The following is a 288,358-nucleotide window of genomic DNA, read 5'->3' as shown; positions in this document are numbered from 1 at the left end:
CCTTTGGCAGCAGGCTACCATGCAGGGTGCTGGACCAACCATCCAGAGCTATTTGGGGTTCAATGTCTTTCCCAGGGACACTTCGACATGTGGCAGGAGTTGGAGATAGCACCGCCAATTAAAGTTGCTGCTCTTGATGAATGTCCACGGTTTTTGTAGTAGAAGTTCATGTCGTTGCCATTTTACATTTTCTGTTCCGGAGAAGTTGTCACTAAAAGAAGATTTCATGAAATGCGGTCCATTCCCTTGAGTGTCTCCTGGTCCAGGGATATGCATGGCTTTACTGACTGTTGGGCAGCTGTAGGAGTGTCCTGTGTAGACCAGTGTGTCTCCAGAGCATGCACATAGAAGTTTATGAGGAAGTAAAGGGTGACTTCGCACATTGTGTACCCTTCCCCAATGACATGTCAGTTTATCTACCGTAAAGATGGCCAAACCTTAAGAAAACATACTTGTTTGTTTGATGCCCGTTGCCATATTGATTATTACCACCTGCATAATATCAAGAATCAACTTTTGAGCATCATAAGGGGGCCACTTTTGTTTACCTAGACTGATCAGCATAACCTCCCTTGATTGTATAACCTTGTGCACATCCAGAGAGAGACACGTCATTCATGTTGTCTGTGCAAATACTTGGCCCTTTTCTCCGGCATGGAAAATGCCAACGTTTGTATTTGTTTTCTGAGACATCACCTGGGCACATTCCCAGAACAAACATGAACATGTGCAGCTTTGGCTCAGTCCTCATAAGACTTTTGGGTAACAACTTTTCTTCAGTGGTTGGTTCTTCCTGTGATACATTCGCACGGCTTCATGTATATATATTGAGCCAGAGAAGGTGAAAGCAGGTCTTGGAATGGTCCCAATCCAACTGTGTAAAATAGGATTAGGTTTTAATGGGGTTCACCAGTTTTCACCACTGTTCCAGAGGGGAAGCTTAGTACTACTGCTGCTTCCATTAATGTACTTATGAGGATCCCTACCTGCCGCTGTTGAAGTCTAGAAGCATACAAGGCCTTCAAGGCGCACAAATTGAACCTCCTCTGGCAAAAGGAATGATTAAATTGTCTATGTTCTGATAGTCTTCTTGTGTCAGCCCAAAAAAGTAAGGGTGCTTTCAAACACTTGTCTTTAAGCAGCCTTAACAATCCACTATTGCATGGGGTTCCAAAGTACAGTATGTCATCTTTTTATCGGCCCTCTTTTTCTCTCTAATTTGTGGGCTCTCTTTTCTCTTGCAAGTCCTGTTAGATTTTTTCTCCATGACCTTCTACTCTCAGTCAAATGAGCAGCTGGAGAGGGTTAATCAGGAGAAACAACGTTGCGCTGCCTGGTTACATCCAATCCATCCACTTTGAAATCCCAGCTCTTGTGGGCTCAGTGTACTTGAGCCCTGCAGGTCTTGTTCACAGAGTAGTCTCCATTTGAATGGTACATGGGTTATCTGTCAGAAAATAACATGTGTCTTTCTGCTGTAGAAGAGAGAAGAGAATATTTTCCGGCAATATGCCTATTTCTGAAGAGAAGACAGAGCTGTCCTGTTGTATTTCAGGTCCACAAATTCTTGACAGTGTAAGATTGAGATCGCACCCCTCATCCTAGATGTATGGTTTGCTAGTAGGGATGTCCATGGTTAACTGGTTAACCGTTAACCATTAAGAAGATCTTTAACCGGTTAATACTAAAGGTTAAACGGCTAAATTTTAATAATCTTAATTTCTCTGAAATCCGGACTCTTATTTTGATATCGCTAAACCTGATGTAAGAATGCCAACTGTCGGTAAAGAATGAAACAAGAAGTGTAGTAGGCTACGCTCAACTTTATAATAGGTCCATGGTACGCTCCCTGTCACTAGGTCCATGGTCACGACTTATGGTCACATTACAACACTCCCGTGTCATATGTTTGTATAATTTAATTAACAGCGTGGGCTCCCGCTAGCTTAACATAGCGCTAGCATTAGCCTTCTTGAGATGGATGCTGTCCTGCATCTATAGGCCAGGACACACCAGCCCGATAATCGCCGTCGTCAAAAAAAAAGACGAATCTGTTTGGTGTGTGCCGTGACGTCGGCCGACGTAGAGGTCGTCGGGCTTGTTTTGAGCCTGTCGGCCGCCGATTGAACATGTTCAATCGGCGGCCGACCGTCTTTCATTTGGAGCAATTTGATTGGTGGAGGGCTAGCGAATCAGTGAAGCCCGGAAGTGAGGCGGGTAGCACAAACAGCTAACAACAGCTAGCCATCGTTTTAATGTGTTTGTTCGTTTCGTTTTGAGAGTACTCACATGCATCAACCCTTGTTGACTGCTCGACACCATGCTCGACACTCTCTGCTAAAAATTGTGCTCTTATGGTCCATAAATATAAATACGTATTTCTATCTATGTTTATGCTCTAGAGAGATGTCCAATCATTTCCGGCTTTCATATTTTTTCGGGCCACAATACAGATTAGCGCCGCCTGCTGTTGTGGAGACATACGTCCCGCGAGTGTACGGAAAATAAACTGTCGTCTCGGTGTGTTCTTTGGCCGCGACGGGAAGATTGGAGCTTCCTGAAACGGCCGACTCCATTTTTTGCGTAGTCGGAACATGTCGGACTGGTGTGTCCTGGCCTTAACACCGTCTCAGTGAGTGTGTGAGGGAGTGACCGACAGACAGGCAGTGAGTGCCCCTGCACAGACACAGGTCTGCCATGATTGTGTGTCAGGATCAATAGTGAAAATCCGTCATAAACAAAAGCGTTAGGGATCATTATGCAGTACTGATAACATCGGAGCTTATCAATATTGCGGTCTTTCAAAATGTTGCCCCGTGCTCAGCACTACTTAGCACCGGATTTCGGTGGGCTACCCATCCCCTAAGCCTGTGTGTGTGTGTGTGTGTGTGTGTGTGTGTGTGTGTGTGTGTGTGTGTGTGTGTGTGTAAATGTCCCTTTTCAGTCACTTATTGCACTTTCTGCTCCTACATTCGCATACTAGACCTCTTCTCACAACAGACAAAGGTGCCGTGTGAATGTCAAAATGTAGGCATTTAAATTGGCTACTGGTGCCTGAATTGTTTTTAAATTAATATGCCGGTCCTTGGAACAAAAAAAGGTCGGGAGCCCTGCTATAATGCTTCATGTATTTCACTATTTTAGGCTACATTAAATCTTAACGGTTAACCGGTTAATAACCGTTAATTCTGGTGGTTAACCGGTTAAAGAAAACATTCTAAATGGCCATCCCTATTTGCTAGCAAAAGATATGTTAAATCCAAAAATATCAGAGAGGGATCATTTAAAAAAGGCAAGGCCCCTGTTAAGGGGATACGTTTTGTCTAATCCCATTAATGATTCAAATGAAATGTTCTTAATAGCAGAAGGTGCAAGTGAAATTTTTGGTAACACTTTATAATAACTATCCGTTGTAACTCGTTAATAGATCATTAGTAAACTCTTAATTAATGATTATTAATGATTTGTTAAGTGTTTGTTAGCAGTTTGTTAAGGATTTATAACAATGGTAGATAGTTAATAGCTTAATAATTGAATCAGTTCATCTGGGAGGTAATCCGAGATACCGACGAGGCTGAAACAGGCTATAGACTATACACAGTGCATGGGCAACTGAGGGCAGCCCCATTTTCAAATATTTTTAAATAAACTCAATACACACTGTGCATGCCATGGACTTGAACGTGACGTGATCAGTTAATCTCGGATTACCTCCCAGATGAATTGATTCAATTATTAAGCTATTAACTATCTACCATTGTTATAAATCCTTAACAAACTGCTAACAAACACTTAACAAATCATTAATAATCATTAATTAAGAGTTTACTAATGATCTATTAATGAGTTACAACGGATAGTTATTATAAAGTGTTACCAAATTTTTTTTTTAGACATTACTAAAGGATTCTGTTCTGCCTAGGTAAACAAGCCTTAGACAAACTCCTAGACCATGCTCATCAGAAAATGATGTGTTTTCATGGGTCAGAGTGACATACTGTAGAGCAAGCCAAAAATAAACAAATATTTACTACTGTTACTTTTGCAAGTTCAATACATCCTCTATCTGCTTGACATGCTGCCTCAAGGAAACAGACATACACTCTTAACTCAAAAGAGTTATCTGCTTCTGCATACTCTGCATTTAAACTACATCAAACTAACTGAAAACACAGTCAGTGCAGCGTTGCTTAAAGCAGGTGGTAATCCTAAGAATAAATGAAGTTGTTTTATGATTTTTGTACTATTGGATATCTGAATTTTTAACGTAACTAGCAGCTGAAAGGATCAAATGAATGTAATAAAATAAAAAGGACTATATTTATCTGAAATGCATTGGAATAGAAGTAAAGCAGCAGAAAATGGAAATTCCTTGCAACAATTGCACTTTAGTACAGTAATTGAGTAAATGTACTTTCCACCACTAGCTTAAACACAGACTGGCTGTGTGAACTGCATTTCCAACCACCTGTTTTTTGTACATTTGTGCTTTGTTGAAGTATCGCAAAAAAATAAAATTTAAGCATGTCTGAGCTAGGAAAGTTGGTAATAAAAAAAAATGTGACAAAGTTTAATAATAAGAGACTAAGCAAATATATCATAACATACATGAAGCATGTGTCTTATATGATGAAATGAATGTCCAGCAGAGCTTTCCGTCCGCTGAAGAGAATAAAAATGGTGGCATATGAATATATTACATTTGTTGAGAGATGAGTAGATTGTAAACGTCTTCTCCTAAGGTTAATGGCACGTAACTGGAGAATAAGGGCAGCCAACTGTTTCATGGTTAAAATTGTTGTGCTAAATTATGATGTCAACCTAACTATTGCCATCTTCATTTGCTCACTTAAAGCTGGGGTATATGATTTCTGATTGGTCAAAGTTAACATGAGCTGTACACTTTCACCAATCAGAGTGAGGCTCCGATTCTCTGTTCTTATTGGCTGTTGGGACTGTCCATTCGCTTTGGCACGATTTTGTTGGTGTAGAGCGTGTCAGGGAGGGACCATAGGGGAGGGACCAAAGAGAACAAGTGGAGCGGTTGATGTATTTGGATTCGAATCTCTATCCCAACTGCCATTTTCTATCCAAATCCTCCACCCCAGCTTTAACTCCAAATGGAAGGTCAAAGAGGGGAAAACAGCAGTGAGAAGAACAAAAACTATGCTCTTGAGAACTATCCAGGGTGCTGATTCTGGAGCAACAAAATCAGCAGAGGTTGTTCGAGCTACTCAACAGGCTTACCTCATATTTCCACTGAGAAACTAACCCTCTTTAAAACACTGTTTTAACCCATACATTTCAATGAGTAGAAACTAAAAGTTTTCATTTCCCCCTCGACTAATGGCCTAAACTTCCACCGATGGTAACTAGAATTATCTTTCCAGCTTTTGAGAAATCCTGTGAGCTATCGGACTAATGGATAGGATGAAAACATAATATCTTAGGTAAACATTGTAATGATCAAAATAATAACAGATAACGAATGCAATTGTGCCCAACAGAAGGAGAATGTGTGGGAGCAAATGCTGCTTTTGATCCAGGACTCTTTCAATTAAAGCAAAACCGAGAGGTAAAGAAAATAGATACGATTTTCAGTTTAAGAATTGTCAATTGATAGAAAATTAAAAACAAGTCATTCACATTAAATACATCCATAACATTATGCCCTCAAGACATATTTTTTTTCTTAATTATCCTAATGATAGCTATTATATTTTAATGATGCATAATAACAATAGTATTGCTTTAGGTGTCAAAGTTGTTTATAAATGCATTTTAGAAAGTAAGTCCGAAGCCCTCTCACTATCGAGATGCAGCAGACAGACAATTTTACAGATGAAGCAGTAATTAAATCAGTCCCTGACTTGAAACATCACAGAAAATAGCCTAGTCTAATCCATATTGTTGAGGCAGCCAGTTCATAAGCTTACACATGTGATCAGCTGTTGGCAGCTGTTGTTGCCAAAAGCAGTGGACCTCCAACTTGGCCACCAAAGGGAACATTCCAATATTCATTACAGAGATATCTTCTCCACTTAAGAGCCAGGGCCATTTGGGGACAGTTCGTACTTGCACTAAACCATATGTTTTCAATTTGCCTGTGTCAATTGAGATATGATTTTCCCATATTTAAATCCAGCTCTGTCTACAGAGCAGCTCATTGGCTCTCCCCAGAAAGGATGGAACTTTATTCAGGCTGGGCATTTCTGTATTTCCAGAACAACGACTGAAAAGATTTAACAGTGGTCATTATATTTTCACTGATTTCAAAATAACAATGCAGTTCTCTGGGAGCTCCGGTGGCGTAGCGGGTGGAGTGCGTACCACATAGGCTAAATCCTTGTCTTAGTTGTCGCGGGTTTGAATCCGACTTGTGGACCTTTGCTGCATGTTATCCCACCCTCTCTTCCAATTTCCACTCTGACACTATCTACTTCAAAATGTCAAATATCTTTGAAAAAAAAAGTTATTCTTCTGATTGAAGTCACGTTTAGTTCAAGTTTTTTATATTCATCATGTGCAAAACAATAACTAAAGCAGTAAGTGGAAAGTAGCATCTAAGACATAAATTAAAGTGATATATACTGGAAGGTTAGGCCCCGTGTCCACATTCGCCTTTTCCCGAACGCAAGCGCCTTTTTTCAATTGATTCCCAATGAGAAGCTGGAAAGTAGGATGGTGGAAAGTATTCTCCATTTCACAAGACTACTTGTATTAAAAATTTGAATTTAAAATGTAACGATTTTAAAAAGAGAACAGTAAGTCTAAACAGTGAAACCAGTGTTGAACATAGGCAGTGGACAAGATGACGATCAGCCTTTTTTCTCCCCTGCTCACAGCATTCTCTCTCTCAGCGCATAAAAACGCCTAAAAAAAACGCCCGAAAAAAATGCCCAAAAAAAACGCTCAGTGGACACACTCCCGAGCGCACAGCCAGCGTTTAACGCCAGAAAAGGGCATTATGTTGACACGGGGCCTTAAACTACAGTATAATAAAATAGAATATAAAGTAAAATTAAATAGTACTGTGCATCAATTGGTATTATTGTTATTATTAATTTTGTTGTAGTACCATTTTGCAACCCAAACACCCACAAGCGTAACAAAAAAAAAGGTGTCATTAATGTTTCATTAGAAAAGACAGATCACTGTCAATCAAATAAAATCTTGAGGACAAAATTTTAGCTTTTTTTGTGCAACATTTCTGTTGAGAATTCAAGTGATTTCTCTTTTTCTCAAATTCATGCTGTGGCTTGGCTGAATGAAAGGTCAATGTCAAACAAAACACACTTCATTACAGTAGAGTGAACAGCCTCTCATGAATTTTTAAAGTCAGGTTAAGTACAGATGCAACATGTGTCACTCTCACATAGGTGATGTTCACAGTGTCCTTCACACATCGTTAGTTTTCCTTAACACCTTCAAAAAGCCAATACTTTCACTCCCTTTACTTGATTAGCCATGTTTCTACCCAAGAGACACCAGGCTGATTGGCAATGACAAATTGATGAGAGCTCTATCTAGTGGTTCACTGAAATGGTGGTCCTCTCCCTTGGGATCATTGGACGGTTAATTTCTGTTAAACTGTTAAACAACAATATTACCTTGAGGTAGTATTATCATTTAGTCTCTCACCTCTGCTGTTTTTATACTGCCTTTATCTTACCCCTTGGTTAACAGAAAGAGAAATTGCAGACACAGTATTGTATTCTGATAGATGCTTCCAAATCTCCAGAGTCACAGTTACAAAGAAATACCAATATGAAAAAGTAACATTTGCAGAGGTTCTTGTGAAAAAGCCATGGAATTAAAAGGTACAACAGAGGGGTGCTGCATTTGACTAGCTTTAAACAGTGATTTAAATGTTAGGTTAGATTGAGTTTGTCCCAAATGTGAAATCATTGGAGGACATGTAAGCAGAGATTCAAAGAGCATCATCAGCAATATTAACATGGACAAATGAAGTGGTCTACCTGCCATGCTAATAGGTATGCAGTGCTGGTTTATCTGTAGGCTCCGTATAAATATTTTTGTCTGATATTATCCAATAAAGTACATCTGCGATGGTTGTTACCTACGGAAGTCAGACCGTTTTGTTTGTGTGTTAGTCTTTTACAAATAGAGGGGTCAAAGAATAAAAGTGTAGTATGATGTAGGCTACAGATTGAAAACAACCTTGAGTCATAATTGTAATTTTTGCTATTGGGCTAGATAAAGGACACTCACTTGACTTAACTGTAATGATTCATAATCACATTCTACGCATACAATCTCCAACCTGGTCACTAAAGAGTCTCTATGACGCACACTGGGGGAAGGCAGCAGCGATGTGCACACTGTGGCAGTAACTAGGAGATCATTGTACTTGAAAAAGTAATTTTACAAACCTTAAGTATGATTGAAATAGAATGAAAGTTCTACGGACCGGTCTGTATAAAAATATGTCAGTAAATTGTGGGTGTGACATTAATGGCATAATGTCAGAGTTGCGCTTCTCTCCGATAAACATTTCAAACTAGAATGTGTACCTTGATATCAAATTCACAGTATTTATAAGAAAGTTAAGGCACATACAATAGACTGTATTAGCAGTATCAATCAATATATTATATTTCGATATCTATATGTATCATATATCCTGATGAGGTTTAAATTGTCTGTTCATTTTCTCTATCAATCAACTCTTCAGACAGCTCTTTACAGATGTATACAAAAATCACTTTATAATAATATGGGATTATATGCTGCGATTTTCCTACATGTTATAAAAAGCATCAGTTTGACATAAAAGCACATATGCTCACAGAGAGACAAGTAAGATATGAGTCATCCTTTTTATGCAGATGCAGTATACTTGAAAGTTTTATCAACATTTCTCACTGACAGAACTGTTTAACATTAAACAGGCAGATTGTAACTGATTAAAAACTAAGGACATCATTGAATATGTTAGGTATAAACATATTTGCCAGACCTATTCAAAACAATGGCATAAGAGAAGCATTATGCAATATGAAAAAAAACAAGTTGACAAATGAAATCACTTTTTCCCAAACTTTCAACAGTATTTCATGGTCTTCTGTAGTGAATGTATTCTGCTTTGTTTTCATGAAGATAGCTTAATTGTCATCACTTGGCCTATGTTTCAACCATTGTCGGAATAGAAATGCAAGTAGAGGGACACTTAGTAGAGTTGGGTTTATATTTTACGTAAGTACTTACAGAGACCAACTGACTGAGAAAAATAAGCTTATTAAGTAATAAGTTCACTGGACACAAAAAGGCGATGTAATTTCGTACAGAAAGAGACAGAGTCTTCCTGGCCTTACCCACTCAAGCAAAAACATACATAATTAGTGCAAAGCCCATGATGCTGTGATGAAAAAAACATTATCCAAAGAAGCTAGAGGATAACAGCACAGATGGAAGAAAAACTGGCGCACCGGTAATAGCATTTTCAGCCATCAAACTGTCACATACCTCATCACAAACACAGGGCCTACCTTTCTCCTATCTTTCTCAGGTAGGATGACAGGCAGCAAGCACATTTGTTCAACACTCTGTATCTGAAAAGTCTGAAATCGCAGGGAACTGGCCAAGCTTAGAACATTTTAAAAAGGCGTTAGTCATCGAGTTTGATTCAAAGTCCATTCAGAGACCACAACACCTCGGATCAGTCAGCCATCTGGATTTGTGCGGGATAAACAAAAGATGCACCAGAAAGAAAAATAATGCTATATAAGTTGTGCTTATGATGCTAGAATGGCCAGACCCCCATGTAATCGATAGCATCAGGGCAACTCCACTTGCTGACAGTTTTTTAATTTTTTTATAATTGATATTCAGTAATGATCAAACTTTTCAAATGTTTTGATTTTGGGGCGACTGTGGCTCAGTTGGTAGAGCGGGTCGGCCGATGATCAAAGGGTTGGAGGTTCGATCCCCGCCCTGCCACCAGTGTCATAGTTGTTGTGTCCTTGGGCAAGACACTTCACCCACCTTGCCTTGTGTGAATGTTGATAGTTAGCCTGCTATCGGTGTATGAATGTGTGTGTGAATGGTAACGTGTAAATGGAAACAGGTCTCCCTTGCAAAATAGTCTTCAGACTCAATGGGATTTACCTGTATAAATAAAGGTTAAAAAAAAAATTGATAATAATACAATTATCATGTCAGGTCAACCCGATCTCACGCCGAGGCGTGAGATACACACGCATGGACCGGCGTCTAACTCACACGCCTTGCCTGACCAGGGCGTGTGAGTTACACGCGCACCTCCCGTAGTCAAGATGGCGGCCGCGGTTTTCCGTCAATGTTTTATCTATATTATAACCTCTCCCTGTCCCCTTGCCCTAACCCTAACCACCGAGGGGGCTGCAGCTAGATAGTATTGAAATGCTGGGAGAACATGTCGTGCTATTCCTGGGACAACATGTCGGCCCCTGTTGGTGCTATTCCTCCGTTCATTTAGACTATTCCTCCATTCATTTAGACGGCGGGAGGTGCGCGTGTAACTCACACGCCCTGGTCAGGCAAGGCGTGTGAGTTAGACGCCGGTCCATGCGTGTCTATTAGACGCCTCGGCGTGATACCAGGTTGGTCAGGTAGACCTTTGAAAGGTGTGATAGCAATTCCACACAGGTTGATTTTGTGGTTTAGTTTTGGTGAGTTTGAGATGCCTTCCTCCTCACTATAATCTTGTTAGTTTTACCTCTTGTGGTAGCAACATGCAGAAAGCCAATGGATGACCTATGAGTGCATGATTGACCATGACACAGGGGCAGTTGAGTCGTTTGGTGTGAAATCATCATGAAGACATACTGCGGAAGACAGGGTTCAATTTCAAAGGCAAGATATATATTTTCTGCACGACACCTACTGTTGAGAGGTCCTTCAAGGTAACACTGTGATAGCGTGACTGAGGTTTAGCATATCTTAGTCTGATGCTGAGGCTCAACAGAGACTGCCAGTTTTTGTAATCGCAACCGTTTATGGTGCAAATACATGACTTTTTTCCACTTTAGGGAACAGAGGGGCCTTTTGTTAGATAGTGCATGTTTTTAGGCAGAAAGAAAAGGCGAGCGTGTGCACGCACACTCCCAAAGAGCAGCAGACACTAGCTTTTAGTGACTGAGGCACTCTGCTTTTCCAGGAATGCGCAGATGAAAACAGCACTTCAGTGTTAACCTTGAAGCCCTGAGCAGTGTTTCCTTTAGAGTTTATAAGAACCCACAAGAAGCACAAAACACATTTTTGAACCTGCAGGCTGCAAGTATATGTACCTCTCTCTCTGCCTCTTATATTGCCATCAGTAGCCTTTCATAGTTTATGTTGACAGAATATTAAGGAGGATGGTGAAAGAGGACAGAAAAAGGCACATAAACTCCATCCTCTAGTCAGAATTTCCCTACACACTGCCTTTATAAATGACATGAATGACAAGTGTGACTCAAACCTATCTTTCTGCAGGATTTTCATCTTAATGCTGCAAGCAGAGCATGAGGCGTGTTGCCATCCAAACTGGGATCTTTTACAGAACATGTTTTCCCTCTATCAGGATTATCAGTGGAAAAACACACTGGTGGGTTCCATTGTGTTGCTGCAGTTGCTTTTCCATTTCACTCAACCTAATTTTCTGGATTACAGCGTCACGGGGAATACAAAGATAAAAGCAGTTTATAGCGTGAGATATAAAATTCTTACCCGCGCCCAGCCAAAATCACGACCACACTTTAGCTACAAAACAGCATGAGTTGTTAATTTTAATTTTACCATGAATATGGTTTTTATTACATAGATAAGAGCATGAGGTGGTCTAGAGCTAAAATGTTACCCTCGTTGTAAGTTAGAAAAGTTAAAAAGTGCACTAAACACATAAGAAATGAGATATGTGGCAATTTTTTCATTATGGGGTCGAGATTAAATGGCTGCTAAATTCCTATGTCACAGCCTATCCATGAATCTACAAGACAGAATTTAATAAGACTATGTGAAATTAAATAGGTTAGCTCCATTAAAGTATTGAGAGTGGAAAGAGACTGCAGGTGACAGTAATCACGGCAATAAAACTATCCCTTTCAAGCAGTTGTACTTCTGACTTGTTCTCTGATATTCCTATGATTTGCTCTTTTGGATTGGATCTGTTATGGCACAGTTTAGGGTTGGTCTCATTTTCTTTTCAAGGGTTAGAGTCAGATAGGCACATAAAAACCTAATATAATAACGTATCTTATTCTCTCCAAACTCAACCTCTCAAAGAACATGACTTATCTTCTGAGACAGCCACGTCTCATTGGCACGAGTTGTCATTCTGGGGCAGGTTGTTGACCCCGGGTTTCCCCCTTTTCTGCTCCGCTCCTCAATCCTCCCTGAGGTATCTCTTGTCTGTGATTCCCATTCTTATCTGCTCAGTGCATACAGTGAGGTAGACCGCACAGACACGGGTCACAGGACCAATCGCATCCAAACATCTGAGTGAATTATTCAAATTGCCAAGAGCAAGAGATGCATACAACCTTTCCCTGTTACGTGAGAGGAATGGCCGGTCAGGCAGCAGTCATTGTAAATCAGACAGTCATTTAGATTGGACAAAAATGTAATTTGTTCTCATATCTGATTTTATTGTAATGGCTGTAACAGCGACTTGGTAATGACCTGGTGTCCATCTTGCGCCGTGAGCAGCCTAGGTTAATGAAATCACAATGAGCAGCGGCTCCTGTGGCCTAAATGGATTACCTAGATCATATTTTATTCCCATGACTAGTATAAAGTGCATGTAGGTGTGGAAGTGTTGACACAAGGCGGCAGAAAAAGACAGGCGCTGTCTGAACATCACAAATACTGGAGCTAAAGGTAACAGGGTGGAAATCAATTACATGGCTGACTCACCTAATTGATATCCACCTCAGCATGAAGATAAATAGCACACGGAGTAATATTAAGGCGTAAGCTTTCCTATGAAAACGAACACTCATTTAGATTGAATACAGGAAATGCTACTTAAGCATATCTTAAGTAGTTTTGTAAAGCTGTACGTTTTGTAGATATGCACATCGTCAATTTAAACTGAGCGGAACTTTTATGCATAGTAAGAAAGAGACCAATTTGAATATATTTTGAATGAAAGTGTGTTATTTGGTTTAAGGTTAACCTGTCTGACGAGGCAAAGCTTAGGAATATTCTTCATTTCCGTGTGTCCCTATTTTTCAAAATGTTTAATAGTTCCTGCTGGACCATTTACCCTCAGTGGATGAACAACGCCGCTTCCGCATCTTTCGTAAATGGTAAATAGAACAATGGAAATACTGCACAGTCGCAGTAACTATAAATTTGACTTAAATGAAGTAGATGTTCCCTAAAGATCCTTTGAGGCCAACAGCTTTTTAAAACTTTTTCTTTTTACTGCAGATACTCAAGCCGTGCATCGATTTGCCTGTACTGTCAAAAAATATCACTTTCCCATTATTGTCCAGCAAGAATTCAAGTGCTATCAAGTTTTGAGTGTAAACCTTTTTTAACCTTGTACATTAATTTACACAAACTCCCACTTTTCCATGTTGGTTAATAGGACATATGAGTTAAATTAAGATTAACTTAGAACTTAATCTTTAAGAAATGTAAGTGCAGTTACTTTCTATTTTCCTGATGGTGCCCCAATCATATCATAAGAGATATATAATTAAATTATAAATTGTTAAACATAAGCAGTGAAAGCTATCCTACACACATTAGAACACACAGTTTGCTGTTTTGAAAAATGCTGTCAAAGACACACTATTCACAGGATCAAATCAGGGAAGCGGACTCTGAAATCATGCATCACTAACAAATGGACTGATCAAAGCACTTCCACTGCTGGTCTTACACAGTTCAGACCCCTAGTTTATCTGTAAAAGAAAGGCAAAGCCCATTACTGAGATTTAGATGTAAATGTGTAATTTTGTTATTTTTCATCATGCAGAAAGATTGAAAAGTGCAATTATCGAGGTGCAACCTCTTCAAATTATATTAGCGCTCGGACCTGACAGTTAAAAAGATCTGCAGCTATTCTCACAGATAAGCACTTGACTTTCCTTTCTCTGCTGGGAAACTAAAAGCTGTCTTAAAGTTTCTACTTACAGTAAATTAGTGGGTGATATGGTAACATTTGTTTTTCAATGGCATGTTGTGGTATTAGGTTATTGCCAATGTCAATGTGTATGATACATGAAGGGGAGATGTGTTAATTTTCATGTAAGGAGTCTTCAGCAAGAGTCTAACAGATGCTAGTGTGGCTTTGTAATTTTTTCGATTTAGTATAGATCAGTTTCAGGCTGAGTGTTAGAGAAATACCATGCTCAACTGAATAATTAATTCAACTGAATTAATATATTTATTATACATTTACATTTGATGTGGACTTTGTTGGCTGAAACCATATATTTCGCTAAGAGATTTTATCAAATGTAGCTAACTGGGGTATGCTAATGCTTAGAACTTGTATTCCCATTTCTGGCTGATTTGTTCTAAACCTTTTAGTAGTATAGGTGATAAGCCAATTGCAGAGTGTATAATCGGCACATGATGGACCGGAAATTTGTAGAATGCCGAAGGTTGGTTTTCTGTTGTCCCTATGTTACTACGTAGAGGGATCGTTTGTAGATGTTATCTTGACTGAGGGTGTAGCAGATCCCTTTCTATATGAATGACTCAACAGGGAACAATTCACATTTCCATCATTGTCACTTTGTTAAAGCCAAACCTTCTGCTTCGGAGTTCGAATTTGAATCATCAAAATCTGTCTGTAGTGAATTGACTCATCCCAGCCCAGGGGGGGGGGGCGCTCTTACCCACTGCGCCACGAGGGCCCCCAATATGCTGTTTTTAAAATTGTATGCCTAACAGTATAATTAGGATCCTGGCTTATTGGTATGCCAACCAAAGTATGCAGATCCAATGGGGGGATACAGTCTCTGCGCCATTTGGTGTTGGGAATGGAGTTCGCCAGAGGGATCTACTCTCACCATGCCTTTTTAATGTTTACATGGATGATCTGTCAGACCACTTACTGAGCTGTAAAACAAAATGTATCGTTGGAAATGTGCTTATAAATCATCAGATGTATGCCGACGATCTAGTTATTGTTTCTCCTAGTAGTGGTGGTTTTCAACAATTACTGAATATTTGTTCTGATTATGGGGTTACATTTGATGTAAAATACAATGCCAAGAAGAGTGTTGTTATGATGTGTAGAGTTAAAGGGGATAAGGACCTTAGTTTACCAGCTTACTATCTGTCAGGGCAGGTGATGTATGTGAGCAGAAAAACTAAATATTTGGGACACATCATTACAAATGGAATGTGTGATGACAATGACTTATATAGACAGCGACGTATGTTAAATGCACAAGCTAACTTTCCAAGCTGGCTAGGAAATTATCTTATTGTTAAGATAGGGTTAAGGTGACCCTCTTTAGGGCTTACTGTACACCCCTTTATACTGCCCCCTTGTGGGTCATGTTTAAGAGGTTGCGTACAATGATTGTATGCGCATATTGCTCAGAAAACCAAAGTGGTGCAGTGCGAGTGAAAAGTTTTGTAATGTAGGTGTTAACACGTTCCATGCTCTTTTGAGAAATCTGATGTATAAATGTATTTGTCGTCTGAGTGATTCTAATAACTTTATTATTAGGCTGCTGGCTCTAATGTTGTAAGTCTTTTAAATGGACCTCAAGTCTCTTGAATAAAGCTGATTGATTGATTGAGTCCGCTTTGTATGCTCATAGTCCTGATGGTGGCCAACAGCAACCATCTAAAGTTCTAAATTAAAAAAAATCATAACAAATCAACTGTATCTATCCATTTATTTGAAGACCACATATTGTTTATAACGTATGCTGCAAACATGGAATTATAACGCTTACCAGGTGCCTTTCAGTTAAAAGAACCGGAAAAGAACCCATTCAAAGCCACGTAGGGAGTGAGGGTGGACTTGATGAACATTTTACTCAACTTGATTAATTGTAAATGTATTTTAAAACAAATGCTTGTCTTCTTATGTATTTATTTATTGTATTATATTACGCTTTTTATTACATTTCTTGTATGAAGTGTCCTAATTAACTCGCCCTGCTCGTATTGGACAGGTCACCAGTTTCAGGTTTAAAACTTAATGAATCTAACACAAATTAAAAATAGGAGATCCATTTGATTCAATTTCTTATGAAAGACCTGTGGAAAAAAGTTATATATTGTTGAAATATTACTTATTACTTTTTCTCAACACTAAATGAAAAAATTGAGATAATGTTTTCAACTCGTTGCAGTGCAATAAATAGGTTACATACCCAAGGGGAAAAGTCAAAAAAGGTTCACCATAGAGAACCCAAAGATGAAGAGTCATACAGCCATAGTGTACTTAAAAAAAACTATCTAAGACAGAGAAAAAGAGCCAACAGCCATAAAATCTTTCGAGACTTGAACCATTGAACACCCATAGGATTTGTTCCTTTTACAGATGTCCTACTAACATTAAACCCCGGGACCCATGAGGTCCAAAATGATTAAAACAAGAATATCTTAAAATATCTTTAAATGATCCAGGTACATTTTTATATATTGCAGCACTGTACCGGTATTTCCAGTGTTTCCGAGAGTCCAATAAAAAAAGCCTAGGTTCAGACTTTCCAACCAGCTCAAACTAACATTTTGCATCCAGTATGGCTACAAATCACAAAATCACTGAAACAATGTAAGGTGAAACACTAAAACTGTACCCAGGAATTTTCACAGGAAAAGAATACTTGAAAGATGCACTGTGGATAGTGAATGGTGTGGAAATTTAGACAGATTTCATTTGTTTTGTTTAACCTCATCCTCAAACTAAGACTAGACCTAAGTGTCTACACCTTCAATATTTTTGATAACACAGTGGGCTACTATGATATTATGTGCAATTTAGTGATAGTGAAACACTCATAATTATTGAATGACTCAAAAGGAATGTGCCAAGGAGACATTATGATCTAGTTATTTTTTTGCAATTGATGTAAATGAATCATCTTGTGTCCTAAAAACGAGCATGTTATGTCAATATTACCATGAAAAAAAAAATATATATGTATATACAGTAGGCTATATATTTTCATACTTTAATTATGTCCTCTTAATGATTATATTGGTGGGCACAAAAAGTAGAAAATATCCATCTTTTGAGTTGCAGTTCAGATCAGTAAGTCTTCTCAGCCATGACACCCACCCCCCCCCCCCCCCCCGCCCCCCACACACACACACACAGACCACATCTCAAATCTCAGAAGCACCATTTTCAACGTACAGTACACCATCGGCAGCAAGCAACCATACTTTAAGATTTAATTGAGAGGTACAGTATATGTTTCCAGAAAAATCCTGGACCTCAAGGACTGCAAGGCTTGTCATGGCAGCCTAGCTGTAGCAGCAAGCCTCCACTGGGATTTGTGGTTTGGGATTACAGCAGAACACACTACGTTCTCTTGGAGCAGCCACACTAGCAACCAGTGACAGAAAAGAAAAGACACTGGCTTCAATGTATACTATTGAAATCTAACTTGTGACTATTTCATGAACCATATATAGAGTATAATGATATAGTTAAGGTAGTGTAAGTTTATAGTTATACTTTATAAACACCCTGTGGGACCTAACTATTTTACTGATACGGTTTGCTTTCTTAATGTCCGAGTCTTCATTACAATATGTCTCTTACACGTTTCTTGTTAAACTTGACAGGCAGATGTTTGTCAGCCATAGAGTAACCAAGCTATAAAATCATTGTTATGTGTTTGTAACTCCTCTGAGTAGTTGTTTGTTATTTTAATGAACAAGCTGGAATTCTTCAGTTCGAGGAACAATATGTAATGTGTAAGTTAAATTTACCATAATCCTGATAGGGTTGAAAAATACGGCACATGTTCAAAAATATCAAAGAGGTAACAGCAGGTCAAGTCATTGTCATCTAGAGCACCATGAACAATAGATAAAGCAATGAAAATGTTGATATAAATAAAATCCATAGGTACAAATGCAACCACAGTAAGGACAGAGCTAATGTGCATCAGAAGGAGACAGAGGGATAGTGTGTGCAATTGTGATTGGCCATGTGTATAGTACATCACTGCCTGTGTGTGCACACACGTACACACACACAATAGCATAAGCACTAATCACATCCAGTCAGGCAACCATACCGGCACAGTCTGCAGGAGAAGAAAGCAAAGCACATGCTGCCGGTTGCAAGGCAAGTTGTGCTGAATTTCAGTTCTTGAGACGACTAAGAGGCTCGGTCCAGAGGTGAGATGGCCTATAGGAAGACTATGCCCACCGCCCTCACCTTTTTTCCTGATATATACGTAGATGTCCTTGCTGTCACGCAAACCGAGTGAACAGTGCAGTCAGGCTTATAGGGACTGAGTCAATAAGTCAGTGAAATTAAGGAGCAGGGATGGGCCATGGTTTGAAGCCATACAGTGTTTTGTGAGATTTGATTAGTGTGTGTGTGTGGGAGGGGGGGGGGGGGGGGGCGGGGGGGGGGGAAGTTGAGTTGAGTTGGGTGTTTGCGAAACAGAAGCCAACTTTTTGGCAGACAGATACATTTTTCTACAGTGATAAATTACAAGGCAAACAGTAACTTCTCATTTAGTTGACACTGCTGCAAATAGTTCCTTCCATGCAAGTATTGTACCTGATTCCATGCACTAATTTTTGATGTTGTAATATTGCTAAAGTTGAATTGTTGTGTGAGTATTTCACACTTAATTGTTCATTCTTCAAGCTTTTACAGCTTGTCCAATTAGATCAGAGACTTTGCTGCAGGCACTGAAAAACCTTATCTAACATTGCAGAGTAACACGGAGTGGTTTCACACAACATCTATGGAGTATCTATAAAGTATAATACTTTATTAAAAAAGTGGTTAGAACTTTGGATCCAAACATGTTCCTCCGTGTTTGAAATTTCTAGATATTTTCCAAATACTGCCTTAAGTTTTTTTTCTGAACGACCAAAAACGTTTTCCATTTAAGACAGCTTTCAGTGCACATATTTATTATATTTTAACGACGTTACCTCGATTTATCGAAACTTTGTATTTTAACTGAGGTTACGTCAGAGTATAAATTAAGGCTTATTTTTAAAACAAAGTCTTCCATCCCAACCTCAGACATCTAAGCACAAGAGCGAGAGCATATGAGCAGTACCAATGACAGAGCCAAGTTGTTGAAATCAACATCTTTAGAGTGGACTAATTCAAGCGTGTGATGTAAACAATGAACAAGAACAACATTATGAAACTAACTTCAGTTCTGCTTGCCATACAAATGCCTTCGGAAATGGCTTGTACAGTTCACTGACAAGTAATAACTCCCACCGTAGAAGACTTCCTTCAAAACTGGTCACCAAATCTACCAGAAAGTAGCACATTCCTGACAAAAAAGTATGTATTGGCACGGTTAACAATTAATGATTGTCAGCACTCCAATTTAACCAAATTCAGGCACAGTTTCTATGTCACAGGCGAGCCCCAACCACAGCAAGTTCTACCAGCATCCAATCCGGAAGTGACATAAAAAGTAGTTCACCGAGTGGACACTATGAGGTGGTACGAAACACAGCAATTTCTCATTGACTCCCATGATAAATAGGCCGTTTTCACAGCATTATTAAACCTATTTACGGCCTGGTCCAAAAAACATTATAGTCTGTATGTTTAGGTCATATCTCCATGACAACACGTCAGGGAATTAATTTTTTGGATTAATCCGATTTTTAAACTATTTGAGGTTAAAATGTATGAATAATTAGGGGCGCGGCCTCTTGAGTGACAACTATCCGCCCGCTGGCCCTCACTTCGCCTCGGAGGTATTCGTCAGCTAGATGGACGTATCTCCCTCCACCCAAATGTCACATCATCAATGCCCGTTTTCGGTAGAAGAAATGAGGCGGAGTAAAATCTGACAAGATGGTGACGTGCATAGGCCAGGACGATTGGATGTAGTTGGAATAACTGAGGTCAGCCCGGATGCTACATCGATTTCATATACTATCTATGGTCACAGGCAATGAAAACAATTACATGTGTTCCTTATACCAATGTCCTTGATTTATTTTGCCTTCTGTTTTGCATTGCCAAACGTCTGCAGAACACCAGTAAAGCAATCATTGTACCATTACACTAGCTAAAGCATAGACTAGGATCAGATTCAGGGTTTGGGCTTGAAAACAGCAATTACCGTGATAATGGAATCTAGATGTGTACATGTCACAGCTGAGCTGAGAGAAATTACAACTTTGAATTATGAAGAAGTCAATAGAGTGTCTTCCCTTAGGCCAGTGCTTCTCAAATGGTGGGGCGCGCCCGCCGTGAGTTGTCAGTTGTGATTTTTTTATTTTTTTTTTTAAGTGCTAGCAAGCGCGATGTGTGCTTGTGTATGGTCATATCCGCACGAAAGGCCGCGATTTGCAGTAAATAAATGTCCACATGTGTATCCAAGTGTCTCTGTAGGCTATTTAAAAATAAATCAAGCAAGTAGACTAATAATAACATTAATGAATTATTGGTTATCGCATCACGGAAGGCCTATTGGCCTATAATAATAAAAAACACCACCTTAACTATGTTTACAGTTTAAAAATGTTTTGAATGAAATGCAAACCTCAGTGAATCATTTGCTCTTGTTTCTCTGTCCTGAGATTCACACAGACTGAGCAGTCTTGTTTAAATGTTACAAATTGAGCTAATAAACTGAACTTTAAATTTTTTTGCTGCAGAAGTTATCTCAGCTAATTTTTGTTATCTAATTTGATAATAAGGTGATTGTATGCAGAATGCTCGTGCCAGAAACTCATACAGTGGTTTTGTACAGATAAATAAATACATATTAATAGGTTCTCAATAGTATTTCAATTTAGGGAGGGAGGGGGCGCGAAAACATTTCTGTCCCATCCCCCTGACAGAAAATAATTGAGAACCACTGCCTTAGGCAGTTCCACATAGACATGAACACTTCAGGTAACCATAGCAGTGTTAAAGTGCTAAGGAAATACAAGGACTTTAAAGGCCTCTGTGAGTAGGCTATCTACTGAACGGTGAATTTTTTCCATCAGGCTGTGATAAACTGACACAGAATGTGTTTCCTTCTCACGTACAGAAGTAGGAATATTATATAGTGCTGAAAGTGTTGTCATATTGTCATATTTACCTCCAGATCAAATAACTGAACAACCTTATGGACGGATATAAACTAGGATGAAAATACAGTTGAAATTATGCTTTAGCTGATTGACAGAACAATCTGAAGAATGCAGTGTGCTTTATTTTTTCATTTTATTTTTAAAATAACATGAGAATTTGGTGCTTATTGTTGTCATATGTTTCTGACAGTTGATCTAATCTCATCGGTCTGTGGAATATAATGGGCATTAAATAAAATCACTGGTCAATTTGAAGTTTTAATGTTTTTACATTGTATGGACAAAACAATTAATTGAGCAATTCATAGATTATAACTGAGTTTTTGAGACATTGTGAATTATTAGTTACCCAAACCTGTGAGTTACCCATACTTGGCTGTGGGTAACTTAACAGACACAAACACAAGATGTATCTGCCCTTGAATATATCAAGATTTCATTAGGTTAGTCGCAACATAGAATTAACATTAGTTTTAGAACATTCTCCCTAAGCAAAGTTAGGGTTTGCGATTTGGTACTTCCAAAGGTCTGCTGAGTAATAGGCACATTCTCACTGAAGGTTTATTTGATTGATAACTTTATCAGTGTGGAAAGCGGAAAGAGCCTTGAGGAAGTGTGATGGGCCTGAATCACTAAAACCCAATCGAATACAATTGAAATAGCTTTCTTGATAAGAATAAAAAGGTGAAGGCCCTTTTAGGGGCCAGATAGGTATGTATGTGACTAATAGGGACTTATGTGATTCTTAACTGCAACCTCAACATGTCCTGCTTGCTTTCATTAATTTATCACATGAGCAATCATGCAGTCCTGATTTATAAATTATTTTGATGGTATTTTGTCTCCTTTTAAGTGATTAAAGGACTTGACAAAGGTATTTATTGCAGTGGAGGGCAGAGGAACACTGTGTGACAACAGAAAACATCTACCTACTGTATATTTATTATTTCAATATGACAACAAATGTTTTTTTAATGCAAAAGGAAGGCCAGTGAGGTGATTACATGCTTTTACTTCCCCCTTCCAGCATCAAATTGCAATGAAATGATCTCTCACAGTGATATATGAGAAAATCATTACTCGATTCCTGCTGGGTGATTTCCTTGTTTTAGCCCTCATTTCAAACACAACACTGAGCCGGGTACAAAGAGACAACATTCAATTTCACTCTAAATCCCACAATAGCCTTCTGTTTTTGTATCGCACGAAAACTCCAGGACAATGCCCCACGGCTGCTGGAGATGAAGGCTAAAGGCTGTTACATACTCCGCGAGAAGAAAGAACAAAGTTCTCGGTGACAGAGCTGCGAGAAGAAAATTACGTCATTTTCTTCTCTCAGCTCTTGTTTAGCTGTTCTCGCAGCTTGTTCTCGACACATCACCCGGGCCGAACTTTCTCCTTGCAGCTTGTCCGAGAACTACTGTGTGATTGGTCAGTCTGAAGTCAATGAGGAAAGCGAAGTGAAATCACCTGGCACTGAGTCAATTACCATGGTAACAATGCGCCGCGGTGAGGAGTTCGGCAGTTGAGTTCTCGTGAAGTATGTAATGTCAGACCAGAAATAACTTCTCGCAGCTCTGTCACCGAGAACTTTGTTCTTTCTTCTTGCGGAGTATACATACTCTTGTTAAATAAATGCTGTTACATGTAACAGCCTTTAACGGCATGCAGCTAGAACGTTCACACCTGAATAGAACTGTACCCACAGTAAAAACTGAGAGGGCCTTTTCCTAATCTTTGTTTCTTTGAGAAGCAAGGAGAAACGTTTTCTTTTTCGCCATCTCTGCTTCCCATCCATCCATCTATCAAATAATTACTGCTCCACAGAATTTATGATACATGGTTTCCGATCTCACTGCATTTTAAAAGTATCTTTCCTTTTTCCTCTCCTTTGTTGTTAATTTATAACCCAAACTATATCATTCTCATGTAAAATGCCTTGGTAGACTAACTATATTCTGTTGTTGTTTTTCTAGCCTTTTTGATTTCAAGCAGCGAGGCTTTTACGCCAGGGGGAAGGTGCACTCTCTCTCTCTCTTGTGTCTATTCATTTTATTATTTTACTTATCTACTTAATTTGTGTCACCTACCGCAGTACACTCCTATTTATTAAGCCCCCTTTATTAAAAGGGAAGGAAAAGTGCCTGAAATGGATGTAAAGAATTCAACACACCAAGGTTAAGATGTTCACATGCGCAGTGTTTGTTTCCTGAGAACGAGAAGATACAATTTTTTGTTTTTTACGGGATCTCTAGACGATTCAGCGGGCACATTAGTTAGCTGGGGACTCAACAAACTTTCTACAGCTCCCAGAAAGACCAGTGGGAAAGTGTTAAGGAAGTTACAGTAACATAAAATACATTACATTGATGCATCTGACAAGGTTTCAACAGAAATTTGATGTAGCTTAGAAAGTTGTGACAAAGTTATACTTAAAGTTCATAAGTTAGTCACTTCTCGCTCTGTGCAAGTGTTAGGCTACCTTTCAGTCAGTAGCTCATCCTCTGGGTAATGCTTTGGATTACAGTCTGTTGCGGTAACAGCTTAAAATCAGGAATAAAAAACTTTTTTTTGTCCACGGAATAAGAGAAAAAATAGAAACATAAAAGTAATTGAACAGGGGGGGCGCTCGTGGTGTAGTGGTTATTGCACAGGTTCAAATCCAGACCTTTTCGTTCTCTGCATTGCCCTCTCTACCGCATTTCATCTCTGTCACTGCAAAACTGCATGAATAAATAAACAAAAGCAAAAATGACAAAAAATTATCATAAAAAAATACATTGTGAGAGTAGCTGAATAACTGAATCCATTTTAATGAATCTGTCTAAGACTAACTTATCAAAGAGGGAACAGGCTCATTCAGACCACAATAATATGTATCAAAAAGCCCAGCAATCGCAATTTTGCAGGCTAAAAGCAATCAACCTCAAGACCAATATTCCCAAAGGCAAGCTGTCACACCTGCGTCTCTATGAGTTACAAAAGAAAAAAGAAAAGATCCAGGCTCGCTTCACTTGCTCCAACATACTATTGAATTGGCATGCAAAGAGGCCTTCAGGGGATGAATTATAGCCAAAAAACAAATGTATCTCGCGTATGTTTTATGAAAGATTTCAACCATTCCTCTGATGTCAACATATCAGAAACAGCATTTAAAGATGTAACTAAAAGGTCACCACTGTTCACTCATGTACTTGAACACTCTTTTGAGAAGCCTGAGAGCCATAACTAGAAACCTTGGGTGTTGCAAGTTGGTCTAGTGCCATTTTAATTTTGATTGTAAAAACTTTAATAGTTATTTACCATGAACAAAACTTGAAAAGGCCAATTATAGAACATAAAACTGCAAAGTGAACCAAAAGGAATGCCTTGGCCAAACAATAAATTAGTTACCGGACCTGTTCATTGTTTTGATATGTGCATCTCACAAATTCTTGTTCTACCTTCATACATATTGTGAGATGCACAAATACATACATTTGACCTTACCTGATCAAACTAAGTTATGCCAGGGGGTTTCATGTTCAAAACAATTTAAAGTTTAAATTATCTCGTTTTTGTCAGGCAAGTTGAGTTGAGCCTAACTGTTAATAATTTTGTGTCTCTTCAATTAAAATGGGGCAACAATATACTACCATGTAATTACTTGGAAAGCATCATTATTTCATGATTGTCTTACTAGTACTTCATAGGCCTATAGTCTAAAGTGAAGCAGAGCGTCATCCTCCCAATCTATCAAGAAGCTTTATTTAATATAATGTGAATAATATCACAGCAAGAAATGTAAGTGTGAAAATCAGCAGAGCAGATAAAGTCTGCTATGTAAACATGAACACATGCATTCATGCAAGCAGACACTGTACGGTTTTTACATTTCAGATTTAAGCATATTTTGTATTAATATAAAGTTGAGAGCTGCTTGAATAACGGATCAATAATTAACAAGTCTCGATCTGTCTAGACGCATATCTAGCTGGCGACATACATTTCTTACCAATCTCTCTGTTATCACATCATTAGCATATATTGACTTATGACTTTTCAGTGGGAAAGGGAGCAGAAATAGCACACTCTGACTCAAAGCTTCTTAATTGCTCATGGCAGTTCTCTCTAGTCATGTGGCCCTCTCCAACAAGCCAACCATACTTTTATCTCAGCCTATCACACGCACAGTGTAATATGTTCACGTGCCAAACTGAAGCGCAGACTTGTTTTTAAGCCAAATTTTGTTTATTTGGGAGCCCTCAGGGGTGCTGTTGGGCTCCAGTGGAGCTGGAACAGTCAGCGCTCCTCGCAAGGATCTGATCGCAGTTTTTAAAATGCGCAGCCTCGCATGAACCCTATGAGTGAGACTGCATTGCAGAGCTGGGTTTCAATGCATTGTCATTCTGATGCATGCTTGGATTGAGAGCAATCAAATTACATAGTTAAACATATTTGCAGCTAAATGGGACATTTGTTGTCTGATTCAAACAATGATCTTGTATTTTGTAGAATAACTGTCTATAAACTGTGTGTTCTGGCTTGTTTCAAAACTTAACATGGAACTTATATGTCATTGTGTAGTCAAGGTTTATGGCTAAACACGTCTGCCTCAAAAGTGCAGGTTGCATAATTTAAAGCATTTTTTTCTGTTTCAAAAACTTCACAAACTGAATAAAAACAGAGGAATGAGGGGGGATTGAATTAGTGAGATTTGATTTTTTTCTCAGTGCAAAGGCTCAGTGTTCTCTTTTCGCGGGTTTCTAACCTCAGCCTTGTCCTCAAGCTTTGTGCTAGAAGTGTTCTGGTGGAGCACGGGCCAGAGGAGAGGTGAGCAATGCATCAAAACCCAAGCATGGGCCACGAGGCCAGGCCAAGGATGGCTACGGGTGAGGTGGGTATCCTTAGGGGACATCTAAAGGTCCTGGGAGGGAGAAATGTGGCAAAGCCAACGGCAGCGTCAGAACAAGAGGTATCAGCCCAAGGCAGCAAAGTAGCGGATGGTAGCTACTTTTTTCAAATGTCATGATATAATGTATGTAGGAGGATTCTGAGGTTTTGTGTAATTTATAAAATGTTTTGAACATGTTAAAAAATCATGCGACACAATAGAGAGGCTTGATCTGAACAAAGCAGACAAAGTTTCCCCTCCTCTTGCTTCCGACAGCAACTGCCGCCCGCGATACACACGTGGCCACTAGTAGCAGGTACAAATAAAACGTGCTGCTAAGTTCCGCCGGCCACATGCCGCTGCGCATCGCGTTTGTGCCCTATGTATACTGATCCTGGGTCAGCCATGACATTAGAGCAACGACTAGTGCAGACAGAGCAGGTGGGATATACTGTATTTGGCGGGTCATTCTGTGCATGCGTTAATTGCGTTAAAAATAATTAGTTCAAAACGTTTTCATTTTGACAGCCCTAATATTAAAGCTCACATATGATGCACTTTGCTGTCAATTTTATATGGTCTAAGTAGTCCCTAATACTTATTTTTTTAAATGTTTGCTGAAAAACCCGTTCATTTATTGTAGCAAGCCTCTATACCCTGATGTTCCTCTGGTCTCCGGATGACCTATATTGGTGTCTGCAGCCTGCGATCTGGCTGGCCCCTCCCACCTCCCTGCCGGGCCCTCCATCCGTCTCTGCCGTGCTCTCGTGATACTAGAGAGACACTGCCTGACTGCGAACACAGTGTTTACACAGTTTGACATGACCTGACATGATTAAAACCAGTGAAAACAGTAGCTTCAAAAGTTTGATTTCTACAGGAATAACTTCCCACCCTTTGTGGTGTTAAAAACGAGGCATTATTAAACTGCAATGGGAAAGCTAAGTTAGTGTAATAGAAGCAAACGTTGGATGCTACATCCGAAGCTACATGTGCGCTAACGGCTAAAAGTAACACTCAGACGATTTAAAACCAGTGAAAACAGTAGCCTCACATTTGGTTTCTACAGGAATAACTTCCCACCCTTTGTGGTGTTAAAAATGAGGCATTATTAAACTGCAATGGGAAAGCTAAGTTAGTGTAATAGAAGCAAACGTTGGGTGCTACTCCCGAAGCTACATGCTACACTAGCTAAATAACAAGCAAACAACCATTGAGGAGATTCCTTTTACTTTCACCGATGGAATTACTACACAAGTAGTTCCCTAAGCTTTGTCTTGTTATAAACGCGGCATTATTAAGACTGCTGTGATTAAACCTGCAGTGTGTAGAATTTGGGGTTTTATTTCCTAGCAGATTTTGTAGAAAGTAATTATAATATCCATAAGTACATTTAATTTAGTGCACAATAGCTGAATTTTTTTTTTGAATTATTATTTTTTCCCTTAGAAAGGGTCTCATATATGTCCATATTTCTGCATATTTTGGACCCATCGCCTACTGCCGCCATCTTGAAAGTGTCATAGTTGGAAAGTCATCAGGTGCATTGTTTAAAATTTAGAATTGTTCTTGTCCTTGAAGGCCACTGTAGCTTCTGTTATTATTCTAAAGGGTTGGGGTTACCCAGGGAGCGTTGCATTCTAGAACTTTGTAGAACTTTCTTGATGATGTCATATTACACACTGCACCTTTAAGATAAATTAGTGGATTATGAGCAGAATGCTTCTGTGTTGGTTTATGCAACACTCTGCATGGTTTGCTGCACTACGGGCATCTTGTCGCTTAGCGGGGAAAACAACATGGCTGTCGCTCGGAAAATGTCAAAATCACAACTTATATTCAGTATATAATTTATACAGTATATAATTTAAGTCTTCGAATCAGCTTAAGCATTTCAAAGAGTGATTGAGCATGCTGACTGCTCCTAAAATGGGTTTCGGCCAAACACAAAAAAAAAGTTTCAAAAGCTCTTTCCCTAATTTAAAAAGTTTTTCTACTTATCAATCAAAAACACCAATTGAATAATTGACAGTACTTACTTTGGATATCAAAACCAAAGATGTATTCTATTAAACTGTCAACTGAGAAGTCTAAGCCAGCTGCTTGAGTTATAGCTGTCAGGGGCACTTATACTGTTTTTTGTTTAGCTCATTGGGTTAATGGTATTGCAGAAGGATGTTATGGTTTCAGTTTTATTTTGTTTTCTTTAGGCTGTTTGTTAGGTACATGTTTAAAATAAAGTCAGGATTTGGAGGAAAGCTTTGATCCAAGAAAGATATGTTTATGTCTGGATGCGTATCCAAGAATAACTTAAATTGATTCTTAATCATGTGAGAGAGGACATTTTGAGACATTTATCCACTCCAGTATTCAACATAGCCTGGCACCGTCCGCCCACCTACTTCCGCTCAATTTTCATTTCCCTTCAGCAGTCAGTCTGGGTCCACGGTATATTTGCTGGTTTTTCTCAGCCAGATTTTTGGCTGTCCAATCAGCGAACCGAGGGAGCGGCTCAGAAGCATAGCTCAGAAGCCGGGGCATGACATTCGTCACTACCAAACATTATGCGATTGGTTGGCAGATTCAGAGTGGTACTGGGCAGATCCAATAGTTTAGATCCAATAGTTTTAATCTTCAACAGACACCTGCCTTCAAGTGAGTTTGCGTTTGTCAATTGAGCGATTCCAGACCTTCTGTACAAATGAAATGAAGTACCAGTCGGGTAGGACCAGGCTATATTCAACAGTTAATGCCCATAATATGACCATTGAAAAAGTACTAATCTCAACTACTAACAGTTTGGTGCATTAAACACAAACAGGTGGGCAGTGTTGGGAAAGTTCACTTTCTACGTGAAATGAACTAATTCAGTTCATAGATCATAATTTAAAATGTTGAACTAAGTTCACAGTTCCGAAAAATAAATAGTTCATATTTTTTTTTCAATATGTTGCTGCGAGCTAATAATTTTCAAAATGATTGCCACAGCCCATGGAACCACAGACAGCAATTTTTTATCAGTTTTAACACTGAAACTATGCGTCAGCAGGGCCGCCTTAATGCACGGGCTTACCTGGGCTGAAGCCCCAGGGCCTACGAAGATCAGGGGCCTCTCAAAAAAAAAAAAAAAAAAAATTTTTTTTTTTTTTTTTTTTTTTTTTACTGTCTCAATATAGGCCCCTGATGTAAGAAGGCCCCGAACATTGTCATTTAAAACAATAAATTATTGACTGGCTCATGATAGGCCCCTAATCTTCGTAGGGGGGGCGGGCGTACGGAGAACAGGGGCCTATCATGAACCAGTAAAGCAAAAGGAAAATAAATCACATTATTTTTGGCCTATGAAGATCAAGGGGCCTATCATTCACCAGTACATTTTTGTTATTTTTGTTTAAATAACATTGTTCGGGGCAACGCAGATCAAGGGCCTATATTGAGTTGAGCCATTAAAAGCAAAACGAAGAATTCAAAGAGAGAAGTAGCTTTGGGATAAGGGATTGTTTTAAAAAAAATTGGAATGCTGAATGACTGGATTTTTTAAACCTGTATATTTTTGTTTCTGCTTTTTGGAATTTCTGTGTCTCCAAATTATTCCAGAAAATAGCTCACATAGGACATAGTTGATTTAGCCTCAGTTTTCTTCTCAAAGTGCACCAGATTGATGCATTTTACTTTAAAAGGTTAAAATTTTTCTTCCGGGGGGGCATGCCCCCGGACCCCCCTAAAAGGTCCTGGGACCCCACCGCTGTCTCCTCAATAACTTGGAAAAACACTGTAACCAACCTTGTGTGTCTGGTTATTAAAAGTCATTAGACCAGGAGGGGGTTATTTACATGTTACCTTAAGTGATTTTGTATTTCATCAATAGAGATATTGTGGTGTAGACACACATGGCTTTAACGCATCTGTATTGTAAGACCGCCGCCCGGGGGGGCCTACGGAACCTCTCAGCCCCAGGGCCTAGTGGCAGGTAAAGGCAGCCCTGTGCGTCAGATTTCATTTTCGTATCCAATTTTGAATCCTTATCCAACCAGGGTTTAAATTAGCATTGAGAGGACAGCCCACATAATACTGGCAGTTCCACATACTTGCTTTATCGCTTTGTTGCCACCCATTCAATCCACTAGAAGCCAGCTGCAGCTTTCACCCCTACAGTATATTATCAAAAACATGAGGGAAAAACTTGCTTCTTGAATAGTATTTTTTAATTAGGAATTATTCAAACAAAAACAGGACAGTACAAATATTTTTCCATTTGAATAATTTTCAAAACCTGGAAACAACTAATATCAAATGCCATTTTACAGTCCATACAAAAAAAGAACATAAATAAAGCAATACTGGAAAAATATGCCATTTGTTTTTGCCTCCATGCAAACACTTCAGGTGTTTTATCCCCCCAACGGAGCCTTCAAGGCAGTGCTGCCCCCCACGGTTAGGGTTAGGGATAGGGCATGGGCATGCCTCCGTCGGGGGCACAAAACACCATTGAGCATTTTGATGACGCATGCGGCGGTGCGACTCCGTGGTGGCTGGTGTTGCCAGATTGGGTGTTTTTTCCACTACATATTAAGGCCTGTTTAAAGTGTGTTTTAGCTGGGTTTTCTATGGATATCTGGCACTATCTTGAACGACGATAAATTGTGAGAGAGCGGCCTGTCACTTTTCTCACCTCTACATATCTCTTTTTGCCCTCTTACTTCTTTCTAAACTCATTTTCTGTCATGTGCTTTCTATGAATTCATTCAACTTTAAATGTTTTGCTATGTGACTGAACCTAGGGCTGCCATCTTGGCAGTGTGTCTTCCTGAAGAATTCTTGAATTTATTCATTTTAATTGGATTAACCCCGTGGGTGACCAGGAACTATACAAAAAAGGAAAAAAAGATTATGCTACCTGTTCTCTCAAGTAGCCAACATTAAAGCAGTGAGGCTCTCTCCCCTATTATCTCATTCAAAAGGTTAATCCAAGGTCAGTGGCAGTAATATTTTTTTGAAGCTAAATGCATTTTGATATGGTGCAAGACATTTCAATGCCATTCCACTTTTTCTCACAGTTGTCTCCAACTGCTCATGAAAGAAACGAAAAACATCCCTGGTTGACTGATGCACTGCTCACTTTGATGCTCTTGTTTATGTAGAAAGAAAATAGGTTTGGTGATGTCACAGGGCTTCATTCTGTTATTAATTTAATTCAAGATTATTGGGGACATATTGAACATTTTGCTCAGTAGACCTGCTGAGTTGAAATCTGGGATAAAAGGGCTGGAAAGCCAGCAGTAATGTCCAAGTTGGTTGACAATCTTGAGTTTTCTCACAGATGCTTGTCTGCTGCTGTAAGATAACAAGAAGTGCATCGTGACTTTAAAAGGAGGAGATGCCCCAGCTGTTTAGGTCTCTCACTATGTACCTATGACAATAATCCAAGACTTTGTAGTAGCCAACAGCAGAGGTTGTTAAAACCTTTGTGTCTTACATTGCACTTTTGGTGTTGTGACATTAAATTTGACATAAGACAATTTCTTTCAGAGCAAAGAGCTAACTTTCATCGCCTAAATCATGATCAAAGGCAGTGGAATTCTGTCCGACAGTTATTGCACTGCTCTGTCAGACTGTCAAACAGGCTTACAAACTTAAAAATTGCTTTGCAACTTTTAATTTGTTATATAAAACAACCTTTTTTTATCTTACAAAATTGTCAGGAATGCTTCCTGTTTCGCGACAGTAGCTAACTAATCAGTAAAACCACAAGGTGTGAGGGTGTGACGAAAACCTACAGGTTTTTGGGCCATTATGCCACATGGTGGAGGACCACTTATTAGGGGTGTGCATCTCACCCACTGAGAGAGATGCAATTTACACACAATTATCTCATACATCTAGACACATTTTTAAAGAACCAAGAAATCAATTAGATTCAATCTAGCCTGCTTTCAATACAATTTGATACAGTGAAATTATTCAATACACCATGACACACATGTCCACTGTATTTCAACTTATGTTAAACTTAAAATAGGACCAGATCCATTTAAAAGACGCTGCCCACCCTGCTCACCACCTGTTCAATCTTCCCTCTGGCAGTCGCTACTGGTCAATGAAAGCACGCACCACCAGACTAACTAACAGCTTCTTCCCCTGGGCCATAAGTACACTGAACAAACAATAACCCTGTGCAATACATAACCTCTGGACATTCCTCATTATGCTTACCTGCCTGGACCTGCTGCTTTTTACACTTATGAGGGTGGGAGGGTTGTGTGTTGTCTGGGAGGGAGGGGAGGGTGTCGGACACTTGAATGTGCCTTTAGTGGAAGGCAGGGGAGGGGTTGTTGTCGTTACATATTTATTAATATTTTGTACTTTCATTCCTATTTATTTATCTTTTTAAAAAAAAGCACTGAACACTGTATTTTACCCAATGACAAATAAAGTGTTTATCTATTTTATTGTGTGACTCCTTTTAAGTAGAATTCAAATACACTCAACAAAAATATAAACGCAACACTTTTCTTTTTGCTCCAATTTTTCATGAGATGGACTTAAAGATCTAAAAGTCATTCCAGATACACAATTGTACCATTTCTCTCAAACATTGTTCACAAATCTGTCTAAATGTGTGATAGTGAGCACTTCTGCTTTGCTGAGATAATCCATCCCACCTCACAGGTGTGCCACATCAAGATGCTGATCTGACATCATGATTAGTGCACAGGTGTGCCTTAGACTGTCCACAATAAAAGGCCACTCTGAAATGTGCATTGTTTTGCTTTATTGGGGGTCTGGGGACTCAGAACCAGTCAGTATCTGGTGTGACCACCATTTGCCTCATGCATAGCAACACATCTTCTTCGCATAGAGTTTATCAGATTGTCAATTGTGGCCTGTGGAATGTTGGTCCACTCCTCTTCAATGGCTGTGCGAAGTTGCTGGAGACGGCTTGTGGTGGAGAAATGAACATTCAATGCACGAGCAACAGATCTGGTTGACATTCCTGCTGTCAGCATGCCAATTGCACGCTCCCTCAATGCTTGTGGCATCTGTGGCATTTTGCTGTGAGACAAAACTGCACATTTCAGGGTGGCCTTTTATTGTGGACAGTCTAAGGCACACCTGTGCACTAATCATGATGTCAGATCAGCATCTTGATGTGGCACACCTGTGAGGTGGGATGGATTATCTCAGCAAAGCAGAAGTTGTTACGGTTACGATGCTGGACCCAAGAGCAGACAGAGGCGAAGTAGGATTTAAATAAAAAGGTTTATTTAACGAGGTGGGGAGCACAGGGCTGTACAGTGCGACAGTTTTGATCGCATTTGCCACTGAAATTGATCACGTGCGATGATGAATACAATTCCTCTCGCACGAGTGCTAATGAGGAGAGGCTGTCTTTGAAACACAGAGGAGTGATGCACAACACTGCTTAGAGGGCTCTACATTAACACTCGCCAAATGCGGGTGAATGTAGTCTTAGGCGAGTAAGTTATTAAGTCTACCCTCCACTTTGGCTGGTGAAAGATGTGTGCTCAGGATCTGTGCTCGGCGATTATAGCGTCTAACTTCACCAACGGTAAAAACCGGAAGGACACGGCTCTTAACGCAGTTAAGTTAGCGCGTGTGGAAACTGAACATTTCCTGTGCCCCTTCACAATAAAAGCCTGTTACTAGCCAAATGCGAGTTGACTTTTATTTTGAAGCAGGTAAGAACAGGAAGTTAGCGCTTCACAGCCCTGCAGTGCGCTAGCAAGAAAATCAACTGCTTCAGCTGCAGAGAGCAGTCAACAGTAGTCTATTTAAACAAAGTTTGACACAACCTATTTAACTTGGCCTAAATTGTATAAATATGTTTACTAATTTATTTAATAGGCTATTATGTTCAATGTTTTAAAGTTTGGTTTTCATTAAAAGAATGAAATGTTCTAAAAATGTTTGTTATTATTAGCCTACTATAATAATTATATTTTTATTTAAAAAATATATAGATATAGACATTATTTTTATAGTTCTATTGGGGGAAATAATTCTGAATCAGCAAACAAATTGCCATTGGCAGGTTAGACTCTTTTGTCTAAATTCCAATCAGTGCACCCCTATTCATTCTTCTATAATTATTACTGCACACACTAGGATATTCATTGAGAATCTCAAATAAAACCAAGATGACATGCTCAAAGGTAAGTAGAGCGAAATGCAAGGGTTAGGGTCATGCAAATTTTCGATCATACTTTGTGTGCTACCAAATTTATTTTTGTGCTACTGAATTTTTTTGCTTGCTAGCACCAGTGCTACGACTTTAAAAAATAAGCGTACAGCCCTGGGGGAGCAGGTGGTGAATGGGGAAGCCAGGGGTAGTGCAGCAGGTAGGTAGACTGGAGGTAGTGATCCGGGTAACTGCAGGCAGAGGAAAACACAAGTTAAGAAGGATCACCAAAACTACACCAGAAACTAGAAAGAGCGAGTTACTATCAACTGGAGCCAGGCGTGAATAGTTACCACCGTAGGGAATGATAACGATCTGGCGACGACAGCAGGGAAACCAGGAGTAGATGTAGGTGAGTTGATTGGTGATGAGAACCAGGTGTGGAGACAGACAGGGGGCGTGGCAGAAGGAGGAGGAGGAGGAGGAACACGCACAGCAGGCAGCTGTGATCACGACAGAAGTGCTCACTATCACACATTTAGACAGATTTGTGAACAATGTTTGAGAGAAATGGTACAATTGTGTATCTGGAATGAATTTTAGATCTTTAAGTCCATCTCATGAAAAATGGGAGCAAAAACAAAAGTGTTGCGTTTATATTTTTGTTGAGTGTAGATTAATCTTTTAAGTTGGGTAAGTACACATCTTTTAAGTTGGAGGAATGTGCCCATTAAGAATTGGACTCTTAAGTTGTGTAATATAGAATTTGTATCAAAGGACAGGTATTTAAGGGGAGACTAAATGCTTGCGATGTTTCAATACAATGCCACAGTCGAAACCTGTTGAAATATAATAATTTTAAGGGTAGCTAAGCTCTCCATCAGCACTGAGAAATCTAGTGGCAAAATATCTAGGGGCTGGAGGGCAAGCTGATTGCCAAAAGGTTCTCTTGTTAAATTGTTATCAAGGGGATTAATAGCTTAGCCTATTGGCCTTGAAGATTAGTAAAAGACCAGGAAGCTTAATGACAACTCTGATACCATCTGGCTAGAACCTTACAATCAGCGGAATAGCACAAGCAGCATGGTTTCTGAGTTGATCAGATACTGAGTAAAAACAAAAAATTAGCATTGGTGATTTCAGAAAATGTTAACATTCTGCATCTTTAAATATTTTTTTAATGTTGGAGGTTTATATGTCTTTCATATGCAGATAGCGTCGACTCAAAGTCTGCTAGACGCCACCCACCTATGACTCACATTTGTCAGCTGTTGTGATTCTTGCAGGGGGATGATTTAGCTGTACATTTGCACATGGTTGTAAGGGGGTTAATGTCGCTATGCACACTGGCAAGAGTGTGCCATAATAATCAGGTCTCATCTAATGCTGTGTGCTGATGATGTTTAGCCTACATGAATGTCCGACGCCCGATTTGCGTGTCTCTAAACAGCAGATGGAGCTGAGTGATGCAGGAGTAGCCTATAAAGTACAGGTTATTTTTTTTTCTCCATGGGTTGTTGTCATGACTCTAGAAGCCTCCCCAATGCTGCTACCTTGCCGTGGTGGGGAGGCTTGCATGCCTCCATGACTCTAAAGGCTATACCGGCGGGGATTCATACCCCCTGTAGGTGCAACCATGCCGGGCAGGTTTTAGAGTAGAGGCCGGACGAAAAGCAGCACCTGGTCCTCCAGGTTGGGGGTTGGGCGTGGGGCCAACAACCCCACCCTGTAAAACACTTGCAGTTACAGAAACGCCGACAAGAGAACTAAAGGCCAGGACACACCGGCCAGATAATCGCCGTCGTAGTGTCGGTAGGGGGTCGGGACACAAATCTGTTTGGTGTGTGCCGTGACGTCGGCCGACGTAGAGGTAGTCGGGCCGACCGTCTTTCATTTGGAGCAATTTGATTGGTGGAGGGCTAGCGAATCAGTGAAGCCCGGAAGTGAGGCGGGTACCACAAACAGCTAACAATAGCTAGCCATCGTTTTAATGTGTTTGTTCGTTTCGTTTTGCAAGTACTCACATGCATCAACCCTTGTTGACTGCTCGACACCATGCTCGACACTCTCTGCTAAAAATTGTGCTCTTATGGTCCATAAATATAAATACGTATTTCTATCTATGTTTATGCTCTAGAGAGCTGTCCCATCATTTCCGGCTTTCGTATTTTTTCGGGCCACAATACAGATTAGCGCCTGCTGTTGTGGAGACATTACGTCCCGCGCAAGCGCAGAGCGTACGGAAAATAAGCAGTCGTCTCGGTGTGTTTTTTGGCCGCGACGGAAAGACTGGAGCTTCCTGAAACGGCGACTCCAGTTTTTGGGTAGTCAGAACGTGTCGGACTGGTGTGTCCTGGGAGAGGACACGGCCCTGGGAGAGAGTAGTTCTTCAGCTAGAAGACAAATGACGTTGTGTGGTGAGCCCCTGGAAGCCGCAGGACCGACCACCCTTCTCTCAACCAGGAAGAACATTACCATTGGAACATGGAATGTAAGATGGATCGGGCACACATTACGCAAACCACAACCAAGCACCACCAGACAGGCTCTGACCTGGAACCCTCAAGGGAAGAGAAGCAGAGGACGTCCTAAAAACACCTGGCGCCGGGACCTCCAGGCAGACACCAAGAGACTGGGAGGCACCTGGTCGCAGATAGAAAAGAACGCCAGTGACCGTGAACTCTGGAGGTCCCTTGTCGACGGCCTATACCCCAGTAGGGGTGTAAGGCGTAAGTAAGTAAGTATGAACAGTTCTTTGTAACATTAATAAACTCTACTGATTCATATGAACAGTTGTATGCTAAATTATTTGTACCACAAATTTCAAAAGTGTTCAACATGAATCACAGGAGAACCAGGGCCCACAGAAACTACTTCTGTGGGGGACATAATGTGCATCTGCGCCCCTCTGCATGTTCATGTTTTATATTATAACATACACAATACTATAACATGCCATTGGACTACTAGATTGTGTCTAAAAAGTCAGAAGTTAACCTACACTTGCTCATTTCTGTTCCCAGCCACTCAACGTCTCAGCTGCTATGCTCTGCTGCCCATCCACTCACATGGTAAGTATTATTTTATATTATTATATCATAGTAGTATATATTATATTATTACATTTTTCTATCCCCCTGATATGACAAAGGTATTTAACTAGTTCAGCTAACATTATCATGCCAGATCACTATCATATCACAGATCAAAGTCATTTAAGTAATTACAGTAATAATTTGACATTCACAGGAAAAAGACAACTAACTGTTGGCAGCTGCTGAAAATGTGGACAACCACAGAAGGGACACAAGCTACCAGTAGGAGAAAATCACTGATGACACAATACAAAAAAGGCAGGATGCCCTGTCATGCTGCTGAGGAGCGTCCAGACTGGACCTGGCTGCAGCCTCAGAAACCGGACCAGACTCATGGTTGGGCTCATGTTGCCTAGGGCAATGGACTGTGGGGTAGCATTCGGCCTTAACAAGGGATTCTTCTTGCCAAGGACACCTCTCCATGACCGGCCTTAGGAGTTCCAATTCACTGTCTATTTGCTGCTCTGGAGATCTTTTACAACTCCCTCATTGACCATACCAATCCACCAAACCTGCCCTCATGCCACATTAAGTGCACACCACAAATGATGAAGACACACTCAAATGTTGCATTCATCAAAAAACATCTGGCATAATTCCTTCCCCACTCCTCCTGTATGTAATACCTATGTCACTATTCACCGACTAGAGGTTGAGCGCGGGCATCGCATGCGCAAAAACTCTAATAATAATAAAAAACGCTTATAGACTGCAAACAACTGGAAGAAACACCATTAAAGAACACCAGACAAAATAGAATCCCCAAGGTCAAAGTATTCTCCACTACGTGGCAGAGATGAAGATTGAATCCATGTCTGTTTCAGACACCTATCTCCAGGCATTGCTTTTTTCCCACACTAACCTATCCTATAAACAACTAGGCCATCATTTCATTCTTAGAAACTCCCTGAAGATTGTAACACAAGTGAGAAACTCATTTGGGCTTTCAAATGTCTTTGTCTAAACCCTGATAGCTTACAATCATCTCTTCAACCCATGGTTGATGGACAGAGTTTTCGTGGACTGGAGGTAAAGATGAATTTGCTGTATTTGTCTTTATATTAATGATACATTTGCATATTTTCTTCACTTACTTACTTAATTATCCTGCAACAAACTCAAAACACTGGAAATCCCGCTTAACAAATGCTTTTATGGTGCCTGTGGGCACTACAGTAATCATCTCAGACGCCTGGGCGGAGGAGTTGGGTGACCCAGTGTCCGATGAACTGTGGGAGGAAGGGCTGTCCAGTGTACAGACCTGTTATATCCAATTTAAAACCCTTTACAGGCTTCACAATTCTTAAATTAAACATAGCAATATATTGTACTGTTTCTCCCATGTGTGACAGATGTGGAACTGGAGAAGGCTCATTATTGCACCAATAGATACTGTCCGGTATAATATAAGTTCTGGTGTGACATCATTTATTGGTTTTCAAAGCAATGTGAAGTAAACATTCAGCCGGACTGTAATTGTGCAATATTCGGTTGCTCTGACAGGACAAAGGCCCTACCCTTCCATAAAAAAAGCCTGTTCTTAAAATTGGCATGGTTTCAGCTAAAACGTTGATACTATTAAACTGGGAGTCTCCACAGGCCCTGTGCTTCAGGAGGTGGCTGGACAAAATGATGTTTGACGTTGTTGAAAGATCCTTAACTGCTTGATTCATGTGCTCTGCAGCTGTTAGTACATTTGATTTACTCTGTAAAGACTGTTAATATTGACTGATGTTTAGACAATAAACCTTCAAGATATGTTTTCTTTTTGTCTTCTTACATGCCTATACTGTTTTAAAATGATGTTAATTACCTATGGTAGCTGTGGCTCCTATTATATAACTTAAGCAAATAAAATATGTCTAAATACTATCACAAATGGTTATTTAAACATTTAAAACACATTTAAAAAGTGGTTGAGCAAGGCTCATATTTTTGTTTTAGGAAGGCTAATATAAAACAAATATATCTGTAAATGTATAAAAGACTGCTTATATGTGTCGTACATACAAAATATTTAGGTACAAAGAAGTTTTCATCAATGAGCATAATTTAAGTTGTTATTGTAACCAGTCATTGGTATAGTAGTAAAAGCAAGTGCTATAAGTCTCTAGGAGCAAACAATCACTCAATGTAATAAAACTATAATATTAATTCACGTATTCGTTTCTTAAGAGGAATGGAAGATGCAAAAATGCTCGAGGAGTCAGACGAAAAAAGTTCTATGGTATTTAATGAAAAATGATGTTCAGCAGGTTACAGTTATGCAGGTCAAGCGAACAGCCAAAAAAAGTAAGTGTCTCTCTCTTCATCAACACATTATACAAGTACAGATATGCATTTGATTGGTCTATTTTGGATCATCCTCTTCTTTCGTCTTCCGGGTTGTTGAATCTGCCATATGGGGAGTGAAACGCCTGAGCTGTGTCCTTGATAGAATAAGGTGTCTTATCTGTTGCTACACTACCATGTGAGCGAGCTTACAGAGGGCCATTGTTTAAAAAGGGATACTCCTTGGCCTCGAGGCTTTGGGAAAGTCAAAATTTGTACATCAGTATGTCATGAAATGTCTAAGTTCTTACAGAAGGAGCGTTTTAACGCAGTATAGAGTTCTACGACTTTCTATATCATATGTTTATCAATGATTAATTGTTAGTTAGGCTATATAAGATATATTGATTAAATGAATTAATGATGGAGATATATCATCATTAATTATTGAGAATTAAAAATCCTGACAAATGATTGGCCTTTTTCCATCATTCCGTTGGCAAAAGCGATCCGATTTCAAGTAGTTCTCACCCCAAATCAGGGCACAGTGAAAAGTATTTGTTACGTTGCAGAGAAGTTGGAGGTGTGAAGCCTGTCGCCTGAAGCTTTTCATCTAACAGCTCACTGTGGCGGCACTTGTTCGTTCCATTACTCCTTGCCATATTAAGAACTTATAAGCTGTCAAAAATTTCAATAATAATTCTGACTTGTTTTCTAGACACATTTTCAATGAACAACCACTGTCTGCACTATCCTCAGTGATAAACACATACATTTACCTGTGGCTGCATCAGAATTAAAGCCACCCAGTGTTTCACATATTGAATGCATTTACTTGGAAGTAGCAGTAGTAGATACCGTTCAGTTTGCACTAGAAATAACTAAATACAGCTCTGCTAAGCTTTGGGAGTCTGAACACAATTATGTGAGGCTGATATCCTTGAGATAAAATGAATGAGAACCTTTTGCATATGTAGGCAATTTGATTACCACATAGGAACGGCGAAATCTGCCAGCAATAACAGAAACTCTTCCCCCTGGAACTCACATACCTCTACTGCGCATCTGCAACTATTTTTTCACCTACCATGTTAACACACTATAGCGGCCACACATCCAACCTCAGACGTGCTGTCTACAGCTGTCGGAGGCGCTTCTGCAGCGACGCTTCACTTTACCTCAGGAGGCTCGCCTATTTTTTCAGGGAGACACGCGTTTCTCTCTGCTTTAACTGATAGAGAAATACTCTGTTGAGAATCATACCAGCAGCATTCACTGTAGTGTCACGATTTCCCTGTTTCTTTCTTTCAAAATAAAAACTCCCTACAAGCGAAAATGTGAAAAAAAGGGCAACTAGGCACTAGGATTACTGTCGAAACTCAATGTTATTCATAGGCATCATAAAATGACAAACAACTTCCTATTAATGGGAATTATCTATGAAAACTATGTAAAAAAGACAGGGCTTTTAGGTGCAGCGCTGCAGCAGCAGCTGAGACGTTGCATGTGTGGCCGAAAACAGCGCGAGAGAGGCAGCAGTAAAGGTGCGAACACACCAAACGCGTTGGGTGCGGTGGCCAAAGCGCCCAACGTACCTGATCTGGCGCTTGGTCATTTTGTGTCAAAAAATTGTTCAACGCGTCCAACGCTACGCAGCTAGTCTCCCCCGATATATTTATTCCCCTAATCAACCATGGCTGCGATCAGACCCGACCCGACACAACAGCGTTCATGTCCGCACAAAAACAACAACAACACGGCCAACAATTGTGCCAAAAGACAAATAAACAGCAAGTGAACGGAACAAATAGCCTTAAAACAGCATTGCAGATTCACGCCACTCGGAAATGAACACAAACAGCAAGGCAGCACCATACCAAACACATTTACAGCAGCATTGTGTGCAGGGCAGTAGAAAATAAAGGCAAGTAGCCAACATTACCCTACCTGGCTGTGACGGGACCGTGGCTGGCGTAGATATAGGCATAAACACCGGTGCTTCGCTGTACTCGTTGTGAAAGTTCCCCGGACTTAGCCGTTATGTTTGGGTTTATTATATGGAGGTGGTGGCCGCACACAACCGGGTGAGTTAACTAACGCTATCCGACCGGTGCTAACTTGGTTTATCGGCTAAAGCACAGCCGCACATATTCACTGAATTAACCAGGAAGCCCATTCTCCTGGCTCACTTTCCCCACGTCTTCTACCCCGAGCGGCTTCATATGACCAGCCAGCCACAAATACATTTCCTACTCGGTGGTGTTTCTCAGCCTCTGTGTTGTCCTCCCACCGTGCCGATGTCTGTGACGTCGGGTCAAGCTCACCGCTGATTGGCCAACGCGGCTAAACGTCACGCGATGGAGCGTTAAAAGTTTAATTTTTTTAACTCGCGCGGTGGTGCGGTGACGCTTTGGTAACGCGGCTACCGCGCCCAAAGCGCCGCTTTACCGCGACCAACGCATCATCGCGCCTGAACCAATGGTTCCCTATGCAAAAATAGGATTTTTCAACGCCGCCACCGCACCCAACGCATTTGGTGTGTTCGCACCTTAACAGACTCAGGCGCGCTCCAGAAGGTAGACGCAGGTTATGTTTTCCAGGCCTTATGCTGGATTCACATGGAATACGGCAGACAATGTAGACGGCAGGTGACAATTCCTGACCGGCATATAAGAAAAAAATCCAGCCGGACTGGCAGGACGACAAAAGGAACACAGACGAGACACGTATGACGATGTATTGCTAAGGGGATTTCGTATTGTTTACAAGGAAATTAATCAAATGTATGGTATAAAATTATTTGAGCTGTTATTTTTTAAAGCATATAGGCCTATATTTTCCATGCAAGTAGCTTTAACATGCAGCTTTCTCTTAACATCTAATAACGTATGTTAAATTCCGCCTAAAACGTAATGTTGGATTACCTCCATAACGTAACTTTTTTGATTCATTCAACTTCAACAATGCATTTGAGGAGCCACGTAACATCCGCAGAAAACTATCGACGGCAGTGCAAAGATTGTAACTCTAAAGTGCTTTAATATCTCAAAAGGCCAGACAAGAGTATTACACTTTTTTATGTTCTATAAAATGGATTTCAGAATAGAGGCAGACATTAAGTAATTTCTCTCTAATTCCTTAGTGTGGCTCTGTCAGAGATGTCAGACAACCCTGACCCACACTGTTTGACAGACAGGGTGGAGAAACACACTTTTGAATTACTTTAAGCCAGTTCAAACGTGGTTTTATTTTAAATGTCAACTAACTTTCTCATGCTCTAGTAGTGTTATGTCAAAACTCCCAAAACTTGGCTGTGGTGAATTGCCACATCAAAACCAACATTTCCATTCCAAAGCCACTACAGCAACAGATCAAGCACACGCGGCTTATGCGGTAAACCTAATTTGTGAGCAATTATTTCCAATTGGCCTACTGCCAGAATAGAACAGCTCCTCTACAATCAGATATGAGTAGTTAAGCTGTCAGCCATTTAATTGAATTAAACTCCCCTACAGTTGAGTGATTTTATAACTATACTACTATAAATGACACACCAAACCAAAACCGCTCACTAACTATAACACTACTGAAATAATTTTCCATGATGTCTCTTTCTTTTACACCGGTGTATTTTTGCGATCACACTACATAATCCTAACCTCCATTTTTATTTCATGTTTCCATTCATCATCTATTTGTCAAACCATCTCTGTTTATATGGACTTCACAGTTTAACCCTCCTGCCTCTCCCTCCTCTGAAATACGCAGAAAAAGGAACAGCTGATGGATGGACTAACCCCTGGTACTCTCCATTCTGCTCATGAAGTACATGGCAGAAATGGATAATGCTTCAGATATCATCAACATCGAAGTGAAACGTGGTGTGAAATGAGCTTGGTATTTATTAGCGCCACTGCAAATGACATGATTGCCCCCCAGAGACGCATTTTGATGAAAGACTAATCCACAAACATCTCTACCGGTGTAGATGATTCATGCCTATTTTAAGTGTTTGCACAAGAATATTTGGTGAAGTGACGTATGTGAAGGTTGTGTAGGTGAGTGGTTGAATGGAGTGCATGGACACAGCAGCGAAGACATTTTGCAGCACAAAAACAACTCCATCTACTCCATCCATGCCAGCCTTCTCAAATGAATCTGGAAAACACAGATCCCACTTGATTTTGTTGTTGAATGATGTAAAATCCCAGGTTGAATTCATGTATGAAAAAAAAATTGCGTCTGCACATTGCTAATGTGATCCCTTCATATTTCCAAATACAAAATAACTCATCTATAGTTGATGTTCAATTGCATTTTTTTAAACTGATATGTGAAACAATCAGATGCAGCATAAAAGTGTCCCAGTGAAGCAAGGCCTCAATATTTCAGTCTGAATGTGTCTATCAGTGATCTGATCCATGTGTACACACTTGTTCTCTCTCATATAAATGCATGAGGTAGTTGTGTATGCAGTAGTTTATGATGTTTATCAGCTTCAGGTTTACATAGGCTATATCCCAGAGCTCTATTATCAAATATATATGATGCATCGCTGTAGTTGCATGTTTATCACAGGAACTCATAGGCAACCTTGACAAGGATTTTTTTTAAAGCATGTGTTGGTGAGGACCAGTGGACTGTATAGGTCGGGTTAAGGGGATTGTGTTGTATAGGTGGCGTCGGTTAGAACCCCATAAGACACATGAAGCAGTGGTCCAGTTTAGTGACTTTAATTATCTTCTGTTGGCATTACATTGGCATATATGGTGTGTTGGCGTGTGTGTGTGTGTGGTCTAAAAGAAAGATACAAAAGGAAATACTTATTAGCAATAATGTCACAGTATTAACTTAAGCAACAACACACCACTATATACACAATAGAAAGCTACAGTGTACAGGTTAAGCTACACAGTCACTGCATTAATAACATAAATGAACAGGCTGCTATATAACATAAAGTGGCTAATATTTCTAATACAGTCAAATGCACTAACTGCCCACATAATATCAGCACTAGCATAAAGACGAGTGAAACTTAACTGACGCACGGCAGTTACACTATTACAAAGACAATGAATGAAAACCTAATTCAATTTAGATGCAATTCTGTAACTGAAGCACGGACCCTTTTCTGTCCTTCATAACGATATTTTATCCTTTGCTGCTTTACACTTTCATTCAACAATCTCCTTTGGCTGACTGTTCTTACTTTAAGTTGTGGGGGTCTTTCAGCCTGCCCCAGCATGCACAAGCAAGAAGAAAGAACATTTTCAAAAGGCGCAGCACATTTACACTGAGAGGCAAGAGATTCACATTGACCCGAGCTGCTTGAGTTTGGATGGTGGGAAGAAACCACCGCAACTGGACGACACCCACACAAAACACAAGGCGAACCTGCAAACAGGAAAGAGCAAGGGCATGATTTACACCCAAAAACATCTTGCTGTGAGGCTACAGCGCTAACTGCTGAGCCAGCATACCAACCTCGTTAGAACACTTATTCATGAATTCATGTAATATATTAATGCATAGGTGGTTGGTGGAATCTGTGTAAGGGAGAGAAGTGGGGTGCAAGATAAAAAAAGGGCAAGTGTAGCCAACTGAACATCAAGCTGTGGTTTTGGGTGTCTATAAACCTGTAATTACTATCAGAAGCCCCACACGCCTCTGCTGGCTTATTTTCAATTCAGGAACAAGCTGTAACCAGCAGATGTGTAAGAGATGTGATTAGTTTTCACATCTGAATGGAAATGCCTTTGGGCTGTCCACCACCAATGGAAAAAAACATAGATGGCTAATGTTAGCTACTTATCAGGATACTTTTCAGTATTGAGTTTACTGATAAAAGAGATGGTTCAACCTTTTGGGGAAATATGCTTATTTACGTTATTTGAGTTAAACAAGGACTTTTGTTATCAGTCTCTTTGACGTTTTGGGCTAAGCATTTTGTAACATTATCGACTAGTTATTACATTTTGGGTTTTAGCAATTTTTTTAATAACATTTCGGTTCATTTAACTCTCCAATTTCAAAAATGCGCCAATCTGACAACTCTAAAGCATTTGTTTTACATGTACAAAAATAGTAATGTTAATTGGGCGATTTGGGAGGATTTATGGGTTTTAAATATTTCTGCCAGTGTCTTTGGAGTACCAGGCAAACCATACTGTATATATGATATTTTAGCCAAAGAGATTCAATAAAGAATTGCTGACAGTTTCAGAATATATTTAGTAAAAAGTTTATCTGTAGGCATACAGTATATATTTTTTGTAATTTCCAGTCAAGCTGTTTCCCCCCTGCTTCCAGTCTTTATGCTAAACTTGGCTCCTCATTTAAATTTTATTAAGAAAGTAAACAGGAGTATTTCCCTCCCCCAAAAAAGAATCTTTAATGAAGAGAAAACAGAAATAGCACCGACATGCATAAAAGGGAACAGATGAACCACACTTTTTCATCACTGGTTTCATGAAGCGCTGCCCACTGTATTAGTTTGATTCATAATGAGGAGATCCAATCAGTGTAGAGCCTCACCTTAAGATCTAAGGTCACAGTATCTCATTACCGTGCAGTATACCATCAGTATGAAACAGGATTTATCAGGACTCCATTGCCACCTGTTTATTTCCCCCACAAAACATCCTGTGTGACCTCCTTCCTCTTGCGCTTTAGGGATGGTTGCAGCGCCTCATGAATTTCTTGCATCTTTGGACTCTAATTTAATTGATACGGATGAGAAAATAAATCAACAAACAAAACATTAGCAATAAAAGTGACAAAGTAATCGTGTGTGTGCAAAGGATTTAGGCATATAGAGGACAAAACTACTAAGCCAATCAGATCAAATAGTGGAAACAGGTAGCAGTTGCTATGGCAGCAACATTGCCTCGCACACACACAGAAAAACACCATTATGCTTTGGCTTCTTTTATTCTTTCAGCAGATCTGTATTATATCCAAATTGGTTATTAATGTGCCCGTTTTATCAAAACCACTCTTACAATTTTATTAGACTAAGTATAAATGGATTTGTGTCCATTTTCAATTGAGGAACCATTAAGAATTAGACACACTCCAATGCCAAGCATACAGCCATTTGAGAACCAATTCAAAGCTTCTTACCTATTTAGGGCAGGCAAAAGGAAACTCCTCCTGAGTTACTGAAATGCTTTCTTTCCCTATTTTCATTTTCCAAACCCGATACTGAGCACTGCTAATAATTCCACAGTCTTTATTCAGTCACCATTTTGTCTCTGCTTTTTCCTCGTTGAAATGACAGAGAACACTCAATTGCTTTCAGTAAGAAAAAAAAGGTTTGTGCGTTGGTTACATGGGGCAGTTGAGTGGGAAGCAAATGGAATCACTAACATAACTAAGACCACTAGTGGGGATTTATTTTTGCTTAGGGGATTGTTAAGGTGAAATTTCTCTAAAATACTGGTCGTATCAGGGAGGTGGTTTTTATTAAGGGAAACATAGAAGGATAAGTGACAATGAGCAGATGTGGACGCATCTGTTTTCATGTTGTGCTAATGGGTGAAGGCATTAGCGTCACCACGGTAAAATACATATTTACCAAGGTGCCAGATTTGACCATTTTTAATTTCAGACATATCCAGCCACTGCTCTCCAGTGTCCTTCCATCTGTCCTTCCAGTTTTCTCTTTGTAGCTCAGGAACTGATGTTTACCTATCATCAGGCTGACTGTCGCAGTATTTTGACATCAGTCATGGAGGTTTGTCAGAGGAACAAGTACATTTTCAGTAAGTATCTTCACAAGCAATCCCCCCCTACCAGACACAAGCTGTTTTGACCTATTTACAGTTTACTTTGTTTAAAAGGTACATTTGTGTCATAAAAAGTTCCTTAGATACCAGGCAATATTTGCTTGAGATAATGTTTTTGAATACAATATTGTACAAAAAAAAGCTAAATCCCAGCTTTGCACACACCTACCCCTTCTGTAATAAATGTAACTCCCCTCATTAGAGCTGCTTGGTAGGGGGAGAGAGGTAGTGTGGAAGGATAGAAACAGGGCCATTGGAAAGAGAAACAGAACACAAACTGAATGCATAGTGGATGTCTGCATTGATAATATAGAGAGCCCCCTAGTACAACGTAGGTAGGTAGATGAAGCCATCACAAGGCCTGTGACCTGTGCGTAGAGTTCACTCAGCTCTGCAGTCAATAACTGGCTCCTAAACCCTTAAGCCCACATTCTTTGGTTGCTTTAGGGACCTTTCAGCTGCACCGCATCACCTCTCTTTTTTCCTCACCCATTGATCTGGATGAGTCAAACATTTTCAAGAAAGGCAGAAATAATGTCATTTGTTGAAATCACAACGGATGTAGCTAAAGAACCCTTGTCCTGGCTGATTTCTGTTGGGCATACAGACGCCTTGGATGTGGATCATAAGACTTTAATGTCAATATCTCTCTGAAAAATGTAATGACATCCAAATTATTATTTTGCTGCCACATTGCACACACAAGATGCAACCATTGAAAGGATCCACATGAATTCATTTTAAATGTGTTACCACAATACAGCAGACAACTTGGCGGTGGGGCATTCTGTAAGAAAATGACTATATGTCAAGGCGAAGCCATTTGCTTTAGTATGTTGTGCTTCTGCAACCAGGAACATCTTATACCTGCATAGCTAACATATCGGTTATGACAAATATCTTTGAGGTCACACAGTTGGTATTCCTTGTATTGCTCTCAGCCAGTGATCATACACTGTGTCATCTGATTCACCTTTCAGTAATATCTGTCCTTCCTTTTAAACTGCACATGTTGCAGGTCAGCCTTTCATGATGTTTGCCCAAAAACAAAAATAATGCTGTTGACCCACTTGTCACTTTAAGCTTCTGCTGACCTCCTTCTTCAACCCATGGCTCTAAGATAGCACTTCAAAAGAGCCAAACTCAGACAGATACTTTTGCTAGTCAGTAGGGGAGGAATTTGAAGAAAGAAAAAAAACATAAATATGAGTCCGGCCTGCAACATCTGTCAGATTAGGGTTATATCTCTGGATAAGAATCACATTGTCCTAACAATTGGCTGTTAATTATTCTGGACTAGATGGCACCACACAACAACGAAAGTGTCAAAAGTCCCATTCACACTTTTCCTTGCAGGTACTGATGGGAGGATAAAACATTTAGAAGATACATAGAAGATAAGAAGACTCATCACAATCAGCGCAATAGGTTGATTGTGGTGAATTTCCATTATCGGGATAATCTTTAAAGGTGAAGAGAGCGATATATTTAGGTTAATATAAGTATTAAATCGCTCTATATTCATACAGTGATCACTTATATAGTGTGCGCGTTTCATACCTCCGATCTCTCAGTCACCCGCTCTGCATGTAATCGGCAAATTCAATTGTTCGGGGATCCCGAAAGTGGTATCCAATCAGAAGAAAGAACGCTACAAACCGGCACCCGTCTCACTGCCGGTGCACCCGCAGAGCAGTAGATGGGTGAATGTTTATTCGCCTACAATGGCAAAGCAGGTAAAAATCCTTCCCAATGTCTGTTTTGATAGTTTTTATCATGTTTTATCACACTTATGGATCTGGGATGATGCTAGATAACTCGCTGCTTGAAGACATTAATGTGGTGACGTAGGGACGAGCGAGGGGACTGCTAACTGCAGTAACTGACAGGAAGTTAGCTAAAAGAACCATTCCGCTTACAGCACCTTTAATGTCATCATATGAAAAAGCTTTCTAGCTTGAGTACAGTCGCGAGCTAGAAAGCTTTTTCATACGATGATATTTATAATTATCCCGATATTGATTTCCTAATTCATTCTAAATTGCATCAGGGGGATGTTGCATCTTTTCAGTCATTAAAAAATTCTAAACTTGTCTCCATGGCTGAAGTGTTGTCCATTGTATCCCCCACCAAAAAAACAATATTGTTTTATTGTTTTTCACTAAAAAGGATATCCTATCTGTAATGCAATACAATATGTGTTTAAATTGAAGTGATTCCAGTATGTTCAGAGCCATTCGAACAGTTACAACAATATTTTGGGATAAATCAGGAAATATCGAATATCACAATAATTTTTGCCATGATAATCAGGACATTCCATTTCCTTATCGTCCCATGCGTAGCTGCAAATGTTCTAAAAAGAAAATCTACTTTGGTCTACACTTTCAGCCAGATTACAAATGGGATTGCAACCCATTTTAGCTTTCAGAAACAAAATGTAAATTAGCATTAGACCCACTGCAGTCCATAAGGGGGCAATGCATCTGCAGGAGGAAAAACATGAACTTGACTTAACCATTTTAATTAAGAGTGAGATAGTCAGTTTCACATTTACAATGCTCCTCCAACCACACAGATCATTGAGTGGCTACAACAACATGTTGTACCTGTATGACTGCATTGTGTGTGTAAACATGGCTGGGTTCCCTTTTCCTATAACATTTTTGAATCAGGGAGAAACTGATAATTTCAGTATTTATTTTAGGGTAACATATCTGCAATTATCAAAGGGGAAAGCCCTGGTGCGGGCTGTTTTCACAAACCACTAACTAACATAGTCAAACCTCAGATTGGTTAACGCTTAGATTTGCATTTAAAAAGGGATGGATGCATTCACGCCTTTTGGATATCTGGCTAAAAAGTGCCTCAAACCACATCACAAGGTGTTTCAGCAATCAGATTTTCATCAATCTCAAATAATTTTTTATATTTTCCGATACCGAAACAATCCGAGACACACAAGGTCACCAAGATGAAATGGGGTCAAAGTTAAATAGCACAGTACAGCAGTAATTACTTACAAAGTAGATGAAATGTATGTGTCGATGATTATCACTTAAAAAGTTAAGTATTGCATAAAATGTATATGATGTGTACTCAAATGTGAGAGATAAAAATCAACAAGATCTTCCGATGCCAGTGCGGCTAGTGCACAGCATGGCCGCCAACCGCCACAGAGTAGAGGGTGCACATGCCACCAGGGGTAAATATGTTTCCAAGACACCATTAATGAGAGGACAGGGGCACACGACACACACACAACAAGAGCAAGGTGCGGCAGGGTTCCCCCCCTACCTGTCGCATTGTGCTAAACAACCAGAACTGCCTGATAAATAAGAAATTCAGGAGAATAACTTTCATTTGGATGTGTTCTGACAATTAATTGCACAGCTAGAGTTACTAACCATTACTGCCTGTCTATAAAAGGTCCAGCAGCCATAACAATTATGAGAAATACAATTAGTGCTATGTGAAACATGGCAATTTAAAAGCTCAGAGTAATTAAAGGTGACTAGAGGTTAAGAAGACAGGACAGGGATTTATGCTAATATCACAACTTGGATTAAATGTCACACAATAACAATAACCTTCAGCAAATGATTTGTTAGGTTTGGACAAGAGGGGGTGATGCTCTGGAGGGGGGACATAGACTCTGGCCTTTTAATTTGATAGAGAGTGATGGTGGGGTTATATGGGAGCAGTCCAGTGCACAGATGATTATTATTATTTTTCCTCCACATGCCCTGGACTCCTGGCCCCTGCAATGATCACCCAAATTAATGTTCAGTTGGATTCGTAACAATTATAACCCAGTGGCTCTGGCCTCTTTTACTGTAGATATTGGATGGACGGTGCAAAATTCCAGATTCCAATTCTTTTCGTGCTGCAATATTAATTGTTGTTTCAAATGAGCTTTTCCAATTGAAAAAGTATGGTATTGAGTTTCTTGACACCCAGTAAAGTTGAGTTGAGTTCAGGAGCATTTTTAAATAGTGTGATCAAACTGTAGTTTCACATGCTGTGTTTTCTCATGTAATCTCGCCCCGTAACACCATACTAATACAAAATGCATCCCTAAACTGCTTTCTACTTGTCCCATTACTTATCCGTACACATATCTGGCATGTCAGCAGCATCACCTAGCACTCCATGTCAGTGGTCACTTCAGCAGATGCTGAGTTAAATAATACAATAGCATGGAGCCGAGCCAGTATTCCTCCGCATGAAAGCATAACCTAGTTTAGGGATTTTTAGGTCAGGCCTCATGCAAAAAAGTATTCTCTCTCATATCTTGTCCATCGGAAATTTGGTCTAATAATAAAAGAGAAATAAAGAAGCCACGCTCATGAATAGGTAGCTGTCCTAATGAGAAGAAAGTCAGTTTCACCAAGCATATCGTAGTAACCCAAAATCCATGAGGGAGTTCCTTTTGACAACTATCCAACCGATTTTACATTATTCATCCCTTCGGAGGGTCTGTTTATGCCCAATAACCTATTTTAACTCCACTCTTTGAGTCCCGGGTGTCTTGTTTCTTTCACTCAATATCCATATCAAACCCTTTTCCCCTCCTTGTGGACACTGCAGTGTAAGTAGAAAGTCATGTGTGCCCTGTTTCCAACTTTCCCAGCACTGAGCAGACAAATCCAGAAGCCTAGATCGGGTGGGAAGCCCTCCCTTTTATTATCCTGCTGCTGGCTAAACAATACACCCTCCTTCATGGTACATGTGTAATATGTGCAGTTCATCAAATCGCCATACTCATGTGTGTTAGTAAACCTAATTAACTGCTCAGATTGTCCATGGAAATATTGAATGAAGGTAAAAACATCATATGCATTGAAACCCTTATTCTTACCTCCATGGTTTTCATTGAGATTCTTCATTCATTAAAATACTGCACACTTTTAGGGAATCTAATCAATGTGCAATGCTGTCTTGCCTTTCAAACGGCCATGTGTACTGTTTGTCAGAAGGATGCAAAGATGAATTTGTTTTCATTGTTTCTGCAGCGGCTGAGTAAAAACATTTGGAGTCTCTCAGTGATTTATGCTTTTAAAATGAATTTCAGCAAAATTCAAACTGATGTTCCTCCTGCATTATATCATAAATATTCCCACAGTCACCAATCATTCACAATTTTGGTTTAAAGCTATCAAGAAGGTTATAGAGTGAAATATTGCAATGAGAAACATGATGAATGGGAATCCCTGTAGTAAGAGTGCAATAGAGCTTCTAAGAACAGAAGCTACAAATAAAATGCAAGTTTTACATGCAGTTTACAAACACAGTTGTACATTGCATGTGTTCTTTTTTCTGACTCTTCTTTATGTGATCAATCTGTGTTGGGCATAGTAACCCATCCTGTCACTCCAATCTTGCCTTTCCACAACCTGTCCACCAGTCACTACCAAGCTTCCCCACCTCAGCTCGTCACCTGACCCTCATAGACAAGGGATAACAGCTATCTGTCACTCTTAACGGATGCCATTTACTACTATCACTCAGCCTTGCACCCCTTTTATTCCGACCTGCCTGCCTTCCTTTACTACTGCCTGCCTCCTCAGCCAACTTCTCGAAACCAAGCCTGTGATTCAGTGTCACAAAATATATCAAAACCTCTCTAAACTAAGAAATCAAAAACCAAAGTCAACTAAGATTTGGTTTTCATTTTATGAAGGGTTCATAGAGCTTTGTAAAGACAACATTAAAAAAAAGCGCTACAGCTCAACATGTAATGCATGAGTTATTAGGAAAATCTAGCCCTTGATGCGCTTTTGACAGTGTTTGCTGTCCCACTGTATCATCTGTAGTAAATGACTTCTCACAGCAGATTACTTTCTCTTGCAACTCCTTGTCACATAGGTCTGTGTTATATATTAATATTCCTGCATGTTGATGGCCTATTGTGCTCAATTGCTGAGCAAATTGCTCAATCAGTTGCTCTGCAGAATGAATTTGCTCAAGGCAGCATGTGGTGTAAATATCCTGCTGATACATTTCCCACAAAATGATAAGGGTAAAATATATGATACACACTGAGGGCCCCATCCACTAAAGGATTGTGCTGCTCTTGCAGCCGCTGAACCTTTGCAAATGACAGAAATAGATAGCATCCAATTCACAAAGCATGCTCAAAGGGGGATATGTGCGCAAATGGTACTCAAACTGCACTACGAAGCAGACAGAACCCCGGGTGTGCCTGTGCTATTTGCACATGTAAATTTGGGAATATTCAAAACTTCAGCTCGGAATGACCCCCTTCCTATGCAAATAAGCTTAATTGTGAATGCTGCCTAATTCCCAAGGACCAGTGCTAATTACCACAGGAAGTTATAATTGTGCTTTTTACTGCCATTTGCAATTAATTTCACTGTCAAAACCTGTGATCTATGTGTAACAGCCGACCAGTGCAGATCTGAAGCAGATTATAGAACATTCATCAAGGTCAAATCCTGGTCGATCATCTTTATGAAGCATTGGTATTACAATGCATTAAAGCACATGGTGCCGCCTGAAACCGTTCCGCCTGAAAAAAGAACTGCTAACACAAAAGGAAGTAGATCTGCAACGATTAATCGATGAATCGATTATTAATCGATTTTTTTTTTTTTTTTAAGATATTTTTTTGGCATTTTTGTGCTTTATTGATAGTGTAGAGACAGAGTTGAAATGGGGCAGAGAGGGGAGTGACATGCAGAGAACGACCGCGGGCTGGAATCGAACCCGGGTCCGCTGCTGGACGAGGCCCATGGGGGGGACGCCTTACCAACTGAGCTAAAGGCACCCCCTATTAATCGATTATTAATCGATTATTAAAATACTCGCCAACTATTTTGATAAACGATTAAACATTTAGAGTAATTTTTTAATAAAAAATTTCCAAATTCTCTGATTTCAGCTTCTCAAATATGAATATTTTCTGGTTTCTTTAACCCTGTTATGACAGTAAACTGAAATTATGTGTGTTTTGGACATAACTATACATTTGAGGACATCAACATGGGCTTTGGAAAAGTTATCAAAATTTTTCACCATTTTCTGACATTTTACTGACCAAAACACTAATCGATTAATCGAGGAAATAATCGACAGATTAATCGATTATCAAAATAATTGTTAGTTGCAGCCCTAAAAGGAAAGCAAATTGCGCTCAGATGCCAAACTCTGTGAGAGTGTTAGCGTCAGCATATAATCACTGCAAATTCTTTTGTCGATTTATTTCTAAAACGTGGCAGACTGTTGGTGCTATTTCTCCGCAAATCGTGGAGCTAGTAGGACAATCCAGTCTTTGTGGATCTGGCCCTAAGATCAAAGTAACCGGAGACAACATATTTGATATCACATTGTAATGGCTTCAAAAATAATCATAATAAATTGGGGCGCCCTTAGCTCAGTTGGTAGGGCGTACCCCCCATGGGCCTCGGCCAGCAGCGGACCCGGGTTCGATTCCAGCCCGCGGTCGTTCTCTGCATGCCACTCCCCTCTCTGCCCCATTTCAACTCTGTCTCTACACTATCAATAAAGCATAAAAATGCCAAAAAAAACTTTAAAAAAATAAGAATAAGAATAATTATAATAATTAAGTGTAGGCTATAAAATGCTTACCTAACTGGTGCTGTATAATGTCTTAATAAGGGACTTGACTACAGTCTTATTGTACTGTATTGTATAGCATCTATTTTTGGATGCAACTGTATTGCAGGTCCAGAAAAGGCGCCTTACAGCTCTAAAGCAATCTCCTGTAAATCTGCCAGTGATTGTTGTCTCAACAGTGAAACATACACACAACGCTCCTGTGGCTCCCTTTACTACCACAAACAGAACACATCGGAAACACACAACCAGAGGTATCTCACCCGCTGAAGGCCCTCAAAGATATAAAGGCTGTATCTCTGCGGCCTATTATGTCAGCATCTCTCGAGTGACATTTCTGAGCAGAGTGTCTCACTGCCCCATGCCAGCAAAACCGCATCGATACCCAAGAGGGGCCCCCTATGGCACTTTGTTGTCTAACACTCAGCGGGTGCAGATGCCTCTGTGCAGACAAAGATGGCCTCCCCTCATGTTGTTCGATGGTTATTTCATTTACAGTGTCAACCCAAGACTAGAAATACTAGCAGCTGGTCGGAGTCAGAAGGGGGCTTGTCACGGTGCTCTTTGAAGCATCAGAGGGTGTAATTTGCAGAACGAAGGTTGTCAGAGGCCAAGAGAAGAAAGGAATACGGATTACAGTGAACGCACAAACTGAGATTTCATAGTCAGATCAACAGTAATAAAGGGAATGTAAATAGAGATGATCAAGATGTATTTCAGTTGGGTCGCAGTTCAACATTCATTAAAGCATCTATTCTTTCTGTAAATATGTAGGATATTTATTGAGTGTCACATGATTATATGCACTGGTTAATTAGGAGTTATAACATTGTTTTAAGCTTGATATAATTCTACATTGCTAATATTTTTTAGTTCTATATGTTTGATGCTATCTTTGAGAAACAGGTGGGGACTGGGAGTGGAAAGCAGTGACCTTAGGTTAACCCACTCTCTTTGTATTTACAGTATATGTTTCAGTGGCTGCTGCCGGAGGAGGAACAGAATGAATCCTGAGCGGGAATCGCAGCAACAGCTAAACAGTTGAGTGCCAGCCTGATAAAGGCATTTATCAATTTAAAGACTGCAGGACTTATCTTTCAGAGGGAACATTAAAGTACCTTGGGTCCACATTACGTTATAAGCTCTGTAGCATTAAAAGTCCAGAGCAAGAGGTCCATCTCCGACGCCATGTATTTCCTGCTGTGCAGAGATAGGTGAGATACCACCTAGTAAGAAATCCTTTTTTTTATCTTATTTTTTTTTTTTCTTAATTAATTGTCACTAATCTGAATTACCTGTTTTGTATTGAGGAGCAGATACTTTACCACACAATAAACTCCCATTGAGGAATGTTATAAACCTCTATTTTGTTTAAAAGATTGATGGTGTTCTATGTAATATATCTTCTGTTTGTCTTGGCAATACATTGCTGCACTCCAGACATTTGAAAGCAATCTACTATCACAAGAGTACAGTCCACGTCAGCACTATGTTTATTGTGATGCCCTACACTGTAAGCAGTTGCCTTTGCATGTACAGAAGCTGTAAACCATGGCTTGGCTCTGGTTTAATTCAAGATTTTATGTTTTGTCACAACCTTGAGTACAGGATCCAAGAACAGCCGTGGTTGCATCATTTGTTAATGCAATTATCTTCTATTAAGTAAAGTATCTTGGGATCTTGAGAAATATAAGCTTGTCTTTATCATGACATTGACATCTTACAGGGAGAGTTTTAGAACACATGGCACTGATTATTGTCAGGGAGTGGGATTGATAGCAATTACTTTCCCCCTAGAATAAAGTAGATTTGGGGCATAAAGTTGCATGCTGGGGTGGAGGCACTGCTTTTGAAATGCTATAGCATCAACAGAAACATTAATGCACTTAATGCGGTCATGAACACCTTTCTAATGACTATGACTTGCAGCTGGACAGATTGTCTTCCCCCTTTCCCTGCTGGCTGTCCGGTAGTGTCTGTGTGGGTCAACCTCAGACTGTGTCGTCTGCGTGGGCTGTTCTCAGTCTGTTCCTCTGCACATGTCAGTCTCAGTTGGTGTATTGCCCAGAGCATCTTTCTGTGATCGCCCCTGTCTGTGTTCATTGTTTTCCATCTCTGTCAGTGTGTGTGTCTGGGCTAGCTCAAAGTTGTGGGAGGTCTTTTTCGACCAAAAACCAAAGTAACACACAGCTAGTCAAAGGTCACAAAGCTTTGCTGATGAGCACAAGAAAATAAAATACTTTCTTTTTAGTGTTGTGCCCTTCATATTTCAATAAACTATAAATTGCATTTTTATAATATGAAATTATAATAACTTATATTGTATTCTACAATGCAAACTCCAAATTATATCTGGATTCGGTCATTAAGTCATGTGCTTGTTAACACTTCTTGATTGCACCTTTGCAATGTCCGTGAAAGAATGCTTCATATCGCTTTAAAAGTAAAAGAAGATCTGGAAGTGGTCCTCTGATCGTTTAAAGGCTTCATTCTTCCAACATTATATGATTAGAACGCATTTAGCAGATCCAGGAGAAGCAATAGTTGAATCTTAAGCGGTCTCCTCATTGTTGAGAAAAAAAGTTTGATGTGCGGCAGGCGCAGCTGCAGGAATGCAGCCGTGTCAAAAATTCTGAACTTCCTGACAAACAGGCTGGAGTTAGAGGATGGAGATCAATGGATCGACTACAGCCAGGCTTTGAAAAACACTAACTTTTAACTCAAAATACGTGTTGTTTTCTTTTAATTTGCTACATTTTGGGTCTCCATTAAAATGGGAGCTTTTTTTTATTTCTGGTTCATGTTTTTTTACTTACGGCCTGTGATATTTTTGAGACACACCTGAAAGCACCACATCTGAGAGCATGTTCCACTTTCTGCAGAAGCTAATTCATTCATCATCAAAAGAGCAGTAGTTTCCTAGTATCATTGCTAGCCACCGTTCTCTGCTGAACTAGAAATGTTGCTGTGCAAAATGAATGTGGTCTCATTTTAATAGTGGGATAATTCTAGGGGTTCCCAGCACAGTCGAAGGCAGGTTATTCAATTTCCAAGCACGTACCGCCCTCTAAATCCGCAAAATACCAAACAACAAAATTAGCTGTTTTACAAACATGATTTGACATATTTACAATAATAATGTTATTTTTTATCTGGTAAACAGATAAACAATGACATTCATTAATAAATGTAATTCCCCGTACTACATGCTGCGGGAAGGAATCCCACTGTGGATGTAATGTATGAAGACACATTCAACCACATTTTATCTGTGCCATCTCTTTAGGCATTCCTGTATGAATATACAGAGACAATTCTGCAAAGGATGCATGAAGGATCTGCTGCTACGAGTCAAGTGGCTCTTCCCTGGGGAAAGATATTGCCAGGGCGGATGGAGAAACAATGCTTGGTGAAGCACGTGCAGATTTTCCACAGCCATGCTCAAAGAGATTGAAATTAGTAAATGTATGCTGCAGCAGATCAGTCCATACTTGCATACTTCAATCTATGGTTGTGGTTGGAGAAATACTAAACAGACCACTCAAACATGTTATATAGGCGAAATGAACAGGGATCTTAACCTTTGTGAACTCTTACTGCCTGATATAATCCAAAGCACTACTCCATTATGACTTTGATGTGGGGTTGCATCTTATGTTCAATGTGCTGAATACCTCACATATTCATTTTGCTGGTTTCTCCGCATCTTCCCAAGAAACACTGGCACAAATGCAGGTCACCATCAGATGTACAGTATTGATGTGTCTTTGTGAACTTTTTTATGTGAGCATGCTCAATTGGAGCTGGGATGAATGTGATGATAAACCAAAAGCATTCAAGTTATTCCTTGCTCCTTTCTTTATCTCATTCGTATTTCATCTCCAGTGCTGTAGTGATGCAAGTTGCTGCTGTGCACAGCCCTTGTTGCCATGGGTCAGTAAACACTGGCCCCTGGAAAAATTTAACTGGAGGAAATACAATGTACAGCACAGCGTTAACTATATACCTCATTTTTAAGGCCTTCTTCGTTTTTTTTTTTTTTTTATTTCTAAAAATTTTGAAGATTTACATAAAATTAAACTAAACGTGGTTTATGCTGTAATGGAGTACAGAAAAATGCCAGACTGCCTGTGAAGCCAAATTGACTCAGAATCAATGCTCCATCCAAACTAAACAGGTGTGTGGGAACCATTGAGGTTTGTTTGGCAATCGTCTTTGTTTAATTTATTAGCACAATTTAAATAGAATGCCAATGCTTTGAAGCAGCTGATTCAAAGCAGCTGTTTCGAGGGACGATTTTTTTAGTCCGTAATTTTCAGTCAGAGCTGCATGTGTGCAAGTAGATGCAAATTGTCCACATGCCACCTTTTAACAATACTGTATCTGGCGTAGTGCGGTCTAAACAAGCAGCAAATGTCAGCTGCTGAACTGCCTGTATATCTCCTATCGTTTATCTGCCCTTTGATTTATGCACCCACTACACTGCCGCACTGTCATTCTTATCTTGTATCAAAACGCACATCACAGGCTTCCTACTGGCTGAACATCTGCAGCAGTTCAAACCGTCACGAGCTGCTCCTCTACATACTGTCACTGAAATCATATACTGCAGCATGAAGCTGTTCTGCTGTACACTTTACAGAATGCCTCGCCCGACTATACCTCCAAGATCTCACTTTGCTATATTCCATTTGTCGGTTTTGGAAGTCTTGTCCCTGTTGCTTTCAATGATGCAAGAACTAAAGAGTAGAACTAATCAGTGGCTGCGAATTCCTCGCGGATCACATAAAGTCAGGGGTGTGTGTTTCTGTATGTGTGGGGGGGGCGGGGGGGGAGAGGGGGTGACATTTGGGCTGACAGACACATTAATTTAAATTTGACTGAGAAGTTTATTAAGTGAACTACAGACAAAATAGTTTAAAGGTTCAGTGTGCAGTTTCAGGGGATGGGGGATTTGTTTACGTTTGCAGAGCCTGCAGTTAGTTTACATAACATATTTTCTCTACATGTAATTCTTTGTATTGAATAATTCTACCATCATAAATCAAAGCAAAATTATTTTTTATCACCTAGAACTAAACTAAGGACAAGAATATGTTTGCAAACAAAACCATGGGTCTTACTGCTGTAAGGAACAACAGTGAAACAGTAACTTTTAAGGTAGCTTTGTAAATTCACACAGTAATCCAGGGATCCATTTTTCATATCAGGAAAGTTACTTTATTTAGTCATGAGAATAAATCTAAAAAAAAATTAATTTCACTGACAAACACAAAGTGATATATTGCACCAATAAGAATTGCCGTTATATCTAATAGCACAAATGTAGACACAAGCCTCCAAAAGCCTCATTTCACCCTTTAATAGAAGCTTTTAGATTATTGTTTAAATCGCCATTGTTTAGATCTTGCCACTGTGCTGACATTAGGGTTGCGTTCCGAATCGCATACTTTCTACTATATAGTATGTAGAAAAAAGATTTAGGATGTCCCGATTCTTGTGGCCAGATTTAGGATGGTTAGAAGTACCCGGATGACCTACTTCATCCGGCCAAGATTGTAGATTGTGTTGAAAACTGCATGCTATTTGGGCGATTCTGACCCACAATCCAGTGCGCATGTGAAGTGACGTCACATCGACGAAGCCTGCATAATGAAAACAAACTGGGATGCGACGGACATAAAAGCAAGAGGCAAGATCAAGGTGCAATGGTATGATGAAATAAGAGAGTAAAAGTATGTCCCAATAGTATGCCTACTGCATACTAACTAGATCATTTTTATCGTCGGATGTAGTATGTAGAACAGAAAAAAGAAAGAGTATGCGATTCGGAACGCAACCTAGATACCAGAGTATGCGAGCGAAATATGGACGCCATCTGCCCTAGGTATTGCTAGGTACACCAGAAGCTCTCAATGATGGTATTATTGATAGAACTGGATGAAGAACAAGAGCACGTACATCACCTTCTGTTTTTCTACCTTGTACAAATCCTTGTCTGGAAAAGCAGCAATGCATATGGACAGATAATCCCTATTGGAATATTGTAGAGTCAACAACTGTCTCTTTCTGCAAACAAAAGTTGGAAAAAATAGGATCTCACTGACTCTCAGATAAAATGGAAGCACCCTAACCTACACAGCGGTATTTCAGTGACAAAGGGAGTTGCTTTGAATCTGCTTCCTATGCTAAACCTGTCTGGTCTCTTCTTCCCCCTCAGCGGGAGATGTTCAACCCCAACACTTGTCAATCATCTTGATGAGCCATCCATCTTGAGATGGTACGCTGCCTCAGGCTGAACTAACTGCTGTCTCTAATGCCCAAATAGGCATACTGTATGCAAAGCAATATGCACGGCAAGCAAAAAGTAATGCTGAGGATCACCTACAGTTTTGAATTGTCCTGATCTGCTGCACATTGAGCAGGAAAAATGAATGATGATCAAACGTAAGAAAATGTCCCAAATCATAAGCTGGTCGCATTCAAATGGCCATAAATATTTGCATTTGTGTACTATATTCATGATGTAGACATCTTCAAAACGTTGCAGTCAGTTCATTCTTAAACCTGTTTAGAGCAGTAAAACGCCCTGACTCTAGTGTGAATAAAATTGTTGGCCATATATATACATTCGTATAAACATAATTGTTAAATCTTTGCTTTAGCTTTCATTTGCATCACTGACTCTAAATTTGCTAACATAATTTGCCGGGATAATTAAATTATCACATACACTACTCTGAAACTCATTCAGTTATCTGACTAATCTATTTTTAATGAGAGTAAAACCTAAATTAAGGGTGTTGGATTTCAATAATTGCATTCTCTAAATTGGGACAATAATTGTCAAAGAGAAAATTTTTCCAACATTCTATAAATATGTTAAAATGAAAACACACACACACCTCTGTTAAATCTCAAGTTATGTGGTACACCTTAATTCCCTTTCAACACCTAATATGTGAATGATGAGGATGACCTATGTATGTCGTACCATATTAACCAATGTGTTAATTGATTTATAATCATAGAGGCATATGCATGAATGCATCCCCAAGCACAGCAGATATACTTACATATATTAAATAAAAATATCTGAAAAGGGGAAAGTAAATTAAGACTCGTGACACGGTGCTCTCTTTGTTGTAGTTTACAAGAATGTATTCATATTTCAAAAAGTTTCACATACAATGTTCTCAAAATACTAAATAATAAAATGCAGAAAATATTCAACTTCTTCACAAGTTAAGTACTGTAATAATTTACACAAACTCAAATTAAATGCACAGAAATAAATAAAATATTACACTAGTACTTGTACCACTCCTGTGTAATTTCCCTCTCTCTAAAGAGTTACATATATAAAACACATATCAATAATCAAGCCTAAATAAACACTTTAACATTTCCTATATAAGCACAATGTATTTTGCATTAAAGAGGACCTATGATACTTTTCGACTTTTATGACCTATAAACGTTGTTATAATGATTTATAGTCATGTTTAACCATACTATTATCTATTACATCGAGGGCTTGGAGCTATTTTGCGAAAATGACTTTTATATATCATTTTAAAGGTCTTGATAAGTTCTATCAAATGGTAAAAGAATAACGTCACTATACATTTTACTTTTTGAAATAAAGGCTGAAAACATAAAGGCGTAAGTGAAAACCTTCGGTTGAGTTTGGAGCAAAAAAGGCGTAAGTGCACCAGGCTTGGCGCACAAAAGGCGTAAGTGCATCATAAGTAGGCTAAAAGAGCTGACAATATGGAGGGATTGCAGAAAAGACCAACATTTATACTACAGAAAAAGTATTTGAATATGTTTGGAGAACCTGATATACCCACATAGAAAATAAACACTTTATTTTTGAATATTTTTTTATAAATATTTTTTTTAAATTTTTGATTTTTTTTTACAAATATAAATTCCTTGAAGCCTAATCTCTATTTAAGTAGAGATTGCTTCAATGTGCTGTTTTTTATTAAATATTTACAATAAATAAAATGTTTGTTTTTGCTCTCCTGTAAAATTCTGAAAATGTCACTGAAGCCCCTTTTGCGCCAAGCCCTCGACATACACAACATAGAAACCTATGTGGATTAAGACTAAAGCATTCATTGTCGAACATCATATTATCTCTAAGAAGGTAATCTTTTGGTATCTTTGGTATTCTCAGCAGTTGAGGATTCATGCTTTTACGAGATGGCATTTGAATGTTGAATGATGAATCCGTTTTGTCGCCCTGAGCATTTTCCCCGTACAATCAGAGATCACAAACTGCATTGCATCACTTCAAGTGAAATTGGTTCAGCTATTGTTTCTTGATGGATGAGTATTGTATTATTTGAGAAAAGATATCAGTTTGTACCAGACAGTGTATCACTGCCTGCGAGGAGGTTGTTTGTGACAAAAACCTTGTAGGTTTGGGTATCTCTATTGAAATGATAACAAGCCCAATTAATAAAAAGCCATACTACCGACATAGCCACACAGTGACTACACAGTTGGTCTAAACTCAGTTAAGACCATCATTTCTGTCACCTGTGATCTGTTTTATGGAAAGACTGTAAATAATAATGATAAAAAAGACCTATTATTGATAGACCATCTTATGGTCCAATCGAGTTGTTATATCGTATAAATAAGACAGTGGCTAAATCTAATCAAAACATGTATACAGTATATACAGTATCTCACAAAAGTGAGTACACCCCTCACATTTCTTCAAATATTTTATTATATCTTTCCATGGGACAACACTGAAGAAATGACACTTTGATACAATGTAAAGTAGCGTGTGTACAGCTTATATAACTGTGTAAATTTACTGTCGCCTCAAAATAACTCGACACACAGCCATTAATGTCTAAACTGAAGGCAACAAAAGTGAGTACACCCCTGAGTGAAAATGTCCAAATTGGGCCCAAAGTGTCAATATTTTGTGTGGCCACCATTATTTTCCAGCACTACCTTAACCCTCTTGGGCATGGAGTTCACCAGAGCTTCACAGGTTCCCACTGCAACCCTCTTCCACCTATTCATGATGACATCACAGAGCTGGTCGATATTAGAGACCTCGCGCTCCTCCATCTCCCGTTTTAAGAAGCCCCAAAGATGCTCAATAGGGTTTATGGCTGGAGACATGCTTGGCCAGTCCATAACCTTTACCCTGAGCTTCTTTAGCAAGCCACTGGTCGTCTTGGAGGTGTGTTTGGGGTCGTTATCATGTTGCAATACTGCCCTGCAGCCCAGTTTAAGAAGGTTGAGTGCACGTTTTCAGTGTCATACCGAGAGGTTGGCTTTGGAAAATAGACGTATGAGTGCTGACAGCATTGCCGCAGGGCTTGAAGTGGTGGGGGGTCAACCTGTCAGTGCTCAGACCATACGCCGCACTTTGCATCATACTGGTCTGCATGGCTGTCGTCCCAGAAGGAAGCCTATTCTAAAGATGATGCACAAGAAACCCCACAAAAAGTTTGCTGAAGACAAGCAGACTAAGGACATGGATCACTGCAACCATGTCCTGTGGTCTGATGAGACCAAGATAAACTTATTTGGTTCAGATGGTGTTAAGAGTATGGGGCAGCAACCAGGTGAGGAGTACAAAGACAAGTGTGTCTTGCCTATAGTCAAGCATGGTGGTTGGAGTGTCATGGTCTGGGGCTGCATGAGTGCTGCCAGCACTGGGGATCTACAGTTCATTGAATCTTAACATGTACTGTGACATACTGAAGCAGAACATGATCCCCTCCCTCCGTAAACTGGGCCGCAGGGCAGTACTGCAAAATGATAACGAACCCAAACACACTTCCAAGACGACCACTGGCTTGCTAAACAAGCTGAGGGTAAAGGTTATGGACTGGCCAAGCATGTCCCCAGACCTAAACCCTATTGAGCATCTTTGGGGCTTCTTAAAACAGGAGATGGAGGAGCGCAAGGTCTCCAGTATCCACCAGCTCCGTGATGTTGTCATGAATGAGGGGAAGAGGATTCCAGTGGCAACCTGTGAAGCTCTGGTGAACTCCATGCCCAAGAGGGTTAAGGTAGTACTGGAAAATAATGGTGACCACACAAAATATCGACACTTTGGGCCCAATTTGGACATTTTAACTCAGGGGTGTACTCACTTTTGTAACCGGCAGTTTAGACATTAATGGCTGTGTGTCGAGTTATTTTGAGGGGACAGTAAATTTACACTGTTATATAAGCTGTACACACGCTACTTTACATTGTATCAAAGTGTAATTTATTCAGTGTTGTCCCATGAAAAGATATAATGAAATATTTGAAGAAATGTGAGGGGTGTACTCACTTTTGTGAGATACTGTATATACTGTATAGATCTACACAGTATATGAACAATGTATAGAGAAATAGGGCGTGTCGATAGTGAGTTTACTGCGTCCGTCCTGATTTTAACACATAGGAGATGCTATACACGCACCTCGCAACATCACTGAGTGTATGCCCGGCAAAAAGCTTGTAAAGCCCTTTGGATAAAAGTGTTATATAAATGTAGCTGTTAGCAATTAAATAATGGCTGTTGTTCCTTTTTTTATCTCAAATTATACATACGCCTGTACCCCTTATCCAAATACATAAAAGCTCAACATAGTCAGTGACACAACTGCTGAATAAAAGATAGTGTTGTGTAAACTAATGCCTGCGCACACACTATGCACTATGCTAGCCAGCTGTAATATAAAACGTCAAGCCTGAAGAAAGCACCATGTGGACAAGTGTGATAAGACATGACAATCTAAACTCCAAGGCTGCAAACATAATGCATAATCCGTCAAATTTGTAAGATACTGAGATGTACTGTACAGAACGATATGCAAATAACCATCATAGCAGGGAGCTTAATTCCCCCTCCACTATGGTAATGGGGCTTATCCTAGAGCATCAAAGAGTGGATAGATGGGTATAGGATATAGGGCATAACACTGACATTTGTGGACAGTTTGAATATCATAATATATGTAGCATAGTATACCAAAAGCTTACAAAAAATAAACCAAAGGATGACTCAAACATACTGTATGTCTAAATACAGCGTGAAGAAACCAAGGGAGTTTAATTAACCTGATTAAAACTAATTAAAAATAACTAAAAGCATAAAAACAAGGTTTATAGAATCATTTTCAAATCCAACAGGCATTTTATGCAACCATGCAAAACCAACCGTCATAAATCACCTGCAATAAAATGAATAGTAGCTTATGCACACCAAGAAAGAAATAAAGAACATGTGAAAGGAAAAATGTTCCTCCTCAACTAAAGGCATTGACAACAGAGAGGTCAGGCCTTCCAGGCGAGTCACAGTTGTGGTGGCTGATTCGCTCTGTTACCTTGATTAATTCAGGGCTTGATAGTATGAGCTACCCACTGCATTGCAAATATGTCTGAATCGGAAATGGCTCAGAGTCTTGCATTTATTCTCTTCTAGTGTGTCTTTGTGTGGGAGAGATTGTGGCCCACAAGCTGTGTCCCAATTTCATACTATATGCAAATTCTGACAGGGTTTTCATACAACAACATTCTGTACACCAAAAACATGTCAGTTTACATTATTTAATTTGCTGGAATTCGCACTTGATGAACACTTCTCAGGAAAAAATCTAATTCAGAAATTAAACAAATGGGATAAAGTAAACAAATTGTGTTTTAAACTTGCAGTAAGTTCGTTGTTATCTAAAAAAAGACAGAAAAAATACTGGCATTGTAAAGATTATTACATACTGTTTAGTGCATGTGTCCTCTCAGTATGCGTACACATGTTCAAGTGTGAATCAATTGTGAATTAAAGATAATGGTAGAGACCAAACATTTAGGGGATGGGAGCTTTCTGCAGAACTAAGAGCTCAGGAGAAGCAGCTCAAAAAGGATTGCGTAGGGCTGACAACAGTGGTTTGTACCTTTTCATTCCTCACAACACGTTTGTGGAAGTAGCAAATAATGCTAAACCGGTTGTTTATAAACACAGTGAACAGTGATAAAAAGAAGGTGGAGAGACCCAAAGGACTGAGACAAGGAGATGAGAGAGAAAACCCTTTGAAAGTTTCCCTCTGTGAAAAAGCAGCGGAACAGCTGAAGTAGCGAGACAAGCAGCACAATAACATCCAAACACATTCAGCACGTCGGAATGCTCATTGAAAAGATGGAGAGAGAGAAAAAAAGATGGTTCATTGCTACATATTGAATTGAACATTTCCTCGTTCAATTCCTCAAGAAGAAGAAAACTCTGCAGACATCCACCAAAGAAATCCATCAAAGTGAATTTGAGCCAACAAAATCCAATTTTTTCAAAGTTGCTTCAGAGCAGTGATAGGGCATAAACTTGGCTATCAACACTTAAGATTGGATCTATAATGGTGCATCTCTGTTTTCCTCTTGGTTTATTATTAATTGTTGGTTTCTAATCTTCTTATCCTACTGTATATTGCCCCCTCCATGAGGTGGATGTACTTATAGTATCCTCATGTCAATCACAACTAAGTCTGAAACTGAATTGGAAGCTGGATTTTAGAAAGCAATTTTTCAAATGTATAGGAAAACGTTAATTTTTAACGGCTACCAAAAAAAGTAAATCCTGTAACTCACACATATATATGATACTAGCTTTACAGGGAAGCATGAAATAAGCAAACTAGATTTTTCTTAATGCACCATTAAAAAGGCCTTTAGTAATGACAGGATGTACATCAACCTTGTCCTCAAAAAACTTATAACAACTCAGTGAATGAACCCACACATTTTTACACTTTGTTTCATTACATTTCTCCTTTTCGGCATTTCAGCATCAGTCTGCGGCTCAGTGGGATCACAATTTGCTTCTGATTGGTGACATTTCCTGGTGGACGTTGTGACATTTTATTTGGTGGTGAGAGTGATGATGGAAATGCAGCATTTTACACGCTGTAAATCATCAGGCAGGCACGTATTGAGATGAATAAAAGTGCTTTTAAAATGTTGTGAGTCACAGCTTGGAGTCACATATGAGACATATACAATATATATTATATATAGTGATATCTATATATAGATAGAAGTGTCCCTTCTTGATGTAACCCTTCTTCCAAGGTTACTGAATAATCACGTGTGTAATCCAACAATTAATTATAACAATAAAAAGTTGATTCTATTTGAAAGGTTAATCAACAGCCCTACGCTCAGTTTCATGGTTTATCTCATTTTAATTTGAGAAGCTGCTACTGCTGTCTAATCAAGGTCCAGTATTGTTACTCTACTGACTAAAGGAACTGAAGGAAGTTCTGTTATCTGAACCAAATAGTTTTTTTTCAAGCCATTTTTATGGAATCACTGTGTGATTTAAAAGTGCTTTTCAGATGGAAACAGTTCCACAATACATCAAGTCTGAGGCAGCAGAGTTTAGGGCTGGGTGATATGATAAAACATTTTATTGAATAAAAGAAAATGTATCAGTCAATATCTCAAAAAATATCACGATAAACTTGAACAATCATTATTTTTTCTTAGTTTAACGGTAGCTCTTTGCTCCTGAATAAAAGTTGTGGTGTAACTGTTCTACTAACTGGCCTGGTGCTAACCCAGGGGGCCTCTAACAACCCTCGTTATGGCCAGTAGCATTTATACTTTCTGCATGTTCTAAGAGGTAACATTGTTTCAGATGATGAAACAGTTCTGAGGTGCTAACCGTATTAGCTTGTGCTTGTCTTTGGAACTGTTTGCAGTGCACACAGATCTTTTTTTTGTCGGATTGTAAACAGCCAAAATATCTCCACTGAGTTTGGAGATATTGAGTAACATCTGTGGAATACCTTGAGTGACATATCTTCCTGTCGCCAATGGCTTTGTCCTTGTCATTGGCCCTGTGGTTTTTTCAGTGTAACTAATTTTGCCTGCATTTTTACCTTGCTCCAACTACAGGCCTATATTCTTGCAACATGAATAGCTATTCATCTCCCTCTGTTTAATGGCGGGTGGCAACTATTGGTTAAGATGCAATCATGCCCCCGTTTTGTATGGGTGGTTTAATCATATCTAACTTTAAAGTGTTGTCAAATTTCTTTCAAAGAAAAGTATAGAGAGATTATTAGCATTTTCAATGTATTGCCCAGCCCTGGCAGAGGTACAGGTAAATAAATGTGTTTGTTTTCATTTGCAGACAGAGCTTAAAGTAAGCAGTTAAGGTTTGTTCAATGTAGCAGTTGAAGCAGTGAGTTGCAGCATGTTGGCTGTAATTTGCATTGTTAACGTGCATGTTCGTCAGTTTTAATTATATAGTTTCCACATGTATTTTGGTGGTATAACTGTACACAATAGCACTGTTGGTGGCCCTGGCTGAATAGTGGTTTATTGCACTTCACATCATATCTACGCCCATTTGGCGTTAGTTTGTATTCAGGTGGAGTGGTTCAGTTTCACTTTTCTGCCTTTAAATCACTTCAAATAGTCCGTGCAAGGTTATTATTCGAACTGCAGCAGTAGTCAGTAGTCAGCTTCTTGCGGTTTTGCATGATACTACGAACAGTATTTCAGGACTGTAGTGTGTTTCCGTAATAATAATTGAAATAATTAAAAATCTGTTGGTTAATGACCACTCTGAGACTTTCTAGACACCTTTTTTTCAGGGGGAAAAGTTGGTCCGGGGGAGATCTGTTTCTAGACAGAGTGGCTATTTGCCCTTGTGTGTCACATTATAGTGGGTTATCACGTCAAGGATAATTGGAAATGTGGGAGGGAATACCAAGCAGGGATACGGAGGACGAAATGATGGTGAAAGAAAACAGCCAATGTCAAGAACAATATTCAAGCTGCCTGCACAGAATGGATACAGTGGGCTATGTTACATGATCAATATGCTGGGTCTATTACAATCCAACTGTATAACCAGATGAAGATTGGATTCATCTTGTAAGGGCATAATGCACATGAGGAAGAAATATGTCTATCTTGGAAATAAATTAATCCATCTCTCAATTCATTTAACAAACATTTAGTCTTTGCTTATTAACCTTTATTTTTTAATGAGTTAATTTGTTTTTAATTGTGTTGAATCCATTACCCTCGTAGTCATTTTTATCTAGACCTACTGAAAGCAAACTGTAAGATACATAATGGACCATTTATTTAGTATCAAATTATTCTTGATATTTTCACATTTACAAAAGTTTGTTATTTTTGTTACCAAGATCAAGAAAACTAGTGGAAAGATTTGCAGCTCTTCAGCCAGAAAGTTACATCAATTGAGGGACTCCCCCCAACACTAGCAGCACTGATTCAGCACACAAAGAGGGCTACCTACCAAGCTGGTCAATGCTTGAAACAGATGATGGTTGCAGCCCCTGAACTCCCATCACCAGGTGAATGGGGGTGGAAGTGGAAGGCCACAGGTGGATGGGAAGTTCACTGGACAACACTTCCAGAAGCGACCCAGGCCTGTCGCGAACTCCTCTGCTGTGGATGCAAATAGGGGTGCAGTGGACATTGCAAATGTTTCAAGGCAGCACTTCAGTGCACTGCCCTTTGCCACTGTGGTGGACTGTGTTTTCAGAAATAATTATAAATGTGTTGATGGTTTTATTGTGATTTAATTCCCTGAATGCCAGATATGTTCATCTGTAGTTTAGCATTCCTTATTCTTGTACAAGTAGAATTAGGCCAATTTTGTATGTTCAAATGATGTGTATGCATATGTGTTTCGGGTGTTAAAGGGGTAGTTCAGGATTTTAGACATAGGGCCTTATTCCCAAGTTAGCCTTGGTGTTCTTTATCAGTGGAGACAGTTTTCAACACATTTAATTCAGTCCTTCTAGTTGCAGAGTGCGCTCGTGCTAAGCTAGCGCACGGCATCGGGGGGATACCTAGCCTGCTACCAAAACAGTCTTACCCACTCCACAGTACACCCGAGGCCAATCAATTATAACGCCAGACTATCGATGTAAATGTCTGTGTTGATAGAATAATTTTAGAAATAAAACCAACCTTGCATATTGCATTTTGAGGGAATTTATTCCTTGTAGGCTGCGGCAGCGGCGGACTAATACCTAGGTTACAGGCTCTATAATAGTTTGTTTACCTGCTGCTGTCTTACAGACGCAGAGTACAGTGCACAAAGGAGTTGTATTAGCCTATGCAATAAACAAGATATGGCCACGTTTGGAGGACTTAGCAATGCGTCTGCTTTTGAAGACGATTATGAGGAATTTGTTGTATCCAACGAACCGTACCTGTACGAGCCGGAATACACTGATGAAGAATTGAGAGGGATGCTCAAAGGGCAGAAAGAGAAAGAGCGTCTGTAGAGACAGCCCCCGCTGGAGCTGCAGCAGAGAACCGGGACAGAATGACGGTAGACTGGTGGCAGTGCAGTTTCAGTTTCTGTCCCACGCTGCTCTGTTTACTTTCTGCTGTAGTGATTCGGTTACACAGCAAAGTAAAAGTCCGCTGCTGCTAAGAAAGTAGTCCCTCAAAATGCGATAATTCATGCGATGCGAGGTTGGTTTTATTTCTAAAATTATTCTATCAACACAGACATTTACATCGATAGTCTGACGTTATAATTGATTGGCCTCGGGTGTACTGTGGAGTGGGTAAGACTGTTTTAGTAGCAGGCTAGGTATCCCCCCGATGCCGTGCGCTAGCTTAGCACGAGCGCACTCTGCAACTAGAAGGACTGAATTAAATGTGTTGAAAACTGTCTCCACTGATAAAGAACACCAAGGCTAACTTGGGAATAAGGCCCTACGTCTAAAATCCTGAACTAACCCTTTAACTACAACTTTATGTGAGTAAAAGTTACTGCTTGCAACTTACCTTGCCTGGTACTTTCCTTGTGGTAACTGTTTATATCACTTAGCTCCTTCGGAACCATAGAGCAATGTTGACTTACTCAGAGTGGGTTACACGGATAAAATAGCAATTTCACCACTCAAACATGCTAAACCGATGTATTGGTCAGGCTTTGAAATAGATATTTACTTGTAAGCATATAAGGTCAGCACACAACTCATGAACTAATTATGTAATTCATGAAAATACGCATAACTCCGCTAGGTGTGCAGGTTTTACCATAATTTTGTTCCCTGAATGCCAGATATGAAGTTGGGTACTTTCTAGCATGTTTTAAATAGCACCACTGCCTTTTTCATCCTTGAAAATGTAGGATTAGACACCATAATCAAGATCCTAGGTGCTCTACAATAGGAAAAATTGGCGATGGCCCTATAGCCAAAAATCTTCCTTAGGGCATGCTCTAATATTGTGCCAAAGCTCATGTTTGTATCAGAAAAAGCACAATTCCTTCATATATTGCACCTATCTGCTGGACTAATAATACCAGAAACAGATTCTGCTGTTTTGTCAAGATGAGCTTACAAAGAGCTGACAGGAAGTTAAATAATTAAAGTTGCATGCTCATTGTTTTTCCTACACAGCTGTCTGCTAACTCAATACCCGTGAATTATTTTGTATTCTCAGATGTTATCATGTGATGTAGGTAGCTGATGGTTTTATATAAAGGTTATTCAATCAATTATGTGAACAGACTCTTAAGTGTTGCACCATCCCCGTGAAATTGTATGCGAGCCTCGGAAAAGACTATCTTATATAACAACTTTGGAAGAATCCCAAATGGGAGTAACCGCTAGCAGCTTGTTATAATTGCTCTATAGGAACATAGCAAGTTTATAACAAGCCTTTATATGTCTTGCTCACTTAAAACCTACTGGAGGACAAATCATCCAATGTATCAGACTGTCTAAAGCCTTGCATTGTAGATACAGAGACTCCCCCCGCCAAGATAACACTGCAGGATATTTTTGGTGTGTTGAAACAAAAGCCAGCATTGCTACGGCCCAGGAGCCACCTGGAATTGGCCCATCTAAAATTAACATCTACAGTATGACAAAACTGTGAAGCGGCAGTGAAGAACTGTTCTACGATCATGAATGCCTGTTAGTGGTGTTCCTCTAGGATTGTGACTCTGCCAACACACTGTATATACTGTATGCATATGTGTAGACTTAAAAAGGAAAACAAAATGTACAGAGCTTATGCTAAAAAGAGAAGAATTAGCGCAGGCCTTGCAACAGACCCGGGTTCAAAATCCGACCCGGCTCAGTTCTCTGCATGTCTTCCCCTCTTTGCCCCATTTCAACTGTGTCTCTCTGCCTCTCCCAATCAGTCTAATAAAGGGAAAATGGCAAAAAAAAAAATAATTGTGTGTACAGAACTGACAGCATGACTGTCAATTCAGCTGATTGTAAATGGAAGAGAGAAATGCATGCTAAAGGAACAAGGCTGGCATGATTGTTGCATGATGGCTACATTTCTCCCAGAGCATTTAAGGTGATGAGACAATGGCCATGCATCATTCAGCACTATTCTTTTTTAAAGATCATCCTTACTGTGGTGTTATGAAATGCAGGACAGTCTTTGCTGTGAGTCTTTGCATTGCCCCTCATGGTGAAACCACACTGCCCCCTGCTGCTTTCATCGTGCACAGCTACTTCATATACAATATCTACACACTGTGCATGTACTGTATATAGATCAGCCAGGGAAGAGTGCCATTGCCATATGAACGCATTAAATGATAGAATGTGCTTTACTAACAGCTGACACAAGAGTAACTGCCAAATGAGCATATCCCGCCATAACCCACTTTACTCATCATGTTTGCCTGCTTGCATTCCTAAAAAAAACAGCTGGCTGTGTGCACACTTTTGGGGTGTGTCTATGTGTGTGTGTACCTGTGAAGCCATATGCTGCCTGGTGATATGGTAATTTGCAATAAATCAAATACAGAAACAATACAGAAAAATAAAAACCAAAACAGTCCAGAAGCCTAACCAGATGCAGAAAGCTAGTGTGTGTCATACATTTTAAGTTGTTTATTGATGGGAAGTGTTTTGTTTTGTTTTGTCATCAATTTGTTGTTTTCTACTTTATAATAAACACAGAAACCCACACAATTCCCAAGCTGGTGGTGAACAGACACTCTCCACTTCCCACTAAGATCTCTAAATACTTACTGATATGCAGCACTTTTTGATGCACAGATGACCAACAAATGCATAAATACTCCAGGCACCAGCTAAAAATAATAATATTTACTAAATATTTTAAGAAACATATTCATAATAAAATACAGAATGTGAGAATGATATTTTTGGAATCCAGATGTTGGACACACCTTTAAATGTAAACAAGTGATTCCCAACTAAATGTATACTTACATCTCAACGTGCTCTTATGCTACCTTCCTTTACAGCCACTTCTTGTACACAAATTTGCCCTCGTGGGACATTTAATAAAAACCTTGAACCTTGAACTTCTCTCCATACCAGGAAGTCATTTCTACCAACAACAAAAAAGTAAATATAAAATACTTTAAGTGGAAGTATGCAGGTAAAGAGTAAGGTTTCCAGGGATGGTGGAGGCAGTTTATCTACAACTTCATTAAAAATGGATGTCTGCTTCTTAGAAAATGGATGACCACTAGCCCAGAAAATGCCCTACAGGAGATCTGAGTTAAGAATAAGCTCAGAATAAACACACATCAACCTGAAAGTGTCAACTGTCATCATACGTTTACTTTCAGTTTTTTAAATTTTCATCTCTTATAACTCACGTCATATTCTTGTTGAGGCAGAGATAAATGAGACAACGTGTACTGTTCACCATTGCCGGCGCAGCAAGAAAACACTGCAGCTCCAACATTTATTTTCTGGGTCACAGAGGAAACGAGAGGTGGGTCTTTTCAGAGCTCTAGATCTACGAAACACGTCTTGTCTTATTCTGTCCAGTCCAGAAAGATAAATTAAATGCTGACAATCCGACCACAAGCCCACAGTTTGTTGTTCCCATTACCTTAGTGTTATCAATGTTACCTTGCCTCAGGGAAGCTGTTCGTTAACCAAGAGGCGTATGAGCGGCCAATATGCAAATGAATGCAGCAAAGTGCAACCAAAATCAAATCAGATCGTCTGTTGTCCAGGGGAAACTTGTAGTGAAAGTATGGAGTACTTCCCTGAATTAGTCTGAGTCTATTCTGAATAATTCCAGTCAATGTCTTCAGTGGAATGTGTCTAAAGACAGACTGACAAAAAATAGAGAGTAATATGTTGAAGATTATATCAGTTTGATTTATCAGATATCAGTATTTTTTCCTCTATATTTGTTTCAATGGGATTAAGTAAAGGGAAAATACTGTAACTTTGTCCAAGGTAATATAATGTGTCTGGTTGTAGGAAGACAGGCGGGTAGGAGGACAGCAAGTGACTCAGCACAGACATATAAACAGTGACAAAAACAATACAGCACAAACAAGGAACAAGTAAAGAAGAAGATGGTTTATACAGCACATCAAATGCGAGTATGTGAGAAGAGGTCTGTTTCAAATTCTGTAGGGAGTTGATATATTGTATATGAGCCAGCATGGGGCACAGCTGAAGGTAGTTTACCCAAAGAGACAATATGTGATGTGACATACTCACGAGATAAAAATAAATGCATTGTAGCATTGTTACTTGATGATTTCACGTAGTTTTACAAGTGTTCTATGGTATATTCCTAGACATCTCAAATATAACATTTTGGGACCAAAGAATGGTTGATTCTTGTGATGATTAAAATAAATAATGTATTCCATTGCAATATTGCATTTGAGAAGAAAATCTGAATTATGAGATTAAATTAAAATTGAAAATTGATGGGTTTTTCATCCAGCACACGATGATTCAGCAGGTCAGCCACACAGGTACAGGGTTATATTCCCCACTAGATGGTACTGTAGTCTCTCTTTATTCTAACAGAGGCTGCAAAAGGCACTATATTTCCAATTCCTCCAACAGGACAAAGCTGCTTATGATACATTTTCCTCAAAATAGCCAATATATTTAATAGAAATATGTACTATAAATGGTTACACTTTACAATAAGGGTACATTAATTAACTGTTAGTTACTGCTTAGTAAAATCATACTAAATATTAAACACATCATTAACTAACCATTAATAAATGTTTAGGTAAAGCTTAATAAGCATTAACTAACTGTTGTGTTTACTTAATGAGTAACTAAGCATCACTTAACCAAGCACAATTAATGCCTAACCAACCATTAACTAACCATTATTAACTAAGCAATAACAGATAGTTAATGCCTAATAAGCATTAACTAACCATTAATAGCATTAACTACGCATTAATTAAAGCGGCAACGAGTAACTTTTAAATATCTTTTAAACAGCCTCATGTTTCCTCTCATAATCATAAATTACCTTTAACAGCAAACGAGACCATCAGTGCAAAGAAAGACGTTTTTATATAGTTTTTATTACTGCATTTGATCTGGTCGTACACCCAGTCCGATTTTCGGTTCACGCGTGCATGCTCTATGGTCACATATCCGTATTGGTCACAGATTTCAGTGTGGCGCAGTTACGCGATTTGAGAAGCCTATCCCTCCAGGTGAGGGAAGGGGAGCGGGAGCCTTGTTTGAGACAGTTGTTTGTCGTCATAATGACTGATAACGGGGCTGAACCATAAAAGAAAAAAAAGAAAATGCAATGAAGAAAAGCGAAAAGGGAGAGTGATAGTCGGGCGGGAGGGCGTTGCCAAGCAACGTATACACAATTTCACGCAGCGAACCTAGACTGCAGCATGGACTGCAGTGTTTACTCCTAAATGAATGAGCGGTAGCCTACTAAAACAAAGTTTACTTTGCCTCACCAGCATCATCAGATGACCATTATTCATCTGAAATAGTCATTATTTACAACATAAACACATTACCTCATCGTGATACTAACTAACTGCCATCTCTCGTTCATTCGCTTTGTGTGGGGACACGGACTCGTTCAGCTCCGTGAGAGGTGACAATGCATCAACTCATTGCAATCAGGTGTGTTTAGCACTTACTGGCATTAGTTGATGCTGTGTCACCCATAGACTCACGGAGCCGAAAAGAGTCCGGTGCCCTCACACTTTGCTTTCAACACACGGACACGCACCATATTGCTTCCTGATTATTTGAATCTGCACGCCCTGCACGCTGCCTGCACGAGCTAGAAAACAGCTTCACGACAGCTGGCGTCGTAATAATACTACCGCTTTTGTTCAAAGGTGTCGCCAACGTGCCGACTTACTCGTAGTGGCTTTAATGTACCCTTAATAAAAAGTGTTACCCTATAAATAAAAACTAACCTCATCTTTCAAAAGAAAAGAAAAATTATGAAAGATCTGTTACTAAGAAAAAATAATTAAAACACCTTTACTCAGTGTACATAAATATTACAAAACAATGAATGCATAGGCCTACTCTAATTCCATTAGAGTGGAGGTCTATAGCAGATGTTTTCTTATGCTGATATGTTACAATATGATAAAGGTATAATAAACCCTAGAATTTGGAATGGCAAAGGCAAAAATATATATATACAAAGGTGATGCTCATATTATTAGAATATCATGGAAATTTATTGGAATTGAGGAAAGAATTCATGCAAAAGGGGCCCAAACCAAGTACTGAGTACTTATGCATGATTATACTTTATAGGGACGACATTTCTGTATTTAAAATAAAAAAAAACATTTATTTTATGTAATATTCAAATTTTCCTGAGATTTTGAATTTGGGGTTTTCATAAACTGTAAGTCATAATAATCTAAATTATAACAAATAATGGCTTGAAATATCTCACTTTGCATGTAATGAGTCCGTATAATATATTATTTCACCTTTTAAGTTGAATTACTGAAATAAATGAACTTTTGCACAATATTTTCACTTGTTTATATACTGTATATATATATATATATATGGAGGAAACCACTATTGCACTATAACCTGCTAAACCATTGTCTTTTTTTGACTTGGCAAATTTTGGTAAACATGAATGGACACATATTGTCCTTCCAGAAGCTCAGTACACACACTATTCTGGGTCTTTGGACTATACTGCACCAAAACACGGCTAAATACAAAGCTTATACGCTTTTTTGACATGTTCCTCATGCACATTTTAATTCACATTTTTGGCTGTGCACAGTTTTTACCAATCATTTGGCCCAAACCGTGGGGAGCATACAAATGGCCAGTACAGTAGATTATCCTGCAGGAGAGGGTTTTGATATGTGTTCATACTTCTCCATCTCAGGAAAACTTTAAAGGTAACCATTTAAAAATTGTATGAATAAGCCAAGCTGACCATAGATCAGCTTTTAGGGATACACTAACAGCAAGCCTCTAAAAGATACCTTTTAAGCTTGAGTATTCGATGCAATAAAAGACTGTTCATCCGATCACCATTACACTTGCCAGATGTGTTGCAGAGAACCCAAGGGGAGTACAGTCCTGCGTGTGAAGTGTTTTGGATCAGTGGTTTTGTAGAAAACTGCAAAACCCAAGCCAGAAAGGACTACTGTGTGCTACTATCGCAACAGCGCGATTAGACACAATCCAAGCACCAGCACTGGCAGGTCAAAATCAAAGATAACAGCCACAAAAAAAGGATGAGCCGCCACCATAGAAGTGCATTAAATCCGTCTAACTATAAATGAAGACTCTTAGTGTACACATTTCTTTCTGTCCTTCAAATAACACCAACTACTCCTGGTCAAGCCAGTCGCTACAGGAGCAGCATCAATAGCTATGCATCCAAATTCAAGTGGCTGCAGTACATCTCAAAGGCCACTGCATCAGTTCATTTGATTGTGTTGCCAGATGCTGTAAAAGATTAGCCTGGAAATCCAGACCCTGATATCTTGAACAATAGAGGGTCTGGCCACGATCAATAGTAATTTCCAACTCAAGGGGCGGCTCCTACTTGTGCATTTCAAATGCCACTGCACGCAGTTGGATAGCACTGCAACCAATCAGAGCGATGCACAAGGTGACGTAGCCTATTAAGCCCTGTTCGTTTAGCAAACAGCTGTTAAACTGTTAAATTAAACTATTGCCGTGGTCGGTCTGCAAAACAGAACATTCCACTTACTTGCTAATGAAAGATTTGATCCAAATCGTAAATGGTTGAGGCCAAAGCAGTCTCAAACTCACACAACATATCCGCAGCCATCTTTGATGTTTACTATCACGGCTTCGACGTCGCATGCACGTCACTGTCATCATCCGGTTATGTCCGCCCCAGAGCACCAAAGGGCTCTGGCGCGCCCATATTAGATAGAACTAATTGAAACGTGAGTCGGGATTTCTCGACTTTTTGAAAAAGCTTCAATGGAGAGTGTCCAGACCAACAGGCGCAGCAAATTTAATTTGCCAGCGCCTAGTGGCAGGTCTGGGAATACCAGGCTAGTAAAGGATGTGTTTTAATAAGTTTGCCAAGAAAACAATTTCAATTATTACCAGTAAAGAATACACAAAATATTTACTTATCAAAGCCAAAATCTTAACATATTATATTAACAAGAAATTAATCCTTTTAACATTAAGTGAGTTATAGCATCCTGTCAGAGGTACAGAGACTGGCCAAGGGACCCTGTAATTGGTTAGTGTTGATCTTGTGATATACAATGATATTGATTAGCCCCTAATAATTCTCATCCTGCAAGTGTTCTTGTGCAGCGGAGGCTTCAGTGTTCTTGGGGGACACATCAAATGAATGATCACCATAAAGGACTCGGAGATGGATAATGCTGAGAGAGAGCTTTTTGCAAGGTAATAAAGAGTCCTGGCATGAATGAGGGACCCTTGGAGCTTGGGACTCTCTCCCTTTTGCAGATTGCGTATAGATTTTTCATTTGTTTGAGTAGGACATATCATATGCAGGAAATACAACACAAGCTACTGTCAGAGGAAACTCTGCAACTGATGGCTTCCTCACATCCATCCCCGAATGTAATGAACAGTAATCAATCACATCTTAAAGCTATAACAGTATATCACTGTATGGTTATTCAGACATGGTATGTAATGAATACGCTCGACTGAGTGATGGTGGCGATGATATAGCAAGTTAACATTTAATGTATAGACCTATTATTTTAACCATGCAATTATATTTGCTTTGCCAAGTCAGACTTTCGAAATGCAAACAAAGATTTAATTGAGCCTTGTATGAAGCACCATCTATGAGTTCAAGAACATCCGCAGCTTAAGCTCCACAGAGAGATATTGACTTATTGGTCTAAAAGCCCCAATGCATTTACAAGGGCCCACTCAATAATCTCTAAACACTTCATTAGAAATGACAAACTGCCATGTGGTTAACAATGCAGGTGAATATAAAATGCACAAGAAAAGAAAACTCTATTAGCACAGTATCAGAGCCGATCTATGAACAGTGTAGTGTTGTGATACTAAGTCCATAGAAGGCTAAAATAGACAAATCAATGTATTTAATGCCTGCCTTTTACTTAGGAGGAAAAATGTGACATGAATTATGTCTAGTCTGATGACTTTTGTTATGATGATAATGTAATCCACCAGGAACTAACAATTAATTATTCATTCATGCTCCGATCGATTCAGTTTACTGGCCAACTCTAGCCTGTATAAAAAAATATGCGACTATTCATAAACAGTAAAATACAATTGTTTGAATTTTCTTAAAGCGAAAAAAAACGAACAATAACACTTTCTGCACAATTTAAGAGGTAATATGATAATAAATTATTATAAACAAGACCATATTATTCTGATGAATGGAACATTTTTCAAGACAAATCATATTCACAAAAAATGCTGTTTCTTTTCTGCACAGGTTTGCTACATGCCAAGCAGGGTTGTGGAGATCTCGCTCAGAGTTGACTATTTCCTCTGATGAGGTTATCCTGAGATAATATTTTCTTCTTTTATAGAGAGAGTCATACTATTTCCAAGATGCCGCAGCTCATCCTTTCTACAACCATATGAATAAATAATAATAATAATAATAATAATAATAATAATAATAATAATAATAATAATAATAATAATAATAATAATAATAATAATAATAATAATAATAATAATAATAATAATAATGTGCTTAAACTTAATATAGCTGCACTGCTCCCTTACTCTTTGGTTAGTTTTCTACACATTGTTGCTTGGGGGCAGCAGAGTGGCCTGAGGCAAACTTAAAAGAATAAAGAGGATAATGAATAAATTCAAAAGGTGGTTTCGACACTGAAGGGGCTTTGTTCACTAAATGTGAAAGTGTGGTACGACATACGTGTGTAGCAACAATTATTTTTACTGGTTAAGCCACTAAGATTTAAAGCATCTCGAATTTTGATACTTTTAGTTAGTAGACATAACAATAGCCAGATTATTAAATGCAGTGTGTGGCATTTCCTCTGTGAAGTGAGCTTCTGCATTTTCTCTTAAGGTTGAGGTTTTATTTATTTTGATGACAGCACAGTTGGTGTCTAGACGAGGTTACCCCATTAACAATATTCAATACAGTGTGGAACCCTGCTGAGGAACCTTTAAGCAAGGCACTATCTAATTCAGATGTCCTGAGTGTTGAGCAGTGTGTGTCTGTCTGCAAAAGGTAATCTTTCTTCTAGAAAAAGCAACATCTGGTTTCATATAGATGGAATTGAACAGAACGAAGCAGTAGAGAAAAGGGCATGCTGGTCGTAGATATATGGCATTGGAAGATATGAAAATGTTGTGTCATGATTATCCTGCCAAAAATAACCGCGAATCATCATATTATACCAATAATCATCAACATATTCTTAAACTCTTGTAATGGTTCTCAAACATACTGAAGTTTGTTTAACTTACATTTGTTTAAAAAATATATTTTTATTGCATCACTAGCACACATGATTTTAATTTCTTTTTTTTTAAACAATCATAAACCTTAAAACATATTGGAATGAATAGAAAGATGCAGCTCTCCCTTGAGGCAAATTCAAAATAAATCAATATAGGATTGCATGTTAGCTGATGGGCAGCTATTTGAAAAGGTAGTAATGTGAGGATATTGACTATTTTCTGATTCACCATTATCCTGATGACAGGAAATTCCCAATGGTCAACAATATGTTGACCATTAGGTGCTATATGTATATGTCTTATATCCTCCCGATCTCAAATTGCAAGTCTTTTCCTATAGTTTTACCAAACCAGTGTTAGCAGGCGTTGATTCTCTTGTGCAGAATCTCTGTGCAGCAAAGGAAAGCTGCAAGGTCCCAAAATCATTTACCCAGTAAATTGTTGAATCTTATTTTTCTCTCATTCTTCTAGATCAGATTTTTTTTCAGAGCAGAAAAACAAACTTTAATGGAAAAAGTTATTTCAGCAGTATAACCGCAATTTTAGATAGAGAAGCAACGTGATTTTATATTCCATGCCATATTCCACTTACAAATTGTGCCGTCCTATTTGAGGAATTGGAATACATCGTTACTTTCAAACACCCTACAAGAAAGAGAGGAAACCCATCATCCTCAAATTAAAGTGCTTCGGGCTATAGATAGGTCGTTAAGAGCTGAGCAAGGAAGACAAGGACTTAAACTCCAGAGACTGATTCAAGGCTTTATATGGCTTGTGGTACAAAAGAGAATTTGGATCTGTTTTTGGTCATAAGGGGTAGGCAGAAACGACGACCAAATAGCAGTAGTTTAATCCTATCAAGCAGCTAAATTGTAACGATTTTAAAATCTGTTGGGTTCACATGTTATGCAGGCCTCCAGGTTACATCAATATATAATGGGCTATTATGAATGTTGATTTTCCACAGTGTTAATAAGTGAACTCCATCCAGCTGAAATGTTCTTACGCATGTAACCGTCCTCGCCGCTGGACATCCGACCGATTGTTTTGACGGTCTTAGCCGTCTGCCGCGAATTGTGGCTATTAATGGGTTTATTAAAGGTTATTGTGCTGCATAGTCGCTTGACGTCACGCCCCTCGCGCCATGCATCCTGAGCCTCTGGGTGTTTGATCAGAGTGGCGAACAGTCTGGATCAAAACAAGCACTGTTTCTACCCTTCCACCTGCCTAACGGAATGTATTTTTCCAGCTTTTTAAGGGGGGATGTACCATTTTAAATGCGCTTTCAGTCCCTTCAGGACTGCGATGGACAAATTCAGGTTGAATGAATTCCATTATTTATAAGTTTAACTGATTGGTTAAGAGTTCTGCTGCGTAAAAAAGTTTTTTGTCCCGAAACCCGGATCAGACCAGACACATCCGCGCAGTGTGTGTGACGGAACAGAGGAGTTGATGGAAGCGGGGTGAAAGGGGAAATGGTCCATCGGCGCGTCTCGCTGAGGCTCACTCGTTAATTTATTTGACCATCCAAAACTCCGGGCAGATTCGCACGCTGTGGTTTTTATAGCTGGATCGAGAGCTTGGATTTCTCATTGTTGGGAGCTACAGGATTAACCATCACTTGAACTCGCACGATGTGTCCAACAAGTTTGCTTGATATTTTATTTTAATCTACGAAACACCTCTTTAAACCTGTCAACTCCCAAAGCGCAATGATTTTAACCACTTTTTTCATTATATTGTCCTTCACGGGTAAGTGACATATTGATCTGTTCTATGTCTATGTTTAGACTGTAGTCATAGATGCTCAACTGCACCCGTTCCTTTACAGTTCAAAATAGATGATACATACTGAGGAATAAGCACATTCCTGGCCAAACGGCTGAAACACCTATACTGTTCTGATTGATTGTTATAGCCTACATTTAGGTTTCAGAAAGTTCGCCTGCTCAGTGCGCCTGTGTTGCTAATAAGAGTAGCCTAAATCTCCGATTAAATAATGTCATTGAACATTGTGTGCAGACAATTGTAGACAAATAACTTTCTATCGTAAACATAAATCTTGCTGACTTCCTTTTTGAAACTACCAGACTCAGTGTTCACCTTGAGAGGTGACAGTGGCTCTTCGCCCTCCCGGGCCGTCCGCCTTGACTGCGTAAAGGCGAGCGAGCAATGTCTAAAGGAGTACAGCTGCAGCACCAAGTACCGGACGATGAGGCAATGTGTCGCGGGGAGGGAGAGCAACTTCAGCGCGGTCACCGGCACCGAGGCGCAGGGCGAGTGCCGCAACGCCATAGATGCCGTGAAGCAGAGCCCCCTCTACCAGTGCAGGTGTAGGAGAGGCATGAAGAAGGAGAAGAACTGTCTCAGGATCTTTTGGAGCATGTTTCAGAGTTTACAGGGTATGCACTGATTCAGAGCTAAATTTATCATTAATTGATTTGATAAGCTCACTATGGTGGCTGAGGAGGTATTCAGATCAGTTCCCTTTACGTTGTATATTTAAAATGTATATACTATTTAGTATTACATTAGACTTATGCCTGCAGAAATACCATCAGAAAATGTAATTTAATAATGGTAGGCTACTAAAAGAAAAAGCACAGTGCTGTTGGCAACACTCAGCAGCCTACTGGCTTTTATTATGCTGCTAATGACATGATTTTAGAACAAATGCACAATCCCATGGTTGCACACATTAATTACAGAAAGGCAACCTATTCACAGATTCTATACTTGTTTTAAACACATGTTGGATACTAGCGATTCCTGTACTTGTGACAAACTGAACTTTTAAGGCCAACCTTCTTAATAAGCTATATGACAACATATTCATTTACAAATAAGCTTTCATGTATGCATCAACTTAAGTAATTGACATGGATGACCAATGTCCTATTCAGTATAATTGATATTATAATTGAAGGATAGTTGAAGGATGTCAGATAACATCCACCCACACTGCATGGGCATGTTTACACTATGTAGGCCTTCACACAATTTTAAAGAACATTTAGTTGACAATCTTTTTTTTTTCTCCATGCAGGTAATGATTTGTTGGACTACTCTCCGTATGAACCAGTCAACAGCCGCCTCTCAGATATTTTCCGCCATGCCCCCATAATAGCTGGTAAGACACTGACATTCCCCAGTTTTAAGTTCGGACATTGTGCAAAGTTAAGTGACTGTACACACATGGATCAATTATTCCCCAGTTATGCTTTAAACCCAGCTCAGTCACAGCATCATCACCACTGCCACTAAATCTGTCACTATTTGACAAGCACTCTTTTCTATTGACGTCTGGTTTCGGGCTGCAGCTTTCACTGCCTATTATCCATCACAAAAGCTTTTATCTGCCACTGTGTGACCCACCATACACAAAGAGGAGTAATTTCGTATATTTCACTCACAGCTCTCAAAGCAGTGATGAGGTTTGTATGTTTTTTCTCCCACTGTCACGGTGCTAATGCTGCAAGTAGCATTTATGTGCTGGTTTCAAAGTAATCATCCTTTTAGAGTGGAGTGTGTGTTGTTTGAGCTCCAGGAGCTTTCAGAATTGAATGCCTGGATTTAGGAAAGACAAATGAACGAACAAATTGTTTCTAGCCGTTTGCTGTTGTGAATCTTAATGCCATACATTTCCTCAAATGTCAATGGAGTGCAGGTGGACCTGGGAGTATACACACTATAGGCAGGCATGTTTTTAGATGTGTTGAAATCACACACACACACACACACACACATAAATGCAACACACATATGCGGGAGCAATTAACCATCTGTCTGCGGTCAATGGCACTGATGGAACAAGAGCTGTATGTGCGACAAGTGGGGTGTACACTCTCTGGCACTCTTCAATGTCAGGCTTTCTGGCTGGAGGAGGGCTGCTGCCCTGGCCAGCTACCATTTCAGTGAAAAAAACATGTTCATTTCATTCTCTCTCTCCCTCTCTCTCTGGCACTCGCTGTGATTGAATCCACTTAGCTTATCACAGTGGCCATGCTCCACATGCAATGACATAATGGTTAGCTGTATTTCATAAAGGAGAGCAAAGAATTATTTTTTTTTAATTTGAATTCCTCTTTACCGCACTGGAATCGGTGCAAATGTAGCCAAGAGAAAGGTCTAGCCAGGCAAGACTAAGAAGAATTGGAAGAAATTTGAATCAGGAAAAGTGGTTAAGGATTCATGAGGCTTGAGGATGATTGGGCTAAAAGTGAAACAAAACAAGAATTATGAGGACCAAGAAAAAGTCGCAGTTTGAAATGTTCAGAACTATTAAATAATTTGTTTGACGTAGCCGAGATGAGATGTTTAAAGTTGATTAATTTATATTCCAAAAATCTTATCTGCTATGTGTGGCTTTGTGACGGTGTGACTTTTCATCAGTATAAGTAATATTATAATCACCAGTGTGTGTGTGTGAGCAACATAAATCTGGATGCAGAGGTGGAGCAGGAGCAGAGTAGCCGGTTTAATGTATGGCCGAGTGTAAACAGCCGAAGGGGGCTTGAAGAAAAAATAAATCTCTTAATGGGTAAGATATCAGGAATCCATTTGCCATAAGTGACCTCATTGCTGTCTGCAAGTAAGCCAGGCAGGCCGCAGTGTAAAATGATGCCTCACGTGAGCCAGCACATAATGATCCATACAATATATCCCATGGGTCTCCTGCTAAAACATGATGCCCACTACTCTGTAAGGCTGATCATTCTGGCTTGTTATCATATACATAATCAATTTTAATTCCAAATAGGTTTCAGCCATTTATATTTAATGAAACATATTGACTATGAAAGGAGTAGATTCACCTTTAATGACTAAGGTTCTTAGACACACAATGTTTTGAGCTAAATGCCAACGATGGAAAGCTATCAGTGACAATGCTTACCATTCTTATTTTAAGACAGTATGTTCACCATGTTTACTATCTTATTTTAACATGCTAGCATATACCATTTAGTACTACAACTGATATATTGATATACTGAATATATTTAGTATCAAAGTACTGGTCAAACACTCAAGAAATGTGTACCTGAAAATGGCGCTAGATGAAAAGTCAGGCGATGACCTAAGTGACTACAGGGCATGAATAATGTATATCTACCAAATTTCTAAGTAATCCATGTAACACTTTGAGACATTTGACTCAAAACCACTTGCCAACATCATGGTGTCATCAGGATTGGTGAAAACCTTAACCTGAATGAAAAGATAGAGTTATGCAATCACCAAAGTCATAATCCATTCAATAGTAGTTGAGATATTTAGCCAAAAATGTCAACTAGCCAGTGGGGCAAGAGTTAGTGGGTGCATACTCTGGGGACGATGACTTTGTGTACAACATTTCATGACAACCAATCCAGTATTCTGTTTTCCACTCTTAATGCTAGACAACTAGTACAACTCATCTCTGTCAAGCCCATTTTTCATTTATAGCTTCTGCAGAAAGCTTCACTAATGACGTATTCATAAAATCATTAAGTTAAAGTGAAATGCATGACATCCAAGCCCATAACTGCCAGAATATAGTCTCCAGGAACAGCTGAAATTAAATGTTGTTTCATTTATAAATCACTGAACAAGTGCCTTTCAGAGATGTAACACAATGCTGTTGTTCAGACTGGGGCGGCAATGGGAATACAGAACCTTTAACAAAAAAACTGAGTGTTTTTTACACACATCTTATGTCTTTAAAAATTACTAACTGGGGTACTTGAGGCCATCAACAATGGAAACTCAACTTCTTTACTAAATCAAGTGATTCTACATGCACCTGCAGCTTTTGTTATGCTTCTTCTTAAGTAGGACTCTTTCAGGAGACAAGATTAACCGATTTTTCATTTCCTCAACAAGTCTGACACCAATGGTTAACGATTACACCCCAAGGGGATTTTTGAAGTAGAATTTGCTGTACATAAAAATTAGAAGGGAAATAAATTCAGCCATTTCTTTCTGCCTTTTGGTATGTTCTCAATGCTTCCTTCTGAAAATGAAAACATAAGGCTTAGCCAATGTACATAAGGCTTAGCCAATTTACTACTGCCACCCATGTTCCTACGATGCAATAACAACCATAAACTGGGGGCACTTATTTTCAGTTTCAGTGACAAACTTCAGATATTTTGAACAAGAGATGAAGCTTGGCATGCTGATTTTCCATCGAATAGACTTCAAGAATAATTCAGTGGGTCTGGTTGCCTGAAGCAACAGAATCATCCCTCTGTAGTGTTTGTCCTCTGGCGCTGGCCTGGCTTCCCTGTGAACTGTGCATATATGAGCAAACTGCACCGGATGAACATGTTCCTCCAATGAGAGTTGGCCATTGGAGGAAGAAACACTTAATCTGCTGATCCTTTTTTACGCTTTCAGCCATATCAGCAAATCATCTGAAGGCATTTCCCATCACACACACACAAACACTTCTCCTTTGTATTCATTTGGCCCCTCTGTAACCGTAGAATAATTCAATTTATTTCAACTGAGTTAACCAGAGGGAGCTCACAAACCAGAAATAGACAAGTTGTGGATGCAAAGTTTGAACTTCACTGAGATGCTGTGTAATCAAATAATAAAACCTAAAGAATTCAGTGGCATGAAATGAAACAAATTAAGCTTTATCTGATAAGCAATCATACTGCAGTTAACATGTCTGCCTTATTCGTGATTAAAAACATTATAGTTTCACATGATAACTAGGGCTGGTGAAAAAGGTTTGATGATTTAATAACTTTTGATCAGTAACAGCAGATTTGATCAGTTGATCAATCTTTTTTTAAATATAAAAACTAAATAACTTTGCTTTCATGCCATAATTTGCCACAACGCCTCTCTTAGCACACCAAGGATTTGAGTAGATCCTGAAATCCTCCTTTGTGCTGAGTTGAGAAATCAATTTTGAATCGTTTTGAAGCAAGAATACATTTTTAATCTAATCGTGAGCCCAAAAAACTAAATCTAATCTAATTGTGGAATTTCATAAGATCCATTCCACACCCCTACTGATTACACTGTTGGGGGGGGGGTTACAACATCTCTAAGTAAAAGGAGATGTAGAAATACAACCTCCAACGTGACACACCACGTTTACAGTTTTATAGAGGTGTGTTTGTAGGTATTATGTCCATATCTTGTTTATTTTTTATTTACTTTAAAGGCCATCTTGAAATACTAAGTCAAATCACAATAGATGAAAGCACTTCCCAAAAGATCAATATGAAACATTGAAAAATTGCAGGTCAATAGTTCATGTCAATCACACTGTACTGCAACTATATTTGTCAATGGCTATCCTCAATATCTCAGAATCTACGCGGGCTGGATAAGATTTCATAATGTGCTCCATTGTACAACCAGAGTGTTTGTCAAGTCTCATCACAAATAGTGGTGCTCAACCCTCAGCTCTCCCTGGCTACATGTCCAAGTGTCCTTGGATTGAACTCCAAATTGCTCCAGAGATGGTCAATCTCAGCACTGTGCTTGCCCTTCCATCGATGTGAGTGTTTTTTTGAATGATGATATTTGATTGTTAAGAGCTTTTGAAAATAAGCACACAAATATAATCTATCTATAAAGCAAGAAACGCCTGTCCGTCTGTGTGTGTGTGTGTGTGTGTGTGTGTGTGTGTGTGTGTGTGTGTGTGTGTGTGTGTCTGTCTGTGACTCGCATTTCTCTCTGATTTTTAGTTAGACCGACCTGAGCTTCCAGATATTGTTTGCGCACGGCACAAAGGTGTGCATCCTTGATTGATTTTGAAGTTTTTTGGACGGGCACTGCACTAGTTTGACAAAATTGTGAGTCAAAACATTAACACAGACACACACGCACACAGTCATTCACATGCTAACTAACCCACTCCCAGCATTCGTGCCACTCTGACAAATATTTATTTTATTGGGGGATGATGGCTCAGTAAAGAAGCTTGGATAGGAGAAATTCCTCACCAAGATGAGTGTACCTGATGGCTTAGCCATGACAAGCGGTGTTGAGGGAGCCTACTGGATATGCAACCATAAGTAATGCAGGCAAATGGCTAATCACAGCTTTGTGATAAGAAAATAAAACGCTGCAGGCTGCAACCGACATAGGATAATGTTTTTGGGAAGACATGGAATTATTTCATGTGAGCTAACCACACCTTGCACCTGCGCGCGCACACACACACACACACACACACACAAACATTCAAACCCATGTCATGACAGTGACATACACAAATTCAAATTTATCTCAGTTCCTCAGGCTTTCCTTACATTTCTGAGATTCATATAGAGGCGCATAACTATAAAGGATCATGGTTTTAACTCCTAATGCTTCATAGTTTGAAGGGGGAAAAAGTATGGGGCCATGTCCACAGACCCGCTTTTTAAAATGAGGAGTGTTCCGTGCGTTCCCTGCACTGTGCACACACAAACTGCCGCGCTTTGGATTGGTTGTTCGAAAAAGGAACGTTGGACGAGCTGTGCTTTTTTCAACTTGAGGCATTCAGAGCACTCTGCCTAAAAACTGAAGATGCAGGGAGCATTTAAACGGCAGCAGCACCGCATTGCTGCGTCCAACCATAGAGAATGCATTGCAGAAAGGCCCATAAGCTCACAAAAGTAACTAGACAGCAACAGCTGATGGTGAGAAAGTACATGAGAGGTATCATCATTTAACTATGAAGGTAGATATAATTGTGTATGTCAGTTTGTCAGAATGTCTTTGAATAACTCACCAACCATTCATTCGACCAACTTTACACTTTGTGAGTGCGTATTGCTAATGACCCAAGCGAGTGCATTGCAGAGTCTATATTGTAGTTGTTTGAACTAGTGGTTCTTAAGAAAAGTCAGGCCAGCCGAGTGCACAGCTACTGTAACAGTGCCAAAAGGACGATAGTGCTCCATCATCCTTGGTGAGTGTATTGCTGAGGACCTTAGGAATTGATGTGCCAAGTTGTTTGGACCAGTCAAATAGAACAAGAGTGTGCTGCTACCGTAACTGTGCGAATAGACGTGCAACAAAATCCAAGCGGCAGCACAGGCACGTCTTAACCCTTATGCCCTATTGGTGGAGATTTGTGTATCTGGGGTTGCATTTTTGAGATAATTTTGGCTGTGATTGTCCCCTAGCCATAAAATTTGGTAAGGAGGTGTGTTTTACAATGAAGTTTGGATATTCTGAGTTTCATCCATATCTACTTAATTTTGACTGTGTGAGATGTTTTTGTTACACTGGGACCGTTAGCTACACGATTTGTACCATTGACTTCCATTATAACGACATTTTTTGACCCCCACCTTAAAATTAAAGTGAAAAATTATTTTGACTGTAATTTGCCATTTCTCTGTAGTAAACTTGATAAACTTATGTAAAAATAAGGTCAATAAAAAAAATGCCCCATTTTAGATTTTAACCTCCAATAGAATAAAAACTAGCCTGCTAGAAAAAAATTCACCCCCCCTCAGTGTTGTCATGGAGTTATGACCTACAGATACAGACTAGAATGTTTTTTTTTGTTACCACGCCTTAAATAGGTTTAATAATGCTGTGAAAATGGCATATTTAACATGGGAGTCAATGAGAAATTGCTCTGTTTTGAAACCTGCCCTTAGTTGTCATTCGGAGAACTGCAATTTGTGTCACTTCCGCATTGGATGCTGGTAGAACTCGCTGTGGTTGGGACTTGAGATGAATTGACATGGATCAACTTCCTCAGGCCACTATTCCTATACATTGTCATCACTATTTTCATCACAGGGATTTTCATTCTCAGCATTACATGTGTCAACATGGATAGAGGGATTATGGTCTGCATCAGACTGATGATTAAAAAAAGGAAAGGAATAGCTTTTGAAATAGGAACTAAGTGAGATTTTGCTAATTATATTGGTGCACTTAATAAATGGGTCTTGGGTCCAATCATAAATAGTAAGACACTGGCGTGAATTTAGTGATGCTGGCAGGAAGCCTGGAGCCTGAAGGCAGGATGCAATGAAGGAGCGGATTGGACCACTGCTGTTTTCTATTCATAGTGGGAGATGACAAGAGCGTATCAAGTGGAAGGATAGTTTTAGAAAGATTAAGTAAAGCAGTGATGCATTGTGAAAGAGCATTCTACACCATTATTTTAGACAGTAAACTGCAATAGTAATTTTGTGGTTTTCAGTATCTGGGATATGGACTTTTTAGGGAAATTAAATTACACTATTTAGCAAGAGCTTAACCTGACCATCTTGTTCTCAGTGGCATGCCCCGACAAAACTGGACGTTTTCATTGACTGAGTTAATAGTTATACAGTGTTTATTTTGTTTATCAGCCAGTATAGTATAAAGTGCTGTAAAGGGCAGATGCTAACTTTTGAAGAGAAACTTCTAAGGTCCAGGATTCACCTCATCATTATTCGAGAGGCATCAAGAGACACATCAAGGGTACCATGTGTCAAATAAGTTTGCACCATTTGTATGCTTAAGCTCATCTGAAAGATTGTTTTCAGCTATTAAATGTTACAAATGTTGTATATACACTGCATATCCTTCACTGGCATTACGTAAGTTAGGCCATCACAATCACTGGACACCCTTGCAGCTGTACAATAAAGAAGTTCTCACATTAGCTGAATGCAAACCCCAGGGACACCATAATTACCCTTTCTCTTTGAGATTCATATTTAACTCTAACTTGGCTGGCGGTTCCTTCAAAAGGTGTTTGGTGTCAACCTATCAAAGGTCAAAGGGTCAGATTGCACTGCTTGCTGCACTGGCTTGTTATTGGGTCTACATCAATGGCTACATGGTGGCCTTGCTCAGGGGTTGCAATTTAAGAAGGCTTAGTGAGATTAGTTTTTTCTTAAGCCTTGGGGACTTTTACAAGCTATGGAATGATTTAGCGGATAGGATTGCAGATCCTGTTATGCACTGAGAAGTCAACAAACTAACAATAATGGATGTAAACTCTACTATTGTGAGAATGCTTGTCCACAAATCACCTTTTTTGCAGTTGGTTGTATTTTTCTGTGATAGCAATTCAAACATGTCTGTTATTTCTCTGCATGGCGACATACATGTCTGCTTGGAGACATACATGTCTTAACGTAAGTCGTAACTAATGATTACATTTGTGGTGCAATGGACTAAATTAAATAGTGCAAGCAGCACAGAACAAACACAGACAATGAATACTAATCTTAAACATAGCCTTGTTTGTTCAAAACATTACCAGTGTCAAATGACTTAATAATAATAGTTGTGGTACTGTTGTGGGACATTATGCTTTTCTTGTACTCATGGAGGATTTGAATAAAGTAATGGCTGTACCTCGCTTCATCACTAATGTCATTATAATGTCATTATGCACCCATGAACTTCAATGTGATCTTAGAAACAGTTAAACATGCGTTGTACCCAAATTACCCGTAAAACAGAGAAAATGTGAACCTTAAAGTAGCTTATTTAATACAAAATTCATCCCGATAGGAAAGGTTTTTGTCTGCCGTGGGGTGTTTGCATCTAAATGAAGTCATAAGTGACCTACAGCTTCAACCTCCTTACTCACACTTAACTTGGGACATCTGCTACATGCATGTAAACACATTTTCAAGTATCTTTTAATCCAAGTCCTCAAAGTGAGAAAAAAATCATTAAAAAACATAGGTAAGCATGTCCCTCTAGGTAACAATAATGTAGGTAACTGTCACACGTATGGTCGAATAGCTTAAAATAGCCACTAAAGGATCAAAGCCCACATCTCCAGGCACTTGTCAGATGTAAGTAATGGGTTTAGTAATATGTGATTAACCGAAGGTTCAAGAATGTATTCAGATTTAATCATGGCTCATTCTGTGGTGCATGAATGAGTGCAGTGAGCTTCAATTCCACCTCAAAAGGCCGAATTACAGGATTCATTCTTCCATAACGAGGCTGGAGATACAGTGTGTTGTATTACTGTGCAGGAGTCAGTCGAGCAGGAAGGACTTGAACTACAACAAATGAGGAGAATTTGATGTGAGGTTCATTGTGTTAGCAATTTAGAGATGGAAAGGCATACTGGGTTGGGAGCAAAGATGGATGGCTTGGTTTACAAGTCAAATTAGGGAAAAAGCACTGCATCTTAACAGGTTTGTGTTTTCAAAGTGTACAATTTCTGTTTATTATGTAACTGAGGCCGAGGACCACTTAATCAGTTTTGAGTCACACAATGGGATAATTCGAAAAGAGATGAGAGGTCAGTGTTGTCTAACGTTTGGGTTTTCATCATGAATGCCAGACCTAATGAGGTCTGAGAGGGAGAGTGGGGGATCTGATAATAACCTGGAGTACAGCCTGAACCCAGTGAATTTAGAGTTCAAACATGTAACAAAGCAATTGCAACAAATGGAGCAACAACTTGCTGTAATGATGACTAATAAGGTATCCCCTGGAAAGGTCTATATCCACACAATTTGTCTAAGGTTGAACTCAATCATACATGGAATTTGGAAACAAAAAAAGCTTTCATGCTTTTGCTGTTTTTTGTTTCAAACAGGGGTACAAGAAATTGTGCACTTCTAGTATAAAATTGGGAATGGGTTTTAAATACACTAGAATTTTTCGACATTATGTAAAGCGTTCTGGTTATGACTTTGGAAATACTCACTTGCCAGCGTGTTGAAAATGTATGTCAAATGTTTCACAGTAGTATTTATTTTCTCCACCGTAATAACAAGAGTATATTTTAAAGCACCTAAGATTGGCTTTTTAAACTCCTAATGACTGTGACGTCACTTCATATGACACATATATTTCTCCACATTTGTCTCTGTATCTCTGGGCTGCACTATAGCTTTCCTCTCCTCGTCAAATTCACTCATGACTCTGATGAAGATTTTGAAGTATTGATCATTTATGATGCTTTTTACAAGTGTAATCCAGTGCAACAAGTGCTCAATAATTCCTAAAGCAGGTTATTCATTATGAAATTATGTCTCTTTTCTCACTCTCTCTCTCCTAGCTGACCCTGCGCCCACAAAGGAGAACAACTGTCTGAATGCTGCCAAGGCCTGTAACCTGAATGACACGTGTAAGAAATACCGCTCAGCTTACATCAACCCCTGCACTAGCAGGGTGTCTGCATCTGAGGCCTGCAACAAGCGCAAGTGCCACAAAGCCCTGCGACAGTTCTTTGACAAGGTAATTAAGCATGTTAATTTTTTTAAACCTATTTGCTGCTCTCTTTTTTTGTATGTTTGAGTTGGTTCGATTTAAACCAACATCCGAAACCAGGTGTCAACTGTCTAGGAGATCAAATCCAATCTCTCTTTAAAAGGCTTGCTAATTTTTTTTAACTCATAATATTACTTAACTCCACTTAAAGCTATCATTCTCATTGAGACACAGCCATAGTGAATCTGAAGTCTCTATGATCAGATTTCTTCACTACTTTCCCAAAGGTATTTCTAAATTGATTAGGGGAGTTAATCACCTACTCTAGTGCAGATGAAAGCTGCATTGGAAGTTGAGGATGTATTCTTTAGATGGAAAGTGTAAGGGGACAGTTCTGCAGACATTTAATATTTTGCCCTTCAGGCTACAACACCACCTGCATCATGGAGTGTCCGTATGTTTCCTTTTCTTTCCAAAATCAAAAGGTGCCAAACAAATACAGCTATGGGATGCTGTTTTGCTCCTGTCCAGCGGCAGATCAGACGGCGTGTTCCGAACGCAGACGGCAAACAATTGTACCCGTGTGCTCCTACGAGGATAAAGACAAACCCAACTGTTTGTCTCTTCAAAATATGTGCAAGAACAATTACATCTGCAGGTAAGAATGTCTGATGGTCTTCGGGTCAATATTAACATTTAGAAAGCAATTCTAATCCTTAGGAAGCATGTGTCACCAGCATAGAAACATTCAGTTGTAATTCAGATCTATTCAAGAGATGATACTTAATGTTCAATCTCAGAAAATTAACATCCTGGGGTTGAATCAATTTAAATTAAATCTATGATCAAAGAGGAGTTACTTCCAATAACTGCATAGTACAAGTCATGGTATTCTACACTAAACAAAAATATAAACGCAAAACTTTTGTTTTTGCTTTATTGGGGGGGGATCTGGGGGGTCAGAAAATCAGTCAGTTTTTAAAATAAAGCTAAACTGCACATTTCAGAGTGGCCTTTTTATTGTGGCCAGCCTAATGCACACCTGTGCAATATTCATGCTGTCTAATCAGCATATTAATATGCCATACCTGTGAGGTGGGATGGATTATCTCGGCAAAGGAGAAGTGCTCACTTACACAGATTTAGAAAGATTTGTGAATAATATTTGAGAGAAGTGGTTCTTTTGTCTATATAGAAAAAGTTGTAGATGTTTGAGTTCAGCTCATGAAAAATGGGAGCAAAAACAAGTGTTGCGTTTATATTTTTGTTAAGTGTATGTACTTTACTACATACTATGTCATACTATACTGCGTATTATGTCATAGTATGCTAGTTTGTATGTCTCTTTAAATGAGTTAACAGTTGACAAGGCGCAGGATTTTAACATCTTTCATTTGTATCTCTATTTCTTTAAGGTCAAGGCTGGCTGACTTCATCAGCACATGTCAGCCTGAAGCTCACTCCATATCCGGCTGTCTGAGGGAGAACTATGCTGACTGTCTGCTGTCGTACTCAGGTCTCATTGGTGAGTTATTTTCTGAGGCTTTTCAAAATTGGCCTTCACAAATTGGCAGATTAATTATAAGGCTAGACTAGTTACAGCAATAAAGCGGTTAAACATTATTTAAAGACATACTAAGCAATATCCATCGAAAGTTTGTTTATGTTAATACTAACAGCGGCAATAGTTGACGCTCAGAGCAAGTGGCCGGGCCGTTCCCCAAAACGCCAAGGTATAAACATGAAAAGCTGCTGGCTCTTAGCCAGGCTTTTTAGATCGCCGTTAGTGAGCTACTGCAGTGTGTAAACACCCACATTTTCTTCAGCGTGCACACACGACGGACAGGTAGCGGATGATGAGTAGATATTAGCTGATAAAATCTGAAAGTAAATGTTGAGACCTGTATTATTTGTTCCCTTTCTTCAGTAGTTTTTCCATTAGGGGGTTTCATTCTGTAGAAAGGAAAAACAATGTCCTGCTGAGTTTTAGTAATGAGGTTTGGACGCAGGGTATTCAGCAAGTGACCAATTGCAAACTCAGCAGGCAGACATTTTAATTTACACAACTCATTTTGCACTCAGGTTACACACTCTAATGCCAAGCAATTCAAGTCAGTGAGGCCTATAATCATGATTTAGCTGATTTTTATGTCAGTTTCAAGACAGAATGGATGAATCCCACCCCTCCGGCCAGCATTATAAAATTTCAGTTTGAAGTGCGTCAAAACTGACTGACTACAACAAAGAGTCTTGGCTTGACTGACCATATTTGTCTTTTTTCTTTTTTGCTGCAGGTACAGTGATGACACCCAATTATGTGCGTTCACTTGGTGTCAGCCTTTCACCATGGTGTGACTGCAGCAGCAGCGGGAACAGCAAGCCAGACTGTGATAAGTTTGCCCAGTACTTCACCAACAATCGATGCCTACGTGAGTTCCCAGACTGACTTAGCTGTCATGCAGAAATATGATTCTCTTAGTTCCAACCTTGCAACGCTCTTTACTGCATACAGTAAGGTCAAATAGACCTCTTGGGTTGTCTAGACTTGGGAGATAATGCCTTGAACAGGAATAGTATGTGATGGTCTATCAAGTGATTAAGACTAGATTGATGAAAAAAGGAGAGGAAAGGTAGACATCTGCTGAATTGTTTGATGTGAAGACTATATTACAGGACTCAGAGGACATTACGTTGGATAATGATTATTATATGTGATTAACAATCTAGAGTTGAATCCAAGTCATGAGATATACATATTTCTCTCATATAATGTATTTCTTCAATTGTGCTAATTTATTTAAAAAAACAACTTTGTCAATGGACCATTTAATTGTACGCTATCCAGTAAAACAGACATTCTGCATATGTAGGATCCTTAATGTCACAAATCAATAATTTTTGCAGGTAATGCCATCCAGGCATTTGGCAACGGTACAGATGTTGGAGTATGGCAACCGCAACCCCCCATTCAGCCTACTGTCCTAGAGCCTGGCATCACTCGGAGGGGTAAAGAACGAACTAATAATGCTCTGGACGCTCTCACAGACATGGCCAAACTGGATCTGGATGGCGACTCATTGTATCACATCTGTGGAACTTTACAGGTAAAGTTGGAAAACTAGAGTTTCTGTTTACTTCGGATATATGCTGACGGACACTGAACATGTGGTTTTATGCTAAACAAAATACAAATTAGAGACAAAAGTGGAGATTAATTTTTGTTATCACTGAAAAGTGTCAGCTTGCTGATATATATATATATTTTAAATTAACTTTATTGGTCTGATAGGTAATTCCTTGTTTAATAATGGAGAACAACGTTCAAGAAAAGCCTCTGCACGATAACAAATGTTTTGCTGAAAGCTTTTCGTCCTAGCTTTTGAAGGCATCCGAACCCTTTAACTACTTCGGAAAGTTACAGATTCCAAATTTAGACCCTAGAAATTAGGAAGAGATGTATTCTATCTGAGTCAGACGACTTGTACCGCCACCTTGATGGTTTTATGATGGCATGCACATAATCCTCCCTCCTGGGCAGAAAGATGAGACGTCAGTGTGGAGTCAGTTTCCAAAGCTGTCATGTCAAAGCTAATTGGTTGCCACAGTAACATCAGAAATGGGCCACAGGGGTGGTGTGTGTGCATTTCTGTGTGTGCAGGGACGCCGTATCATTGTGAGGGTGTACCCCCCACTGTTCTGTCCCCCAAGGGGATACGTTTACTTCAATCACTGTCAGCTTTGGAACAACTATAGCTGCTAATGGTTCAATAATAAAGAATTCAATGCTGATTCTGATGTGAAACACTTTCACCTCTCCGCTGTTGAAAGTACAGAAAATCACTCATTCAAAAGAGCTACATTCCATCAGATTGCAAGGAAACTGACTTCGCTCTGACAGGGCCCTAGATTCGAGCTTTACAAAGCACAGATATTTTTTTTTTTTTTTTGTCCTAACACAATTCAACAAAACCTAAATAAACTCTTGATCTCAAATTGTACACGGTTAGTTCTTAAATTCCTGATCAAACTCCTGCTGTGTAATATCTTCAAAAAACTCAAAAACAATGCCAACAACTAAATCGACCTCATGATGAAATTGTTACATCATATAAAAAGCAGTCATACTTTTTTACCGTGGATACTTTTTTTTTTTTAGATCTAAAAATCATTGCATTCAATATAAGTCTTACCTAAATAACCTTGTTTGCAAAAATGTCCACTATTAAAAACCAAAATGTCGCGGATAATGACGATAATGTAAATGGATATGATTTTGAAAATATCAAATACAAACATAAAATGCCAATAACTCTCATAAATTGGTATTGCTTTTGCTTTGAATGTGCTTATAAAGTATGCTCTCCAGGTTCCTTAGAGATGTTGAGGCTTCACCAACACACTACAGACCTGTACTATTCGCCTCCGATAAATGCTATGGGACTATATTTTTAAATGAGATGATATCACATACTTTAAGCAGGACGATCTATCATATTGGCTTTTAATAGCGATAATATGATTTATCACCTGTAAAAACATCCTCCAAGAGGAAAGATCTCCTACAGAACAATTAATCATTCTTCTGCACAGTCCATGATTCACAGATTTCTTTCTACTTAAGAACCAAGGCCCGGAGTGTTTATTATGTACCCAAACCACTGTAGAGTCGCTTTATCACTTCCTTGGTCCATCTCTGTATCTGGGGGTGTGTATTTGTTTGTGTTTTTGTGTGTGTGCAATTACGTGTGGGTATTTCTTTGTGTGGCTGTAAAGGTTTGGAGCAATCTGAGAAAAAGTTGTATGTATAAAACTGTCATAACCTTGAGCTGGAATCTCACAGACACAAACTTTTACATAAACCCACACTCAAATCTATATATCTTTCTCGAGGACAATGATTATACAGGGTCCCTATAGATTTAAACTATAGTGATTGACAGGCACTGGAAGTATTATCATGAATCCTGTTGCCCAGGCAATGGGAGTTGTTTAGTCTGACCTTGTTTTACTATGACGACTTTGCCCTTCTCTAAGCTACAATTCAGTTTCCAGGCCACAACAATCTATTCATCCCACTGCATTGATACTGGCTGAAATGGATACACGTTGAACAAGCAGTTTGCTGTATTTTTAAATAGCATTTCTGCATCACTAGCAGGCAGCAGCCAGTCTGTGATCTTGAAAGACAAGCTATTAGAAATGATGTTAATGTTTCTCTGCCTTATTTCTTTTTTCTTCCTTCCAGGCCCAAAAACTGGTGTCAAATGCAACAGTGGATACTACTCTATGTGTGGTATGTAAGGACCATGTGCTGGAAAAGTGGTGGAAATGATGGTGTTTATTTTCTTCCGCCGCTATTTTTAGTGTCATTGAACATTTCAATTCAAACCTAAGCCATGTATAAAAAACATTTTACCACGCGTTTTGAAATACATTAAATGTGGCTGCAATGTAAATAAGATAAAAATATTTCTGACCCAACTTTCAAGGCCAGTAGTATCATAAACACGTATATGATTGTAGTTACACAAGCTACACGTATTGTGATCCATTACGTTCAACACTAAAGCTTTGTCTTTTCCCACAGAACCATCAACTGGATGAGGCCATAGACTCAAATGCCAATGCTAGAAGCACAGCAGCTGAACTCACCAGCTTACACTGCCCTAATGTGCTCCTTGTACCAGCCTTTGCTTTCACACCAATAGTACTTCTGCTCAAAGGTTTCCAGCTTTTGTAGGATCTGCAGACTCTGGATCAACGCTCTTATCCCAAAAACCTCTTTTAATTTAGATAATTGAAAAGTGTGACACCTGTACTTTTACTTTAAATGGAAATCAGTTACACAGGCACAGTTATAGCAATGACAGGTTATGTCTGAGGACTTCACATCGACTGTTGCGCTGTTAAAATCAGACCTGCTGAAGCTGTTGGTGGAGTTATCAGCTCATTTGCCTCATGGGGGCAATTTGGTGACTCCAAGAATCAGATCCACACTAACGAACACTCGTGGAGTTAAACCCTGTGATCCGATAACCCTGTGAATAAATTAATTTCTTTGGAAAGTGTGCAATCAGCGCACATCTGACTGTATGGACTGCCAATGTGCACAACAGTGTTTTTGAGGATTAAGTGGAATCGTTTTCTGCATAAGTGTGCTCTGATTTGTCCTGCCAATAAATGTGCTTAGGTTCAACAAAAGGGACAACTAGTGTTGATCTAAAAGTGTTGATCTATATTAAGTCACAGCAGGGAACTATCAGATTTCATAAAAACACTGTATGATATATAATTCATAGAACACACTTAAAAGTCCAAACCATATTATCAGAGAATAGACACGAGTCAGGGGAAAGTAACACACTTCTACATGTTACGTACTAGCTATAGATCAGTTTTGTAGATTGATTGTTGGTGCTTTGTGGTTTGATCACATCGCCTCGAAAAATACATTTTGTACATAAGATTCAAGAAGTGTACACTCTATTATACTGTAGTATGCTGCTTTAAGCTTGTAAACTATTGTCTGTAATGTTTTTGACAGTCTGTTAGTATCTGGTTACTGAGGCCACTCAGTTGTATCCAGTGTTGCTATGACATATAAAACAATGTGACGGAGTATGGTTCTTAACTCATCTGATTACATGGTGTGAAATTATATTTTGTTTGCAAAGTGAATAATATTATCTTGAAACAGTATTTTTTCTTGATGAATAACAAACTATCTGTAACAGCAACCAGAACAAAAAAGAATTTGCAAATGCGTGTCAAATGGCTTAAAAGGCAAAGTTATGTTATTCCTCTGTTCTACCAAGAGGGAATATGTTTTGAAGGTGTGATCCAGCTTCTTAAGACTGCCCATTATATGATTTGAAATCTTCACATTATCTTCTTCATAGAGAGTAAAAAGGACAGGGGTTTGACAAATTAAGTATGTGTATATACCCACATAGAGCTAATGCCAAAAGAGAAAAAAGCCAGTGACGTTAATTGATAGCAATTACTGCTAGTGCAAATGGAGGAAAAGATGAATACAGTACAATACGACAGTTATATACATAATTAAACTTTAATTATCAAAGACATTAAAAGAATGTACAACAACATATTGACAATGAACACATTTTAAAAAAAATGTCAAAATGTGTCTGTTTGACCCCTGTGATAGAGTGTGTAACCGATTTGTTTTTGTTTGTTTCAAAGGGTAATAAAATGTTTTTTGTAAAAAAGAAAGGAAAAAAGGCCACTTAAGTACTAATGAAAACCCTTTGCAAAATTTGGAGATCTGTTCAGTATTTGACATTTTTAACAGCTGAAATAAAAATTATCAACAGTGATTCATGCTGGGTTTTGGCTCATATTGTTTTTCCCCCGATGCTAGTTCAACAGAAACAAGGAGCGACTCCTCTTAAACTGGATTATCAGATAGCACCTGGCAGACAGACCGCCATTGTCAGTCGGATCACATCAGTCCCGGTGCGGAGTGAAACAGCAGGACAAGGACGTAGCTTATAAAGGACGGGCTGTACGGTGGACAGGAGGGACACACGTCTCGCCAGGAATATGGCCCACCTGTTTTGGCACAGTGATGGAATGCTTGACCCGGAGAGCAAGTATAAGATTTATTAGATGTGTCACAGGACCGAAATGGCCAAAATATCCTCCTCTCCTCATGTAATGCATGAGATGGAAATGACAACTGTCCATCCTAACGTATAGCGGGAAGTATAGTGATTGAAGAGATTCTAGCTCTCATGTTGAATTGTGATTTGGGACTACACACAACATTAAAATAAGATAATGTGCACATAAAAGTAATCGTTTAATGTTCTGGATAAAACATGCTTATTTACTACAGATTTACGCACAGATCGATACCACTCTTCACTAAAACCACTGTAATCACCAGGTTAACTCAGTTTAGCACAAAGACTGAAGGTTATATGCCAAGAAAACAACTATTTCCAGTCTGTATGCTTAGCTAAGATAACCAGCTGTGGCTTTAAATGTAACAGACGTACATGAGAGTGGTATCAATATTCTTGTCTAACTTTCTGCCAGAAAATCAATAAAGTTATTCCTCGAAATGTCAAAACTCTTCCTTCAACATTTCATCTTAAATGTGACTGTGTGCGTGGAATGTTGAAAGGAGTCCTCAAAACATTTCCCTATAAATAATTAAAGCAAGAGCTACAGCAGATGTAAAATGTTGATCAAGTGTAAATAAATGAGTGTAATAATTAGTCAGGGACTGATTTTGTCCTAATAAATTCAAGCCAACAAAGTTTCCCGGCTGAAGCCAACGAGGTGCTTCAGGAGGAGTTATTTTTAAAGGATTATTCTGGGGATCCTTGTCAACAAATATCATCAAAAGACTAAAACCAACAATGAACTGATCCTATCAGTATAGATAGATAGATAGATAGATAGATAGATAGATAGATAGATAGATAGATAGATAGATAGATAGATAGATAGATAGATAGATAGATAGATAGATAGATAGATAGATAGATAGATAGATAGACAGACAGACAGACAGACAGACAGACAGACAGACAGACAGACAGACAGACAGACAGACAGACAGACAGACAGACAGACAGACAGACAGACAGACAGACAGATCCTTTAATAATCCTTTGAAATGAAATTACAGTGCCACAACAGCTTCAAGACAGACTTAACAACACACATTTCCTCAAATAGCTTACATACTTAAAAAGATAAAATACAATAAATAAATACTAAAAAAGTTCAAAGTTATTTTTGTGCATTTTTTTTTTAACCTTTATTTATACAGGTATATCCCATTGTAAAACCTTATAGAAGCAGATGTACAAGACTTCCTGTATCTCTCAGTTTTGCACATTGGTGCAAACACATTGCCTGTGTAGCCAAAGGTTTACACTGTATGTCCCTTAATCACTCTGTGCAATAAACCTTATTTATATACATTAAATTAGATTGAAAATCCAAAAATGAACCACACTGGTTTTATGGCTGAGCTTCACCTATGCTGACAAATAATAAATAATAAAGAGGATATTGATAAAGCAGGTGAATCATTGCAGCACCGCCTGATAGGAGTCACATCTAATTACTGCAACGTTGACCTCTCCAGCAACATTGTTTTCAGCACATTGAAGCTACTAGTGGATATCACCTTTTCCATTAACTTGTGTAGCAGGTGGAATTTCATTTTATTACTTTGCTATTTTTTTCTTTTCTTTGTTGTGCCCAAATGTCAGGGTGGGCCTGACTTTTCACAGTAAACACTGCTTGGCATCAGTTATTTTGAGAAGGTTCCCTGTCACATCTTTTTCAGGGCAGTGCAGGGGCAGAGATAAGAGATAACAACGCTATTTGTTGATTGCACAGTGAAGCCAAAAACATAAGCTTTGCTTTGCTGAAGGTTTTCAATTCCTGGATGGATTAAGAGAACAGACCAGAGTGGCAGAGCTGGACAGGACCTTTAATGTAGAGGCTGAACCGTGATCGCCTAAGTCACCGTCTTAGGTTTACAAATGTGCAACAGAATTTCTTGTGTAGTTGTATAATATTAGCCCTTGAATGACCATTAAACTTCAGACTATACAGCAGAGATGCAACTGATGATGATTTCCATCATTGGTTAAACTTTCAGTAGTTTGATCAGTCAATATAAAATTCAAATTAAAACGTAAAGAATAGCCTCTTTGGTTACAAATAGTCTAAAACACAAACATATTCAGTTTACAATGATATAAAACAGAGTTAAAGCTGCAAATTCTGACATAAGAGGACCTGGAACAAGAAAATGATTGGTTTTATTCGGCAATACTGAGCTCCAAACTGTTGGCTGTCACGCCGCTAAGCCAATAGTTCAGCACCATGGAGAGCACCATTTCAAAAAGGAAAAAGGGCATCCTGGGGTCAAACTGGAGAATATGACAACAGCTGTTCTTGAGCAAAGCTTCTTTTTCAGCTTCTTCATTTTCCATGACAGGATGAGCATCTGCAGTCTTTTCTTCCAACAACCAGCTAACGATAGTGTCTTTTCTGGTCTAATTACTAATTGGCTGATACTGAGCTTACACCCAGGTCATCAAGGAAGTCCTTATCAGCTTTCTCACTGCATAATTTTATATTAGGAATCTCCTACTGCAACTGCAAATGTGTTCTGTCAACCATGGAATTATACTGACACAGATTATATTTTGAAGAAGGTATTGCAATAGCAGTTAACATCTGAGGCCTTGACACAGCTGATGTATCCTTCATGGAGGGAAGGTGGCTAACCGTTACACAAATATGTTAAACAAATCACATAGAGTGAAACAAGTGTTTTCTTTTCCGGCTATGTTATATCGCAAGCAAGACAACGCACACACATAACAGATGTTTTCTGTGAACATTACTTTGCGGAAGAGACCCTGTCATTTCCACAAAAGCATACACTCAAGCTCAGCACAACAGAAATTGGGGATTGGTGGTAGTAAATGTCCTGCCAAACAAAGCCAGACTCCAGGCTGTTCTCCCTGCTGAGCATATCAGGCAATACGCAGAGTATAGGCTAACGTTTAGTTAACTGAGATGGAAAAATCTAAATCCAACAATCCGCCAATGCAAACTGAAATAAAAAATAATAAGAATTGTTGCCTAAAAAAATTGTCAGCTGACAAAAAAAGGTATTGTTTGGAGCAGTCTCTTCTAAAATGTTATGTAGCACAGATTATCAGCAGATGACCATCAGTGCGATAATGCCTTAGGTTAGCAATGAGAGCAGCTGAGTGGAGCTGCGGACGTTATCCATTGAACGGCAGAACGGCACTTTAGATGTAATTATGATATGGGAAAAACTGTAAAACATGCCGTCGCGTAAACACACTGATTAAAGGCGGATGTTTCATTAATGCTTTGCAGGTAGGAAGTCTGTAGAGAAACTGTGAAGATAAGGACCTGTCTTATGTGACAAATGCTATGTTAAATTCACCATGAAGAAGCAAAATAATTGTGTGTACGGGCTGTGTGGAAGATAAACTATTTTGCATCCCTGAAGCAAATATAAAATATAACCCTTTACTACAATACAGGTTCCAGGAGGCCATCAGACCAAACAGAACAACAGGAACACGAACCAGCTACGAACACTCACCTTTTATTTGGATGTTGTTGAGTCATAGAATGACTGGCTGTAGCCATCAGGATCATGACAGAGAGGCAGTTGTCACAATAGGTCCATGTATCTAAGTTTGAGGCAGAGACTGAATTAGACTCATTGTCCATCATTTTGATGGGCAGAGTTTATAAATGTCATCATGATCTGTCAGTAGCAGTCAATTTATTTATCATTTTAATAATTTTAGCATTTTTAATAGCTTCTCATCTCATGTAGGCCTACTCATATATATTTTTAAAATAATGAATTAAAGGGACAAACTTATAGATTGTACATTTGTAATTTCACTGAGAAAAAAGATACACATTACAAGAAACACATTACATACGGTGGGTTTCCTTGTCAACGCCAAAGACAGCAGATAGATAAGCTGTTTCTTCCTGCAGAAACATCGGAGGCCACTAACAACACTAGGACTACTGCCATTGTCCCTAATCAGTCAAATAATAGCATCACAATGTTTCTGAATAAGATAATTGAACTACAACAGGGTCGTGCCTATAACCAATCTCAGCACCTGCCTGACCGTGCAGACGTACCAGAGCATGCGCTCTTTCTACACCTGTGGCAGCCGCTGCACCTTAGGTGACAATCATGCTCTTTTCAATTTTCATAAAACATTCTTATATGACCTCTGATCATCACAAACAACCTGTAAAAGCAAACAAATACAATGCTTTTTCTATAGTTATTTTTAAAGCTTTGCACGGGTCTGATTTCTCATGAACTTAGACACAACGATTTATGCCAGGCACACCCGAACATCCTGTGTTTCACGAACAGCACTTAATCAAAGTTCGTCATATAAGCTTTTTTAAACTACATAGTTACATACAGTATAACGCATTGCCTCAAAGTGAAGCATCTGCGTTCTCTCATAGTCTTGGTTCAAAAACAAGTCACTTGCAACGCTTGGGCGCTGGTGTCGTAAAAACACTTCCGCTTTTGTCCAAAGGTGCCGCTAGAACACTAAAAACTGAAACCCCCTCGTAGCTAATTAAACATTACAGTATAGAGTGTTATAAGTTGTATCTCTGTCAAAATGCTCAAGATTCTGGAGTCATAATTTTTTTTTTATAATTAATCTTTATTACCTTAAATCAGATATCACGATAAAATGGAACTCAAAAAAAAGTAATGCATTCCATATAACTTCCAACTGACTCACCTGAATGAACACCTTCCCTGCAGTGCAGCGGTCCGTCGACCAAGCGGTTATCATGATCAGGATCCAACTCAATGAGTGGAGCTCACCATTATTTCCCCAGTACATCTGAGACAGCGAGGCACGACGCTGCTCAAACAGCACGGAAGTCTCTTTCAGATGGTCTCGCTGCTGTTTCGTCCCACGCGAAAGTAGCTAAAAGCTTATCCTATTTTGTAATTTGCTAGCTAGCAAGCTGGCTAGGTATATAAAGATAATAAAGGATAAATCTAAAAACAAAAACAAAATATTCAACAAATGATAAATAAAAATAAAAGAGAAATTTGGACACTGATAATAAAAGGCCATAAAAGAACAAAAAATATTTTAAAGTGAAGATCCCATAATCAGTTTGAATATATCACGCTGTGGTAGACAGTTGTAGATACAATCTGATTATCTTCATAGGACCAAGATGTCATCTATTTTGATATGTGATGCGTAAGGGAGGACGTTGTCCTCTGACATGTTATTGTTTGTGTTTTGGCCAATTGCAGAAAAGCATTATCAAACAGAAAAAAAAATATGAGTACAATTACAAAAATAATGCAAAATAAATACATTTTGTGTAGTGAATTGACAGACACACCTTTGCAGTATTCCACAGCAAAGGTCCTTAACAAAACATACACAGAATGTAGAGCTCCATAAGATAAGAGTGGAATAAAGGGTATTCCTCCTCACCATTGACCTTTTATAAGAGGGCTCCTCACCCAGGTCACGAGTGTTATTGTTGATGCATTTTAATATTTAAATTACCCTAATAAATAGATAGTTTAACAAAAGATATATACTGTATATATTTACTATTTTATAATTTGACAGTCTATTCAAAAGAAGCAGCCACCTATGGTGCACATGGCAGCAAAATAAAAGAAGAAATAAGCAACCACTAGAGACAGGTCTAAGTGGAATACAGTAAGAGCAGCCATATGGCAAAACCTGCTGTCCCCAGGCACACAAACACAAAGTGAAAGTGAAACTGTAGCCTACATGAACGCAGCGAAGTCTTACCTTGCCCAGGGGAGAAGCTCATCTCCAAAGCTTAGCAGAGTAGTCCCAAGGTGTGCAAGCAACTAGCCTACTAGCTTTTAAGGCAACTTAGTGGCAAGTCGAACGAAAATATCCTTCTAAAAAAGACGTAGAGTGAAGTTTTGTTGACAAGCGAACTCAGTGAACATGCTTGCAGTATTTGCGGAAAGACTGTAAATGCCGCAGCTAGCTTAAAGTTGGAAGACCCCGAGAGCTAAAGCCAATAGACCGCATTGTTGAGTGTCATAGGCTCTGGTCTAGATATCATTAAAATAATTAACCGTTAGTATTCAGCAGGTGTAAAATAGTTAGTCGAGCTGTTGTAGCAAATCTCTGGCAACTTCTTTAACTTCTCAAAATTGCTGAAAATTAGGCCTATTAAGTTACACAGGTGTTCGTGTCCTCCTGTCAACTGGCGCCAACATGGCTGCTTCCACCCTGCAGAAAATTCCGACGTAAATTAGGTCAAAAAGTCTATAATAATACATTCAATGCAGCTATTTAAAGGTGGGCTACACAGTGTGGCCTTTTATTTACAATCCATGGTGTAGCACAATCATATCTTTATAGTCTAACTTATAGGCCTAATTCACCTCAATAGCCTATAGGCATATTACAATAACAATCACAATTGTAGGCGTATTGTATTTTCAACGTTGTAGGCCTAATCCTTGTTCTTCCGAATGTTGTCACCATGCCCTGAATACAGCATGAATAGCTTGATTCAGAGATTGATTGAAAGAGGCTCTGGCTTGATTATTGTTTTGAACTGCGGGTAACCATGAGTAGGCTAACCTGATATGCTGCTATATAGGCCTAATACATTTACCCGAGTTGCAACTATATTTTATTCAGAATATATTTATTTTTTACTGTAGCTACTTTTCTGCAATGTAGCCTGCACCTACCTACATTGTGAGAAAGTCAAGTAAAAAATAACCTGACAATAGCTTTGCAACAACACACAATAGGCACACTGTAGCCTGTGGGAATGATGCTCTAAATATTTTGCTACTGCAAGGGCATTCTTTGGGCCTATAGTCCAGGCAAAATAGCGTTTTTCGACAGACAAATTGTAAAATAATTTTTTTCAGCTCAGATAATTTCTATGAGGTGTCCAGAACAACATACTAAAAGTCTTAAGAAATCCTAGTTGAGGAAATATGTTTAATTCTCATCAATCCGAGATGTGTGCCAATAAGGCGAGACACCAATAAATCCCAATAGGGCTATTTTTTTCCTTTAGTCCTATCAAAATGAAACTTTACACAATGAAAGTATCCATGATAATTAACATTTTTTGTATTGCAAGTTTCTTTGAAAATTAATTGTAATATGCAAATGAGCTATACACTAATCGTACACGCCCAAAATAAACCCAAATAGGCTTAATTTTTTCCTTTACTCCTACCACAATAAAACTTTACATAGTAAAAGTATACTAGAAAAGTCACTTTTTTTGTATTACAAGTTGCTTTTTAAATGCATTTGAATATGCACATGAGCTCCACACTTATTGAATATCCAATCATCCTACTGCCAATGGGTGATGGCGATGCTGTTTTTAGACTGGCCTCTAACCTGAAAAACTGCCTGGCTTACCTGCCAGGGGTATAACAGGTGCCTCTCATGAATTAGATTAACCCCTCCCTTAGCTAGTGTAATTTTTTACTTTTTTCAGTGCCATTCCCTTTCCTATGCCAAATAGACGAGACTGAAATGGCATGGATAGAGGAGATTGTCAGACACCTTGGGACCAAGTAACTCCTTTGTCTACTTTATGCACCATACAGTGCTGCTTGAAAGTATGTGAACCCCTTGAGCCTTTATGAATTTTATTTATCAATACCAGTATTTTTTATATGAAATAACAGATTTTTGTTTATCAATTAAACATTTTTCTTTTCCAGAAATCAATTGTTAAAACAGATTTTAAAAAATGATTTGCCAACTTTTGTATGTGAAAAAGTTTGTGAACCCTGAGCTGCATTGGTAATCAGGTGGGCCAAATTTGTGATGAAATGGACCAATGTTATAAAGAAATTGGGTGGCACTAGATAAAACAGAGATCAAACCAGGTCAGTGTAGGCCCACCAAAGGGAACCCATACAGATCAGACTTGCCAAAAGGGAAAGACAATCTCAGAGGATCTCAGGAAGAGAGATGTGATGTTGCACATTTGTCTGGGGACAGCTATCAATTAATTTATTTGGTTCTTGTGCCATAAACAGCTTGTGTGCATTAAGATCAGCATGATGAAACAAGAGTACTAGCAAGTCTGTGTCATCACCTACTGAGACTGTGTCTTTTGTTCTGGCAGAGGCAATGGCAGTTTGGACAATGAGCACATCTGCATCGTGCTTTGTATGGTTTGTGATACACCATTTTTTGTCTTACAAGTTTCTTTGAAAATGAATTTTAATATGCAAATGAGCTATACACTTATCAAATATAGGCTACCCAAATTATATCCGCATAGGCTTAATTTGAACCTTTACTCCTACCACATTAAAACTTTACACAATGAAAGTCTACATGAAAAGTAAAACATTTGTATTAGAAGTTAACTTATAATGGTCAAGGCTTTCCAGAAGGGGTTGGTCGAACGTCAGAACAGGGGTCACATCATACTGCAGAGCTTGAGTTGCCACAAACCTCAATGTTGAGTATATGCAGGATTCATCACTGGGATCAAGATCAATCATTGGAAGGAATGTTACTGAAGCTCTCCCAGGGTGTTCATCTAGAAGATGCAGGATCTGCATCATACCAGACCATGATGGCCTTTGAGAGTGAAGGAGGAGGGTTGTCTTCCACAAAACATCCAGCTGTGATGTTTTGTTATCTGCTGGCAACAGAGCCAGTGGCTGATAGACAATAGGCTCACGTATAGGAGGAATCATAAAGTACTGAATGTGTATGCGACCAACTGCAGCAATATCTGCAGCAGTCACTTGGATCTTTAAAAGAAAAAATGAAGCCTATGCTAATATATTTTGGGTAGCCTATATTTGATTAGAGTATAGCTAATTTGCATATTAAAATCAATTTTCAAAGATAAAAATGGAATATCACAAACCATGCAAAGCACGATGCAGATGTGCTCATTGTCCAAACTGCTATTGCCTCTGCCAGAACAAAAGACACAGTCTCAGTAGGTGATGACACAGACTTGTCAGAACTCTTGTTGCATCATGCTGATCTGAATGCACAGGAGCCGTTTATGGCACAAGAACCAAAGAAAGCAACAAAAACAAGACGGATATGGTGCATAAAGTAGACAAAGGAGTTACTTGGTCCCAAGGTGTGTGACAATCTCTTCTTTCTCCATGCCATTTCAGGCTGTGATTCTACGTCTCGTCTATTTGGCATAGGAAAGGGAATGGCATTAGCCTGGAAATCCAGACCTGCCACTAGGCGCTGGCAAGTTAAATGTGCTGCGCCTGTTGGTCTGGGCACTCTCCATTGAAGCTCATTAAATATGTCAAGAAATCCTGAGCTACATTTCAATTGGTTCTATCTGATATGGGCGGGCCAGAGCCCTATGTATGGTGCTCTGGGGCGGACGTAAACGGATGACGACAGTGCGCCGTCGAAGCCGTGATAGTAAACATCAAAGATAGCTGCGGATATGTTGTTTGAGTTTGAGACGGCTTTGGCCTCGACCCTTTACAATTTGGAAGACGGCACTCAATCTTTCATTAGCAAGTAAGAGGAATATTCTGTTTTGCAGACGACCACGGCAAAAGTTAAATTTAACAGTTAATCCCGCTGTTCGCTAAATGAACGGGGCTTAATACGGCACATTGTTCATTGCTCTGATTGGTTGTAGTGCTATCAAATTGCGTGCAGTGGCATTTGAAGAGACAAATCTAATTCATGAGAGGCACCCCTGGCAGGTAAGCCAGGCAGTTTTCAGGTTTGAGGCCAGTCTAAAAGCAGCATTGCCATCACCAATTGGCAGTAGGATGATTGGATATTCAAGTGTGGAGCTGATGTGCATATTCAAATTCATTTAAAAAGAAACTTGTAATATATACTTTTACTATGTAAAGTTTTGTTGTGGTAGGAGTAAAGGAAAAAATTAAGCCTATTTGGGTTTATTTTGGGCATGTACGATTAGTGTATAGCTCATTTGCATATTAAAATTCATTTTCAAAGAAACTTGTAATACAATTTTTTTTTATTTTCATGGATACTTTCATTGTGTAAAGTTTCATTTTGATAGGACTAAGGGACAAAAATAGCCCTATTGGGATCTATTGGTGTTTCGCCTTATTGGCACACATCTCGGATTGATGAGAATTAAACATATTTCCTCAACTAGGATTTCTTAGGACTTTTAGTATGTTGTTCTGGACACCTCATAGAAATTATCTGAGCTGAAAAAAATTCTTTTACAATTTGTCTGTTTTTTGGCCCAAAAATGGGTTACTTTGCCTGGCCTACTACTAGACGTACACATTTTTGCAGTAGTAGGAAAGCACCATTCTGTGCTTTGGAGAAGAACATTATATCTAGGGCCTACCTCTAAAAACCTTACGATGTTCTGACATGACCACATGTAGGCTAGATCCTACAACTTGTGCATTTTAATAGTTATGATGAGGTGTCAGTGGCAGCCAAACGATATGGTGCCTAACACATTAGATAATCACATCGTTTCTTTTACCCTCCCATTCGTATCTAGAGCACACTGACATCAATATTACCTGAAGTTGAGATATGGACAGTTTAATTTAGGATGTGCACTGAATAACCAAATCAAAAATGTTCCAGGAGTCTTCTGACACACACCGTGAATTATATTGCTCAAGGTGACAGATTAATCACTGTCTCTGGCCTCAGGTAATAATGGAGACAAACCAAGACAAACAGAAAATCCATACACTCTCATCATATGTGAATTTGGGACGTCAAGAGCCTTAATATATTATGTGCTGACCGATGCCCTACCTTGCAATCCACCCAATCACGTTTGTGAACTCGATATGTAATCAGCAAACCACATCTTGTATCTGAATGACAATTGTGTTTGAGACTTTTTTACTTATACCTTACTGTGTGTGTTTTTGTAATTTGAATGAGGGATGGGGGAAGTAAAAAATCCTACAAAAACATTGGTAAACAAAATATATTGCCACAAACAGAATACATACTCACGCATTACTGGAATTTAGTAAGACATTGTCCATGTGCTAAAGAGAAAATACTGCTTCAAAACCCATATTGTTTCTGATATTTGCAATATTTTTTTAATGGTCAGACATGAAGCCTGTGTCTTGCTCCAAATATTTTGTATTCATCTGCATAAAATTGTATATTCAAGTAGGATTAATTCCTGTCGTTTTGATCCCTTCTAGACTCTTTTTTTTCTTTTCCATTCTATGTAGCAAGCAATTTAGTGTGCACAATGTTACATTTAGTCTTTATTCATAAGTCATTATGTGACCATATTGGCTGATGCACAAATGGCAGAAAAAATATTGCGCTAATGTACCTATTATGAAGATATTTCATCGTCAAAATCACTAAAACAGCAGGGGTGGAGGGCGGTTGGGAACATGGGAGGCATACAGCAGCCACTCCGCACAGCCACAAGTGCTTCAAAATTGCAAAGCAAAAATGGAGCGTTAAGACCACCTGTCACCTCCAGAGATCTGACCTTCCCTGATTGCTGGAAGTGCACACAGGGAGGGCATGCACATTCTGTTCTAACTGACACACTGGCAAAGTGCAAGCTTGGTAAGTGAGACTTCAAAGCAATACCACGACCATTACCTACGCAATTGCACTGAAATCATTGTGAAAAACTTCATAAAAGGCATACATGCCATTTATACTATACAATCGCTTATACTATACAATCGCACTGAATGTATTTGTCGTGCCAGGTTTCCTCCCATCAACAGCCTTATAATGTACCCACATGGTGAACACTCCTTTAGGGTACTGTTGTGGCTTTTCTCCAAGAGCGCCTGCAGCAAATAAGTATACTGTTAATGATAATTGAGGATTATCCAGAGTAGTACTTTGGCAGGCTGCATCGCTTTTCTTTTACATCCTTGCTTGTTCAAATGCACATCACTATGTTTAAGAGCGAGCACAAAGGACAAACCTTCTAATGACAGGCAAATGACGCATACTTGAAAAAAAAAGAAAATTCTCCCACTTTCAGCCCAAAGTGCTCCTTGCAGGTGAATATACAATCACCGGCCACCTTATTAGGTACCCCAGTTAAATGTTGTATTAACACACTTAACTAATCAGCCAATCTCATGGCAGCAACTCAATGCATTTAGCCATGTAGGCCTGGACAAGACATGTTGAAGTTCAAACTGAGCAACAGAATGGGGAGTGACTTTGAACATGGCATGGTTGGTTCATGGTGCCAGACGGGCTGGTCTGAGTATTTCAGATACTGCATATCTACTTGGATTTTCACACACAACCATCTCTAGGGTTTATAGAGAATGGTCCGAAAAAGGAATAATATCCAGTGGGCGGCATTTGTGTGGACGAAAATGCCTTGTTGATGTCAGAGGTCAGAGGAGAATGGGTAGACTGGTTCGAGATGTTAGAAAGGCAACAGTAACTCAAATAACCACTCGTTACAACCAAGGTATGCAGAATATCATCTCTAAATGCACAACACGACCAACCTTGAAGCAGATGGGCTACAGCAGCAGAAGACCCCACCAGCTGCCACTCCTGTCAGCTAAGAACAGGAAACTAAGACTACAATTCGCACAGGCTCACTTAAATTGGACACTAGAAGATTGGAAAAAAACTTGCCTGGTCGGATGAGTCTCGATTTCAGCTGCGAAGTTCAGATGGTAGGGTCAGAATTTGGCGTAAACCACATGAAAGCATGGATCCATCCTGCCGTGCACCATCAACCATGCCACGTTCACCTAAATGCTCGGTTTGAACTTCAGCATGATGTCTTGACCATGTCTACATGCCCAAATGCATTGAGTTGCTGCCATGTGATTGGCTGATTAGCTATTTGTTTTTGTAAGCAACTAAGTGGCCGGTGAGTGTATATGTATATTTTATAATAATAATAATAATAAATGAAAAATAATATTTACAAGCTTGTTGGTTTTATATTATGTTTGATTGATCAACCTTTTCCTTTTAGGCTATGTACATGTGTCTGCTTGCCCAGACTGCATACGTAGCTTCGACTTATACTCATACTTAGACGGAATAATTATCTGTAGCTGAGTCAATCAACCAGTGTTGAACCAGAATGCTAACCCAATTTGTTGGTTATAAGCTCCAGAGAAAAGAAATGACCAGATGTACACAGAAGCAGACAGGGAAGAAATATAATGTAGAATTCACACCTGTCCTTCAAGTACTGTATGTGAAAAGAATCCATTACACAAAAGATTTTGAGATATTTCTTTTTTTCTGGCATGTTGTCCATCTTTAAAATACACTGAAGTTTACCGATATGCAGTTTATCATCATTTTTTCACGGTACAGTGAGACCCTGATTCCTGTGTAATGACACTGTAATAGGATTACTCTAGAAAACACAAAAAAAACATGTTAGCTGGCATACTATCCTTATGTAACGCATCATAACGACCACTTTGCAACAAAAGAGACAATGCCCATACAGTCCTGTAAAGATGTACAATTCATACAGAGTTGAAAGTAAAACAAAAACAGATTTAAGTCAACAATAAAATCAAGTTAAATGGCGCTATTACACAGGAATCTGTTAAATATCAAAACAAAAATATTAACAGAAATGCTCTTTTCACAAGTGTAGCAAAAGACAATTTACCATAGATATAATAGTAACAGGGTGACAAGGCTTAAAATAAATGATAATCTCTTGTCATAAAACCTGACAAACACATGAAATCTCAAGAGATAAGAGTGGCAAAGACAGTTGTTCCAACAAGACACTGTACACTGACTCAGGGTGGAGTCTAGATTTTTTTTAAAAAATGGTCCGCCGGCTTTCAAAATTCTGCAGATTAACACGCCACCTCCTTCATAGAAAGCCAAGGCATTATTAGAAAAAAAGGTAACGTAACTCCTTGTACGCAAAGATGAAAATAAAGTTGTAGCTTAAGAGGACTTTAAAATAAACAAAAAAAACGTACGAAAACAAACTAGTAAACAGCCAGAGGAGCATGATGTCCCTGGTTTATTATTATTTTTTAAACAAAAGAAACTTCCAGTTTGCTAAAACAATGCATCTTATGTTTTCCATGCTTTAGTTCGATGACTTATGATTTTGTTCGGCCCCTCTGCCTCCTCCAGTTTGCAGTCCTCACCCACATGCCGCTGGTAGTGAATGCAGTCTCGGGTCTCTGCAGCAATTGTACATGTATCTCACAGAAAATACAGACATTAGCTTCAGCTGGGTGGATGACACATATGTACAGTCATTAATTAACTAATTAATGGTAATTGGCAAAGTGGTGTGACTTAATACTATAGCTGTGAAAACACTATCATGAGGTCATTGGGTGTTACAAAAGAGTCCCGGCTTAGCGCATAGCTTTCCCCAACAAGAAGGCAGAATGAATTCAGTCCATACAGCAAAGGCTTGGCGTAAAACAAAATGCTTTAGCACCATAAAATATCACTTGTTGGCAAGCAAAAAAGAAGAACAAAACCCCCTATAGGCAGCATGTACTGGATTACTACCAGCCATTTTTTTAAAGCATCTGTTAAATGAGAGTTAAACCTTGATATAACCCAATGTTCAGACACCTTTGCTTTTCCCCTCATGCTGAGCAAATGGACAATGTGGTGTCACAAAAAAAAGTCCTCCTAATGGATCCGTCTCTGAGGTCACTGATTCCCTCTTGCCATGACAACTGCCCAAGCTGTAGGGAAGAGATCTGATGTGGAGGAAAAGTAGTTCCCAGGGTTGGAGAAGGATTTCTGATCGTCTGACCAGAGTTTGATAACAAGGGTTGTGCTCCTGGGACTCTTGGGCAAGTTTCAGTGGAAACTTGTGTGGTAGCAGCCAAACGTAGCATTGCCCCGTCTCTGGAAAAGGCCTGCCAACGGGGACCTGTGGCATGTTGGAACAATATGACCTCAGGTGGTATAAAAGGGGACACACTGGATTGACGGGTTGAGACTCAGACGCAGGTGCCTTGGTGTGCAGGGGGCAGGGCTTTTCGGTTCTTTAAAGCTTGGGACCGGTCCTTGAAATCTGTCGGTTTCTGCTGTGAAATGTCTATCAGCGCGCTGGCAACAATGATTCCTGAAGAAGGAAGAAAAAAGGAAAATTATGATGTTGGTGACAGGTCATATTTTAATATTTAAAACAGGTGATATTTTGCAGCTTTTAATAACTTTTTTACTTATATAGGAACCATATTTTCTGTTGCATCGTTTGTTGGTGTGTGTGTGTGTGTGTGTGTGTGTGTGTTTTACCTGACTGTCCTGGTGGGGGTAATTCTGAGGTCCCAGAAGGCAGACGAATGAGGACTGTCAACACAGCAGCTTTGCCTCCTGAACATGGTTCCATAGCAACCGGTTTAGGTGCACCCTGAGAAGAGAGAATGATCAAGAAAGATAGTCACAAATGACTTCCAAAAAAAACACTGGATTATTTGGCATTGCAGAAATGTATTCATTGGAGAAAAATATTGTCCAATGACAAGCTGTATCCTGCAACAACAACACCAATCATAGTAATGTGTGATAAGGTGTGAAAGACAGAATACATGATAGTACTCAATTGACCTGGTTTTCGCAGTTACCACCCTTTGTGGTCAAAGCGATGTGACATTCACACTTGGAACATTTTGATAGTGGTTTTCTACAATGGCACGTGTGTTGTTGAATTGTTTTTTTTTGTATTTGGAGAGGGGGGCAATGGTCACTAGTATTTTTTTTTTTTTTTTTAACCTTTATTTATACAGGTAAATCCCATTGAGACCGAAGACTCTTTTGCAAGGGAGACCTGTTTTCCTTTCCCACGTTACCATTCACACACACACACACACACACACACACACACACACATTTACACCGATAGCAGGCTAACTATCGACATTCACACGAGGCAAGGTGGGTGAAGTGTCTTGCCCAAGGACACAACAACTATTACAGTCATATGAAAAAGTTTGGGACCCCCTTCTAATTTTGGGGATTTTTGTTAATCATTAGCTGGGATTTCAAAGGAGCAAATTCCTTTACATATATGACATACCTTAGGTAAACAGAAGCAATTCAGTGGTGTCATTTTGTTTATTGGAATAATAGAAAATATGCAATAAGCATCATAACAAAATTTGACTGGTGCATAAATTTGGGCAACCCAAAAGAAAAATGTCATCAGTACTTAGTTGGGCCTCCTTTTGCAAAAATAACAGCTTCTAGACGCCTCTGGTAGCCTGTGATGAGTGTCTGGATCCTGGATGTAGGTATTTTTAACATTCTTACATACTAAAGCGATCCAGTTCAGTTAAATGTGATGGCTGCCGAGCATGGAAAGCCTGCTTCAAATCATCCCATAGATTGTCGATGATATTCAAGTCATTGGACTGCGACGGCCATATCAGAACATTGTACTTTTCCCTCTGCAGGAATTTGAACTGTGTTAAGGGTCATTGTCTTGTTGGAATATCCAACCCCTGCGCAACTTCAACTTTGTGACTGATGCTTGATCATTATCCTGAATAATCTGTTGAAACTGGGTTGAATTCATCCGACTATCCACTTTAACCAGGGCCCCAGTCCCTGAAGTGGCCACAGCATGATTGAACCTCCAACAAATTTGAAAGTAGGTAGCAGGTGTTTTACTTGGAATGCAGTTTTCTCCTTTCGCCACGTAAAGCACTTTTTATAATGACCAAATAACTTATTTTTTGTCTCATCAGTCCAAAGCATTTTCTTCCAATATGAATCTGGCTTGTCTAAATGAGCTTTAGCATACTCCAAGCAACTGTATCTGTGGCGTGGGCACAGAAAGGGCTTCCTTCTCATCACCCGGCCATTAGGGCTGGCCCGAATGCCATTTTTCAGGCTTCGAATATTCGTTGGTTTTTCCGAGCGAATATTCGTTCCAGAAAAACACACCATCAAAAACAACATAAAAAAAACGTTAATAATCCTGGAAATACCTGGAACCGATTTTGACAGTATCTGCATATTTTGTTGAAGATTTACGCGCTCGGAGGTGAAGTAATGGATGCGCTATGACACTTAACTGATGTAATATCCTCCTCAATGAGCAATACTACTACTACAATATTACTAACTTTTATATCCAAATATAAAATTATTTGATGACATTATATTGCAGTACTAGCTTCTTGCAAAAAAAAACCGAAGCTCCGAATACTAATTTAAGCTCCGAATACTAATTTTCCGAACGAGTATTCGAATATTCGAATAATTCGGGCCAGCCCTACCGGCCATACAGATGTTTTGGTGCAAATTGCACTGAATTGTTGAACCATGTACAGATACACCATCTGCAGCCAGATGTTCTTGCAGGTCTTTGGAGGTGATCTGTGGGTTGTGTGCAACCATTCTCACAATCCTCTTGTACTTTTCTTGGTCTGCTAGACCTGGGTTTAACTGCAACTGTGCCTGTGTCCTTCCATTCCCTGACAACATTCCTTACAGTAGAAATTGACAATTGAAACCTTTGGGAAAGCTTCTTGTAGCCTTCCCCTAAACCATGACAATGAATAATCTTTGTTTTTAAGATCTTTTGGGAGCTGTTTTGATGATCCCATTCTGTCTCACTTCTGAAGAGAGTCAAAGAGAAGTGCAACTTGCATTTAGGCACCTAAAATACCTTTTCTCATGATTAAACAGACTTTATATGAGGTTCAAGGCTTAACAACATAATCCAACCAATTTTGTGTTTAAAGTCCTCAGTTGTACATGCTGTTACATGCATTAAAATCAGCAAAACCACAAGGGTTCCCATATTTTTGCACAGCCAGTTTTTCACATTTTATTTTATTTCATAAAACTAAATACTGCTTTTCAAAAAATCTTTGTTTGGAAAACATCCCAGTACTTAGCTGTTCCTGGTAAATGAAAGACATACCACTTTTATCTTTTTTGTGTGAAAGCAGAGTCAATTATAATGCCGGCTGAGAGGGGTTCCCAAACTTTTTCATATGACTGTAGCTGTTGGAGCCGCTGCATTTAGGACCAGACACCATTCTGAGACAAATGGGTTGATTGGTCGTACAACAAAAACACTTGTGTGTGTCCCTGTCACGGGTTGGAGGCAATGGCAGAGTTAATGGCAAAAACTGCTCGTCTCAAGCGTGAAAAACATGTCATCCTGATAATGAATGTCAAGGGTTTCACAGCACGTTTTTGGATGGAGGGATGGAAATTGTGGAATAATAATATGTCTGAATAGTACTGGCTATTCTGTTTTCTCTGTGTATGGCTACATTTAAAATGGAGATGAGAGAGGCAGCAGATGCAAAATGGTAGACAAATCAAAGTGCACAAACAGATGCATTAAAACATGATAGAAATGGGAGAGAGGTTGCACGAATTTGTATCAACTTGATCCACTGGAATTTGTTGTATATTTCACCTTGTAAAGCAAAACACTGATGCTATATGTTTTTGTATTTTTTCAATGAGCAATCAAATCTAAAAGCCTTGGTATACTCAATATATGTTACGTATTAATGGTACAGTCAGCGTCACATGTTACGTGAAGATTTGTTTAAGCTGTCAAGTGACAAAATACTAAGATTTGTCTTCCGTCAGTAAGAGAGCCCTCTTTGCAGAATTCTAATAAATAATTGGCTGAGGTTATGAATGCTGTCAACATTGGCCCAGGTTATACTACAACTAATCAGCTGGAACTAACACAAAGAGGCAGGAAGGTGAGTAGAATGAAGAGCAGGACAAAGGTGAGGACAAGAAAGAAATAACAATGGCAGGGTAGACCAGAGCACAAATGAAAAGTACATTAAATGTGACACAAACTCTAATTGTTAATCAGATTTGAAAACTGTATACATCATTTTTTAATTCAGGCTACATAACTTAATGACTTCACACATAACAAGGACTCATTTCAAAGAGCTGACCTTTTACAATTTAAGTTTAATTAGAGTGTATTAAAAACGTTAAAACTAATCTATGTACATGCAACCCTGGATCAACTGTAAGGGTAACTTTTATTTGTCCAGGGGGTTCTCACAAATTCCACCATGGGAAGCAAACACAAAGAGATAAAAATTCAATTTTAAACAAAACATTGATCCAGCCAAATTCATTACATTTCTATCATAGGGGCTTGCATTCTCTATCAGTCTTTTTTTTTTTAAATTGCAATGGTCATTTTCATATTCTCCAAAAAGGTTCACACAGTCATACTATATTCAAGTGTGATGACTGTATCATGGCCATTCACAACCATCCAAGCACTAAACATTGGATACACACACAATGTATCTGCTTTCCCTGACAGGCGTAATCCATCATACTAGCTGTCTGTTAGTGGTTCCATATGTTGAGCTGAATAGTGAATAGAGACATCTGTGACACCAAAGCCTACACCTGCAGTGTTTGGGTCCCGATTGGCTCCCGGTCCAACTGCTGCTGACATCTTGGGTCTCTAAAAGCAAAGTCCATCTCTTGGAGAGGGTAGGGAGGGGAAGTTACACCCACAGTAAAAAAATGGTGGAAATGGGCACAAAGGCTGTTTTCTCTCGGACCAGAAGGGTCTGCAAATATTAAGTCACAGAGAGCTGGTACCACCTAATGCAGTGAGAGGGGCACTGACAGTACAATGAGTTTTGGGGCGACTGTGGCTCAGTTGGTAGAGCGGGTCGGCTGATGATCAAAGGGTTGGAGGTTCGATCCCCGCCCTGCCACCTGTGTCATAGTTGTTGTGTCCTTGGGCAAGACACTTAACCTACCTTGCCTCGTGTGAATGTCGATAGTTAGCCTGCTATCGGTGTATGAATGTGTGTGTGAATGGTAACGTGGGAAAGGAAAACAGGTCTCCCTTGCAAAAGAGTCTTCGGTCTCAATGGGATATACCTGTATAAATAAAGGTTAAAGAAAAATGGCAGACTAAGGTCTTAAATGCTTTAAGTGTCTGTATATGTGCTTACATTATCTATACAATTGGTCTTGTTTGTGTTAAGTCGTTGAATGGGTGTGTCCGAGTTAAAAGTACAAACAGAGCTGGTGAAACAAACGGGAAAACAGTGATTCTAGCATGGCAACAGTGTCCTCTTTGACATCAACACATATTTCCAATAGCTAAGTGGCACCAGATGCTGTCCAATTAACCCTTATAGAAGGGAATTAGGCTTGTTTCACACGGCTCACTTTCAGCCGGTGCCAAGCCACACGATGAGGTCCAACACATGCATTTGCACATATTGAAACCATGTAGATTAGATTCTTCTGAAGAACACGTCCAGAAATACACAAGAGAGCTGGAAGAAAAGACTACCTGAACATAATGACGTGCTTCCATCTACACAAATATATCGGTTATAACCAATTATTGCAAATCATTTTAACCTCTAGAAGCTTAAAATAGAAAATGTATAGCGTAGAGAATGTAAGATATTATAGTGAGAAACAACCTGCATGTTGGACAAGATGAATAAGTCATTGTGTGAATAAGTGCCACAGCATCTATCACAACTGACAACAATACATGCTTTCAACAAAAAACTGTGTGTTGAATAGCATAAGCATAGTTATTCTTCTCTTGTTTCCCTGTTTGTTTCCCAAAACAACAAAGTTCTCAGGTGTCTTTGAAACTACTGCTTTTAAAGCAGCTTCCTTAACAAGCTGTTTGGATATCTAAGTGAAACTGAAAGTCAGGCATTCACAGGTTCATTCAGCATCTTGAAAGGGTAGACAAACAGAAGACTGGGGTTGTTTGTTTTTTCATTTAGTTATCATTGCCAGAACAGCTTTGGACAATGTTCACACAGCAATGCTCTCAGGTGGATACAAAGTCTCTGCCTTAATGCGCTCCTGAACGTAAACACTGAGTTTGGTTTTTGTGCAGGAATGGGAGTAGATTATTTAATAAAAAGGTAGGCCACACACAAATCTCAAGAATGAGTACTTCATTAATATTATACTTAAATCAAGGCAATGCAGAGGTTTCTAGCATTATTTAGACTCAGATTGTACCTCACCGCTTCCAAAGTGCAACAATAAAGTGCACTCAGAAAGGAGCACGGTTGTTCTCCTTCTCTTTTGTTCTTTACATTGCCCTTCACAATACCATAATGCATGGCGAGCACCACTCAGCGCTAGACTAATAGCTAATGTAGAGCCTCTTTGCTGGTTGCCACAGTGATTTTATTTCTCTCAACAGCAGGTGACACAGAGCTGGCCCCGGCTGAGGAAACACTGTTGGTCCTCCAATGTCAATTTGAGGATGTAGCTCCCCATATTGCTCAAAGCTACGTTTTCATCCCATGCGGCATCGAGTCCTAGACTGTTTTTCGTGCCAGACGCCTTATCTACTTTCTCTTTGCATTGGAGGTATTCACATAGGGAACAGGAGGCTAAGTAGCGGCTGGACGGTAAAGAAAATTTCAGATGTGCAAAAGCATGTGAGCATGCAGGCTGTAATGAGAAATTAATATGAATTTCACAGTGAAGCATGTTCCCAACAGACCACCAAAGAGGACAATACACACTATCCTACACACTGTAGGATAATAAAAAATGTTTTTCCAGAAAACCATACGGACCCTCATTAGAATATCAGACACATTCCAACCTAATTCAGAGGTTCTTTTCAAGCAGTCACCATGTTTTCTTTGTAAGGTTGCTGAAATTGTAAAAAGAACCTTGCATCTTGCATAAAAGATTTTCTTATTTTTTTTAACATCGATTTAAAATGTTGGCAATTACATAGCCATGATTGCAGAGGACGTTTCATACAGAGAAAAACGACATGGTTGGGATGGACCATCGCTGGCAGTTTTCTTTCTGATGTGGGGGGTTGGATAAAAGGCTGACATATTGCAATTAAAGGCCACAAGCTCGTTGATTACAGCACAATAATGTCTAATTATGTAGCGCTAGAAAACTGTGTTAGAAATGTTCTGTATGTCAGTAGGAGCCCTTACAAATCTACGCGTGTATGATGAAAGGGGGTGGGTCAAACTTATTGCTGCTGGCCTGCAGCACCCCACTTTGTTTAAGATCTAGAATTTTTGGGGTCGAAGGCATCAGCATGGAAGTCTCTTGCAAGATGCTGCAACTCCCTTTTATTCATAGATTGCATTGAGAATAATCTGTGCATGTGTGTGCCTGTGTGTAAACAAGAAAGCAGGACTCACGTCAACCATAGGCTGCAACAGTTCTGTTTGTTCTCCCCAGACATCCATCGCAACCGCAACTGAGGCAAATGGACGACTGGCCATCTGCTGACGCTCTCTCATCAATTGCTGTAATATTAAACAAAGATGACAGATGAGCAAAACAGAGAATGCAGTCCAATGAATTAACAGATCAATATAGAAATTAATGACAAATGTGCTCTACTGAAATAATCACATATTAATGAATACATGCATGGTATACATTTGTTACATGTAAATAAATCCTACTTTTTTTTTTAAACCATTGCATTTGTAATGCTGTTAAAATGACAAAAGAATGTTTTGACTTTAAGCCCTTAATAATGAAGAACTTAAGGGAGTCAGTATCGTCCAATGCTATCCCAACAATGTTTGAAAAAAACAACAAGACAATTGTGAGCCACCCCCTGTATCTAGGCAACGGAAAACATTTGTGGTCATGTGAGATATATGTTTTCAAGCCCCTCTCATTTCCCCATGGCCCTGAAAGAGAGGACCTCATGGTGCTGTGGTAAGCATGTTTTTTTCACCAAAATAGGTATTTTGCATGTAAAAGTAAATTGTCTTGCTGTCAACTTAATCAACTGTTGTGCCAAAGCAAATGTATTCACGTAGAAAAACCAATATCATACGTGTTGATGAACTACCAACATATGAAATGTGATGCTGATAACTGAAGATTAGCCTGAAATGCTCAAATTGTGGTGGTGGGGGAAAGTGAGCCAAATGCTGTGGGGGAAAGTGAGCCACTGTCTCACTTTCCCCCACCATGAGGCACAAGTTAAGTTTAGTGTTAAACATATTGTAATGTAATATTACATAACATATGTTTTATTTTAATGTCATACACATTGTAGAAAAGCCATCATGCCAAGGAAATACACCAAGAAGACAACCTGGGGCAACCACACGGAAAGCGCACCTTCTCATCTTTCCCTGTAACCTTCAGGGCTGGAATGTAGAGTAGGCCTAGTTGTAGAGTATGACAGGCTGATGTTATGATCCAGTTGGGTCTTCTCCTGTGTTCTGAGTCCCAGGCTGTTCTCGCTGGTTCTGATTTTCCTATGCTTTGACCCCCAGACACTAGCTGGCTCTAAAGGTCCTGTGTTCTGACCCCCAGACTGTGTTCTAATCTAACTGGTTCTATCTTTCATTTGAATCTTATTAAAACCTTTTGAATTATAATAGGTTGTATTTGATTTTGTTCAGAGTTACTTTCAAGAGTTTAGAAAATTTGCTTTGCTTAATTGACCAAACCCCATCATTCTTTTACTAGTCCGACATTAGTTCTGGAATGTGTGGCTAGCTTTCAGGATTCTTACAGTTACAATATGTGATGTTATGGTAGTTTCAGAGTGGAAAAAGTAAGTGAATCAGTTTACCAGTGAGCCACATGACAACTTTTTTTTTAAACAATCATATTTTCACTGCCCTTTGTCTTGAAAAAATTCTGCTAATGCCCATTTCTAGGAAACATCCTGAATTAATGGGAAATGTGTAAATTTGAGTGATAAATCATTTTAGCTCCCTTAGAGGGGAGCAAATGTAAAAAGTGGCTAAGATTACCCCGTTCTCCCCTATTTTTTTTTGTTGAAAAATACAGGTACCGTTGTGGGGTTTTGGCTTTTCATAAGATAATATGAAATAGTCTACTTGTTCAACAGTGAAAAGGAATGAAACAGTGAAAATCAAAAAAAAAAGTAATAATGAAGTAACATACACCCTCAGGGTTACGGCTAAAAATCAATAGCAGATATCAATGAGGAAACACTGAAAAGCCACCTATACTCCAAAGCACATAGGGGATTATTTTGTGCAAAACATTATTCACTGAGCTCCCACTTTATTTGAGGATTTCAGTTGTGCGATATTTCTATTTTGTATTATTATACGATTGAATAAAACATAAAAATAGCCATTTTAAATGTTTGGTCCGTTCAATTCAACTGCACAGTAGCCTGCAATATGATATTTACTTTACCAGTACTATCTTTTCCACATATAGGCTACAATATACCACTAAAGTAAACGCATAGGAAGACTTCTCAGTTCTGATCTGCACAGAAATGCTGTGTTTAGGTGAGAGTGACACAGTTTCTTTAGCTCAAACTGAGCAGAAAATAGCTCCTGTTGTTTGCCACTAATCAATATTGTAAAACAAACTAGTGCTACACTTTCATCAGCAACGCAGTGTCTGATCAATATCGAGAGAACCCATCATTTTAGAGCCAAGGACATCCGTGATTGGTATTGGATTTGTGATGAGCTTAAGTGCGCTGCATTAAGATCTAATTGTACTTCGGATTACGGCGCACATCAGAGCAGTTTGTGATGATCGGCCACATAAACTGCCCTTACTTTGCACTTCTCTGAGGTGCGATAAATATGGTTTTAAATGTACACAATTTCAAAAACAAGTAACTAATTCACTATATAAAGAGCATGTGTGGAAACTCAAGAAATGTGCTCCCATTTTGTTGGATATTCTGTGTTCTGTCACATTCAGCTTGATATCTGTGAGGGAGTTTTTAACCCCTTCATGCGTGAATGACAAAGAAATGCTTTGAACAATTTTTTTTTACTGTTTTCACATTTTCAACACGTGGGATATGGTGGAGATGCGGATTGTGTGCCTTTTAGCACAATATCATCAAATGCATATTTAAGACCCCTGTTACAGGAGTCTCTTTTTAAAATGCAGTCAGATGGAAACAACAAAAGGTCAGCCAGACAAGGGGTGTTTCTAAAGCTCAGAGTTAGCTTTAGCTTAAGAAGCTAGATACAGCTTATAAAATGTGTCAAAGTTGTCATAACAGTCTTGTTGTCATATTCTAATGTGGTAAGCAATTGTTATCATTAAAAACTGCATATCTGGCATGCGAGAATGAATAGCTTGACAAGCCTTGCAACAGTAAAGAACTGTAAATTGCCTGGGAAACAGAAGTGAAGCTTAACTAAAAACTGAAATGAAAAGCAAAGTAGGAAGTAAAGTTCACAAAGATGGCATGAAAAGAAGCTGGCTAATGACACAACCCTTCAGCTAATTGTAAAAAAATAAAAGCTGTGATTTTCTAAGCACACCAGCCTGTTTAAAGCACTTTCCAATTAGCTCGCATTATCCCTCTAATAAAACTGCATGGCTGTTTGGGTCAACTGCATTCTCAGGTGGTCTCATGGCTGAATAGGAATTTGTCCTTGGTGTAATAATGAACCCTGAGATTCTTGTGTCCAGACCCCTACCCACGCTCACCCAGTCTGAATATAATTAATTAAGTATGCATTAGTCTTGCTATTAATTGTCAAAATTGAGATGAGGTCTGGTTGAGGTTGATAGCATTGTACAAACCAAAGCATTCCGTAGAAGACGATTCTGATCAACGTGTCGTAGAATCAAGGACTTAATCTTTATACCAGGTTACCAATTAGAGTACGCCAGAGCATACGTATTCAAGTTTTCACATTGTTATAGCTCTGTTGAGTGTGTACACAAGAAAACATAAAAATAGATGGAAATGGTGGTATTTAATTATCATGTCAAAAAACCTTGGTTAGATATTTGGAGACTGATACTTGCATGGGCAGTTGTTCAACTGCAGCCTTATTCACCTACGGCTCTTTGTCAAGATTACATTTAAAAAGCCTTTCAACAGGCTCACAGAACAATACATCAAAATACATCAGGTTCTTTAATAGAGCTGAAATAAAAAAAAAAGCACTCCTTGAACACCTGAAATGGCACAGAACTGCTAACAAGATGCATTTTCACTCATGAGTTATGTATATTTAAATCGTTGCAGAGGACATTTGCTTTGTACAATTCCTTATTGATGACGTGTTTAATTCCATTTGTACCTATTTTCATCAGTGATTATTAACATAGGAGTCAATCATTAAGAGCCTGCCTACTGATTGTTTATGCAGTTCAAAAATAAGTGTTTATGTAATACCATATTGTGTGTCTGTTGTATGATACATAGGTGTATGAAGTCCAGTCTTTTCCCTGTCTTATATGTATATCAAATAAAAGCAACAAACGCATCAAAGGTAAAAAAAAAAAAAAAAATATAGTAGGTATGTTTTATATTCTCTGTGATGGATAAATAATGCAATGTGTGCCGATGCAGCCAGCCCGTGTTGAAGCTTGCTGAACTCACCACCATTCCTTTACAGACCAGCCTCTACTGTTGTACATTGACGGGGAGTGAACGAGATGAAAGTTGAGGTAATTTCTATGTGAGAACTGCCGTGTTGAATCACTATGAAAACAATCCTCAGGGGAAGTAAAGCTGAGAGGAAAAACAACTACGGTATGAAATTGAGATTGATCACCTGATCGATTTTTTCTTTCTGTAGCTCAGATTTTTTTTAACTTCAAATCTTTGAGGTGAACATGTTAGATTGTTGTACATCTTTACTGTTAGACATCAAACAAGGAACTACAACCTACACATGGGAGCTGCTCAGCCACTGCAGTTTAGAATGAGAAATATTGCCCTTTTCGAAAAAGATAAAAGCAGGATGGAGGGCCCGGCGGGGGTTGTTGCAATACAAGAAAATGCCTCACAACTTATTATTGTTTCCAACACTAAACTTTACATCCAAAGAAAACTGAGTTAATGACAAAAGGCCAGAGTGAACTCGGTAAAATCAGGTTACATTTCTGCAATGACAGACAGATTCAGTCAAGAATGCAAGCTGGAGCCATTCATGGTTGTGATAAGAGTGGACACGCAGTGCAGTGCATTGCTATGCGAGTTGATTCATTTGGCAACTGAGGGCATGAATGATCTGTCTTGTGAATACAGCATTTTGTTCCTTTCATTGGATTCTATAAAAGGGTAAGTGTCATCCCGCCTCTGAGCATATTCGACACCCAAGCAGGTCACTTTGTCCTTTTCAAAGATCACTGGCTACACCCTCAGGTGACAGGCACTGTCCTCAAATGAAAAAAATGTAATAAAAACAAAATGTTGAATTGTTTACTCACCTAGTGTTCCATTAAAAGGGTAAGCATAGCTGAAAAATTATAAAATGTGTTTTCTGGGAGCTGTTTCCTCAATTTGACTACTTAATTGCATGTTGACGCATGCTTTCACAAACTGCGCACATACACACATTGTGACTAATGTACTGAAGATCACTAAATTAAGATATCCACTCTAGTAAACAGCCGCTGCATACTGCACCGATATGACGCTGGTGTGGTTGAGTGGCTGTGTGTAGGCAAGTATCAAGAATTCATTAGAAAATATGAATAATAAGCATTATTGTGGTGGGTTCAATTATAATAAACTATATAAAAAAAACATTAAATCATTCCTTGCTACACTTCTATAATTCTGTTTTTCTGATTATTGGGACAGCTTCTAGGCTTCTTGGGGAAGGTATACCTGAACACTGAACTACTAATGATATTTATGCTCTGTCATCTGTAACTTAAGAAGAAATGACTAAAGTGCAAACTTTACACTGAACAAGGAACAATGAAGGTGACCATGGGCTTAATAGTAGGATAATCTTATTAAAGCGATCGATGGCTGCTGATTGTGCTCTAAAAGGGAAGAACAGAATGTGAGACTACGGCAGGTCTGCAGAGAAACGTGAGGATTCGCGGGCTAGCAATGTGCTCCCTTCAGCTTTGTCAATGCAAGCGTGATGGTACATTTTACAATCCAGCTGTCTTAATTTAAATTAGTGAGGATGAAGGCGATGCAGCAGGGGTGATAATGCAGAGGGAAACAAATAAACAAGGAAAAAACAAGAAAACTAACTCATCTTCCGCAATGCGATTTATTCCACCAATCAAATATGTGCAAGCAGACATTGCTGACAGATTACCTTGTAACACACATTTTTTTGTATTCTACCGTTTACGACGCAAGATGATTATGATCGCCACAACTTTCCAAAAGTGAGAAATGTTGGCATCTTTACAAGCCTTCAACCATCATGTATCTCTTACTCAAACTGGACTTGCTGGATCGGCTCTCATGTCTCAACTTGAAGCAACAAAACCGCACAATTACAGCACCCTGCATTACTTTTAGTCCCAATTCTCAAGTATTATAGTCTTTTTGATTTGATTGCTGTTGCAATATTGAAGTCTCACTAGAGCAATGCTGCTAACAATCCTAAAGTAATACCCATGCCAGCATATAGAATAAAATAGGAATTAAACTAAATCAGGGATGCACCGTTATGGTGACGAAAACAGCCCTATTTCTTAGCCTTTACATCCACCACTATCTTGTCTTAGCTGAACCAACAGGGAAGATTGAGCCATCAGTTACAAACTGGCCACAGCCAGTAACAACATTACTACCAACTTCTTTGGGCTAAGGATAGCTTTCAATAAACAGATGCTACTTAGTTATTGGTGGATTTAGTAAATGGTATGCTTGGCGAAAAGAAGGCATTGAGCTTTTTGCGGTAACAGCTGCTAAATAATATTTTTGAGTGCTTTTAGAGTGCCAGCAAAGCATCACTGCTCAACACGATGGTCGGTCCATATGATTTTGAGTGTGAGTACGAGGTGTGTGTCGGCTTGCGTTTGTACGAGAGATAAAGAGAGAGGAACTGCATTAGGTACATTCACACAAATGCGTGACACATCTTTACGTTGCTGTCTCGTGAAATGTCAGCGCCCGCTCCCATCCCTTTCCCCGACAGGTAGGATCAAAGAGGTCAGCCGCTCGTCTTCCTCTGTGGCATTTACAATTGTTGTCTTTTTGTCCCTTTTGTCCCCCCAACGCACGATCCGAGTGGCGTCAACAACCCCCAAGTAAAAAGATTCAAATACAACAGATGCACCTTTGGTACCAAGTCCCTTCAACTTGTGATGAAAAAAGAAAGCCCACCTGGTGGCTCAAAGGTTCTTAGAGGCTGTTATTATTCTATCCTCCATCCAGTTAATTTTTCAAATGAAATGCAGAAAATTACAATTATATACAAATGCTCCTATAAAATGTGTGTCTAGTAAAAATCCTAAATTACGTAGGTGGTTTAGAAACACATTGATTTTTATATCTAGCACATCCCAGAAGTACTAACACAGATTTAATTCCAGAAGGCCAATAAAAAAAATAACAATCAAAGTTCAATCAGTACCAGACATCCGTATGTCACTTGGCTGGATCAGTGACTCATTATTGTTTCTGCTATCTCTAGAAGCGTCATTAAGCTTCAGATGGGGGTTTGTGACCATTAGATGGCTTCCAGCTCAAATCCTTCAGTTTCATATTTGGACAAACCTCATGAGTGCATGGGCTGTTCACGGGCCCTTTCAAATTAACTGGACACACAATGATCAGCAAAGAGCCAATCAGTTAACCAGTGGAATATTGGCAGGACCCAAAAGATATACAGCATGCACTGTAATTACATACAAGACTTGGTACTGCCTCCACACAAGTGAGTTATCACAAATCCCACTGAAATTCATGCGATGATAATTTCACAGTCGAAGTGACAAAATTATTTATGTAACATAAAATGCCCACCATGCCTCACAGGACGGCAATCAACTTGCTATGAATGCTATCGCTGGCTTGCTCCTAACAGATTTGTATAAAAATGGTTTGCTGATGCTGGATAATCTGGAGGCAGTTAAGCAGCTTGTGCTTCTTTGGATAAAATCCCACAATTTAAAGGGGTATTCCACTAATTTATCACCGCTCTCAAATAACATTGTGAGACTCACAGTGATAACAATTTTTATTTTTTTCAAAATTAATGCACCAGAACCAGATATATATCGTCTTTTATTTTTCAAATCATTCTTCTTCCTTGTCAAAAGGTGGCACGTAAATCACCCACAATTAAACTTGCCGACAGCTCGGTCTGGTAAATTCACTTCTTTCTAACTCTACACTCCCAGATTATTTTCATTGTCAAACGTTGGTCCAAAAAAGTATTCAGAGACCCAATTGATGTAGCCACTGACAGTATTAACATATCGTGTGCAGCTCTGGAGCCATGGACACTCCATACAGCTGTGTTTCCACATACTGAATGCGGTAGATGTGTAAAGTCAGTGGAGATTCCCCTTTACATTAACGTATACACCTACAGTAACATAACAGCGTCAGTTTACAATTTACAACCATGTCTGCTTGGTTGACCAGATGTCCACCCAGAATTCATTGATTTACACTGTTGCTATCTCTCTTTAGTAAACATATTGTGCTTGTATTATGATACAAAGAAAAGCAATAGAAGACTACAGCTGATCAAAATGCTATTTTAAATGGGATTAATAATGAATACTGATTGTGTTTAGGTCGATATGTCCAAACATCTTGACACTGTACATCTGTGTACTGGCTAAATACGTTGAACACAAAATGTCATTATTGCAATTACCTAAAATAAAACAATATAATTATTATACATTTGCATGGTTGAGATATTTTAAAGGATTTTTTTTTATAAATGTTGATGACTTTGTCAATCAGCTCAAAACAACATGCTGTTTGCAACTGCATTGTCTGTCTAAAAATGAGTACCAATGTTGAGTAATATTTGTAATGTCCACTATCACTTGGAAACCAAAACATAACATAATAGCCAAAGAAAAAACTAAAATATTGATTATGTCTGTCATACACTGATAATAGAGAACCATAGTGAGCAAAAAAAAACTCTGGATCAACACAAAAAGCTCACATCGATTGCAATATGAGGTGTGTAGGCTTAGAAGTAGTTCTAAGTTTTTTTCGACCAAACAAATTAAATAAAATCTGACACAAGCACATACATAAGTGATGCACTGGCAATCCCAATTTCAAAACCCTGACAATATATAAGCCTGGCATTAACTAGTTCAGCAATTAATATGAGAAACTGTTCACTGGTTTAAGTATTATGGAAAAGTAGTCAAGCGAACTGCCACATGAGATGCAGTTAAGGACTATACTTGCAAAGCTGAAGTGCCCATAACAGCAGTAAAGAACATAATTTCTGCTGTTGTAGCTGCAGGAAATGGTGACTAACAAAACTTTACTTTTAAACTTCTATTCAGAAGTAGGCCACCATAAATGTCACAACAGGAACCTCAAGGCTTTCTTTTTCTCAGGTTTATAAAGTTGTGTATCAGAGGTTGAAAAAGAATCAAACCCACATTTAACTTGAACTGCGTAAGGGAAAAACATTTGATAATAATTTTTTATATCTTAGGCTGGTCCGATGTCAGATTGTAGCCACAGGTATTGAGCATTCACTCCCATTGATATGTAATACTTTCACCTTTGCAGCCGACAAAAGCTGGTAACAAATCCCAACGGAATAGATGTCAGGATGTAGGATAGATTCAAATCCCAAAAATATGAGCACTGTGGAGAATGTACGATTCACGTATAAATTGGATGATGTGTCAAACATAATTGAGTACAACCATTTTTAAACTGGAAAGGTCACACTCCAAGGAATGCGAGCTCAAAGCATTACAAACATACAGATTTATACGGTATATACAGACTGAGTAATTAATTAATTCATATATATAAATTGATGTGTCATTTGCAAGCAATTATTTCAGTCCTTCTAACTGACAGAATAGAAAAAAAATCATTAAGTGTTTTGTTCCTTCAGTGACCAAAACTTTTCAATCACCTGAAATTAAGAGATGGAGCTTTTTGATTTAACTATTTATCTATTTTCATTTGGCAGCTGAAGGGCAGCGACAAACCCATGATGGGAATGCCAAGAGCAGACGGAAAAAGTGAGCAGAATTTCAATGACGTGAGCCCATCTGCCTGCATTAACTTTTTATTGACTTTAATTCTTCGGATAGGCATGATTCGCAGTCACAGCAGCTATCAGTCTTGTTTATTTTCATATATCAATTAGAGGATATAAAATTCCAATCCTATGATTATCAATGTCATCCCTGGAGGGGGAAATAAATTGTTGGATCTATTAGTAGACTGCAGGTCATACGGCTGGGTGTGTACCAAATTAAACTCTGTGCTATTGAGCAACAAACTGCATCTAGGAGAATATAGGATTCACTCTGAAGAGATGGAAATGACGCGAAATGCTCTTACACAAACCAGAAACCACCCCATGCAGTTTGGGTTAAGGGCGGTCAGGTGAATTTAAATACAGTTGCTGTCTTCCTCAATTTCCTGCCCAGTATCGTCCTTACCCTCTTTTTTTTTTAGATATCCACTGTCCATCATCTCATCTTTCGTCCCTTTTCATCCTCATCTTTTCCAAACCTCATCTTTCATACCAACACTGAATATCAATGTGTCATTCTTGTCCTCTTCCATTCACAGTGCCTCTTATTCATTCTTCTCCCCGTTAGTCCGCTTAGAGGGTGGAGTCAGCAATTCTGGAGAATGCTTGTTGTCAAAAATCACTATTTGTCAAAATCTGTGAATATCTCCTCAAGATCTGCTACCTATAAGTACTGTGTGTGAGCTGAATAAAAATCCAGTGGTAATACATAGCCTAGGTTTCTGATCTCTTTGTTTACATACCAGTTTACAGAGCTGAGACTGTGTAATAACATCAGATTTATTTTCAGCACATACACAGTACTTATCCACAATCTATCTGGATAACCATCTTTATTTTTAACCATGGATATTTACTGACTTAATACATCGATCAAAGTAAACCATCTGAAAGAAGCATTTGCCGTCAATGCAAACGGATCTTCTTCTGAATGGTAGTTTAAAAGCTTCTAAGGACTGTGAGTTGTTTATATTGCTGAAGGCATTGGCTGTCGATATATGTATCGATTGTCTACCTCCTGTTTTAGGCCTGTGACATCATTGGATGCAACTGAGAAAGCATCTGGCACACTTGTTATTTATCAGCGGTTATCTGCAACAGCTCTACCCGCTCAAGAGGAGGAAGGATCATGTTGTAGCAATTATATTTGCAGAATTCTTAGCGCATATTAAACTTTTGGGATGATTCTGTCTTTGCTAACATATTGAGATTGAACAATGTATCTTAATCATCTTATTGTATATCACATGCCACAAATTTGTTTTGCAGACTTACTTCTCTTCGCCGTGAAGCCCAGCAGGTCTGTTTGATCTTCCATACAACTGCTGCCACCAGGAGTAGTGATAGAAAGCAACTGAAATGAAAGAGGAAAAAAAATGTCAAGAGAAATGTATTTAACAGCATGTCTTCTGAAAAAGCGCCCACATAGATTTGTTCTATCTGGTATATATATTCAAACAACAAGGAAAACAACTTTTTTTTTGGAAGAAGTTAAGAAACAAAATTCAGATTAACTGAATTCAAAACAATGGAGTTGTGATGTTGTATGATGTAGCCATCACTTTGTACATGTAAAGACCACGTTTCACTCTATATCACTGATGTGTTTTTCAACTAAAGGCGATGTTACTGGCTGACATAAGGGAGGATTTAAACATTCAAAGTTCCCTTTTAACTTTAAAAAAAAAAGGTCGAAAGATGGAGATGATATGAAGAGGAAGCACATTCATTTCTGAGTAGATTGAATATTTTTGGCCGATTACTTCAATTAATAACCCAACAGTGAAAACATTAGTCAAGGGAAATTCAGCCTGGGATAGAAAAATATGACGGATTGAGAGATTCCACTTCATTATCCTGGTGACAGATGAGGATATAAAGCTCCTCATGTGCTAAAGAGACATTATGCACTTTGTACGAGCTCGTTGGAGCACCATGTGGGACGTGTAAGGAACAAGCACGTTTTTGAAAAAAACGCCTGATGTTCTATCATTCATAGACACACTTTGCAAACATGAAAAAAGTATATTAGTATGAATATATCTGTCTCTATTCCATTTAATAGAAATGTTGTCTTGCAGGCCAGGTTATGCTTGAGGCTATGATATACATTTCTTTTTCATATTTTATGACTCAATGTATTAAGAAATATCATGCGTATGGTTGTATTTAGAGAAGGAAACATGGGAATGGGGTGGTCGGGGTTTAGGGAACCATCGAACAAGCAGGTTCTTCCTCAGTTCACTCTATGTCTTCGCTGATTGGTGTATGTGCCAAGTGTGAGTCACATTTCAGTCTGGCTCGAATCTCACATTTCACCTGACACATGACTGGCTCTGATTTCATAAGCCCCATTTGTTAAGATATTTTAACCTGAGATGGCTTTCAAACTATTTGCCTGCCACACCTGCTAGACCCATTGGCCAGGATCTTTGAAGAAGGCGTTATCGCCTGTGAGGGTGCGATAAACTTTGGAAAATTCTCCAAAACAGGTAAAGCAAAAGGGGGGATGGGAAGTGGGATTAAAGCATTCAAGGATGGGAAAGCCTTTGCTTCAGTTCAAACATCTCAACACATGGAATTTATTTTATAGTTGCACAAGCTGGCAAACCCTTTCATTCTTTCTGAAGTACTTGCTCCATCATAGACACCTTTGAAGATAACTGGGGGTTGGCGGCTGGGTGCTGCAGGGAGCTTCCATGAGATTTTCATGTGGAAGAAGCAACAATAATCCCTAGACAGATGTTTGGCTTTTATCGTCGCCATTTTTGACAGTAAAGACGCTTATATCCACTTTGCTGCTCCATCTGCACTTAATAAATGAATTGGAAGGTAGTGAAGGAAATCTAAAAATGTCTTCACACTTTGATGATCTAAAGTGTTACTCCACGTTCTAAGGGATATGACATATAGGTTATTTTCCAAGGTGAAAACTTTTACTAACCCATTTAAAAACACTCGTACCCTGTAACTTATTTTTAAATTTTATTGTAACTTCTTTATCGTTTTATTTTTGGTGTATTTGTCATTACCAATATTGTTTTGTAAAAAAAAACATTTTTACGTAGGAAGATGTCACAAATTATAATAGATTTTCTGTGCCTGATCTCGGAGAAGTCCAGCTGTTCTTTAAACCTTTAACAGGAGACAGCAAAATGTGTCTTTTCTTTTGATAAGTGATAAGGTATGTCACACGTGTAAAATAAGAAAACCTTGCCTTTGGAAAAGGAAACTGAACTCGGCATCGCATTTTTTCGTATTTCTATGTCTCTGTATTTCTAAATACACACTCATTTCTGTAACCGCAAGGATACAGTTACCACAAGGGGAGACAATCAATAATGTGTACATATCTGTTTTCTACCGGCTTTTAGGCTAATGCAAACGAATCCTGTGATCCACAAAGCTATGTAAAAAGCAGCATTAATATGATAAATAAGAAAAAAAGAAGACATCTATGATCTATTACCTTTAGAATAAAAAAAAGGTGAAATGTAAGAATACTGTGAAATGAATCTTTTTACTTGCATTAAAAACAGTCTGTAAGTACATGGATACACTGATGTGCATTATCCTTAGCTCTAGTCCATGGTCCTAACTGTATAAATGCAAATTCATACAGATGTGGATGGAATGATGCTGATTTTTGTAATGATTAAAAATCAGCCCCTGGGGTTCCTCTGCATGTCTAGCTCAGCATCCTATTAGAGAAGTTCTACAGCATTCTAAATCTGGACCAATAAAACAATCAGACTCTAATTAGATTATAACCAACCTAGGCAGTACTGTGCAAGCACATATTGTTTTGTTTTCACTGACATGAAGTAGTAGTGTGGAAATGAGGACAACAGACTTGTAGTGCAAAGGGTGAAGGAATCTTTGAATAAACTCAAGAGGAAAACAATAACAGTAGTCATGCTTTCATTACTTCTCTCTATCTCCCTCCCTCTCTCTCTTTCTCATAGAAGGATGTCTAGAAACCCAGTGGGGTGATTTGACTTTTTTATTTTCATCAGGCCGATTATGTTTCCCGCAGGTTCATCCACCTTAAACCCTCCTCTACATGCACACGACTGGCTGTGACTATGTGTGTCAGAGTGAGAACTGGACAACATGGATGCAGAAACAGACGTAAGAGAGAAACCTGTGTGACGACGGAAACACGTACCCGCACCAACCAGTATGGGAATTCGATGACATTGAGAAAAATGAAACACTGAAAAAAGGAAGTGTTTCTGAAAATACTGGAATATAAAGTATAAGACTATGGCCATGAAAAGCTCACTTCTTTATTTTTATTAAAGAATGAATCCTGTGCCCATGTTATGACCCTTTTAAAAAAAAAATCCTGTGTGAATGATACAAGTAGCTGTTCGATAAAATAAGCTCTGTCCTTCTCCCCTTTCCTCCCAAGAATTCCTGAATTTGGCAATTCAACTGTAATTTGATCGGCGTGGAGGCAGAAGATAAACGATCTTAACCCTCTTTTTCGGGGGGAAAGTTATTGTGGACTGGGCATTGATGGGCAGGTGCCTTAGGCAAAGGGTGTCTTCTATTCCCACCTTGACAGCTACATAGATTATATGTTAGTCCATCAGCTACTCTGGGTAGAGCACCTTGAAATAAACAGAAAACCGCACCGAAGCTTCTGTAAGCCACTATCGGAGTTATGGTATGGAAATGACACCACACCTAATAATTAATGGACATGTTAATGTGTCTCTATCCCAAATACAACAATTGAATTCTGCTTTCCATAACTTTCTGCAGGGATAGGACTTAATGGCACTTCAGAAATTCTCATGATTCTTAACCTTTATTTAAACTTTGAGGTAAATTCTGAGTTTCTCTCCCTCGCACATCTACATTTCAGCAATCACAAGCTGAAGATTTAGTCTGTAGGCTGTGACTGCGTTATACATTAAAGATGCTTATAGCGACACAAAAGGCATGACTACAGTAACCAAAGCATTATGAGGGAACTCCTTTGAGAAGGTCGTAGTCAATGCAGATTTTTATGAAGCTTTTAAAAAGAATGGCAGGCTCTAAAAGCACGGATTTTCCAATTATTCTCACACCCTTTTAATATATTCAGACTTTGCTGTGCTTTTGAGAGAATCTAATTGACAGATTTTAAACATTTGAATGGGAGAAGATTTCCATCGCGGCTCTCAGAGTAAAAAATCATTAAGGGTCCTCATATCTTGATCGACCGTGTGCCTTCTCTTTAGAAGGCACTTGCAGAGCAATGCGCACCTATTAAAATAGAGATACAGGCGGTTCATTTGCCACTCGATAAAAGAGAAATCGCTGCCCTGAAGACACAAGAGGCATTTACATGTTCTAGCTTAACACCAATCAGGAACCATTCAGGAAGCTCAAGTAACTCAATAAGCCCCAAGAGGCAAGAGAGGCAAATCAGTAGGTGGCGGGTCAAATTCTGGATAATGCGTCTTGAAAGCTGAATAGCCCAAACAAGAGTGTGTTTATGAGTCAATCAGTTAGCATATATAGGTCACATAAATATTCGACTCACTCACCTGAAAAATGTCACAAAGAACTGGACGAGGTCCATGATACTGTTGTGTTGGGAGAAGGCAATCTAATAGAGGAAAATTGGAGAGAAAGAGAAATAAAAATCTGGCAAATTCACATGTAAAGAGGTATTAAAAATACAATTAGGAAAATGAGGCTTTTGTTGCAATCTCAGCAGTGGCGTGCACAGGTAGACCTGAAGTGGTGCTGAAGCACCTGCCCTTTTCCCCTGGCCCAATCAAGTGCCCTTTTGAAAAAATAAAATAAATCTGAATTTTTTTTTTTTTTTTTTTTTACAGTGTATGTGGCCCATGCCGACATTATCATCTATAAATGCTCAACGATTAAAAACGTTTGACAATAATGCCCCAATAAATATGCCCCCCCTCCTCCTCCGCACACACTTCCTTTGTCAACGTGAACGCGCAGAGTGGACACAAACGGAGACGCGTTGCCGCAGCAGTTCACAGCTGCTGCACACACACACACCTACTCCCCGGCCTGCCCTGCCCCACCAGCGAGGTAACACATACATGAATGGAGTCAAGAGCGTATTGTTTGCCCCCCAAGCCTCAGTTGCCAAGCTATAACTTGCATTTATTTGTCTCTGTTTTAAAGTAGCCTCTATCATGCAGCACCACACAGCTGAGCATAAATTAGCCGACTGTCCTGTTTAACAAGCTAGCCCAAAAAAAATAGATATGACGTGATGAACACAACTAATGTCGGTGGAGTTTGTCATTGGTACAGCATGTGAATCTATCAGTATGCTGAATATTTAGTGTTGTTAGGTTTACTTTAGGCTATATAATTAACACATGCAGTAATTTATTTGCTAAATGACAAACAGGCAATTCCCAATTTCCTGCAGAAAAAGTAGCCTTGTGCCTGGTTGTAATGTAACCAAGCAGTCTTATTTTATATGGTTGGTCTCTTTTTATTTACAAATTGCAGTATAATGTCTAGAAAGGAGAGGTTAAAAAGGAAAAAGAAAGGGAGCTACAGCAGGCAGCCCAGGGGAGCAGCTCTCTGCTCTCCTGGATGAAAGCAACCACCAGCAGCAAGGAGGAAGATGAAAGGTCAGAGTCAAGACCAGAGTCATGTTAACTGTTCAGGGCCTTTTAAAGCTCAGATTTTAATGTTGAACTGTTCCTCATATGTTATTGAAATATCTTAAAAGCTGTCCACACATTTTATTTTAACTACGCAAAGTGGGTTGGTGGTACTAAGTAAGTCATGAAGCTATATAAGCTAATTACATTATTTTGTCCCAACCATAACTTATTTCTATGTTACAAGACTTGCAGTAATCTTGTATTTACCTTAATAGGATATTATTAGTACGGAGATTAGGGGCCTAACGAAGACTTCAAAGAGAGAATTCGGGATAAGGGATTATTTAAAAAAATCCAAAACTGACTGGTTTTTTTTTCAAACATGTAAAATTTTTCTTTCTGCTTTTTGGTAATTCTGTGTCTCCAAATTATTCCAGAAAATAGTACTAAATAGCCCACATTGACACAGGTGATTTAGCCTTAGCTTTCTTCTCAAAGTGCACCTGATTGATGAATTTTACTTTAAAAGGTTAAAATTTTTCTTCCGGGGGAGCATTCCCCCGGACTCCCCTAGAAGGTCCAGGGTCCCAAACACAGTCTCCCAAATTCCTTTGAGAAACACTCTACGGCTGTATCTCGATTCAGGGGTTGCAGTCTACGAAGGCTGCATTTGAAGACCGATTGCGTCATAGCGGCGCGCAAAGGTTTTTCCATTTGCAAGGCTCCTTGCAAGGCTCCTCATATGCGGCCGAGAAATGCAGCCTTCGTTTCACGGTTTTGAAGGCTGCATCAGATGTATCCTTCGCGGCCCAACATATCCCAAGATTCATTGCGTTTTTTTCAGAGATGGCATAAAATAAAATAAAAAATAACAAAACAGCAACGTGTTGCTCCATCTTCTTAACTTTTATCTTCCTTTCTTTTTTTCTTGTACTTTTTTTTCTTTTCGTCTGGTAGGCAACTTCTTTTTATTTTTTCCTCCATTGACAGGGCTGTTTCCGTTGGCAGCAATCAGGGTTGCTAGGCAGCACAGGAGCGGCGAGTCGTCACGCAAGGTAACGGCTTGTTACGCAAACCGGAAATGCTCGTAAACAGAGCGAAACGGAGACCTGCGGAGACCGTCTCGTTTAACAACGCTCGTTGGCCTTGGAACCGGCCTTCGAATCGGCCTTCATAGGCTATAGCCTTCATAGACCACGTCCTACCAAGGAGGCGGTCTCTGTAACGGGATACATCTTCCGTGTGGCCGGGTATTAAAAGTCATTAGGCCAGGGGGGGATTTTGTACAAGTACCCTTAAAATGATTTGGTCATTCATCGATAGAATATAGTGTGCCCTTTTTTTTGCAATGAGCACCTGCCCCCCAAAATGTCTGTGCACGCCACTGAATCTCAGTCCCTCAATATATTTTATAAACCTTAACCTTTTATATATGAAATCTCTTTTATTAAATACATTTACAAAACCCAGTGGATCTGTAAAGCTGTCTAGGGGGTTAACACAATGTGCCGTTGACGGTTCAAGGCTGCATTAATAGCAGAATGGATGTGCTGAAAGGTCACTGACAACACTGTCTGGAGAATCCTCTGTAAAAGCTTCTGCTTGTGACCAATACAAGTCTGTTTGAATTGACTGAAACTATTTATAACCCTAGGCAGAAAGCTTGTGAAAAATGATAACTAAGTCACAAAAACTAAAACCCCCAAATAAAACAGCAAAACAAAAAAAAAATACATAAAAAAACATTATTAAAATAAAATAAAAATCATACACTTTCACTGTACTACAAAATTGTCAACAATCCATCTGCTGTTGCGGTAAATAACATGTAGCTTATTAGTGTGTTTCTGTCAGCAGCATGGCCGGTGAATAATGGGGTCAGAAATATGTTTTACCTTTCATTAAAATAGGGATTACAACACAGTCCCAGCAGCTATAGATCACATCTGATACGCCACATCATAGAGACACATCATTATCTATTCCGGATGTTTTGAAGGCATTTTGCCCTGAAAGCATTTAGACACACAAACATAACGTCATCTGCAGCGGTACGGAGGCTCTTTTCTGGTTGATGGCACGTGGGGGGGGGGGGATTGAATAACAGGGCACAAATTGTGCTTTCAGAGATGGATTATTTGCATCACGCTTGATGCTTTGAATGCTGATGAGGCAGAAATTCAAAAAAGGGTAATTATTTTGGTTATTCTGTCAATCACTGAAAGATGATGCCTTTGTCCTATTGCCAATTAAACCTAACAGCGGAAAACAAGGTAGTGCACAATTCAAACACACTGCTCCACCACAGGTATTAAAAGGAGAAGAGAAGTATCCCTTTTTATCATTCCCCGATTATCTGTCAAAGCAACAGAGAGCTGTGGGTATACGTATGCACATGTTCAGGGTTATGTATCAGCCTGGGCCGTCAAAGGAAGACTGATGTTCTCCGAATCGTCAAGCTCGCAAACTTCTCCCACCTTTTCAAACCTCTTTAAGTAGAAGAAGGAGAATCCCTGATCTGAAATGAGATGCTCACTGACACGGCTTAAGCGACTCAAAGGCCCACATTACAGAGATGTTTTGCTGGCTTTTTTAGAAAAGTGAGGCGGTTCTATTCGGCGCTCGCAACTCTGCCTCTGTAAAGGTCAAAGCAATACGTTCGGGGGTTAATTTAATTTCAATTCATCAACTCTCAGCCGATCAATGGCCTCTTTTCAGAATGTACTTCCATTACAAGTGAACTTTCTACTGCAACGAACGGTGATTATAATTATACTAACGCAAGATGAAGAAAGCTCTTTTTATAACGCCCACATTTATAGGCCTATTCTGTGGGCTGAGAGCCTAAACACAAAGGGTCGTGAGTGCGTTCTCAAATTCGGCTTTATCTCATCTCCGCGCTCTCAACCCCCTGCATCATAAAAGGCAAGCAAAGCAAGAGAGACGTTATCCTGTTACAGAACCCATTTGCTTTAACAGCCCAGGCTAGTCCATAATAAATAAGTGACTGTATGCCAGGAAAATCTAATAGAATGCTATTACTGCACCACCTCTACAGATGGACTGACCCCCAGCGATATTATTGCCCCACCACTGTTGTCCACCCACCCACACAGCTGGTGAAATGGTCGGACAGAACAAATGTAGAAATCAATACTTTGAAGTGGCACTGTGAATTGTGTTCTATTATTAAGAACGAAAATTGGATCTAGTACATACGATTTTAGCAGATATACTTATATCAATAAATGTAAGTCCAATATTTTCCCTCTTTTAGCTCCCACTAGGTCGCTTAGAGCTTTTTCATTAAAAAAGCAGCCAATAACGACAGTATGAGAGGAGTGAGAGTGAACCAAAACAGTAAAGCTATTGGCTGGAAAACCAAAACAGTGAGCTAAAGGACTTCTGAGTCAGGTGATAATTCACTGGGTTTGTCACTAAGATGGGACCCCTTACACATTACAGTACAATTTATTTATTTATTTTTTATAAATAATGTCAAATCAAAATAGTTGCAAATTATCAGTCAACTTGTCTAATACTGAATACGGACAATATTTGTTTGGCATAATAAAGCATCTAAAAGAGTGTGTGTTCTCCCATAATTTTCTATCGTATGAAATCGCTCACTGTAGCGCAACACTCTGTCGCTCGTTTACATTCACATAAGTGCCATGTGGCCTTTAGACCCATTTCAAATTTCATTGGCCTGTAAAACTTAACCTCGATTGTTTTTTTTGACAAAAGATTAATTGTTTTTTTCCTTGCAAACCCAATGCAAGTGAGGACCACTGGTATTTATATTCCACTGTGGTGTATGTTCGACCCCTTTCACCGCATCCAAAGCCTCAATCTCTTCAGAAAGACGAGCAGAAAAAGGTTAAATGGCGCTTTGCTTTGGCCCGCTAATAAACAGCTGTGCACCTATGCACGCTAATCATCTCATTAAATCCGTAATTAGAATAAAGTGCACTTGAAATCACTCTGAGCAACAATGGAGCGCTGCATCTGCAAGGATGGCTGCTCCTGCTCTGTGTATGTGTATAGGACTAGGAGGAATGTTTCATCATTGGGATGTTTTATAAGACTACACACATGCTGTATATCCAGCGAGCAATTTGAAGGCAAGGACAACATAAGAGAGAATAGAGGTCTCGATCTTGCTCTGTCCCTGTCCCTGCCTTAACTTTGAATGTTTCCATCACTGATCATTGTCTCTTGTGCCTTAATGTAGAAAATGTAATAAATAGATAGTTTTTTTTTTGTTTTTTTGTTTTTGGCATTTTTATGCTTTTATTGATAGTGTAGAGACGGAGTTGAAATGGGGCAGAGAGGGGAGTGACATGGGGGGACGCCTTACCAACTGAGCTAAGGGCGCCCCCAATAAATAGATTGTTAAAAAAAAAAAAAAAAAAAGGATAGAAAAAGGATTAGATTACTGTGTTATCGGATTCATACCAGTCAGTGTGAGGTCATAAACAAGAGTCCATACCTGGATCTTGATGGGCCACGAGAAGTTACTGACGTAGACATAAAAGGTGATATTGGGGTTGCTTCTGAAGGTGAACTTCTCACAGGAGAAACTGTCTTTGTATTCTTTAATGTTGTTCTTGGACACGATGGGCACCTCCTCTCCGGAGATGGTTCCAGCTGTTGGGGGCAAGGACATCATATTTAGCACACTTCTGAGTCAGAGAACACACCTACATACAGAGATGGGCGCTGTAACATATTATTATGAATCCAATAATGGGTTTTTAAAGCAATTTAGGACAACAGGAAAGCACTCATATATTATTATTTCATGTCAAGTACATTAAAGCTTCTTCCTGGTTGATCTTTATTGTGTAATTACACACAGCGTCCATATTTAACTGCTGCATGCGCAAAGACGTGGGAGAAATGCACAGCTTGAAAGTGGTTAAATGCTGCTGTCCACAGGTCATGACTGAGACGAGCACAGATTCATCATTTGAATCCATACCAGCGCTTTCAGCTTATGCACTTAGTACAATCGAGACCTAGAATTGAGCATTGTATGCCCCTGCAGTTGTATGCTTGACTATTATTTCTTATAAATAAATGTGTCCATTTATAGTTCAGTTGTCATTATGGCTGATTAATTGGGAGTAATATCACACCCGCCTTAAAAAAAAAGGTAATTGTATGTTATATTTTTAGACAAGATTTCAAAATTGGGTGATCAATATGGTCAAAAAGGAGGTGTGAGGGTGTCTTGTTTTTATATACGATTTTTAATACCAACATGAAATAAAAGCATCGCCTGAAAAACGTAAGTCTATTTTCAAGTCATTTCTTATTCTTATTCTTGTCAGTTGGTCCTCAACATTGACATTCCAACCCACAGCTCTGAAACAAAAGAACTCAAAATGACAGCTTGAGTGTGGCTACGTGAGCACGTTTATCTTAATTGAAATCACCCTCCTCCTCCCACCCAAAGGCGCTTTTCGCTCTCGGCGATTGTTAAGAGCCTCCCGCTCCTTCTGAGACACAATATCTTTTTGCGAGGAGAGGGGGGGACCAACCTCAAATATTAATAAAGGCACTCCGAAAAAGGTTAAGGTGGCGTAAGAGAGCGCAGGAGGTTAACGCGTTTTAGTGGTTGGAAAATGTCAGTGTCGTGGGGAGGAGAGAGAGTGGCTGGTGCCTCGGGAAGAGCGGAGGGCAGGAGATAAACAGCGGTACTGGACGACTGCAGTGTCCTTGGGTGTCTTTCCACAGGGGACCTATAATATCCACTCAACAGTGACACACTAACACCAGAGGGTACATTATTGTTCCATTTGTACCAAATGACCTCAATTAGTCTGATTAATGGAAGAAATCTACCTAAGAAACACAATTTAGAGCCTGAGACGTCTAAAGTGAAGTTAATGCAATTGCATTTTAACAGCAATACGTGAAAAACATTGTTTCATTATTAGCTTATCGCTTTAAAACATATACAATATATTTGATAATGTAATAATAGTATGTCATATTCAGGTCCATCTGAATGGTGCGTTTTTATTATTTTAATGAATATTGTAAATATAAGTGATTTGATATATAACAAGAACATATTTTTGGTATTTAAATGACAATAAATAAAGAATTCAGTCTTATCAGCCTGGGTCTGAGTTTGACCTGTTGGTAGAAATCCCTGTGTAGATAAATATGGATAAACTCAATGTTCATCACTGTGTGAGGTAGTGGCAGATTATGCATTCTGAATATATTATTGAGAATCCGAATATCTGTTGTTTCTGACCTTCCAATGCTAAAACTCTAATGATATTTTTGTATAAATGTTTACAACTTGCAAATAGGACTTCCTATTGACTTGAATTACTAATAGCATTTTTATCCGTGTTCGGTGGAGAATTAAAAATTTTTATAAGGTATAATTATTATCAATTTAAACCAATCTTTTGTTAGAAATAAAGCAAACTGGCTGGGAACACAGTTTGGCCCCTCGTCAAGGGTTCCTGTCGAATATAAAGACACAAATAGATTGAGCACATTTTTACTGCACAATTAATTACAGCAAAATCTAGTAAATGTACCTGTTGATCCCACAGACCAGGTAATGTTGAGGTTGAAGTTGTTGGAAGCATTAATGGACATGTCCAAGTTCTTGTTAGCCTTTAGAGAATGGAGAATATCAAAGACATGAGCGCATTTATGTAGTTAAATATTTAAAAAAAAGGACATATCACACAAAAAAAGACACAAGAGTCTCATCATAATTAAATACCTGCTCAGGTGAGGCCATAAAGTTGATGGCAGTGTAGTGATTATCATCTTCTTGGATGAGACTGAAGGTGAACTGGTAGTCGATCAGGAGATTGTCTGTTTTAAATAATCAGGAAGGAATGGTCTCAAACACGTTTCTATCATTCAACAATAATGGCACATAAGGAGGAAAAAACACAAAATCTAAACCGTCAGCTGTGGCTAACACTACAAGGGACAACTACAGCACAGCAGTATACATGTATATTATATGCTGTGTTATAGTTGCATATTGTATGTATGTACTGTATGTATGTACTGTATGTATGTATGTATGTATGTATGTATGTATGTATGTATGTATGTATGTATGTATGTATGTATGTATGTATGTATGTATGTATGTATGTATGTATGTATGTATGTATGTATGTATGTATGTATGTATGTAACAACATTGCTATTGCCATTGATCTATTGCTTGGAAAATACATTTCCAAGCAATAGACTGACAATTGGACACATTTGAGATCAGAAATGTTATCAAATCTAATGACTGCAATCAGGGAGCTCAATTTTCTCATCAAGCGGAGAAAATACCTGATCCTGACAGCAAGCTCTAAAAACTCCCCTGCAGCTATTAATTAAGAATCAAATTATTATTAATAGTGGTTACATATTCATCCAGGACACACTATTATGAGTGCTTACAGGAGTCAAATACTGAGTAGAAAGTATGAATATACACATTATGTCGATTGGCAATCAAATTTGTACAATTTTTCGGATTGGGAGTACTGGAGCAGTAAATGTTTAAAATGTTTCCAGAAGGAGCATTTTATAGCATAGAAAATGCTCAGACAATAGAAGTGAGCTTGAAACTGCCAGCTAGAGTGAGAAGACAGCGAAGACAAGACACACATTGTGAAGTGGCTGGATGACGTCACAATGAGCGCCGCATGCTAATCCATGCTCAATGGCCTTTTAAGACAGTCAGGGGTGTCGTGTTTACAATACTGTGTAACAGAGCTCAAGGAATATGTCCCAGTGGTGTGCTGAGGTTAAAGCATGCTCCGGGCTTTTAGTCCCCTATCTTCGCCTTATTGAGCCGGCTGTCAGACTGTGGCATTTTTTTTTAAAGGACAAAACATTGGCAAAGGCTGTGTTGTCAGTAGCAGAGTGTTGAAAGAGAGATACAGTTCATACTGCAGTGGCGTGAAGGACGTTGCATCATGCAAATAAAGCCACAAAGCACAAACACCAACATTTAGAGTAAACACACAGGACCACAGTGGTGTCAACTTCTCACAATGCCACTTTTTTGCTGTTGCAAAACTCACCTTGATATATTTTCCTTGCGCTTCACACCCAATTCAAACTAACATTTAGTCAACTTCTTCTAAATGAATTAATAAAGAGGTGGGCGATTGAGCGCGTGAGTAGCCAAGTGGAGACTCTCTTGACTCCTCCGTCTCCTTGATTAGCTCAATCACTCACTCCTTCTGATGCACTTGACATTTTCACGACAAGTCATTCTGTCACAGAACAAGCGCTAAAACACTCCATCTGCCCAGAGCCGAAGAGTGGGAGTGGAGAAGTCGAGAGAGAGAGAGAGAGAGAGAGAGAGAGAGAGAGAGAGAGAGAGAGAGAGATAAATAGTGTCTGTCTGTCTGTCTGTGTTTGTGTGAGTGCATATGAGCAGTTTCTTCCAGCGAGAAGCTGTCCAGTGGCGAATTACTCACAGTAACAGGTTCCTCTGAGTGGATTGCCAAGGTAACGGTTTTCTGAGTCACATCTGCAGTGGACAAAAAAAAAACAAGAGAGGAGAGAACAAGATGAAGAAGAGGAGTGTGCTAGCAGATTGAAAGCCAACAGAAGAAGGCCTCTTATCTGGAGCGCTGTGTATGCCAAGTGCCAGCGCATTAGCTCCTGCTGTTGGCGCCTCATCAAGTCACTTACTTCTGACAACGTGGAAATAATCTGATAGTTCAGCGGAAGTTAATTAGATTTTTAGACTTTTTTTTTTTTACTTTTGTTTATCAAAGTGAACACGCTGACAGGGACCAAACTTTGACACGGCACCTGATCAGACCATAGAGGGTTGCAATCTAGAAATCCCGCAAACAACGCAATTTATGTAGACGAATTCTTACGTGATTATTCGATAATCCTGAGATGTGAAAGCCAAAATCAAGAATAACCAGCAATCAAGGTGAATCCCCTTTTTAATAAGGAATGGTTCGGATATGGCCGTTTGCTCATTCTAGTGTCAGAGATACACAGTGAGTGGAGAGGAGGGGTGAAAAGTTCACTACAGACCTGAGAGAAGCCGTGGTGGAGCTTATCTTTGTTCCACACTCGTCTCTATTAACTCACAGCTTTAGGATTCAGATTCGATCAATACAGATCACAGTGAACCTCTTCAAAACACTCGCGGCACATCACTCGATTGTCTTTTGATTGACACAATGATCGTCTCATTACTTTTGATTGTCCCCTCGATGCAGAGCATTGTTTTACATAGAAATAGGAATTTTGGACAGGAATAAAGCTGTTCTGGAATGGATTTTAGTAGCTGAAAAGAAATCTCAACCTTGAAATAGGTTAAACAAAATATACATTTGAGATGCAATTTTGCAGAAGAACACACATTAATCAAGAATGTGAATGTGCCTCAAATCCTATGAAGAGGAGTATAATTGACTAAAATATCGAATTTAAAGAAATGCTTTAATAACGCCACACAGCTTGCATTTTCATTGAGTTGCTAATCCATATGACGCCCAAGATGTTTACAAAAATCCTATTGAAGACTACATTTGATCGATGATTCTAGGTCAATTCTGACAGCCGTTTGCGCCGGCATTAACCAAAGCTCACAGACAGCGAATGTGTGATCAACATAAATATGTATACAGGAGGCTAACAACAGGAAGAAAATATGCAGTCCACTCTGTAGTTCTTTGAGTACCATTATATATGACTTTCTCTTGCTTAAAAGGTACAGTACATCAATACAATGTATCCTTGCATTTTTAATTATGCTCTTCAGCTTGTTACAGAGCTATGCCTTTGTAGAAAACACAAAACTACTTCTAACACATTCAAAAACTGTTATACATAAAGCTTGAGGTAATAAAAGGACACTCATGGTCTTCATGAAGATAGAAATTTAGAGTTGGACAGAGAACTAATCAACTGTAACTAAATAAAAACATTTTCCACAAGACAGAAGCTGCAAATGTACTTGGTAAACTGAACCATTCAATTCCATCGAATTTCAAATCCAAATGAAAATAAATCTGTAATTACCCGGGCTAAACCCATGGTTTGTGTTTTGTTGCGAGTGTGAAATGACTTTTAAGCCCAGAGCCAATGAATCTTTAGCTCCAGCTAATGAGGGTCCTAACCCAAGGCTTAACATGGTGTGAAAGCTAGACAATTACTAAGTTCCATTTGCCTCCAATCAATTGCTGTTAGCAGACAAACTATCTAATTTTTTTAAAGCCTTGAACGAAGACACTTTCCTCAAAAAGTAACACTAGCTGAAGATGCACAACGGAAAACTGTGAAACATATGGTTCACTACTGCACATACTGTATTCTTGATTCTATTGTGTATGAAATCCACGGGTGATGATGACGTCTCTAGACTGTAGAGTTGCATTGTACCATTCCTGAAGTGAACTGCTTTCACTCCAGACGTAAGGTCATGCAGTTTGCTGAAACCACTGTGGTTGAAGGATACACAATATTTTTCACACAACACAGATACCGTGGCATCAGCCAAAGGAGTCTGACTTTTAAATGAAGTGCTGCGGGGCAAAATAATTTGTTAACTTCCACAGAGTGCCATCGACTGTTCTGAAGGGGTGTGTGCATGAGTGCGTTTTATCAGGCTCATGGCTTTCCAAAGGCCTGTAATAAGGAGGAACATATGGCAGTGTTTAATGGATTGGTGTTCTTTATCTTCCCCCTAATGCATCTCTCTCCCCGCTCTGTCTCTCAATCTCTATCTGTCTACAATTCAATCCCAACCACTATGTCATCACTCTGCCGTATGGCCATCAAGAACACACGGGGAGCTGGATCTAGCACTGCACTGATAATAATAAAGAGTAAATGACAAGGCAAATTTGTACATATCCATTATCACATTGATATTGATTCACAGTTGTTTTATCTTGCGGGCATCCAATTAAACTCGTCGACATGTGAGGATCGGAGGCGGTGTCGGGGAGTCAGAGAGGAGGGCGAGCGAAAGAGGGGAGAGGAGCGAACCTGCTGAGGAGGAGGTGGCTGTTACATGGAATGACCCTGCTCTCCTCTAAAAATTAAAGCCACATCTGTTGTTTTGTAGCATTTTGGCTTTTGTGAGACGGACGGTGTCACCGAAGACAGCACTACACAACAACAACGAAAAATGTCATTCAGATGTGTGGGTGGAGGTTACCAGTCTGACGTATTCCAACACTTTAAAGCCTCTCAAAACCTGTTCAAAAATAGTAAAAAAAAGTCAATAAATGAGATCAAAGTTGGGTTTTTTAATAAGCTTTTACAAAAATCTTATTAACAATAAATGTTCAGAAATATTATGAAACTAAACTTTAAAATACAGGTTTTTTTACTGCCTATACAGTTTAATGTGTGGGCGTGGCTGTATCAAATGCTCTCCATGACAACAGTATTTGTTTATATAGAGTGTTGTACTTGCAGACAACAGCCCTCAATTGGTTCAAAATACTTAAGAGCACAGCCCGCCTCATCTTAACTGAATTTCTGTACATTTTATCAAACTTAAATGACAATATCTTTACGCCTAACTCCTTTCATATGCTTACAACCATGCAACGAACTCCCCTAATAGCATAGTAAGAAGGATTTTGTGGATTTAGGTTTAAAGGGGCTTTAAAACATCACTAGGGAGTAAAGTCACTTTTTTTATTTATTCAAACAAGCTCATATTTTAGCTATGGTTTTATTCTAAAAACAGACTTATGATGTTTACATATTGATAATGTCCATATATCTCTCATCCCGTCATGTCAAATGTCACTAAGATCTGTTTTACTGAAGCGTTTGATGACTCCAACACACACACCCTCGAAAAGGTGCATGCTGACCTGTTCAAGGGGAATTGTGACTCTATACCAAAGCAGCAAATCCTGAAGGACAAACATCAGTGCTGAGTGACTTAATGTGGGCAGGACACTGAGCTGGGGAGGAGCCAGCTCCGCCGCTGTCACTTTTACTATTAAACAGGAAAGGACAGGGTAGGATGCTCTTTTACCACGGTACAAAGCACGCAGGACAAATGCCGCTACGGGCTTTTTGAACCTTACAGAACATCGCTCCTGGGGCGTTTCGGCTGCCTGGCATTTGCAGATGGCAAGAAGGGGGGGGGGGGGGAAATCACACACCCACACGCTCATGGTGAAGTGTATAATGCAACCCCTCTCTACGCTGTATCTTAATTTAATCTACACCTGCATGTGTGCGTGCTGTGCACACATCTGAACTTCAGGCAATCCTCCACCGCTGTATCTTAATTTGATCTACACTTGAACCTTTGTCAGTGCTTGCTCCCACACTGTGATTTAAACGGGCAAAATAAAGACACACACACACACACACACACACACACACACACGGAGGAAAATCTGCTACAAACCTACACAATGTCCTTCACACGTATGCGGGCTGGAGCAGGCACACACATGTACACTCTTCTGGGAGCAACCTCCATCACAATAAAGAATCCTGAATAATGTATGCATCCAAATGAGCACTATAATAAGACATTTTCCTTCCCTCACAGCGCCTGTTTTGACTCATCACTGTACCGCAGCAGAGACCTCATCAATTGTTTTCAAAAAACAATTCTATTCCGCACTGATGCACCATTCACTTCATTACTGCGGCTATTATTCGGAGGTCCTAATGGCATCGGCGGTCGCGGTGCATGCATGTGTGAAAGCGGGCACGCGTGTACTCTTGTGTACATCGCTGCAAAAGACAGAGTATCCTTGTGTAGAGGTCTTTGTTTAAGGGTCACTGCTGGGAGATGGCGCGGGTGAGTGGCTGACAGGGGGTTGGGGGAGACACTGATTACATGTAATGAGATACCAGAAATGACATTAGGAAAAAGGGAACAGCAAACAGCACCCTAAATGTTAGTCAATATGTACACAGACTAATGAGATTACAACTGAAAACAAAACTGATTACTCGATTAGTCTAAAATGCGTCTTGATTGTTAAGATAAAAGTCACAGCTGAAATTGAAGTTATTGATAATGCTGACAGGAATCTAATGTACTGTCTATAAATGGGACTGAATTAACAACATATTCTGGTGGTTTATGTTGCTGGCTAAATTTTAAGCTCATAATCAGTAATGGCGCTGCAGGAACCTTCCAATACTTGGCTTCAGAGCTGTACAGGCAAACCCTCCCTAGAAATGGATGATGATGATGATGATGATTATTGGCCTGCTGGTGCCCGGCCTGTTCCGATACCCCACTTTGGTTTTTGTGGGGCAGAAACTGGGGCCGTTTGAGTTAACTCTACTATACCAGTTTTAATCTGAATTTTACTGCACTGCATTCCATCTGCTAGCACATATTAAAGTCATTGGTTTACTGTCAACAGAGATCCCCTCGCTCACTTTCACTTGCTTTCATCACATGTTCTCTCACATAGTGATTTCTTTCCTAAACTCAAGAGTTGAAGGAAACTCTGGGTTTTCCGATTCACAAGTAGATGCCAAGCTAGTAAAAGTAGCCTACATGTAAAAACATACTCCAAAATCATGATCAAGAGGAAGCAAATCATTTAAATCCATTTAAATATGGAATGAAGTGTGTGACTGTGAACTGAACGAGTAGCGACGACAGATCCTGAACACAAAGTGTGTGTGTGTGTGTGTGTGTGTGTTAGTGCGTGCGTGCGTGTGTACTCATGTTTGAAACTGACCCCTTCATAACTCTTAATGCATTAGGCGTATTAAAAATCTCAGTGTCCATTCTGCTTACGACTGGGAAAGCGAGACAGCTAAGTGGAGATGGTCCTCCTACGCCACGGGAACCCACAGAGTCAGCAGAAAGTAGTGGCGGGGGAGGAGTTTCTGGCCATGTGAATGCAAACTGATGCTTCTCTTTTTTTTTTTTTTTTTTTTTTTTTTTTTAAACACACACACCGCCCCAATGATTACAGCAGTCCAAGCCCTCCACATGAGAAGGGGCTGCTCTAAGTGATCAGAAATCAATGCTCATAGCCGTATCATTAATCACTCTACTGGTCTTTTGCAATTATTTGATTTTGCACATCTGCTCGGCCGGTTACGTTTTTCCATATAAACTTTGACCTCACAGTCTATGAATCCCATTACATAATGAAGGGGGGTTACTGAACGCCGTCACTCAAAATCAAATTAAGTCAATTTCCATTCAATGTGTATGTACTTATTTTTTACGGTCTTTCTGAGTCATCAATCACAGCACTTTGGGACCAAAGAAATGAATTGCTCTAACATGACGGATGGAATAAAACAAGACAACTGCATTTAAATGATCCCCTTGGTTATACAATAAAACTAATTCAATAATTTTAATATATTTGAATTGTTTTGTAAAAGTTACCATTTAGTTATGATGAAAAAAAATATTAAAAAAAAAAGTCCTCTGGTTTAAATCCATTCATTCAAAGTGATGATAACTGATCCGGTGACAAACAGTCCACAGTCTCACTTGTGATTGACCTTACCTTAAGTGAGTTCATATCAGTTAGTGCATTCACAGTGTTGCTCTCATTTGACCTCAAATGTTTCATATCTGAACCTTTGGAAACAAGCTGTAGACATGACACTGAACTGACCATAACCTAATGTGGGTACTTATAAAAATCTACACTTCTAAATGTGAACCATTTGAAACTACAAGGCAGCAAGGTATTTTTCATGGTCATAAGGGTGTGTGTGTGTGTGTGTGTGTGTGTGTGTGTGTGTGTGTGTGTGTGTGTGTATTTGGGTTGGCGTACTCACAGTTGGCACTGGTCTCCTTTGATCCCCTTGGTTGTGCAGAAGCACTTGCCAGTTAACACCTGGCAAACACTGGCATGTCCGTTACACTTACAGGCTGGAAGAAGCAACAAAACACAGATGGAAAATGGGGGAGGAGGGAATATTTAATCTCATTTAATTTAACAAAGCTGGAATAGTAGATAAAGTGCAGGTTTGTTTTGTATTTGCATCAAACATGTGAATGTTCAGTTAGGGATTTCTGATGTCACTTTAAACCTTTTAGTTCATGATCTCCTGAGGGCACTAAAACGCCTACAACTCTATACAACCTGTGCCCTAACAGCTGTTTTTCACACTTTTAAGCACTGGGCTAAACGTCCCCCCCTTGCACCAGTGTTTGTGCTAAACTAAGGCTACCAGCAGTGTCTCTTCTGCTGTACTGAACATGCAGAGATGAAATGTATATAGATCCAACTACGATGGTAAACAAATGCATTTCCCTAGATAGGACGCCACGATACCCGCTAGGCGTGCGTGCGTGCGTGCGTGCGTGCGTGTGTGTGTGTGTGTGAGAGTGTGTAAAACAAACGGTGCAGCAATAGATGTGTGAAAGATAAGTGAATTGGCCCAACCTGTTCCTTACAGTTCGCTAAGCTTTCAAACACTGAGAGGGGGTATTAAAGAAGGGTCAGTGGACACAGTTTCCTGCCTGATGTTAAACTACCTTCTTAGCACATTGCCCAAGATGGCACATGAATATTTCAGGTGACAAGACTGCTTTCAACTGGGTGTCTTAGCACTTTCTCCTGCACTGCTTGTTATTTACAGCTGGTGATATTTAATTCAGTCACCCTGGATATGAGTGTTTGTCTAATGCCAACTGTGCGGGAAGTTACATATGCAACGGATCGCCTACTTTCACATTAAAAGTGTGCCTCGTTTTGCATGTAGCAATGGCACAGTATGATTGTTTAGTCTTTTGGTCCTCGGGCTTCAAAAGAATAAGAAGATAATGCCTTTGCAATGCAGATGCAGCCCACCTGTGTAGTTTCACTTTACAGGTTACAGCTATAAGCTGTGCATTAACAGATGGTATCTGAGACCATAAAGCTCCTATAGGTGTGTATGGGCCTGAAAGTACATAGGTGTGTGAGCGTGTGTGCGTGTGTGTGTGTGTGTGTGTGTGTGTGTCTCTACCAATTCAAACAATAGTCTCCATGTAATTTCTCAGGAATGCTATTCAAGGGACAACGTGCAAAAAACATCTGCTCTAACACTCACTCTTATGTCAGAGAAAGCAGTTCATCTTGACATTTTACTGTCATTAGTGAGAGTGCTTTTTCTACTGAATTGCCACAGCAAAAAATAAAACCTACAGAGTCTAGGCTGGACCTGTGTTTTGCCATCAGTTGTTTTTTTTTCTCTTAACACCTTATGAAACCAGCATATGGAGTAACATTAACATCAATCAAACAGGACAGCGAAAACTGTCACCAATTCTCATCAACACACACTAGTGCCATCTGTTGGTTAAGATGCTGTATTACAGCATGTTATCACACAACATACTAATTAGAAATCAATGAGTAGAGTGTATATCCCTCCAAAAGTTTAATCATCATTTACACACAGCAGGTAAAGTCCAAATAAGGAAATACAGAATGTCATTTATATTCGATTTGTTTAAGCTGGATGTGGATCTGCCATTTACTGTAAAGTAATGTGAAAATCAAAAACAGCAACATCCATTAGGATTCTTATGTATGCAGAATAATTCATTTCATAGGTCCATTGCGGCACCTACCCTGGCATTTGCCACCATTGGTCGGGTCTCCATGGTAACCAGGCATGCAGGTCTGGCAGTGGGGACCGGTGGTGAGGTTACGGCACTGTTCGCACACGCTGCCGTTCACACAGGTGCTGTGGCCGTTGCACTGACATGCTGCGGGAGCAATGAAGAAAGGTTATAGATTAATGCAGGGCGCGAGAACATTTACAAATCATTGTATAAGTGACTATGACATTATACACATTTGAAAAACCCACAGAAACTGCATCTTTATTATGGGACACGGGGCCAGAGAGCAAGTTAACACAATGAGGAACTAACGTATCATTTTAATTGTATTGATTTAGGACAAGAAGACTGCTAACATGCTTGCGTCACAGTCTCCATCTGTCTGCAAGTCACGTCGGAGCCTGTTTAATGGAGTTGTTTTTATTAGTTGGTGTTGGTGTCCAGCACATTTTCACAGAACATTTTTTGATTCTCCTCCCTGTTAATAATAAACAGCTAGGATTCGACACCAGCACAACAAAACGTACACTTAAAAACAGCATTAGGACTGCATCAAATAAGGAATAACAGACCCATTAGAGCTGATAGTTGCTTCTGCCCACCATGTCAAATTAATTATTATTTAGTCAGACATGCTTTTGAAAATATCCGTCTGTAACTTTGAACAAGCTCCATTCTGTGTCTTCTTAGTAAAAAAATAAATAATTAGACATTTTTTGAAAACAGCAAGCATTTATTTTACCCTAGACTAACACGGAACTTAATTTAGGCTGATTTTTGATTGAAGGCAGCATTGTTTAAATTAATTCCACCTTTGAGGTCAGTTTTACCATTCCACCTCTACAACTGTAAATATGCCTGAGTAGTCGCTGTAATTCCGTGTTTTGTAAATGCACTTATAAAATGCATTCCTACCCTGGTCACTGCTTCTTGCATATTTGAAAGTTTATTTTTCTACAGCTCACATGACGCTGTGCGACGACATATACTGTAACATCAAGCGTTTCATTACATAAAATGGTTGACATTCTACTGTATCAGTGAGTATATTATAGATATCGTCTTACGTGACGTGGTCGAATGAACTGGGGGCTTGATGACAACATTAAATGGTATACAAGCATAAGGTTGCATGGAGTCAGCTGGGAGGGATTAGTTGCATGGGCGAGGCTGTAACAGGAATCCTGGATAAGAACATCTTTTTAAACTTAAGATCGATAGCGAATAAGAGGCTTCTTAAGATGATACACTTACGACATATTATCTGTAATTTCAGTAAGACGGCACACAGGAAGTGGATGGCTTACCGGGGCAGTGGATGAAGGTCCACTCGTAGCCCTTGTCTTTAGGGCAGCTGGCCGGCTCCAGGCTCATGTCCTGGGACGGGCCCTGCTGGCTCTGCTGCTGCTGCTTGGCGGGCCTCTTCATGGGCCCCCGGTAGGATCCCTCCATGCACAGGCCCTTCCCTGTGCTGCTGGGATCCCCACACCAACCACACTCGGGCTGCTCCAGGCATTGGGAACACGTCCGCAGGCCTGAACAGTTCTGGGCTGAAGCAGAAGGAGAAGAAGGATGAGACAATTGTGATACATGTATCATATATGGCGAGTTTGCATTACCGTTACATTCATTTGCTGCTACGTTTGAAAGGTGATTTTAATCTCAAAGCCTGCCTGTTTTATTTATTTATTTTATTTGTTTATTTTTACAAGGACAGTTTTCAATTTAAAAGGATTTGAACCACAGTTAGCAAGAAGCTAATTTGAAATTGTAGTCCCTGGGCAGGCAGATATACAAAATATATTGTATACATTACAGCAATATTTCACAATCACTGTAAAGCTACAGTATATATTATAAATCAATGCATATGTCAATGAAAACACAAACATAAATAGCATTGTTCAATGTTCATTATCGGACAACACAATATTATCCCAGTTTTTCCCTACATCAGCTCCAGCAATCACTGAGGCTAGCACGTTTTGTTCAGACTTCAGCCAAGACTGGAGGTTAGTGTTCACCCTAACTGCTTTGTTTATATTGCTTTTATTAACCACATTGGTCCATGTCTTTTCATTTTAACGTTTATTTACCAGGGTAGTCACCTTGAAACAAACAGGGGCATGCCAAACGTAAGCAACTGAGAAGCACTCAAAACAAGGCCCAATGTTGCAGCTAACAAAGACCTTTAGGGTGTTCCTTTTAAGGGTTTCATTTTGAAGGATCCTAGTCTTTATAACAGACATCTAGTGGGCTGTCAGGGCAATAGATTTGATAGCAGATAAGGAATGAGTGTAGTAGAGCATATATCAGCTGATGATTACGAGGGGAACAGGGCCATAGAATGAGACAGAAAACGTTGTGTAATCAAAGCAGGTTCCAAGAAAAGTTTGTGGTCCATCAAAGTTCAATGGAAGGCTTAAATGTGACATGTGAAGTGGCACCTCGCACTTAACCCAGAAACCCAAGGGACCGATGCAGTTCTGTCAGTTGGGGGGGCGAACTTTCAGCCCACTAAATTACTTTACAAGTTTTAAACGTCAATGCTTGCGAGACAGACACTCGGGGCGTGAGATGCCACTGGTGTTTCAGGGAGACAAACATTGAGTGCTTTTACCTCAGTTTATGTCAAACAAATCCTCAGCTATTCTCCTAATGGATGTGAAACCATGACAACGCAAGGGCAATCAGCACAAAGTAAGGCCATTTAAGTTTGTTTCGACGACAGGACGTAAGTGGCGGATTTCTCTGGGAACATGACGTCCTGAGAAAAGCAACAGCTGGCTTAGGGCTCTCGTCTCGCTACAACACATGTTGACGCACAAAAATCTGCAGAAAAAACACATATCTGCACGTTTTGTGTGTATTTTTTGACAGAAAAATCGATGTGTCTGAACATGAACCACTTTATCTGATGCCTGGAGCTGGGACATAAATTGCATGGCGATTAAGGCTGGGGGTCTTTACGGTAAATCAAGTCTGACTTCATACAGTGTTAATGGCTTTCACCAGACGAGCAAATATAACCTGCATACCTGGGTTCAAATCCTCTCGACTGCACTGTCCTTTTACCATTTCCCTTGATGCGATTTAAAATGTAAAGGTTTAAAAAAAAAAAAAAAAAGATTAACTGCAATATCCAATCACAAATCAAAAATTACATAATTACAAGGTGAAATTTGAGGTCAAACTCCACAAGATCAGATTTTTTTCAGATCAGTTGACTGTACATCCAGTTTGCTGTTAATAGTCTCCTGTGGTTACATTTATTTAATCTGTGTCTGCTGCAGGCTGTTTCACTGCTTACACAGTGTCCTCGTCGGATCTCACAGAGACAGTGAAGGTTATTGATCAAAATGGAGACTTTGCGACTTCAATATCTGAGAGCAATGTGAGAGAGCAGATCAACTAATAAAAAGGGGCTCGCCTAATTTGAACAGCTGCCTGTAGAACAGGGTTGCAAGTAATGACCATTCTATTATCATTTATTTCTCTGGAGTAATCCATAAATACTCTTTTTATTATAGAACATGAAGTACATTGTGGTGTATAGTGTGGCCGATTCTTTAAAACAATTTGTTTATCAAATTAAGAACCAAGAAAAAAGAGAGCATGACATTCAATTTTTTTTTATTTTTATCTGCCTGAACTAAAGGCACTCTTACGGACCGATCATCAGACAGACAGTTTTGTTCATGGCATAGATGTGTTGTCGATGTGTTTGGAAATATATGGCTACACTGAGGGTGAATAAGTAAGACATGTGGAAATCACAAGTACTTCTGTTGAAGGCAATACATATGGAGCTCTTCCCCACAGCAAAGCAACAAACAACCATTAGGAAACTCACAAGAAACAATCATCCGTCGCAACATATCAGCAAATGTATCTACTGAGAGCAACAAATACAACAGAGTCTGACCTTTGAAAGTCCCCCTGAAGGCAAAGAGACTGCAAAGTATTTTATCCTTGGTTTTTGTTTTTAAGTGCATTTATGCGGTGCACTCAGTGAAAAAAAGGGCATGCCTGGAAAGGAGTAAAGTAGGTGATATAATTCAATACTCCAGTGCTGATTGAAACGTTGAGAGTGGATGTGAAGGAGAAAAGTCAGACGGAAAACAAACAGAACAGAGAGGAAAACACACACACACATACACAGAATTTATAGGACACCCTTCTCCGTCCTTCACGCCAAGAGGGACAAATTCCTCAAGACAAATATCCGAGGTGTACAGAAACTTCTCCGGGTTTACCTGATACCAGCTGACACAAATGAGTTTTAAGACTGTACCCTTCAGCTCCCTAAATGTTGTTTCTCACTAAACTGATCTGAGATGTTTTTCATCATCCGCCACAATCAGGGGAATAACTCATTCATCACGCAGCGCAACAGTATGGACCTATACGGCTACTTTAACCTTCAGGTGAAGGAAGCTCTCAGATGTCTTTTTCTTATGGACTTTATTTTCTTTCTGTACATGACGATACATAAGAATAACAAAAAGGGAGCTATTATTATTTTTCTCATCCCTATAAGTGATTTTAAGTAATAGTATGTTTTTCACAAAACACTGCAGGATATTCCATAAAATGGCTACACATTGTAAATGATGAAATAGCTTTATCATCTTTGGTGCGTTGAGTGCATCCAGTTATTTTCCACCATATTTGTTAGTGTTAGTAGTTGCAGTAGTAGTAATAGTGTTTCTCGGTAGTGAGTATTTAGTAAATACTCAGGTGGCCTATTTCACAGCAAGTTGTTGATAACATTTATTTAAAAAGGTAAGGCCTTTTACTCTGTTCATTTCAGATAGTTCAGCTTCAGGCGATTCTGTTCTAAAATCCCTGCTCGAAAAAAAGATTTACATTACCGTACTTGCCGCCGTTGCCATTATGCTCTCCTCATTCACAGAGTGGAGTTATTTGTGGGCATCTCTGAAACTGTTCATTGATAGGGGACAATCTTTAAACCACTTAGGGCCAGCAAACAGTAAAGAGTGCATCTGAATCGGTGCAACGGGGAAATCTAACAGTTGAGCCGACTATACGCAAGAGTAATTGTCCATTATAAGGGAAAAAAAGCTGCTTCCACGGCCAATCACAGGAAACTAATACCATTTTCCGCTCTGACACAAACACCTTCCACTTTAAGCAGTTTTTTCTCCCTTAACCTCTTTTCTCTCAGTGATGAATATTGATTGCTTACAGAAGCAAATCTGAGGGAAAGCGTATTGCCGGAATCTGAGGGTAAAGCCTCGTCGAGATTAAGACTCACCCACACAATCTCCAGTCTGCCACTCCAGACACTGGCCATAGGGAAAGGAGATGACGTAGGCGGTGGAGTCCACACAGCGCTGGGCACTGCCGCACCACATGCACTCCATGGCCTGGCTGGTGCAGTTGACACAGTTGGTGTGTAGCGAGCAAGGCTTCTTACAGGACAGACGGCTGCTCTGATTGGGGTTTCCTGGACAGCAAGGGGAAGGAAGATAAAATAATTAAAATCACACTATAATTCCTTTGCCATGTTAAAATATGCCAAACTGATACAGGGTAACCCCAGGGATATCCCAAGGTACATTTAAGACTTTTGAATACCTTTTTAATTCCACAAAAAATTAAATTTAACACCAACATCACCAACATCCCGCCCTAATAGCAAAAGTAGAAAGGACATAATGGAAATTCTAGCACCTTTTAAGGCACTTTTAACATGAATATTTTTTATAAACTCACAGTAATATACTCACATTGATATACTGTAACATTAGTATGTCTATACTCTTAATAACACAATCTAAAAGGTGCTTATTTGTCACATAATGAGCCCTCTTCAAGTATTTAAAAGGGCAATCAAATAATGATTGACCTTTGTAAAGGGAATTCAATTATTTTGAGGTCTTATTTTGAGAATATTCAATCCAATTCTTTTTTAATGCTTTTAACACCCTGCGGTTACCCTGTGATAACATATTCATGCAGTATGTGCGTGGGTCTCCCACCGGTAGCTTTTTCACAGATGAGGCCGTGTGCAGTGGCGGTGCATGGATTGGCCCTGAGGCCGGACACCTGAGGCTCCTCCAGGTAGGCACAGAAACCAGAGTCGCTTGGCTCTCCGGGCAGCCAGCGCAGGCTGCCATTGGTGAAGGGAGACATGTCCTCCCAGCCCCAGTAGGACACGTTGATTTTCCTCAAGCCCACCCAGGGAGACAGACGCTGTGGAGACAAGGCAGAGGGCTTACAATGGCCTGAAAAGCCATCGGGTGCACAAATGTGAAATGAAGTGTTACAACTCTGCCTCCCTTACTGCTCCATCGCGCTATTTAAGAAACAAGTGGTTATTGCAATTACACCTGGCCGGCAAACCAAGAATGCCATTAAAAGCCTACAGGGAATCATTTCACAGATATGATGACACATTTGCTTTTCAGGATTCAACTTCTTACGAAATGTGAAAATGACAGAAAGTGGATTGTCAAGGCTATGTAAGGAACAACGGGAGAGTTTCAACCGAGAAGACTGACAACAAATGGTGGCCTCATGAATACAGCATGCATGACCAAACTTAAAATCATCAGTAGGTTCCAGACCTTATAGTATGTAGCTATGGTAAGATGAGAAAGTGAGTGTTTGCCCACAAGTGCATTTCATCATTTCCAAGTGATGAGGAATTATGATCTTCTTGTTAGGACTATGAATAACTTACCCATGTATTTTACGAGTTCGATTTTAAGAAATGTTCTGAACTGTATTGCCAAGCAGACTGGACAGTCACAGTGGCAGCATGGCAGGGTCTAAACCAGGGGTGTCCAAACTACGGCCCGCGGGCCAACTGCGGCCCGCTTTTTATTGGCCCGCGGCCAATTTAAAAAATATAATGTAATATGGCCCTTTGAAAAAAAATTAAAAAAAATAATTTATTTTTTTATTTTTTTGCATTTCTTAGTTAACCCACTAGTCCAGGGGTGTCAAAACTGATTGATTGGCCCGTGGCACATTTAAAAAATATAATGTAATATGGTCCTTTGAATTTTTAAATAATTTAAATGCACTCATTATATTACAGAGACATATGTCCCATAAAAGAAAAAGAGCACCAAGCCCATCCCAGAGGACCCTGCATAATATTTAATTTTAAATTAATATTATTATGGAAAATCCATGTATCCTTCTCCAATAGCTTCTAATTTATCTAACACAGTGTCTCCATTTTTTTCATACAAAATTCTTCAGCTTAAGCCTCTTAATTTCCCTCTCAAAGTGCACCAGATTCATGCATTTCACTTTAAAAACATCTCCCGGGGGGGGGGGGGGGGGGGCACACCCCCGGACCCCCCTTGGAGGGGCGGGATCTCGGCTGGCTACTATTTTCACCCAGCTGGACATTGGACGCAAAAGCAGAAAACACTGGGTGTATCAATGGCATTTAACAAGAGGGGGAATGTATCTGTTTAATGTGCAAGTAAAGTGTTTCCGTGAAGAAGGATTACAATTTACGAAGACACTATGGCCCTCATTTATCAATCTTGCGTAGACCAGAAAAATGGGTGTACGTACATTTCCACGCAAATCTCGGCATTTATCAATATGGACGTGAGCGTAGGATACGCTCAAATCCCACGCCAGCTCTCAGCTCGTGTACGCAATTTTGTAAACAGCATGGACTCGCAGTGCAGGCTGTGCCGGGTAGCCAATGACTTTGTTGGACAATTATAAGAAGATAATACAAATGCAGTGTTTGCTCAGACCGAAATAAAGATATTAATCACTTAAAATTGTGCAGCTTATGGTGCGCAACTGAGTAGGAGCACTGATTCAATAGTGCACACACCGGCCACTTAGGAGCGCTGCATGGGACTGCGTAAGGGCAGTTATCTCCGTCTGGAGCTGCTGGGGGGACACTGAGGCACGGGGGCTGCATTCATTCAAAATGTTAGCCACAGTATTAAATATGTAGTAGGCCTACACTGCTCTTTATGATAAAAAATACACGGCACAACATTCAGCTTAACATTTTATTTATTTGACGCACTTTTTAGATTTTAGTTCCTCTTTTAATGTGTTATTGATCGCTTAAGCGAGCGATTTATTTCCACCGTTAACCGGCACGTTTTTCCGACCTGCTGGTGGAGCAGGACTGTGGGCGCTCTCGCAGCTGATCGTTGCCGGGTCGGCTTGTGCAGCTGACCGCCGGGCTGACCACCATGCTGTCATACAGTAAAACGCAAAATGTGTTATTTTTAGTTTTTACAACCCTTTTGAGTAGTGCTATCTAAAAGGGCCAATACATTCTAATCATTCAAATCTCTGCAGACCTGTATTTATTTCATGGGGACCATTACCGGACAGTTGGTGCGTCTGTTTCTCCTCTACCACCTAGGCTATATTATGCCCGCACCCTCAGTTGGTTGCATTTCAGAACAGCAATACGCTTTTTTTAGTGGCGATGTTTGAGTCAGACCACTTTTTCCTATGTAAAGAAATGGCGACATATAATTGTATATGCTGTTTTATAGCATTTGAGCGATAGTAGCCTACTGATGTAAACCTAAAATGCAAAATCCTCAGCTGGAGATCGTTTTGTCAACACCAACGCTGTTGACTGCAGCAGTTATTTCCTTCCTAACTGCTGCCTTCTGTTGTTCTTTGATGCCGCTTGTAATGCTCCGAAATGAAACTCTTTTTTTTCTACTTTTGCTGTTATTCTGCCAATTTCTACTTCAGATAAATTCCTCTTCTGTGCCGTAATTCGCATATCCATGTCGTAAAACCTCTGGGCGAGGCCTCTAAACTGAGAAAATATAGGGGCGTGGTACGATCGTTTTCAGCCGCCGCATTTATCAATAATGGCCTGGCGTACGCTGAGATTGGCGAGATACAACTGTTTGATAAATACCACGCGACACCTGGCGTAGGGAGGTATTTGTGCCAGAATCTGCACCAGTTTCCACGCAAAATTGATAAATGAGGGCCTATGAAACTAAACATCAGAGCAGCTACGTGTCCTGATAAATGCGTAATTTTTGCAAAGTGGCCCGGCCCTGAGTAGATTTTTCTGTATGTGGCCCTCAGTGAAAAAAGTTTTGACACCCCTGGTCTAAACATTTGAACTTGAGGAAGGTTTGAATGTACATTTTGAATCTGCATTACAGGGTTTCCTTTAATGTCTTGATATATGTTTTGCCCTTTAGGTATGGATTAGAAATACGTCAAATATGTGTTGTATAAAAGCGAAGGAAATTTGAAGTAACAGTAAAAACAACAAACAAACCAGACTCCAGAGATAGTGTCTCTTAAACTGTAAGTGCTTATGGTCGTTCCTACAGACAGTGAGTCATGTGGCCATGGTTTCTCATATAAAAGCAGAAAGAACAAAAGGATGACTGTGGTCCAAGGGATAATGTAATTCAAACAAGGACAAACAAAACGAAAGAAAAGAAAAGTGTGATTGTCATAGTCTGTTTTGTCATCATCTCGGAAATCTAAAGCCTGGCATTGCCGTCATCTTGAAATACAGTTAGTGGCACTGCTGGGAGGAAAACAATTTGATGAAAAGTGGTTGAGAGACACAAATTACACAAAGGGAGGTCGGCAATCAGAACAAAAAACAGAGCAGTAAAACTGATCAGGAGAAAAATAATCTAAGAACAAAACTCTATCTGGAGATAACAGATACTTCTAAACTTTTGTGAGATCCAGCAACTTGTTTTTAAGATTTTTTTTTTTAAGTTTTTGTTTTTTTGGCATTTTCAAGATGTATGAGATAGTACCGAATTGAAATGAGACAGAGAGAGAGGGGGTAAGACCTGCAGTAAAGGTCCACGGTTCAGATTTGAACCCGCGACCACTGCAACGAAGCACGGAGCCAATTAAGGTACACGCTCTATCCACTATGCCACCGCAGCACCCAGGGACTTCTGTTTTTGATTTGATTTTCATACTGGCGTTCACCTTGTCTTGCAGCTGCAGCTTATTTAGCTCCTCGAGCACAAAGTCCACTTGCTTGGAGGTGGTGAGCGAGGCGATGTTCCCGTTGAGGTTCTTGCAGTAGTGTTGGGCGTTGTCGTAACTCTCGAGGCTGGAGTTGATCCTCAGGCAGGCCTCGTCCACCTGGCTCCACCCCTCGCTGCACTGCTGGGCTGAAGATGGACCAATGTGAGCAAAACAAAGATATGTTGGATGTTTAGGAATAAAATAGCTTATTCTTCTCAAAAACTAATTTTTCCTTTTTTCCTTATTTGTTAGACTATTTTTTTTTTTTATTAAATCAGAAAAGTGGGTGTTACTATTTTGTTGACAAAAGGTGTCTACTCAACAAAAGAAACAATAAAAAAAACACTAACTAGCCGGAAAGTTATAGAAGGAGCTGAAACTCCCTATAAAGCTCCATTAAAGCCAAGGGGAGCTGCAGATTTGTCTAGGAACTAGGAGCAACCCCTTTCACGTTGTCACAATGTCTTGACATGATCAGTACATTCATTGTATAAAAACATATATTGAAGCTGCTATACATCAGAACATTAGTTCAATTCTGCTCATCACTATACTCAAAAACTAAAAATTAACAATGCTATGAGCAGCAGATTGCAGTAAGTCTGCCTTCTTCGAAAACCACAGGGGACTAAAGAGTGTGTGTGTGTGTGTGTGTGTGTGCGCGTCACACATTTTTTCAGAAATGTAATCAGCATCAATTTGCCTCAGCGATATTAGAGTAATTTCTGGAGACCAAAGAGCCTGTTAAAAACTGCTTCTCTTAAAAATGGCAGGGGGTGTATGTGTGCATGTGTGTAAGTGCATGAGGACACATTCATGCATTGTATGTGTGTGAATCGTGCTGAGAGTCTTTTACAGGCATCTGAAACACACACACACACACACACACACACACACACAAGAGCGCAATCATATGATTTGTAGTTCCCACTGCTGCAACCAGCCCTTTGGCAACAGGACTTTACAAACTGAAAATTATAGACAAAATGACAGCACCAATTCTCTACAGTAGATTTCACCACAGTCAAAGTGCGTGTGTTCATGTGTTTGTATACGTCTATCTCACCAGGCAAAGCGTGGCACTCTGACTGATTCTGGTCCCACTGACAGTTGAGATTCAGCGAGCAGCTTTTGCAGTTGGCAAGCTTGCTGCACACCTGCTCGTTCCGCACCGGACACTCTGTGAAGTTCTTCACGTTCTACAGCGAGAGGAGAGAATATAGAAAAGACAGGAGGACGGTTAAGAGGAACTTTAAATGGAACGTGTTGAACTGTTGAGAAAAACTCATGGAGAGAAACTATTATTAATGTTCTTTTATGTTGTTAAGGATCCCCTTGAAAACATGGCTTCATCTCTAGGGATTATTCCCAATAAAAAAATGTGAATGAATTAAATACCGGTATGTCCCACATCTAAACCTAGTCCTGTTTGTACAATGATGCAATTGACTATAAAATGCAACATTTAGACAGTGGGACAACCGTATGTACCTATTAATATTAATTGTATTTATTTGATCAGTGATGGCACTCTTATACGCCCAGATTCAAAATCTCCAGAAAAAGTATGCGTGCAGTTTGTGTTTTATGGGTGCTTCTGTGAAAGTGAGTGTGTCACGGAGCTGAACGCATCAACCGAAAGCGCTCTGACGCCCCCTGTTGGCTCACTCACAGAGGTACAGTTGCTGGAGGCAGAGATGCACTTCTTGTCATCACACCACTGGCACCCGTTGGTATTGGCTGTACAGCTGGCACAGTCGGAGAACCGGTAGCACCGCTCGTCCACTGTGACTAAAAAGATAGATAGAGAGAGGGTCAAAAGAGTGCAGATATGTACTGTATATGTGTGCATATGGTCCTCAAATCATGCATTTTCTGGAATTAATAATGTGCATTGCACATAAAAGTATTTTTAAAGCTCCCATATACTGTATATATATGTGTATATATGTGTATATATATGGGAGCTATACCCAAATCCATAAAATCCTTCTACCTGTTTAATTTGGCAAGTTATTTGCATGTTGGTAAGTATCTAAAAACAGTAGCTTTGTATTTATCAATCCCAATTAAAGATATTGTCATTTAAGTTTGATAAACTTTAAAGAAATTCGGTTTAGACGGGGCAGGCTATGCTCTGGTTCTTATTCATTCAACCTTTATTTATACTTGAGAGATCATTGAGGGGTGACCCTCAATTCCAATGATGTTGAGGCATTATTATGACACAATAAGTATTTTGAAACTATCATAGTAGTTCCCTGCCAGAGCGTTCTATAAAAACAATGGCTGTTGCCATGCAGACGGTTTGTTTCAGCCATGCCCACACAGTCCTGTCAAAACGGTCTGGACAGTAAAACGGCTGTTTTTCTAACATTCTAATATTTATGAACATTTATTTTCTAAATGTTTTTATGAAAGCTTATCGAATCACTCAACTTTGATGGCACATATTGATTTGTATTATTTAACATCAGGTTTCCAGAGGCTTTAGGTATATTCACAAGTAGATGAAAATAGGCAATGAGGAAGGAAAACAGATACTTTGAATCTTTCAGTTTGTGGATAAATTGTGAAAAGGCTGGATTATACAAAGCATGCAAAGTGGACCACCAGCTCTGATGAGTATGCGGAGTGGTTTTGATGTCTTTCTTACTAGCTCTAGGGGGGCAGAATGGGGCAGGAGTGAGGCTTTCATTGGCCATGCTGGGCTCCCAGGGGTGACAGCGGCCTCTGGTCCAGATGCATCGGACCCCTGGACCGGCCTTCACACAGCTCTCCTCTGCAGAGAAGGCCTGGCAGCTGGGAGGATGGTAGACCAGCACGTCATTGAGCAGCACGCCAGAGAAGCCCCCAAACAAGTACATGGACCTGGCCAAAGAAAACAGGGGAAACGCATAAGGAAGACAATACCGATCAACTCAACGCTCTTATGGTAGTTGATAACCTAATACAATTCTTTAGGAAGTGAAAAATCACTCAACAGCAAATTGTCATAATGACTGAAAGGCAGTAAATGGAAAGTGATGTTGTGCCAAGCTGCTACAAAATAAATGTCCGGAAAGTTTTGCAAGCTTTTTGACTGCATTAACTGCTTGAATAATCATAATTGTTTGTTTTTTTTCAAAATTCCACTTCAAATATTGGGTGTTTATTCAAACCAAAAAAATATATTAGATTGTTGTAATGGTGAAAAAACTACAACATTGCAAATACCAAAGGTTGTCCAATATGTTTTGAGTGCTTTTTCCATTAGAGATACTCACCCATTGCTGACCACAGCAGAGTGACCAAAGCGATTGACATCTCTGTGCAGGTCTGGTTTAGGCAGGAGTGTCCACTCATCACAAGCTGAGGAAGACATGAGACCGTATGTAAGAGCATTTTTGGTTTGTCCGTGTGCTCCAAAGGTAGTAAACCTGACTTTTAACATTTAAAGCAGTGATAGAAATAGGATGACATAAGGATGAGAGGATGTTTAACCAATGTTATTCAAGTTGCTAGTAAAACCACTGGAGGGGTTATCATTCAAATTGATGTGATGGCAAGAATAACAAGAGTCTTACCGACGTCATAGGCAAGGAAGTCAGCAGAGAAACACTTGGCCCCGTTGCTGAGTGACGTGTCGTTGTGTGTGTTGCCACCAAAGAAGAGCAGCGTGCCACTGAGGAGCACGGCAGAGTGCAAGTACCTCGGAGAGCCGCTCTCCCTCAGAATGAACCTAGAGCACAAGCATGGCAAGCGTGTCACCAGACAAAGTTTAAGATTTTAGGGAACATGTAGCACGCAGTCAGTGTCATATGCGCAGACTTGGAATAAATAATGAATAAAGAAAAGCAGCCTTGTGAGTGTGCATGTGTTGATATACCATGTCCGGGTGTTGACGTTGTAGCGGTAGAGGTCATCTACAAGGCCGTACTTGTTGGCAGGCAGTGCCTTGTAGCCTCCGTGAACGTACACATTGTCACTGGCGATGTCATACGTGCTGCTGTGGCCGTAACCTCCCTGGGGAACGGCTCCTTTGGTCTCGGGTACCGACCACATGTTGGAACCTGACGAGAACACGTGCAGAAAAATAATTTCATACAGAGGAAAATATCTTACCAACGCACTTTATAAATGATGATTAGCTATCATTCGAACTCAATTTAACTGCTGTGGCTTCTAAAATTGAAATCAGTGTAATGAATACATTATCAAAACAAAAGGTAGAGTCAATACATATTATGAATCTTATATTATTCTCTTTTTACATGTTATTTGCATTCATATTCTTGAAAAGAATTGAGCCATGTTTAATTAAAAAGAAATTCCAAGCGGTGAGACCTTTTCCTATAATACACCATGCTGATAGAGAGCTGGTAAAATGAGAAACAAAACCGTTTTAAAATATACAGTATATTGTTTTGATTTGGGTTCCTCTAGCAGGTGACTCACGCAGGTTGTACTCCTGAACATTGCTGACGTAGCTGTAGATGGGAGAGTAGCCAAAGATGACCAGCATAATGGCCTCTCCCTCTTCTAGCAGGACGCAGTGGGCCGAGTGACCCTCCACAGCGTAGATCTGAGCCTGAGCCGGCGGGCCCACCACAGGGTTTGTCCTCTGCCACGTCCGGCTGGGTATGTTGAACACCCACAGCTCGTCAGTCACGTTCCCCCAGCCGGCCTCCAGTTTCCCACCAAACATATAAATGTCATCCTGGAAAAAAAGGAGAGGGGGACATTTTGGGGACAATGAATGTATTTAAAAATGGTGTGTAAACTTCATCCCTTTGAAAGCGTCAGTTTCTGTTTTATTCGTGGAACTAATTGGTTTTTAACAGCGCTAGCAGTTGTTTTTATTTTTTATAAATTCCCTCCGTACTCAGGGAGGATGTGGCGAGTGCATGTGTGTGTGTGTGTGTGTGTGTGTGTGTGTGTCTGTGTTTTTACCTGGTAGGCAGCGATTGAGTGTCCGTATCTTGGCACGGGGCCACTGTTGATGGGGACTGTGTTCCAGATTCCGCTTTCCAGGTTGTAGCTGCAGGGTAAAACAACAGAACATGCATGTGAAAAAATGCATTTGATATTGCTGACAGAATACAAAAAGAATGTATTACTTTTATTCTTATAACACTGACTGAACAAGTTTAGTTTGTCCCTCTGTGGTTTCCCATAATCTATTTTTACCAAGGCACACAAAATGGTGTCAGCAACTTTAATGCTTGACAAACATGTGTAAAAGAATGTTGTAGTTATTCACAATGAAACAGGACATCATGCTGTGTCATAACACTTATCACTTTTGACAAAGGGAAACAGGTAGTCATAACACTGGGTTGGGCTTGTACACACTTCCTCCTTCTATTGTTTTTGCTTAGTGAGCATTCAAGGTAAGGGGCAAATCAACAAAGCAGCACCTCTTATAGTAAGGATCAATGAACAAATCTTGTCTTTTGGTGGCACTTTAGATTAGAATAAGTGTCCATTAGTTAACTGTTAGTTAATTTCTATTTAATGCTAAATAAGCATTAAATAAACCGTTATGCTTAGTTAAGTAAGCACGTTAATAACTAAGCATTTACAGTTAGTTAGCCTTCTTAATAAGCATTTACTAACAGTTCATTTATGTACCCTTATTGTAAAGTGTTTTTTTTTTAATTAAAAAACACCCAAACAGTAAATGAAATTGTGAGCAGAAATTGCTCGTGGAATTATCAATACGCTGGGACACGCTGTGCAACGACTTACTTGAGAATCATCTGGAAGGAGCTGTAGTTGAAGGTGTATCCGCCCACCACCCACATGACCTTCTCCTGCACCACGGCCTTATGGGAAGCCCTGGCTAGCGATGTGCCAAAGGGCTTGACGCTCGGCAGGACCCAGAAGGACTCCGTGGAAGGTACGGTGAGAGCGCAGTCTGGGCCTGCGGGGACAGGGCCAAGGATGAAGATTAGTCAAATTCTCTTTATAGCTGCAAACTTTTAAGACATTAGAACTACATTTATCCGATGTTGAATCTCTTAGGATGGGATTTTTTTAGCAGGATCTCACTCACAAATTCATACCTACTAAGAGACGAGCTAACGTGTCGCTCCGAAAACCCTAACAAAAGCATGAACCTTCCTTAAAATACATGACAGACATAGAGGTGTTAATATGGTACACTGTGTGAACGAGGGGCCCGGTGAAAAATGCGTGTGCCTCTCTGCTAATCATTCTGTCAAATTTCATCACGTGAAAGCCTTCGGTTTTGCTCCAGCTGGGGGCACACAATAACGCGCCGTAACAGGGCTTACCGAGGTGTTACCAATCAGCATTAGGAGACAACACAACACAGCTGTTCACACTTGTCGGCTGCTCGCACATCCTTCATAACATCTTGCACAGCGGACACAGCATCAAGTTGCACAACGAAACGACATGATTAACCACTCATGTGTTTTGATCATGATGACATTAAACAATACTTTACTGTGTTTTAAATATTAAAGCCCTTATAAACCCGAATCCACAAAATATTTCTAACTATGTAATTTGGGGAGTAAATTGCATGATAGTAAGCATCTGAAAAGAGAGTTATGTACTGTTTTGGTAAACATGTCTTGTCTGTCTGTCTATTTCTAAATTGGTTTAGAAAGTTTAAGCCATTGTCGTTGGATGTGGAAGGGATGGCGAACATCCATGGGGTTTGGGAGAAGGGGCTTACACTCACCTTGCCAGCTGTCGTTGCAGACGCACAGCTTCTCCCCGGTGAGGTCGCAGTAGCCGTGGTCTGGGCTGCCGCAGTTGTTCCTGCAGTAAGGTATGTCGCAGGCCTCGCCTTTCCAGTACTTGTCGCATTCACAGTACACTCTGCTGGCGGCCGAGTTACCCGGCGTGCACTTCCCATGGCCGGAGCAGTTATTGGGACAAGAGTTGATCCTGGACAGGACCATGTTTTCATTTAGAAAAAACACTGTCTGCACTACTCAGGTCACAGAGACTTTTTACTTGGAGATTGAAGTAGATTAATGAGGATCATCTAGCGTTTGGCAAAGGCGAGGGGGATACATATTTTTTGAAAGACTGGTAATAGATTAAACTATTGAGCAGGTAGCTGGCCATTAACATTGATTGTTGCTGTAGCAGAAAAGCACTTTATGTTGCTGAAATGCAGGATGCAGAAATATGTTACCATCAATCAACACCTAGGAAAAGTAAATGGACCTTGAAATCAGACCGCCGTAGTTTATTATAAATGATTCAGGTCAATAAAAAACCTGAACAATGTATTTAACACAGGCAATGGCCTAAAAACACAACCTCAATGTTTGTCTTGCCACGCGAACAAAAAATAAATAATATTGTAGGGTTCAATGTTATTTGTTTGCTTGTAGGTATGCATCAAATGTTAAGCCAGGGGATACTTACGAGTAAAATATTTCAAAGCCGGTCAAGTTATAGGCAGCATCGCTGAAAAAGTGTAGTAGTGCGTAGCCCGAAGTTGTTTCAACCTCAGGGACCGTCTCATTTCCTCGAATCTCTGGGACAATGAGGCCGCTGTGGAGAAAACAGAGAATTTACTAGAATCACTTTCTCACAACTCACATCAATTCGAAGTAACAGAAAGAAATACATAACTATCTGCTAAAATCAGAACGACTACGCACATGCTACATAAACGGAAGAGTACATTAAAAAGTCAGAAAAGTCAACCAATATCCGTAATGAGCTGATTGAAGTTTTTACATTATAATTTATTTTCTTCTCAGAAAACATAACAATAGATCATCTTGACCTCAGATTTGTGTCAGCACCGTTACAAGTACACACTTATGATACACGGACTAGGGGTGTGCACGTGTACCCGTTTGGTAAATCATAACTGTTTAGGAAAAATCAAAAAACGAAAACCTTTTTTTTTTTTTTAGTTTGGATTTTTCTTTTTTTTTTCAAGGAGTGGTGGGCAATGTCAGCTACTGTAGGCTCCTAAAGCAGATTACACAATACATTATTGTGTTTGGTTACAATATTTATTCATTGAACTATTTAACTGCTCCACCTTCAGTTTCACTTTCCTTTTCATCTCCGTCTCAAACAGCTGGTCAACGGCCCCGACAGCGGGAGTCAGTCTAATGACACTAGGCTAGTTATGATCACTTCGAAGTCAAAAAGCAAAATTATGAAAAAAAGCCCTCTCTGCCTCTGTCCTTCTGTCTGCCTGACGTTCTCACAGCACACTGTCACTGCAACAAAAAAAAAATTACTTTGACCGTCCATCTTAAACTGTTAAACGTGTACACGAAAAATTTGCAGCCGTGTAACCGTTTAGAAATTTTGGTAAACGTTCACACCCCTAACACTGACTGCACTAAAGGAAATCAATATAGTATGTCATTGTGGGTGTAGCTCTGATAAAGTCCCACTCTGTCACTTTGGAGTTTCTCACCTGAATACAGCAACCAGAGGAGCATATATGGAGTCCCCGTCATAGACGTACATATGGTCCCAGCTACATTCTGTGGCAAAGTGGTTAAATCTTAACCGAAGAACTGCATTCGGACTGTGGAAGGAAAAAACAGTTGTTTAGATTTAATGGATGAACATTCGTAACAACGGACACATTTTCAAGTCACTGCAGGAATCAGACACGCAGGACTCCTTTCTAATCTCAGTAACAATCATGGATAGTAACATTAACTAGTGTATCCTAGGTGCCGCATCTACACACCGGCCCTCACATATATAATGATGTCATTTGATAACCGAACAAAAAAATGTATACATATTATAGCGCCGGAAATTAATTTAGCCAAAAAATTTATTTTACCAAAAGATACAAGGATATAAAGAAATGTACTTTTAAGTATACTATTACAAAGTATTTGTTAAAAAAATAAAAATACATTAATGTGTTTCCCAAAATGCTTTTAGGACCAAGGGGCCCTTCCTTTTCACCCTGCTATTTAAGTTTCCAAACAGCTCTCTGCCCACAGTGGTTGCCATAACAATTAAAAAGCCACTACAGGGGAATTCTTCCTCTCTCTGAATTATTGCAGATTACACAGTCGGACTCAAGGCCCAGTTCAACAGATAAAAACATTCAGAACCTCTTAGTAATTCTGGACCCCACTTGACATTATACTGTGTAAGCAAACAGATGCAGCTTGGCTCCATTTACTTGCATTAATCAGTTTACCCTTGCATAATTTAATTTGGCCGCGCAAAAGGTACTTACTAGCCCTCGATGAGCCAGGTGCACTTTGTTTTGTACTTGTAGTTGATTGGACCGTCGGTGAGGTATCCTGATGGCTCAGTCAACCTGGATGATCACAGAAGTGGACACAGTCAGCACAGTAATGTAATGTCATGTAGCATGTGTAAGGTGGTACATAGTAAACATGATTATAGTTCTAGTTACAGCCATGAAGGTGGAGGAAGCAAGTGACAAATCTTTGACCACAAGTAAGTAATTATCTATTTTTTTTGTATTGAATTGACAAAGACCTTGTCTGATACATCAAACAAAATGCATTTAAGGAAGTGACTCTATATTGCTGTTTTATATCAATTATTTAATCTCTTTAATTGAATATAGTTTTTTATGAGTAATATGGAGTAACAAGTCAGGCCTAAGTCAGAATCCAAAGCACTTTTACTTGAAACAGCAGGTAAATAATACCATTCATAAAGATATTTGAGACTAGTATAAAAGTGAACAAATTACATTTCTGTTTTTCTTCATGAAAATACCCAGCTATTTATTTATGTGGTAAACAGAGGTCTTTTTTTCAATGGCAGCACATAAGTCATTATGTAATAAGCAGATCTCTTGTCCCTATAGTTCCAAGTCCCTAAATGCGGGCTCAGGTGTCCAACTCCAGCATCAGACATGCACTGCATTCTATTCCCCAGATTCAAGATAAGAAGCCAAATAAACTGGCGCTTGTTGGCCCAAGGTCAGTCTCTGTGAACCAAAAAGATTCATTCAGCTGTCTCTAAAGATTCCTCTCTTCTCCTTTCCAAACAATGTCTCAGGTCCCATCCTGGAAACTATTTTCAACAAAGTATTCTTCACCCAATAAAAAGACCACAGCTCTGTCACGATGGGCTTTAAAAAAGGGACAGCCATCACGCTTACACATCCCAAGAAATGAAGAGTTGCACGGTACCTATCCCCACCACTAAAGCTGTGCCATCACATATGGAGTGAATTGAAGTAGATGAGTAAAGAGATAACAGAAACGGTGGTGAATTTTCAGATTTTGTATTTTGATAAAAAAGAAAATGTGTGTACTTGAGGCAAATACTTCATGAATCCAGAAAACGAGCATTTCAACGTTCAGGCCTTACTTTTTCATACAACACAGACAGACTGCAGCCATGTTTCTTTTTATTTCTGACTTTTAAAGCCTTTTTAGGAGTATAACATGACACAAGATTACAGTTAAGTCTGAGGTTTTGACAGGATAATAAAGATTAAAGATGGGTTATAATCTCATATAGATGTAATGGTACGCATACAACGAGATGTGTGTATTGCTGATGGATGAGGGTGAACTCTGGTATAAACAAGCAGCAGCAGCAACAGCATGCACACCCCAACAACTTAGGGCGGTGTAGACATTCAAAAATGATGAATTTCTCTGATGAATTTGTCATGCTGCACTCTGGGCCTCCTAAAGAAATACTATCCCGTGCCAGAGTCTGAGCCTAAATGTTTCAAGCTTGGGTGTGTTCCTCCTGCCGTCCATACACCACTGTGATGTTTGGTTCTTCTGCATTTTGAAATCCCCTATTAACACATCATACACAAGAAGCTAATCCAGGGTGCCGAACTAAAATTTTAAGATTTGGTTGTATGTCTGTTATAAAAAGGCAAGCCAGTGTTTGTTTCTGGGTAATTAATCATGTATTATTAACCAGGGTGGACATCTCTATTCCTCTGGCTACAGAGGCAATAAGAGTAAGAGTATACGTTCTTCTGACATTTCACTGGTTTGTCTAGGAGGTGATGAAAGGTTATTCCCTGACAACATGCCTAATGATAACGCATGCAAAACTGTCAAGGCACATCATCAAATTGTAATTACTGTGATCAAAGCACAGTGCACCTCTGGCGTACTGAAGGGGCCATTAGATGTTCCTGTCAAGAGTTGCAGTCAAGATTTATTTATACTATTCATATCCAGCAGTTGCTTGCCATTGCCTTTGGCTCAACTAATAGCAACTATTAGGGGGTTGTGTCATATCATGGCCTCTACTACCAAATAATCTGCAAAGCATATGCAAAAGTCACTTTAGTTGCAGATGTTTCCTCGTGCCATCATAGGCTCTGTTTTCTGATGCAGAACAAAATGAATTATTTTCTTTGGGGATTTTATTTGGAATCAATTGCAAACGCATCAGCCCCTAAGTCAATAAAACAGTGCATGTTTTAGAGTGCTGGTTGTCTGGGACAGATTGGATTGCAGATTGGACTGTACAAGATAATGGCACCCATTCATATACTTGTAATTGTAATACAGTGCCAATCACTTTCTGTTCTTGTGTAGGGAGAGAGGATTTGCACTAAATAAGACGCATATGGACAGAATAATGAACATCAGGCTTCATGTGACTATATGCCTTTTGTGGTACTAAACTGAACGTCTGGTGCTTTTGGACTGGAAGTCAAAGGCAACAATTGATTTTAATGCGTCATTATGTGTTGTTGTGTGTTTTAGCATTTACAACTTAATAAAAACATTTTATATACATCAATGATTAATCAAGAAATAATTGCTAAATAAATTGTTAAAGGTGCACCATGCAGTTTCAGGGAAGGGGGATGCATTTTCATCTGCAGACCCTGCAGTTAGTTTACAAAACATATTTTCTCTACATGTAATTCTTAGTATTGAATAATTTTTTCATCACATATCAAAACTAAATATATTTTGAGGCACCTCGAACCAAACTTCGACTAGTATATATTTGTAAGAAATTGTGGGTCCTGTTGTTATAAACAGACAGTGAAACTGTAACTTTCCAGGTAGCTTTCTAACTTCAAACAGTATTCCAGGGATCCAATTTTCTTGTGAAGAAAAGTTTGTTTATTCAGTCATGAGAATATAACACACCCAATGTAACATAGTGCACCTTTAATGAAAACAATCATCTTGCCGGAAAGTATGGAAGCTGGGTTCCTCATGCAGGGGTCTTCATGCAGAATGTGTTTCAAATATTACATATCCTTGGAAATAAGTCCTGTATATCCTGGATACTAAATACTCAACAGGTCTGTGGGGGCTGCTCATTCACAAATGCAGTTAAGTTCTGACCAAAACACAGCTTGTTTACCAATGCTTCAGGGTGGCAGTATCTCTATCCATGGGGACTTGGGTTGGGAACCAGGGGTTTGCCAGTTCAAAGTCCAGCATGTGACAAGTCTTGGACTCCAGTCTTCTGGGCACAGCTGGGATGACTCTTGAGTAAGGCACTGAACCCTAATTTCTCTGAGCACCATCTCTATGAGACAAACTGTCTATCGCGCTTACATCTCTCCAGATATTAATGTATGTGTATTTTATGGGGCCCTAGTGTGTGTGACAAAACTATATATTTGTCTCCCTTTATAACTGCAACCCATCCCTCAAAAAGCTGAATGAACAAATGTCTGTCTGTCTCTGTCTGAGTGGCAATGATCTCTCCTGACACTACTCAGTGCTTTCTGATGAGAAACAGCACCTACATACCTACTTTTGGGTGACTTTTTCAGACCATTTCTAAATCTGAAATCCGTGACGGCACGAGCAATCCCAAGTTGGTCACAAATAAAAATACTAATAAGATTTTTTTTTAAAGAATATCGTGCAGCCACTTACTTGAACCTCCCCTGGCAGTGCTGGCACTGGTCTCCAACCCATCCTGAATCACAGATGCAGGTTCCGTTGATGCATTTCCCAGAGAGACAGTTCTTGTCACACGGTTTCGCCGGTGAGGCGTGGGTGAAGAGCACAAAGTAGAACAAAACGTACACCACCAGGTATCTGTTGATACCCCGCAGCTTGCGGTGGGTGGCTAGTTTGGCTCCAAATAGAAAGAGTTTGCTCTTGCATTCGCCCCCAGGATCCATTTTTTTTACTCCCCCCAGGTGGACCAAAGCCGAGTGAAATACCGGGGCCTTAAGGTCTGCTTTAGGGAGAGAGCCTCGGCTAGTCAGGCTGTTTCTGTTATAACAAAGAAGTCCTGCATATTCGTCGAGTGATATGCATACTCAAATTGAGGGTTAGCTAAGCCTGTTTACAACACGTTGGCAAAGCAAACGCAACGTTAGCTCAGTGTTTATTATAAGAGCCGCTCGTTTAACCGCATGCATAGATTTGGAGTGGGAGGAATTCCCACCCTGCCTGTTGTTGGAAGAGCCTACCAAAAAAAGCCGACCATATATAAACCTACTGGGGCAGCTAACTGGTTGAATACTGTCACTAGCAAATACTTAATTCGTTAGCCTGTGTAGCTTATGCTGTTTGGCCTCATCTGGGTGAATATAACGTTGCTGGATTGATTCAAGACCACTCTCTTCCAAATGCCATTTCAGCAGCCATTTTAACGCGTAAACAATCCTTCAGAGCGAAACAGGGATGTACACGGTGACATACAATGGTCCTTCCACGAGCCGCTATATTTCATCCGGATATTGTCCGTGGAAGAACAAAGGCGTAGTGGTGTTTGAAGCCCCGGACCCAGTGCGAAGGCTGCCGCAGTCAACATGGATGTGGTGTGATGTGGGAAACTGGAAGGCTTCTCTTGTCGACTAAGGGGAGCATTTAGCAAATTACTTTGAACTGTTGTTGCTCCTGCTGGTCCATTTCCTAGGCAATTCTGGCACCTTCAAACGTAGACCTCGTTGAATGCAACATGCGGTGGTGTCTACTCGTACTCCAGTCGGGGAGAAGAAGAAAAAAGCACCGCAGTTGCTCTCAAAACATGACAAGAACTGGCGGCGGCGATGGGTTTGCTAGCGCAGCGACTCTAGACAGTTCCTCAGGTTGGAGAAAACTAAACACAAGCTGCGCATGCGCACTGTAAAGGGTATGTATTTAAAGGTACAGTGTCAACAAAATAAACAAAATATCCTATGCGGCATTTAAAAGCTAAAGATTTGTTAGTTCAAAGATTTCCAAATAATTAGTCATATGACCACATAGCTAAGTAATCAACAATACCTTTTTTCTCCTTTCAAATTAATTTATATTGTTTATTGTAAGGTTGTATGGTTTTGATCTTAATCTGTGCAAATACAATTAAGAAATAAAATACAAAACTAAAGTTAGTTACTTGTTAAAATGTGCTTATAGGCTAAATGATCTGGAAGGACATTTGCGAAACATGTAATTTATGGCATCTTTTTTTATGTAGGCCTACACTAACATAATGAGTTTTGTAACTTCATGGAAATCTAGGGTTATACTTTAAAGGCCTACTTCACTGGTTGGAATATGAAAGTGTATTGAACGCGGAGAATGTGCAAAAAAAATTGAAATCGGATCATCTTAGCCTGAGAAAAGGCAGAAAGAGTGTTTTATGGTCTCACTGTCTAACCCTACAGTTTCCTTACTGTGACATCACAGTAAGGGTCAGGAATAACAGGACAGCTGGGCCAAGGGAAGACTAAGGGAAGACTGAGGGAAGAAAAACCTCATTCATTATATTGTAATAGTTATTTTATAATGATAGAACGCTGGTTCCGTATGGGTGAAGTATTCCTTTAACTATTCAGGAAAAGTAGAAGGGGTTGGTGTATTATATTAGATCTCTCATAATTGCAACTCTGCAGCATTTCCTTTGTGTAATCCAAAGTAAAACTTAATTCAAAAAGTTGATGTGCTTGTATCTGTCTTGCATTCTTACATGTTTTTACTATTGGCTTCTGATGGTGCATACTTGGATACTGTAAGCGGGGAAATAAGAGAGAAGGGCAGTAAAAGCTGTCAGCAAAATGATCACAAAATAGCAGGTGGCGCTCGTTGCAGGATAGGTGGTTCGTGGTTGTGATGCAAAGTGGACATTTTCACAACTACAATTGCCCTGCTGCTGAACTTAACCAAAGAAGAGAGGCTGGAACCTCTTGATTGTCACTAAGTATGTCTGCTGCCGGGGTTGTCTATGAAAATGAAGTTGTTATTTTAACTCCCTGGCACAGATGAATACATTGAAATAACTGAGACTAACGGGAGGGAGAAGAAAAATCCAGTGCCACGGTTAAGGACTGACAGGCGCTTCAATGTAGTCCCTCAATGTGTTTGAGGAGGCTCTATTATAACATCAGATGCAGCAGTGCGTTTCTCTGAGAGAGCTCTTATCTTTGCTTTAGATGAGGGTAGTCAGGGGAATGCCAGCTGCCAAGCCGAGGAGTCTGACAGATTGAATGAAGGGGCAATCTGAGATGTGCTTCGGTTTTTGCGTCTATCATACAGATGGTGATTCAATGGCAGACGGAGCCCAGCATTTGTCAGTTTGTTCAACAGATCTGAAACTACTCTTGTTTTGTAAAGCACCAAGCTGAAATAGATGGCTAATTAATGAGAGTCATCATTTTTGTCTGCCTTTAATAATGTTGTGTTCGCAAACTTAAGATTGCAAGGAGGACTGACTGATGCATTTTGATAAGCCAGATTTACTCACTCTAACAGGAATGTCATCATTAACTTTCAAGTGTGCTAGGAATTCTACTTTAAAATAAATGTTCAATTATTTTGGGTTTAATAAAAGACAATTTCATCTGGAGTTGTCAACATTTACACATCTACAACTGCAGGTGGCGATGTTGCACAGTGATATAAAGGCATGGATCCACACACATGAACGCCAGTAGGGTAAACAGAGCCATTACTGTTTATTGGTTCATAGGGTAGAGCCTTCATCAAAAATACAAAAACTACCGCTATATGGTTTAGAGCAGTAGTAACTAGTGCTAATATAGTCCTAACTTATAATATAAATGATTGCTCTGTTTTAGTCAAGTGTCCCAGTGAGCCATGGCAGTGTGACCGTGTAGTGAGTCAGGATGCAAAATGCAAGGACCCACAAACTGAAGAAGATACATAGAATTTGGATTTTTATTTTTTTTTATCATCCACCCCATTGCTTTTTCTTAAAATGTGTTTTCACCCTGACACCAGATCTTGACACAAATAGCCATCTAATAGCAATATTTATACTAGAAGGGGTTTTTGTTAGTGTTTTATTTATTTATTTATTCCATCTTTATGTACACAGGATGGTCAAGCGAGATACAGCTCTCTTCAGAGATCAGGCCAAGACGGCAGCAAAGTTATACTATTAAGTAATACAGACACCATGGGATTTTCTATACAGTCTATGGATAAAATGCAAGGAAAATGGGAAGACAGGCAGAAAATAACCATTAAAAGAACTGTGATGATTCAATGGGGTTAGTTCCTCATACATTTGAAATGACATATATAATTTACAATGACTTACTTACTAATCATCTTTCTTTCTATCTATAGCTATCTATCTACAGATACATGACTATTCATTTTTTACGACAAAATTACCAACACAGTTAGTGACCAAGAAGTAAAGTAATAAGTATATTTTAGCCATGGTATATGCCTACTGCTCATTTCATTGATCTTGTTTTACTTTTCATGCAGTCTTTTTTTCAATATTTCCTCACATTATATATTTTATAAAAATTTAAAATGAAAATACCTGTCCTCTTTTTCAAGATGCTTTTGAAGAGCTTTGAATCACAAACAAGGCCTATACAGTAAATGGCAGGGAAGGCTTGAGCTGTCACAAAAAACAATCACCTTAACATTTTCTCAGCCTTGGCATGAGTCATCCACAAGCTCTTTGAAATCTGAAGACCCAGCTGTTTATTTTCCACTAAGGTTACCGTGAACTTCATCAAACGTGAGCTTAGAAACAATATTATTGCGCCATGACTTAACACTCATCCACTCAAGCCGCGGGAGGGAGGGCCTGTTGGGGTTTAGTCAGGTGCACACACACCTCCGTGGCGCGGGGGAACAAGCACCATCTCTACAAGGTGTAGTAGTGTGTGTCTGAAGCCAGTGCCCTCTGCATTCTTGGTCTGAATGTTCTTAAAACAACAGGGGAGGTGCTGCAGAGTCAGTGGAATCGACTTTCTCTGGAAATTCCCAGACATAACAGTAAGAGGAGGCACATGGTTTGGGCTAGATTAGACCTCAATAAATGGGGGGCAGGGGGTCTCTTTTTCAGGGGGATTGCTGGTGCATTATGTGTCTGTATATATGTGTGCAAACATGGGGAGAGGCCCCCCGAATCAAAGAGAGTTCAGTGCTAATTTGGAGTTGAGTCAGTGACCTTTGTCCTTCTGATTCACAGCTGAGGAATGCTCGTTGTGCTCCCATAAGCAGCAGAAAGAGTCCACAGACTCTAAGTCTATACAGTTGCACCTTTGACTCAATAAAATGTAATCTCGGGATAGTTCAAGTGTCTGTCTGACCCACGTTGAACATTTTAGCAACCTTGTCACACACCTGTGCACAACCCCCCCCCCCCACACACACACACACACACACACACACACACACACATGTAGGAGCATGGTGACCTTGAATCATCCGAATCTGGTGGTTCCGAGACCTGATGCTACCCGCACAGCCAGGCAGGGGCTTCCAAAGGTCTGCTGCACAATAGGAATGCCCCTGCTGGAATGATAAATACAGTTATTTTTCTGTAGACACACAGACAGACAAAGGAAGAGTGGAGGGGAAAAAGGCCAGACCACCCTTGTGCTTTTCAATTCATGCTGAGCCAGAGCCATCATGCCGGACTCCCATTCACACTTTCGCCTTTCGCTCAAGGCCATGCGATAAAAGGTGTTTTGAAAAAAAATTACGTCACCCATTGGCTTTTAACTGAGTTTGAAGTGGGCTTAAGTCTGTGCAGGGATTCAGGCTAACAGACATTGGTTCAAGGCTAAAGATTGAATACAGTAACTACGGTGAATAGTTTCCCGAAAAGAAGCAGAAGCCATTTGTGAGAGTGCAAGTTTTCTATGAGGGTATAACACCATATAGTTCATTTTTTACTCTGAAAGAGTAGATACAAATTCTTAGCCCAAGGTCAACTCATTATCTTTTTCGGGGTCTATAAAGTAATGTGACAGAGATTCGGTATCTCCATGACAACTCCATCTGCTTATAAAGACAGTCAGAAGAAGTATTCAAAATCACTGCAAAAAGATACAAAAATAAATGAATACATATAAAAAAGAAGACCTTGATTTCAGCTTTCTCTTGGTATAATAAAAGCATGCCAATTTCTTCATGTCTTTCACATTCACTTTCCCATTATGGATACAACATCATAAATGATGTCCACAACAAGCCTTTATAAGTTGTACAAAGAGGTTTTACCATGTCTTTTCTAAGTTTCAGGACTAGAGTCTTTTGTCATTACTGCCATCAGCTTCCTGACATTGTAGATGTTCCTTCAATGTTGAAGCTTTTAGTATTATTATTACATGTTTTATGCAAGCACAGAGCTAATAAAGGCCTCATGGTATGGCTCACTGTTATACAATGTTTTGACAGGTTTTTGATGTGGACAGTTTACAATGTTATTATTGGAAAATAAAGACCGCAGAGATCGATGTGAGGCAGGTCTTACAACAACAGCCGATCACACTTCTAAAACTTCCTTTTATAAACACATTTTCTCAGGGACCGGCCACATGGTGCTCAGAAGAGTTTAAGCTACTACACAGTCACAATGAGCAGCTGCATTTGACCAACGCTGTATTTTCACATGAGAAAATGTCCGATGGATTTAATTCAAACACACTGAGAAGCACACACGCACACGCACACACACACACACACACGCACACACACACACACACACACACACACACACACATACACACACACACACACACACACAAACAGTGAGGATGCTAATGAATAGGTTTGTATCAATGGGTGTTGCTGCTTGAAAGAAAACAGCAAAAGAGATCAGATCAGAAAGCGCATGGCCAGGTTTGTATCTTTGGAGAAACTGGGTTGTTGCAGCGGTTAATCAAAGCTAAAATATATGCAACTCATTTGCTTTGGAGGAAATAGTCATGGTCAGGGAAAGCTGATGAAATGAATGAATTAATACAATAAACAATATTTAGGAGAAATCATCATCAATTTTAGCACCGACTGTATTGAAACTCCTGGGCAGAACCTAGTTTTTTTTTACATTACTGTTAGATTTGAATCCAATAACTGTGCTGTGTCCCCCAGGTCCCTCCATTCATCTCAACTAGGCAGATTGGGTGAACTGATTGTGAGTGTTACGGTCTTTCTTGACCTTGCATGACCCCGATGACTGTATGACCCATGACTTCACCTCATCTGACCGTTGAGATAGGGGCATGTGTCTCCAAGTTCTACGCAACATCACCTGTGAGTACACCCTTTAGCTAAAAGAAACAAAGCATGATCACACATTTGAGATAAGGAAAGAGGAAGGCTTGTAGTAGTATTGATTTTCCCCTGGAATCCTTTCAGGTTAAGATCCTGTAGATATAGGACTATACTATCCAGAACCAGAATCACAAATTGCCCCTTGATCAGCTGTGTTTCTTTATCCCATCAGTTACATCAAGAGGAGCAGTGTCTGAGATAGTCATTGGTGCTTGTGTGTTAATGTCTTGGTTACCCTCCATCCTGTCCCTGTACGCAGCAGTTAAGACCATGGAAAGTGTATCATTAACCAGCATCAGATAAGTCCACAGCACTTCTCCCTTTGTGACTGACTGGTGCAGCATTAACTAACTGTGACTAAGTGGTAGCCTATACTGCTTTTGCTACTCAAACATGACATCATTGTCTGAGGTGAAGCATTAAATGTTCAATTGTGGAGGCTCCATACAAAAACACTGGGATGCACAGACTGCATGCGTTTTTAATCATGTCTTTGGGTATGTTGTGTTGCTCTGCCAGACAGACATTCCTGCCATACCTCCACACGGTCACGGTTCTCCCACGCAGGTGCGTGGTTGTGCAGGCACAGAACTTTATTTATGTTGGACAACAATGCATGAAATAGTAATACCCGGCCGTTATAGTGATAGCGATATACGTTTGCCTCGAGTCACCATTTGGCATGATGTGTGACTAAGTTTGAACGGATCCACTGGTATTTAGCAGACCTTTTACGAAACTGATTTAACTTTTATTGCGCGAAGGATTTACAATTTACGCAATTTTTGCGTAAAGGATTAAAGCCATAATGCGTAATTTAAATCGTACCCATGTAATTACAACAACACTGTCAGCCATCTATGAGGTAAGCCTTCGGTGATCGTGCATGGAGGGGCTACACCAGTGTTTAAACCATACTGAGAAATATAGAGAGAGTTGAGTGGAGCTGAAAAACTCTTCCTCACTCGAAACTCTTCCTCACGTGAGCGCCTCTGCGCGGATGCTGCTGTGCGGCGAGGGGGTGCGGCAAACAGGGGCTTTTGGAAGAAGAGGAGAGCGCTGTTGTTCCGTCAGAGAGGGAGATAGAGATAGAGAGAGAGAGAGAGAGAGAGAGAGAGAGAGAGAGAGAGAGAGAGAGAGAGAGAGAGAGAGAGAGAGAGAGAGAGAGAGAGAGAGAGAGAGAGAGAAGAAAAAAAACTCAGCCCAGTCAGACTCAGTCAGTCAGTCAGACAGGCAGTCGGTGTGTTGTTGATCAACGGCAGCGCCGGGGCTGCATTCCACAGAAGTTGGCCGTCCCACCATCACTCTCACAACTTTGTCAGCGAACTTATTGTTGGGATTGTTTGATTTTATGAGAGGGGGGAAGCGACGGATAAGACGGTGAAACTGCGTCGGAATGGAGAAGCACAAAGGTAAGATGAGGATATGTGTGTGTGTGTGTGTGTGTGTGTGTGTGTGTGTGTGTGTGTGTGTGTGTGTGTGTGTGTGTGTGTGTGTGTTGAGCTTTGGGTCAATTACATGATTCTCGAGTGTCTCCATGTCACTGTTGACAAGGCAATCTGTGCAGAATTACTTGTTTTTACAATTGAGAAATGTTTCTAGAAAATACACCAAAAAACTATTATTCGATACCATCGAATAACAGCTAACATGAATCAGCTTTTGACATGCATTGACTTTGGATGTTTTACTGTCATTTTGCATTGTCAGAAGAACCAGGTAGAAAGACAATGAATGTAATGTTTCAGGTTTTTTTTGGGATACCACCATGAACATATAAAGGCCTCCAGATCATCTGATAAGTTGATTTCATTTCAGCTTGGTCTGACTGTACTGTAAAGGGACACATTGTTTCCCATGTTGGCTCTGGTACTGGTCACCTGCTGCCACTGATACTGATCATTAAAATTCCTCTGGAGGTGGGGTATATAGGCCTAGTTTGAGTCAATCATTGAAATGAGTGAAAGAGTTGAATGGCCCCTGACTGCAGAGTGTCCCAGAGAGTACCAAGAAGATGTGCCACTAAATGCATCCCCAATCCAAGTGGGCTGTATAAAATAGTTTACACTGCGGCTACTGATGAATTACAATAGCAGCAACATTGTTCTCACGGCATTGCTCACATTCCTGTGGTTATTTGGCTGTGAGGGATGAGCAAGGCCATTTAATACTTCCTGGTGGAGGTAAAAACCAAACAGCCAAAATGGTGAGAATAGTTGTGCTAGTGGTGGTAGTGTGGTTGGCCATGATGCTTAGATGCTTTGCTGTCAAAGCATCTAAAAGAAAAACAAGAGGACCTTCAACCCACTTTGTGAATCCCCCCTCAGTCCAGTCACTGGTCAGGGTGAGGCAACTGGGTGAAACTGTCTGAAATGACTTGGAAAAACAATGGAGACTAGTTCAACTGGAATGATGATGATCCCCACACAAACAGCACAATTTGAAAGAGAAGGGAGCAATCTTTTGCTGCAACATTCCTGTTCTCCAGCTGACTAGACGGCCCAGTCGGTCGGCCCACTCCCACACTCTCACGTCAGAGTAAACACCCAGTGTTGCACACGCAGCCGAAACGCAGAACAGTGTTCTGTTCCCAAGTGAGGGGATTTCATTATGGCCACGGAGGGAGGCACTGCATTGGTCAGAGTTCAAGTTCATTCATTTGGTTCTATCCGTCACATCAGGGAGTACATTAATATGCATGTTTGAGTGCATTTTCAAGACAAACAAACTTTACATATTCTTTAGTTCCAGGCAGCTTCTCAAATGTGAAGATTTGGCTTCTTTTCCTTGTTTGGTATCATAGTGAACTGAGTATCTTTACGTTTCGGTTACTTGGATCAACAACAGAACACATTTCAAGATTTCAAACTGTTAGTCAGCCGGGGAAATAAGATCGATAGATAATGAAAACTAGCATCCTAAATCATGTGCAGTATGTAAGCAGACATGGATGTGATGTTGATGTAAGGGAGTGTTCTGATCTTATTGTCAGCATTTATGAAATTGCAGTGATTGTCCACCAGGGGAGATGTTGTGTACATTATATCCCTTGACTGTATTTCAAACAAACTAAGTCTACAGTATGTGTCAGCTGGTAAAGGTGAGCTTTGCACTATACTTTATTTTCCCGATCGACTGATTAAGCTTTAAAAGTACATTGAGAACGACAGGAGAAAGACTTTGCACGGCAGGGCAGGTAATGGGAGGCCTGAGTGATGAGGAAGTAATTCATGACGCAAAGGGAAAGCAGAGACCACGTCAAGCGATGCAGGGCAATTAACCTACACCTCACTGTGCGGAGGATGAGCTGGTGTGTGGGGGCTGGAATACACCCTGCGTTCCAAATCACATCCTCTTTCTTTTTACTTTTCTACATACTACAGCTGATCATAAAAAAGTATGTAGTTTACAAGCAATAGGCATGCAATTGGGACATACTTTTGACTTATTTATTTCATCATAACGTCATGCCTTGAACTTGCCTCTATGTATAATCTGTTGAATTGCTGGTTGTTTTCACATGGAGGCTCAGTCGATGTGACACTTCCGGTGGGCAATGGATTGTGGCTCAGAATCAAAGAATGCTGATTTCCACATCAAAAATCACGACCGAATGTAGTATGGCATCCGGGTACTTTTAAGCATGCTGCATCTAATAACATGTATTGGGACATCCTAAAGCTTTACCATACTAAATAACAGGGAGGTATGGGTATTGGAACGCAGTTAAGGACTGGAGTGTAATCCTTTGGCAGTTGTATGCACCAGCACCCAGGACACTGAATTAAAGACAAATACCAACAGCCAGTGGTGGAGGAGGGGGTACAGTAAAGGGTAACATGGGAAAATCCAGGCAGACCAATGACAAGGCAAGGCATTGTTTAGTATTCTGGATAATGCTCCTTGTTTCTCAGACCTGACTCATGCAGGTTTTCATTGCAGGGGAGAACTCAAGTCGATGCTTCTCACACCTTCTGTTCTGTCGGAGTTGACAGGATCAAATTATAGTGAAACCCCCCGGAGCTGTGTTTGGTTTGAATGACCGACGGGGCTGCGAATCATTGTAACAGTAGAAAACGTATACCTCAGTAGCTAAAGCCATGAGACAAACTGGAGAACTTTTGATGTGAATATAGTAGCAGCCCATTGTTGGTCACTTTGCCCAGCATTTAATCACAGTATACATGCTAATGAAAGTCTTCCATTTTCAGAAGGAGGGCCTTTATTATACTCCAAAACCATTTAAAATGACTTAGTATACAGTATATAGAAATAATTATAAGTGTTAAATCCATTATGTATTATTCCCATGAAGCAAATGGATATGTTTGTTTATTTTTCTTGCGAGATCCTCTCCAGTATTTATTATCGTCGTCCCCTTGTCAATCACTGCCTTCCACCTCGTGCCCTTGCTTGTTTTGCTTTCCATGTTGTCATGGATCCCAGCAGTTTTTTTCTGGACTAAGCGTGTCCATGGTGAATTCACTCTGCGTTCTCTGCAGCTGGGGCTTCACCCAGAAAGACGATAGGATCTGTGATGATGTCTCTCCTTCTCTCTTGCCTCCAAGCGTCAGACGTCTGCTCCAACCACAATCTCATTCTGTGAACGCTGCCAAAATAAAATCTAAGACAAATGGAGGCGGGCTGACATATGTAATCAATGCACGTTTTTACATAATTGGATTATTGATCATTATACAAATCTATGGTTTACAAACGTGCCTGTTTTTGAGAAATAGCAGAAGATATTGTCTTTTTTTACAACAAAATGTTAAAGTGCAGAAAAACAGAATTGTGTGTACGTTTTGCTTTAGTAAAACAAGACGACTGTCTAAATATGTTTTAATCTAAAAGCTAATGTCTGGTATGGTAACATGATCACAATGAAAATGTTAGCATGCTGACCTTTAAAGGGTGTAATATTTACTTTGTCTATGGGTGTATACAGAAAGTAATATTTTGCTTTCACACCTGCCGTGTTTGGTCCGGCAATGGACAAGGGTTTATTTCACCTTTGCTGCAGTCCGTTTGTAGTCTGGTCCTACCAGACCATCGTACTTCATTTCATTTGTATAGAAGGTCTGGAATCGCTCAATTAACAAACGTTAACTCACTTGAAGGCGGTTGTCTGTTGAAGTTTAAAACTATTCGACCTGCCCAGTGCCACTCTGGATCTGCTAACCAATCGCATAACGTTTGGTTGTGACGTATATGCGCCGGCTTCTGCAACTGAAACTGACGCACGTCATTGTTCTCAGCCATTCCTTCTGTTCGCTGATTGGATAGGTAAAAAATCTGCAGAAGAAAACCCGCAAACATACTGCGGACACAGACTGACTACTGCAGGGAAATGAAAATTGAGCGGAAGTAGGTAGGCGGGCGGTGCCAGGCTAGTCCGTTTGGGCAGGTGAGAACACAGCAATCGTAATTGGGTGCACACTGCCCTTAGTGACCATTCACAGTAGCCTACTGCAGTAGCCTGGCTCCGCCCGCCTACTTCCGGCCAAATTTCATTTTCCCTTCAGTAGTCAGTCCAGGTGTACAGTGCATTTCCCAGCTTTCTCCGGAGAATCTACAGTCGTCCAATCAGCGAACAGAGCGAGTGGCTGAGAACGATGATGTCGAAGTCGCGCTCCAGTTTCAGTTGAATGCTGCGTTCCTTTATACTCGGAAGAAGGAGATTTTCGACTTGGTAGTTCCGAGTTCCGACCTGTCTGTGTTCCAGTGCATCTGCTCGCGAAAGTATGGACGCCTAAAACCTTTCTCGTCCAAATAACTAAACGTTAGGCTCTAACAAGTTACTGTTGCCAGGTACCGGTAGATTCATAGACTACAATATGTAGTGAAGTCGGAAATTTCCGAGTTCCCTGTCCAACTGGAACGCACCGTCAAAAGCCGGCTCATGACACACGTGACGACCAAACGTGATGCGATTGGTTGGCTAATCCAGAGTGGCACTGGGCAGATCCAATAGTTTTAAACTTCGACAGACACCCGCCTCCAAGTGAGTGAACGTTTGCCAATTACAGCACTTCCAGACCTTCTGTACAAATGAAATGAAGTACGATGGTCTGGTTGGACCAGGCTACTACTGCAGTCCTCCTGGGACCAAAACGCAATTTCAGATACTTGCATCCACATAATATAGTTCAAATTCAGCTTTAAACCATGCATCTTGTATGCACACTCTGGTTATGATTGTAACCATGAAATGTTTGTGTGCTGTGTTATTTAGTGTAAGTGTTGCTGAAGTTATTTCCACCTTTATTAACCTTTGTAGCCCAGCACTTGCTGTGTTTTCAGCTGTTTTTGCTTACAGTCAGTCTACTGCAGTGATAATGTCAATCAAAACTATTATCAGTCAAAATAAATGTTGCAGCTTGACTTAATTATTGGTTGATGAATTAGAGGTTCAAAGATGCTTTTCAGCATAGCATGACAATGTGACAGAGCCTGTGGGCTTCGTGGGTTTGACCTCCCATAAACTCAGCAGAGGCCGGCTAAGATGTAGGCCATCAGGGCTGGCATGAGGTCTGCCGGGTCCACTTCTGTGTGTGTGTGTGTGTGTGTGTGTGTGTGTGTGTGTGTGTGTGTGTGTGTGTGTGTGTGTGTGTGTGTGTGTGTGTGTGTGTGTGTGTGTGTGTGTGTGTGTGTGTCATGGGCTCCGCTTGCCAACGGGGAGCGAGTGGTAATTCAGGAAGCTGGACTGGGCTATAAAAATGATGAAAAGAAAGATGGTCTCCCTGATCTGTGGCAGTTTTGCCCTCCGTGGGAGTTTTTGGCCCTTTTGGCCGCCTCCGGCTCTTGCTAACGTTCATTTACAACACATCAAACGTGGCTTTGTTTATTGGATACAGGAGCTCTGGTTCAGACCTGTATTGTGTCTTTTATTTTGGCCTCACAGGGAAATAATAGTTAGAACAGGAGCTTGCTTACTTGATAATCACACACATATGCACTCTCACCCACACAGCCCTCCTGGCCACTTATCTGTGGGATAATAACTAAGCAGAGAAGCTTTCATGTGGGTGACTCTAGGGCGGCATTGCTAGTTAGTTTTTATTTGTCTGTCGCTTTCTTTCCCATCAAGCCAAGAATGCAGAGCCTTGTAAAGCCCCAAAACCATGGCCCTCTAAAACATGAATCTGTTTATCACTACACAGTGTATGTTAATTGAAAAACGACTGATGGTTAATGCCCACACAGAGTGGTATCAAGCATATACACTATATCTGGAGGTTGATATTGGTGGGATCTTGTGGAGTGAGGAAATTTAAGGAGATAGAGGGGGATTGATGGAGGGATGGAGGCAGGGTGCTGCATTAAGAGGAGGAGGTGGAACCACACTGAGTCTCTTCTGCCTCATAGCCCAGGGCAAACGGTGATTTATTTATTTATCCCTGTGTGTGTTTGTGAGAAAAAGCTAAAGAGTCTTGTGTTACTAATAATTTCCTTGCAAAGCAGATTGCTACCGAATGGATTTCTCGGCCACAAAACCAACATGTATTCACCTGGATATAGCTAATGATACATTCTATATTTACGAGCACCTTTTCTGTCACTCAAGGTCACTTTACATGGACAGGAACGACACCTTTAATCTTATTGTAGATAGTCATTTCCTCTATTGTTAATCTAAAAATATTAGAGAACTTTCAAGAGGTGGCATTTTCAACTTTCACTTTCCGTTTACCATTTGTCACAATTCAACTCAATTCGAGAAACGTTATTGGCGTTTGACCCACAGCTGTCTTCAGTCTCTATTCAGTATTAATAACATTCCAGTACAACAATGGAAATGTACAAACTGTCTCGCAGCTCATTTCCTTTGTCTAAATGATAACCGCTTACACATGTCATTTGTCATAAAACTGAGCCAAAGGCCACAGAGATGCCTCTTAACTTTGTAAAAACTTGTCAAAGATGAATTTACTATTAGAAGTACTATCAGTATAAATGACCGAGGATTCTGACATCATCCTCAACACTTTATTTTCATTCTGCTCACTTCTCACATCTTTAACTTTGCTTCATACCCTCCCTCTCTCTCTCTCTCTCTCTCTCTCTCTCTCAAACACACACACTCACACACACACACACACACACACACACACACACACACACACACACACACACACACACACACACACACACACACACACACACACACACACGCACACACACACACACACACAAACCTCATGTCATCCACAGTCAGAATGAATGTTGAACCTTCAGCTCAAGCCTCTATCTGCAGAGACTACAGTAGCTCGCACTGAATCCTAATCAAGATGAGGTTTGCTCGAGTAGACCGTGGGCCCCTTTTTTTCCTATAAAACAAAAGATAGACTTGGATTTTTTTTTTTTTACCCCATTAGCATGTTTCAGCCATAACAATGATTTCTCCAAGGGGCCGAGCTGTGGCCTCGATATTACTGAGACGGCACAGATCTAAAGACTGGGTAGAAGTTGAAGCAAAAAAAAGAGGAAAAGGGTGTTGGGAAAGACAAAGCGTGAGAGGAATAAAGGCGAGATTCAGTAGCCTGGGCAGAGGGAAGATGAAAGAGGAGAAAGTTAAAAAGGGGGTCAGTATAGTACACTTTAAAAAGTGACTCCTTCGCAGATTCTGTCCTTGGTATTTGTACCTTTTGTAGAAGGTTACACTTCAATCTGTGGCTCAGCGTCTCAGTATGTGCCAGGGTTTGAACATTAAGTGTTACTCTGCCCACAGCCCCTCTTTCTAGTCTTACAGAGTCTTAAGCCTACGCGTTCGCCATTCCCTCTTATCTTTTTCCTCTTATGTTGTACATTTTTAAACTGCCGAAAAGAAAGAGCAAGAATAAAAACACCCTAAAAGAAATAAATATTATAAAGGAAAGTGGACACTGCATGGCTTAACATTTGTAAATTATAAGTTGTCAAGGCAAGGTTGCAGGTTTTTTATTGTTTTTGTTTCAACCAAAAATACAGCCACTGATTCCCCTTAATTTCTTCCTCTCTGGGTTGAATGTGTGTTAAATATTCTACAAGCTGTGAAAGTGTTAAAACTAGCGAATTCTGCAGACCAGACCACATCACAACCTCAAGCTCCTTCTATAAGAAATAGTTTCCCACAGTGCTAAAAAAAAGATTCCTCTCACGGCAGACTTCCTGTCTATTTTTCAACCACCGGCCATCGTTGCTTCCATAATTTACTAAATTGAATTGATTGATTGAAAATTCTAAATAATTGTTGATTTATTCATTGCGTCAGTTATCCACCCCCATTGGCTGCGAATGGATGAGTCCTTGGACGTAATAGTGCTGCAGGTTTCTGTTCTTCCAGCTAGTCAGTTTCTAATGACATATATAGAAAACTCTCTGAGGATGAGCTCTGACAGTCAGTCAAAATATGTTGTGTTGCCAAATGCTCTGAGTGATTTGTATGTATGGGCCCTTTTTTGCTTTCATGAAAACCTTTTCATCACAAATTGTAACACACCTTATGGAACACCCATCGCTACTGCCAGCCTACTCACATGTGATGTCAAAGATCCTTTATTCAACACAACACCTGACTGGAAAAGCAATTGAAGCAGTCAAACGTATGAACAGTAAAACAGCAAATCCAAGTCTTACTTCTCCTACAGTAGTATGATGAATACTAATGGTAATTTAATGATAATGAAAAGTGACAAAGAAATGGGGAAAAAAAACTATGGCTAGCCTTTGATCAGACAAACACAGCTGAGTTGAGGGACTGACGGGTGGCATCAATCAAAAATGATTTTTGTTTGCCCTGACTGTGCCTTTCCACAAACTGACAATGTTGCAGGGTAATATTTCACACTTTTCCCTGAGAGGAAGTAGTGGATACAAGATGACAAATCAGACATTTTCAGAATGTGTTTAGACTCCTCTCGCTATATGGCCACAATGTAGCAGATACAGTACTTATGGTGACAGAAAGTAGTTAAAGGAAGTGCCACATGACTGAAGAAAAGAAACAACACTTGCAGTCCAAGTGTGTGCTAATAATAGCTTACGCACTGTTTGTTCCAGGTGAACGTGTGATACCAATATTTGCTATCTCTTTTTGTTGAGGTTTTTCTTTCACTTGCAAATGTATCAAAACCAACCATTTTCTTTTCTTTTTGTTAAAACTCAGTGAAAGCAGACTTAAAGGCATACTAAGAGATCTCCAGCGAATGTTTGGAAAATGTTTGTTTATGTTTCAGCACGGCAATGGTTGACGCTCAGAGCGAGTGGCCAGGCACAACACCCAACTACAGAAGTAGATATTAGCTGATTTTGACAAAAAGTGTTTCAGATTACAATCGCTTAGTATGCCTTTAATGCTGTGAGCATTTTTTTTTAACTTGCGATGTTTTGGTCCTAGCTTCAATATATTCTTTCACTTTCCTCTTGTGCCATTTTGTTCCCTTCTTTCCAAAGTTCCTTCAGTGCTGCTACAAACACAGGCAGCCCTATTTCTTTCTGAGGTCATCAAGTTGACACCCATTTTTCTCTTCTCTTTTTTCTTAAATTCGGGGTTTCTACGGCAATAACACAACACCCAAAACACAGCTTGGATTAATCTAACCATGTCCCTGCCCCACAGCTGAACCCCGCAGGCTCCAAGGAGGGAGGCCGGTGTCTGCCAAATAGCCCTCATACACCTATCAAACACAGGTGTAAGGTCCTTGATATAGGGCCTGCCATTAGCCAATTGCCTGTCACTCTCTGAATAAACCAATCCTATACAGCACCTTCTTCATCCAGTTGTGATCACTGAAATGGACCCAAAGGTCAATGTCACTTGTGTGTTTTTCCCCCCGGAAATTTGGTGTGTAAGAGTCAAGAAAGGAGATAAGAACGAAATCTGCTCTTCTTGCTTCTGTCAGTTGTTTTTCTCCCTCCTGTCCACTGAAGCATAAGCGCTTTGAGTATGTGTGTGACAGTGTGTGCACGCCATCCCAAAAATACTGGTTCCAATTCTGCTTCATTCCACCACTTCCCTTTTAGGTGGGGTTGTTGTAGCTTAGCCACTTCCAGTCACAAGATGACGGTGGACTAGATTGGCTCAGTGCTGTGTGTCATTTAATGTAACTTCAGTCCACTACATCCACCAAACATCTGTGTCTTTTAAAGGTGCACTGTGTAACTTTGGATGTGTCAGAGAAGTTAACATTTTCTAAAGTGTATTCTCATAACTTGATAAAACAAACTTTCCTCACAGGAACATTGGCTCCCTGGAACACTGTTTGAAGTTAGAACGCTTCCTGAATGGTTACTGTTTCACTTTTGATGTTTACAGCAGCAGGGCCCACAGTTTTGTTTAGAAATATATTCTTGTCTTACGTTTGGTTCCAGGTTCCTGAAAATAATTTTGTTTGGATTCATGATGATATATATCAATGCTAAGAATGACATGTAGAGAAAATATGTATTTTAAACTAACTGCATAATATGTAAGTACACAAGTTCAGTAGCCTAACAGTGCTATCTCCTCTTTAGAGTATCCTGAGGCAGCTCCTTAACCAGCATGCCAAACAGATGAAATCACAGTCAACTAAGCTGCCAGTTAATATCTATCATGAGTAATGGTGATAGATGTGTTGTAAACAGGTTTTATGAGTTTACTAAAGTGCTTGCTCCAGAAAGAAAAAAGATGGTTTTGCAGTTAGCTCAGCCTGTTAAGTCTGATTTAATGTCTCTTAATCACTTAATCGTGTTAAACAAGTAATCACAGTGGTGGCCTGTTGGTTTCCAGTGCATAATTTAGCCTTTTTTTTAAATAGATTTTTTTCAGTGATTTGATTTCTGTCGTTTAAATCTTTTCCATTTGACCAAGAGATGAGTGCTTTACTGACCGATATAATGCGACAAATCAGACTAATCATGGTGTCAGTGGTTGCTGGCTGTGTGTCTATACTGTATAATAACACACTCAAATCATTCACTGCACTAAGCTACAAGTAAAAAAAAACTATTGTAACACTGTAATACGGAGTTTGACTTTTACACTATTGATCAAAGACAGAAACAAACACCCTACTAAAGAAGCGCAGACATTGCATCGTTGAAACTGCATGTCTCCTGGCGGAAAAAATGTATTCAAGTGTCGGGGACTTGGTTTGACAGATAAATCGAAAGAGATGAGAGGAAACATGAAAGTCTTTGATATTAGAAATGAGTAAGGGCATATAGCAGTAGCCTACTAGACATAGATTCTAGCTGACAACTTAACGGTTTTGTGAACATCAGTGATGTAAAATTCTCACGGTGGTGCCCCCGAGTCACCAGTTCAAAGCACTGCTAAACACAAGAGTTTGAAGTGCCTTTCCAACCACCCACTCCTGTTCAGTATTGCTGGTGCTTCTTGCTGTTTGTGGGAGAAACTACACTTCAGAAGGGAAAGCTAATTAGATTATTTTCAATATATATTTGCAGAGCTTGTTTGGAGTCGTAAGTATAGTGGAAATAGAGCGTCCCCATTTAGCTAGGAAGCAAGTCTGATTGAAACAAGAGGCCAGGCCTGCCTCATTAATTGATCAAATGGAATGCTAAGATGTGGTTAGTGTTGATCAAGGACCTCAAGCCTCTCGGAATAGGACATAGCTGCCAGGATCCTGACAAGACCCCCTTGTTTAGCAGTTTTGTTCAAATTTAACATGGGGAATGGTGGTACAGGCCCAAGTCTGACTCCTTCTCTTCTTTCAATGACAAGCCCTTATTCAGAAAAGACATGGACTTTTTTTAATTTAAATCCTATTTTTGTCTATTTTAATTCCTCAGATGACCTACAACCACTTGTAGGATTTGTTTGGTTTGGTTTTGGTTTGGGGCTATAGTCTTCAGATCCCCGTATAAGTGTAGAAGATATTTTTAATCTTACACATGACATGATTCATCAAAGACAAATTCTGACCTATTGAATTATGTGTGAAAACCTTCATTTTCATGCATGGTTAACATTTAATATTTGTTTCTTTAAGTAGGACCTTTCTACTCACAGGGCAGACAGGAGGTTAGCAGCTGTTCATTTGTAGTCCAGATGCACACATGGACGCATAGACATGCATGCAAAGACATCTTGGTTATTTTTGGAGAGTTGATCAATAAAATAAAAAGTTAAAGAATCAGCCTTCTAATCTTTTTTTTTTTACATTGACCACAGCCACGGTCAGGCAAGGTTAACAGATGGACAAGAGCCCTGATAAAAGGACTTAGAAGAAGCTTACATGTAATATTGCAGGAAACATATGTTAATAATCTAATCTGTTAATAATCTGATCTGAGAGTTTTGACTCTAAAATCTCAGCCACCGTGTTACCCTTTCACATGGAAACTAACAGCACCATTTAAATATGATTGGTCAGACAACCAGACAAAATTTGAACCGATTCCCAGTTTGAGGTTGTTTGCCTTCCATTTAGTTTCATACTTCCTCCACCTTGCCCCTTATCATCCCCAAATGAACTGCCAATTTATCAGAGCCAATTTATCATATCTTAAGTAAAGTGTGGAAGTTCAAACAAACACCTAAATGGTTTCTTTGGTTACGGGAAAGAAACCAGGAAGTGAAACCTCAGTCATAAGAAACAGAAATCCCCCCCCCCCCCATTTTACATGATGTAGGTGATTGAAAACCTGTATTTCAACTGGTGATTTACGCAAGTGCTTCCTTGTATAGTGTTTTTTTTCTTACCTGCACTTTTTTTTAACACAAATAAAATTCTCTGTAATTGTGTAGAAGGGCCATTCTTGGATTCTTTTTTGGCCCCCTTGTACAGAAGTGAATTGTTTACGCTGCGGAAGGCTTGCGGTCACGCACTGGATGTGCAGTGGGCGTCTGGCCAACCCCGTAGCCCACAGAGACGGACGGGCCTGCTATACAGACCTCCCTGTCCTGTCAGCTGACTCCCTTTTCCCAGGGTCCCCCCCATCCCAAAGGCCATCAGAGTCAATCTCTGCAAACACACAAGGAGGAGAAGTCGGAAAAATGTTTAGGTTTTTATACTGAGCAGCCAAACATTAGCAGCTAAACAACCGCCGAATAATGAAAGCAAATGCGTGGGGTTTTGGTACCATTTCAATGAAACAAACAACACAGGAGACAGTAACAGTTTTTAAGGGTCTTTATCGTTTTTTAAGCTGATTTTATTTACTCTGTGTGTGTGTGTGTGTGTGTGTGTGTGTGTGTGTGTGTGTGTGTGTGTGTGTGTGTGTGTGTATGCGTGCCTGTGTGTGTGTGTGTGTGTGTGAGTGTATGCGTGCCTGTGTGTGTGTGTGTGTGTGTGTGTGTGTGTGTGTGTGTGCGTGCATGTGTGTGTGTGCGTGTGTGCGTGTGTGTTTGTCTCTCTATACTGTATGTGTCCAAGCCAGTGATGATTTTTTATGGTGCAAGTCCTCCTACCAGGGGGGCCTCTCAGCAGAAGTTGACTCAGCTTGAGCAGGAGTCATTAAAAAACATCCCAGCTTTACCGTATGTGGGAAAGCCTCTCGTCATCTCCTGAAGGCAAAGCTTAGCAGAGTCTTGACACCTTACTTTGCAGAAAATTCCCAGTATGCAATAGGTCCTTTGATGTATTGGATGGAGCGTATAGAAAGAGGGGACGGGAGGGTGGGGGGGGGGGCATAAACGTACCCTCTTGCATGGCTCATTGAGTGATCAGTGTGAGCCGGAAGGAGCCACTAAACAGACTAGCTGACCGTTTTTAAAAGAGTTTGTGTCAGAGCGGAGCGGTTCACTGTCTTTAAAATAGTTGTGTGATTTGTGATCGTTTTTTAATTCATGGGTTAGTAGAGTTCAATGCTTGAGTCCGATGATTTCAGCTTGTAAGTGTCACATTTTTGTTTGCAGAATTACCGTAAAATAGAAGATGAATTGAGGAGTTTTGGCATGCGTGTGTTAAAGTTATATAAGATTGCATAGAGCTATGTTTGCTACTTCCAAGGTGCATATAGACACAATCCTTGAGGGTGCTAACGTCATTGTGAAATAGCAGCACAAAGCATTTCTATTCATGGCAATAATTAGTTTTAGTGTAGTTTATTTAGTGTAGTCCTTAGTATTTATGATAACAGGTGGAATTAACAGTTGGACATTTTGGGAAATGGGTTGAAGTTGTGAATATTTCTAATACTAGCCAAGTGGAAACCAGCCATGCAATATAGGCTGATTGTAATACAAAGTAGAGCCATCTTAAAAAAACATCAAAAGGTAATGGTGCCTATTCTGTGGGAGATTCCATGCATTCCAGTATCTAATAACAGTATGACGCCCCCTCTGATATTAGCCACAACGTTTCCTTTAATAAAGTCTCTCTCCTTCACCCTCCCGCCTGTCTCCTGCTCACACACTAAGGCCCACTGTAGCAAAAGGGGGGGGGGGGGGGCTCTATTCATGAGGCCGAGAGACAGCAAAGGGACAATACAAAGAGAGGGCTGTGAGCTCAGAGCTGACCCCTGAAGGATGTGTGTGGGCTGCTCTTATAGGCACCGTGGCCCCGCTGACTCCATTCTAAGGGCTTAGGCTCCTCCCTTCCTCAGGCCTTGACCTTTCACTCAAGCCGTGCCACTCCAGATATCACCTCAAACAGAACCTGTGACGGCCAACTGCACCTGGACAAGAGGCGTGAAGGAATGAATGTCACAAATTAAATTTTTATGATGATTTATTTATTATTATTACTTTTGTATTCACTTTTAAATACTGCTAGTTGGAGTGGGGCTGCAAACACAATTGTGTTGTGTTTGATGTGCAATGACAATAAAACTATCTATCTATCTATCTATCTATCTATCTATCTATCTATCTATCTATCTATCTATCTATCTATCTATCTATCTATCTATCTATCTATCTATCTATCCATCTATCTATCTATCTATCTATCTATCTATCTATCTATCTATCTATCTATCTATCTATCTATCTATCTATCTATCTATCTATCTATCTATCTATCTATCTATCTATCTATCTATCTATCTATCTATCTATCTATCTATCTATCTATCTATCTATCTATCTATCTATCTATCTATCTATCTATCTATCTATCTATCTATCTATCTATCTATCCATCTATCTAAAGTCTGAATGGACGGTTGCAAGCTCATGTAGTTCCGATGTGAAATGATAAAAACGAAACAAAGCTTGGAGCACTGAAGCCAAGCGGGCTCTTTATTGCCTGGCTAAATTCAAAGCAAGTTATTTTTATTTGTTTACCTCTCTGAGACCCTCTTGTCTTGTCTGTGCTCCCAGTGCTGGACCAGCTCCTGATGGAGCTCCACCGCTTCCTGCTCATCCTCGACAAGGAGACCCTGAGTGGAAACGCCACCATCCAGAAAGGCTTGCTCTCCGATCTCCTACAGTCCTATGGACACTCCAATGGTAAGAAGGGAAAACTAAGTATAGAAGATAGGGTGGTATACTGTAGGTTTAGTGAGTAGAGCACTTATTTGCATAACATAAAGTGTATTAATTTGCTCACTGGCTTAGTTTTCAGAACTTTTAAGTCAAGAAAACATCCACCTGAGTTCAACCGACGATTCAGTCAACTATCCAGTGCATAAGTGTAGATGATAACGTTATTCGCTATTTCTAAAACGCTTTACACATTAAAACTTGGTCTAATAAATAGGGAAATACCATTCTGAAACAGTATGATATAGTTATTCAATTCACGTCAATTCAGGAACAGAATTTGGTGGATTTTTTGGGGAGATTTTATGCCTTCTTTGACGAGTGTAACCAAACACAAAGACAAGGAGGAAGTCTATGATTAGAAAGCAGTTCATAGTTGTATGTTTATACCTCTTAACATAATAGATGTATTGGGAAAATAACCGTAGAGGAAGACAAAGTTGTTGGTCATGGTCATTTGTTTAGTTAAAACAAATCTAGGTATGTCATCTGCTAAGGGTGCCCTGAGGAATACTAAAATTAAGATTATGACCGTGAAATTGATGAAGTTTAACCGTGCAAAGCACCTTATGTGGTCCTTCCCTACTTTTCCAACAATTCGATGAGCTTACATTGTCGGACTTTTTGCCTAATAGGAGCTATCAAACAGACCAGGCATTATTTCGCTATTTAAACTCTCAGTAACCACCATGTAATAGTTATACTCCTGCAGGCATCTATTAACAAATACATGTGGGGCCTTTTATCCCATATTGGTCGCTGGAAACCACATTGCGGTGGCTGAATTCAACATTATTTGCCCTGCATTTCTACTTCCCTTGCAAAATGATCAGATTAACATTTGTTTTGTGTGTGTGTGTGTGTGTGTGTGTGTGTGTGTGTGTGTGTGCGTGCGTGCGTGCGTGCGTGCGTGTGTGTGTGAATGTTGGTGGTTATTAGTTTTCTGCTTACAAACCAGCTATAATCAAACAAAGTGCCTCTTGCTTCATCATGGACCGACACATAGGCTGCTAACGTATCCTGTCAAACAGCTAGAGAGGAGTTTGTTTTTCTTGCTCACTGGCTCCGACGTTCAACATGAAAATGTGTCAACCGCTGGTGGGCCAATATGATTTATGGTTCCTGGAAGTCAGTTAGGAACGATGTGAACCCACACTGAGCCTCGTCCAAAGCCTCAGCCCAAAGGTGTGTGTGATTAATTGGCAATAATTAATGACTCGCTGCTGCTCCTTTAGAAGCCTTTTTGTTATGTAGGGAAAAGTTCACTCAGAGTTGATGAAAACACAAGACAGTAGAATTGTCCAGAACTCACACTTGACAAATATATTTGCTTCATTCTGATTATAATAACAACACATTCTGTTTTGATGACCCAAGTCTCTTAGATTCACTGTCACTTTTTGGATAAAAAAAAAGACAATTTGGGTTTTGCTACTCCCTCTCTCTCGGCCTCTCACACACTGACCCACCAACACACACCAGCAGTCATGCTTTTCCATGTCCAGGTCCTGGACTTGTCCCTTCATACTTCCTCTCCTGGCTCCAAGCTGTATCATTTTTCCGAAGCTGCATTTATCCCCTGGGGAAGCGCACTTCCTTTGAGCAGTGGTTTATAAATAGCGTTTCAACTCTATTCCCCCCCGAAAATCTGTTTTCACTGTACAAGCCAAACATCGTTTCATTCTGCCGTTGTTTGGTTTCACCTCATATCTATTTCAAACGTTTCAGGTACTGTTGGAGTTTTTTTTTTGTTGATTTCCTCTGAGGATATTATCTTAGTCAGCTGAAATATTTATTTCAGTGAAACAATGTACTTCAAAACTGTGTTGCAGCTCGGCAGCAAATTCCCATAACAGGGTACAGTGAGCGGCAGCGGCCCTACTAAATGCCAAGACCATGTGGTTTATTGTCTGAGAAAATACATTCATTCAAATTGTTTATGTGGCAAATGTTATGGCGATGTCTCCGCCAGCTTGTAATTACTCCACCATGGTAAGACCGGCATTAAACCAAACAAAGGCCTTTTTCTCGCTAAACTTACTTCAGCAATCATGTATGACACAAAATTTCATCATCCTCTTATTGCCTCGATGATACCATTGCTCACACTGACCATTTGAGTGCAAAGAGAAGTCATGTTCAGTCTCTCATGATCATTTGTCTTGCCCTGTGAAGGCACGTTAAGTCGTAATTGTTGTGCTTTTATTGTTTTAACAGGAAATCACAGCTAAAATGACAATAACAATACTTTCTCATTTTCTGACTTTTTATGCCAATAAAACCTAAAGGTAATCGGTAAAAAAAAATATTGTTTTGGAGCTCATCTTAATCTGGAACATATGTACATCCCATGCAGAAAGTTAGAGAAAGTTTAAACCCAGTCACACCTTTGATTATAATGTAAACACTTTGTAGAGCTTGGATTATCGTAGTAGATGGCTCCATTGTATATTTAGTACGAGGATCAGAACTTTAAAGATAGAAGTGACACAGTGCTCTATCTGTGCGGGCAAGGAGTGTTCTGACTAATGTCCGATGAACGCCAGCCACGGTGAGAGTGGGTGTCAATAATGGGCCCATCTGTCTGCACAATAGGCCACTTGTTTAGGTCGAGCTCCCCTTTAATCCAGGACCTTTGACAAACATCAGGAAAGTTTGTTCGACACTAAAAGGTGGAGTCCGTTTTTTTCAAATCGTTGCTTGTAAATTCTCTCGGACCCAAAATAAGCATGCTCATCTTGTGAAAGTACACAACTTGCAGGAAATTAGGTTTAACATGATGTGGTTACTACCCACAAAGTGACACTAGTCTGTGCTGCTGACGGAAACTGTTAACCACATTCTGCTGTCTCCATGCAGGTGGTGACGAGGAGTATATCTACATGAACAAAGTCGGCGTTGGTGGAAAGGACAAAGGTGAAAAAGGTGTGAGTTTTAAAAGGTTCCTCTCTAATGTGTGGAAGGCTACTGACACTTGGTTTGATTCTTTGCAAGTAGCTTATCTGATATTTTATATACAATGATTTTTTTTCAATTCTTCCCTAATGAAAACAAGGCATCATGATGCAATGTAGCATTTTTTGCCATACAAGTGGCTTGGCTCTACAGATGTCACTGTCAGTTGGTCCACTGTTTTGGTCTTGACAGAAATAATTCATCAACTGTTGACTGGATAGCCATGAAATGTTGTACAGATATTCAAGGTGCTTACAATGTGAATCAAATTGACTTTGGTAATCCCTTAACCGCAAATGTCGACATTTTAACTTGTACAATACTTTGGTTAGTGACCAACTACCATAGACAAACTAATGACATTCCCATCAGCCTAAACTGCAGTCTGTGTTTGGTGCTAATTAACAAATGTTAGCGAGGTTATAAACCAACTACTTCAGCAAACATGGTAAACATTATGTTTGCTAGTATTGTCATCTTGAGAATGATACTCTAACATGCTGATGTAAACATTAAGCTCAAAGCACAGCTGTGCCTGAGTTAGCCTCCCAGAGCAGGTAGGCTATATACCAGGGCTATTCAATTAGTTTTGAATGGGGGCCGGTTGGTGGAAATGATCCAAAATGAGGGGCCAGAAAAAAATGCCTAAAATTGATGAGCATCACATCAATAGCTACATATACTGTAAAACACTACAACGACATAGGAGTGCATATCTTGTCTTTATTTTATCAAATAGAGTTCACCAGCTTATCAAAAAAAATCCCTATTTGATTAACATAGGCTGCCTGTTGTTTAAGTGTTTAACAATCTTATCAGTTCAGGAAAACACAATAGGTTAACTCTTCAACAGCTTATCAAAATACATAGAAATAAATGTACTCTAAGTGCAATAGCTTATCAAAATACAGGTAGGCCTAGGTTTACTAAGAGTGCAACAGCTTATCAAAAAACATAGAAATAAATGTAGGCTACTCTAAGTGCAACACCTTACAGTGTTTCCCCCCCAAAATATGTTTGTCAAGGGGTCACTGTCCAGGGTCATGGGAGGCGCGGCCTTTCGCGCAGTTATGACCATGCAAAAGCACACATCGCACGTGCTAGTACATTAATTGTGCACCACTATAAAAAAAATAAAAATAAAAATTGGGGGGTCGGTAGGTAGTCAAGGCGGGGGCCAGTAGATATTCATTTGCGGGCCGGACCCGGCCCGCGGGCCGCCTATTGAATAGCCCTGCTATATACTATGTAGACTCCAAGAATCCAACTAAATGGATAATGTCGTGTTAGAAAACATTCATACACTCATCACTGCTAGGACTATCCATTTCCCTACTATTAATAATCCAGATATGATAACTGTAGTTTTACCATTTCAAATTTAGCTGGCTTGAGCTTTAAATAAAATCTTTGTAAAGGACGTTTGTTGGGAAATTATACAGTATGTAAACTTGAACTAAATGTTTTTAAGGCTCCTATTTGTATTTTTGAGATTGAAGCCTGTCAAAAACCAGTGCATACTTGTTTTATTGCAATACAAACCCAATTTGAATGAAGTGAATTGCAGACATGAGAATAAGCTGCCACAAGCAACGCTCCCCAACCTCAAACCCCCCCCCCCCCCCCCCCCATTTCCTGTCTGTTTCGGGCTCCTCACCATCTGAGGCTGACCTGTTTGGGTTGGACAGTGTTGAAGAAGAATGTGGTTTTGCACTAGACTTAGCAGAAATATTTGCAGCAGTGACGCTTGCAACGCTGCAGATTTTGATTCTCATAGGCTAATGGAAAGCGGGGTGGTACGATGTGAGAAATTGAGGTTGATCATGTGGTCAACCTGAACTTTCAATAACACTTCAAGTGCAAGATGTCTATGACATTTTAGACTTTAATGTTGCAGGAAAACATTACTAATAAAAAAACAGACTCTGCTCAGCTGTAGTTATCTCATTGCTATTACACGGACGACTTGAGGGAATACTGACGGATCGTTTTTCCTGTAATTCAGTTCAGCTTGTCTCAAAAAAGCTTTGACCTACAGCAAAGGTATATAGCCTTTCTGAAAAGAGTGCTTAAAGTCCAGGGCTCCACAGGTCTAAGGACTTTTTGTTTTCCTTTTTCATTGATCTTCTGCAGCTAAGTTCGAGTTAGAGACAGAGAAAGACACACTGAGGAAACATTACAGAGAGCATGTTACCCTGGTATTTCTATGTAGATCCACGTTTTCTTGAAGTAGAAACTAGGTGAAAGGTCTGAGGATATAGGAAATAGTGATTGCTCAGTAGACACAATGTCCTAGTCAGGAGCATTGGCAGAGATCTTTCCAACCTCTTGGATGAGAAGATCGATACCCCTCTCTCATGGCTCGTGGCTCAAAATCAAGCGTCAGCCAGCACGTTAGCTTAGCTTAGCAGTAAGCTAGCAGGGGAGAACAGCTAGCCTGACTTTGTATACTATCTGCCACCCTTACTCGCTAGAAAAAAAATTATTATTATTTTTGACTATTATTTTCCCTAAATTACATAAACTACAACTTCTCAAGTCAGAAAGGTTGTGTTGCCACAAATACACGAGAAGCCAGTGGCCATTGTTATTAAAATGAAAGGACCAAACAACTGAAGACCATAAATAATCTCTTATGCAAAGTCTCATTCAACTTTCTCCTTGTGTGTGTTTTGCATAAAGTTGCTACCATAAAAATGGTAACCCTTCCACTTGATTTTGGGTTTTGTGGTCACTGTAATCTAACAATGGAGGCTCTGTGCTCCCAGGAAGAGCGGATATGTACAGGAGACATGTTGACATCTGGAAACGATGTTATATAAGAAGTGACTGAATGTTGACATGCATGATGAACCAGCTCATTCACTGTGCCTTAATTCCTGTACATTCATTTCAAATCACTCAATATGAGTGTAAGGGGTAGCCTCAGATTTTATTTTATCCCACTGACTTCCCACTCTTTTCTTTTAATGACCTATAGATGCCAGATCAGATGCCCTTGTCAACGGAAAAGCAGCTAAATATGTCCCCGTCCCACAGAAGAATCTTCCGGACCTGCCGCCCCCCAGAGCAGTAAGTGATTACAAGCTTTGATTCCACCGGAGTGGATTAACATGTGAAATGATTTGGCTTTTAGCGTAGGCCATTTTTTTGAGCCTCTGCCACTGCGGTGGGAATGGTAATAGCATAATTGACCCCAGTAGGACTGCTAAACTCAACAAAGTACATGGGAAAGTTCAATGGTAAATCACCAAAATTCCTACTTTAAATGTAATTGGCAGTATGTTTGGTCTTTTGTTGCAATACGAACATTACTATCACCAATTGCAGTAAGTATTGAAAATAAAGTGCAATCCACTGATATATCATGTAGATTGCATTGTTTTTTTTTCTAACATATTAAAACGAATGCGGTCTGCGGTAGTGCAAGCCAAAAAACATTTCCCACAACCCTCAGAGTCACAAGCCTGAGGCGTTGTGAAATATATTCCCCTACAGAAACAGGTACTTAATCACTCATGGGGTAACAAAACCTGGGGAAGTGAATGTCCAGGAGTGTGTGTGAGAGCCATGGTGTGTTTTATGTCGGCTGGGAGGCCCGGTGGCTCCTGAATTGGCCCAGTGTGACTTCAGGAAAAACGTAGAGAATGAGAGGTTTAGAACATCCCGTCAGTGGCTTTGAACTTTGCACAGACACACACACACACACACACACACACACACACACACACACACACACATACACACACACACACACACACACACACACACACACACACACACACACATTCACAGAGCCCCCCCCCTCACACACACACACACACACACACTAATATAAACTACAGTAGCAGCTGTTGCTAATCAGAACAAATGCTTAGTGTCAGCACGTGTGCATGTGTGTACAAGTGTGGGTGCATGTGAAAGTGATTGTAAAGAAATTAGCTTTTGTGTCACTATGCAATCTCCAGTCTAGTTAAATGTCTTTTTAATTCTTAGGCTTATATTCTTGTTTAGAAACCTTACAAAAACATGACATTTCTTTTCATGCGTGCAGTAATTTCACATTCGCAGTATATCTTCCACAAGTCCCTCAGATGTGTCTGGCAAAGACATTTCTCCTTCCTTCCCGTGTGCATCCAGCTGTGGTATGACTGGACCCGTCTTGGGAAGCCTAAGTAAACACGTCCACAGTGAACCGCTCTTTGGAAATCCCTTCATCTGCCTGCGGGGCTTCCATCCATCTGCGGCTATGGTGTACTCAAGAGTTAGCATGTGTTTTACTGTAAACACCGAGTCGCCCCTTACCATAGCACTGAACAGCGCCCCCTTGCTGTTAATATAATGTCCTGGCAGGGCAGTCCACTGGCCTGTCGTGATGTTGTAGCAGTCCATTAGACAGCGAAGGAAGTCGTCACTAGGCCCGTTGCGCATCACATACAAATTGTCCCTGTGGGCTACCATACAGTGGCCATAGCTTTGAGGTTTGATCAGGGTGGTTGCAAGTTTCCACTCGTCTCTCACTGGTGCGTATTCATAGATGTCTGTGGTATCTGGTGGTCTCCAGAAGCAGACAAACATCCGCCGTCTTGCAACAGCACAAGCTGCAGAGGCGACAGGTCTCGGTGCACATTGTATAGAAGTCCATTCTCCTTTCTCAATGTCGTAACGCTCTGCCGTGCGAATGGTCTGTTTCTGGAATTCTCCACCAATGGCGTAGAGCCTGCCCTCGTGCCCCATCAGGGTGAAGTCATATCTTGGTTGCTGGGGACCCGGAAGTGTGGTCCAAACCTTTGATTCAGGGTCGTAGCAAAAGCCGCCGTCCACCGTGTCCTTACCGTAACCGTAAATTCCCCCGACGATGTACAGTCGATTGTCGAGCACCGCCACTCCAGCCATGGAGGTGCTGCAGAGAGTCGGGAGGTCTGTCAGATGATTCCACTCGCCCTCTTTCTCATCAAGGTAGCAAATGACCCTGAAGGAGTCGTGCATCAGTTCCAGTGAAGGAGAGTGTGTGCCTATCGCAACGTAAGAAGCAGGAGACAACGACCGAGAATATCGAAGAAGCTCTTCGGGGATCGTGCTCTCTGCTGCTTCCTGCAAATAGTCAAAAGCGTCGCAGAGAAAGAGAGCAGCGTGGTGAAAGAGCGCGTGTACCCCAAAGATGGAGGCCGCATGGAACAGCAAGAGACAGTTGTCCGTGTCGATGAGGTCGCAAAGATGCCGCACCAAACACGTCATTTGCAGGAAAGCGGCACACTCCACGGCCTCTTCAAGCTCGTCCGGCTCGCTGAGAGTGGGGACCTCGCCCCTGCAGACTGCAAGGGCAATGAGGAAACCCCTAGCGCGCACTGCTCCCTTCAGGTAGAGCTCGTCCCGGCCACTTTCCATCATGCCAGAGAGGAAGAGAGCACGGAAGTAGTCGCTGTTCCTCGCAAGCAAGGCCCGCTCCACAGTAAACCAGCTCTCCTCCACCCTCACTCTCACCCAGCCCGCGGGGCACTCACTGTCGGCCAGATCAAGGGTCGCATTCTCAGCATGAATATCCTGGTTGACTCCCAGGCCTTCAGGCACTTCCATGATCTCTTTAAAGACGGGCCTTTTTTCTATTCCTTTTCAAGCAGGCTCTCAAGTGACAATGCAGCGTGTGACTCGAGTGCAGATTAGCCATTTTCCCCTCAGCACCACTGAACGGTAAATAAAGGTTTGTGAGGGTTCCATTGCGTCTCCGTCTTGCATGGTCCGAAAATAGAGCGGCACTATAGATAGCAGCTGTGTCACTTGCAAGCGTCAGGCAGGGAAAGGAAAACTGTTGACACGCACAGTAAGCGGTTATGTGGCTGCCGGCAACTGGTGATTATCATAGCCGCAGTATAACTGGCTAAGTATAAGCGTTTTGCTGAATTATTCATGATTACGTTATCTGCCAGAATTGTCCCTTTTTAAACCAGTGTTGTTTAACAAGACTGTGTCATTGTTATACCCACGTATGTTTTCTTTATTTAAAGTTGTAAGTTTTAGGTTGATGTGTAAACATGTATGCATTCAACTAGAGGATAAACCACAATCTGGAACCGGAAATATGAAAGGTTAAAGAGGAGGTTCATGTGAGGTTTTTTTTTTCTGCCTCCCACTATGCAACGGAGCTGAGCTATTTTTTGCATTTCCATTCATGCCTCCAAAATGATTGGAATAGTTTTCAGTTGACATTTTACAGTGTTCCGAACCAAAAAATTATATGTTACAAGTGGCGGAGAGATAGCAAAGGCCCCGGTGAGTTCTCCTGAATCTGGCTTCCCGAAAACTGATTATTTTTTTATCACTACCTTCTCCTACGCTCTGAGCTCCCAGCAGGCCCTGTCAGATACTGTGTGTGTGTGTGTGTGTGTGTGTGTGTGTGTGTGTGTGTGTGTGTGTGTGTGTGTGTGTGTGTGTGTGTGTGTGTGTGTGTGTGTGTGTGTGTGTGTGTGTGTGTGTGTGTGTGTGTCTGTCTGTCTGTGTGTTATTCGCTGTGCCGGATTCCTGGCATGGGAACCAGGGATTTTCCATGTTCCTCTGACTGTTTCGTTTTTTGGGCTCTTTTTCCCACTCTTTACTCAAAGCCCCTCCACCACACCCCTGTTCCTCCTCCGCCGCCCCTCTCCTTGCTCTGTTATTTATGCTCCATTCCTTCTACTCTGATGTGTTTGTGTGTGTGTGTGTGTGTGTGTGTGTGTGTGTGTGTGTGTGTGTGTGTGTGTGTGTGTGTGTGTGTGTGTGTGTGTGTATGAGTATTGAAAGGAAAGGGCTAATGTGACTGGAGTGGTTGCACGATGGTCTCCTCTCCTTCCATCCTCTTGCCCAGTATCTGTCCAATCTGACACCTCTTTACATTTAGCCCCAATATCAGGCAAATGTAGTTATTTTGTTGGGATAAGAGTGAGATGGAGAGAGAAAAAGAGTGGAAGATAGAGATAAGGGTGGGTGGGCGTTGTGGGGGGGGGGGGCTGCTGCTGTTGCTGCTGCTGCTGCTCTGAAATGCCTGGCTCTTTGTTTTAATTAATAACAGATGCTTGAACTGCTGTTTTTCTTCTTCATTGTGGAGCAGTTTACACTGTTGGTGCTGTGGTGTGTGTATACGTGTGCTGTGAGTGTGTACTACACTTTACAGTCCATTTCCCGGAAGAATCACTTTCCTCTCTGATGTTCCTGTCAACACTTGATGTTTTGTAGCTGCCTGGGGTCATGTAAATTCATAAATCTCCAGATCTCTGTTATGGTCATTGTAATGGATTAAGTCTAGTTCTCTTGGTCATATCAAAAGCACTTATATAAATGACTTAACGTACTGTCCTGGAAGTTTAGATTTTTTAGATTTACTAAACTAATTTATCAGCCCAAAAAGAACGATGATTAAAACATTCATTAATCTGAGAGAATTATGTTAAGGTCAGTGACACACATCATATTGGATCCCTTGATCCGAAACCTTGTTTATTTTCATCATTGTGAAATTAATTCCACTCTGCCCGTCTGCGATTAATGGTCCATCGTCTGACGTCTGTGTTGTTCTACTTCGAAGCTTAGATCGGGCCTTTGTCCGAGAATGCCAATTAAGCCTAATGATGTGTCCCCTTAACTTATTAACAGTGTGTTTAAGGTTTGGTTGTGTAGGCTTTCTTTGTCTTTGAGGTGCTAAGAGGGTTCGTCTATATCCAAAGGTGATAAGTTGTTAACGTTGCAAGCTGAAATGCTTGGATGTAAATAGAGTAGCTAGCCTTTTTTCCTGACAGACATTCTGGTTAAAGACGGCGTGAGAAACACAAGTGTTACTAAGTGTTCCAGTTAATTGTTGGTGTAAAAGTGAACCAGGGTGCACAAAAGTAAGGCTTTGGCACTAAATGGAATGCATTTGTGACACCTGTCTTTGAAAGTTTTGATGTTATTCGGTCAACAACTGTAGCTTTCTCAGTATACAATTTGAACACATTAATATATTTTTTTTGGGGTAATTTATTTGCATTGCATCATTTTGAAAAGAGTGAACTGTAACTCATATCACATTCTGACATTTGTATTTGCTGACGGCTGCAATATAAAAAAAAAAAAAAAAAATTGCCAGCTCCATAATGTATAACCGATGTAACCCTCCTTTAACTGCAGTGATAACATCTCTGTCCCACTCAGTTGTGTTTTTCTGTGGATCCTCTCCTCCACTTTCTGGCATGCGGGCTTAATCGCACAAACAAGTCTCCGTCACCATGACTGTATGCTGATCGTGATATGACGCCAGTCATTATGAAAGCATCTGTTATGAATTACTGGAAAAGTATTTCTTCACTAGTGTGATATGGTGGGAAAACAGCTCACAAACGGGGCAATCCCTGTTTACTTGGATTTGACTGTCTCCGACAGTCCACATCAGAAATTTTGTTTTTTCATACAAACAGACAGTTATGATTTTTTTTTCAGTATTTTGTTGGTCTGTACATCTAATATGAGCCAGTTACTGTATTAACACTTTACTGTAGAATATAAAAACAGTTATAGATACAGTTATATTTATAGTTATTTGCAGAAAAGGAGTGGTATTTTCAGTATCAAACATTGCTATACTGAAGGGAAAACTAAGCAGTTTGACAAACTGATCCCATAATTTAACAAAATCTGATTTCATGGAATATGTTCAACTCTTTTTCACAGAGTCAGCTTCCCCAATGGCATGATGCAGCTCCTCATGATTAAGGGTCATGTCTGACTTTTTCTATGACAGCCTTGGGGGGAGAACAGTAAAAATGAAGGAGTGCAGACAGCGTGTTCAGATCAGTGGTGGGAGGAAAACTTTGGACGTTGTTGAGAAATCGCTTTCAACTCCTAGGGTTTCACAGAGTTCATTCAAGAGAAAAAAAAATACAACCAAATGCATGCGAATTTTGCAGCATTTTTAAGATGGTTAAGTGTACCTAAACAATAATCTCTCTTCTCTGGAAGTCTGTCTCCAGCATCCATCCCTTTGCCAATGTTTATCTCTTTACACTGGAAAGAATACACAGATTTCAATCTTCACTGGCGGCTCAGGAATCTTTTAGACAGTATCTCAACCTAGGTCTTGTATTTACCAAGACAAAACTTGCATATCTGCAATCTTCTGCCTGCTGCCATATGCATGCAGTCACAGGATAAAAGAGATTTTTTTTTTGTTTTTTCAATGAAGAAATTCCAACTGGTGGGAGGTGTTTGTTTCAACAAACAAAGTCAGCTTTCAATGCCCTGACATGCAAACACCTGATGATCTCATTCCCACAAAGTCGTCCCTCAAAGACAGGGGTGAAAGTTCAAGAAATTGACATGCATTATATCTTTTGAATTTCACAGTTCCAAAGAAAGACAAAAACAACTGTGACTCGCCTCTAAGACTTTATTTTTTATTTTTTATACAGGATAGCCTATGACTTTTTTCTCTTTTTTTTACAGTTACCATATGGGTGGGTGTGTGACATCATCCAATATGATGATCGGCAAAATGCCATGCCCTCTCATCAGTTAGGATGCTATAGTAATATAATACAATATTGTTTGTCCATATGGTTGTTTAATCTACATCACAACATAGCTTTTGTTATATGTATGTGTGAATTATATACAATAAACTAAAAATATATCCTGAATGCTATAAGAAATGCTGATTGTTATTATTGCATTCCTATATTTTTTAACATTTAGTTTGGAGACACATATCATTTATACACCGTTAAAAGGTCTTAGGGTGTGTTCCGTGAAATTCTTAAAGATTCTCCACTTCATAAACAACAACATAAGACAGGAATAACTCAATAATGTGATGACAGATGGATCAAGTAGCTACTCACTAACTGCCTTGAGTGAAGGAATAAAAGCAATGGCGATATTCCAAATGAATTGGGCAAGCCAAACAGCAGCAGTGAGTCTGGTGGTTTCCAGCAGCATGGGAAGGCGCAGGCAGACTGTCTTTACCACACAGGAGATGAGAAGACTGAGAGAGAGACAGAAGTGAAGCCAGACTGCTGATTGATTTCAGGAAAGCCACTGGGCCCACACACACACACACACACACACACACACACACACACACACATGCACGCAAGCACACTCTCTCACACACACACACACACACACACACACACACACACACACACACACACACACACACACACACACACACACACACACACACACACACACAGTCCTCCCTGAATGACAGCATGTAACTTTCTTGGTAGTGCACCGGGTCAGACGAGGATTGGTTACACGAGGAATTCCCTACTTACTCCTGAAGTGACAGCTGGATTAACCACAGGTTTATCCTTGCGGGGAGAAGAACTACATGATGATAATGTTGCTGTTGATGCTAACCTGGAAATGTTTTCCCTCTCCAGGCCATTCATTAAACATAATTGTATGGAGGTTATATGCTTGTTAGGAAATTGCTAAATGACAACAGTATTTATTCCCTCCCCCCCCTCACCTCCCTTCTGATCAACCATCAGAGTGCTGCGAGTCGAGAGCCGTTCCCCCTACCTTCACTTCCTACTCCAGCCTGTACAGACACTTCAGAGAGTTACTATGAAGAGGCTCAGCCCTACGAGGAAACTTTAAATGGTAAGGACTGTTCGATTAAGTATACAGTCTCACTACAGTAGCCTATAATGCACTTTATACAATCCGAACAATACTTCTGCAAAGGATACATGCATCACTATTGTGAAAGAGGCATTCATGTAAGGGGGAATCTTATTTTACTGTGAAAAGAGGTTTTATCCAAGTCATTTGGGGGCTGTTTGATAATTGAAATACTAACTGATCATTGTGAGATCATTACTGGTACATTTCTGAAACCCTTCTTAAAAAGCATTACATTATGAAATAAGATGTGTGACAGTTTGCTGTTCATTATACATTAAGGCCTAACTTTCCTAAACCTGGAATCCAATGAGTGAACCGACGTATCTGAACTGTCATCAACCCTAATGTGTTTGTTATTCTGGAAACAACTTGAGCTGTTAACTTAAATGGAAACTGACACAATAGCAACCATTGCTTACATTCTCTCAATGTGGAGGGTTTCGACCCACTGCAAGAACAACACCCTAATAATAGCTAAAGTTGTTCTCATGCATCGAGACACGTAACCACATTCTATAATAAAACTTTTGCTTTGCTTGAAGGACGCAGTAGCTTTGTGCACACGTTGGGCTACGATAAAGTTACTTTAATCATTTTCGGTGCACTGCTGATAAGGCAGTTCTTCAGAATTGCTGCACAGAACAAATATTATGATACCACACAGCTGTGAAGAGTATTCCACTTGATCGGCCAGAAGGTGCATGTTTGTTGTTCACACAACTTCATCTGGCCATCTTGGACGTAAGCAATAAATAATAATTTTAAACTATTGGCATGTTATTATTATAGATTATGATGTATTATAAGGTTAATTAGGACTACACTTCATGCATCATGTTTATAGTTACCAGAAGACCCGTCAGGTTTTCCTTATGTGATTCTAATGGTGTCATGTATCATTTCTAAAGATTGTTTTAGATTTCTTTTTCACATTTTTTCTTCAATCTTGCTACTTTCTTCTTGTTTCCTTTGATGATGTGTAGATCTGGGCTGTTTTGGCCTCCTTTCAGGGCCCTGGATGCGAGTGCAGAGCTCTGACAGTGTGGTATATGCGGTTATCAACAGGGGTAGTTACCTCTTTATCACTGGATGTGTGTGTGTGTGTGTTAATGAATGGCATGTCTTGGTATTGCAGTCGTTTCTAGGCACAAACCAGAATGTGCACGGGCCAATCGGCATGCCCCTCAGTGTCCAGCATGACCAGCATTTTGCATGCAGAGAAACAACTTCATGTCCAGATATTAATCAACCCCATCCTACCATTTTCTTCTTTTTTGTTGTCGTCGTTTGTTTTCCCTTTCAACATATTTTGGTCATTTCTTTCCTGTCTCCATTTTCCATCAATGCTCTAGAAGCTTATTTGCAGCCGGATTGTTGCAAGGGAATCATCTTCCATTGAAGAAGGTCATCAAGATCACGAAATCCGCCGCCATCGACATCATTTGGTCCTTCAAAATCATTTAAAAAAAACATTCTGCTAATCATGCTTTTTAATCCCCAAACTCGTATCCCTCTTTGTATTAGTCCCTTTAGTCAAAGCATCACTTTTTATGATTTTTGTTGCTTTCTTAGATGACGGAGAGGCCGTTAGCAGTTCATACGAATCCTATGATGAGGAGGAAGTGACCAGGGGCAAGTCGCCGTCAGCGCAGCACCAGTGGCCGTCGACGGAGGCGTCCATCGAGCTGATGAAGGACGCTCAGATCTGTGCCTTCCTGTGGAGGAAGAAGTGGCTGGGCCAGTGGGCCAAACAGCTGTGCGTCATCAAAGAACATCGCCTAATGGTGGGCTTAAGACTGTGAAAATATGAATTAAAAGTTTTTTGTTTTTTTTACATCAATTGTGGTCGTGAGAGATCGCTCAAGTGTTTCATGAAGGCTAGGGTTTGTTTATATTCCCCTTAGGGTTTTAACAGTTCTATATAACTCACAACATGGAAAAAAGATTGCGTTAAAGTAAGCAAACCCAACTCTTAATGTATTTCAAACCCAGATGTTTGCTGTCACATGCTGCCTCTTATTTTTAGAATGGAAAAATGTAGTCCAATAACTCAACCTGTAAACAAATGAAGCAGTACTGTAGGACTATGATAGTAGGCTATGTTGACTATCATCATTTGGGCTGAGAGAGTGCAAAGGAGTAAAGTCATGGAGTGCAGTTAGAGTTAGAGATGAATACAGCTCTCATAGGCAACTGGAACAAATCTCTGATATACCTACCATACTTGCATACAAGCTTCCTATTTTCAACAACACAGTAACCTACAGCACTCGCTTCCCTTTATTTAAGGATATACTGTAGTTCGTGAATTAGAGAATTCATTCTTAACATGCCATACCCTACGTCCCTACCTAAAATATGCTGTTCTACAATACTGTGCTGTTCAGCTAGTGCCTACAGTCATCTCTTGTACACTCACTCAGAAGGTTAAATCAGCGATATCTCTGACTCCTTCAGTGTTATAAGAGCTCCAAGGAGCAGACACCTCTGCTGGATGTGAGTCTGTTGGGCTGCAGTGTAGTCTACAAGGAGAAGCCACCGAAGAGGAAAGAGCACAAGCTGAAGATCATTCCAGTGGGATTGGAGGCCATCGTGCTGGGCCTTCAGAGCAAGGAGCAGACAGAGCAGTGGCTGAGGGTAAGCCATCCCAAAAATACTTCCTTCTAATTATCTTTCCTAAACTATTTGCAGTTTTTACAATGAGCACATTAATGAACCACTTCTTGTTCATTAGGTGATTCAGGAGATAAGCCCCAAGCCAGCTGAAAACTGTGACCCCCCGCACTCTGTGTCCGACTCCCCAAGGCTCATTTGTACAAAGGTACGTCCACTTCAAACTTCTGTGCTTTAGCGTACCTGGAACCATAGGGCTCAGTAACAGTTTTTATTTATTTTCTGCCTTTGTCATAATTTTTATTTCTGACCAAAACGTCAATCCTATCTTCTTTTAGGGAGAGCTGAGTGAGAGATACTCAGTGGCTTCAGAGAGCGGCAGCAGCACCGACAGCCATGCTGAAACTCTCGAAAACAAAGATGGTGAGTCACTCTGTCCTTAGCGTTTAATTTTTCCATTTATATTGTGTTTAAAATAATGTTTAAGGCATTATGCTGGAGTAGGCCTATCTGATAAAGTTAATCTCTTTCTCGCCACAGTGAAGAAAAAATATGGTGCAGGTTTGAAGTTCAGCAACCTCATGAACATTGGCAAGAAGAAACCCTCCTCGTTGGAGAGCACAGGGAAATGTGTGGACACCTCAGGTGAGCAGAAACTTACTGTACATGTCATGCCAAAAGATGCAAAATTCCCAAAGCATGTTCTTAACCTTGGACATACAGTAGCTACTTTCAGTTTTGTAGCCTTTGCTGGATACTATTCATACCAGCACATATGTAGTTATTTTATATCAAACTAAACACATTCATTATAAAAATGTAATCATAGTAACATAGTCCGGGCCCCCTCATCCGCTCTCCAGTGTTTAGTCCCCCAAAGTTATTTTCTTGGTCCAATTTTATTTTCCCAGTATGAAAGCGTGTATGAGACTTATTTCTCTGCTTGCTTATAAGCAGCTACATCTTGATTGAGTCACATCATCTTTCAGGCTACCTCAACGTGTTGGTGAACAGCCAATGGCGGACCTGCTGGTGTCTTATAAAGAACGGACAGCTGTGGTTTTACCAGGACAAGGGCAAGAAAGTGAGCCAGCCTGCCGTGTCCCTGGGGGGCTGCAGCGTTTTGCCCGACCCCAGCCCTGAGCACCTGTACTCCTTTAGGATCGACATGGAAGGCACACAGCTGGCAACCCTAGAGGTACACCCAACACTGTCTTTTTCTGCTGCTTTGCAACATCCCCCTGAAAATGTTCTGGATTTGGGTTTGTAAGGAAATCAAATCTTAGACCATGCTATGACCACCAAAGCTGGATAAAATGTAAAAGTTGTTTGAGTGATGCAAATTCTTCTCCAAGCTTTCCTAGATAAATGGTTTACAACCTGACATCTTTTGACAAAGCACAGGGTGTTAGTTGGTTGGGGGCTGGTCAGACCTAGCTGGTGGGGTTACAAGCCAGACACACTGTTTACAAAAGACGATTGAAAACAGAACATGATATCTGATGAGGTGCAGTGGGTTTCCTGTTCTCAGCACATGTTTGACTCAGATGAGAGCATGTCTCAGTGTTACTCATGTACAAGAGGACGGGTCTCTGTTGTTCTGAGAAATAACCAGAAGACTAATATGGTTTCCAATGGCAAAATGTCTGGAGGAAACAAAACAAAAACAAACGTCAGCATTTTCTTAAGAAGATAAAATGGTGTGCAGCGACTTATAGGATCCCTTAACACTGACATGTCCTCATTTGGAAATCCTTTTCTGCTGACACCAAACTTAGCCTATATAATATATGAGTGAGCACAAGGGTGGTCCGTGTGTTTGTCTGCCTATGTGAGTGAGTGAGTGAGTGTGTGTGTGTGTGTGAAGGGTGTGGATGCACTGGGATTTGGGGGACTAATACTACGCCCTTTTCCATTAGGCTTCCAGTACCACCCTGCTAGCCTGCATATTTGGTCATAGGCAATGGAATTTAATGTTTAGTCTTTAATATTTGAGGGCTTTTTCTGCGGCATTTAACGTGATGTTTCTCTCATCTTTATATATTTTTTCAATTTCAGGTTCTTAACTGTTTTAGTTTAAAGGAAGAGTGTCATACTATGATGTGTTGGTAACACTTCATACAGTTCTATTAGAGGAGCAGTTTGCATCGCTCCCAATTATAATAGGCTGTCTCTCCATGAAACCGTCTTGTTATGGTTGTCATTTAGACTGGTTATTATGAAGAGCTGTTTTGTGTGCACCTACCACCATGGATACTTAATAATAATAATAATAATGGATTGGATTTATATAGCGCTTTTCAAGGCACTCAAAGACGCTTTACAGGGTTCCAGGTTCCATTCATTCACACACAATCACACTGGTGGTGGTAAACTACCATAGTAGCCACAGCTGCCCTGGGGCAGACTGACGGAAGCGTACATGAGTAGAACTGCTCAGCCAACGAGAAGCATTTTCACTTCTTAACAAGTCTTTGCGCAATTGAAATACTGATGGGAATGTAAGGTATGGTGCATCAACTTGCCTGTATAAATAAAGGTGAAATAAAAAGCAATCGTCTTGAGCTGGTTTGTAACTGGTTTTCCTTCTCCCTTCCCCTCTCCTCTTCTCAGGCCAAGACGTCCGCAGACATGGGCCACTGGCTGGGCCTCTTGCTGTCGCAGACTGGGAGCAAGACGGACCCAGAGGAGCTGACGTACGACTACGTCAACGCCGAGAGGATTTCCAGCATCGTCAATGCTGCCAAGACTTCCTTATTGTAAGATCTACTTTTCAGGGATGCTGTTCCCACTGCCGTAAGCGCGCCTTGGCTCACTGTTTAAGCGTGACCTCCTGTGTATTTCTGTGTCTGTGTAGCTTGATGCAGAGGAGGCACTCCGAGCAAAACGCCTACATAGACAACCCGCCCTCCATCGCTTACAACTCTGATGAACTGTATGATGATGTGGCGTCTTTAGCCGATCCAGAGGTATGTTCCTGATTAAAATGTTCAGCAAGTTATCCCGAGCCAAAATAACTCAGGCACTTGATCGTCTTCCAACATAACTACAGTCTTCACGTACATCTGTTTAGTTTTTGGAAAGTCAGTTGTTCAATGTTGTAGTAGATGTTTATCACAGCAAACGCTGATGACCGGAGAAATGGGGTTTATTATTTTGCTTTGTGGAGTCACTTTAAAGAAACGTCCTATTATAGTTTACTGCATTAAAAGAGGAAACTTTGACTTTAGTCATTGATAATCATCCATTAGGACTGCATACAGCGATTCCTTAAGACTATTTTCTGTGCCTTTGTGGAAAATGACGCTAGGTGATTATCAAAATAGATGCAAACAAATTTTTTATTGATCGACTAATCAGTTAATTAATTTGTTCGCTCTAATATCCACAAATATGTATCATAATAGGGGAGAGTGGCCTAAGTTGTGCCACTTTTTACTCAAAGTGACTTTAAAGTGAGGCCTTGACAGTAAAGTCTCCAACTCAAATATGTACATATATTTCAGGGTGTTGTGCATCCCTGGCAATAAAAACTTTGGATCTGGAATAAACTGTTGAAGAAATATAACTTTCGGAAAAAAAGTTGTCTTGTGGCACAACTTGCCCCCGGTGTGGTGTAAGTTGTGCCATTGGAGAGAATACCATGGGGTGAATTGTGCCATATGATATATATCTCATAAACTGTAATGCAAGACAAATCCATAAGACAATTACATATTTAAGATTTAAAGTAAATAAAGTAAATATTTTACAAAGATTGAAGGACAATTTTCTTAAACAAAGGCCTAGCAGATCTAATGGTTTTACCTGCAAAGCTCACAATGACAAAGTCACTATCATCATCTTTCTGGCCATCTGAACTCTCATCAGTGGTGTCGTTAAGTGGAATGGAGATGTCACTCTCTTCTGAGCTACTGTAGACAATAACTTTCTTTTGGTGACCAGCGTAAACAGCCATGCCAATGGCACAACTCTCAGAAATGTACTTTGCACTAGCTGCTCCGCCCTTGTAGAACCAACTGCCACCTGGCATATGCGATTCCCCCTACATTTCTGCCTTTGAATCAAGGCTCAAAACCCATCTGTACACCCTGGTTTTTCCTCCCCATTAACTATCTTACCTCTGCACTACTATCTTTGTTTATATGTGGATGTATGGGCTTTATGTCTTTCATTTTTGTTATTGTTATTTCATTGTTTACCTACTGAATGCACTATGTACAGCACTTTGGACAGTGCAAACTGTTATACAAGTGCTTTTATAAATACATTTTACTTACTTACTTACTTATAACTCACCTAGGCCCTCTGGCACAAATCACCCCAACCCCAGAATTTTGGATAATAAGCATGATGCAGCAGTTTAGGACTGACATCGTGCTAACTATATAGACACAAAGTGTAGCATACTGAAGCACTAAAACATGTGTCAAATGTTTTCAAACGTGTCTATAATTATTCAGACATAATAATCAAAAAACCTTGATCATGGAAATTTTACTTTTAGAGGCAAAAAACAGTTTTTTGAGCTTAAATGTGCTTATATCTTATTCCATGTTTCTCCCTTCTTTACAGGATGAGTCAAATGGATGGCTCTTCTTAAATATGTGGTCACATTTCCAATTTCTTCTATGGTTTTCTAGAAACAAGGGGTGGCACAACTTCCCCACCGGCACAACTTAGGCCACTCTCCCCTATGTCAATGTTAAAAATAGGATGTGTTTTTTTTAACCACTACTTTAGAAAAAAGAAATCACATTGAATGAATGAATTGTTAACAGAATGAAATCATGGGATTTTTGCATTTGAAATCGTGTCAGCAGGAGTCAAAAAATTTACTTTTCACATTTGTTTAAGTCAAGCTCTACCCCTGGTGGTGTTTATTTTTGGTAATACAAACCTTCAGTCTCTCTGCCCTATCTGTTGTTTTGTAATCAAGTCTTAGTTTTAGTTTCATTTTTGAACTCACTTCATCTGGCTGCTTTCCATCTCATAACATCCTGCTCCCCTGCAACACAGGATGCGGAGGAGAGTGGCCTGCCAGACAGCGAGGACAACAATCTTCAACAACAAAGTGAAACGTGCACACAGGACAACAAGGACTCAGAAACAGAGCAAGGAACAGCACAGGACACTGAAAACAAGGTCTACCTTGACCTGGTCCCTTTACGCTCCTTCCTCCACACGTCCTCTGGGGCTAAAACCCCTCCTACCAAAGAAACTTCTACACATTCCCCAGTCCCAGAAGAGGACCAGAAGGAGACAGAATCTCAAATCAAAGAGGTCGGTAAAAGTGATGTATTCAGATAGATTTGCTATATTTGCTGTGTTTTGAGCAAATGGCTATAAAAAAATATTAAGTTTACCAAAACGATATGTATTATGATTATCATATTAAATACATTTCTGATCTTTCTCTTGGCTGAAATTCTTCTGTGGAAAATGCTATTTACCTGCCTTATACTCATACATAATATGTTGTGCTTTAATGATATACATTATGGATAAATTCCAGGTAATTTCAGCTAACTTAACTGAGCCAGAGTCGACACTTGTGTCAAACGGACCAATTTCAACGACCTCTGCTACCAGCAAACCAGAGCAAGAGCAGCCACCAACTCCCCCTCCAGTCCTGACACAAGCCCAACCAGTCAAGACCTCATCCCAGAGCCAGGAGACCCCCAAGAGAGGCAGCCTGGGAATCCCACAGGCCTTCAGCTCATCCCCAGTACAGACCCACAAAGGCCCAACGTTTCAGACGTCTTCTGGGCTCCCTCACAGTCCTCAACCCCATCGGCCCAAGGCACATACCATAGGTGAGGATGAAAAAAAAGAAGGGATGACTAGTTTGCTGGGTCCTTTGTTATTACGATAGCTCCCTCTAGTGAAGATCTGCAGCCTCTGCAGTCAAAGGCACAGCTTCACAGTGGAATGCAGATTTTAATGACCTCAGAAATTTGCTTCTTAATAATTAAAGGTGGAGTCAGACGACGCTTGTTGTTAAAATCACTTTTTTGTCCAAATCAGTGAATATTTCCTCAAGGTCAGCTACCTGACAGTACTGTGTGTGCTTTGAAAAAAAACAGTGTCAATAACCAGCCTAGGCTTCTATAAACAGGCATGTTACTAGCTACGATGGGCACACTTTGTTATCATACCCTTTGTTTACATACCAGTTTACAGAGCCTAGACTGTGTTCTCCAGGTTCACTGACCCCACCTTTAATGCATCTTCATTGTCTCTTTTTGCACTCTTCTGCACATTTCCTGATAAATATCGGATATTCTCTTATGACACACTTGTGTGTTAGCTAAAATTCAACAAATTTGAAACTCTAAATCCCAGGATCCCACGGTGCAGTCGAAGGTAAACTGGGCAAGAACCGCACGGAGGCAGACCTGCGGCGCTACATTGACGAGCGCGACCGCCTGGAGAAAGACAGGGAGGAGGTGAGGAGCAGCCTTGCAACCCTGAAGAAGGAGAGGAGGGACGCCAAAGAGGAGCTCAGTGCCTGTCAAGGTAAGTTAAGTTACTTTATTAGTCAACTGCTACATTGAAATTTGTCTTTTCACATATCCCCTCTCAAGTTACCACACTTCGGAAGGGGGTCTTGGCGCAGGTTCAGCCATAGTAAAGCGCCCCTGGAGAAGTTTGGGGTTAAGTGCCTTGCTCAAGGACACAATGGTAGAGATGGTGGGCACTGTAGATGTCATACCAGCCACCACTAGTTTTAGAAATAGCAGCCTACTGTCCGGTGCTGGGGATCGAAACCAGCGACCTCATGGTTACTGGTCGGCCCCTCTTCCTCTCTAGGCCATCCTTCACACCAAACTCCATGCGGCACATCACCACCACGACAACAGGGATTTGCAGCGATCCTTACGCCTGTGTCTACTCTGTCCTCAGATCCCAAGCAGCAGGCCTCGTTGGAAGCCTGTCTGAAGAAGAAGGAGGAGGCGTGTCGGGAGGCGGAGCAGCGCAGGGTGGAGGTTGAGCTACGGCTGATGGAAGTGAAGGAGAGTCTAAAGAAGGTGGAGTCTGGGCCTTTCACACTGGGAACCACGCTGGACAGCAGCCTCCAGGAAACACCCACGGTAAAGGGATCAGACCAAAATATAAAAGTTGACGTCCGAGTCTTTCAACTCTTAAAGCCCCTGTAAATCCAAATCCACCAAAGCATTCTAACTATGTCATTTGGGGAGATAGTTGCATGATAGTAAGCATCTAAAAAAAGATCTCTCAAGATAAATATCTCTTGAAATGTAATCCATTTAAAGATGATACACTTCACAGAAAGTAATTTTAGATGAGGTGGGGCTATGCTCTGGTTCTTATGACACAGTTCAATATAAAAACGATGACTGTTGACATGGACACTGTTTGTTACAGCCACACCTACATACAGTAGTCCTGTGAAACTGTCTAGTAAAAAAGCTGTTTTTTTAAACAAAGTTTTATCAAATGTACGAAGATTTGTTTTTTAATCAGATTTTTGTCAAAGCTTATATTAAGACACCCAACTTTGATATCATGTATTGATTTTCTTTTACTTTTTTAGACCGGGTTTCCAGAGGCTTTAAGTCAGAGCTGCTGATGTTTGCTTCACTCCTTAACTAGTTGTCCACCCCTTTTCCCCTCAGCCTAAAGCAGCAACCATGCCGGCTCCCCAGACATCGTCATCATCATCATCGTCAACACCACAACAGCCCTCCAACAGCAGCGTCAGTGCAGCAGACCCAGCCTCCCCAGTCAACTCTGCCTCCGCGCTAAAGAACAGACCTGTCTCCATGATGGCCACCAAAGGCAAAGTCCTCCAGAAAGCAAAGGTGAGAGGTTTGAAACATGGATCCAGAATCAAGAGTTTGTTCCCAGTTTGAATATCTATTCGGCTTAAGTTCCACGCAGCGCAAGGGAAGCATAATTCAGAAAGTGCTTCTATGATTGTATATCATTTTGTATGATCATAATTTCTATTCTATATTAAAAAAAATCTTTATTTACAGGAGTGGGAGAAGAAAACCACCACCTAGAAGGAAACCTGAATGCCCTCCTTTGACCTCACATACCAGACATTATAAATGAACACCCTCCTCCTCCTCCTCTCTCTGGATTCTCCATCCTTTCCAAGACTTTCAGAGACGATCGGAGAGATGCGGGAGACATCTTCTCAAATACCACTGGATGATCTTAGTTTCAAACAATTTTGGGAGGGACGTTGATGTAGTAGCATTTTTTCTTCGGCCTAACAATTGTACCTGGTAAAAATGAACAAACATTTGAAACCACTAAAGTTTGATACAGGAAGACAGCCCCCCCCCCCCCCCCCCCCCACCCCACACACGCACACACAAAATTGGGCCATTTTGTACACTCTAGATTGTAGCTTGGTTCATATATGTTGGTAGCCAAGATGTAAATATATTTACACCATTATTCAGCCTTTTGGCTTGTATTGCTAGCTAAAAATGCACTTTTTATTCAAATAAAAAATTGTACTGACAACACTGAAAGCTTGAAATCTGTTCCTTCGCCAATTCAACATTCACATCTGTCTGTCAGACTTGTCTGTTGGAAATGAACTTTAGTAACAAAGCAAAGGACACTAGAAGCCTGCAGCATTAACAATGTAACAGGGTAATTAGAATCAACTCAGGCGCTTTACACTAATGAAGTAATAAAGAATTCATGAAGGGGAGTCATTTTATCAGAGGGTGTTCAAATGGTAAACGGTTCAGTGTTTAAATTTGACTTTTGGCTATTAATTTCTATGCCATGTATTTCAAATATACCATTTGAAACCTTGTTAAGTGGAATTATTCTGCTAAATATAAAAACTGTTTTTCTAAAGCTGGATTGTTGATGTATTATGGAATTCGGCCCATTATATATATTTTTATTTCCCCCCAAAGCTAAATTACTTAAGTACACAGTACAATTAAAAACAGAAGCAGCCTTATGTGTTACATAGCTCCAATAATGAAATACATATTTACATATATTTATAAATTAACTTAATAATTAAGTTAAAACAAATAAAAATAATAATAAAATCATAAGACCGGTATACACTATAATATAATATAACAGTTTACATCTTTGACGAGACAGGAGAACAATATTGAGACAATTGCAAAATAGTGAGTACAGTGACTGAGACTCTGAGGTTTGAAGGCACTTGTTGAAGTTGAGTGCAAGTCAAAATGTTAAATTTTCACATCCCTGGTCCTCAAGTGTCCACAAGTGACTTGTTTTCTGCGTGTAGTAGCATGTGGTGTGTGTTTATGTGTGTGTGTGTGTGGTTTTATCAGACGGCATGTCTCCTCCGGTGCAGTTTGTAGTGATGCAGAAGCTCCTGGTGGCTCTTCTTGTGCCGGCTCTTCTTCCTGAGACCGGCGGGCCTTGGTTGATCTCCTCTGGATGACGGCCTGCTGCTTCCTGTGGACCAACAACAACAAAAAAGTCACCATTTTTCCATATGAAAATAATGCAAAGCTAGCAACAAGTTTTTTATTTATTTTTTTCCCAACTTGTGACTTTAAAACAGAATAAAAAAAAAATCAAGTAAAATGTCCAGTGAATAAATCAGATCAACACAAAATATGAAGGGAAACTGAAATAAAACACAATATATACAGTATATATATTAAGCTGGATATATTGATATCCATGACTAATGATGAGCAGTAGTCAGGATGTCAAAGGAAAAGGAATGGAGAGAGGTGGAAACAAAGACATTTTTAAAATAAGCATATGAGAGTTTCCAACAATGGCACTGACTTGTTTCACAGTGTGGTCCTTCAAAGCCTTGGCACTGACAGCGGAAGCTCCCTCCTGACAGGAGGCAGATCCCCTCGTTCATACATGGGTTGGGCTTGCAAAGATTTACCGGCATTTTAGCCTCTGACAGAAACAGAAAGAATCGTTTTCATGAAACAGCTGGTAACATAAAAAGTTCCGAAATTCATATTTTGTACTTTTTTTGTGTGTGTGTGTGTGTAAAGCTGCAAAGACATTTGACCAAAAGGAAAGAAAAAAAAGCTAAACCAAGCAACAAATTGATCACAATTATCATAATCAACCCCTTACCTCTATCCATAAAACTGCAGAAAACAATTGGAAAGGTTTGGTAACAGATAGTATTCCCCTGTATTCTCACCTGAACACAACATCTGCACCAGAACGTCCTCGAAATACTTGAGATCCTCGTAAAACGGCACCGAGATCATGTGTTCCTCTGAGCCGGCGATCTGCACCAGTCTCTGTTTCTGGATGTCCCCGATCCCGACCACGAACAGTGAAACCCCGTTGTCTCTTATCTTTTGAGCCGGAACGAGAGCGTCGTCTCCGCCTGACCCGTCCGTGAACACCACCACGGCCTTGTTGACGCCGGGCCGAGCTCCTTTGGCGACCGTCAAGACGTTGGAGTGGACGTGTAGCAAAGCGGCGCCCGTCGAAGCCGCTCCGCCCATGTAGCTAGCCTCGGCCGCGGCGTTGAGAACGGCGGAATCGCTGTCGTGCGTGTCCAGGTTGAAGACGGTGGTGGCCCGCCGACCGTAGGTCACGAGCGCCACCTGAGACACGTCGCGGTTGATGTCGAACTGCACGGTGAGGCTGCGCACAAAGTCGCGCAGCGTGACAAAGTTCTCCCGGCCAACGCCACTTGACGCATCCAGCGCAAACACCACGTCTACCGCTTGGCCAAGACAACCTGAAATATACAGAAAGACAAAAGAGTTATGGTGTGAAAATATACAGAATTACTACTTTACATGCAAATAATGAAGTTTAGAAGTGGTACTTAAAAGCGCTACAAGGAACCTTGAAATATATCTGAAACAGTCAAATTTTTACTCTGATGATCATTATAACATGTAACAACAAATGAGATCATCAGTGCAAATAATGCTATTTTCATATAGTTTTTTCTAATGCCTTTGTCATGGGTATGCTCAACCAGGAACAACAGCTGGTGTAGTAAAAACACTACCGCTTTTGTCCACAGGGGGTGCAGGAATTAACAAAAATTTAAAGTTCCTTGGAGCACCATTAAAGACCCTATTATTAGAAAAATTAAATATTACTTTTTATATTTTTACACATTTTAAGATTTGTAAGTGAGTGTTGTTCCAAGACCCTAAGGATACACACAGTCCGGCTCCAGAAGGCCACTTTAAGGTAAAGTGCTTGTTTTGGTCAGTCGGTACCTTGTGTATCCACGCTGCAGATCTTAGCCTTGAGTTCGGGGATCTTGGCGCTGAACTCTGGTGATATGTAGGTGATGGTCCTCTGGGGATTCCCCGTGATGTTATTCAGCTGGCCCTTTAAGCGCTCTGGCCCCATCCCTATGAGGAAGACCTCTCTGTCTATTGCGTATTTAGAGGGCTCCACCACCTCGTCCACAGAGGGGGTGGACGTGAGCAGCACCACTACGCGGGGCAGATCGTCTGTCACGTCCGCAAAGACCGGCGCACTTACGAAGCCGTGGCGCGTGACGTAGCGTATCGCCTGGCCAGTCAGGGTCTCGCCGCCGATGGGTTGAAGTTGCTCCACGGCCTTGAGCAGACCCTTCAGGTTCCCGTTGAACTTTCCCACCTGGGCCTCAACTCTGGTCTCCCCGCCAAACACCGCCAGGCCTACTTTGCTGGGGCTGTCCGACCCGATCACTGTCTGCAGGAAGCGCTTCAGGAAGGATTTGAGTCGGAGGAAGCCTTCCAAAGTGATTGTGTTGGAGCCCTCCACCAGGAACAGCAAGTCCACAGAGCAGTCAAGGGATAAGGCAGGGGCAGGGGCTGAGGAGAGAGGCAGGGGTAGAGTTATTTCCTTTGGGGAATTAAAATCTCTTTAAGTATAGAGAAAGTGTACGGACCACAGTGAGGCTCTCCTCCATAGCCAGGTGGACACACGCAGTGGTAACCTTCTGGACCTTCTGATACACATGTGCCACCATTGAAACAGGGCTGAGAGTCACAGGGATCTACAGTTGAGTGGAGGGAGAAAGAGACTCATATGTGTACATGTATATATACTGTACAGGCACATATAGAAATAGTAAACACAAGTTCTAAAAAAAAGAAAGACAGAAAGACAAATAACAGCGTTGTTACCTGGACAGATGGTCCGATGGCAGACTGTGTGGTGTCTCTTGTACACCTTGTTGTACCTGAAACACACAGTATACACTTGGACTGACACAAAATTAATTTGTTTTGTAAGTTATTATAATTATAGTAGGGGATTAAATAAGGGATTGTACAAGAATCAGCCTTGAATGAAGAATGTACCTTGAAATGCTCATGCTTTGTGAGAAAGAAAGCCAGTTCAATGTATTCTTGGGTAATAGCAAACACTTTGGAAGGTCAAATTTAAATTGTAATGGCTCTGTAAACAGTCACATCTGCTCGTCTTCGGGCCATTTCACTTTGCTAAAGTAGCAGTGTGCCGTGAAATTAATTTTGTCAAAGGCCTTGGGAGGATCTGACAGAATTTTACACTTACGTTGTTGTTTTTTATTAACACCCTCACATTGACACACATTAACACATGGGAGTCGCCCCTTGTTCAACAAAACACAGCCAAATGAAGCCAAAGAAGAAAAAAAAGACAAGAGTTTCATATTTGTTAGCGATGCACACTTGCCTGTAATGAGGACAGAGGGATGTGTATGGGGAATTTCCCTTGGAACCTTTCCAACACATGAAGTTCCCCAGCAGAACCTTTACGGTCTCTAGGGTTTTCCTGTCACAGGGAAACGACTCCAACTGGCAGCCTAGGCAACCGGTCGGGAGGTGCAAGGAAGAACAGGTGGAAATAAGGGATGTGAAGGGAAGTTGGATGGACTGGTGTGAGTGGATATACGGAGTCCTTACCCGCAGGTGTGGCATCGCAGACGGAGAATGCGCTCAGCGTGGTGTACAGACCGTTGACGGCGTCGTAGAAATGCTCGGCAAAGAAGACATGGCTCTCCGTGGGCTCGCTGGCCAAGGCGTGTAGCTCCTCCCACCTGGGAAATAAATAAATAAATAAATAAATAATCAAGAGACTCTTTATGTAGAGACTGCATTGCAAACAGAAATAAGCAGTTTAAGATATTGTTATAGAAAACAATGCCTAGATTTTTTTTTAAATGTGTACATGTGACTATCTTCTGGACTGATTTTTCAGTTGGATTTCCAAAAGCTTTCTGGCAAGAATATTTCACTCAAGGAATGTGTTACTAATATTCAAAAAATCTTAGAATGAAGAGTAAATATTGAATTTTCTTATGTTTGAGCAAACTGCTATATTCATAAAATGAAATATATAAAGAAATTGTGCTCATATAGCACTTCAGATCTAGATACATTTTTTTTAAGTGGTATCAAATTTAACTAACCAAAACTATTATTTTATGCACATCTCAAAACTTTATAACTAATTTGGCAAACCATGTGTGTGTTAATGTGGGTGTTCAAATATATGTTTCTGTCTCTATGATTGTATAAAATTGCATCATTATTATTGAATTGATGATCTGTGCTTGTTTTAATTATTTTTGTATATGAAACCCTGGTGCTTATGTGTGTGAATGTATTCGACCACTGAATGTACCATGCACAACTGTTAATAAAAGAATATATATATATTGGCTATAGGAACCTTATTTTCCATCCATAAAAAGCCTACCTGGGGTAGCGGAGGCCCACGGCAAACAACACTACACCTGTGTCTTTGAGCTGTGTGGCAGCCTGCACCGCGCCGCCCTGAGACTTCCCGTCTGATATCAGGATGATGATGCGGGCCGCAGTGGTGGAAGAGTTGCGTCCTCCCGGGAAACCCTTCCTCAGTGTGTACTTTAAAGCCAGGCCTGTCTGGGAGCTGCCTCCCCTGGGTGTTCGGAGTAAAGAATAGTGTTATGTTAATATAAAAGGAATAGTTCAACATTTGTATATTTTTTTTAGCTTTTTGCCTCACTCTCAGGCTCAAGAAAAGGTGACAGAGTTCTGTGTGCATGCATTTTTTTATATAGAAATTGGCAAAGGTCTCTCATCTAGGTTAGCTTAGCTCAAACACTGGTAGTCAAGGGGAGCAGGTCCAAAGATAAACTTTACAACATCACTAAACACTCGTGTTAGCTTGTTGGGTCTTCTGTAGCAGAGTGAGGTAAAATGCTAAAAATGTAAAACTACTCCTTTAAACCGGCACTGTAAATGAAAACAGAACAATTAGATAATATGTACTGTGTTACAGAAGCCTGCAGCAGAGTTGATAATGTGTGTAAACCACAGACAGCGTTAGTTGCATTTCTCTTATACTAGGTCTTGGACTGAAATATTGTCGGAATTGTTGGCTCAGTTTCATCGCCCAAGGGCTCAAGAAACACATATAAATGCTATTTTATATATATATACATATTGTTTCAAAATGACATTCAATACAATTTTACAGCAGGAGCCTCTCATAGTCTAAGAAGAAAAAGATTCACAGTGTCATGATGGTTAGGATGAACGACGTCCGAGTCAAAAAAGCGACATAAAGCTGGAAATTGGTGCCACCATCATATTATCTTTCCCATTATTTTTTCTTTTCAACCACAAAAAAAATATTCTGTCTGCTTGGAGCGCTGAATCTATACTAGAAAAATAAAGCGAGAAAACTAAATAAAGAACCACAAAAGCCTTTGAGGCATAATTGTAGGGTCTTTGCTCCCTTTTGCAGATTTATGTGAACAAGTCAATATTATGGATTGTGACCACACAGATAATCTTTTAATACACCCTATGTTTTGTAGTGCTGTATATATAGGTAGCCTACTTGTATTGGTATCCTTGGATCCAAGGTTGTAAGAGAAGATGCCTCTTGAAAAGCAGAGTAAATAGAATAGAATTGTTTTGAATGGTTGCAACCACACCAAATGAATTGTTAAAAAAGTGTATTACCAATAAAGCATTGATGAAAACCTAGCTACAGTATATTGCTGCACTTGAACCCTGTGAGGTACCAGTTTGATTTAAGGCGATGTGACAGCTCACAAGTTCAAAATAAAGGTGGCCATTTCAAACCAGATGGTCAGTAAAAATGCACCACACACACACACACACACACACACACACACACACACACAGACACACACACACACACACACACACACAAACCATCTAAATTACTTTCCTCTTTCTCAGCTTATGCAGTTATCCAATATCCAGTGACAACCTGTGGTGTACCCCTCTAATCTGAAATTAATTTGTTTTCCTTTCTAAGGAACATCTGTGTTACTTAGTCTCTAAATGCGTGTATACGTGTGCTTTTGAACTAAATTCAGTCCGGATCATATTACTTGTCAATTATAAAAGAAAACAAATAACGCCCTGTTTTGCCATTCTTGCTAACTCATTCAATCCTTTCGTATCTACGCTGGAAAAGTGTGAAAGTTTTAGCCAAATAAGTTGAGAACATAAAAGTTCTCATCCCTGCTAATGACAAGATTGTATTGACAGTAATTACATTATTTCAATAGGAAAATGTCTCTGATTTCTGCCCATGTTGAACTCAACTCCATTCTGATATAAGCTCTTATAAAACCTTTGTCCTAGGTGACATGTATTTAACAGATGTTCTAGCAAGGTTCTGAAAAAGCAAAACACACCATCCTAGCAAAAAAATAAAATTAATAATAAAGCAATATTTGTTTTCACACTTTTGCCAATGTCCACGGTTGGTGTAGTGTTTAGAGCACCTCCCCCCCGCCCATAGAGGCTCAGCCCTCAGAAGCAGCAGACCACGGGGTTTGAATCCGGCCCGTGGTCGTTATCTGCATGTCATTCCCCTCTCTGTCCCAAGATAAATAGATACACCATTCAGGTGAGACAAAATCATGGATGCCAAGATGTCTTACTTGCCAGATATTAATTTGACTTTACAAACTACATAGTGATTGTATAACAGACTGATAATAACTACTGCCATCGAGCAAAATCACACCATAATAAAAAGAAATCTCTTGCATCCCAGAACACGTTTTTTTCTGAGGGTGAGATGACAGATGAAACACACCTGAAAGAAACCTTTTTCATGTGCTTCTTCAGCTCTTGTTTGGTGGTGTGTGAGTCCAGGGCGAACTCCAGCCGCGGAGTGGAACCAAACTGGATCAAGCCGACCCGCACCTGGACACGGATGGAAAGACATCAGTAAGGCTGGACAATGAGAGAAGGAGAGAGAGAGAGAGAGAGAGACAGACAGACAGATGGAAAACAAACCTTGTCTGGTCTGATGTCTAGAGCCTGACAGAGTTTGATTGCATAGTGTTTGGACCTCTCAAAGCCGCCCTTCCCCACACTGTAAGAACCATCCATGAGGAAGAGGATATCCATGGCTGCCGAGCACTGCATCACTTCCCATGGAAAAACACACAAAACACAAAGTCAAAGTGACTACGAGGAAGTCTCAGGTTTTGTGAATTCTAGTGGCCCCTTTGGACAAAAGCGGTAGTGTTTGTAAAGTTTGTCGCTAGCGTGCCGGTGCATTTGATAAAGGAAGCGAGTGAAAGAGAGTCAGCAGGATGCATCGCAATGAGGGAATATATTCATAAACTTTGATTTATTACTGTTCGGGAAAGACAGGATGTTTTTCCGGTCTGCATGCCGTAAATCGTTTTGTCTGAGTTAGCGGGGATTCCGACATGAACAAAGGCATTAATAACTATATAAATATAGTGTTTTTTTGCTAATGATCTTGTTTGCTGTAACAGGTCATTTATGATCATCAGAGGAAATATTTTACTTTTACATAAACAATTAAAAACACATACAATTGTGAAAGTACATACTATAAATGAAAAGGTAGGACCAAAGAGAGTCATTAGCAAATAGCTCCTATTCTACGGTTCTGCAAGGACATTGAATAGGGATTATCCTGGTTAGAGATCAAAAGTTTGGCTGTTACAGATGAAAATAACATCTCAACGTGATCAGACAAAAAAAACAGCTTAGCATGCAGGGCTCAATTTTACTCCTGCCAGGTGCTCACAAAACCATCAGCAAGCAAAAAAAAAAAAAAAAAATCCCGAGGCATGTTTGTGCAAGCTTGTGGTGTAAATAATCAGCGTGTTGCTGTCATGTTAGAATGTGCAGTAGAACATGAGGAGGGCCATTACAGACAAGGGGAACGCAATAGTATCCAGCTGCAGCCCCGGAGAACAATACTGAGTCGGGGCGGGAGTACTGAGTCGGGGGGGAAGAAAATACTAATACATTTCAAACGTTATTTAGACAAATTATATTGTTTTGGCGATTAAGTTCAGGCATCACAGCTGGGTGGTTAGGGTTAGGGCAAGGGGATAGGGAGAGGTTATAATATATATATAGAACATTAGATTATGTTCAGGCATCACAGCTGGGTGGTTAGGGTTAGGGCAAGGGGACAGGGAGAGGTTAGAATATAGATAGAACATTAGATTAGCCACGGCGCTAGCTCCACTCGGCTAACGGAACACCGCGGCGGCCATCTTGAGAAGGTCACATCAAACAATAAAAAAGACCGCAGTCCATGAGACCGATAGGCTACTAGCCCCGACACAGTACCCCCGGCCCGACTCAGTACTCCCGCCCCGACTCAGTATTGTTCTCCGGGGCTGCAGCTAGACTCTACTCGGGGAACGTGCCGTCTGTGGGAAAGTCACCTCCACACACCTTCTAATGAGACTAATAGGACCAGGACCATAACCTCCACCTCTTTATTATTTATTTCCTAAGCTGTTGGCCTTTTTGTGTGTGTGTGTGTGTGTGTGTGTGTGTGTGTGTGTTTGTAACTAAACTGAATATTATTTAATTGTGGCGCACTATACCAGGCAGTGTTACCATTTGTTAACAATTTTGCCATGTTTTTAGTAAGGCACCCACTTTCTGCGGCCGAGTTGATCTTGAGGATGTTTTCATGGCTAGTGTGGATCTCCTGCACTGAGGAGCTTCGCTGGACTAGAAGGGACAAACAACACAGAGATCAGTCAAATGTTGGCTACACAGTATTATGCATATGCACGGCTCCAACATAGCACATTTAGATACAGTAGTTAGAGCAACTATACACAACAAACATAACTGTTTACACAAACAAATGGTTTATAAATGTGTCTAAGCCACTAATTTCTTCAAAAATGTAAGACATTTTCTTGTAAATTTAGTAGCAACATGAGGCAAGAAAAATGACAATGTCTTGACATGTTAACTGTATTTACTTTGCATGACTCACAAATGGAGATCAAAGCCTTCCGAAAAGTGAAATAAAATAGTAAATGGGATGCTGTCGACAAAGCCAGTACAGTTCACTGACTCCCACTTGACCCCGGCTGTCAAAGGATAATGAAGTATTCCAAGTTAATGTGAGCGGACAAGTGAAGAACGACATTCTTCGGCTCCAGTCAATGAAAGGACGTGACTCTATTCAGGCACACGGTCAACAGAGAGAGAGAGAGGAGCGAGGGGACATGTGTGAGTTCTGGTTGAGAAAGCCCATGGTGTACATGCCTCGGTATCCTTGGTAACACCGGGCGAGTCGCAGAGGCATGTGTCCGATGAAGAGTGGGCAACAGAATGCAAGTGTGCCGTTGCAGAAATGCATTTCCACGATAAACATATTACATTCTCCTTAATCTCTTGAACCAATGCAATGATCAATCATCTCCTCGAACATGGGAGGAAATTGACGAAAGGCAGAGAAAAGGAGCGTTTAATTTTAGTGTTGTGTAAAAAAAACTAAAATAAAAACAAGGTGCTCTTTGGTGCAGAGGTGAGCTAATGGCAGCAAATACAGTGTGAAAAACAGGGGACTCTTGTTGAAGAAAAGATAAACAGCCTTATTTTAATACTTTACTTAGACTAAATGTAATACTGCTATGCATTAGCTGCATCAAAAAAGACCATTTAACTGTTCCTTCAATAAGAGTGCCTTGGGTTTTTTTCCACAGTTTGGCTAAGGAAGAAACATGTTCAGTTTGTTTCGGTCCACTCTGTTGTAAAGCTTCAGGCTGTCCGCCCCTAATGCTGATTTAGGCCATTTGTCTTGTGGTAATCATCTTGACTGAAGTGTCAAACGAGTAAAAAAGGACAGAAACATCAAAGAAAATGTTCCATGTACAAAAGTAAGGGCCCTGGAGCACCATAGCAGCACACAAGTTGCTGGCAGGTTACTTGGCATGTCCATAAAGTGCAGCATAATTGTGACTTTGTTGTCTTAATTCCAGCTAGTGACCTTTGTCGCATGTCTTATCCCAATCTCTTACCCCACGTGTCTCTCTGCCTCTAAAACTATCCAATAAAATTGTGAAAAAGCCACAAAAATATCTTTAAATTAAAAAAGAAATATGGGCCACATCTGCAACAGAGAATATAGTGCCTTTAGCGATGGACTTCATTTCTTTCAGTGGCAATAATATGGTCTGTGAACTTCTTTTATTGCATCAATAAGTGCGACCATTTTCTTTGATGCTTTGTATCTGACACGAACACAAGGGTGTGACAAGTGGTGGAGAAGGAGACACAAGCATCCCCGTTGAGACATGTTCGCTGACAGTGGCCCAAGTTAGGTGAGGGAGGTTGGGGGTAAGTTGCAAAGGTCCTTCATCTTTCCTTTTTAAAAGAGACCACCACTGACTTCCTCCATCAGGGAGTCCATTGGAAGAGAGGGAACGAGCTACACACGGTCAAGAAACATTAAAGTGTTGGACAGGACACTGGTAGTCAAATAAAAGTACCACCTGCTGCAGAGAGGCCTCCTCCGCTCCACACCTTCTCACAATGCTGACCCTTTCATCTGCCCCCTAATTGCAACGTCAGTCCGGCCCCAAAGTCCTCCTGACAGTGAAAGTTTCAACTCTTTGGCAAGCTGCTTTTTCTCATGGTCAGTGTAGTGGGGCCCCACTGCTCTAAACAGAGTCTGTCTGTTCAGCCAAAATGACTGTGCATATTTAATGTCTTTGAATGGCAATGTATGAGTCTATGGCACTGTAGTCCACCATTTTTATAAATCCACTTAGGAGCTTAGGAGATGTAAAGAATATTCTCTTGAAATGTGAGATTTAAACTACGATTAGCATCATCTACCTTTTTGACAGGCTGGATTAGACGGATAGAGCTTAGGTGAAGCACTGCAACATGTTATCTGTGTTGTCAGCACAGGGGGAAAAAAGGGGGCGTGGGGAGCGCCTTCACAAGGAGAAACAGACTGGTTTGCTCAAGTTCAAAGTCTTAAAATGGTCACTAATAAATACTTCAGATGGCGCTAAAGCTGTCATTTTTGAAAACAACTCAAAGATTATATTGCCCAAGGACTCACGCCTCTCCCCTCAGGCAAATACCAAAAACTCTCCGGTCCCAGAGGATGCACGATAAAAACAAAAACTATGCAAATGTTTTGACCTGCGTGGAAACCAGCATGCATTTAAGGAGGTAGAAAATCACTTTTGAGGGGTGATAGGAAATGGGAAGCTTTCCCAGACTCAACAGGTTTAAGCAGTAAATATCTTGTAAGGAATCTCGGGGTGATCAGAGGAGCATCAGTCATGCATCATAGGACACATTTAACGTCCAGACGTGAGAGTAGCATCAATCTTTCGTGTAACTCTCCAAGAAAAAGTATTTTGCAAAATGTGGAACTATTTCTGTAAACAATTTGTGAAAATGCCTGAACATTCAAATGAGTGTGTGACTATATAAAAAGGTCAACCAACGTTAAACTTTGTATATTTGCTGCATTATTTATTTTTCTTAAGTAAAAGGGTAAAATTACATAAAGAAATCTCAAAACAGTAATTACAGCAGTCCTTGATCTAAAGGCTAGGAATACCACAGGAGTACAGTAACTGAAACTGAATGCAAAACAGTAATACAAATCATTCAACTGACCTTGAAGCAGCAGCAGTGTTAAGAGGGAGAGTTTGATGTGAGGATGCATGTTGAAACACCTGGAATGAAAAACAAAGGCAAATGCTCAAGCACCCAAGAGTAAAGGAGAGGCAAAGGCGTTATTGAGATTTTAAAAAATGTGCAGCAGTGGTCTGCAACCTTATGACTCCTTAAAATGAAGAAACATATGTTCATTGTAGTTAAGTAAGACGCGTTAGCCATTAGGCCCCCATAAACATTTTGACCAGGTCAAGTAATTACCCTACCTGAGTATACACCCATACCATGTTTGCATAGCTAAGTGTAGGTCCAGCCCTGACAGGGCAGGTAGTTGACAAATGAGGACAACATCTAACTCCTGTTAAGATGAATTGTTTAAAACATTTCTATGCATGGCCATCAGGATCTTCCTAAAGCCATTGCTTGACATTGTGTCCACCACCATTCAAAACATAACATTTTAATTACGTCATGGTCATGTTTGGGGTTCGCAATTAGTGACTATAGTGTTTTGTCTTCCATTTAAAGTACACCGACTTGGGTTTTAAATATTCTGTCCCCTCCTGTATTTGATTGAGGATGGAAGGAAAACTATAACACCGGCTTAGAGTCTGATGGCCTCAGAAGATGAGGCTGTGATATTGACTTCCATTCAATTACAAACTACAGAACCAATTAGTTGTCAGATAAGTACACAACATAGCTTCATCTTAACCATTCCATTAGCATGGAATACAGTAGTTCATGAGTCATGACACACCTGCTGTATTCTGTATGTTCACTGCTGCGTAGCCTACACATAGTAGGTTGAGAGGCTGCAGATAAGGTTTGATTAACTCTGGCTGCCAATAAGCTTGGCCACAATATCCTGTATGTGTGTCTGTGTATGTGTGTGTGTGTTGTGGTGTTTTAAAGACCTACAGGCTGGATAAAAAAGGACTCCCTACAGATAAAGCTGTGTGTATTTTCTGAAACAGAGATAGGATGTGTGCAGGAAGGTGGCTTTCTCTGTGAGGAGTCTGGTGTGCCGTGCGATACAGATCTGCAGGGCTGACATGCAGCGGCTGTCTGACGGGCTGATAAACATCACCAGAGGCTACTGAAGCTCTATTTGTGCACTCATCGGGTACGTCGCGGGGACAAGGGATTTCATTACTGCCAGACGGGCCCGGCTTTTGAATGAGTGCACTGCACACACACACACACGAGAAGGAAGCAGTCATGCAAACCACCATATAAAACACACACACATACACACACCTCGAAATTGGCTCTCTCTTCACAAGCATTCTTCTGGATCCTTCCACCCCTCCTCTTTTTGGTTGTCCTCACTTTCTGCCTGTCAGTGAACACCTTTCTGCTCTGTCTGGCTGGACTTTTAGTCCCAGCTTAACTATAAGGAACCCAAAAATAAACGTCCAATAGGATCCTTTATCTCACTTTTAGGAATCAAAAGGAAAATAAATCTTAAGAAGCAGCTGTGTCATTTTGTGAGGTCAAGTGTCAGATTTTTTAACCCTAAAACTTTGGCTTATCGGCCCTTGTAAAATGGGGCAAACTGGGAAATGTCATCACCTTTCAATAAAGGAAGATCCAAGCCATGGATGTAGCGGCTGTTTTGAATATTTTGGCAAGCTGGAAAGTGCCTGCCATGCTATAATTACAAAGGAGTGCCATTTTTTTGTAACCAACTTCATACACAAAGGATCTTCCTAACCCATATAGGCCCTACTTGGAGGTGTGTCACTGTGAGAAACCTCCACAACTCTCCTGTAATAACCACTTCTAAAACATGTGAGGAACAAATATGGAAACTTTTCTTTTAACAGTGGGACAACTGTCTGATTACAAGCCGATGCTATCTACAGTTCAAATCACCTTGGTAGGTCTACAAATTGACATGAGAAAGTGTTGCACAGGGAAGCTGGAAACCACACACAGAGGATGTAGGCTACAACCACAGGGGCTAATAATTTGATTTCTCAAACCACAAGGAAACTATATTCAAGACAATCTAATAAAACTTTACACGATATTTAGTTAGTGACTCATCCCCAGTTGATCTATTGGCTCCCTGTCTGTATGTGCTCCCATTTTAAGTTGAAAAAAGCCTATCCCTAACCTGTTCATTTTAACATGTTTTATTTTGCTTGCTGTTTCACCTCTTGCCTGTTATCTTCAGACATCTGGTCACTCTTAAATGTGTCAAGGGTCAAGGCAGGTTTAAGATGGGGGCAAGACGTTATGACCCTGATATGCAGTAGTAGACGAGGTTTACTTAAGAAGCAAGAACAAATTGATGCATGTCCATCTACTTAAGTAGGTCTACTAAGTAGTTAAGACTTTGTTTCCCTACACATTTGTATTTTAGTTAAGATTAGTAGATTCAATCGTACATCCATTGTGTACTGTACACCTATAGGTGTATGGTTATAGGAGGGAGGGGGCCTTCAGCAGCTGTCAACATTAATGAAAGTTTCCGATAATCTACTATCTATGCACTGCTAACTTCTTAACAAAACATTCGCATAACCTTATCACCTGTTTTAAAGCATCCCGCTTTCAGCTCCTACATCAGCAGATGCCCCCAAATAAAGAGTCCATCCAAATCAGGGTCCGCCTATAAGAAACATTTCGGCGCTCGGTCGAGAAAGAAGTTCCCCTTACCATGCGCTGTTCACGGTCCTCAAGCCTTTAATGTATTCTTCCTCACTTCTCCGTTTCTGCACTGGTGTGATCTGAGGATTCCTGCACGGGACAGGAGAGCAGCGACCCCACCTCTGATGTACCTGCAGCTCATTACACCTCCTCCCAGCCACACAGGGAGACCCAGACGAGTTGTAAACTGTTGCCGTCGTTATTCCCCACCCCTTTATCACCTAGCCTAGCGCGATTTCAGTGTAATTTATGTTGTAAGGACCTTTCGGCATTTTGTGTCTTGCATAACTTATAAATGTTTTCCAACCAATCACCTCCCAACTTCATTTACCCATTTTCTTAATACTATGTTAATGTGTAATTTAATTAACTATAACAATTCGTTTGCATATTTGTCAATTGGTTATCCATTAAAGTATAGGTCTATATCATCTGAACATTGGCTTTGCACAAAACAAAGTTGTCCAAAGAAATGAAGCCCAACAAAACATCACAAAATAAAATCACTTTACTGCAATCATTTTCAAATCTTTTTCGTCACAGAACCTTTGCGTAAAACTGAAACACATGTCAAACATAAATCAATCAGGCTGGAAATCCGACCTGAACAGGTGATTAGGACTGAACAAAGGAACAGATGGCAGCACAGCATGCCACAGCACATGCATAGGAGACAAATACAGACTTGGATAATTATGGTTGAACATCTCTTGCCTATTTTTCTGCCAACTTCAACAAACCAAATAAATGCGTTCAGTATTTTATTTTTTAAACTTCCAGGAATATTAAAAGCAAAAAGTAAATTTAACCACAGGTTAAAAACATACAAACCCTAAAATAAAATTTAAAAGGTTAAAATAAAAGCTGGATGGCAACTTGACAAAATGATTAACTGGGTGGCTACGTGCGGAGGCCACATTCCGAGTTAAACTTGTTTTAAAGAAACATCGTCTAGAAAAAAAATCCTTGATTTAAACAAGTTGGCTAACAAAACAATATAGTAGTGTGCTTGGTAAATCTTATTTCCTCTGTCCCATCAACTGTTTGGTGAGAGAAAGCTGCAGCTGCATCAACTGTTCCAGCTGGTCGATCTGTGAAAGGTTACCAAAACATTAGTTATTCAAATTTGCAGTTTGTCAATCCTGCTAATTATCAATATTGTTGAATTAATGTATGTTTAATATGGCAATGAATGCCTATCTTTACAAACTAAAAACTATGTTCTATCAAAATATAACAAGACTCTTTCCAAAAACATTGAAACCTGCTGACCTTAGTCTTCAGGCTCAGACAGCAGCAGCCAGAGGTCTGAAGATCTGGAATTCAAATAAAAAGCCAATTAAATGCTGCACAATCTTATTCAGCCACACATTTTATTGTAGATAAAACCTACAGTGTGATTGTAGAAACATTTTACGTTCAGTATTTACCAGAGGTGGGACCAAGTCATTGTTTAGCAAGTCACAAGTAAGTCTCAAGTCTTTGCCCTCAAGTCCCGAGTCAAGTCTCGAGTCAAGACAGGCAAGTCCGAGTCAAGTCTCAAGTCAATGCTGACAAGTCTCAAGTCGAGTCACAAGTCCTGAAGTTTGAGCTTCGAGTCATTTCGAGTCCTTTAACCAAAAAGTAATAATATATTTACCCATCATGTACGCTTTTAAAATCTATATTTATTTATTAAAACAAGTGCAATTGAAATTGTGGATTTTTTTACAGACATTGCACTTCCCAATTGCACTATTTACCAGTGATTTTTAACATTTAACTCATATTAAGCACATACACAGACACTCACACATAGACTAAATGTAGAAAAGCCCCCAAGGTTTATAGGTTACAGTGTTGTTATTTCTTATAGTGTGTTAAAATGTGTTTTGTTCAGTGCGACATTATAGCTGTCGGTCAGTGGCCGTGACGTCAGTCGGCCGGAGGGTCTGTTTAGTAGGCAAAGTTTCCTTTTCTTCTCTCTCTCGGTCAGATGTGTGAGCAACGTGCATGTTGCCGCAGTAGTCGATCATTCCACATGTGAAACGTGTTTATTTGAGTTTAAATGTGAATCACCCGTGTGTGAGTAAGGACATGCAGTCTCGATCGCTGTTATACGTTATAGTTTATGCATGTTTATGTCCGCGATTCGCCGGTCGCAACAGCTGTTGTAACGTCTCTTCACGAGCGGAGTTTAAACCTCTGTTCTTTTCCCGCGATCTATGCTGCTGTGCTTGTGAATGAAGGAAAATAAAGAGCGGATACCATACTCCTCCGCTCCTAGTCTCATGCTTATAGTCTGACGCCTTTGGCCATAAGTGGTGTTCTGGCCGACACTTCTGAAGTGAAACCAGTGATAAGCAGATCAGCGCAGCACCGGTACAGCCACCAGTTTCCTCCGCTACACTAGGCTACATGATGAAAGATACGGTAGCCTACTTAAAAAATATAGCCTACTTTTTAATCTTTTTTGGGGAAAGTAGCAAGTCTTGTCAAGTCAAAAGGCTCAAGTCCAAGTCAAGTCACGAGTCATTGATGTTAAAGTCCAAGTCAAGTTGCAAGTCTCTTTACATTTTGTCAAGTCAAGTCTCAAGTCATCAAATTCATGACTCGAGTCTGACTCGAGTCCAAGTCATGTGACTCGAGTCCACACCTCTGGTATTTACACATCAGGTTTTAAAGAATACGTACCTTTAGTGTTTGTATCAGTTTTGCATGGAGGCTCCATTGCCTCAATGATCCTCTGAATTGGATCTAATAAACAACAAAAAAACATTTATATTCCAAAATATTGCTAGGTCTATTTTGTTGAATGGATGATGTAAAAGCAAATACTAGCAACAGTATTCAAAAATGGCAGTGAAATTGACCAACCTTTGACAGGAGAAGGGGTTGTCTTCTGCAGGGGAGCCCATGTCGTTGGCTCTGGAGCTGCAGTTGGGCCAGTGTTGGCTGTTGTACTTTCTCGCACCTTTTGGGTTTCAGGTGTTGAATTGGGCTGAGGGCAGACAGGTACAGCTGTAGTGCTGGCAGTGGATGTGCTGCTGTCTGTTTGCTCAGCCTTCTGGGTGGAGGATGGGCTAGGATTACTCTTGGCCAGGGCCTGAAGTGCATCCAGGATGATGGCAGTGAGGTGGCCCCCACCCCTCTCAGTGGGCAGAGTGACTGAGAGCACGTTGGTACAGCCATCGAAGGACTGGACCGTGGCCACGACGCCATTCGACAGCACACTGTGGAACATCTGCAGCACTTCCTCTGGCCACTCTGCAGGGAAGTGCTCCTTACCTACAAACAGAAAAGAACGTGTGAAATGCTACAGCCCTGAGCAATTACAAAAAATTAAACTTGTGTTCATGTTTTAAAATCATTTCAGAAAACAAGCATGTCAGCCATTTTGCCTTACCAGTGAGGGTGCAGCGGGTGATCTGAAAGGGGAGCTGCAGCAGGTGCATTGGGATGGGTAGAATACGCGAGAATGGAACTTTCTCACTGTTGCCGTAATCTGCATAGATGACGCTCAACTCATTCTCACCCACCTCCAGGACCACAGCACGGTACCAGTTATTGTCAGCTGAGGAAACAAGTCCACATTCAATTCCATTTATTAGCAGTTGTTTTAGCACCAAAGCAAATTTTATTATATAACATGAATGTGTTAACTTTAAAGTCCCAACTTCCAGAGGATGTTTGTGATTTTTACTGTCTTGACCTGCTTTCTATTCATTCATTTACTATATGTGCCAAAAAATCATTTACGAGATGACTATGTAGACAGCAATCCTTACAAAAGATGAGCCTTTATCACCTACTGACAGACCCAAAAACTCCACTAAAAAGGACCCTGTTGTTAGCAGAGCTGCGGAATGTATGCCAGGCTATAGTCTCTGACTTGCATACTGTGTTTAAAGAAGAGCCGCTCCTAACTTTGGCTTCACACACACAGTGTAATTATATCTACAAGCAGACACCAAATTACCAGCTTAGGTCTGCTGGGGCAACTACTGCAGTTAGGGTCTAAGAAAAAACTGGATGGTTGAATGAGAGAAAGTAGATTGTTAGAGTGGTGAAATAGCTCAATGATGGATCAGCTGGTCTCTTTCCTTAAATGTAAATGTAACAATGTGTTGGAATTGTGAAGCCTGAGCAATGGAGTTTTCCCCTGCTTACAGCATCTATTAAACTCTGGATGCAATTTCCTCATAAAACACCCATCCACCTTGTGGAACTTCTGTTATTTTTCTTACATCAAATTTGCCAAACATGATTAAATTATTTTGGTGTAGAAGAATAAAAAGAGCGGGGTAGGGCAGTGGTTGACACTAACTGTTGCCTGCTTGCCCGGGGCAACTGAAAATAATGTTTGGGCAAGTTGAGATTGCTTCTTGGTTGCCCGGACGGGCAAGTGGATTTTAGAGGGTTTGTCTGTAGTCTAGGCTATGTATTCATGCGTTTTACAGTCTGCAAAACATTATTTTTTCCCGCTAACTCACACAAAATAGATCGGCTACATTCGCAATTGAGCAGCTGCACGCGGCAGCCAGCAGCATCACGGTCGCTCTTTCGCACTCGATCTCTCTATCTCTCTCTCACACACACACACACACAGCCTGTGTGCGCGCAGTTTCGCTGTCTACGTTCCGAAAGCCGGCTCTATCCTACGGACCTGGTTCCGCTATATTCAAAACCCAGAAATCAATAACGTTTGAGCTTATCGATACCGCTATGGAGTCCAGTAGGCTAGGTCACATTATATAATTTTAAATATCGAGTCGGGTCATCTTCATCTAATTAGGCCTACTTCAGCGTATTATTCCATCACTGGACCGCATCATGGACTGTAAAAGTGTTCTACCTTCGACTGTCTTGAAGAAACTCCTTCCACCTGCTCCGTCTCAAAAAAAACAAAAAAACTCTTGTCTGCTGAGCCGCTGCCGCTGCAGACGGGCTCCGCACCGTCTCATCATTCATTCAATGCAGCGGTGATCAACAAACGAGAGACTCTGTAGCAAGTCCCGCAGTTAAAAAATCGGATAGTTTTTAAATCCATATTAAAATCTGCAGGATAAGACCTAGTTAGCTAAAAAAAATCGCAAATGGTTCAAATGTGATGTGTTCAGGTCGGCTCAGTAAAATGATTATTAGGCAAAGGTCAATAAAATGACATCATGATGTGTTCAAATGTAACATCAAGAAAATAAGAAATTTTAGTTTTTCGCGGGAAGCTTGAATAATAGCCTAAAGTTTGGGTAAAAAACTTGTTTTCCCAGCTATATAAACTAAATAGTAGGCCTAAATATGGAATTATGACCTGCTTAAAGTCCTATCCTGAGCTCTGCTCATCTTGTAAGCAATTAAAGCAATAATACTAGTTCTCTTTAAACAAAATAATAGAAAGGTATCGATAAAGATTTGGATTGTGGAGTCTTTATAATGGTATCAATATGAATAGAAATGAATGATCGCCCTCCTTACTTACAGTATAACTGGGCAATAGCTTTAACATGGTGGACTTTAAATTTTATGGCACACCATCACTTTTTGGCACAATGTGACCGTTTTAAATAAGTAAACATTTTCTGTGGAAGCTAAAATTCAGCTGGACTCTGAGCTAGACTGAGTTTTCTGAGCCCCTGGGCAAGGTGCATGGCAAAAAGAGGCCCTTTCACGATGCTGTAGCAGGACCAAGCGCTTGGTGTAGTGTGTGATGTCATGATATCTAGGCTTATATGAATTGTTGTTCGTTTTATGTGGTCAGGATGAGACTAGTAAGCAGTGTTTGCATTTAAGAGATCGCTAAAATGTATAATTTAATAAGCCTATATATATATCATTGTTTAACAGTTTTTTTGGGCAAGTGAACACAACATTCGGGCAAGTAAAACATTACCTGCACTTGCCCTATGGGCAAGTGCATTTGAAACCTTAGTGTCAACCCCTGTAGGGGATAAGATATAAGCCAGGACAAACAATGCACTGTGCTGTGTTTCTGAAATAAAACCAGTGTTCCTCACCAGAGAACTGGGCACAGCAAACAGCCCCAGGAGCTGGTCTGCTCAGCACAGATAAAGTGGCCTGGTTGTTGTTGCAATATGCTGCCAGCTCCATCATCACTTCCTGAAGCCTCTGCTGGTCCACTGTACAACAACAAACAGTGAATACATTGGAAAGGAGGATTAGATTTTCATATTCATTTGTGCATATTCTTACGACAGACAAAAGTGAGTGTTCTCACCCTGGCTCCGACCAAGCAGGTAGAAGAGGGAGGGACTAGTGACAGCACCAATGAAAGGCTCAAAGGTCTCATTGAGAGGGAGCTCCACTGTCTTCCAGTCCACAGGGAAAGATGGGGCTGGAACAAGATTATACAAAACACCAGTTGAACCAGGTTTCTCTAATCATCAAACCATTGGAATTTCATCTTTAGGACACCTTTACTTCAGCTGACCTTCTGGTAACGCTGCAGTCTGTCCATCAGTTGGTATCTCTTCAGAGCTGGCTGCAGGTGGATTGGAGGCTTGTGCATGTATTTGGCTGGGCCCACTTTCCTGTATTTTCTCCTGGTGTTTGCCTCCAGGTCCTGTGGCTGCGTGTGTCTCTTTGGGACTTGCTCCAGGAGCTTTGGCTAGTTGCTCAGTAAGTAGGGAGGCGGCCACATTGTGCCCTCTGCTCTCCAGCTCCACACCGTAGCCTTTCTCAGTGACCGAGAGGACACGTGCAGAGAGCTGCTCACTGTCCACCAGAGTCTGGAACCAAAGCAGGGCTTCACTGCTCCACTCAGATCCCAGGGGCTCCACACCTGAATCCAAACACACACACACACACAATATGAAAAACTTTATTCTTTGCTCTTTTCATCCAACTTTTGGAAATCTAAATAAAAAATTCTCTTTACTGTCATTTCTACAACATTTAATTAATTGTTTTAGGCAGCCACGGTGCTGTCATGGTGATAATCATCACATGGTATTTATACCAGATTTGTGAATTCAGCCAGATATTTAATTCTGGAATCATATTTGGAGGGGGACAGCCCTTAACATTTTGGCTGCTAGGTAAAGCATTTTATTTGCATGTAATACTTAAATGTCATAACAATGAGGAAAGGCATTCACACTCCCTTTGTCTGATTAAACAGAAATCTTTCCCTCTCTCATACACTACCTGTGAGCCAGCAGTGAATTGCCTGGAAGGGTAAAGTCAGGAGTTTGGGTGTGATGGATCGAAGGTCCTTCATCTCTACTTTCATGCAATAACCATAGTCCACAAAGTTTACCAACACCTCTTCTTCAGACAAACCGTTGACCATAGCCCGATACCACGCTCCATCACCTGGGGAGCAAAAAGTACATAATGTAAAACTAAAAACTTTCACAACAATAACCTACAAATGAGATCACACAGTTGCAATATGTCATAGAATGAACTTAATCCAGAAGGCATCAATAATCAAAACATAAATAATGTTTTCTGCCTCATATGCTGCTGTATCAAACATTTCAAGTTTTAACAGCCTGCCTAATGAGCTGACAAATAGTGGTAGAGTATATGTGGTCTTACCAGGAAACATGGCACAACAGGGCTCTCCAACTTTTGGCACAAAAGGTGAGGTGCTCGACTCACAATGCTGTTTCAAATCAGTCCCCAGCTCTATCAGCTGCTGATGGTCTGACAGACACACACACACACACACACACACACACACACACACACACACACACTTCGTTAAATAACTTTTATTTTTTTTGCATAGCTACTTGTTAACAGCACTTATCAGCCAAGAGTGTGTTCAAACTGCTGTGAAAGACCAATAATGGTGGCTCTCTAGGCTGAAGAAACCACAATACCTGTAGGATTGTTGATCCGGCAGTAAAACTCTTGAGGGTTCTCCACGACACTGGCCAGCAGTGCCACTGTCTGGCCGTCACAAGGAAGCTCAGTACAAGACCACACCAGAGGCTCACAGGCTGGAGCAGGCACTGAAGAGCTCACTTTATCATAAAGCAAATGCTAAATATTAAGACCCAACTTTTTATGTATGTTATTATCAAAATAATCAAGTTGATCATAAAATTCTCAGTTTTTCAAACAGCTGCATAAATATCTTTTAAGTCAATGAGAAAAGAGTAATTGTGACTATGGCAGAGCATTGTAGGACACAAAGACAGGTTTTTGAAATGTCAGTTAAACTCACATTACCATAATATTAAAATTAAAAGAAAAGTAATTTTCAAACATAAAAAACAATGATAGCTTGTATTTGATGATTATTTGCTATGTTTTCAATACTTGATATTCATTTTTAAATCAAAGTAATTTTGATTCATTTCACACTCCCCACCCTGTGGTTCTTCAGTAGCGCTTGATGTCTGTTCAACCTGCTGGTCACTACTGGTGGGAACAGGAGCGGGAGCAGCGAAACCAGCAGAGGTCAGCAGCTCCGCTACATTGGCCTGAGGATCACTGGCCTCGTCAATCATGGCCACCAAAGCCTTCCCCTCATGCGCTCCCTGGATCTCAATGCGCAGTATTCGGTTGCATACCCTTCGCTGCAAGGCCAACACGCAGTCCTGTGACCAGCTCTCCCCAACAGGCTGGACCCCTGGAAGGAACCCCAAATACAGATGTTTGAGAGGATGAAAAAGCTGTTAATGAAAGATATAAACATGTTTTTTTCCTTCTAAATTGCAGCTTATACTAAAATAATAAATTGACTATTTTTAGGGGCATTAGAGATTTGCTTTAATAAAAAAGTGAAAGACGTGTTAAATAATAAAAAAGAAAAGAAAAGAAAGGGTTTCACAGCAGGTACATTACCTGCTAGACCACAAGGCATAGCCTGCATGGGCAGGGCCAATAGCGAGGTGCTGATAGGCCGCAGCTGGCCTAAATCCACCTCCTCAGAGTTGCCAAAATCAAGGTAGCCAACACAGACACATTTCTCTGATGAATAGGCCAGAATTTTAGCCCTGTACCACTGCTTGTCCTCTGAAGGAAACACAAAAGGTCACAGCTTAGGTTCACAATGCAGGTCTGCCAAGGAAAACCACTGATTTTATATTATTCTGTCTGACTTGAAAGTTGAATGTAGAAATGTTTTTAAATCAGAAGAAATATACTTATAATATTTGATCTATGAATTGGTCATTTATGTCATTAACTTGCTACAATAAAGATTTTTTTTAGTAACAGCTGGCACAACCAACATATTATGATTAAGTTGACTATCATACTGCAATATGTTTAATGTCGATATATTCTCAATATGTACGCATGTGTTGTACCTGAGAACTGGGCACAACAAACTGTGCCAGGGGCTGGTCTGAAGTTTTGGGGGGCTGAGACCTGACAGCAGTGTTCCCTCAACTTCAACTGCAACTCCTGGATAACTCCTGTAAATAAAAAAAATACCCGTCAAAAGTCCAGAGGAGTAAGTTGAGTTGCATGCAGCAGAACAAACGCTACTTACCTGCGTTCTCCACCTTCTGTACAATAATTTCCATGGGTGACTGGATGTGGGTGATCACAACAGAGAAGGAGTCACCCACTGCCAGAGTCAGTGGCTCGGGGGGCTGAGCCCAGGTGTTGTCATCCTTCCCATCAGAGAGGCACTTAAAGTTTTCCAAGGATGCAGTCACCATAGCATCTGGAAAAAAAAAAAGGATTTGCAATGCAATCAAAATTCTAAATAGGTAACAAAATCCCACTACATACATGCTAAATTTCTTGTATTAATTTTGCCTGGGTATTTGACAGCCCTGGGGCCTCATTTATTAAACTTTGCGTGGGATTCACGTGGAAGCTGGCGTAAGGAAGAAACTCAGGATGTACGTGCAAACAAAAATATTCGGATTTATAAAACAGTGCGCACTCACGTCTTACGCCTGTTTCCCTTTATAAATCACAATCAACTCTAAATGTGGCGCATTTCATTTTACACAAACACATTCGTTCTCGCACTTCATACATGTGCCGACGGAGTTGCCGTTTCTCCTTTCTCCACTTCCTGTGCGTACGCATGGGTCAGAGTTTGCTTGGAGGACCGCACATTCTCCCGTCATGTTTGGTTTTTATAAATCCCAATGTTTGCGTAGAAAGTGGCGTGCACCCTCTTCTGGGCGTACGCCACGTTTATAAATGAGGCCCCTGCTCTTTAGGATGATAGGATATGGAGATAGGATATACAGTAGATATGAAGCTGACTTACTTATTTCTTGCTCAGTTGGTGCATTAACTGTTTCCTCTTCAGCATAACCGTGCTCAACAAGGAATTCACTCAACTGCTTTCCTAAAAGACAGAAAGAGAGGGAGTGAGTTGTCTTAATGGGTTTAAACATTTACAAATCCTTTCTTTGGGTATCATACATTGGAGCATTCCTTCCTCTATATAACTTACCGATGGAAAGCAGGATATCCACAACATGGATGCGACCAGTCTCTAGTGATTCCCCCAGCCTCACAGTCACAGATTTGCCAGCCAACAGCTGTCTCACTGCAATACAGCACTCGCCTGACCATGTGCCAGTCACTGGCACAACTCCGGCGATACGGCACTCCATTGCCTGGAAGTAAAAGATGCAAGTGATAGCATCACCACGCCAGCTGTTTAGACATTACACTGTCAGGGTGCATGTATATCAGGAAACTGTGCTTTATGGAAAGTTATTACTTTGACAGGCGTCTGTGCTATTATTAATATTCATGGAGCAAAAATATTTTAACATCAATTATTGCCACATTTGGCACTTACAAAAATACAAATTTGTGTGTTGTTAATATGCACTCACACATGGACTAAATAGCTGGATATTAACAGCAAGGGGCTTGATCCTGTCCACAGGGACGTCCTCTTCATTGCCAAAGTCAATGTAAAGGATTTTAGCCATCTTCTGGTCAGCTGTCAAAGTCTGGACCAGGCCTCGGTACCAGCTCTACATGTAGAAAATAGAGGGACACAAAAATGGCAGTCAAGGAATGAGCCAATACGCACACTAACACTCTTGTTAAATTGCTTGAGATAGCCTCTGCTCACCAGATCACAGGAGAACTGGACTGCGCAAACCTCTCCAACACAGGGTGCATATGTTGTCACTGAAGGGCAGCTGTATGTTTTCTGAAGCTCTTGGCTGACGCTTTTCAGAGCTTCCAGCAGCTCGGGGCTTTGGGCAAGAAGAAAAAACCTGCCGGGGCTGTAGAACTCTACAACAGTTGCCTAAAACCCACGCACAACGACAACATGAAGCATTGCCTTTTGGTATTTAACAACATTGGCTAGATCAGTCTTAACAGTTGGGACTAACTGGGTATGTTGTACCTGGATGTCTGTTCCTTTAATGATTTTAGTCATATGCAAGTCCTTCAAATAGACCTTTCGGAGACTGGATGCATCGGCAGGCTTGAATAGACATATCACAAATCCTTGTATAGTCATTTCAAATAATGAAATCGTTAAGCTTGAATTTTTATTATTTGTATTATGCAATTACCTTAGCCTCAATCAATGCAGCTCTGTCTCCTGCCCCTTGTGAAAGTGTAGTTTCCTTTGGTTTATCCCTTTAAAATTAGACAAACAAGTGAGTACACTTTATTTATTGGAAATCATAACGTTTCAACTTGTTGAGGGGGAATTACAAACTTAACTTTTTTGTTAGAATTCAAAAAATAGTTTCAGCTGAAAGTCATTATTTATAAGGGCCAACATAGCTTACATTGCAGGTTCTGGATAAACAGACTTGCACATGTGTCTGTGTGCCTTCCAATCTTCTGTCTGACACACCACAGAGCAATAAGGAGTCTTCTTGCAGCGCTTGCACCGAAAATTCCCTGTCAAGTGAATACTAGTTAATTGAAGACTGCACTGACTTTAAATGCAAAGCAACAAGAGACACCTAGCCTGCGTTGACATTGACTTTACAATTCACATTCAACAACACTGAAAAACTACGTTTCATACCATACACCAAAGTGTCAGGATATACTTAAAACAAGATCACTCCAAGGCCTTATTATTTTCTAGACGGTCACTTTTCTAAAAATGATGTAAAAGAGCAACCAATTTTATAATTATTTGCATGTTATCACCAATAATTGTGCCTTTCACTAAAAAACGTATTAAGAGTCACCAATATGTCCTTGAGTTGATTTTATTGAATACAATATGATGTTTATAATTCTGATGTCATGATGCAAAATTGTATCACAGAAAGGCCATGATAAAAGGACAGGAAATAAACATACACATTTACTTTATTTCAGGCTGATTTTTATTGGTTATTTGAGCACAGTATTGGCACTCCTAGGTGCAGGGCTGAAGTATATTTACCTTGCTGACCACAGTAGTTGCAGAAGTATACAGTCAGTGCTGGGGGCATAGATCCTACCACCTGTAAAGACAAAAAACACACAGGTTTTTTATTTCAACAAACAGATATTTTATGAAAAACCGCATTTTATGATAGACTTTTTTTTGTATACATACTGCAGATGTATTATTGGTGATTGGTGTAAGGACAGGACCTGCAAGAAAAAAAATAAAATGAATTACCCTGGTGAAACATTAAGGTGTTACACTTACATACGGTGTATGAGTGTGTGTATGAATGGGTGAATGTGGTAAGATATGTAAAGCGCTTTGGGGCTGAGAAAATCGGCTAGAAGGCGCTATATAAGTCAAGTCCATTTACATTTGAACAGACTAGAAAAAAATTGTGTGGGAGGCAGGTTGGCCTGATAACAAACGTCAGTCTTGCTAGTTAATTAGGGAATTGATTTACCGTCTCCAAAGGCGCCTGGCACGGGGCGAACAAGTGTGGTTTCAGGCGGGGTGGCATGTCTTGGAGAAAATGGTGGAAGAACCAAGGGGCTCGAGGACGGTTTCCTCAAGGGCAGGTTAGGTCGAACCACCAGGTTTGGTGAAAACGAGCGATACATGGCGACAGCTGTTCACATAAGGGCACGCAAAGTTTATTAATTTAGCATGTGAGCTTATAAGTGCACAGAAATGTTCGCTTGCACGCAAAATGCACAGTAGTCTTAGCTAGCTAATTAACGGTGAAACGGCTAATGCACGCACATTTCAGAGATTAGCTCGCTAACGAATTTAGCCATAGACACACATACGACGTTAATTGAGCAAAACTTAAAACCAATTTAAGTAATGTAATGCTACGAGATATAAGTTAAGGAATTAACCATAAAAAGTCAACATAACTGTACTTTTAAGGTTTATTGTACGGTCAATATGTTACCTACCTGAGTGCACGTGTCGTGTGTCTGTGTTGAAATGAAAGTGATGCACATGCGCAGTAGTCTCAATCGCCGAAAGGTCAACAGGATCTTACAAATTCTCATTCCCTAAATAACTAAAATATTGTGGTCTCTAGAGTAAAAGACTATTCTTCATGAAATATATATATTATATTTATGTATATTCTATTGAAATATTGGCCCTTTGGGATGTATCCAGTAGTTAAAAAAAATAATATTTTTTATTTTCACAAATACTGCAAATAAATACATATACCTTCAAGAACTGTAGGAACCTCCGACTTTGTATTGGTTTTTAAATAGAACCCTTTGAAAGAAGTTAGGTTTTAGTATCGAATAAGCGTGAACTTTATACATAGGCCTACCTACATGTTGCATTAGTCACTCAACTATTAAGGGCTGAAAGACATTTCGAATATGTCAATGTTTTAATGCTTAATTCAGGCTGCACTTGAAAATAAGAATTTTGTTCTTAATTTGCTTGCCTGGGTAAATAAAGGTTAAATAATGCGCTGGTGTATTTGTAAACTTACGATATTGAAGTTTCTGGAGAGAGAAAAATTAAGTGGAGGGGCACCTGTCGTGTGTTGACGTCAGACCAACGTCATTTCTCGCTGGGCTGTCATTGGTTGATATCACTTCATCGTTTCCTCCGCAGTAGCCATATTTGTTGATGTGTCATATCAAAGTGACTTGTCGGGTCTATCAGCTGGGAAGGCAGAAGGAAAGCTCAAAGTTCACTCTTATCCCGGCTGCCTCCTCGTTGAGCTACACCATGGGGTTTTCGCATTCGGTGGGTGGAAAATATAACTATATTTATTTGTCATTTATGCTATGTGAAGTGTGACGGACTGTACTTGTAGCTGTAGCTAACGCCTCCCCTTATCAGCGTTAGCTTAGCAAGCTAAAGTAAGCAGTGGCTCCATACAATGTCAGTCTGCAATTAAGCGTATCGGTTTGAGAAACACCCTATCAAAGTCTGCTGTGTTAAGCATGTGCTTTACGCTACATAATGTGTTTTCTAATACCTTATCGTTAGCTAAACAGCCGGCTAACGTTAACTAAACAGCCGGCGAGCTAAAGTCAGTATCAGTAGGGCTCACGTAAAATACACCGAAATGTTAATAAAACGGCTGTAAATTCAAATGGCACACCGGCCAGCTGCTTGCTAACTACACACACAGACTACGTACACAGTGACCTACCCGATGCTTTGACACCGAAAGGGTGTGTTTCATACTGACATGACGTCAAATACGTTTGACAGCGTCAAAACACGACACCTGTCACAAGAGCATCAACATCATTGCATGTGTTTCAGCCGTTGTGCTTTTACTTCTTAACATGGGCAGCTTGATTGTGATGCTTGTACTGTATGTGGCTATGTTGTGTTTATCACAGTAGGATGATGGTACTGTAAGCTTTTATTTTGAAGCTGATTGGCCATTTATGTATGAGGGCAGAATGGGACAACTGTAGAGAAAAGATGGAAGAAGTATGACAATTTAAGCTGTGGGAATGTTGGATAAGGGTTAGGGTGAGGGATGCTGACAAAGCCATTTTCCCTCCAAGGTAACAACATTCTTAAATTCTGCGGAATGTTTGTTTTAAGAGGTTCAAGCTGTGACTTATTGTTACAGACTGAGACATGGCCGCTTTGTGTCTTAGCCTTTTGCCATTTTAGTGAACACGGGCTTAGTTACTGGTTAATTTTGTTCATTTCCTTATGATAAAGTGAACAAGTAAAGTGTTATATCAACCAAATCCATAATGGTTGTATTTCTTATTCCCAAAAGTAAACATGAGAATGGAAGCATATATTCTGTCATGTAGCAACCCATAGGAGCTATTTATGGGTCTTGATCTGGATTCATATTAAATGTATATGCTTTTTAAGCTAAAGTTAAACAATGCAGAGTACTTTGCCTTTTAGACTGACATTATTACCAGACCCTCCCCGGTGTGTTTAAACCACCACCTCTGAATGGATTTGTGTTACATTTTGAAAATGAATGCAATTAAATGAGCCTGGGAAACAATCTTGAATACTTATCTTAGTTGTATGACGTCCCTTTGTCACCGGTGTTGACAGGACCACACCCCTTTAGTGTGTGTCAAAGCCAGTGTGTCGATGTTGGTAACAGATTAACTTGCAAATCAGAGGAGAGCAGTATTGACAGGGATTGTACCCATAGACCAGAAAGGCACAGTATGCAAAAAGCACAAGGGAGCTGTATTGGTGACATCCAGGAATTGTAGGCTGTTCACAGAAAACCTGTTGTCACAAGATGTAGTAAAGTCCTTCCTCTTATCTCCACCAGATTTGAAGCAGAGAGGGACTGTGGAACAGCCTGGTGTCTGCCTCAGACACACACGCCATGGAAGGATCCGAGGTTGAGACTGAGTCGGAGGGGTCGCACCCGGCAGATCAGCTTCACAACAGAACATCAAACATGGAAGAGGCCGTGCAAACATCTCACAACAGTGCAGATGAGTTAGAAAAGTGCAATCAAGCGGGGGATGATCCTCAGCTTGACAGTGAATTAATCAAGACTATGACAGATGTTCAGACGGACACAAACGCTAAGACTGAAGCTCAGACGTGCAGTCGGGAACATCTAGAGGGGAGTGAACTGGCTGCCGATACTGAAAGCGGTACGGTGTCCATTGAAGGCGGGACAACTTCCCTTTCAAATGAGGCTGGCGGAGTTTCGGTAGCGCCAGTTCCAGTTTCTGACGATGTGTTAGAAAGCTCTCCTTCTGTTCTTGAAGGGACAATAGAAACCTCATTGACTTTTGATAAAGCGGGTGATTCTCCCGAGACCACTCCAAATGGCGACGAGCAGCCACAAGCCTCGGTTACAAATTGTTCCACAGAGCCATCGCCTGCTGATGATGACTGTGGTTCAGCTGAGAGTCCGTCGTCCTCCTCCGTCCAGAGTGATTCCAAAAGCTCCTCCACGACCGACTCCACGACCACGTCTGGGATCTCTAATGGCCCTTCTACCCCCAGTTCAGACACCGTCTCGTCCTCGCCTGCTTCCAGCCCACAAACCAGTGCCAACACCTCAGCCCCCTCCCATTCCAGCCCGTATGACACCGACTGCAGCCGAAAGCTCATTTCCCAGATCCAGCGCTCGCTGTCACAGGAGTCACTGCTGGATGAGTTGGAGTCAGAACTGTTAGCCTGTCAGCTGCCCAGGGGTGAAGGTAGAGGTGAGAGGAGAGGGAGCCCACCGGTCAATGGTCTCCCTGCAGACCAGGAGGACTGCATCATGGTCTTTGAGAAGTGTGTGCAACAAAAGTACACGCAGCAGGAGAAAGCTATTCAGAGGTAAGCTGCCACTCTTTGTCAGTTACAAGTCATGCACTGTGGTGTCAGTTATTAGATTGAGTCTCTGGTCTATCTGATTCCTATTGTAGCCTGCTGATGTTGTAGGCCACCTTCATCACATCATTTCAAACGGCTGTTTGTATATTTACTTGGCTTCCATTGGAATGGGTCAGTTTAGAAAGAGATTAACCTATTAGCTATTATGTTTCTTTCTTCCCCATTGGTTGTATTAAATCCATCTTAATTAAGTTGACACACCAGAATATTTGTTTTACAGCCAAAGCGTTGTTTTCCACTAATGAAATTGGAGCTTTTGGCTAAGTGACAAAGAATAATCCACATACTTTCGTGCCCTGCACTGCCCGTTGTGTGGACTTGACCTGAATTTGTATTGTATGCTTGTGTGTTTGTGTGTCTGTGTGTACAGGTTGCTTGAGGAGAACAAGAGGCATCAGGAGCTGATCCTGGGTATCTGCTCAGAGAAGGACAACATGAGGGAAGAGCTGAAAAAGAAGGCAGACACAGAAAAGCAGCACATGGCCACAATTAAAAAGGTGGGATTGATTCTTTATGGTCTACTCTCATTGTTCGTGATCATATATGGCATTGGTCAAATAAAATATGTATTGATTTTTTTTAAATGCATTCTAAAATACTGGGCTTTGTCCTTCATGCATGCCTTTACAAGCTAGTATTAACACATTTATGAAAGTATATTCACCCTACAACAATGTTTAGTGTAATGGACTGTCACTGCTCAAAGAAAAAAAAAACACAAAGCTGACCAGTGGCGTATGTTAATACCACAAATCCGTGTTAATACATTTTCCTTATTCAAAATGTAGAAATTGCTTGATCCCAATTAATATGGTTAAAAAAAACGAATAGGTAAAATATGAGGGGACATTTGATCTCTTCTTAGAGCTGCCTCACAATTACAGGAAAAACCAGAGGAAAAATGGTGTGCAGCAGCATCGGTCACAGTGACAAACCAATTCAATTAATTCTGGCCTCTAGCCATGTATAGCTGGTAATTAAGGAAGTTAAACAAAGCTGGCTGGTGGGGAGAGAAAAAAAGGACACAGTGCTCTGATTACTGGCATTTAACATGTGAAATTTGCATGAAAGGCTGCATTCATTTGTTTGTGTGTGTGTTTGTGTGTGTGTGTGTGTGTGTGTCCTGCCCTTTGATTTATAAAGCTTACATCTACATAGCACTCAAAATACAAGTACGTCTCTTATTCACTGGACCTTTTGTATTCAGTGGACACTCACATCGCTGTTGCCATGGACGAACCATGGATGAATTCTTTCTAGGTAACAGGGTTTGCTTAAGCGCTGTGCAAGCAAAAGCGTGTAGGAAGGATATTTTACGGCAAACATCCAATGTATAAACTGGATGTTTGTCATGGTGGGAGCTCCCGTTTTTCCCCCACAACCACAGAAAGCCTTGATAGATTAACCATCTATTGCGAATGGCCATTTTGATTCAGTAAAATTATAAAGGTAAGTCTAAAGCATAAAACAATGAGGTCAACACAGATTATGTCTCAGGAAAAAGGGTAAAAAAAATTATCTAACATATATCTAAAAGTTGTATTACTGTTGTCTTTTACAATAATTTTAAATTATTTTGAGGAATAGAAAAATGCCCGGCTGCTTGTGTCTGTGCCATCTAGATTTATTATGCCTCAATCATTTTGTGTCAGCTGTCTGTCATCCTGTGTAGCAGGTTAGCCCAGGTGTGGCCCAGTTCTTGACATGTTGCCCAACCAGTCACTTACCCTAAAATCCTCCCTGTTTGTGCAGTTGGAGGGCAAGGTGGAGGAGCTGCTGAGGGAACTGAAGGAGTCGCGGGATAGACTCATTCACCAGGATCATGCGGCCAAGGCTGCCCTCCAGCACATGCAGAAGGAGATGACACACCGGCTAGAACAGGTAGAACTGGGAAATCCCCAAATACTGCGAGAGCCTTTGAATAGCTGCTCATACAGCTCAGTTTTGCCCTGGTCTGACCCTTATTTCTGTTCCTGGTTTTCTTCCGTTTGATACTTTTGCTGTACATTTTTTATTTTGCTGAGCTAAAGCAGTTAACTCGCAGTGTTTTTATTTTAAAAATCTATGACCAATACCCATTCCAGTTTTTTTTTGTTTTTCTTTTGGAATATGGTAGGAAAACCTTGTACTCTTTGCATCGTACAAAATGCAAATGGTTTGAGGAGTATCTCCTTCTAAAGGATCTTCAATATGTCCGTCTATAAACTTTCATTCAGACCTATGCATCAATATCATTGGCAGTTAATGGTATCACATTACATTAAAGTGTTTTAATCATCTTTAGATTTAAATGATTGTTTAAGCTGAAATACAGAAGCTAAAATAAAGCTTATTCACATCTAAAATAATAGCCGTTTTCCAGAAGATGTATCTCGCATATCTCTGAAGACATTTGTACAAAACTAGAGGCTGATCGGTCAAGGTCTCTGCACGCCAAACTCTTGTTATTGCAGATTGTTTGACTTGTTAGGCGAACGGTGCAGAAAAGCAAATTTTTCATCCAATAGTTGCACACCTGGTTTCAACCATGTAGGGTGCCATTCTCTTGACAGTTTGGTCACACTACACAATTTTTAATTTCACTGTTCAGTGAACAATACGAGGTAGATTTACCAGTAAGCCTTTCCTGTGAATCAGTCTTACATTATTATTAAGACGGTGACCCAGTCCTAATAAACAGTTCCCCCCAGGATTTCAAAACATTTAACCATGTCACTTTAGAAACTATATGCCATCTGACTGATCTTTTCCTCTTCTTTAAATAAAAATGAGGTGGTTTGGGTGGTAACATGCTGTGTCCTCCTCTTTAAAGTGCTAGGCTGAACAATGGCTTGAGGTATAGACAGACTGTCATTGTTCAGGTCCAGTTGGAAGTTGACCATACATTTTCCTCTACCAGGGGAAGCAGCTCAGTAACTGAAGTGTGCTAAATGATTCAACCCTCCATGATATAAACAACCCATTTCAGGTGAACAAGAAGTGTGAGGAGGCGCGCCAAGAGAAGGAGGCCATGGTGATGAAGTATGTGCGTGGGGAGAAAGAGGCCTTGGACCTGAGGAGGGACAAGGAGAGTTTGGAGAAGCGGCTAAGAGAAGCCACCAAGGAGGTAGACCGCCAGGCCCTCCGAGGAAACCAGCTGGCTCAGGAGAAAGGTCGGCTGCAGCAGCTTTACGACGCTAAGGTAACTAAACTACTACGTCAGTTTTTCAATTGCCTCGTTAAAGCATTGTCATTTTGAAAACTTTATAGCAAGATGACATAGAGATTCAACAGCTCTGCTGACCCATGTTTTATTTGCTCTTTAGCTGGAAGGTTAACGTCTGACAAAAATAAAACATTTAGTTCACAGTACGTTTCATACTATTGGTTAATGTATCAATGTTTAACTTACGGCCTGCTTAATGTTGTACAGTAAATAAATAAATAAATACAAGGAATCTAACTGGCAGTAAGATTCAGGGCTTAAAGAGGACCTATGATACTTTTCGACTTTTATGACCTATAAACGTTGTTATAATGATATATAGTCATGTTTAACCATACTAGAGTATCAAATAATTACGTACATGCATTTCGACGTATTCCCTGCTGACCGTCTGGGGTGGCTATGCAGAGCACTAAACACTATGGCAGCCGGTCGAGCCGAACTCGTTCAAATTTCCGGATAGTTTCTGTCACGCTCGGGTCGTTTCTGTCATGTTTCCATGTATGGTAATGCTGCCGCTCAGGCAAGCTCCGGCTGCATGCCCCCACCTTCCTGAAAATTTCCCGCTGCTGGAAGGAAGGTAACCAATCACAACGGAGTGGGGTTTGCAGCAGGGGGGGGAGGGGCGGAGAAGCTCAAAGCAGTGTGTAGAGAGAGACTGCTGTGCTCGCTAGGGTAAGAGGAAGAGAATCCCGAAAATCTACATAGTTTTTTGTGATGTGATTCGTGTCAGGTTGCTCTATAGCAGTTTTTAACAAGAAATGAAGACCAGAAAAGTAGTATAATAGGATCTCTTTAAAGACACAGGCGCTAAAATCGAGCGTTTCAGACAGAGGCTTAAAAGAGCAGATTCGGCAATGGCACTGAGATAAATATAAAAGGTTTGTTGGACACTACACCATTAAAAATTGTTTCTAGTAAAAACCCAAATTTTTAATTTTTAAACTGAAAATGAGAACAATATGTGACCTTTTAACAGGGAAAATGTCTTGCCATCAATGTTTATACTTTGACATATTATTCTGTCACAGATGTTGTGTACATTGCATGGTGCATATGGTATACAGACGTTTTCGTCATAGTCTTCATAACACTGGTTTGAGTCTTATCTTTACTTGCAACTTGTATGCTTTTATATAAACATTGGGGGTAAATCATCAAAGCAACAAGCCAGATTCTCAGCTCGAACAATAGATCCGCATTGCTGTCCATTCCTCTCATATTGTTCCGGCTTCTCTCTGTGTTCTCAGGAGGGCGAGGTTGGCAGGTTAACTCGGGAGGTGGAGAAGTTGAAGGAGGAAATCAACTCGCATCTAATCAAGGTCAAATGGGCCCAGAACAAACTAAAGAGTGAGGCGGATGCACACAAGGTAATGTAACTCTTTTGTTTTTGTATTATTTTGTTTTAATCTTATCGACCAGGCATGTTGAGACTTAAGTAATGATTTAATCAGAATTGTTGTCAAACAGCATGTAACATTGCACAACACAAATGTACTTTACACTAGGAAAAATAATCTTTTGAGAGAGAGAGAGAGCCGTATATTTGAATTACTTGGTCATAATATCCTGGTGCTTTGGATGATGTTGTTGACATCGGTATGAACCTGAAAATGCTGCAGGCAAATTTTAATCAAATGATACACTGAATACAAACAGCTGTATTTACATGGCATACATACGGTTTACTAAATAAAGTCGTTGTAGCTTCAGTATACAGTGGACACATTGCCCATATTTGTTTGAAAGAACCTACTTACCTTTCTTTTCAATGTTGATTTCCTTCATTTAGTCTAGAAAAACCACGCCTGTTGTTTGTCAAAGATGTGCGCCTGCAAAGTATTTTCCAGGATATAAATGACTTCCCCTTTCCGTCATTTCATTTGCATCCGCTCTGTGAAAGAAAGAAAACATGATTAGATGCGTCTTATGATTCGGGGGCGAAAATGAAATGGAGTGAAAATGGTACAGTAATGATCGCCATTAACATGGTTGCTATTTTTGAAAATGTCATTTGCAAAAATATTGCAACTATATTAAAAGAGGAAAAAAAAGCCAAAAAGAAACATAAATCAATTTATCTCTACATGTATGAATGTGGGTGTGTGTGGGTATTATGATATGTGCTGTTGCCATACAAATAACTTATTTTTACAAATGATTGTTATATCTTTATACAGCACAAGTCTTGCTTTAAAGTGAAATGCCTTTTTTGTGTGCGTGTCTTTATTACAAAATGATGTTTCTGTGTGTGCAGGAAACTAAAGACAAACTGAGAGAGAACACATCCAAATTGGCCCAGGCCAAAGAGGAGACTGAACAGATCCGCAAGAACTGCAAGGACATGATCCGAACATACCAGGTCTGTGAGATTTATCACATGGATCTTTTACGTTTGCTCACATTCTTGGTCATTTGCCAACGTCTGTCGGAGAAACAGTGTGTGTGTGTGTGTGTGTGTGTGTGTGTGCATTGAATGGATGTAGATTGAGACTGCATGTCTTTTTGGCTAATGTCACAATGCATCTGTATCAATCAATTCAATAACCAATTGAGTCAAATATTATTTATTTATTTATTTTACTTACTAGAATTCAAAAAGGTTTTATCAAATAATCAAAATTCAACTTGGAACTAAATTGGTTCTCCCCAATGGCAGTTTTCATTTCCACCTTATGATGGTAGTAAAGAGCCGCCTGTGTTTTCTCTCTGTGAGGGAGGAGATTCATCATTCATGAGCGACTATATTCTTTGGTCAGCAGTTTGTTATCAAATCATTCACAAACCCTGCCTGCATATAATGGAGCAAGACTTCAAAACAAAACCACTTTACATGAATCTCCAAATAACACAAAAAACATATGTTTTGAAATGTTGAAATTAAAACCAACATTACCTCCAGATATCTTGGTTGCAAACATGGACATTTTATTTCGGTGTCTCATGGTCATCATTCGCTTTAATTTTTTACCCCCACTCCCCATGTCTTACGTTCTTTTTAATTCTGTCTTATAGCTGATTAAACCGTTGCAATGTATGTCACCTGTCTGCATATCGTCTTGTTTCTGAACCTTTTACCCACCTTTCTCCTCCCAGGAATCAGAGGAACTCAAATCCAACGAGCTGGACGCTAAACTGAGGGAGACCAAAGTAGAGCTGGAAAGACACCGGCAGGAGAAAAGTGACCAGTCAGAGGTGACACACAACACACACCCAACCTACATGTCTACATTTGTTTCCTTTTCCATTTCTGTGACGATCCACCAGAAAAACAAAATAAACCCTAATGCACTTTATGCTTTTAATTCAAAATGACTTATACATTCTGATGTGCCAAGCCATAATTCAGACTTTTTTTATCGGTGGTTCTTGATTCCAGCTCCTGTAGTAAAAATGTTTATGTTCAGCTGTTTTCATCAATTTGAGATGCACTTATTGCCATAAGTAGGAATGAGTACTAAACTGGCACAAACTGTAGGCTCTACAGGCAGACACGCAGGCACACATGCACATACATGGACTCAATCCAAACACAATGGCCTGTTTTTCTCCCTGCTCCTATTGGGAATGGAATGGCTCTTTAAAAATAAATGGCCTAGAAATAATCAATAGGAAGCTTCCTGTTTACACAACAACCCACAAGAAGTCAACCCCTTCCACAGACTTTATTAAGGTCATTAAAATATGTTAATGTCTGAATTGAATTTTACTTACATCAGGGCATAGAAATCATCAAATTGTCTGCCTTATCATTTGTGTAATAAATATGGTCATAAAAATTTGAGTAATTAACTTTAACTATGTGGCATCAGACATTGTTATTGATATAAGTTTTCAATTGTAAGAGACATTACGGCGTAGACCTGATTCTTTGGTGCAAATAGTTTTTAGGACAGTTTTTACCATGTTTTTATACAGACGTTATGATGCAATTCAGTCATAAATAATGTACACAAAACAGGTTAGGTTCCTTTCATTACTGTGCGTGTGGTAACATTAAGATGGGATGGGAAGGGATGAATGGAGGACGTTGAAAAACATTCTCTGACCCCTCCATTACTGGCATGTTGTCTTGGATACCACACAGGCTACTAATAGTTTTCATGGAGAAGTTGACTAGCAGCAGCAGTGCCATTAATGGCTTTTTTCAAAAGATGAGATGAAACATCATGAAGCTTTGCTTTTGTGTGCTTGATGAGTGCGTGAGCAAAACAAAGTTAATGAATGCCGCTCTGGGATTGCCAGGAAATGCATCTACGATGAAGTGGTGCCATTTTTTTTTTTCCAAAGAGAAATTTCTTCCATTAAGTGTGACTCAGGGTTAAATTAATGTGTAAAAACATTCAACTGAATCGGTAATGAGTATTACATCTTAGTAAAAACAATTGCAAATTTGCAGAGCGGAAACCTTCTTAGAATCAGGATTCATAGATTTTAGAAACGGAACTTGTTTATATTAGGTGGCTCAGTTTTTTCAAAAGACATAAAAGTGGATGAATACTCAATGGAGAACTTTGATGCGTCTCGTAGGTGCACCGAGTGAAGGCCAAGGAACTGGAAGACCTGAAAAGGAGTTACAAAGAGGGCATGGATGAGCTCGATACTCTACGTACCAAGGTTTGTCAAACAGATAAGAGCTCTAACATACAGTATGTGTACACAATGTAAATCAGCTTGATAAGCAGGCCTTCCACTCTGTTGTTGTTGTGTAGCTAAAGTGTCTGGAGGACGAGCGTCCACGCTGGGAGGACGAGCTGAGTAAGTACAGGGAGATGATCAACAGGCAGAAGGCTGAGATCGGCCGGCAGAGAGAAAAGATGGAGGAGATCGACGCGCTCCAGGAGCAGAGTCAACGGTACAAATGCATTTACACACTGCAGCATTAAGTATGTAATGCTAACACTAACACACGCTGAAGGGCACAATCTATTATACGCTCTGTTGAATCAGTGTTGCATCTTAAAAGGAGTGACCAAAGGATTATAGGTTTGCACGGTGACATACATCAACATAGGCCAAGGACACTTTGTTTTCCATGAGTGTAAAATAAACTGACACTGATTGTTTTCCGAGATGCGTGTTCTCTGTGCAAATAATTGCCAGTAGTAATCCCTCCTTCTAAATTGGAGTGTGATTTGCTAGTTGTAAATGTCAACATTCATTGATAAGGTCTAAGTAAAACTCAAACGCTGTAATGCACTGTAATAATAGCCTAATGCCTATGTGAGACGTTTAGTTTAAAAAATGTTTTAAATGACCCTGTGCTTTAGTAATACATTTCAGCATTGTATGGTGTCCGCGACTCTAAACTATGGGTCTGTGGGAGGATGGCAACACAGAAATATGACAATAATGGCTGCTCTGACAGTTTTATGTTGTTGTTGTTGCTTGCTGTTGACTTTGTATATGCGAGGTCTGGTGTTGTTATCGTAGGGCTTTATGGTTTAGGTAAAATTAATCTGTTCTTTAATCTGCAGGGATTTATAATTGCCCTTTCCATATAGAAGTAGTCAAATGTCTTAATTAGCTGCTTGGGTAAGCGAAAAACCGCATGTGTATTTTTAAAAAGGGACAGACCGTGATACATTGGGTTAATTGCAGGCCAGTTTCAATTCAATTCTTAACTCGTGCACCTCTTTCACCATTCAAACATAATTGGTTTTGAGAACAGTGCAGGTTGTGTATATATAGTTCTGGTCCCTTTTCCTTATTTTTTTCAAGTAGCATATCACAGGATTTTAAGATAGGCCATTGACAGATATAGCACACAGGGCAGGAAGGGAATCAGGTCCCTCCTTGAGTTTGAGGCTCTGTCGGCCATATGCAGATGACTTATCACTTATTGAAACGTTCCTTTCTGTGCGTGCCAGAGGGCCATAACAAGTGGGATGCGTCAAGCCAAAGGGATTCATGCCAAATCTGGTTTTTCCCCTTTTTATCTGGCCATCATTTTCAGGAAGTTTTCCATCGTACCAACATCTTCTATTTGTTGGCAAGGAATGAATCATTTAATGCCACAAGCTCCTTGGTCCATTGACAAATTCACATCCAGTGAGAATCATGCTGACAAAAATGAATGTATGGCCTAATTTTTACCAGTTATTTTGTAAATCCGAAATGAAACTGTTACTTTTCATTTCATCTAGCCTATAAGTTCTGTGGTCCATATGACTGCTCATGCAAAAGAACTGGCTTATTTTAATGAAATAATGGATGGTATGTCATTTGAAATGAGTGTGAACAGTAATATCTAACATGCAAATTAAAATAGCAAATTATTTTTATTTCAACAGTATATACTATGCCATTTTCTGTGTCTTAATAACTCTAATGTATTGATTGTGGCATACAATTCTCGCGTATAATTATATTCCTACTTCTTCTCATTTCACACAAGAAGAAGGCAAGTCTTTACCGAAAGCCCATTTAATCCCGAGTCCTAATACTCCCCCCCCCCCCCCAATCATTGTCTTTGTCATGCAATGCAGCGATAAACAGGAGATTGCGTCTCTCCGCGAGGAAACGGAGGGCCTCACCAGCCAGATGGCCGACCTGCAGCGTGACGTGCAGGGCAGCAGGGAGCGAGAGGGAGAGCTGCTGGGCTTCACCGAGAAGCTGAGCAGCAAGAACGCCCATCTGCAGTCGGAGAGCAACGGCCTGCAATCCCAACTGGATCAGCTCAGCAGCACCTTCAACCAGCTCCAAGCCAAGCTGGAGGAGACCAACCGGCTACTGGACGAGAAGGTCCGTCAATTTTAGATCACACAGAGCAATAGAGTGAAGGTGTAGAAGTGATACATCATTTTTTTTATTTTATTTTTTTTTAATACTTTAGCTATAGGTTTTTTTTCTTCTAAATAATAACAATAAAATAAACAACAAACATGGCGTACAAATATGGCGTCAGATTCTCTCCATATATAAAGTGCTGGAGAGAAGTGATACACGATTGAGACTTAACTGTTTTTTAATTGGCTGAATACTATTCACGTAAATCATGTGGGATAATTTTTTTTGAAACCTTTAAAGGGATAGTTCCATTATTTTCCAAGTGTGAGTTGTACTGTATGAGGTACTTATACATGGTAAGTATGTTACCTTTTTATAGAGATGGCAATCAGCTCAGTCACTATAAGGAGTTTGGGGGAGATGTCGCTCTAGCAGAAGGGATCGCCATGTCAGCAAGAACGCCCAACAGGGAATAGATTAACTATGCATAAGTAGGTCATACAACCCAACCTTAAAAATACTGAACCATCCCTTTAATGGCATAAGGGTCTTATTGTCAAAATGACTCTTCCGTCTATGGTCAGTCTCTGTTGAAAAGTGTTTTACCCCTTTTTGATTAACAAAACATACAACAAATGTGCTATCTGCAGAATGATCATCAGATGTGCTCCTGAAATTTAACTTGTAACAGCTGAGTTGTCTGACATGGGAGCGTCCTTTTTTTTATATCGTGCAATTTCCTTGCTTGACATTCAGGAGGAAATCCAAAATAATTAGTCATTTTATTTTTGTTCAGTTCAATTATACGTTGCTTAGATTGTGTCATTTGTTTTTGGAACAAGTAGCCTTTGTCACACAATATCTAGCCACGAGGTCATTGCTGTTAGTGCATTGTTACATAAAAAAAAAAAAAAAAAACCCTGTTTCACCTTGTCCCATGAATGGTGCAGACGCGGCAGCTGAGAGAGGAAGAGGTGCTGAGGCAGCAGGAGGTGCAGGGCCTGCAGGAGGAGCGGGCGGCGCTGCAGGCCGAGGGCGCCGCGCTGAAGACCAGAGTGGAGGAGCTGAGGGACGAGCTGGTCACACAGAGGAGGAAACAAGCGGCCAACATCAAGGACCTGACCAAGCAACTGACGCAAGGTTCAGTGCATTTCTCTGGTTCCCTTCACGCTACAGCAGATGAGAACACTCGCACCTCAATGAAAGCCACGTAGCTTAGACATGAAGTGGCTATGGACGGTGTGGCACTGCCTTTTTGAAATACATGTGTAATTAAAGGTGGAGCCAGCGATCCTGGAGAATGCTTGTTGTCATTAATTTTTTTTTTAAATGATTTTGACAAACAGCATTCTCCAGAGTCCAACTTTTAAATATGCTGTGAAATATGTATGGCACTGTTGAACAAATGTATTTATCATACAAAGGGACACCATTTGTCAGAAATACTGTAAATAGCATTTACTTTAAATAGTAAGGTATTAAAAGCATTATATCTCCAGTCCTGCTAAAGTGGCCACTGTGTCCATAAACCTATTTCCACTCGAATTGGATATCTCATCTTTACTATAGAAGGGCTCGACTTGGAGACGTTCCGTACTTGTAATGTCAGGTCACACAGACAGATTAAAGATGGGAAGAAGAAGAGTGATCAGACACAAGGGAGATGGCTGGTGTGTTGAGATAGGGTCGGTGTATAGAGAGTTTATGCTCTTCCATGCTGGGATTATACTTTATATAAAGAATGAAGATCAGCGCAATTATCCTGCATGCACAAGCTTTTCACTTTCAGTTATCCTGTGGGACACTGGGGACTTTTTTAATTTGGACAGAGCCAGTGATGATTCATCAGTGTTGCAGTTATACTCTCTGACTACAGTACAGTCATTTTTAAGCCTTTTTGTTTATGCATGGAAGGTTTGCTGAGCGTGCAATCTTCTTCAAAAGCAACCTTGCGTCACTTTCATTCAGGAAGACACCTTCACAGGGGAAAGCTACGTGAGTCCAGTCAAGCAAGGATGCTTAGCTTTGACTTTTTTGTGACCCTGTGACTGCAATAGTTTGTTTTATAACATTTCATATGCAGTTCATTTTGGCAGGGCTATAATATGTATTTTATATGTATTTGAAGACATAATCCCAGTCAGTATTATCTGTTTTTGCTCACACAAGGCTTGTGTTGAAATAGTAATAGCAATTTTATTTCAAATAGTTACTGAAAAGATGGCCTCATAAATAACAGATGATATAAAAAGAACAAAATACATAAAGTAGAATAAAAATTCAAGTGACTAAAGGTCTATATCCAGAAGTGCAGTAGGACAATGATTTCAAGGTGACGCAATCACTCATTGGCTCAATCATAAAAATATTTTAATTAAACAAGCTACTTGGGGAATATAAGTTGATTATAGGAAATTGGTCGGACTCATTGGTCTTCATTTAATTGATTTGTAAAGTGAAAATACCAAATACTTTCTTGAAACAGCCAATTAAATGCAAAGATTTGCTTGGTTGTCTACACACAGTATTTATGTCTGAATTTTGAATTTACACAGTGCAAGAACTCGATTGATTCAGTTAATATGCAGCATTTACAAACGGCAACATTAATCACGTCAAAGCATGTACGGTGACTTTCATGTCTAGCACTGTATGTATGTACTGTATTGGTGTCAAGTCTCTGACAGTCCTTCTCTTTCTCTTTTTCTACAGCCCGTAAGAAACTGGAGCAGGTTGAGAACGGAGGCTGCGACCGGGATGCCAGCAGTATGGGCAGTCGCTCAAGTTCCTCAGGTACTGCTCCTGGATTTGGTTAGTATTATACACACACACAGAAGTAATATCATTTTAGTTTTTCCAATATGCACCCCTATAAAGTTTTTATATTCTTCCTCTGGTGTCCCTCCAAAAATAGGTAGTGTTTCAAAACTTAATGAACTCACAGTGAAAAGGCAATCTAAAGTTTTGTAATATATAAAATAGCTCATAGCTAATTGATACATGACCAAAGTCCCATCGATAAACTTTGATCTAAGTTCATATCTATATCCTCCCCCAGGCTCCTTGAACGCACGGCATGCTGGGAGCAGTGGTGTTGACGAGCGCTCGCCAGAGAGCCAGTCGGGTCCTTCGGTGATGGTCGTGGACAGCTTCCCAGAGGTGGACAAGGCAGTGCTGGTGGATCGCATTGTGCGTCTGCAAAAGGCCCTGGCTCGCAAGCAGGAGAAAATCGAGTTCATGGAGGATCACATCAAGCAGCTGGTGGAGGAGATCCGCAAAAAGACCAAGTGAGTGGCCTGGAACACACAAAGGCAGATGGACAGAACATTTTCAGTACACTATTATTTTTTTGTACTGCAAAATACAATGCTGACTATTATTTTTTTTGGGGGGGAGCAGTTTGACCGTATAATGCTGGGTGCTCATATTTCACTGGTGCAGTCGATGGTGGTGTATATATTTTGCTCACACAACCCTGATGGATGGATAAAGTTTGCAAATCGTCAGCACTCCCAGTGCAAATGAAAGAATTCAAATGTCTCATTCCGCGTTTCATACCCTTCAGCTTGCTTAATGTTGCCGCCAACACCTCTACAATTTGACAGCAGCCATTCAACTATACAAGCAGAAAATAGAAAAGAATGCTCCGAGGTTTAACAACTAACTGCAGTTACATTTTCTTTACCCGTAAACCAAATGTTTAGGCACAGCAGATCTCACTCCCTGGTGTACCCGTGCTTGGGCTGACCTAGACAATATATGCTTACATACACAGTTTATGCCCCCCCCCTACTTTCTTATATGCCTCGCTCCTGTCTTAAGATTCAAACTCATGCACATGCCGCACTTTTGATTTGTGACTAACTTTACTCAGATCTTTTTATGTTCAAGCTGATCGGGGGAGGATTGATTGTGCATCAATATGGATACTTAATGATTTTACATCCATATTCATGGTCATCACCTAAACTAAAGAGATGGTATGAAGGACGGTAGAGCGATCTTAATCATATCAACTTCATATGTTGGTAAGGCCTTGAAGTGGATTGTGGTTCAATGCCAGGATTAATACACGGTGTGAATATGATATTTTTTTCATATATCGTTGATAAAACCAAAGGCCCTTAAGACATGGAAACATTTAAAAAAAATATTTTTCATTGATCAGTATAGATCACCCCAAGAGGTTCATTTAAGGTCAGCATCCCGTCAGCTTTTGTTGCTGGGTGACACACAGGACGACTTGATTATTCTCCTTCACCTCATTCCTCATACACTTGGTTTGAATCTATTAGCCTCAACCTACATTCAAGAGTTAAAATTGAGGACGGATCCCACGGTTGTCCGGCTAAATTTAGCTCTGTAAAACTCTCTGCTTAGCAGGGAAGGAGGGTGTTACACTACCCAGTATGTGGATGTTAATTTGTCCTTTTTGCCTTTCTGTCCCTATCCCTCCAGGACATCCTGGTGATGAGCTAACTGTAAGCCTGAAGCTAGATGATGGATAAAGAAACAGATGTGGAAGCAGAAGCTTAGTGGGTCTCAGTTAGGACAGTTAGTGGTAGAAAGGCAATAGGCTAAACTTTATTTTACATTGTCATATCCATAGCACTCTTTTGTATGGGCATTATAGAAGTGCTTTTGAATCTTTAGGCTCATTTACTTGAACTACTTAACCACCTATCTTACAAATGTATATAGAGTTGAAAAGTCAAAGACGGGTCATTGGCTGTGATGTTCATACAGCACATGTGATTTATAGTAAATGAGCTAAAAGTTGCAAAAACAGCAGCCTCATCCTTCAAGGGCAATGATGTCTATCCTTTACTATGCACACCTGGTTGTTATGACCATTAAGTCTAAATGGTCCATTTGTGTGACTCAAATGAAAATGATGCTGAAACAAACCAGATGAGATCAAAGCAGGAGGCCCTTCTGTTCAGGAGGTGGGGATGGCTACTTATCTGGTAAACTGCTACTGATAATTGATACTGCAAATCGGAGCAATACAGGCTCGGTTGTTGCTAATTAAGGATCCACACCTGCTAATTATGCCAAGATAAATTATAATGGATCCTTTCAAGGTTATCTGGGCTCGGGAGTTTCTTGCTGCTTTTGATTTAGTTTACATATATTATATCCATCCCTGTGATGTTTGGCACATTATACAGACATACAGAGATATGTTCTAAATGATAAAGATTTGAATTATCTCCATTAATAAAGCATGTACAAGTTGGACATGTGGCAACAAAAAGCCTTCAACATGAAACAGAAAATCTCATAGGTTTTAACCTGTATAGTTCTGAGTATAGTTAAGTACTTTAAAGCAGCTACGAGTAACATTTAAATATCTTTTAAACAGCCTCATGTTTCCTCTGATAATCATAAATTACCCTTGACAGCCAACGAGACCATCAGTGCAAAGAAAGACGTTTTTATATAGTTTTTATTACTGCTTTTGGTCTGGTCGCACACCCAGTCCGATTTTCGGTTCGCTCGTGCAGGCTCAATGGTCACATATCCGTATTGGTTGCAGATTTCAGTGTGGCGCAGCAACGCGATTTGAGAAGCCTATCCCTCCAGGTGAGGGAAGGGGAGCGGGAGCCTTGTTTGAGACAGTTATTTGTCGTCATAATGACTGATAACGGGGCTGAACCATCAAAGAAAAAAAAGAGAATGCAATGAAGAAAAGCTAAAAGGGAGAGTGATATAGGCTACGGGCGGGACGAGGACGTTGCCAAGCAACGTGTATACAATTTCACGGGAGCGAACTAGACTGCAGTGTTTACTCCTAAATGAATGAGCGGTTGGTACTAACACAAAGTTTGCTTTGCTTCACCATCATCAGATAACCATTATCTGAAATAATCAACAACACAAACACATTACCTCATCGTGATCCATACTAACTGCCGTCTCTCGTTCATTCGCCTTCTGTGAGGACACGGAATCTTTCAGCTCCGTGAGAGAGTAGTTAGGTGACACTGCTGCATCAACTCATAGCAATCAGGTGTGTGTAGCACTGACTGGCATTAGTTGATGCAGTGTCAAAACCACTCTCACGGACCCGAAAAGAGTCCGTGCCCTCACACTTTCAACACACGGACATGCACTATATTGCGCCCTTCTCAGTTCACACTCGCACGCCTGGCACGAGCAAGAAAACAGCTTTGTGACAGCGAGCGTCGTAAAAATACTACCGCTTTTGTCCAAAGGGACCACCAACGGACCATGTTACTCGTAGTGGCTTTAACCGTCTATCTTTCTTTTCTGCATCTTCTCTCTCTGTCTTGACACTTTATGGACACTAGGTGTACTCACCTTTAATAACTAGACTTTGCGATATGATCCCAAAAACACACCCGTGAGCCATTCTGTACCCAGAATTGCCACCTTCACTTCATGCATGCTTGGATTACAGCCCTCATGCGCGCACTCTCTCAGCTGGACACCAAAACATTTCAAAATAAGTCATTGTCTTGCTTACCTCAAACCTATTGCTCACATCTCTGCACCCCTGCCGATGACCTGTGCATGCCCTTCAGCGCACCATGTGGCCACATCTTTAATTTCTGTCACTTTTTTTTGTTTTTTACTAAACACTGTCGCGATGGAACTGGGGTTCAAAATGTGGACCCTTGCAAGCGTAGTCAGAGGTAAGTCTCATTTTATGTGTGTGCAAGCCCAGGTTATGTGTTCGTGTGTGTATGTGAGACTGCAGACAATTTATGATGGTGGCTTCTTTTTTTAGTGCTTACTTAGCTACTATTTAATTTTTTTTTTGCACCTTTTTGCTTCGTACGTTTGTAGTGCATACACTGCAACAAAGTTTAAGGTTTATACAGCGGCTTGACATTTTGTTGACTGCTGTGCTAATACTTGCAATACCAAGACCGAAAACACATTCATCATTGAATTATTAAAGATGGGACTGATTTTATTTTATTCTCACAGAGGGTCAATACTGAGTGCCAGTAGAAGTGCTTTTAAATGCATGCATTAATTCTGTCCCCTTCTGCTGCATGCTCAGTAGTACGAGGTAAAAACAATGCAGCTATTTCCCCTTGGTAATAGCCAACACTACTTATGCATGGTCTATTTGAAATGTCCTTTAACAGAAGTCATGTCATGTTTGCAGCCCCTTCATGTCACAACAATAGAAAGGACAAACCCTCAAAGTCAGTGTCATTGTCTAGATTGGATCCATACATCTACTGGATCTATACTATAATATATCTGCACAGAGCAGTTCTACTAACCCCACACATGAAGATAAACGCAATGGCTGCACTGAAAGGGGATAGGATGTAGTAGTACACAAACTGTTTTCCATTTGTTTTCTTTTTTCTGTTTCTTTTTTTGGTAGCTAGATAATGAGTTGTAGTAGATGGTGGTGGTGGTAGTTGAAGTGATTTATACTGAGTAGAAACCTTGCGCCTCAGACACACCCTGAATTTGAACTAGGCTTAAGGTACACACCTGGGCACAGTGAAAATATTGATTACTCTCCGATCTCATGGGGGATGTACCGAGGGGATGTACAGGGAGGTTGTTGACCTTTCCTGTCTTACCCAACGCAACTGTCTTCACATCCTCCACACTCCCAAGTCTAAGGATGAAATTAAGAATGAAGTTGCAGCTCCAGAAGCTTTGTAGTTCAATCCCCTCTACAGAAACCTTTGTTTCATCTTTGATCTCTGATGCCTGAAGTCTAGCCTGAGCATCCTCATCCTTATGCCGGCAGAGTGTGCACAGAAATACAAACTGTTCCGGATTTTCACATGCTAATTTTCTTAACCATCTCCTTTTCATGAATAGTGCTTTGTAATAGTTTCCCTTCTCTTTGTGTTGCATATTAAGAAAAAGATAATTATGTAGAAGGCAGTAATGAATTTGTATCCTAATCTCTGCTCTGTCTGGCTCCATTCTCTAAATGGAAACACACTTGCATGTTGTTGGTGTCTGCGCTGAGCATGGAAAAAGTGGACAACAGGAAGTTTAGAGCCGTTTATCTTATGAATGCGCTTTCTGTCCCTCTCGCTGAGATGAAAACACAACATAACCCTTCTACTATATTGTTATTGAGTTAGAATAGATTAGGAACATCAACATGCATCTCACTTTTCATAATACACGGGCAGGTAGTTGATTTAATTGAATCTTGGCAGCCCAGTCTACTGCATGCCGTTTTCATTAGCTTTCCTTCTGTGGCCGGCACAATAAAAAAAAAAAAAAAACCTTCTCCCTATGAATGAATGAAATGAACGAACAACATGAGTTCAACAAGCCATCCCACTGGAATTGCTATTCTAGAAGTGTCCACTGCTTTCTTTCTGCTGGAAACGGTTTTATTCCCCTGTAGGAGCTCTCTCCGCGCTCCCGCCCATAAATCCCCCCTTTCTATATTTTCTTTGCTCAACAGCCTCCGACTGATGTCACGCGTTCTCACTTAATTTCACCTTTTGCCTTTGAAGCGCACCGTTTGACTCCGCTCCTTTCTCGTCCTCCCTGCAGAATTATCCAGGGTTATGTGCTGCGCGAGGAGACGGGGGCCCTCTCTACAGAGGCGTCAGACATTAACAAGGCCCACCTGAGCCGCAGGGGGGGCATCATGGCTTCTCTCTACTCCTCCCACCCGGCCGACAGCGGGCTGACCCTGGACCTGTCGCTTGAGATCAACAGGAAGCTGCAGGCTGTGTTGGAAGACACACTGCTGAAGAACATTACTCTCAAGGTAAGATCTGGTGGTATTTTTTTGTTTTTTTTCCTCAGTACTTGACTTTTCCCCCTGAACCAGGTATTTTAAGTCACTTTCTCTGGGTTCTGAAACAACTGGGTTCGCAAATTAGTGGGGAGGACTTGGGTTAGAGATATGTCTAAATCACAACCAACACATTTTACCAATGGAAAATACAGTCGGAGTGGGGAGGGCTGTGCAGATTAAACCACCACCACACATTCTAGTGGTGCATGCATCTTTGAGAAGGATTCTTTTTGTAGTTATTAACTATGTCAGATTTTGTGGTCCATGGTCCAGTTCCGAAGCTGCATTATTGATGAAGTTGCTAAGTAAGGAAACTGTGCCCCACTCTTGACTGACACTGTTTACTCTTTGACTAATTGATGGGCGGAAATACGGTAGTTGATTGAAGCCTATACTGTAGACAGTATCCATCCTCATTCAGCATTAGTGTTTGTGAGCTCAGTCCAACAAATGCACCTCACTTAAACCAAGTGAATGAATCCATTCCACCTCTCGGCTATCAGTTTACAAGAGCAGCCTGACTCGAGATGATTTGGCCGGATGATACACTGATTTATGTAACCAGCAGTGCTGATAGGATCATAGTCACCTTCCCTCGTGCTTTGTTTTGCTCTCCACCAACCAAGTCCCGAGGGAAATCTCTGGCTCAATGTTTAACGTCTAGTTGCCAACTTTGTCTGTCTGCCAATTGGTGCAGGGTAGGTGGTGCACCGGGAGTTTGTCAGAGGTTTTTCATTTAAAAAAAGGCTGCCTCCTGAGGCAAAAAAAATAGGAATAAGAATAAGAGTTTTGTCAAAACAGTTAACTTGTTGGTGAAAAGAAATAAGCTCAAAGACGCTTAAACAGAGCAGAGGAGAACAGTAGGATCCAGTGAGTTCTATAAGCGGGTCCATCAATATGAGTAACCCCTTTCACATAACATATAGTCATTGTATGAGTTGATAAGAATAAAACATTAACGTATTGATGAGTGCAGCTTTAAAGTTTGTGATTTGATATATGGAAACATCTCTTTTTATGTTGTGTTTTGCTTGCTTGCAATTACTGATCCATTTGATGCTTTAATTGATTATGTTTGCAACCATGCAGCTTGTGATTGTCTATCATGTCAAACATTTCTGACAGACACCCTATGTAAAGCCTTTAATGAGGCAATAAACAGCGACTTTTCTTTCCGCGGATAAAAGATGATTGGTGGTAAGCAGGAAATAGTGATTTGAAAACAAATAACATGGGCACAATAAAGTGACAGTTGAAACAGAAACACCACAACACCAAATTAAGACTTCACAATACTGCAATGGGGTAATCTATCTTTTCTTCTCCCCCTACATTATTGCTGATGTACAGCAACAAAACACCAGTCCCTCTCATACCTTGTCACTTAAATGTTGTATATCAGTCTGAAAAGTCTGTTACTCCCTCTCCAACAGGAGAACCTGCAGACACTCGGGGCCGAAATCGAGAGGCTCATAAAACAACAGAGAGATCCAGAGGACGCAGCGAGGAGAAAGTGACACAACCATGTCACGGGGACAAAGGAAATAAAAGGACCAAGAACTAATGGAGAAATCTTTGACCCACTATGTTTGAAGGGATAGCAACATTTGAGAGATACACACACACACACACACACACACACACACACACACACACACACACACACACACACACACACACACACACACACACACACACACACACACACACACACACACACACACACACACACACACACACACACACACACACACACACACACACACACACACACACACACACACACACACACACACACACACACACACACACACACACACACACACACACACACACACACACACACACACACACACACACACACACACACACACACACACACACACACACACACACACACACACACACACACACACACACAAACTTGTTTTCCCAACATATGAAGGCGTAAATTGAATGTTGTAAGTGCCAGTAGCATCTCAGGCTGCTTCTTCGGGAGGAACATTAGAGTTTCTGTCCATTTGATGAACGTGTCTGAACTTACCTGAACTGTCATTACTCCATCCACATTGTTCCACCTCTTGTTTCCTCCCCCTGCACAACAAATCATCCTCTGGCTAACGCCAACGTCCATCTCCCCCTGAGCCTTGCCAAGTAAAAAAAAAAACACTCACACAAAAAACTTTTAAGGCCTGCTGCTTCAAGCTTGAAACTCTTGACTGCCTTGTGAAAGATTTGTCAGGTGATAGCCACAAGTATGAATGTAAAACAAGTGCTACATGGGAAATAGTGAATGTGTCCTGTTAAAAGAAGAGGGAAAAAATACCTGTGAGAAGTCAAATGTGCCAGAACAGAGTCCTTATCCTCCCAGCATGCTCCCTGTCTACTTGTCTCCTGATGTCCGTCTGCCAATAAGCCTAATGTATTTTTTGTTGAAAAAGACTGCTCCTGCTGCTTGACTACACAGCACTCCCCAAATACGAAGCAAAAGTGAAAAGGACAGATCAGCCCTGGCCGGCTTTTGTGTGGACCTTGTGTGTGTCACCACCTACCCATTTTTCATCATCTTTTGCTCCACACAGCACTTACGACCAAGCCGGTGAAGCGAGGTGCCTCATATCAGCAGAGCCACCCATCTGTGCGACACAGGTGCTAGATTTAAGGAGGCAGGCTTCCGGTCTCTCTGCAGTGTGTCATGCAGCCAACAGCACTGTGCCATCGGCGTGGAGGTATCCTAATGTTATGAAGTGAAGAAAACGAAAACCGACAAATATAAAATCATGTTACAGTGATAGGTTGATACGAAGAGCTGGTCTTTAGTCTTGCCATTTGAATGTGATCATTGTTTTAAATTTATTTCCATTTTTGTTGGCTTAAATAGTTGCCAACAGTACTTAGTTGAAGTATATCTGGGTTACCCATTTTTCTTTCTTTATCATCGTGCATTTTGAATTTTTGGTCTCCCCTCTCAATTTTAGATAACGAATGCCTTGAGCATTTTTGCCTTCCCTTCACAGCAATTTGTTTAAATGTTCCTGCTGCAGGAAGTTCATTAGTACCAACTGGCAACAGGGTCGTTAATCAGACAAGAGCTTCTGAAGATGTTTATGTCTCAGCTTCCCTAAAAGTGGTTTGTGAGCAATCATCAGCATTCCTCATCGAAACAGCAGCCACTGACATGTTAACAGCTTGTAGAACCTTTTTTCTTTGCACCGTGTGCACAATATTTTTTGTGGATAAAAAGACAAACTGTTCAGGTATTCTTATCACACCCCTCTTTTTACTCTTCTGCGTATTGCCATTCAGTTGTAGTAAATTTAAGGAGGAGGAGAGGAGATCTGTAGCCGACACTCAGGAAAGCCAGTGGAACCTAGAGAAATATATCCTGGGACAAAGTGCAATGCTGTTCCTTTCATTGATTGGTCTATTTTATTTTTGTTCTGAATGTGTTTTCTGTTTTATATGTTTTAATGCCTGTGTAGGTGCAACACGCGACTGTGTGGGTCTTTGAATATTTAAGTGTCCAAATTAAGTGTGTGTGCCTTTTTGTGTGCACACATTGTGTACATGCTACAGCTTTCAGAGCATATACAGGCTTTTACCTGATTGACCATAACGTATGTTACACCTAGAGGGTTAAACATGATTTGCATTCATAACAGGGTCTGTCAGCCATAATAAGAGAGGCACACACATACAGTACCTGCAGCCTCAGCCATACACAATATTGCTTATGTCTTATTTGACAGGCACAGGACGAAGGGTATAGATCAGAGCAGGCAACTACCTTGAGTTTCCTTGATCTTTATTTGATCTGATCTGATCTCAGAAGCTGTCACAAATGAGAAGCCTCGATCTTTATCAGAAACATGCTTTTATGGGTCATGATGATTGAAGACTGATCCCACTACCTGTACACCCTGCGGCTAAGTGGCCTACTATGAATAGAAATGCAAGTATCTAAGATTGAGGTCAGGGAGTCCTTAAAGCGTCCTTGTTGCCGCAGTGGAGGCTCGCTGTTTGATTTACCTTTCCTCTTAGCGCTCAGTTTATAAACATACAAACAAAACATGCATTTATTCCCTTTTTAACACACTACATGTAGCTTATTTGTCTATCAAATTGGTTCATTACTATGTCAACATAAACTCATCTGGATGTTTTCATGCATCCTAAATAATGCAAATGAAATGGGTAAAAATCATAGCAGTTTAAGTTGTTGTTTTCCAGTCTGTTTCTGTTAGAAAAGTAGCGTACAACCTATGCAAAACACCCGCATGGGATTTCCGGATTAATTTTTCATAATGATGTTAGGCACGCTAATGCACTCCTCCTGATTCAATCAGTGTGCCAGTGTTTAAGAAACATGCAGATCCAAGATTTAACACTTTTCCACAGCTTTGAAAACGAAGCCACGCTGCAGCATTGTGTGGGTCATGACTAGAACCTCACGTATATCTATATCTATATCTATCTATCTATATATATATATATATATATATATATATATATATATTATATGGGTATATATATATATATATATATTATATGGGTATATATATATATATATATATTATATGGGTATATATATGGGTATGAAGAAATGGTGTTTATGTGTGTGTGTGTGTGTGTGTGTGTCAGAGACATGACGTTTAATGAGAAGTGTGTCATGATTTCTGTTTTCCCTCTGCTGTGCAATGACTCCCCCCCCATCCTTTCTCTGTCTTGTGTAATATTCAAACTGTGATCATATTATACATTTGTAAATACTTCATTCTGTAAAATTACCATGAGATGTTTTTAAAATAAGATCTGGATCTGAATTATGTTTGTGTATATATATGGTGTTTCCAGGGAATAAAAGGAAGATGAGTCTTAACCTTCTTCTTGAATGTTCCACAGTGGTCTTGTCTCGTGCAGTTTTTGTTGTTTTTTTTAGCAAAGGTTGACACGAACAGCTGTTGGGTTTTTGTTTTTCAGTTGAATGGAGTATAATTAAGGTAATATAAGGACAGATAAAACCTCACACACACTGACTCTTCTTGGACTCTTCTGAAGCTGCATCTTCACACTGATGCAGCTTCAGGTTCCCGCTTTAAAAAGCAGCGGTGTCAGCAGTGCAGGAGGTCATTCCCATCACTGTGCCATTGTCAGTCAGAGCAGGCGTCCTTTCATATGATTTAAAACACCCACAAACCAAAAACAAGTCAAGAGTGTAATGACTTTCCTGCACAAGCTGTGATTTGTAGAGTAACTGTTAGCGCTAGTGCTGCAACTAATGGTTGTTTTCATTGTTAGAAAAAAGACAATTGTAGTTACCTAAAGCCTAAAGTGAGGTCTTTAAATTATTTGTTTTATTTGACCAAAGGTTCAAATACTATTTTTTTTAAATCACATCAGACAAAATAACTGTGAATCCTCAACTTTTGGTAATTCTAACTGTCTAATATTCCTTTTAATATTTTGAATTTTAGCTTGAAAATGATTCAAAAGCTGAATAAATGATCTGAATAGCTGCTGATTAACATGGCAGTTTGACTCAATGTTTCAGTTGTGGTTCACATGTAGAATTTTGTGCAACCACTTTAAAAAAGAAATGTATCAAAATTGTTTTTGAATCGGTTTTGTTGAACACATTGTATCCTTCGTCACTTAGTCAATCTGGACCTATGATCTGGACATGTCAAAATATAACATGATGAGTCTTTTTTTAAATTATTCTTTCCCACGCATGCACGTCTGCAGATATTAAAAACACTCCTACAGACCAACTGATAGAGCCTGCCATCCAAAAAAACACATCGCTTAGGAGCAGGAAAATAAGGGAATTGCTTCCCGGGGCATTCTTGTCACGCATGGGTGAAATTTCCCCCATTTCGTTCTGCAGGCACAGTGCCAAACGGCAGGTTCAAACATCCAATTCAGGCCAATGATTACTGGCCGTCTATTTTTAGCTCTCTGATAATGGATTCTCCTATCAGCTGAGATGACCACCCTTGAATTCATAAAGCGATGCCTGTGTCCTTTTCAGCAGCCATGATAGTGGCTCTCAAGGTGTGAAGAAACAAACCTGTCCTTGTCAATCTCCTTTCCCCCTGTTTTGTTTACTATACTCCATCCAAACACTGGCATAGTTACAGCTGCAACATTAAGATAAAAACATTTGAATATCAATGAGTCTCCATAATGAGAATTAATAGTCTTTTACCTTCTGTGCAATGCGACTCTGTGCACCAAAATAAACCTTTTTAATTGGGAATATTCATGTCTAACCCATTAGAGAAATCATCCCTCTTATGTGGAGCCTCTCAGTCCTGCCTTTGATTGTATGCCAATCTCCGGCTCTGCCACTTCAGTGGAAGTTCATTCTGGATTAATTTTCTGTGCTTCCCCATGTTAACAAACAGAAATTTCAGCTTTGCAGGTCGCAGCAGAGCACATTTTGTGAATGGATTCATAGTTACGTGATGTCTGCCCACGACATAATGTCTGGAAATTGTCTTCTGCATATTAATGCTGGAGGCAGACAAGTGCAGTGCCGTCTTCGGTCAGTTGTGAGGGCAAGAGGGCCGTTTGACATCGCTAACGGCCTTTGAAAAGGCTGGTGCTCAGTTGGTCAACAGTAGTGGAGAGTAACTGATTTGCTCAAATACTGCACTTCAAAATGCTAATTTGCTGTATTCTACTCGAGTCTTTCCATTTGTTGGTACTTGTGCTCTTGTATTTCTCTACATTTCATATGGAAACATTGTTCTTTTTGTCTCATTCTCTGCTGTGGCTAAAAAAACAGCTGTTTCTACTTTTCTGGTCCATAGTTGAGATGTTTGAGTTATAGTGAGTTCCTATCCAAACTTATCAGATGGAGTGATTTGAATAATTGCTTTATTAAAGAAAATCAAAAATGAGAGAAATGTTCCAATATTGCATTCCAATAATGTATTCAAATATATTACTTTTCTTCTTTCCTGTCCGTTGATTGCGTCATGACCCCTCAGATGACCCCTCAGATTTATGTGTGGCTCTTTTGAAGGGCCTGAATCCCTGGTTAGAAACTTTTGAACTAGATTTAAAATGTTTAAAAAAATGCTACTTACATTCTTACATTTTGCTGATAACACTTAATTTATTATGTGGGATTTTGAACAAAATATGTTTACTCGTGATGGAGCATTTTGCATTGTTGTATCTCTACTTCACTTGATAAGCCGGTTCAGGTGGACAACTGAGGAGCTGAGGAGGGCTCAGGGATCTTGTGCACCAATGGGATTACAATGGTTTTCACTGTGATGGGTAAAACCCCCCAATTTGGGTTGGTGGTCTGGCTAAAGGGCACCTTTCCCCTTTCACACTCGAGTTGGCCTCTCTGTGGGCTTTGAACACTCAGGGCAGCCAGTCATCATGAGTGTGCAAGTTCACCTTTTGAACACCAATGTTATTGTGAAAGATTCTTCAAACGACCTGGACTGTTCACGTAATTCTTTAAAAGGCTGAGGCTTTGGAAGGATTAGGGGCTCCAAAAAGACGTTAGGGAGAGGTTAGGGATTGCTAAGAAATAATGCTTGCTTTTATCAGTGCAGTCACTTGTTGACACACTACAGATCTGCTACAGATATTTTTGCTCACTTGCCAAGAGTCAGATGAAAGGATAAATACCAAATCTCACATTTCAGATCTGTCCATTCAATATGAGGCTGGGGTCAACCGCCAATTATCTTATCTTAGCATAAAGGCTGGAAGCAGTGGGAAACAGCTAGCTCATAGAGAAACCCAGGGAGTCAAACACAGCCAAGAAATGTCTGGCATATACATTAGCACTGTATTTTTTTTATATTAAAAATACATTTGCATTATTAAGCTTTAGAGGTGCTCGTCTGATTTGTGTTGCTTCATATTCCACAGACAGGTATATATCTTTTCGTTTGACTCTCAAAAAGAAATTCAAACTAAACTCCTTTTCTGATAATCTCTGTTGACACGCACATTGTCATCCTGTACATAAAATCCCAAAACATTAGGAGGGATCCTTCGGCCATCAGACGCTGAATCATCAGCTTATTGGGATTCAAGCGTAAGGTTTAGTGAAAGGCTCCACATTCTCAAGGCCGACCCCCCCTAGGAACAATCTGGACAGAAAGTCAGAGTAGTAGGAGCCGCAGTGTGTCAATGTCCCAACTGTGCCAAAGGTTTCAAATACGGAATGAGAAAAACCATCGAGCCATTGAGAAAATATAGAGGACTACTGCAGCAGTTTCAGCTGTATATACCCAGTAGGTTTGCTCACCATCGGTTCTCCATTTACAAGCAGGTGCCTAACACCTTGGGGGTGTGTGCGTTGGACCTTGAAGAGACAAACGTCAGCAAATCACCCAAACACTCCCAAGGCTGCTTTTTGGCTTGCTTTGCATTGCATTGGCTTCAAGCACTGTCAAATTCAACAGCGTACCCTAAAAATAATGTGTCCGTTCAAGATGCCAAGCGAAATAAAATCTGCCACCAGACTTTTTGGTGACTCAGTTATCCCAGTCCGAAAGCCACTTCATGCAAAGACTTTCACTATATTAGGGCATAGCCTATGTTGGATTGACAATTCTCCTGCATCCTGATTGCAAATGTTTGAAAAAAAAAAAAAAAAAAGTTGTTATGTAGTCATGATCAGTCTGCTGTGTAAATATGACATCAATTTACATTACTAAAGTCCAACACAAACCTTGAACATGACGGACCGCATTCGACCCAATCTTTACGTGAGCACACACCAAAGCCCAAGCCAAAGCCCAGCAGATGGAGGCCTTCAAGTGCCAAGTTCACATGGCGCATACCAGGCAGATGGGACACATGAAGGTAGCACCTGCTTTTGGCCGCCGCACCTTGACACTCGCAGCATGCATTGGAGGAGCAAAAATCATTTTTGACAGTTTCTATATGTTTATTAGCCAACGGAAGCTGAGTTCTTATTAATGTTTACCAGCAGAGGTGTTCGCCAGCAACAGGGTTCATGCTTCTCATTCAGCTATAACGTTAATTCATAAATCTAGCTTTCCTATTCACTGAAACTATCTTAAAAAATGCCCACTGGTTTTGAACTAGTGGGCATAACCGGCCAACAAAATAAAATGTTTGAAATGTATATTTGTTTTATTGATGTTCCCTGCACTTGTATAACATTTGATGTCGACAAACAAAAGATCTGACATTATTTAAAGGTCACATAGGGGTGCATAAGATACACCTCTGCGTTGGGCCCCCATGGCACGGATTTAGGTTGTTATCATCAGCAATCAGCAATAATTATCTTGAGATTCTTTTGTTTTCAACAATTAGGCCTACTGTTTTGTTTGTCTTACTGCCTGCTTTGGAACAGCCTTCCCTCCAAGCACCTCCTGCAGAAAGCGACAGCATTTGCATAACATTTTACAGCGTCACGTTTCATAATCATGTTTTTGTTGGGATAAACTGAATTACTCATCTCTGCTGGACAGTGTTATTTTTTTTGTTTATGTTTTGCCCTGTGCTTTGTCCCTTTTAGTACTTGGTCACAAAAGGATCTCAATGAGTGTCATGTATTATGTAAGTCCCCTTCAACTGACTTATAGTGTTGTTTTATTAGTTCACAGTTATTGTAGGCCTACATGGCCAGTTGTTTTTTAAAGCCCTTGTAAGCCCAAATCCACAAAATCCAAATATGTAATTTGAGGAATTAGATGCCTAATAACAAGCGTCTGAAAAGAGTAAGGCATTTACAGTTTGACAAGTTTACAGAAATTCGGTTTAGATTAGGCGGGCTATGCTCTGCCGTTCCTATGACACATTAAGCATTTTGAGCCAATCACGGCAGTTCTCTACCCGAACATTGAAATTTTCTATTGAAATTCCATGACTGAGTGACTGATTCCATGGAGACCGTTTAATACATGATTCTCTGGGAGCCACGCCCACACAGTCCTGACAAACGTTTTAGACACTATGTTTTTCATTACATTTTATAATATTTATAAACATTTATT

The 288,358-nt window shown here is 40.2% G+C and overlaps 7 protein-coding genes across 9 annotated transcripts; 3 read left to right on the top strand and 4 right to left on the bottom strand.

The window, feature by feature from the left end:
* Nucleotides 1–83,416: 83,416 nt before the first annotated feature.
* gfra1b (gdnf family receptor alpha 1b) lies at nucleotides 83,417–100,572 on the top strand (the record flags this gene model as incomplete). Its single annotated transcript, XM_080049270.1, has 10 exons — nucleotides 83,417–83,456; nucleotides 83,795–84,106; nucleotides 84,751–84,834; nucleotides 94,681–94,859; nucleotides 95,318–95,490; nucleotides 96,248–96,357; nucleotides 97,127–97,261; nucleotides 97,737–97,936; nucleotides 100,078–100,125; nucleotides 100,420–100,572. 10 exons carry the CDS (start codon nucleotides 83,417–83,419, stop codon nucleotides 100,570–100,572), a joined length of 1,434 nt encoding a protein of 477 aa, XP_079905396.1.
* Nucleotides 100,573–115,633: 15,061 nt separating this feature from the next.
* On the bottom strand, nucleotides 115,634–181,369 carry atrnl1b (attractin-like 1b). Its single transcript, XM_080049170.1, has 29 exons — nucleotides 180,258–181,369; nucleotides 176,630–176,713; nucleotides 175,841–175,954; nucleotides 174,823–174,951; nucleotides 174,125–174,333; nucleotides 173,161–173,335; nucleotides 172,363–172,450; nucleotides 171,868–172,129; nucleotides 171,299–171,482; nucleotides 170,997–171,151; nucleotides 170,697–170,781; nucleotides 170,087–170,301; nucleotides 169,103–169,221; nucleotides 168,497–168,629; nucleotides 167,389–167,576; nucleotides 163,440–163,653; nucleotides 162,713–162,904; nucleotides 158,742–158,984; nucleotides 157,441–157,578; nucleotides 155,658–155,751; nucleotides 149,360–149,412; nucleotides 147,640–147,734; nucleotides 147,449–147,527; nucleotides 145,375–145,532; nucleotides 139,833–139,894; nucleotides 135,568–135,646; nucleotides 124,534–124,641; nucleotides 117,647–117,761; nucleotides 115,634–117,473 (listed from the first exon to the last, which is right to left on the bottom strand). Exons 1-29 carry the CDS (start codon nucleotides 180,506–180,508, stop codon nucleotides 117,349–117,351), a joined length of 4,146 nt encoding a protein of 1,381 aa, XP_079905296.1. The 5' UTR covers nucleotides 180,509–181,369; the 3' UTR covers nucleotides 115,634–117,348.
* Nucleotides 181,370–188,019: 6,650 nt separating this feature from the next.
* Nucleotides 188,020–227,964, top strand: afap1l2 (actin filament associated protein 1-like 2). Of its 2 annotated transcripts, XM_080048498.1 has the most exons (20): nucleotides 188,020–188,278; nucleotides 203,119–203,247; nucleotides 206,140–206,205; nucleotides 209,216–209,307; nucleotides 216,738–216,849; nucleotides 217,857–217,940; nucleotides 218,446–218,657; nucleotides 219,331–219,510; nucleotides 219,608–219,694; nucleotides 219,825–219,909; nucleotides 220,027–220,131; nucleotides 220,476–220,684; nucleotides 222,100–222,245; nucleotides 222,344–222,455; nucleotides 224,506–224,769; nucleotides 225,002–225,302; nucleotides 225,832–226,005; nucleotides 226,393–226,580; nucleotides 227,127–227,312; nucleotides 227,490–227,964. In XM_080048498.1, exons 1-20 carry the CDS (start codon nucleotides 188,263–188,265, stop codon nucleotides 227,514–227,516), a joined length of 2,775 nt encoding a protein of 924 aa, XP_079904624.1. In that variant the 5' UTR covers nucleotides 188,020–188,262; the 3' UTR covers nucleotides 227,517–227,964. The 2 variants fall into 2 exon arrangements, with proteins under 2 accessions (XP_079904624.1, XP_079904625.1); XM_080048499.1 differs by lacking the exon at nucleotides 217,857–217,940.
* On the bottom strand, nucleotides 210,295–211,812 carry LOC307267270 (kelch repeat and BTB domain-containing protein 13; the record flags this gene model as incomplete). The annotated part of the gene is made up of 1 exon (XM_080049551.1): nucleotides 210,295–211,812. The coding sequence occupies one exon, from the start codon at nucleotides 211,810–211,812 to the stop codon at nucleotides 210,295–210,297; it is 1,518 nt and encodes a 505-aa protein (XP_079905677.1).
* A 479-nt stretch (nucleotides 227,965–228,443) lies between the features above and the next one.
* vwa2 (von Willebrand factor A domain containing 2) lies at nucleotides 228,444–243,076 on the bottom strand. The gene is made up of 14 exons (XM_080049493.1): nucleotides 243,027–243,076; nucleotides 240,360–240,418; nucleotides 237,360–237,434; nucleotides 235,719–235,852; nucleotides 235,516–235,625; nucleotides 233,149–233,349; nucleotides 232,353–232,486; nucleotides 232,117–232,252; nucleotides 231,591–231,646; nucleotides 231,353–231,460; nucleotides 230,691–231,275; nucleotides 229,643–230,194; nucleotides 229,264–229,386; nucleotides 228,444–228,921 (listed from the first exon to the last, which is right to left on the bottom strand). The coding sequence occupies exons 2-14, from the start codon at nucleotides 240,406–240,408 to the stop codon at nucleotides 228,791–228,793; spliced, it is 2,394 nt and encodes a 797-aa protein (XP_079905619.1). The 5' UTR covers nucleotides 240,409–240,418; nucleotides 243,027–243,076; the 3' UTR covers nucleotides 228,444–228,790.
* Nucleotides 243,077–243,947: 871 nt separating this feature from the next.
* tdrd1 (tudor domain containing 1) lies at nucleotides 243,948–256,259 on the bottom strand. The gene is made up of 26 exons (XM_080048465.1): nucleotides 256,248–256,259; nucleotides 255,770–255,934; nucleotides 255,475–255,512; nucleotides 255,319–255,379; nucleotides 254,705–254,819; nucleotides 254,483–254,549; nucleotides 254,311–254,391; nucleotides 254,029–254,208; nucleotides 253,784–253,927; nucleotides 253,393–253,558; nucleotides 253,204–253,284; nucleotides 252,466–252,642; nucleotides 252,281–252,388; nucleotides 251,814–251,984; nucleotides 251,338–251,598; nucleotides 250,844–250,975; nucleotides 250,557–250,664; nucleotides 250,161–250,328; nucleotides 249,445–249,795; nucleotides 249,232–249,348; nucleotides 249,011–249,133; nucleotides 246,403–246,570; nucleotides 245,874–246,284; nucleotides 245,691–245,753; nucleotides 244,290–244,333; nucleotides 243,948–244,108 (listed from the first exon to the last, which is right to left on the bottom strand). The coding sequence occupies exons 2-26, from the start codon at nucleotides 255,924–255,926 to the stop codon at nucleotides 244,037–244,039; spliced, it is 3,564 nt and encodes a 1,187-aa protein (XP_079904591.1). The 5' UTR covers nucleotides 255,927–255,934; nucleotides 256,248–256,259; the 3' UTR covers nucleotides 243,948–244,036.
* A 684-nt stretch (nucleotides 256,260–256,943) lies between these two features.
* On the top strand, nucleotides 256,944–280,016 carry ccdc186 (coiled-coil domain-containing protein 186). 2 transcript variants are annotated; one of them, XM_080049689.1, is made up of 16 exons: nucleotides 256,944–257,055; nucleotides 258,584–259,596; nucleotides 260,024–260,150; nucleotides 261,406–261,534; nucleotides 262,622–262,834; nucleotides 264,109–264,228; nucleotides 265,116–265,220; nucleotides 265,955–266,053; nucleotides 267,389–267,475; nucleotides 267,571–267,713; nucleotides 269,347–269,602; nucleotides 270,538–270,727; nucleotides 272,300–272,380; nucleotides 272,646–272,874; nucleotides 278,105–278,324; nucleotides 279,788–280,016. In XM_080049689.1, the coding sequence occupies exons 2-16, from the start codon at nucleotides 258,641–258,643 to the stop codon at nucleotides 279,869–279,871; spliced, it is 3,039 nt and encodes a 1,012-aa protein (XP_079905815.1). In that variant the 5' UTR covers nucleotides 256,944–257,055; nucleotides 258,584–258,640; the 3' UTR covers nucleotides 279,872–280,016. The 2 variants fall into 2 exon arrangements, with proteins under 2 accessions (XP_079905815.1, XP_079905814.1); XM_080049688.1 differs by having other exon boundaries at nucleotides 272,300–272,398.
* The last annotated feature ends 8,342 nt before the right edge of the window (nucleotides 280,017–288,358 follow it).

Source organism: Ammodytes marinus (assembly GCF_949987685.1).
Source record: "Ammodytes marinus genome assembly, chromosome: 20".
NCBI lineage: Eukaryota > Metazoa > Chordata > Actinopteri > Uranoscopiformes > Ammodytidae > Ammodytes > Ammodytes marinus.
Note: the sequence above shows the minus strand (reverse complement) of the source record. Positions and strands in the feature narration are given on the sequence as shown.

What these genes read in the sequence shown, in the direction of transcription:
- atrnl1b (XM_080049170.1), bottom strand. Translation starts at nt 180,508, where the DNA reads ATGGATCCTGGGGGCGAATGCAAGAGCAAACTCTTTCTATTTGGAGCC. An exon ending in CACTGCCAGGGGAGGTTCAA is followed by an intron (nt 176,714 to 180,257) that starts GTAAGTGGCTGC and finishes GTGATCATCCAG; the next exon opens with GTTGACTGAGCCATCAGGAT. An exon ending in GGCTTTGAAATATTTTACTC is followed by an intron (nt 174,334 to 174,822) that starts GTAAGTATCCCC and finishes GGTCCTGTCCAG; the next exon opens with GATCAACTCTTGTCCCAATA.
- afap1l2 (XM_080048498.1), top strand. An exon ending in AACTCTCGAAAACAAAGATG is followed by an intron (nt 219,910 to 220,026) that starts GTGAGTCACTCT and finishes TTCTCGCCACAG; the next exon opens with TGAAGAAAAAATATGGTGCA. An exon ending in GAAATGTGTGGACACCTCAG is followed by an intron (nt 220,132 to 220,475) that starts GTGAGCAGAAAC and finishes ATCATCTTTCAG; the next exon opens with GCTACCTCAACGTGTTGGTG.
- vwa2 (XM_080049493.1), bottom strand. Translation starts at nt 240,408, where the DNA reads ATGCATCCTCACATCAAACTCTCCCTCTTAACACTGCTGCTGCTTCAA. An exon ending in TAGACATCAGACCAGACAAG is followed by an intron (nt 235,626 to 235,718) that starts GTTTGTTTTCCA and finishes ATCCGTGTCCAG; the next exon opens with GTGCGGGTCGGCTTGATCCA. An exon ending in TGTCCTCATTACAGGCAAGT is followed by an intron (nt 231,647 to 232,116) that starts GTGCATCGCTAA and finishes TGTGTGTTTCAG; the next exon opens with GTACAACAAGGTGTACAAGA.
- tdrd1 (XM_080048465.1), bottom strand. Translation starts at nt 255,926, where the DNA reads ATGTATCGCTCGTTTTCACCAAACCTGGTGGTTCGACCTAACCTGCCC. An exon ending in TCACCAATAATACATCTGCA is followed by an intron (nt 255,380 to 255,474) that starts GTATGTATACAA and finishes TTGTCTTTACAG; the next exon opens with GTGGTAGGATCTATGCCCCC. An exon ending in CTGTTGTGCCATGTTTCCTG is followed by an intron (nt 250,329 to 250,556) that starts GTAAGACCACAT and finishes TTTGCTCCCCAG; the next exon opens with GTGATGGAGCGTGGTATCGG.
- ccdc186 (XM_080049688.1), top strand. Translation starts at nt 258,641, where the DNA reads ATGGAAGGATCCGAGGTTGAGACTGAGTCGGAGGGGTCGCACCCGGCA. An exon ending in AGAAAAGTGACCAGTCAGAG is followed by an intron (nt 266,054 to 267,388) that starts GTGACACACAAC and finishes TGCGTCTCGTAG; the next exon opens with GTGCACCGAGTGAAGGCCAA. An exon ending in TCGATACTCTACGTACCAAG is followed by an intron (nt 267,476 to 267,570) that starts GTTTGTCAAACA and finishes GTTGTTGTGTAG; the next exon opens with CTAAAGTGTCTGGAGGACGA.